Genomic DNA, 226,395 nt, shown 5'->3' on the forward strand with positions numbered 1-226,395 from the left:
GCAGAGTGTGTCTGCTGCCGTGACTACCCGGCCGCCGTTCGCAAGCAGCAGGGCCGGCAGAGCTGCGTGACAAGCCACCCGGATTTCGAGGGGCTGTGCCTCGATCCGGGTGTGCTACAGCTAGCCTGTAGCACACCCGGGAGTGATGTGCGTGGGCACATCACTGCCGCGTAACAAGGCGAGGAGAAAACGTAGTTCGCTCTTTTTCAAACAATAATAGCTGTATTACGTCACCTACAGCCTAAGATTTGACGTTGTTGTCAAAATATAATGTGCATGTGCCTAAAAAGAGCAATAATAATAACTTTAGCAATCTTTTCGCAGTTCGCTATTTCTATTGGTCGAATTCTATGGAGGTGGTGGAGACACGGGATGGACCCCGCAAGAGGATATAGTGCCTGTGTATTTCTATTGCTGTGAGTTTACTAGGGCGCCTTGCCATTTAGAACTGGTCATTTTTATTGACTGAAGCCCAACAAACAATATGCTTCCAAAAACAAGCTTCTCCAAAAAGCACTTGAGTGCCCCTTTTACGCTATGATTTAAGGCTTCCACAATGCCCATTACAAACACCATCGAACTTGTTGTTCACAAGGTAATGACGTCACGAAAGGTAAGCAAACGAGGGCGCCACCGAAACAACTCGCCGCTAATTGGCGACGTGCGCGACCGAAAGCGTCGTTGTGGTCGGCCTTCCACGATTGGCCCAAAAGCTGACTATGACGTCGGAAAGGGTATACCTAGAGCCACTCTATGTGGCATTGCCAGAGTAGCGCCACGCTTTTCCCTGTGCCGCCTCTCACCGTGATTGGTCACACGCGGTACCATAGCAACGAGCTGAGCTGGCTCGGTTTCCTTAGCAACCGAGTGACTACTCGTCACGTGACCTCGCAAGAGCCGTGATGTCACCGGTAAGATGGCAGCGCCCAGAGCTGGTGGATACGAGTTTGTTCGGTGCGCGGTAGTCGTAATGTGCCGCTGCTTGCCGACGATTTCGGACTTCTTCGTGCTTTCTGACGCAGGTATAACGTCAAGATCTGAAAGAATGTTACTTTATACCTTCTTTGTGCAAGATCTTTCTGAATATTAGCACCTGTGCGGCAGCATCAGTCATATCGCCGTAGCGGTGCTCGGATTCCTAGATGTGTTCGAGGAACGATAAGACATTTTCCATGCAATTTTCGCATATTCCTATTCCTGTTTGAATGTTGGAATGTCCGAGAATCGATGTGAATTGTATGCGTCGCATGTTGGACCTTGGGGAAGTTGTGTCAGCCCCAGGTAACCGCGTAATTACAGAAACTTTTAGCGAGGAAGCTCCTGCGATCTTTACGTTTTGTACTAATCAACGATTTTACAATATAACTTTTAGGATAACATTTTCGCATTTTCTAGCTTCCTTTGAATGTTGGAATTTCTGAGTATCGAAACGAAAGGTATACGTCGTGTGTAGGGTTTAGGAAAAGTTGTTTCAGCCCTGGGTCACCGAATAATCACAGCAACTTTAAGCGAAGAAGCGCCTGCGATCTTTAACCTTGTGTACTAATCGACGATTTTACGAATTGACAGTCCTGAAGACTTTGATAAACGTCCTTTCGTTGCAATAGCTTGCATTTGATCGCAGTGTCTTTTGGTTTGTTTTTGCAAGCGATAAGCTGACGTTTGCTAAAATGACGTATATGAAATGACCTGCTCTATAGCAACGCCTCAACACATACTATTAAACTTATATGCTGAGAGGTGTGTTCGTCTTTGTAATTAACAAGTTACAGACAATTATTTTTTACGAGTGTAATATTTATTTTCTGTAGCTGGGCCCGTATTGTGCTCATTGATGTCCGTGTGCTATGATGTTATCATCATGTGTGCATGGTTCTAAATATCCTCTTTGCAGTGCCTACAAAAGCCAAAATGACGTCAGCCGACCCCAGCTCATGCATTTGACACGAAAACTGCGTCACTCGGGCGTATGCGCTCGTCAACAATCAATTCGTCGATGAATATTTGAATTCGCGTTCGTGGCCAATGAGTGCACATGAGTGCACTTGCGAATGACAAGTTCTATGGTGTGCTTAAAAAGCACGGCGGAAGCTTGGGGTCATCGCACCGGTGCCCTAGCATGTCACGACCGCGTGATTCCACTGTTCTCTTTTGAGTTGGGGATTAAAGCTGAGGAAGAAGAAGATAACAAATCAATTCATGGCCCCTTTAGCACGACAGGCCACTTGGCCTGTCGGCAAGAAAACCTCATATCCGGCATCCTCCTCTTTTGATGGCGTTAACAATCCTCTGTAGACCACCGTGCTGTCCTTCTTGGGTTAACCCCGTCGACTGTTCATCGCCCAAAACAAGGGTGATACCGTCGTCGACGTCGTTCCTCGCCAGTCGGTGAGATAATCTCATCTTGAATGAATGAGTGGGTCTTGAAGGAGTATGGTGCTAAGCATACATTCTCTTACTATGGGGCAGTCGAGCAGCAGTCATGTCCCAAGGCCTGGCGATTACGGCGGTCTTGTCGTGGCCGGCGTAATAGGATTTTGTTCCATAGGAGCGAAGTCCGAAAGTACAAGGAAGGTACGTTCGTCCCACGAAGCGGCCGCCATCCCGGCGGCGCGGAAAACCACTCGCCTTGTCCGTGCACGCTGCAAATCGTCTCATTTCCCAGAAGAAACAGGCACCGCTCCTCCAGAGGCCCGTGCCATATCGCCATGCAAAGCGTCTTTTAGGACTTTTACCACTTTTCAATTAACGAATGGAGATATCAAATAGATAAAGGTTGCCGCCCGGCGTCGCTAGCAGTACGGTTACCATAGAAACCTCCCAGGCCCAAAATGGAGATCACTATAGGCGCTTCTGACGTCATGTATCTAGATGATTTTGCGTCGTGTCGCTACTCTGGCAGCTACGCTGCCATATAGGGTGGCTCTAGGTATTTTTTTTTTTATTTGCTATTTTGGTTCATCGAGCGACAGAGATGTTAGCTAGTAGGTATACCATCGACGGAAATATGAGGAATGAAAGAACTTTAATTTCGACGGTGTTGGCAGTGTTGCTTTGAGAGCGCAATGATTTCAGGCTTCCACCATGCTATTTACAAACACCATCGAACTCGTTGTTCGCAAGGTAATGACGTCACAAGGGGGAACCATAGGAGGGCGCCACCAAAACATCTCGCCGCTAATATGTGGTACACATCAGAAATTCTGTCCACAGATGTTACGTTGAATGCAAACGGCCGCAAGTGCGTCTGAATTCGTGGTGATTAGTTATTCTCGAGAATAGGACAACATATTAAGTTGCGCGGCCTTGGTGCCGTAATATCCCTGCAGATGCACAAAAGCTCTCGTCAAAGCTGACCTTGAAACTTAGCACGCTTGCCAAACCCTCAAAAAGAAAAGAAATGGACCGTTTATTCAGGGCTTGCACTGACATTGAATCAGCCGCCAGTGTCTTACTTCTGAGCCTGTGCTTTTTACAGAGTACATAGCGTGCCAACAATTTTTTTTTAGCGAGAACAATCGTAGGAATAACCGCCAGAACAGCACGATGACATCATATGTAAACCACGTATAACCATGTCTCAATCTGGTGACTCTGCTATTATCGGCTCTTGCCAGGGTGCGTTTAATAGAAATTGTGCTTTGTGTTTGTTTCCAAAGAGGGGAAGTTCGTCAGCCCCAACGGATGGATGGTGTCTTGTGCTGTAGAAGAGAACCTTTGACCAGACCGATATCTCATCCAGATCGAAATGGGAAAAGGGGTGGGGGGGGAGCTGAGCCCAGGGATCTCGCATTCTGCGGTGCTACCCTCGTGCACAGAATTGCCGTGCGCCAATACACTCTGCCACTGTCCCTCCTTTGACCCACCTTCTCCCACCCCCAGTTCTCTCCAACTTTAGTGGAAATCGCAGGAAACGCTTTTCCATCTTCCAGAAATGTTAAAATAGTCCGCGGCACAGAAAAACAATGTCACTTGAGCTTCTTCAAGCCGTATCTAAATCTCAGGAAATAGGACTTCCGAATTGTAACAATCGCAGTTTCGACCGAGCCTCACTGAAAAAACAAACTGGCGGCCACCATGAACAAACCTGGAAGTGGAAATACTCCAAGCGCATCTTATTTAGTGACTCTAGTATATCCACGTCCAATCCCGGCGACTCTCATATTACCATTTTTTAATAAATAGGTACTACAAAACCGTGGCAGGGCGTCTCGCGATACAAAACAGGTTTTGGCAATTCGTATCGCGCGCCACGTTCAAAGAGAGCTCGTTAGTTCACGAAGGCACCACGCCGCTCCCAATTTGGCGTCCCAGTCGCGAACGCGGTTCCTGGATGCGCCCGTGCTTCCTCGGATCGTCTGCGAAGTCTCCTGGTTCAGTGCATCCGGCGTCGTCTGCACGTTATGGCGTCCGCTCTTCGCTTGGGTCGTTTCGTTCGCCGTCCCTGTCTCTGCTCCCAGGAAGTGAAGGTACATATTACCGAAGAAAGGTGAACAACGAGTGTGATTACGTTTAGTGCTACATACAACGTTCACCGAGGGAGAAAAAAAGTGAAAGTCATGGCTCTTTTTGGAAAGTCGTCGGACGTCCGGACTTACCTGACGGAATTGATGAGTGAACGTGAAAAACTGACCGGCCACGCTGCGCGGCTCGTGGATCAAGGTCAGTGTTTTGTTTATCATTTATTATTTGCATTTGGGATTGCACTATATGGCCTCGCATTCCATGCTATCGGTGGTTATACTAGAGTTTAGCGAGCATTTGGAAGTTTCGAAAGTTGATCTGACAGTCGGAAGTAATAGAAATATTATTGAGTTATTCACTGAGATATATTTTCTCCGAGAAACCTTATCACCTTTTATTTAAACGTAATATGCGAGCTCCAACATAAGTGAGGTTTAATACCATAACTATATATTTTAATAAAAGTATTTTAAAAATAACGCTCAAAACTTTTTTTTAATTTAAGGTTGGGTTGTAGAAAGGTCCGTGGTATTTTCGACAAATGTTATTTCGAAAAAAAAAATAGAAACGGATATATACTGCTGCATCAATCTTCTGCAATATAAAGTATTCTTTTTTTTTTCGAAGTGTTGTTTAGCTTTATTAAGGTAAATCTTTACACTGTTTTAATAAGATTCCTATCACTTCGGCAATTTTATCGAGTCACCTCCTCGCACTCGTGTTCGACAAAGTGAGTACCATGCCTAATATTTTGTCAAAGGGTTGGTAACTAATAGCAACTATGATTCATTTTTATGATATAGGCTACAACATTTCAGATTAAACATCTGAACAAATCGGCAACTTGGAAAGTTTTGAGGTTTTGGTATTTGAGTAAATTTCTTTGGTAGATTTCGGTCTCTAAAAAAACTTCAATTTTATGCAAAGCAAACAACATGAAACTCGTTAGATTTCACTTATTCCGTCATAATGACATAAAGACAAACCAGTTACATTTGAAGGTCGCAAAAAACGGATAACTATAACATCTGATTTCTTCAAATTCTGAGTATGAATGCTAAAGCTGATATGGCATATTCAATTCCAGAAAACAAGCCAACATAAACTATCGATAGATGCCTAAATACATTTGGGGTAGATATGCGTCGTGGATCTTCAAGCACTCGCGGTAGATGAGGATATCGTCTCGTGGTTTCTGTGCCCATGAACAAAAATTGTTTGTAATGTGTGTGTAACATAATACTCGAAATGGTCACATGCCCCAATTGTTCACTCATTGTCGAAAGTATCTCCACTGTTTACCCGTAACCTTATTCGACCGTTGACTCACCATGGTGCAAACTATTTAGCAGAATTTTGCTAGAACAGAAAGAAACTCTGAACGGAAGAGGTGCACACTTGCTCTCGAAAATGGCTATGCCTGCGCATCTCGCACAACCATTTTCTGGCTTAGTAGCGTGCGCTCGCTGGCCGAATGCTTCACAGTGGAATTTTTCTGGGTTTGAGGTTTCCTTTACAAGATCATAGAGCATGTTCGAAATAAACAATTTTTGAATCATTTCAGAAGATATGAGGTGGGTACGTGCATACTGGCATTCATCGGTGGTTACGGAAAGCTGAAACATTTAAAACAAGAAAAAAAAACAAGTTAGAGGCGAATTCTAAAGTATTTTTATTCCAGAAATCTGAATATAACTTTCGTCTTTCCCGAAGATGTAACAAAACGCGACAATACACGAAAGGCCTTCGACCTGTCGTTTCGTCATACTAGGATCATTCAGCCTCCAAGCGCGTGCTGCTCGTGTGGCCAACGCGTGCCAGGTATGTTCCGCCGCACTGACACCCGTCGTAAAGTCTTTTTTTTTTCTCTGCCGTTTTAAAAATATCAAGAGTGTGCGTGCTTCGATAGGCGCTGAAGATGCGCGAGCGCGGAGATTCCAAAAAAAACTCTTAATATGACATCAGTTACCGGGAAGCAGGGGCTTCAGCGATACTTTGAAATTGACTTTCTGCAGCCACCGTGTGCAAGATTAAACGTAATCACGATATTTGGGATCCCGAAAGCCAAGTGAAGACGATTTAAGTATTTTGCCTCAAATACAGAACTGCTTCAGTTTCCCTTTAATGAGTGCGAGTGCACGAGCAACCATGGCTTTGACTGTAGATTCAGGGAAGGCCTTCTTCGAGATTTATGGACTTTCACGACCACCATGAAAGCTTGGAGTGTAAATGTGTTTTTATAAAGAGAGAAAATAGAATACCACCTGGAGAGTTTTGCATCTAAGACTTAAACGGTGGTAACGTACAACAACGAACCGTCAATTGTACACTCTAAAAAAAAAGGTATCAACTTACACTGTTTTGTCCCATATAATGCGCCCCCAAACTTCAGTTCGATGTACAGCGCACTATAGTAGAACAGACGGCCCCAAATTTTACGAGGGCCTTGATAACCGGTGCAATATAACTTATTAAACTGCTAAAGTAGGTATCAAAGACCACAGGAAGAAACCAAAGTTTTGCAGAAGGACAAGAAAACCTCAATCGTCTTTTTTTTTTAGTGAGTAACACGTACATTAGCTATTTTAATAAGTTTTACCGCACGGCTATCAAGCCTCTCGTTAAACTTAGTACCTTCAGATCGGCATCAGCGTGCTGTACGTCGAAATGAACTTTTGAGGTGTATCTTATGGGACAAAGAGTGTAAGAATACACCCTTTTTTATGGAGTGTAATATTCAACTTACGGGATTCCATGACCGACACTGGTTATCACGAAGTTTTCGGAAAATGTTCTCGTTTATTTCCACGCTATGAGACAATACCCAAGTAGCACCCAATGTGGTGCGAACATTCCCTGGATGTTCTAAATGTTGAAGGAACGTTAAAGCACTATTTGGAACGTTCTATAGGAACTTTCGTATGCGAACATTTCCTACAAGGTAAGCAGCTCAACATGCTAGGAATGTTCGTTAGCGAACATTTTATTTGCACAATGTTCTAAGAACGTTCTCTTTCGAACATTCGTATGCGCAGCATTCTTGGAAAGTTCGCTTGCGAACATTCCTAGAAGGTTCGTAGGTGACGCCAACTTTACGGAGTTTTCACGCAACCTGTGGTTCGAAACATCATCCACTATGGCCACTTTGTTACAAAAATGTGCCAATCAAGTAGAGTTTCCGGAAACTTCGCATACGGGATCAGTTTTATCTTATTTCAGTCTACCGTGGAATGTGATATAAGATGTAGGAGAAAAGCAATCGTTTTCAAAACTTGATTATAAACTTGGCACTCACTGCGTATGTATAAAGGGGCAGTCTTGAATGGACCAGATTTTTAGAATCTGGGGTTTAAAACTTTGAAAAAAATATTTTCCAGTTGAATGTGAGATGCCATGTGTATTTGTTCTTAAGCTCGGATTGAGTAATCGGTTATGTATACAGCACATTTTGAATGAAAGAAGTTGACAAGTGACAGCTAGGTAGGAGTAAACTGTCATTAGTACGTGCTCAGGCTGGTGCGCTGGGAAAGCGGCTAGCTTGTGCTTGCGCCTTCTAAAAATTAGTTTCGATTACAAAATATCATCTTGTGAGGAGATTCATTACATCCATATATGTAATGCAGCTCATTGGAGCTGTAGCCTAGGCAAGCAGTAATTGTGGAATCTTCGTAAGTAGTTCTCAGAGAATGTTCCCTGAATGTAGTGATGTACCCACGCCACGTTCCGAGGAGTTTGAAAGGATGTCCCTGTATACATTTGCAACATTTCAAGAAAGTTGCAGAAGTTTTTTGGATGTTCTGAGAACGTTCTTAGAACCTTGTTAGGATATTTACATATTTTTGATTGAATGGCCTAATAAAGTTTTTGTCGTTCTCGGAACGTTCTAAGAATGTCCCTTAGAAAACATTCCCCGCATGTAGCAATAAGTGCCTGCGCCACATTCTGAAAATGTTGATGGAATGTTTTTACGGTTAATATGCAACATTCCAAGAATGTTGCCTATGTTTTTCTGAACATTCCAGGAATGTTCTCGGAAAATTCTCGTGCTACGTAGGTAGAATCACACTGAACGGGAAACGCTTCACGAAAGTTATGTCACTATAAAATTATATCGATTGCTGCTGATGTGTATTACACATGGGCGCCTCTCCAACGCGTAAAATCTACGAGGTGACGTAAATAATCGGGCTCTGGTGCACAAAACGCCTGCAAAAGTGCGGCGCAGATGAACCTCCTTTGGTCGCCTGATCTTTTATTATCGTATCCTTCAAGGACATCGCTATTATATTTGCTTCCAGGCAGCAAGCCAGAGAAAACAACTTTAGCTTGGCCCAAGCCCGCAATTCAAGGGGCTTGACATAGACCTTAAATGGTTATACTCCAAGGCGCTACATTGGGCAAAGGGTACTTTGCCTTCACCCTAACTTGCTAGAGAATGTTCCAAGTTTCACTTTTCTTTGGATCACCACAGGAGTGGCAAAGCACCTTACGCAAATCCAAGACACCACGTGGAAATCGAACAGCCAGCCGGGAAGCCTAACTTTGGCATTTGCTTTTTTGTGGATTGAGACCCGGAGATGCTACGTGACAACCGAATTCTGGACCAAAATACACAAACTTTAGCCAGCGAATATCACGTTTGGTTCTACTGTCGTCTTGAGGATCTTTAGGTTTCGAATTTCCAAACAAAAGTTTGACCCAAAAGAATTGTGCTTCTTGGGTGTCAACATTTCTATCAGGTTTGGTAGAGTATTTGCAAACAAAATTTGAAAGAAACTTATAATAAATGCCGGATGAGCTGTCAGACTGTCAGTACTGATTTGCTTTCTATCGATCTATAAAGAAATGTATTGGTCCTTATGCAGTTACCTGTGGTAACGGTAAGGGACGACACCGTACTGATATAAATGCAACCCAGAATTACAGGAGTATAGTTTCACCAAACGTGAAACATAATTGAAAGAAACCCATCGTGATTCAATATGTTGTACCTAATAACGTAGAAAGATAAACCGTGATGTAAATTAACCTGATAGAGGGTTAAAATTCAATCCGCAAGTCTCAGCTTTTTTTTTAATTTTCAGTTTTGCTAGGCTAATTTACATCATGGTAAAGTTCGTGCTTGATTGCTGTTCGTTATGTTTTCTTGTTCATCAAAAATTTATTTGCAATTTTGCTTTTTAAACTGACGCCATATGTTTTAATTTTCTCAACGACTCTATAAACCTAAACTTTCACAACGCGTACTGTGGGTCATACTTCCTCCTTGGTCATTAATATACGCGAGAAAACACTAATGAGCTGCACTTTTTAACACCCGCCGATCTTTTTAACTACCTGAAAAGTTTCGTCGGTTTGGCTGCGCCAACTGCCCAACACTAGTTTCCCGGCTGAGCCCATAAATTTTAATCTGATTTTTTAAAAAAATGACGGAAAAACTTTTAGCCTAGTATAATATCAGCTGATTTTTGCTGGTGACCCAGCTAGATCATACACATCATACATCAACCTTATAAATCCCATAACATAGATATACATCACACACCATCTATGTATATATCTTATATCGCATGCCATGCATATTATATCATACATTCCATGCCATACATGCTACACAATACATCACGTACAACACATATCGTTCGAAGGCCATACATATACATCACATACCATACATATCAGATCATACAGATTAACCATACATCATACTGTAAACGACTTATTTTTCGCGGGCTCAATATTTCGCGATTTAGGTAAAAGTCGAAGTTTCCGAATAATTCTCGGGTTCTAACTTTCGCAACGCGGTGGGATCTCAATATAGATTCCAGTCTGTTTACATTTTACTTGAATTGTTCGTAGAACCTATTTTTTGCGAATTGTTGGCGATTCGCCTAAATTTGCGAAAATTAAGTCCTCGCGAAAATTAAGTCGTTTACAGTATACCATAGATACCACGCCATGTATCACTCATGCATCACACCATACATATACATCACACACTAAACACATTATACATTATGCATCACACATCATACATATCGCAACACTTATCATCGCCAGTTTGTGGCGTCCCTTGTCCCCGAGTCCAGAAACTCTCGATGACAAATTCGCACAAAGCCTGCGCGTTGACAGCAAAAGCAAGGTGGTGTCGCTATGACAATACCATCTCGTGATCATGTAGTGGTAAAGCAACAAAAATAGAATTAAAAGAAACTTCTGACGTCACATACATATTGGCGATGGCGCTGACTGTAAACCTGATTATGCGCAGTTTAATTGCTTTAATACAAAACAAGTTTCTGCGCTCGCGCAATGCAAATAACTCTTATGAACAAGCTCGTCCGATTCGCTGCCTAACGGATGCCTACAAATCAACATGGCAAGCATTTTTTTCTTAACTTGGAACTATAAATGTTTTCATTGTGTAAAAGTTTCTGCATCGCAAGTATTGTTAAAATAAATATTCCATGTGGTATACAAGGAAAGGGGGAGGGGTGAGGGGCAAAAAGAAACGGGACTTGATTACAGCGAAGCGGTATATGACTCGCAGTTGGGATTTTTTCGTGTCCCTCTACAGAAAACCCACGCGCGCGCCTTATGACCGTTAGGGCACGTCTTATCATTTATCATGTGGCTTTGACACTTGTTTCAATAAGAAATCCACAAAACAAGTGTCAAAACCACGTAATAGATTATAAGGCGCGCGCGAACGATGATAAGCACGTAGCGCTCCCCGCATGCGTTTCGCGGTAAAGATTAAGGTTGCATAAGCTGCCGCGGGAAGGGCAGCGTACCATGTCTTTCTTATATAAAAAAAGGTTTGGTACAGTGTATTTACTTTCTTCCGACAATAATTTTTTGGTATAGCCTTTTTTTGCTTTCTACAAACGTGAACTGCCGCTAGCCTTCCAAGCGAATTCCGGTCGCACCGTCTTTGCAAGCCTGTTGAGCTTGCTTATGTCACCAGTGCTACAAACCATAAATGATACATGGACAACAAGGTTGCAGATTTAAAGAGGGCCTTAGGCTGTACAATATTACATCTTAGAGGAGGCAAGTGGGTTTACAAGAATACTTGAAATATTTTAACAGATCTCGCACTCCTTCGCTCTTTTGGCGTTCACTTTAAGAGTTTGCGGTTAAACGTTTCATCCACATTTCAAGCAGCGGTTTTAAGGTGGCCGTTGTTCATTCTTTTTATAAACCCGAAGTTCTCTGGCACGTCAAAAACTGGACTACCACTTGGTGACGTTTGCCATAAAAAAGGTTTATACTGCGGCGGGAAATCGTTGCAGGTATACCTCAGCTTCGCTGTCCAACCACCTTCATAGTGTAGATTAGAGCCTTAATTTTTAAATAGTGTATTTATTTTTACGCGTTGAAGCTTCAGTCTCGTTCAAAGCACTCTCTGCCTGGTGCAATGAACATGACGAGGCGTTTCTTCCAAGGCTCAAGGCAGCGTTTAAACTCATCGATTTTGATGTCTTTTTTTTCGGTATTTCTGCCTTTTTTCTGTTTCACCTCTTCACACATCGGCAAACCGTTTCCATCTAAAAATTTTCTTCGTCCGGGAAAAGAAAAAACAAAGTTACACTGGGTGAGATCGGGTTAATAGGGAGGATGGGGTTACCCTCCGTGCCCCATCCTCCATATTCATGCAGTTTTTTTTTTTTTATTTGAAGAATATTAAAGCTACTGAACACTCAGCGCATTGGGGGCGCAACGAACCCCAGATTTGTGGCAAGCACAAGACTGGGTCATCCACCAAGAGAACGTGCCTGCCCACCGAGCTGTGTTCAGCAGTTTTGGACATAAAAACGTCCCCCCCCCCCCCCTCCCATAGTAAGCCCTCTTCTTTCCTAACACCCAACCTCGCCTCATGTGATTTTTTTTTTTCCGCGGATGAAGAAACGTTTTTAAACGGAAACGGTTTGCCGATATGTAAGAAGTGAAACAGAAAACCGCACGAGCCCTGAAAAGCATCGATATCAACGAGTTTAGAGGATGTTTCGAGTATTGAAAGAAGCAGCTCGACAAGCGTATATTGCCTAAGGGTAAGTCAAAACGGCTACTCTTAGAAACTGATCACTTGGTATTGTCCCACGAAAGTTCCGGAGGGATCCTGATGAGCTGCGAAGCAATTCGGCGTACAACACCGCTTCCGGAGAGAGAACGCACGGACAAAAGAAACTACGTTACTATTTCAGAACCTGATTTTCAATGACCCCCGCGGTTTTAATTACAGGTTTCGAAAGCGCTTCTTAAAGAAAAAAGAAAACTCTGTTTTTCTCTTTTCGTCGGTTACTTTGAATGCACCTGGCGCCAATATATTACAGTCTTCTATCGTTAATATGTGGTCGGTTAATGTAGATGACTCACTATTAGAAATCGTTTTCGGGGACAAACTGGGTATGATATTTTTTTTTCTCTCGTTATTGTAGAGAGCTCGCGTTATAAGCGTTTATTTTTGGGGGACAATGAAGGTTATTTATTTTATTTATTTATTTATTCTCTGCAGCGCCGGAGCATTACAGCAGAGGAGTGGGTTACATGATTCACATATATCATTATAAATTGGAAAGTCACATAACAGCACACATCAGCAATTTCCAACAACATCAATAAACATGATTCACACCAGCACACAATAGCAATATTACGGAAAAACCAATGATGTACTTAACACAGAAACTTACAGTGCATTAATAAGGCTAATAAAAGAGTCACTGTTAGCTGATACAATATCAGACGGCAGTTCATTCCATTCCGATATAGTTCTCGGAAAAAAAGAAAACATCATATAGTTAGTTCGACATTTTATTTCGCGTATTTTTTTTACGTGGTCCCTGCTACTCGATATATAGTGGGGCATTTCTAGATAATTAGACTTGTCTATTCCAGTTAAATCATTGTTGATAGCGTAAATAAGTTTAAGTCTATTTTTCTTACGTCTTTTTTCTAAAGGCTCGATACCCATACAAACTTTCATTTGTGTCACACTCTCTGCTCGAGAATACTTATTCAGAATAAACCTCACAGCGCGATTTTGAATGCCTTCTATCTTATCTATGAGATATTTTTGGTGCGGGTCCTATGCGGCACTCGCATATTCTAGATGTGGTCTAACTAGTGAGCGATACGCTGTCTCTTTCAAGATTTGTGGAGCAGAGCGAAGATTGCGGATGACTAAGCTAAGAACCCTGCCAGCCTTTTTCATGATCATATCTATGTGCTGATTGAACGAAAGGTTTTCTGAAAGAATGACACCAAGATATTTAATTGCAGACACTTTCCGCAACGAGTCTCGACCAATAGCATAAGCCGAATCAATATTATGTTTCTTTTTACTAAAAGCGACATGAAAACATTTGCTTGTGTTTAACCCCAGTTCCCAGGTCCCGCACCATAAACTAACCCAGTTCAAATTCTCTTGCAAAGAAGAGACATCGTTAACGTTCCTTATTGTTCTGTAAATTACACAATCGTCCGCGAATAATCTGATATTAGAAGAGATGGAGGACGCTATATCATTAATGTAGATTAAAAATAAAAGTGGTCCCAGCACTGACCCTTGAGGTACCCCCGAAGTTACATCTACGTATTCTGATCTTTTACCCCCCAGGACGACGCACTGTTTTTTTCCACTGATGTAGTCTTTTATCCACCGGAGCACATTACGGTCGATATTTAAAGCACTCATTTTGTGTAATAACAATTGATGCGAAACAGAATCGAACGCTTTGCGGAAATCCACAAAAATGGCATCCGTTTGCAGTCTGTTTTCAGCCGCACTAACTAAATCATGATAGAGCTCAATTAATTGGGTACTGCAGGAGACACCTCTACGAAAACCGTGTTGGTTAGGGCAAAAAAAGGTATTATCTTCTAGGTGCTTAATTATACTACTATAATCAATATGTTCAAATATCTTACATGATATACAGCTCAAGGAAATCGGCCTGTAATTGTCAACAATTGATTTTGGACCATTTTTATGAATTGGTACAACATACGTTTGTTTCCATTCTTTAGGGAGCAATCCGCTTTCAAGAGATTTACAAAAAATTACATAAAAGTATTGTGAAACTATACACGAGCAGGCTCTTAATACCTTGGGGGACATCTCGTCTGGACCGACGGCCTTGTCTTCTTTTAAAGAGTTTAAGCAATTTCTTATTCCCTCTAGCGTGATTATGACGGGAGGCATAGCATTTTCCACTCTATCTGTAAGAATCGGCAAATGTTCGTAGTCACCGTTTTTGAGAAATATTGACTGAAAATAATCATTGAAACAATTAGCTTTAGTTGTATTATCTGTTATGACTCTACCAGTATTTGTAATACTCGGAATGCCTGTTCTTTCTTTTCGTGTTTTTCTAAGGTAACTCCAAAAGGCTTTCGAATTTATGTTGATAGCCTTTGCCAGTCCAGAGAAATAATCCTCCTTGGCCGTACTTATAGTGCTCCTGGTGCCCATAATGGTGCCCATAATAACAAGATATCACTTAGGGGTTAGTATTTAAGCATCGATACCTGAGCACCAACCCTCGGTTGGTGCTCGAGTGTCCGAAATTTAAGCCTGATGTGAAATTAAAGCCTGAAAATATGCGCCTATTGTTTTTTTATCCAATTTCTTTTCCTGAAGAATTCTAAAAATAATAAATATGTTGAATTTTTTTTTTATGTTTCCATCTTTCTCGCGGGCTTTGACTTGATCTTACAGACGGTTTGGACATGTGGTAGGTTGCATCTGCCATTGATAACTCTCTTTTGTCTTCCCGAGATACCGAGCCACTTAAACGGCCGTTGACGAGCTCCCACAAAGGCCAAGGCTTGAGGTAAAGTATACAGTAAAATATCAAATGGCAATAACATGGCCTGATGTGGTAATGATGAAGTGAAGTAAACGGAACAAAAGGAAACAAAAACAGAAGGTCGATTATGGCGTCGCCAATGCGCAGATGCTGCAAATCGAGCGCACGCTTTAATATTTCAGCCTGGTAAATTACTAATTTTATATTAGGAACCCGGTCCAAAAACTAACGAGGCCACGTTTCGCTAAGTGAATTTTAATTTTGTAACAATGATCGCCTTCGCTGTATGCGGCTTTGAGCGAACAACGAACAAGTCATTGGCTGTACGCATCTTTCTGTATTGAACGAACATATTATGAGCTCTGTGTTTTTAGGTCTTACACTCGAGTGTTTTTAATCAACACATTTTTTTAAGAGAAGTTAAATGATAAAGTATGCTTGGTTCGTCAACAAGCTTGTGTTATGTCGGCAGTTCTTTCCGCCTCATAAAATCAGCCAGTAATTGACAAAAACGCGTACGTCGCCGTTTTGTGTATGTGAGTGTTTTAGAGGGCAGAAGTGCACATCACAGCTTTGGTTCGCACTATTGGAAATAAAACTCGTCTTTACATGTGTATCTATTGAACCGCATGTAATCAAGCGGCGTTCCTCTTTCTTTAGGTCGTAAACGAAGAGCCATCCTCATGCTGTTCCCTCAGAACTATTTTCAGTGCCAGGCAAGGGTGTCATGCTTTTATTGACATCGTTGACCTCGTCGCAACAACGCGCAACGAGCGCCGTTTCCTTTTTTTTTTTTTTTTATGCATTCCCGCTCACGAAGCAAGATCCTATTTTTTGCCGGCCTCACAAATACCCCGCAGTACATAATTGTTCGCAAACTTGTTTTCTATTCATGGTCTGCAAGTTTGTAACGTCCAATATTAAAGACAAAAAAAAAAAAAATAGGTTGTCAACGAACTGTATTTCACTTGTCAGTTTGTTTCTTTTTTTTGTTTTTGTTTTTTTGCTGTCTCTATTGGTTACAAAAGACACCGAGAGTTGCATGCAGCCTTCCTGATACACAAAAACTGATTGGGCAACGCCCTGTTCAACTTTGTTCTCCGCAAACGCGCGATCTTTTTGCTCAAACACGAGGCTTGACTGCACACGTCCTCACGCAGTGTTAGTGTAGCTTACGGGCTGAACACGAAACGTCAATGTGACGTCAATAATGATGACATATGTGCAGCTTCACAAAACACGTTTGCCTCTCTTTCCTGTTGTTTTTTTTTTTTCTAAAAAAAAAAATCGGTGCTGCATAGCAGCAGCCAATGTCTCCTTTTTTTTTATCAGTTATCAAAGAAAAGAAAGAAAGAAGCTTTACGTTAAACGGGCTTTTAAAGCTTCATTAAGCGTAAGGTGAAGAGAACATTCGATTTCACGTTTTTGGAAAAGACAGTCTTCGGTGGAGGACGCGACCACAGCCTCCCTCCCCCGAACTATAATGTTTTATAAATGCGCCGATTTCACAAACACTGGCCCGCGTCAGCTAGAGGAGATTCCTATGCTTTATAGGCGATGTCTTTTTCTTTGAGTATTTTTTAGTACTTTAGTAAAGCGTAGTAATGAGTTCCGATTAACCTGCCACTTGGTAATCTGACATTGCCAGTTTCTGCACCCTACCTTCCGGGCGTACCATTTGTGTTTCGTTTTCTCTCCTTTTTCCTCACTGTTTGTGCGCTGTTTTTCCGATATGAGACGCACCCACTTTTCTGCTGGTAAATGATTTCATACAATATGACAATTGTTTATTTTTTATCCCACATGTAAGTCTTGTATAAAACAGTTCAAGCAAAAAGTGTGCTTGTTGTTTTTTCTCACAGGACCTCGAGCGTGACGGTAATGAATCTTACTATTTGTTTGTATCCAAACGCCCTCTCCTTTGCTCTTTGTTGAAACGAGATATCGGGTTCATGGCCACTTTTTGGCGGAAACGGAGAACTTCCCATTAAAGGGTGTTTACTCTTGCTCGTCTCTTCGTATAATGCCCTACGTCCGCCCACGTCCAAGGCATGGCGCCCGCTCCTCGGTCATCGGGGTGCATTGATAGCTCATAAAAATGCGTAGGGACAAGAGATAGCATAGTTGTGCTGTGGGCCATGTCGTTCATTATGCGCAAGAAAACGGCGCCGAGAATAAACACCGGGGTGAAGATAGACCGAGACAGGACAAAGTATGAATTCTCAACCGAATCCCCGACATTACAAGAGAATCAAGTCACTACGACCATTCATATTTTCAAGACGGAAATTCCCCTTTTGTAGCATTGACGGAAGTATGATATGACACGATGAAGGGAAGACACATACGAAATCTACAAAGGCACCAAGAAAACGTAAAACATCTCAACTTATAAATAAGGGAAGAACATAAAAGACGAGAACGGACAAGACGCTCGTCATTCCAAGTATCTCAACTTTATACGTGTTTAACCCTCAAAATAGAAACATGACTCGTAGTATCAGTGCAGTACTGATTCGATCGCGAATACTTTGCGTTTTGCAAAAAAATGATGAAAGTAGCGCATGTAAAAAGAAAAAAAAAAAAAAGAAAGATTGATTGCACCCTTAATAAGATTTTGGTATCAACGGAAAAAGCGACAAAAAGAAACTGAAAGCGACTTTTTCTTTTTTTAGACTACTATAATGCATGAAAGGCAGTATTTAAGGGGTGATTGTTTACATTCGTTTAGAAAACATTAAACAGTCGTTGCGGGAAGTGAACAAGAACCCGTATTTTTTTTATCATTTACGCACTAAATTTTGAAGAGAAAACTTCACGTGACGTGAATTTTCACCCTAAATTTGGCAGGCAACTAAATTGGCCTCCTTATATACAGTTCACGTAACGTCAAGTCACGTGACATCAGTCTATCTGATAAACTTGGCGGGGAAACTGAACTGGGCGTGCAGGTCACCTGACGTCAGTTTTCCCGCTTAATTTTGCAGGGGAACTAAATTGGCGCATCAATTTCCCCGCTAAATTTAGCGGGAAATGCACGGTGGGACGGTCAAACTTTTTGGGCTTGGGGGAATTCATAAAAGGATTTCATGCCTTCAAAGGTTACCAGCAAAAAGGCTGGATGTCATTAACCACGCCCAACGTTTCTTGAAAAAATGCGGTGCCATCTAGGGTCTCAAATATCTGTATAAACGTTGCATGCTAATGGCGGTTAAAATCTATTATCTATTCGTCAACGGTAGACGTAAAAAGATAAGGTGTTGTTCGCTGTACAGTTTTTTCTTTTTCTATCTGTCTCCGGTTTTGATGGTATCAAGATAATATCACACTGTACGAGACGCTAAATCTCTCGATAATATTCGGCACATTTTATTGTCACGAGCTGAGTGGGGCATGCCGAAGTCAATCATTTTAAGGATTCACGTAATTGTTTTTTATGCAAAATTAATGTATGGTGTTAAGGATTATACTCCGTTCACACCTAAGCTGAGGCTAGAAGCTCCGCGTTCACCGCGAGCTTGAGCTTCCGCAGTGCTTTGGTTGCGCGTGCCTGCGCGTTCACACTAGTCTTAGCAAGGACAGAAAGCTCGCGCTGAAGTCGGGGCTTTTGATCTCAGTTTGAACGGGGTACAATCAAGCCACCTCTGAGTAACTGAAGCTTTCATATTTTGCGCCACCATTAAACATGAAAATAAACTCCTCATTATAAATGCGTAGCGCACCGAAGCTTACAAGTCTCGTCACGCTGAAATCGAACAACTTCGAACGCTAAGGCTACGTATCGGTGTCTGTCTTCAAATTCTTCCTTCGTCAGCAATCAAAAGGCAACCAATAGCATGTACAAGTAATATACATGTAGGTAACGTTATTAGTACAACTCAGTTGGTAAACTGCCATAGAGCCTGCTCTAAAAGGGTGGCACCGATCCGCACTCGAGAACCGAACTAATGGCGATCGCAACGCCCCCATTTCTCCCGCAGCGGCCGATCGGAGAACTGCACGGCTGCATGTATTGGTTCGCGAGTATCGCATTCGATTGCGTCCGCTGTAACTGTTCTATTTTGGCCTTACTCGGCAATTTTGCCGCCGAAACAAATACAACGATGACAGGAATGCGAACCCTTGTCTACCAAGCGGACGCGTCGCAATTAATCACCGAAGTTAGGACGCACCCAAGTCGAGACGCGCTACCTGAAATCAGCTGTGACACATAGTTGTGTAAAAGCAATATTAATCGTGCCGAAAACCTTGTAAACTAAAAGTTCATGAACACATCACGCTCCTGTCATTTGGTACTAATCTCCAATAATGTTTCATAAAAAATAACTTTTTCCGTTTGCTTTTACGCAAAAACATGCTTTCTAAAAGCTCATGGTGACCATAGTAAAAAAAAAAAAAAGATTGACACGCCCTCTTGGTGCCTCGAGCCTGGATGTTTCTGTACTCTGGGAACATTCAGTGACTATAGCAGTCATATGAAGCAACTTGCACGTTTCAAGTTGTCGCTAAAAGGTGGCGCTGTTATCGTACTCTGCTCTTTCTCGGTGGACGCCGGCGGTCTAGGTTTCAAGGGTGAGTTACCCAACTGAGTGTTATAGTAACGTTGCACTTAGGTGATGATAGTTATCCAGGTGGCCAGACTGAATTTCGGAAAGAGTCTACTGACGCAATTGGTGCGAAAGAAACGCGCAAGTTTGAACGTTTTGTGAGATTGCGCAGACGACCAATCGTTTACCGACCAAGGAATTGCCACACCGATCGAAAGTCGAAGCCCGGAAAATGGTTTGCTTCCCAAGAAATTGCTTCTGCGCGCTCAATTTGTGGCACGAGAAACCTCAAAGCAGCGCAGGTAGCTAAATCCTCTTTACTTATCTTCCTTTCACTCTCTCTCTCTCTTCTTAAGCGAGAACGTGTTGTTTTTTTAGCTCGTTTTTTTCATGGCTTTGATCTTAATGAACAGAAATGAATGTATGCGAACCACCGCATTCCGATCTAGTCAGGAATGTTGTGGCCACACAAACTGTGTGGCATTTGCTTTCAGATCAAATCAAATCGAAGCTTTACTTTCTCGTAGCACCGTAGGGAAATTTCAGACAAAAAGCTGATAAACACAACTTAACTCAGATTGGTCGTTGGTAGTATAGACGCTTTGCAGCAGCTGTGCATGGACGCCGCCATAACTGACCTTCAGTTTTTCTTTCCTCTTATTCCGTTTATTTCACTTCATCATTACCATAGCAGGCCACGTTATTGCCATATTAGATTCAACTGTGTCCTTCTCTAAAGTATCGGCCTTTGTAGAGGATCGTCAACTACCGTTTCAGTTGCTCGGCATCTCGGTAAGACAAGAGAAGGTCAGCAATGGCGGCTGTAATTTGGCGCGTGTGTAAAGCGTCTATACTTACTGCCCAATTTATTCGAAAAAGTTTACGTCAATTTCAATCCAAAATTTTGTATGGCGAACAAAAAAATAAAAAAAATATATTTTCGGCCGGTAAACGATAGAGGCGTGTTGTTATCAACAAAATAACTACTCGTGGAAAGTGATATAGCTCTAACAACGAACATTAAGAAAGCAATATTTACTTAAAATGCATTAACTAAACAGACATTTGCACATACAAAAAAAAAATGTCAACATGGCATGCTGGATGGCCAGAGGGAGTTGAAAATAAAAACAAAACAGTCTGCATGAATGTGACACGCAAGAAAGAAATAATAAAATTTAGCTATAATATTGACAGCCTCTTTCTTAATGAAGGGGCCGATTGAGCACAAATATTTAGGAGTCCATTTCAGGTGCGACCTAAACTGGAGCTTTCTTGTTGAACAAGTATGTACGAACGCTTTTCAAAAACTCTGGATGGTAAGAACGAAATTAGAACGCGCTAGTCCAGAAATGAAATTAGCAGCTTTTATATCTTTGATATTACCAACCATACGATATGTTAGGCCTGGCTGGGAGCCATTTACCGGTCAAAGCATTTGTAGTCTAGCGAGAATCTAAAATATGGCAGTTCTATTTTTTTATAACAGTTATAGATTAACGAATTCCGTTGCCAAACTCAATGCGCGAGCAAATTTAACCGTTATGAAAGCCAGCATGGAAACAAGTAGAATGACGAAAATAATCCCTGGAGAAGGGAAACAAGAGGGACAAAAGACAAACACAAATTTCCAAACACAGCCAGGTGACTGGTGCGCGACCGAAATAATCCGCCTGGTCCAGGTATCGAACCCGGGACCTCTTCATTTCTAGTGGAGCGCTCTGCCAACTGAGCTAACCGGGGGTTAGACGTCAGTAGAGCTAACAGGTTTTATCAGCTGCCAACAGTCTAACACCAACAAGGTGGAAGGCTTGCTTTTTAAGGTAATGATTATAATTCACCTTGTTGGTGTTAGACTGGTGGCAGCTGATAAAACCTGTTTGCTCTACCTACGTCTAACCCCTGGTTAGCTCCAGATGGTTTACTCATTACTTTAAAAAGCAAGCCTTTTAGCTTGTTGGTGTTAGACTGGTGGCAGCTGATAAAACCTTTTTGCTCTACTGACGTCTAACCCCTGGTTAGCTCAGTTGGTAGAGCGCTCCACCTGTAATGGAGTGGTCCAGGGTTCGATACCCGGACCAGGCGGACTGTTTCGGTCGCGCACCAGTCACTTAGCTGTGTTTGGAGCTTTGTGCTTGTCATTTGTCCCTCTTGTTGCCCTTGTCCAGAGATTATTTTCCACATACTTGTTCAGCTCGCTTGCACCGTTGCATATAATTGCATTATAATGAGTAGAATGAAGCTCTTTCTGCAGATACTTCATAGCCATTGCCAGATGGACGCGTTGAAATATAATGCGCAATGTGAATTCTTGCCGAAAGGGACCGTCAGCACAACCTCCCCGTTAAACCCATATTGGTAATACACAAATCATTTTAACGCTCCTTTTTTTCTGTTTATGGACTTCTGAGATGAGCTGCCTTCTTTGGTTTTGAGAATTGTGCTGATGTAGTATTTTTCTTTTTTTAATGAGCTTGCACACTTTTAGTGTATGCAGCGCTCCCGCGTATATTATATGAACCGCTCCTGCCTTTGCTTTACGGCTGTGAAAAACAATAAATAATAACATTGATAAAACAAATAGTGTGTTTTTCTTGCGCGGTTCAGTCTGCAATAATAATTATAATAAAAATCATAATTATTATTATTACTAAATCAATTGATAAATATCTAAATAAATAAATAAGTTTCTCATCCGAAGTACATACATCCCGAAGCGCAACCTGTGGCCTGAGTGTTTTGCGGTGTTTCCTTTACCCTACAGGCTGGTGCTACAGGGGGTGATGGTCTTCTGAACAGAGCGTGTGCATAGAATTCCGGCACTCCGCCCACAGAATGTAAAATGGAGCCGGCGTCTTCGTTCGGCAACACGGAGACGAAGCAGGCACGCACGGAAGGATCATCATCTTCCGTAGCGAAAAGAGAACATATATATATCTAGATATAGATATATATATATCTATAAAGAAAAAAATAGTGACGCCGATAATAATAGCCGACGCTGCAGAAGATGAGTATCAGGGAGGAAAACACAAAAACAAAAAGGAAGTACGATAACACGCGAGCGTGCTTCACTGGACCTTGAGCAAAAACGCTTCTGCAAAATGCGCTTCCGAAAGAAAAAAAACAAACGAGCAAAACGTTTGCTTTTGTGTGCTCTGTTGCACCTTACGATGGAGCGCAGTGGACGCTACGGGCCATTCCAGCCGGTCCGGCGCTGCGAAACTCACCGCGTGACTACCACGCGCAGCGCATCGCTGCACACCCCTTCGATAATCACGTGACACTAACACGGCACTGGCTCGGCTTGGATGGATTGTGGCATTCTCTGCGGTGCATCGTACGGTGAAGACGAGTGTATAGGGCGATACTCGCCGGTGTAAAGAGAGAGTAAAAAGCGGGTAGGAGGTACAAAAAATAGCAGACAAACCATCTTACCTTCTTTATACAACGTATTCACGATGCTAAGAAAAAAAAAAAACATATTTAAAAAAAACAAAATTGGGGAAAGGGGGGGAAAGGGAGAAGGAAGGAGGAGCTAAGCATACGCTGATCCAACTGATCTCCCATATGTATGTCTGTCGGTTCAAGCGCGCGGGTCTTCAAAGGGGGGGGGGGGGGGGGGGGGGGGGGGGGGTTCTGTTCCATCGTGAGTCGTGACGGTGTGCCGAGATTTATCGCCGTGCGCCGTGTGGTTCGTGCAGATTCGCGTCAACGTTTTGTTGCAGTTGTTGTTGTCGTTGCTTTTTTTTAGAGAAAGAGCATTGTAATTTGAGGAGGAGCGGACGATTAAATGAAAAAGAAAAGTGCGTTGAAATAAAACGAGAGGAGAGAGAGAGTGAGAAAGAGACTGAGACCCGTGATAAGTTAGGACAACACGAATCTCCGAAAAAAAGTCACGTTTTCCGCAAAAGGATGGGAATGCGAATTGTTTTTGTATTGTGCTCGGCATTTTTACGTTGTGTGTGTGTATGTGTATGTGTGTGTGCGTGTGTGCGCGCGCGCCCGTGTAAGTAGCTGCTCGTTTTTATTTCCTTACTGTTGTTATTTTTTTATGTTTAACGCGTGATTGAAACTGAATGCCTTGGAAGGGGGGGGGGGGGGGGGGGGAAAGCCGACGCTATGAAGCATACTTTTGTAACTCCTCTACGATACAATGTGCGATATTGATAAAGGCAAATAAAAGAAGCACGGCGCTCAATTGTGTCGAGTTGAAAAAGCCGGTACTATAAAGAAAAAAAGATTATGGTAACACCGAAATATCTGTATATATATTTTGTTTAATTCCTCACAATGGGGTTAAAATTTGTCCGATATGTATACCCAGATTCTTTTAGTTTTACTTTGTGTTCTTCACTTGATTTATTTCATATTTCTTCATTTTAATCTGTCCCTGCTGGAAAAGTCCTAGACGACTGAAATCGGTTTTGTGGGGGAACGCGGATCGTCTTCTATTAAAAAACTGGCTACTTTGTTTTTCATATTAATTTGTTGTCTGACTTTTGCTTTTATTTTGTCGGGAAATTTTCAAGACAAGCTTTCTTTGATTCCTTATTACTTCTATTTTAATGTATCCCGTGAGTCGATTACGTTGATTTGTGTTGTTTTTTGTGGGAGAAATATTTCCTTAAAAATGGCAAGTTCTAATTATTTCTTTTTTACACTCCGTGTGTGGATTTTATTCATATACAAGACACAGTAGTAGGTTAGAAACTGCGTTTTAGTGCTATCTCACCTTCGTTGATTTTGAATGAATGTCTAAGCAAATGGAATTTTTTTGTTAGAATAATCGCTATAATCGCTCAAGCCTAATGAGATAATAATTAATGTGTAGTAAAGCAATTAAGACCAATAAACCATTTATACAGCACCTTAGCACGGTTGTAGTTGTCGACAACTTGTGAGTATCGGATCGAATTTCAAATATCAACATGTGTGAACCAAGATATATGAAAACCTTCGCTAGTCGATATCAGCAAATTCGCATTTAAATATTATTGCACACACCGTTGAGAATAAAAATAAAAAAATATATATTTTACAAAATACCTTCGATTTGTTTCCGTTCAAGAGCCATTTGACTTGAAGTGTGGCCAGCTAAAAGATGCTATACTGGCTGAGACCTACCTCAAAACATTTGTAAGTGACTATACTTCAAATAAAAGCTTTCCGGTGGTATTATTTATGGAGACAAACAAACTAAAACAATTATTATAATGCATCGAACATCAAGAAGTTTAAAATGTAGGATATTTAAAATACGTTTGCTAAAGCATGAACATTTTTTATATTTTTATAATCTTTTTTTTTTGTGGAACGTTTCCTTAGTTGGTGCACAGCGGTCTATTTAAATTGATCTCCCATGTTTTGTTATATTGTTGCAACATATAGACTTGTATGCTGAAAAAGTAGCACAAAACAAACGCCACGTATTAATAAAGGAGAAGACAGCTGATGTCCTTATATATTCGGGTTTTGGCGAAAGACGTGCGCAGTCAGAATTAAGTTAGCGCCCCCACAAAGCATTCAGAACAAGCATAAACACTGAAACACGGCCACTTAAAAAAAAATTAATTAAATCAAAACGTAAAGTCGTTATCTTTGTGTAAGGATATCAACTTTCAGTGTTGAATAGTACTAGCTCGTCGAGTATAAAAAATAGCAAACTTTAATAAAATAGCCGGCTGTAAAAGAAAATCAAACGTGAGAAAATTCAGATGAGATTTCGGACTCAGAGGTGGAATCCATCATACGAAGAGTTTAAACAAAATAATGGTCCCAGAAAGTATTCACACCTACAAAACCTTTGGTCGAACTAGCGAATATGGAAGTGCACGTGTATTCAAATATTATAATATTTCGATCAGTTTGCTCAGAAGATAAATAAATAATGAGCGCACTTTAGTCACAATACCGGGCTCATAATATGATTACAGTATGAAAAACTGTTAAAAATAACAAACTCAGAAGATAAATCAAATATGAGAAACTTTGGTCACAATTGCGGGCTTAGAAGAGAATTCCACCGTGAGAAAACCTTGGTCACAATTTGGGTTCAGTACAAAATTCCAACCTGGAAAAACGTTGGTCAGAATTGCAGGCTCAGAAGAAAATATAAGCGAGAGAAATATTTTGTCACAATAACGGGAGTTCAAAGGAGAATTGAAGTATGTGAAAACTTTAGACACAATAGTATGCTCAGAATAGAATTCCAATACGAGAAAACTTTTGTCACAATTGAGAGCTCAGAAGAGATTGCAAACACGAGAAATCTTTGGCCATATAATAGTGAACGAAGGAGAGAATTAAGACGTAAATGAAGTCTTCGTCACAATATTGAACTTAAAAGAGAATTCAAATAGAAGAAATTTTTATTTAAAAAAAATGCTCAGAAGATAATTTAAAGAACAATAAGCTTATCCACGGCCGGACTCCTACGGCACTTTAATTGGCTTTAAAGGGATACTACAACGAAATTTCGGCGTTCATTTTTTGGTCTATACATGTTCAAAAAAGCACCATCAAATCGAATATACCAATATCTGGTTAAAAAAAGTCACGAAAAGGAATTTTAAAACGAATTAAACGATTAGCGAAGAGCACCTGGTGGATGTCGCTAACGCCTCGCTTGTAATGCCCGTCTAGCAACCTTGGCAGCTAGTGACGGAGGTTGTCTCGCCTCCGGCCACGACGAAAGAAGAGGGGCAGGAGGAACTCCCCTCTTCCCGAGAATGCCTTTTGTGTGTCGCAGAAGTCGCTATTGTCCCCCTAGAAGATTATAGAAGATTAACCCATCACTCAAAATTTGTACAAAAGCAGCCGCTTCGGTGGCTGGAACGACTAGTCCATCCTCTCGACGTCAGCCTCGCCGTAGCTTTGCTCGTCTTGAGACGACCTACGTCACGATTGCGTTGGATGTCACGTGGTCTCCGCTGGGCCTTCTCCGAGCGCTTGCCAAAGTGGGCCGTTTATAACGAAAAATACAGCCACCAGACTCAAAATACAAACGTGCGATTGTCATTTACGGATATTGTGGATCATATTCAACCTATTTTTGAACACGACGGGAATATCTCAAATTTCGTTGAAGTATCCCTTTAAATAGGCACCCCGATTTCACCGTGTTGGCCTCTTCACTCCAGGGTCAACTTGGAGAAACTTCCAAACTATGAAGTTAGATCTACAAGCTTTGAGACCGCCTACTTGCAGGGACGCACCCAAAACATTCCTTGGCCTTCTCAAAACTCAATTTTCCATAAATAGGCATTTATTTATAGTAAGCCAAAATATTTCAATCAGCCCACTACAGTTTGATATAGGTACATTGGCACACAGTTTTTCAATCCTTGTGGTCGGGCAGTTCTCCGTGGCGGTTCAGGCTGTAACCAAAGAGAGGTAGCGTTGTAGCGTCCCCACGCGGTAGACAAACTCCCGTTGCATTGAAGTGAGAGCAAAAGCCGTACGAAATGCCGCTGTCAATCCGGGCTGAGGCTGATCATATGATACCGGGCTCAAAAGTAAATTATAATTTGACGAACGTTTTGGTCACAATAGTGTGCTCGGAAAAGAACTTAAGTATGAGGAAAAGCACAGCAGCAGACTCAGTGGAGAATCCCAAAATGAGGAAACTTTGATTATAATTGAGAGGTTGAAGAGGATTTCATACATTATAAAAATCTGATCTAAATAACGGGCTTGGAAGAAAATTCCAATGTTGAAAAACTTGAGGGTCGGAAACGGGCTCAGAAATTGATTCACACATAAAAAATCCCTCATTAAAAGAGCGAATAAAACCACAAAAATAAAACTCGGACATGATTAAACTCTAACCAAAACGCTTCCCTCAATAAAAAAAGCAAACGAAAAAAGGTTTACGCTTACTATTGCAGTTAACGTCCGCGCCGTTCTTACAACCGGAAACGACGTCACCGGTCGTAAACACTTCCGGAAAACTGTTTCGACACTTTTCGCTTATATCGTCACTTTCATTTATTCTTTTAGGGCCTGCAAAAAGTCGCGGACTTCCAATAACCAGTCTCAAACGACTACGCGTAATTGCTGATCCCACCTGGAACAAGCCTCGATGACTGCAGTTGGTGGAAGTGCAAGCAAGATAACCCTGTACTCCGCTTGACGTTCCGACGAACTCCAGCGAACGTTACGAGCTATCGGAGCTGATCCAATGCAGCGTAAATGTCACGTGACCTTCGAGAGGGGCGCGGAGGACCCGCGGAACGTATGGTCACGTGACAAATTTCGCAACGTTGGACCGGCTGACATGTCTCGCGGCGTCCATTGAAGTCCATCGCAAGGGGCAAGAGAGTGTGGGTAACGACTGGGTGTCGTTGCACGCGCTTTGCTCAGATTGGTCGTAAGAACTGTCTCGGAGTTGCCATCTAGAGCTGTCGCCGTCGTCGTCGTCGACGTCCTGGAGGCTGTAATGATGTACCGCTTTATTGCTTTATAGTGGCGCGGCTGTTCTCCACACCGCGGCGTCGGGCTCCATCGCACACACGGGGTGTCCGAAATCTAAAGTGAGAAACATTAAAGAGAAATAGAAATAGGACAAATGGCAAACGAAACGTAGTTTGTTGAAGCCGTGAAGCGTTAAAAGGCGGCGTTTTATTTTCTTGTCTTTTTTTGTTTTTTTTTTGTTTTTTTTATTTGTGAGCGAGACGTTTGTGGTATTGCGAGTCGTAAATGATAGGAGGGAAATGAAGATGAATCGTTCTCCAGTTTCATATTGTTGTTTTTTGTTTGTTTTCTTTTGGTCGCAAAAATTATGGTTGTTTTCTGCTTTTTTATTGTTGAAGTTCGGGAATTGATCAATCTGCCGCTTCGTTTATTGCTATCTTTCCTTAATTTTTCATGTCTTTTTTTCAACAAACGAAGCTTTTTTTTTAATATTATAGCGTAATTTTGGACATATTAGACAGTTTTAGTGGACCTTACGCTATAGCTTTGCTTACGCAAGGAAATAGTGGGTCGTGAGTGCGCCTGCGCAGAACGCAATAGAAGGGCTAGCGTATTGCGTACGCACGCAACGCTGGCTATTTTGCGTTGGTGGCTAGCGGGCCTTGCGGGACGCTCTCGAGAGATCTCGGACCCAACGAGAGCGCCAGTTTCGAGATGGCGGTTGCCTCGACTGGCGCAGCAAGGGCGACGTGGTGTTTTCGAAGTTCTGTGTTACGTGAAATTTCGTGGTGTTCAGCTCGGCGATTCTTTCTGGGTCCTACCGCCGTCGAATCAGATCGCCGTGCAGCTGAAGGAATGCACAGTGAGAATGTTCGCCGCTCAGAATGTGCATCGACGCTGCGATCTGCTCAACGCTAAGCCTATTCCCACAGTTCGTCGCCGACGGACGAACGACTCTAAAAGAAATCGCCGAAGTTCTCGCTATGCACTGGACATCAGGGTCATGAATTTCATTCCGCGATAGCATTGATAAAAGGTGCTGTTTCCACGGGACGACTGACGGAGGCTCCGTGATCGAATTTGGCTACGCACTCGTACTCGTAGCCTCTGTACCCCGCAGAAAAGCGCGCTTGACGAGGCAGCTGTGGCTTGGTTTAATTTGAAATAAAATGATTGGACACTTTTTCTTTTTCAATACTTCTCTCCAGGAGCTTGGTTGTGCTATAAGCACACGGAATTCTACGGCTCTAGCAAATTTAACCAAGATCATGCGCGGTGTTCACTCGAAAACGTAACGCACAACTAAATTCGGTCCGAGCAGGTCATTTTTAGCGTACGCTATACTATTGCGTATTGCGTACGTAAGATCCAGCAACGCTATACTAAAACTGTCTATTGTTTGGCTATACGAGTCTAGTCGGTGACAGGTTATGAACACGGTAGGTAGATCCGCCCCCGCCTCGAGCTTTTCCTGCCTTTGAAGGCAGTTCGTCGCAGGTTCGGCCAAAGCACGGCGGAAACGCGCAGTCACGCCCGGCGTCTCCAAAGCTGTCGAATCTCCACTACACGCGCATCTGTCATGCTAAAATAATGATAACGCGCATTCCTTTTATTTTTAACCCTAACTACAGGGCTGTGCGGCCGAAGTTTCGCCGCGCATACGCAGCGCCACTCCTCCACCTTGCGAGGCGCGCCCATACTTGTTAGCAGTACGAGGAGCAGACGACGCGGGAGGCTGGCACGCTCGTCGTGCGGGCCTCGCGCTTCCTAAAGCAATGTATCAAATATAAAAGGGCAGTGCACCAGCTATCGTTGTGGACTCATATGCCACGGCATCGCATTAAAGAGAAAGGTGAATATTTATCTCCTGAAGAAGTTTTACTTGGTTCCTGGGAGGTGATTGAAGATCGCCAGAAGCAGGAATCGCCAGCTGTTCGGAGGACAGGGTTAATTATTGTTTCTCTATATTGTCGCATGATTCAGTGGTCCAGCTACGCTTACTTGTCACATTAATTGGAACTTTTCGTAGATAGCACGCAAGAGCATGCGAGGGTTTTGTGTTGCTTGGGGGAGCCGTCACTTTGAGGGCGGACTCACCTTGCGCCGGCAGGGCCCGCAATGTGTATAGCTGACGTTCTACGACAAGTCCCTAATGTAGTAGCTACGATGGTTCCCCGTTCCTGTCGACAAAAGAAACCCATTTAACAGTCACCATTTTTTTACACAATTTTAAAGTTGGGAAGCAAGCTCACTTTCCTTACCCGAGAATTTCGTTCCCCGGCACAAACAAGAGAAAGTGAGTAAACGTCAAAAGGCTTCAGGTAAAATGAGGCAGATAATCGTAGGCCTTATTGCGTACTGACTTGAACGCATAATTGAAAAGAAATTGACGACTGTACTCCAGTTTTTCTAGATATTATTAAAATTATGTAGTTAGCCCACAACAGGTAAAATTACTTTCTAGGGAACACTAATAACTGGACACTATAACATTCCTGGGTCGACGAATTCGAGCGTGTTAACAATGTTAGATGCGTGAAATGGACAGGACAGGATACCTCACAAAGGTAAGTAACTGAAAATGTAGGACTGAAATTCAAAATTAGTTACATATCTTGCAGAGAAAAGAAAGTAATATTGACGACCCTTTTCCGGTGAAGTGTGTTCTAGATATATATAGTATAAATGCGCATAAACAGAAAACGAAACAAAAAGTCACGCAAAAAACTTATTTGTAGTAACCCGCAACTGTTTAAGATTATCCATCTTGCGTCACAAAAGAAAGATAAAAAAGAAGAGAAAGATACTGGCGCTGTTGCGAGTCGATTGGCGATCACTCTTTTTATTCATAAAAGAATGAGATGGTTACTGACGCACGTGCGTGAATTACGATGTTGCCGCTTTGACGGCATTGATACACGTGCGCAAACACAACAAGGTGTCGCGGCGTGCAGTAAAAGTTTATCCTTTTGTTTCCCGTCCTGCTCAAAATGCCCGAGAACAGAACAGATAAGCTGTGGCAGTATTCGCGTCCCGCTTCGGTTTTTAACGCATTAGCATTAGAACGCTCGTTATGACGTAAACCCTGCGGTGTCTCGTTGGTCAGCTACAGGGAGAGAAGAAGAAGGAGGGGGAGAGGGGTACGCGTACGACGTTCCCATTGGTCCGAAACGCTGACGTCAGCACGCGTCAACCGCTCCTCCTCCTTCCACCTTTCTCCGCGCAGCTGACAAACTGAAAGACACCGCCGGGTTTTCGTCAAAATCACGCGCACAGCTAGTATAAAGCAAGAGAAAAGCAGTCCATTGCAACCGGACCCGCACTGCCATGGAGGATGGTTTTGCGCCAGAGCGCGGCGCCACTAGCATTGCTTTGGCGCGCCCTCTGGGCAGCCGCGAGCTGCCCAAGACGGCTTGACCAACCCACGAGCGAACGCATGCCTGTCGCCGACAGCTTGAGAAACGCTGAACGATGACTTAAGAAACGCGGGATAGACCGGTAGCTCTCAACTTTGGAGCAGCGCCCCTGGCGAGCAAATTCCGATACTTTTTATAGGTCGCGTATCCGTCGTGCTTCGCGTTTCATGCTTTCAGACCTACTGTCAGCGCCCGTTTGCAGACGCTGAGAGACGCTGACAGACGCTAGTTTACGCACGTGGATCGTGCACGATAGGACGCTTTAGGACGCCGGCCGCCTCACCATCAAAATGGTAGCGTCTCGCGGGCGCTAGTGGAGGCGCCTCTTTTGTGGTCGCGTCTCGTGAACGCCACACCGCCCCATGGCCGAGGGAAGCAGGCCTATACGGGGCCTGTTTAGAATTCACACTTCTTCCTTTGTGAGTGGAGCTTTGCGTTCTTATTCGGCTCGAGCCTTTTGATCTCACTGGCTGCGGAGCGTAGGTGACTGTAGCATGCGATTTGTGTCCATTTTCTCGTGTATTTTCGGAGTCCACGTAATGAGGTTTCATTAGGTTGAGTAAAAGTTTCGGCGTCATCGTGTATTCGGTATAGCTAACCAGACCCGTACTAATGATTGCCCCTGGAATGCACCTCTAAATTACGCGCGAAAAAAAAAAAAAAAAAAAAAAAAACACCGCAAATATTTACTTAGTTGCCTCTATAACGAAAGCCTAACCTACTCTCTTCTAAACATACAAACCCAGACGCGAATGCCAGCCTGTAGTTTGTTTTTTCTTTATTCTTCACCAGTGTGTGCTCACGTTGGACAAATATTTAAGCAGCGAGACTGTGCGTTAACCGGACGCCCTAAAACAAATTGAAATATATATATATATATATATTTTTTTTTACGTTTTGAGTTGCTAACCTCCAGTTTCGCTCGTTGTCTGTTTTATTTTTCATTTCTTTTTTTTTGTGCCTTATGCAGCAGCATTTGCTAGTTGAGCAACATGACTGTCTGGGGGATTGAAATTATAAATAATGCTCTTTGCGTAGATATTTGCCTCTATACATTATAATCTCCAGCGTACCACCGCGGATGCTTCATATATATATATATATATATATATATATATATATATATATATATATATATATATATATATATATATATATATATATATATATATATATATAGTGTCCGCAGGATGTAGTACGTTGCGTTTATCCAGTCAACTCTTCGTATCCAGCTCCACGAAACTGAGAAAAGTATAAAGGTTTTCTGCGTTGTCTTTCTTTTTATTTATTTAATTTTATATTTTTTTATTTGTTTAGTGGACAACGTTATACGTACTGTTTCTAAACGTTCCCTAAGTAGGAGGCTGCAGTTCTCTTTTAACACTTGTTCCGAAAAATTCCGCGAGGAAAAAAAAAAATAGTAAAATGGTGAAATTATATGGGGAAAAGTAATTCTCGCGATGTTCGAAAGAACGCCGAGTATGCTAATGAAATTCCCTTCAGCGCATATTTTATTCCGTTTCTTTTTTGAAACGCCTTACATACACCTACAGAGTTGTTTGTCCGTTTGACATCGCGTTCCTCCTAACGTTTTTAGATTCATTTTTTTTCTTTAAATTTTGCCCTCCCCGCCCCTTCCCCCTCCTGTTCTTTGTTTTGGGACTGCATCTCGAAAACCAACGAAAAAAAACACAAAAAGTACCGAATGGTCCTTCGAGCATTCGCACACATATACGCAGCCTATCCCACACCAAATGTCTTTTGGCTTACCGTCGCCCAGGAAAACCGAAGCTTTTTTGTGACGCTTCGGCAATTTACGGTGACATCATCGAGACGTCCAGTGACGTCTTCGAGGCTTTCTTGCGACGTCCTCGAGAACTCGTGTGAGTGGTCACCCGAAGAGTGGCAGTCCTACAGTAATGCCTGGGACACGTATACAGCTTGTGTGTTTAAATCTAGTCCTAAAAAGGAACTACCTAGATCTTCCCCTGCTGGTGACGTCATAGAAAGCGTCATGCTTTTGCGTGTCGCGGTCCTAGCGGTGACAGAGCAGCGAAGCTGGTTGCGGCAGACGCCCGTTTTGCGGCCATATCGCTCTGCACTCGACAGTGCGCGGAAGCTCCAGCAGCGTTGGGAAGCTGCGATGACAGTGACCGTCGCGTCCCTTCACCTTTCTTGCCATGACATTTCTACAGCCACCAGGATCGGGACATCCGACAGTATGGCACGCCGATTCCTGTGACGCAGTAGATCATTTTCTAAAGCACGCACCATCTATATATAGGGTGTTTGTGAGAAATTCGAACCCGGCTTTTCTCACCACCAAAACGAAACTAAAAATCGCGGAGAGCCAAAAACTCTGTCAGAACGTAGCCCTAGCCGTTCGAGTAAGATGCTAAAGTTTCAGCACCAACCATTATCTTATTCGAAAGTTATAAGTGATTTTTTTTTCCTTTGTTTTTAATTTTGAATGAAAAAATAAATACGATTTTCGCCCTTTTTTTTTTTAACCGGTTTCTGGTGATGTAGAGCTCCATGTATTCGAGAGCCCTCAGTCGGTCGCTATTTTTCCAAAGAAATTTTTAGAAAATCGTCTATAACTTTTGAATAATATAACGGTTTGTGCTGACATCTTGGCATCTTGCTCGAACGGCTGCAGGCTACGTTTCAGCGGAGTTGGAGCTCCCCGCAAAGTCTAGTTTATTTTCGCGGTGCGAAAATCCGGGTTCGGATTTCTCGCGAACACCCGGTATACTTTGTTTCAGCTTAATGAAGTCCAGACGCGGCCGACACTACAAGCGCGTGAGCTCCTGGCCTTCAGTGTCCCTGCCAAGCACACTCGCTCGTGCAGTGCAAGCACTGTTCACAGCCACACGCTCGCGCTGGTAGCATCGGCTGTGTCTCGACATTAAGCTGAAATGAAGTATAGAAGCTGCGGCGCCAACTGTTCGAATCCGCCATTGTTTGGTCGCGCACTCTTAGCATCTATTGGACACGTGGCACGCACCATCGTTCCGCGTGATTTAGTTCGTATCGAGAACGATTGCTGAGTCTGCGTTCACCGAAAACTCGGATCCAGTCGCACGCTTCGTGGCCAAGCAATGGCGGCCGCCAATGTTGCTTGACGGAATTTCGAAAAGGGTCTATTTGTTGCGACCTTGGGACCACTTTGGATGCCTGGGTGGGATAGGGCGGCAAACGTAGCAGTCGAAGGCGCGCTCCGGAAACCGTACACTGAGGTGATTCGTCGCGTGCCCAAGCTGTTCTTAACCGAAAGCGGTAAACTAATCAGGCATCAGGCTTGAATCATGTGATCGCCGCACCCCGAATGGACCAAAGCCGAGAGCTCGAGTCACGCGAAGCAAGGCCGACACTCGATCGGGATCAACCGGGACTGAGCATGTTCAGCTGGGGTGGGTGAGAAGGGGTAGTAACTTGGCAGCTTATCGACCCTGTTGATAATGTAGTCTTGTAAGTTTTAATTTTAGACACTTTTGCGGTAACGTGTTTCTTTACCGTCTGATATCTTTAAAAGGAATACAAAGTGCTATCTGCGAGAGGCCTATGGAACAGTCTTCCGCAGCCAAGTCCTGTTTTACTGGTATGTTCCGTTTTTCTTTACATAACAGCTAGGGGTAGGTTGTTGTTCAACATGGATTAATTTGAAAGTTATAAGTTATGAGACAACATAAAAGAATCTTGGCTTCTTCTACTCTTCATCCATTTTTTTATTTTTCTCGGCGAACATATTATTTGGAAGGGCTAGAGCGTGTGTACATTCCCCCGAAGCACTTGGTAGAGCCAATCACTACAAGCTAAGCGGAGAGCTCGTCGAAGAGACGATGCTGATAAGTCCTCTTAGACCTAAAAGACCCGTCTGCGCTGTGCCACTGGGCATGAAGTTTCACCATAGCCACGTAGTGTAGACGGCTTTTCTTTTTTTAGATCTATACATATTATGAATTTCATTATTCACCAAGCTGTTTCCGTAGGTCGCAGCTATTGGCTCTTAACCAAGTGTTTTACAGGAAAGTAGACTCTCCACATACCAGCGGACAACGTTAGGAAACTGTTGAAGAAACCAGAACGCAGAAAAAACGCTGAATCAGCGTCTTTCCTCTTTTTTGTTTTCTTCAACAGTTTCCTAACGTTGTCCCCAGGTTTGAATCATGTTGAACCCGTACCAATTAGCCCAGCTCACCACCCTACTACGCTCCAGAATCCTTAGAGAGTACGATAAAAATACCTTGACCCACGTCGCTTCTACTATGCATCAGATTAAAAATCCCGCCGGTCAAACATCGTACAGAGGACGCAGCCGTGTTGACTGCGGACACGATGAAAGAATTAGCAGCGTGCACGCCTCACACGCTTGTTTCGAAGCCCCTTTGCTTTCATGCATATGAGCGCCTCGAACGTTTAAGACCGAAACAAACAAAAAAAGATTTCGTTTCATGACCATTGTGGCAGGGCCCCCACACGAGGATGAAGCGTGTCTCAGAGTGCAGGCTCTTTCGTACATAATGTATTAAACAGCGGTCGCACTGCGAATACATCGACAGTCTGCCTACACCATCTGGGGGAATGCTTCATCCTCGTATGGCGGTCCTATCACATTGGTGATTCAAAAACTGCCTTCTGCAGACATGTTCGAAACCTCATATGTGTATGAAACCAACATTCTACAAACATGCTCCAGGCGTGTGCGCAAATACTGCTAAAATAATGTCTGGAGCGAACGCCGGGTTTGTTTGTTTGTTTGTTTGTTTTGCATGTGTGAGCAGTTTTAAGTTAAATTATAAAGAAAAATTAAAAAAAAAACTGAAAAGTTTAAAGGGGCACTGACAGCTCAAAGATCGTTTCCTTATTTTATTGTTGCTGTCTAAAAGGATGTAAGTTGTAGTCATAGAAGCGAAAAAAAAAATATCACAAAGAAAAAAATATATTACCCACTTGTGCGCGCGCCTTTAATTTTTGGCGTTCTTCTCTCCCCCGTGTCACCTCCTCGATTTTTTTTTATTTGTGACGTAATCGATTACGAAGTTTAGAAGCTTTGGAAGCAGCGTTTATATAATATTTAATAACGGCATTCGGAAAGCATTTTTTTAACTCAATTACGAACGCACTACGGCCCTTCTTTTTAAAATACCGAAAATTGGAGTTCGGTGTGATGTCCCCTCTCGGCTTTTTATCCTCCCTCGGAAAACATGGCGACGCTCGGCACATGGGGCACTGAGGATGATCGGTGAGTCGAGGAATCGGGAGAAGTTCTCTTGTTTTAGGTGCCCGACGACCTCTCAGACTTGGAAAAAGAAATCGTCCAACGGTCAAAACTACTGGGTTTGGTGTCTTCGTAGCGTACTTTCGGTTGTGACTCCGCCGGAGCAGATTTTCACGCGGAACCGGCGCGCCGTGGCCCCTCCCGTCGCTCACAAAAGTCCACTCTACGTTCTTTTCGACCTCACACCGTTTCAAAAAATTTGAGATCGCTATATGGGTTCTAAAAGAACCTCTAACTATAAAGTGAAGCGTGGTCTGCCCACAGCAATAGGCGGCCAGCACGGAGGAGGGCGGTTGACCGCGGCACGCGGGCGAACGCGACACTACGGGTCGGGACGGTTCGGAGGTGCGAGAGAAAATCAAGTTGCAGAACGACTCAATCTTTGACTTCACTGCACTGACGCGGATCTCGCGGGAAGTTCAAATTCGGCTTCCGGAAATTGTTGTTTTACTTCACAAAGACTGAGTTCCCAAGTTTCAATATTTGAGGGTAATACCCAGGCATCGTTTTCAATCGTTTCGGATAAAAGTTTAGCCTTTCCACTCTGGGGAAGAAGGAAGAGCAGCGAAACTGTCATGGTACTAAACAAGTAATGGCTGGCCGCAAGTCGGCAAGCCATAGTGGAAAGGCTGGAAAAGTGACCGCCGTCGCTCATGAATGGCGGTAGCTGTCCGGAGTGTTGTGTCGACATTTATCTGCTGGTGGTCACGATCCTGGGGACACTAGCCCTTAACAGCTCGGCTGTAATGGAAAAAAAAACATGATTTTGACCTGTCAATGCCCACTAAAGGGCAACTCCGGTCGATAATGAAACCGAAATAAATCACTGGTATATCACTTTAGCGGCACGAAATATGATTACAGCCGAAATATGAAGTCAAAATGAAGTCCAGCATGCTCCACTAAAACCGATTTTAAAGGTGCGACCAGCTGCTCTTTATAGCGGGTGACGAGCGGGTTAGTTTTTAGTCAAGCAAGACTGGGGGGCGACCCGTAATGAATCAGCAGCATGATGCTGCTGATTCTGCACGTTGTACCGCGTACCGCAGCACCGCGGTGACGTCACGTCCCGGCTGTACAGCTGATAATCAGTGTTGCCATCCCTCTATGGCAGATAGTTTCGGTTTTTACGTACCGTACACGCCCGAAACCAAAATTGGAGCCGTGATATTTATAAAGCTACACACGCTATCGAAAAAACTATATATAAACATTGTGCTTCAGGAATACTGACTGGGCTGATCGAAAACAGTCGTAATCCTAAATCCAAAAATATTGACTAAAATTGCCCTCTAAAAAAAAAAAATGAGGCGAAAAGTATATAAAATATAAAAGTATATAAGCTGGGCGCGTACGGGTGTGTGTGTGTGAGCGCGCGCGAATGTGGAAACGGGAATGAGACACTGAGTGCGGCTAATACATATATTTAGACGTGAAGAGGCGGCCGAGCAAACGACTTATTTCTGGAACCTTTTCTCGAACCAAACCGCCGACGTCCGCGCAACAAAAGAGGCCCTTGAGCAGAAAAAGCGGCTCCGTGCCTTTCGCCCACTCGCGGAGGGGCGGGAGAGCGTTCTCGGTGGACTTGGGTCGGCCGGCCGCGCTGAATAACAGCCCGCCGAGCACGTTCGGTAAGTAGGAGGAGACACTGGCGGAAGTGTAGGAACAGAGCAAGCACTGCAGCATGCGGCCGACGCCTGCGTGTGTGTGCTCTTAGTAATAAAATGGAGAACAAAAACTGTACTGGAGACTCTGGACTACCGGTATAAGCGCTCCGACATCGGTGGTCGAAGAAGAACGAGAAATTGAAAGCAGATTCGCACGTATAAGCGTGTCAATAAATCCCCTTTTTCTCCCCGAAATTTTGAAACGATCCATAAATTATGCGCAGCCGCCATTAATTGGTCTCATTGCTTCCGGCGTGAAGTCCGGGATTGGTTCTGAGTTCGCGCCGAGCACTGACTCAGCAGTACTCGTGTGGAATGCGTATTCGATCCGAGTACGCACAGAATGCGCTCGTGTCCAGTGAGTGCTCGCAGTACACGATCGATCGACCAACTGATGGCGACCTCGTGTCCAACATTTGATCAGAGTATGTGTCCAAACAATGGCGGACGCGTGTAATTGGCTAGGCGGGCAACAGATGGCGCGCAACTTTTGAAAACGGTCTATTCGTGGGTTTGATAGTTGTTGTTGTTGTCGTTGTTGTTTTGTGCACTTTCAAAGAACAGCACGCTGCTCTAACGTTAGGGCGCTGCGGTGGCGCTGCCATCGGTGCCGCGCATTACAGACCCTCAAGTAAGAGTGTGTTCTATTGCTCGCCCGGGGTTTCGTGTTTATGTGCGCCATTCAAGTGGCGATGCAACGATATTCCGTTGGAATGTTTTTCTTTTTAGACGATTTTACCGGCACTAGTGGGACTTAAGGATACTCACACGGCGGCGCCACTCGCCAAGAAACTCCTTTGTTGCGGTGTAATTACAAGGACAAAACCGAGCGTTGTCATTCAATCTCTTGATCGAGAACCGTGACTACGTAACTGGGCGATCGCGGTATCCTCCAGTGACGATATTTGAATGCGGCTCATAGATTGGACCCCAGCATTGCGCGGGCACTCGATTTGGGCTCGTAATAATCGATAGCCCGAGAAGCATTCAAGTATAGTGGCCCGTGACCAATCGCTGCAATGACCGACAGCAGCCGAACCATAACAATGTCTGGGACTAAGCCCGTATTCTATGCCTTTTTGTTAACCCCAGTGCGTGGCTATGATCAACACTGGCGGACTATAATCGGCTCCAGATCACGTGGCCCCTTGTTCTGGCTGCGAATTGAGGAGGTGAACGCTCCTCGTGTTTTCTTAATTTTTTTCTGCGACTTCGATTGCGTGTGGTGAAAAACGAACGGGAATTTTACGGGTCATTAGCGTCGGGGATCCGTTCTAAGCGGTATTTGCGCAAAGTACAAAAATCGTTGCATCGCCCCCTTAAATTGCAAACTTTTTACTGTATACGTCTACGGGGCTACGGGTTATTTTTCAGCGTAACTCCGGTTATAAACAGCCCCGGAGAGACTTGAATATCTTACACGAAGAATAAAATAACACTTCTTTTTGTTCACCATTTTTGTTCCGATAGAGTAAGTACTTTTTTAAGGCGAAAAAGGCCGGCACCCCTCCGCCAGCTCTAACGCCGCCATTAAATTGCAAATGCTCTCCCATGGTTCGAGTTGAACCCACTCTTACTTGACGCTCTCTAGCGCGTGCGCCGCCGTTTCAGTTTCATCAACTCTGCAGTTTCCGCGCGCGCGCACGCGGTGCCCGCACTTGATGTGTGCGCAAACTCGGACTTGTTTGTGAAACAGCCCGCAAGGACTCTGTGCACCCTTCCTTTTCATGTCTGGCCAGAGACGAAAGCCACGCCATCCGACCAAGCCATGCACTCGACATGTGCCATAAAGGGCCACCAGTCCCGGCGCTCGTCGTTTTTTTTGTATAAGTTCTAACAAAAATAAAAAATAAAAAAGAGCGCAAGATTTCGCTGCATTCTCTATATTCGTGATTGAGTTTACGATGAGGACCGCGTGGGTGCACTTTGAGGTACTGGGCTTGATTGGCTCCATCAGTCTGTATATAGTAACGGAATGCGGTCGGACTTCATAATGAACTGGAGTTCGTTGATCTATACTTTCCTTCGGAGGGCTCTCGGAGGGAGCAACACGCATATATACAGTCATCGACATCATAGAAACGCAAAGCATGGCGAGCCTCCTAGCACATAATGGTCACTCTTTGTAGCAGGGAGGTATTTGCCACACAACAACTCATCACGAGGCGAGATTGACTACTAAAAAGAGCCGCCTCAGCATACAACGTGTTTACGAAGCAATCAATGTTGTTTCGGGCGTACGAGAAAAATAAAATGCAAGCTCGCTCTTTATTATTTGGGCCCACGTCATCAATTAAAAGTTGCCCCAAGTTTTCGGGGACAAACCGCCCGCAGCAGAGGGAGCATCCTCTGAAGCGAGAAAAAAAATTAAAAAAGGGGGCGCTTTAATCGCTTACTTGCAGACGAGTCGATCCATTCGTAATTAGGGATTCTCTAATTAGTGATTCATGCGCGTCTCCCGCCCGGAAAGAAGCACGAGTGACAACACAGCGCTGTCTGGAGAAATAAGCGATTGCGAAACCCGTGTTTGCTTTGTCCTTAGTGCATATACCGCCCTGAAGAAAAAAAAAATGCCTATATAAGAGCGCAGGTTCGAGTTGGACTAGGTACGGCATTGTCGAACTCAGTCTCGTGAAAAGTTCGACAAAATTATCCTGTCTTTTGTGAGCATGCGCGAAATTTTTAAACGAGCTGGCACCATCTGATGGAGGAAAGTGTATGTTGGATATATCGTTTCATTCTTTCTGTCGATGTCATGAACCTGCCAAGGCTCGTGCTTTTGTATCTCAGTCTCGCGCAAAATTTTCCAGAAACTTTCCACGGAAGTTTGACAAAGAGTTTGAATTTTGTGCGCATTCAATGTGCAAAGACTAAAAACCAGTTCACGCCGCCTGGCGGAGGAAACGTTCAGTAATTTTTGGCTATCTTATTTTATCATTTCCCAGTGTTAAACTACAACGAACAGGTTAAAAGTAAGAGCCTGCAAATGCTCTTTGGAATCGAATGGCGCAGTGTTATTCCTAGAATCAAACACTGCGAAACTTCGAACACTGCAAACACTTCAAAAAAGTTTCAAACGCTACAAAAAGCCGGTATTTCTTAATTTTCCGAGCACTGGGAAGGTTATGAATGACGCAACGCTATATTCGACTCAAGCGAATGTTCGCACATCCCTAATTAAAGTACAGAGCGTGACATTTTTAGCGCAAACAAGCATTTGCCAATTTTTTTCCCTCCTTTTATATCCAAGCATCTAAAAACCGTCATTGAAACTTCTAGTGAGGTGGAAAGTGCCTATTCGGAGCTTCGACCCGACGGTTAAAATTTTCCGACACCGTTCAGTGCCCCTTCTAAGTAAAATGCAAAGATCCGCCAATACTGTGTTTGCGCCAACAGTGTTCGGTTGCACCGTCTACGTATCCGTCCTTTTGAAATATGAAAGCAATCTATTGCCCTCAGATGCTTTATATCTTGTTAACATTGGCAATCTTTTTTTAGAAAATGTCTAACAAATTAAAGGTTTCCTGAGCATGGTTCTTAGATGGCCTTACCATGGCGACGACTCACTCTCCGTGCTTTAAGCATCCTAGAAGTCCATAAATAATAGCAATGCGCGGCCAACAATGAAAGATCTAAAACATCGAGGACATTGCGGCGATGGCAGCACCATTGTGCCGGCAGCTAAGACGACATGTGACCAATGAAAACGCGTCATTTCGTTGAAATTGCAAACGCTGCTATTGTTGATTTTGGTGATGATAAAAGCAAATAAGAGTAGTCGAAAAATGTTAATATTCCCAAATAGGGAACATAACACTAAAATAATAACCTCAAAAACAGCGCAACTTTTTGCGCTGTTTTTGTCGGATGCGCCAGGATCCTTCGCTTGCTGCTGGCTGACAGTAGTCCTGGTCTCGGAAATGATCCTCCCATCACCGGAGATTACCTCGGTGTGTTTAATCTTTGATTGCGTTTTTGGTGGAAAAATCGGCAGCGTATCGTCAGAATTTAAAGATTTCTAGAATGCTCGAAGCCAGCAGAGTGAGTTATCGCCATATTCAGGCGATCACAGAAACCTCCTCAGAGCACCTTTAACTATTTGTTTTTCAAAACTTGTTTCTTTTTTTTTTTTTCTTTTTTTTTTTTTTTAGCAGTTAGTAAACGCATTTTGTAAGTTTAACTTCGTCCAACTTGGCTAAACGTTTCAAGAAAGTTCGCCGAACCGATCAGACCTCAAATTCCATGAGAGTTCGGCCGTGGCTCCCCTATAAAAATGGCAGACGTTAGCAGACAATGAAAAATACAAAAAATAGCAAAGAGAACATCTTGTTCGACATTGACTATATCACCGCCTGAGGCACGAAAGATGTTGACAGAACAAACGCCCCCTCGCGACGACTTCCGTCCCTTCGGTCAACACCGCGCTGGGGCTCTTGCCCGCAGCTGTTGTTGTTTCCAGCTTGTCCAAACGGTCTGCGGTCCTGACGTGGCCCCTGGGACGGGCTCTGATATTACTGTCTGGCACACCCCTCGTCGTCCCCGTCTCCTGCTCACTTTGTATAAGGGGAAGCGAAGAGGCCCTATACATGCTCATACATACGCGTGCACTCTATCTCATAAGTAAATTATGTTGCGTGTTTAGACAGCCGGAAGACAGTCACCGGCAATGGGCGTCGTCTTCGCCGGAGATGGGAAATTTAGCCAGCGTACTACGACTGCTGGCATGGGGTTTTTAACGTGCATCGCGCAGTAGTGTAGTCTACCGAACCACCTATGGCTATACGACTACTTGAGTAGAGGTGATGGTGGCTACGGACATTATTAAGGATCAGCCGCGAGTTCCATTAGGGACGCTTCGTGAGGACTTTCTCTGGGAAACGCAGTGAAAACTGACTGGCTGCAGTCTGCACGCTCTGAGTGCACTCTTTTTGCACAACCACTTGAGAAAACTTTCTCAAGTGTATGTTGTGGGCATAACACTGGAGAAATTACTAACCATTCCCTACCGCACTCCGATTTCGTGTAAATAATAATTGGGGTTGTGGGGATATTTAGACAGCGTGTATAGTTAGTTGGTCAGCCATTTCAAAGTTGCGACGATTCACTCGCTGTGGATGAGAAATTCAGCCAGTGCAGTACAACCGCTAGCACGAGTTCTTTAACGTGCACCACGCAGTAGTGGTACACGACCGCACGCCGAGTTCGTGTGTTGTGACTATGCATACTATACGATTAAGACCTTCGATTAGGGGTGTCGCGAACCGGCCGCGGTTCGAGTTCGACCAGGTTCGACTTTTTCGAACCTTTAGTGAAAAGTTCGGCTAACCTTGTATTGAGGTTCGACTCGTGTGCGCATGCGCGACAGGCAGGCCAGTTGGCTTCGGATTGGATGGTGATGGCTAAGGGATGAATCAAGGGCAGCGCTGATTGGTTCTTTCAGTTAATTCAGTACAAAAAATTAAGTTATTAACTTTGTCAGTGATAAGAATTGATTTCTTTTAATTGCAACTGTTCATAAAATAAAATAGCCCATTGCATACAAAAAAAAAAAATTCTCCAAACCTAGACATGCTTGTATCAAGGTCTGGCCACAGTGTCCACAAAGTCGAACCAGTCGAATCTGGTGAAAAGTTCCAAGGTTCGTCGAACCGGTTCGACCCAGTCGAACCCCTAAAGTTCGACCTAAAAATCCGGTTCGACAAAAATTCGCGACACCCCTACCTTCGATGCGTCTGTGACAACGGCTATGGCTGCGCTGGTGGACGTGACAACGGCTATTGGTGTTATTAAGGGACCAGCGGCAGGCTCCATCACGGGCGCTTCGCTAGCACTCTCGCAGGGGATGCAGCGAAGGTTGGATGCTGGACGCCAAATGTTCCGATGACGTATCGAACGGGTCAGCCGGATCAACTGTCGGAACTCGTGGTTTGCTTTCTTTTTTTTTTTTTTTTTTTGTCTGTATATACATTATTGTACGGGTCGATTTTTATTTCTTATCTTCCGGCGTGGTCGATCGATATATGTTTACGCGCACTTACGGTCAGACGGCTTCCGAATTCCATTACAATTTGATATCGGGAAAGGGAAAAAAACAACAAAAAAACATGCCGCTTTTCAAACGGCCCTGGGATGCAGGAGTTTTATATGCATTCCGTTGTTTTTCTTTTTATTTAGGTATTGATGTAAAAAAAAAATACGTATGAATAAAATATGGGACCTGCTTTGATCTTGGTAGAAATTATGGTGGAATACACGGGGGTAAAAGGAGCGTTTATAAGAACAGCAAAATATCAGAAGGAAAAAATTACAAAAAAAAAATAGCAACAGTTTGTAAAGACGACGATCAAGAGTGAGTGACGGATGAGGAAGTAAAAAAACTGATAGCGTTTCCTGGACGTGTTATTTTGTAGTTGGTTTGTTTTGTTTCGGCCTTATCGGTACTTATAACTAGGGTGTGTACTTTCCGGTGTTTATTTGTGAGAAAAATCGGCGGATGTTTTTCGGTGTTTATTTATTTTAAAAACTCCGGTGTATTTCGATGGAACGTCTCACGACGAGGCTAAAAACGGTGATTATCGGTGAAAAAAAAAGCGGTTGATCACAGACAGAGAGTTCCAATTTTATTCACATAGTTCATACACTTCTTCTCTAGGAAGCAACTATTTCTCACACTTGGTTATTATAGTAGATGCAAGCATACTTTCATGCTTGCATCTACACGCAAGGAACGTGCTGCCGTCATGGCAGCACGTTCCTTGCGGTTCGCAACCCGCAATAATGAAAACGCACGCTCCTGTACGACACGGACGTTGGCAATGTCTTCCAGGAACCACAGCAACCTCTGAATACATGCCTTGCACCAAAATCACTTGGCCAGGCACAATGAGGAAAAGGCACGAGAGAGCCTACCCTCCACTAGTGTTAATTTTTCCACAAAAGGGGGCCATGGGAGACACAATGGGGGAAAGGCGTATGAGAGCTGAGCTTCCACTGCTTTCACTAGACGCTTTTGACCCCCAGAAAGGAAGGCGGGCTGACGCCACCTGCAAGCCATGTATAAACACTGGAAGAATGCAGGATCCACGAGATAACACGTTTGACGAACCTCTACGGGGAAAGGGTTTCGCTAGGTCGGAAACTACCAACGACCGGTGTTTTTCGGTTTGAACCAGGGCGAAAATATCCAACCACCGGTGTTTTTCGGTTTTAACCGATTTTATATTTTCGTCACCGACGGATGTTTATCGGTGTTTTTCGGTTAAAACCGGAGAATGCACACCCTACTTATAACGTCACCGACGACATGTTTGACAGACGTGTGATGCCGTCACGGCGTAAACCTCAAGCGGGTGCGACTTGCACCTGGATGTACTGACCATCTTTCTTCTTTGAGGCATTGCCATCGTCAGCGGCCCAAATAATAGCGCGGTATGTACGTTTTTACACTATAACGAGTTTATGACAATTTTACGACCCAACGATTGCCCAAAACACCAAACGCGTGCCTTTGTACACCATGACAAATTTACGCCACTTTTAAGACCGAAGTATGGTCCAAAAAACTGAACGCGTGCCTTTGCGATAAACGGGTATTGAGTTCTATACATTGACGCGTACGCTGTTTGCAATACTTTGCTATACACTGGCGGCGATTGCTGTGTGCCCGACTGCCGGGCACGTACTGACTGCTAGCTTCGGCAGTTCGTTTGCAACGCGCATTCCGCACCACCAAGATCACCCCGGTCTTAGCTGCCTATTAGCGGCGAGATGTTTCGGTGGCGCCCTCGTTCAGTTACCTTTCGTGACGTCATTACCTTATGAACAACAAGTTCGATGGTGTTTGTAATGAGCATTCTGGAAGCCTGAAATCATAGCGCTCTCAAAGCAACACTGCCAACACCGTCAAAATTGAAGTTCTTACATTCATATTATTTCCGTCGATGAGACATCCTTTGCTGACGTGATAGTTAGCATACGGCCAATTTTGGTGGGCCGACCGCAGCGACGCTTTCGATCGTTCACGTCGTCAATACTCTGTTTCATGGTTAGCGTGGAACGCTGTCAAAGCTACTGGCTTGCTCTTGTTGATAATTTGCACTCGTTCTCGCGCAAACGAAACCATAGATGAAGCCAAGCGCCCGCGCCAGTAGCTTTGACAGCGTTGTATAGTATAGTATAAAACGGAGGAAAGTAATATGAGCCCGTTCTGAATATGCACTCTAAGAAAAAAGTGCGAGAAAAAAAGTATCAACGGCGCGTTATCCTCCCTTACACTGCCTTCATAGACACGCGCGCTCTTGCGTGAGTGGTGACATCTCAGCCATTTTTCCGCTCAATCGTTTTTTTGTTTTTGTTTTTCGTGCCTTTTGAAGTGCGCGCAATCCGGTGTCGCTTAGCTCGAGCGCGCAGCTTTGGCGCTTGCATTGACGCCATTTTACCGCCCAAGTCACGCACCGAGTGCGCGAGAACGTCACACGCTGGCACATTCAGGGCAACAATGGATGTCTTCACCCTGAGACAGACAGACAAGTAGGCACCCTATCCTCCCTTAGAGTGCCTTCATACACACGCGCGCTTTTGCTTGAGTGGTGACATCTCAGCCATTTTTCCGCCCAATCGTTTTTTTATGCATTTTGAAGCGCGCGCAATCTGATGTCACTCAGCTCGAGCGCGTAGCTTTGGTTAATGCATAGACGCCATTTTACCGACCTAGTCACGCACCGAACGCGCGAGAGCGTCACGCTCTGGCACATTCAGGGCAACAATGGATGTCTTCACCCTTAGACAGACAGACATGTAGGCACCCTATCCTCCCTTCTACTTACGCGCCCCCAAGCGGACACAAGAAGAAGGGACGAACGAGACCTTTTTTCCCTTCTTCAGGCTCGTTCACACAGACCCGTTTTCTTACGTAACGTTACGACAAGTCACCGGGAAATTTGTGCTTCGTATTAACTACAATTCAAGGAGATAGCCTGGCAGGCGACATTCAAGACACGGATGTTCCGGTGACGACGAGTCAGGACGGTCAGTTACCGTGGCAACCAAGGACACAGCTCGACGTAACGTAACGCAAGGAGTTGAGCCCGGTTCAACGTTTCGCGCAGCACCATTTTCTTACGTTACGTCTTAGTCACCGAAACATTCGTGTCCCGAATGTCGCGTGCCAGGCTATCTCATTGAATTGGGTGCCACGCTTAATACGAAGCACAGATTTCCCGGTGACTTTTCGTAACGTAACGTAAGAAAACGGGTCTGTGTGAACGAGCCTAGAGCCACTAAATGAGCTACGCTTAGAGTATCGGCACTCCGTTCCCCGACATAGTTGTGGGCGCCGCCATTTTGGCTCGTATGCAGAGCAGACGCAACAGCCGATCGTCATGATTCAAAAGTGCGACTTCCTCGGCATTCGGTTCGGTGTTAGAAAGGTTATGTAACATTGCTTTGCTCTGCCGCGAACTGTTTGAACATTTGTGGAGGGCGGAAAAGCGCTTCCTGTGATTTCAGATAAAGCTTCAGATAACTGGCAACCATGCTTTTAAGACACAATATGGCCAAGTGACGTTACTCTGAAGCGTAGCTTATTTAGTGGCACTAAACGAGCCTTTCAGGCAGGCGGGTTCCGCCCTCCCGCCTCATCTTCTTTCGGCTTCGTTTTTCGAGCACGTCGCGCGCGTTGTTTAACAAATGGGGTTGAGTTGATTGAACTTCACTGGCAGCGAAGACCGCCTGCAAGTCCGTCTCCCGGTCCAAACGTGCAGAACATTTTGGTTGCATTGACGTTTTTACCACTAATTTTGTTCAAACGAGCAAACGAAGCCGCTAGAAACAGCGAAGTTCCGGACCTGTGCCAGCAGCGCTACGTACACTGGGCTAAGATGGCCGCCTCCGGATTGCAGAACATCGTGTCGACGTGGACGACGTTATGGAAACTGCGTCCAAGATAGGCAGGTTTTGCTTTCGGGTGTCTGGGTGCATTCTGTGCTCTGAGTTCGGTTCTGTTTTCCGATGCCGAGTGCCTGCCGGCAATCAACGTGGTTCTACATTTTTGCGTGTCAGCAACGTAGCAGCAACATGGCGATGGTATCGTCGTGCGTTGTGGACATGAAACTGGAATTATCGCCGATGTGATCGCGTGTTCGCGTATATTGTCACGAATGACGAGCTCACAAACAAGGAATAACTAAGGAAACTGAAACGTTTAATGGGGCGAATTTGTGCCCAAACAAAAAAAAAAGGGAAACCGAAAATAACAGCAGAGCGTCGCGGGCGTCGAAGTCGGCGTAACAGCAGATTCGAACGCTGGGGCGAGACTGACCGCAGATCGCCACGCGGAGCCCCTTATGTACGCGCGTTGGCTTCTGGAACAATCGGCCTAGAACGTTCGGCGACTAGAACATTCGGAACTCGATCAGACGAGAATGATCTCAAACTCACGAGAACGCAATGTTGAAAGAATAAGTGAAAGAACATTCCACTGACTGGAATCGAATTAACCTAGACTTTCCGCGCGACAGTCAAGAACGGTAACCACTCGGCCACGCACACGGTCGCTCGCCGACGCGCGTGGCAATATCAGTGGTGTAACAACAAGATGAGATGACGTAAACTGTCGGGCATTGATGCCGCTGGTCGGGCCGTGATCGGAGTGGGTGGGATGTCGCAGGTTGACATTCCGTTTTACATTAAAGAGTTTAGGACCGCTCGAGAAATTACGGCGCAATCGATCGACTTTCAGATATTCATGTTGAAACGCTGGTCTGAACCGTAGCTTATATCATACAGTGGCCAATGTGACTGTCGTCTGCGGTGTCTTGTTGTCTCCTCTCGGAGAGCGATTGCGCTCCGGGGGAAGGACTGAACAGTAGGAAAATATGACGGAATGTACGTAAATTTTCAGTTTGGAATTTTAGCATTAGGAAAAAATGGTAAGTCAAATCGACAAAAAAAAAAAATAGCGCTATCCTTTTGTTGTGCTGTTTACATATGCTGCGGTTCCCGGAGAAACTGCCCTCTAAGTGGAGCGCTGCGATGAGCGCTGGAAGATTTCGATCTCGCCACGGCGTAGCTCCATACACTTAACAGCTGCCGCAAGCCGCGATTTTGACTGCATGCAAGTTGATCGAAAAGCGATTTCTCTGCCCGCGAAGCTCTACAGAGATTAATGCGAGACAATTGAACTAATTATGATCACTGAACAAGTTAATAACTTAATTTTCTGTCCAGTATTAACTGAAATAACCAATCAGTGCTGCCCTTAATTCATCCCTTAGCCACCATTACTATCCAATCCGAAACCAATTGGCCAGCCTGTCGCGCATGCGCATAGCAGCCGAACCTGAGTCGAACCTTTGTCGAGCCCCTCCTTGCCACGTGCCTGCGGCCAGTAATTCCCCAGTATAACACTGATGCTCTTGCGGGGTGGACGAACAAGCTATAGATTTTATATAAATAAGAAGCGCCTTCATTTTACTGTATGTTACACGAAAAGCCGATCACTGCTGTGTATACAAGCGTACAGTTCTGATAGGGGAATCATTGATAAATATTGCATACAGACATATATGCCATATACGGCTTGTTATAAGTTCCTCGCCGCTTAAAGGACGTGGCGAATTCAGGACATTGTATTATTGCCCAAGAACTACTCGGGAACAAGTACAGTGAACATATTTAAGCCTCATTCTTCGTTTCTTATTACATCCAGTCCTCGCGAAGTAACTTTTTTTTAACTTTTTTTACAAAGCAATGACGGAGTTTTTCTTTGTTTTTTTTGTTTTTTTTGTATATTCATGATGGTCGCGCTTTCCATGCTAATCTTTCTTATTAAAAAAAAAAAAAAAAAAGCAGCGAAAATGGATTCTGTATACGACTGATTTTTCGCGGGCTCAATATTTCGCGATTGAGGTCAAAGCTGAAGTTTTGGAATAATTCGCTGGTTCTAACTTTGGCGACGCTATGGGATATCAATATACATTCCAATGTGTTTACATTTTGCCGGAATTGTTGGGGGGATTAATTTTCGCGAATTGTAGGAGATTCGCGAAATTGGCGAAAATTAAGTCGTTTACAGTATGCTGTTCTGAAAGTGTCCTGAACGGTTACGTATATGCTATCATCTAAATGAACAGTTTTGAAAACCGGCGTCCAGTGTACGCGGCGTAGTCGTACTGCACACTGAAGCAATTCAGAGTGTCCCGAGATTTAGATTTTTAAAAGTTAAATTGAGATGAGTGCTTTTTAGTGGCTTAATTCAAAACTTTGTGACTGTTACAGTAGAAAATAAGGAAAACAAACGCTCACATATCTTTTTTTATCTTCCTGGAATTTTATTTTTATAACAGTTTTTTTTTTCGTTTTTTTTTTTTTTTTTTTTTGCTTTCCGCGCGCTTACAACAAATTATGGCGGGGAACGAGGAACTGTGATCGTTTGTGAGAAGTTTATGAGACGACCTGCTGAGATATGCCTTTCTAGCGTGTTCTAACCCTGCGTAATTTCGCTGCGCGTGTATTTGGATAGGGCTAGGTTAGTCAGCCCCAACGCGCGTACATGTGGTGTTTCCGCTATTGATGAGAAATTGAGCCAGTGCAGTACCACTGCTGGCCTGGGGTCTTTAACGTGCATCACTAATTTGTGATACCATCACAGTGATACCATCATACCACGCGAAAAAAAAAAGTTAATTTTTTTTTTTTTTTTTATATATACAGCGTGCTGAAATTGAACGAAAAGTGAAAACCTTCTGCGTTTTATAATTTATTTCTCAGTATTCGTACATGATAAAGGCACAGCATTTATATAATGTGGAAGGCAACGAAAGGTTCTACGGGTGGTATTATTTTAAAAGCGATAATAAACAAAGTCAATTCAAAAAAAAAGATTATCCGCGATTTAGGTTACAGCTGTTCGCGGAGGCATGTTTGCGGATTTTTACAAAGATTGGAGCGACAAATACTAAATAGTAGTTACAATATCGTTTTACCTGCTTGCATGTATATCACATTAAAAAGTATAGACGCTCTTTTTTGAATACTTTGAGATTGAGGGTCACTCACAAACGCCACACACGACTATCGTCAAAACCTCGTCCTTCTTTCCCGCTTCTTTGAGATTTTTCCTTTTTTTTTTTTTTTTCTTTAAGGAACTGAACATTTTGGGAAATTAAAATAAAAAGGATTGTTCTTCTTGAAACATGCGCCACAAAATATGAAGGTTTGATGCAAAATAAAAAAAAAATACGACTGCACCTCGTTGCCTGAATCCAAATGAAAGCGCCCATGTTTATCTTTGTTTCTCCGAGTGTGCTACTTAGAAAAAAAAAAAAAAAAAAACATGTAAAATATCTTTTTTGCTGTAATATTTTAAAACTGTTCTCTATTAACGCCGAGACTATAACAGTTTCCTGAAGATTTTTTTTTTTTTTTACAAAAATGAGCTTTTACAGATTTAGCAGCCCTCCAAGGAGGAAAATGCGCATAGATACAAGAGAGAACTTAATGTAGTGCACTCTATTATGCAAAAAGTAAGGGCAGCAATTTCTGCAGCGGAGTTTTGTAGAACGAAAACTTTCCCGAGTCCTAAATGTTACTTCCACTCAAAAAAAAATTTTTTTTTCGCTCTTATTATTTTTTTGACGATGCAGCATGTAACACTTCACAGTCAAATCACGTATCCAGCCAATTCACAGCTCTCTCTGACTGCTGAATCTAGATAAACTTTTTCCAACCTAGTTTTTTTTTTTGTGTGTGTGCTTTATTTCCGCTTTTCGGATATATTTCCTCTCGTGTTTTCTATCTCGAATAATGTTTCTTTTGCATGTCGTGTTTCCGCTGAATTTCGAATCAGAAAGCCTTCCGGTCTAACAACTCTGGGAGGTCGGAAGCATATGCTCCCCGCCCCAGTCCCGTATTCTCTGACTTCTCATCCAGTTGGACATAATGTATTCCGAGCGTCTATTTAGACTCATATATTATTGCTACTATTTCTATCGGTCTGTGCCCCTACAAATGATCCACGAGTTGACAACAAAACTCGGCGATCTCTTCAAGCGTGCTGTTAGATATATTCCTCGCTTTCCCCGAAACGGCTTCGACATGAACTGCGAGAAGCGGTTTCTTTCACTTATTTTTGTTTTTGTTACTGGTGCAAAAAGCTGCACACTTTTCGTCTTTTTTATTTTAAGAGGAAAGTGGGGATGGTATGAACTGGAGTTTAAATAGAGTTGAAACTACCCTTCAGAGAAAACGGTTTTGTGGAGTATGATGCCAGAATGAGGGCAAGGGAGATAAACCTAGCGGAGATCGGCAGACGTGTCTTTAAAGAGTGAAGAGTCTTACGTTAAAGGGCTACTAAATCAAAACTTGCAATATGCAAAAAAAAAAAAAAAAAAAAAAAAAGTCAAGAAACATGTAGAATCGGATCGGCGAAACCTCTAATTGATAATCGCATGGTTGTATTGTAGGCGGATTGCTATATTTTTCGCCGGATTTCGGCGACCGCTTCGAAGTTTGATATCATTGAGCGCAATGCACCTCGGGAAATCCGGCAAGGACTTGACATCACCATGCCCTGAAGGGCCAACCGTGCCGTAGTTACAAGCTTTGCCACTTGGAGGCTTTAACGCGTTACAATCTCGTTTAGTCGAAGATACCCGAGGGATGTAGTGATATCGCGGAGCCGGAGCAGCGGCGGAGCTGCCTCGAGTGTGCGATGGCCGACCAACTTGAGGAGAGCGGTGGGTGTGATGACGACGAAGACGCCGCTACATCACCAGTGGCCTCCGAGAACCGATTTGGCGTAGTCGTATGGCATGTCTGGCTTGTCTTTGTCGTCCGCAACAGGTAAAAGAGCTTATTCACGAAACGATCTTACGATAAAACCCGAGATCCGTATTCACGAAGCGAAATTGTCGCAAGTTTTTTGTAAGCTACAGTGAAATACTACGACCACGACTTAGCGGTGCAAAACCATCGATAGTAAAGAAACTATCGATAGTCGACTATCGAAAAGCTATCGATGTTACTATCGAAACACAATTAATAGTTCTATCGATTGTCGACTATCGAAAAACTATCGATAGTGCTATCCATACTCGACTATCGAAAAACTATGGATAGTACTATCGATAGCCGTCTATCGGAAAATTATCGTTAATCGACAATCGGGAGATTATCGATAGGCGACTATCGTAAACTTACCGATAGTACTGTCGACGGTCTACTATCGATAGTTTTGCGACACTAGCAGTTTGCGTCGCTCCCTAATCTCTTTTTCGTTTTATTTTTTTCAAATGATACACCAACTAGCCCAAGCATTTACCATGCCAACTTTGGTTCAGCTTTCAGTGATGGCAAAGACGGGAGTTTGGGCGAAGAAAGGAGAAAGGGAGGCCAGCGGCGATGCATGCGGCAAATGGGTTCACTCTAGTGGTGCAAAACTGTCAATAGTTTCATCGATAGTACCGATAGTTGGCAGAAATCTGACTATCGATTGCAAAAAAACTATCGATAGTACTATCCATTGTCGACTATCGAAAAACTATCGATATTATCATCGATAGTTCTTCGACACTTTCGATAGTTTTGAAAAAACTATCGATAGTATCGATAGTCAATTTATCGATAGTTCTGCATCACTACCACGACTACGACCTACAGCTCCAGAGGTTTACGCACTTTTTGTGATCAAATCCCCATCGTCGGCAACATCGCTTGCTTGCGTCGTATCGACGACCAACCTGCATTTCGATGTGATCTCTGTTCGCGTCGTGACTTCAAGCCGCGAGAGAAAATAGAAAAAAAAAAGTACTTGAAACTGAACGCCGGGACAGAGACAAACGATGGAACCACGGATACCCGAAGAACCTACAACGACAACGATCCCACCGACCAAGCGACCGCCAAGGAACGCTAGGCTTTGCAAGGCACTCGGACGCAACGTTGCTCCGACGACCCGGGTCAAGACCATCTGCCCACGACCGGCTGGCTTGCTGAGTAGAATATGCCCACACACTTGTCGTATGAATAGTTTGAACCCTGACCTCTATGTTGGGATAAGGAGGTCAGTTTGTCCCCTCGTCGTTCCTATCCGGTTTTAGGAACACTCTCTTCGATTCTATATCTTTTTTTGTGTGTTATAGAGCTCAAATAAACGCCGTATCGATTACCTTCGCACCGTGGGTACGTACACTTTTTTTTAAGTATGTTCATTTTATTCCGACATGATGGTACGCCAACAGATGTCGAGTTAGAGCAGTTGTTCGGAGCTACTCAATGCCGGTCAAATCTTTCTCTGCCGAGCGTCACGTCAGCATCGAGTTGCGATTGTCTAGTGGCCCAGCGGTTCATAAAATCGGTTGTAAAATATATCGCTCCCGAATCGGTTACCAAGAACGCGGTGCCAGTGCGGTTCTGCTCCCAGTGCTAACAGGGATTTACATGGATCTTGCTGACACTCTTTTAGTTCATCAAACATATATCGTCCTAAGAGCTCGGCTCCCTCCCGCATTCCCGAAACTGCGAAAAATGCTAAAGTGATTTCTTTACACGTGCGCCGCTTTGCAGAGTCGTGCGGGCCGCCTCCTTTTAGCAACGGAGCGATCGAGTTCGTTGCAGTCGACCATGGGTTGCTATCCCGTCATCCGGAGGCGTGGGCATTCGGGCTCACTTAAATAAACATTTCGTAGCGTCGACATTAGAGTCTCAGACCGCACTGAATAAGAATTACCAATCCACGACGTCAACTCATGCTGATGAACCTCAGGGGCAGATTGCTCTCTCGCTATTTAAACTTTGACGAAGCCCAATTTGTTTTCTCTCATTTATTACCAAAGTGAATGACGAAGAGGTTACATAAGGCTCTGTACGAGTACATTATTTATAAGAGTTACAACGTACTTTTTCTAATGAAGGATGTCTTAAAGGGGGAAATACTTTTCAACGCCACCGCACTGCGCCAGAGGGAAAGCCGGACCACCTAACCTTACAGGTACACTGTGCTCTTCTCTACACCAAAAGACAAAGTCGGTCTCCTAACCTCTAAAACAAGTACCCTCAGATAGCTATTTGAACAGCAGGGCAGTATTGTGCGAGCTTTATCTTGGAAGTCGTTTTTGTAAGGGGAGCCGGCACATTCATGTCATTAGCCAAGAAACCGGAGTATTCTACGAAGACATCACACTTTTTCGAGAAGTACTGTAGCAGATGGTCCCGCAGTCGAATTGCTAAATTTTCATATTTATTATTGGCGAGCTATGTCTCTCATGAAACCCCGAGTTCATTCTCGTAGCGAAAAAGCATTGCAGGAATTGAGATAAAGCGCAATTTGTGAAAAAGCGGTCATTAGCAGCACTGATCCCAGCACAAGCGTCGACGCGGCAAAAAGGCGCGCGGTTCTTCGCAGATATTTTGATCAGATTCGATGACAGCGCCATCAACTTACGTCCTGGATCTCTCAATTGAATCAATGCAGGCAGCAAGCACACATTTTCCTTCAGCCACCTTATAGCGCCGATCTTTGAAAGCGCGCCATCTTGGCGTTACGGCCCCAACTGCCAGTTTCAATTTACATTTTCCGCCACCGAGGGAACAAAAATTTGAGGTAAAAATCGATCCCTTCTCCGCTCAGCGAGCAGACATAAGAAACCCCGACAATTAGTGCGTCTTCCCAAATTACGTTCCTTCACTGCCTTCATTCCATCATAATAAGAAGAGCCCTATTAAGCTCCCCCGTATAAGACGGTTCATCAACTCCCCTTTTTTTTTTTTAATCTTTTGATTTCCGTCATCAAAAAGAAACGCAATAAAGTTCTTTTTTTTTCACCATACATTTTATTGGTTTTAATTAGGAAAGCACCTTATACATGTCCAGTTCCCTTACAACAACGTACCTGCATCAAATATTTAGCGAGAATGGTTCGACCTTTATTGGAAATAAAAAATACAGAAAACACCTTCAACCCTTTCGGTGTCTAAAAGCGTCAAAGCCCCTCATTAGTAAGAAAAAAGAAAAAAAAGAAGCCACATGCGCAAACAAACAAACAATCAAACAGGAACGATAGTCTAATGCCGCTACACCCTTCTTTTAATGGTTCATTAACCTGACCCCACCTGTGAAAGTCTTTGCAAACTATGTGCCCCCCGTCACGGCTCCGGTGAGGGTAACTTGCGTGCAGCCGCTGGGTTCTCGTGCATAATGCAGAGGGAGTCGCTCCATTGGTGGAGAACGTCCGTCTCCTTCATTAATGACTCCCGACAGACAAAGAACCGGCGGTAAAGAGTGCCTCCCGGGGGCGCAACTAACTCTTCATCCATGAAGACCACTGGCTATGAGCAAGTAGCAATATTTTGCGGGGTCGAGTCGAGCATTTTTTTGTGTACTTTATTAGGGAAGTTTCGAGTTCACGTAAGTGTTTATACTAGGGATTGGCAGTATTGTAAGCGCAAGTATTTAAAGTACGTAGTTAAAATACTTTTAGCATTTTGTATTTAATTACGTGTTGGCTTAGTTTCCTTTCATTTATTGACCCTTAAAGGCCCCATTGGGGCATTACATAACGGGGGGGGGGGGGGGACAGTTAATTGCAGTTTAATACAGAAAACTTCGTATTGTAAATACATGTGTTTCATATACCGCCCAAATACAATTTTAGAAAATGTTCTTCGCAGTCAAATGCAATATATGGCAAAGAGCATGAAACTTCCTGTGCTTTGCTCAAAATAAACACGAAAGAAACGAAAAGAAAGGAAGAGTAGAACAAGGAATGAACGGGGTCAGCACAATTATTGACATTTTTTGTTGGTTCATTTAAGTTTTTTAGACGTTTAACAAAACGTTGTTTGAAAAGGCTTTATTGCTTCGACTGAAACATGTACTGAAACTTGTATTGAATATATCGCGGTTCATAATGTTGTACGCGCCCCATCTTGCGATATACAAAACACTTTTTTAAACTGCAACATTTTTGGAGCACTTCGTATATATATACATATATATATATATATAAAGAGAGAGAGAGAGAGGGGAGAGAGAAAGAGAGACTCCACACTTCATTTTTTGTTCTGGTCTCCTTTCTTAACTGGGGTTTAAATTAAATCTGGATAAAAGACTATTGGAAGAAAAGAAATCGTTCAGCCTTTCCACTCTCGTGAAGAAGGAAGATCAGCGGAGCTGTACTCGATACACTGTGTGCTTCTTCTTCTTCGTCGTCGTCTGTTTTTCGCGCTGTTTCCTACGATGAATTCCCACCAACGCGCCCAACTATCCTTTCTTCTATGATAGCTGGAAAGGTTGGCGCCATCTACGAGCGACGGCGGAAACCATACTGGTTGTGTGCTTGCCGCCGTCGCTTATAGATGACGGTAGGTGTCCAGGTAGGTTTGCGTCGACATACCGGACACGATCCTGGGGAACCTAGCCCTTATGGGGTATCCACACGAAGGAGAAATCCGCCCCTTTCCTCCGCGGAGCGCGCATCACGTGAGACATACGTCATCCCTGTCTGACGCCTCGCGCCGCCGTTCTCCTCCGTGGCGGAGGCGCGGAGGCTTCGTGGTGTCAGCACGAAAGCTCCGCCGGGGCACGCGGCGGAGCCGGGGACGGAGTTCCCCGGGTTGTTGACGTCACGACATCCGCCCGCGGAGTTCTCTTTCCGTGTGGATACCCCTTTAACAGCTCCGCTGTAATATTATTTGTAAAAGTATTTTGATTATCAAATATTCTCGTTATATTTGTATCTTATATTTAAATACTTTTCTAAAAAATGCATTTCGACTTGTAAATAAATACACTTGGTCGAATCGTTTTGTGTTTGTGTTTTGGTACATTTTTGGAGTATTTTTTTCATGCCTGACGACACGTTAAAGGAACGTCGCGAACGTTTCTCGAACGTTTCTCGAACGTGAGGTTCGACTCGTCCGCCAAACCTTTAGACTTTCCAAAATATTTGACGAAGTTTGACTTCTTCAGCAGTGCCCGACTACAACACAAACATTTCAAATTTAGGGGGAAAATATTTTGAAAGGTAATAGAACTAACCCTGGTCGTTGAGAGGTTAAAGGGGCAATGACACGATTTTTGTACTTTGCACAAATACCGCTTAGAACGAATCGCTGAAGTTAACGACCTATGACACGCGCATTCGTTTTTCGCCACACGCAATGCAAGTCGCTGGAGAAAAAAAATTAAAAGAAAGGGAGCAGCGTTCACCTTCTCAACCCCCGCCAAAAGAAGCGGCCACGTAATCTGGTGGCGATGATATGCCGTTAATGGCTGGGTCTACATGAATGCGATCGTAGTGCATCGCATCGAACAGAAACCAATCCCACGCCACCCAGTCTTCCTACTACTTCCTCTTCTACCCATCAACTGTCAATCAAAATAGTCGAATTTCGATTCTTTGTGCTACGGTCCCCTCAATGTAAACACAGCCAATGTTGGTTATAGCCACGAACTGGAGTTGGCGAAGCACAAGACACTCGCCGAGTTCCAGACATTGCAATGTTTCGGCTATTGTCGTCATTGCAGCGATTGGACGCGGGTCTATTGAATATCACGAGCCCTAATCGTGTGCTAACGCGATGTTCGGGTCTCCTCTATGGACCGCATTCAAATATCGTGACTGGGGCAATTCCCTCAGCTACGTCATCAAGTTTTGAGAAGTAGAGATGGAAAGAAAATGCTCGCTTTTTTCCTCGAAATTATACCATAACAAAGGCTGAAGTTTCTTGGTCAGTGGCGTTCCGTGCGAGTATACTGGGTTATGAACGACAACAAGGTTCTGAACGACGACACGGTTTGACAATTAACGACGCCCTCGCCGGAGAAAGAAGGCGGGGGGTGCGTGTTTTCATTTTGTTTTTGTTCAATTCTCTGAAGGGCCATTATGGCGATATGTCACTCTGCTTGGTGATAGTTAAAAGAATGGAGAGAGAGAGAACATTGGCTTAATAAAACAAGAAAATGTTTCCCTTTTTTTTTTGAGAGGGGGAGGGCGGGCCGGGGGGGGGGGGGGGGGGGTTACGCTAGGTGGCGCCAGCTACCGCCCGTTATAAAGGATACAGCCGTTAACATCCATTCATGCTCTAAGCAATCTAGAGTGTCTAATTTCCCGCAAAGCCCTTGGTTGAGCCAATCGTTGCAATGTATACGGTCGGAGCTCTGCGAATGACAAGGCTGAAACTACGTTTAAACCCCCCCCCCTTTTTTTTCCAAAAAAAAAACACAATCAGCACTAGGACTTTTATGATGCCATTTCATCGTGTTCAGTGCCCCAGCACAGACGAGCAAGCGTATGAACGTTTAATGGTTTAATTAGCTTTTAAGTGAAACAATATACCCAGTAACTTTTGCGCCTTTCCACAACCGTGCGACGTCAGCTCGTTTTTAATTTCTAGCCAAGCGCATTATAGACAAGCCTCAGTCGAGCTCTGCGTTAAAATTTTTGAGGAGGTGAACCTGGTCCAACTTGAATCTCGGCAGGTCCACAACATCCGTAGAAATATAGAATATATCACGGGCACTCTCATCATCGTACGTGGTCTCAAAAAAAAAATGCAGATTAATGAACTGTACCTAAAAGAATCAAACAAAGTTTACAAAGTTGTCGAAAGACAAACTCTTTGGCTGAACCGGGATCTGAACTTTGGGTCTCCCAATATCCTGTCGGCCGGTCGTACACCCGACCGAAGATTGATTGGGAGACACGGAGTTCAAATCCCGGCTCCAGCAAAATATTTTGTCTTGTGGCGGCTTCATAGAGTTTGTTTCATTCGATCAAGTATTCATTCATTTGCCTTTTTTTAAAATATAATTTCATATCTGTTTCCCTTCACTTTCCTTGCGCTTTTCTCTAGGGGATCTCTAAACGCACGTTTTGCGACTTTCCGCTGAAATGAACGTCAACGAAACGAAGCTAAATATTTTCCTCAAAACTCTGTATAGCAAACAAGAAAACAAAAAAAAAAAAACACAAAAAAACACGTAGACCACACTTGAAGATATATATGTAAAACCGCATCGGGACCTTCGCAATTTCCCTCGGGAAATCATTAAAAAAAAAAAAAAAAAAAAAGTTTAAATGAGGAAATGCGTTTCGTCTAATGAAAACTTCTTTCCGAATAGTTGGCACGTACGCCTCTGTGGATGCCCGTATGCTTTGAAAAGAAAGGAGCGAGCATGAACGACATAAAACAACATCATATATGAATTCTTACGCCGACTAACAGACATCCCCATGACGCGGGCAAAACAAAAACCCGAAATTGCACACACAGACGAACGAAAACACAAACGCAGGACAAAGATGGCACACCGCACCACTACTTTTGATAAGGTTTAAAAAGCGCGAGCAAAGCGAGGACAAAGGAGACACGAAAACAACGGGACATGCACTAACTCTCGACTGAATTTTATTAGAAGTCAACATCAGATAAACACACTCCTCTGCCCGACCCTCATTCAACAGCTATAACCACTCCTACAAAAACCCATCCTGAAACGTCACTTCTTTTTTTAAACAAAGAGATAATGCGCTAATACGATTGTCATCTGTCATTTTTATATAAAACGCCTTAATAATCTCTCTCTCTGTCTCTCTCTCTCTCTAGGTTTTATCTTTCGCTTTTTCTTTCACACGTTGTCGATTCAAAGCCACATCCAATCATAGTGGTTAAAGAGATGTCCCCCGCATTGCTGCGCGCACAGAGATTATGTTCTCGTGCTCTGTAAACAAAGCAGCGACCAATTTGCACTATGAAAACTTTCCCGCAGCCGGGAAAGTTTACTCTGGGCAATTGTGCTAGCAGATTGCGTACACAGATGACGGCTGTGTTATAGTGATATTTCTTCATTTACTCCAAGAAAAAAGAAAGTGCCGTTTCTCGATGACTGTTTGTAGGAGTGGTGATTGGTGCGGGTCGGGAAGACGAGTGTGGGCATATACGTACATATGTGATGATCACTTCTATTAAAATCGTTTGAGAGTTAGCGCGTGTCCTGTAGTCTTCCTGACTTCTCCGTTCTCGTTTTGTTCGCGCTATTTAAACGTTTCAATTAGTATGAACCAACTAGCCCTAACCCAAATGTCACTAAAAACCACTACACCTTGTTTTTCCAAACTCCGTGCAAATTAGGCAGCCAACCCCCCCCCCCCCCCCTTTCTCTTTCCCTTTAGTCATTCTGCAACACTTCTAGACAAGGGCTAGGAACGTGGGAGGTAGCGGTAACGAAAACGCGCCGAATCCAATACAAAGTACAAAACAGACTGAAGGAGACAGGGACGACCGGGATGCAGAAGCAACCCAACAAAGAAAAAAAAAGAAAGAAAACCAACCTAACGCATGGGAACAGGTATGGAACAATGCCAGTGGGGTACTCGAACGCGGTGCGGTGCGCCGCGGCTTCCACAGGAACTGGTTTCTGGTGCAGCGGGAGACTAGTCTTCGAGTGACCCGGATGGCCTCTGCAGGTCATCTCGGTGGCGAACTCTCGCGGCGAGCTTAGTCCGCGCAATCATTTTCCCTTTTACCTTGCTCTTTTTCTTTCTCTCTTCCTTCCCGACTGGACTTTCGCTCGCTGCCCGAACAAGTCGGTCGTTATGGTCTCGTCCTTCTTCTTTCTTTTGCACCCGCCCCTCACCCTTCATTTCTAGTTTATTCTGTTTCGTTTTCCTGGCCAGACCCGTCTCGTATTTATACGTATATTGATGTGCGGTTTCGTTGTTACTATGCTTCCAAAAGAAAACCCGTCTCCGTCGTGATTCTCCTTCGCGGTAGTGCGTCTTTGAGCATCGTTGCTTTCTCTCTTATTTTATTTCTTTGTTTCCTCGCTCGCGATGAAGAAGACCGTTGTTGGGGGAGGCGTCTGATTGGTTCTTCTTAGCTCGTGACGTCACTACATCGGGGGAGGATGATTTATTCTGGAGGTGAGAGGACAGAAGATAGAGGAAAGGGTATCATGGGAAAGGAAGAGGGAGATATTGGAATTGCAAATACTGCACCGCATGGCTGCATGAAGGTGGAAGGGGGGGGGGGAGGCGGGGTAGGAGGGAGGGGGGGGGGGGGGTTCAGACATCCCGGATGTGACAATCTAACGAGGTGGGGGCGCGTTCTCCGGAGGAATAAATTGCAGCAGCAATGTTCCCTTAATAGCTTTGCCTGTTTTTTGTTACCGAGATCTAACTTCACGTTCGTCCGCACGTTGTGCTTAGCTTTTTTTTCTTTTATACTTTCGTATTTTTGCTTTATGGCGAGAGGAGGCGTGTGGAGCGATGACTGAATGTCAGACAGTCTTGTTAAAAGCATTGCGCCTGTCTGCTCTTTGGGGACCGGCGGGCGAACGGAGTCCGGTTAATGACTGAAATAACTCTTTCTCTTGCGACATAAGGAGAGAGCAGATTCTTATTTGGACGCAACGTGGATTCCGCGATCAAATGTTTACGGTTTGGTACGGGTACTGCGCAACCAACCTAAGCTTATCTCCATGAGTTAACGCAGAAGGGACGATGTAGCGAAAATCATGTAAAATCCGCCTGGTCCGGGTTCGATGGGTGGCGGAGAAAAGCTCACCGGAGAAAAGCTCACCGGAGATAAGCTCACCGGAGATAAGCTCACCGGAGAAAGGCTCACCGCAAAACCGGCATATGCGGAGAAAAACTCGCCGATTTTCTTTTTTAGCTTAAAATATTATGTGTCAAACGTGTCAATTTAACACAAATCGCATTCGTCACTTCATTAAAAATATATCCTCTTTTTGTAATATTCTTGAAGATCATTGGACATAATTACTAATTCATCAGAAGTTAGTAATCACCCATTCTGTATATTATTCAAGCCGCAAGGGTATAAAATCAGAACATTGTACACCGGTAAAAAATACAACAATTTATGTACAGCTGAAAGTGCGCCGTCGGTCGCTCTGTCAAATAAAGGTGTTTGTTGTTTGCGAGCTAATATGAATAGCGATGTGTGAACCGTTTCAGCTCCAAATACTGTGTAGTGCCTAATGGATAAGTAGGTGTTTGCTGATGTAATCAGTGTCGGCTACGCTGTTTTCTTTCTGTTAATTTCACTAACAAACCTTTAGTTACGTGAACAGCTTCGTCCTGTCGTTTTTGTTGTCTTCACTCCGTCGTCGTCGTTTGAGCGGTTTTCAACATGTATAACGTTTACCAACTCGCCCAATTCGCTATATTAATTCGCTATATTACAGAAGACTAATTCGTATATAGGTCACGAGAAACAACGTGCCAGTGTGCAGCTCTGAAGGTCATGGGTGGCTCGCCGTAGGAGGGCAAAATCACACAAAGGCAACGTGTGGAAACACCAGCGCGAACGGCTACAAAACGTGCATGGAAGAAAAAATCTCGACATCCTACTGACTGTTTTATCCAGTTTTCAAAGGTTAACAAAAGCTTCAAAGAGAATTTCCGGCACCACGTTGTTGCGCATGCACTTTCGGATTTTTGGCGTTTAAAATTTAGATTTTTAGGTTTTAGGCAGGCATTATTATGTTTTCGAACTTTTTCCTGTTCTTCAAGTTCATAAACTTTTCAGTTCGGCTTTCGTTGCCTACAGATTAAGCCACAGAAAACACTCGCCCGCAATTATTAAATTGGAGGCAATATACACAATAAGCTTAACAAATATGACAAAAAAAGTTACTTTCTTTTCTACAAAGCTGATGAATTTTAATGATAATAAATTGATATATGTTACGCATGATCCAACAACCTCCATATAAAATGAAGAGAAAAAAATCGGTGAGCTTTTCCTCGCATGCGCTCAATGGCCGGTGAGCTTTCCTCCGCATCCGCCGGTTTCGCGGTGAGCTTTTCTCCGGTGAGCCTATCTCCGGTGAGCTTATCTCCGGTGAGCTTTTCTCCGGGATTCGGGTTTGATACCCGGACCAGGCGGATTTTTCTGGTCGCACACCTGTCACCTAGGTGTGTTTGGAGATTTACGTTTGTCCTTTGTACCTTTTGTTCCCCTTCTCCAGGGATTATTTTCGTCAGGTAACGGAGTTTTTTTATGTTGTTGTTGTTTCTTTTTTTTTTCCCCGGCTTGATGTTAGCTTTGACACGTTTCTCTATCTGATAGCATTCTTTCTATGCTTTTTTTTTTTTGCATTGGCTTGGATAGCACGTTGCTAATAGATTACAGCCGAAACTAAATAACTACGCTTAAAAAAATATATATATATAGGCACTCGAGCCTTCGACTATATTGTGGGCGCCGCCATTCTGGTGTTTGTAGCTTCAAAGCGGGCGCAATTGGTGATAGTTACGATTATCAAAAACACTACTTCTTGACCTTTATATGAGGTTTTAGGAAGCTTTTACGATTGCCACTGGAGGACGAAAAAGTTTTTCCTACTCGATTTCATATAAAGCTTAACATAACGGGCGTTTCGACGGCGCAACACGACGACAACATTGTGCAGATCGTTGAACAATCGAAAATTAAAACATACTACATTACGTAAAAGACACGCCAGATTGCTTGCTGCAGTTTTGCTCTGAACAATTTCATTAGCGGGGCCGTATTTCATTCGACACTTGTCTGTACACGTTTCCAAACACTTCTCTTATCATTCTTTTCTTTTTTTTTACAAAATGCATTTACGGGTTTTCGAGTGTATGAGTGAAGTTCACTTACAGTTAAAAATCCTCCCGGACCGCGATTCTCTCTTCCCGGTGTAAAATTGCCGCGAGCAGGAGCCTGATGGACAACGCAGGCCTCGTAAACGGCTGTGGTCGTTTTATGGCGACGGGACCGGCGCCTCCGCTAACTAATGACCCCTCGATATATGGAGTTTGTTCGCATCGCTTGTTACGCCATTATATTATCGATATTTTTTTGTTCATCTTTACTTTGTTCGCCTCAAAACTGAGTCCCCAGAATGTAATATATTAGCGGCACTAAGTAACGCTTCAGGGTACGGGAACTGCGGCCATCTGGGTGCTTAAAATCATCGCCGTCCGTTATCCGAGACTTTATCTGAAAACGCGGAAAATGGTTATTTTTCGTCGTCTACAAGTTTTCATACTATACTCGTTTTCATCTCAAGAAAAAAAAAAGTTTTGCGCATTCTTTATACGTTGCGCGAGGTATAGTTCTTACAAAATTTGGTTTTAGCGTTCGAAGCGTGTACGTGTTGATAAGATGATATGTATCTATAATCTAAAATGCACCTGCATACATCGTAATTCTCTGCATAACGGAGAAATTACTTCGTAATTCTCTACATAAAGGGTGAAATTAGTAAGCCTCTGCAAAATGCCGGACTCTTTTTTTTACTGCGGTCCATGAGCTTAAACAACTATATGTCTGCGGCTATGCGAAACTCTATACTTCCATACATCGCATTCATAAATATATGACAGCCCGATTACAAATCGTTACGATCGCCGAAAGACCCTTTTCAGAAACTCGTGAAGCAACATTGGCAGTCGCCATTTTCTTGGGCACGACGAGCGGTGGTGATTGGTTCCGAGTCCTCGCCGAATCCGGTAGCGCAGCACTCGTTCTCGATCCGAACTGAGACCGAGTTCACCCCGAACGTTGACGTAATCCTCGTGACCAATAGATGCTCAAAGTACGTACTCAGATAATGGCGGCTTTGAATGATTCCCTCAGCAAATACTAGATAGCGCGCACATTAAAAAAATAATAATAATAATTGCGCTTGTTCGGCGCTGGGCACCAAAATGGCGGCGCCCGGGAGAAAGTCGGGGGGAACGGGGTAGCTATACTCTGGAACTATAAATACCGTACGTTCAAATTCCATTCACAAAACAAAACAAAAATTAATTTCCCGCTGCCTGATCGTGTGCATTGTTAAAACAGAAAACTCGTCGAACCGAGGCTAGGGTAGCTCGTCCTCGAGAAACGAGACATCAAAGTGTCCCCGAGTCAGGGGGGTTAATTAATTCACTCCACGTATCGGGCTATCGAGTTTTTTTTTTTTTTTGTTTCAGTCGACGTATTTATTTTGTGGGTCATAAAATTGTGTTTTGGGGATTCTATACTATGTTAATAACGAAACAGATTTTTTTTTCTTTGTTTGGTTGGGTTTAATTTCGAAAAGACATTTAACGCCACTGACAGATGTAGCGTCCTTTTTCCCGCTAAATTTAAGAAGGCAAGTTTCTACTTTTGTTTATTTACCCTAAATTTACCGGGTAAGTTTACCGCGTTACGTGACGTGACGACGTGACATGACGCCACCTTGTCACGTGCCACTTTGACATCTGCGAGCATACCCTATAGGTTCCCGGGAGTTCAGAGATGGCCGAGCCTTTTCGTTCAATAAGATCCGTTTCGGACGGTTTATTGCTTCTACATTATTCTATGCGTTGCGTCATCATCGCGAGGTGATACACATTGTTGCGTCATCATCGCAAGGTGATACACGAAACGAGTGCAGATGAGTCCGCCCGAGTACGACTGCAACGGCTTGCGACGCTAACCTTGCGTATCATGATATCAGGCCTGAAACAGTTGCCAGATTTTATGTATCTCATCTTTTTCTCGATTTTAGCCGGTCACACCGTACGCCGTGCACACACCTAATCCTCCGCGAAACCTTTTCAATGTCCGCAGTAGTCGTAAAAAGACAAAAAAAAAAAACAAAAAAAACGTCAAGCAGAAATGTTTTCTATTGGTTTTCATATTACTTTTAATGTCGAGAGAGCGAGCGTCTAGAATTTTCGAATCAAATCAAAGGTTTATTCCGACATTCGACGAGTAGTATACAGTTGTCGGGGGGCCAGAGCGCCAAGCGTCACAAAAGGCGTAGGCGTGCATTCCTGACGAGGCGACAGCACCTCCCCTTCCGAGAGTGGAGTGAAAACCAGTGTCAACAAATCGTCGTGCTGGCCTTTTAGAGCCAATGTAAACGAACAATTCGAAGCTCAACCAAGAGCATGCCGTGTCGCTTGTAGAACGCGCAAAAAACAGTGTACGGGGCGCCGTACTCTAAAGCTCTTGAGGAAACAAAGAACGTGTGACCAACTCTGTTTGATCTTCCTATGCCAACCACCACTTTCGGAAATCAAATCTGTAAAAAGAGCCGGCCTCTCGAGCTTTTATTTAATTTTCTCAGAAAAAAAGATGTTCAAGATGAAAGAAAACAACCAAAGAACGAAAACACGAATCAGTTAAGTGCCGAATCTATATCGTTATGGGTTCTTTTCTTTTTTTTTTTTACATTTTTTACAGAAAGGTGGATCCGCGATCGGATCTATACCTCACTCTAAAGGGAGCTCTCAAGTGCTTTTTGTAGAAGCTTGTTTTTGACGGGATATGTTTGCTGGGCTTTACTCAATCAAATGGCCCGTTCTAGAGGGTAAAGGCCCGTTCACACAGTTGTGTTCGGAGCGACCACTATGCTTACGAACGAATGCAACCGCTGCGACTTTAACGACAACTGTGCGCGACGTGTACACACACATGCAACCGCATGCAACCACACGAATCAACAGCCAATGGGAAACGAGCTTCAGCTCTTGCTCCTAGCCAATAGGAAGCAACCCAGCTACGCTTACAAACATGGCGGACGGTTTCGTGCCCGACGCGGGGTAGCGGGGTCCTCACCGGAGCAGCCCGAGGTTTCGGCTACGGCGTACAGTCACGAAGATCTGCTATGCGCCTACAATAGCTTTGTAAAGGCTGGTTCAGAAATCTAAATTGAACCCGTTATCCGCGACTGCGTCCGTTGTGACCAGAGCGACCGGAACGATCGCTCTGCGCCGCGCGTACACTCCTGCTACCACTGCAACAAGCGCAGCGGGTCGGCAGCACGGCGACCGCCTCTCCGTTGCCGTCAGCTGTTTCAGCGGTGCCTCCAAAAAGAAGGGGACGCGCCGCCACTCACTTGCGTAACAGAAAAAAGACAGACCGTCTTCTATGACCTCAAGGTTTATTACTTTCTTTCAGGATACGCTTGCAGGGCGGTGCACTAAAAAAAAGAGACAAAAAGATGCAGTACGCCGTCTTGCACGATCACGACTTTAATACACGACTTTGCCAACAGTACAAATCTCGCCACACGCCTTTTCTACGATTATAAAAGACGATGTAATCTTAGTAACGATATAGCAACGTAGAAATATAATTTGACAGACGATGCGAGCGTTCAGGATTGCTAACACTAATCACCTTTTTCGGGCGATGAAAACGAGTAAAAAATTCGCATCCTTTATACGGTACGCACCAGTAATACGTTGAACTTGAGCACACGCAAGGAATGCACCAAAAAAGAAATCCGGGTGATGTTCGAGGACACAAATGCTAAGAAAGCACCACTGTAGTCGAAGTAAACAAACACGACGGCACGGGCGTTTCTGCTGTCTTGAGAGTGCCGCCACGAGATCGCCGCTCGAGTAGGTGGATCTTCCCTTCTAGTACGTGCTGGGTTATCATAATGACACACAAAGAAAATTCACGGTCAAGGATAGCGCTTTTACGGGGCACGATGAGCGTTCACCATGCCGTCCATGTCGACGATCACCACCGACGCCATGTTTGGAAATAGAAGGAGCCTGGCACGACCGGCATGCAACGCGCGCGACCGAGCTCTCCTCGACCTGTGATTGGTCTGTCGCTTCCGTCGTTCCCGAACGTAACGAAAAAGTTCAGCCCGGCTCAACTCCTTGCGTTGCGAACGAACACGAACGAAACGACCGTTTGGCGCTTCGTTGCTATGGTAACTCGTCGTTCCAACCGGTTGCATTCGTTCGTAAGCGTAGTGGTCGCTCCGAACACAACTGTGTGAACGGGCCTTAAGACGTCTTAGTAAACTCGCAGCAATAGAAATACACGGTCACTTTAGGAGGTGGTGTCCCCACCACCTCCATAACATTTGACCGATTGAACTAGTTCATTGCGTGGAGATTCCAAAGGCGTTACTACTATCGCTCTTTTTAGGCACGTTGTGCATTATATTTGGACAAAAACGTCCAACCTTTTTGGGTGTAGCAGATGCAATACATTAATTATTCTCTGCTAAACGCCGTCCGACGGCGCCCCCTGGTGTGTGCTCCAAGGCGCAGAAAGAGGGACGAGCTACGACCTTCTATTAGATATATCTAATAGGAAAATCGGCCCCCTTTACGGTGGCGTCAGGACGACGCCGACCTCTGATTGGCTTCGATTGAAAAAATGGTGGGTAGACCTCAATGCTGGATGCCTTCGGGTCTACCCACTATTTTCTTTTTTCTTTTCGATCAGCCAATAGGAGCTCGGCGTTCTGACATTGTCGCAACCCTTGTGCAAGAAGCAGACGAACTTCGTTGTCATGGCACCCGGCGTCTTTGTGCACGCGTTTTTTTATCGCCGGCTTAACACCGGTCACGCGTAGTAAATGCCGCCTAATCCTTCTTTCTTTTTTTTTCTGTGCGCGTGTATTGTTTGCGTGCACAGAGACAACGACTACCGTCACGATGCACCATTAGAATCTGCTTGACGTGGCTCCGTTGTGTAGTGTAGATCGTCGACTACGGTCGGAATTATGAGGACTTCGGGTGGTCAATCCCCGGCGATCCCCTGCCGGCTGCACCGGCACAACCAAAACCGCGCCAGTGGCGCACCACGTGACCCTTTAACCCCCCCCCCCCCCCCCCTCCCTAAGCGCCGGCAACTGGCCTTTTCGTTTGCCCGGGTCGCGCGTGAGCTTTGTTCACTTCTTCGGTTATTTTATTCTATGCAGTAGACAGGCTCTTTGCATTAACAACATATACTTAATCGAATTTTAAGATGTAAGTAAACAGAAGTGGCTTCACATCAGTGTTGGACAAAATACTCGATAAAAGTATTTAAGTTAAGTTACTAAATACCTGCTTTGTAAAGAATTTAAAATATTACTCAAGTTACTTTCACTGTATTGTATCTTGAGTAGACTACAAATACTTAGAAATGTAATTCAATTACTTTTGAAGACACTTCCGCATTGCGTAATTTGTATTGACGTCAGTGACAACGACAATTATACAGTTTCCCAAATCTGGTTTACCACGATGGTTTATTAGCACGCAACAACATACAACGAAAAAAAAAGTATCGCAGAGCTATTTTATGCAGTCCAACTATAAGGAGCAGGATATTGTCACGAATGACAAATGATGAGGCGGCTTTGTTTTCCGTTTCGATCTGGATGAGCGTCGCACCAGCGTATACGGTCGTGTGTTTCACGACTGCGTGATTCACGTTAAGGAACCCCACATCATGGCAGTGGTACTGCCCTGAGTAAACCCTGTCATCTACAGCGCAGACACCAAACGTCACGAGGGCTGGCTAACTTCCGTTGTCCGAACCAACTCACAACATTATTATTATTATTATGACTTTGTCTCCATTTATCAATCGGAATATACAAGCTTTATTGAAGAAAACCAATGCTATGGCATTTTGACGTATAGTTTGCAACGAAACAACGCAAAAAACACCGTTCAGTCTTAGCTTCTTTTTTCTACGCTATTTTCGTTTTTACCTTTTTCTCTTTCTTGTTATACAACAACCAGTAAGACTTCAAGTTTTTTTGTGTGTTTTCTTTTTCACATACAACCCCTTTTTTGTGATACACCGCTTCCTCCACCTGACGGCGTTTGTCTGAAGCGTTCCGGCGGTAATCCATGGAGCAATAAAAAAAAGGAAGCAGATATGACAAGAATTCTGCCACCAAGCTTTTACCGAAACCTTCTGGTATCACCAACATGATGACACTTCAGATCCCCCCAAAACCTATTTCCGATACGCGTCTTCCTTATACGCGCTTTTCTCGAAACGGAAACTATGTAGTACCATAGCCTCCTATGGTAGTACACACATAAGGGCCTCATTTCCGGTGGGCACACCTCATAAATATAGTAAAAACACACAAAAAAAACAAAAAACAAAAAAACAAAGACAGGGAAAGTATGAACAACAACGCAACAGCGCCTTGTGTTTTCATCAATCCTCCTCCGTCTCTATTGTTGTTTTTCTGGTTTTTTTTCGTTTTTTTTTTTTTTTTTTTGCGCGTTTAGTACATTACAAACCTATACTAGCCCAACTCACCATTTTATTACCTCTTGAAATGTTTCCAATAAGCCCTGCCGTGTTCTCTATGTAATGAAATTCAAACTGCACACAGAGTGAATTCCTCGATGCCATTTAAAATCAGAGCCAGTTGAGTGCATATATACACCGTGCGGCGATGTCGCTATCCCAAAACCACCTTTACGAGGATCGGCAACTCTATTTCTAGGGAGGATATTGTTTTACACCTTCCTCGCTCGCAATTCCGGAGCTTCGACTTGATCCCGTTGTACACTTTGTTTCGAGAGTTCTGCCGCGGTCTGCGTATTACACACTAGAACTGGCGAACTCTTCGTTTCACTTTATCCGATGTACCGCAACAAACGCTCCCCAGCCAATCCGGCTCCTCGAACGTATCACGTGACTTAGTCGCGCGCGTCGCTGTTGCGCCCTTTCCGAAGATCACCTGACATTCGTGCAGTATTGAGATTAGGTTGGATGACTCGTACGGCATCCTCCGCGCTCCGTCGTGAGGTGCAACGGAGCGGCGTGCTCTCCGTCCACCCCATAAGCTGACAGTACATTGGAATCTACGAACTCAGCGGACCAATCAATTGCCTCATTTTCATCACGTGACCCCTCTCTTTCTTTCTCTCTGCGTGGGTCTGGGTGGGAGCGTGATCACGTGGCCAAATGAAGGGACCGGTCCCACGAGCACGTAGCCCCCACCGCACTGCCAGCAGAGGAGTGCAACGGGAGCTGCATTGGGCGCTCAAGCGCGGAGGCAGAGCTAATGGAAAGACGGCTAAGAACGGAGTTGTTCCATTCTGCAGAGGTAATCTCGCCGAGTGCTTCCCACACGTCGCTTCGCGGCACTCGCAACGAGGGCTGCAGCTGTTGCAAATGGAGTCTTCTTGTTGTTTTGGATTAGCTAGCTTAGGGAACCGCCAGTCAGGAGGTAATTCGACCGTTGTCGCGCGGATTGCGAGGCGTCGACCCGCAATACTTTAAAAAAGAAGAGTCAAGCGTTGTCTGAAGCGTCTTTGGCGACTGTACGCCTTTTGTTTCGCGGGGTCATTGTGGAAGAGGTGGTGGCAAGGGAACAGGGAAGGGGATTCGAAGGGATTCTTTACCTCAGTAGTAAAACCAAGATTGTTTTTCTTATATTATTGCATTAAAAGAATATAACGCTTTCCCGTCTACTTTCCTGAAGGGTATCATGGTGAGTGCTATCTACGGAGCGAGGCCAGCCAATCACAAGGCTTCAGAAACTCAATCTATATGCATGAACGAGGAGGCTTCAGACACGCAAAATACGAAGTTTGTTGTCCCAAAGCAGATTGGGTGCTGGAGCTTTATTTATTTACTCTCAAGGCGTGTGGCATCACAGAGGGGGAGTGGAGAAACACTGATGAACAAATAAACACATTTGAAAAAAAAAAGAAAAAAAAAGTAAAAAAGTGGGAGGTTAGCAGGTTAACCTAACGTTTTCATGAAAATATCCATCTCGACAATAGTAACAACGGTGATCGGGAGGTGGTTCGACTCAAGGGAGGTAACTGGCAAAACAGATTTATAAAACGCAATGAAATTGGTATGAGGAATTCCAACTAACATGCAAGGACGCACAAAAAGGGTGTGAAATTAGCCGTTCAGGTAGTGTAATGTTGTGGTAATAAATTGCGTCAAATAAGCTAACACGAGCAATTTTGCTGCGGCCCGATATAGATCGGGGAGTGAAGAATAGTCCTTCATTAAAAACACCTTAAAAATTGATGATAATTGAAAAGAGAAACGAAGCCATCTGTATTTATGGTTTCAACCAGTGTTGGACAAAATACTCGATAAAAGTATTTAGGTTTAGTTACTGAACCCCTGCTTCATAAACTATTTAAAATACTACTCAAGTTACTTTCACTGCAAAGTATCTTGAGTAGAGTACAAATACTTAGAAATGTAATTCAATTACTTTAGAAGATACTTCCGCATTCGTAATTTGTACCGACGTCAGTGACAAACACAATTATACAGTTGCGCAAATCTGGTTTACCAGAATGGTTTATTAGCACGCAACAGCAACAAACGACAAAAAACAGCATCCTAGGGCTTTTCTATGCAGTCCAGCTATAAGGAGCTGGATATCACTGATATATGTTACAAATGTTCTGGGACAAAAAAGAAGACAAGAGGCCTCTTTAGCTATAATGACATCACTGAATATCACGTCCTGCGGCACGCTTAACGCATCGTTTAACTACAATCAATATTCCCTATATTGGGAGTTCACTATAAACGAACTTGGGATACGGAAATGAGTGAATGGATGACGAAAAGAGCACGCATAGTAGCCACGGCACTGGTCACGCTTTATTCAAGTAGGCTGCGTCCAGAGAAGCACTAGTTTTGTTGGCATTTTGAGAGATCATCTTGCTCGTAGTTCGTTTCCGGTCCTGTTCTCTGCTTATCAATGCTTGCTTTCAGACAGTGTCCGCGAGAGCAATGTGTGTCGGACTGACGACAAAAAGAAAATAAACAAAACAAGCCTCGACGTTTTGAAGTAGCGGGGTCAAATATACAATAAGCAAAAAAAGTGTCTTCATTTTGTGCCCACTTCTCAATTTCTTCTAATTGTTATTTTTTAACACTGAAGTCTGCGTTGTTTTCGTGGATCGTTTCCCGTTCTGCGTTGCGCCTCAGTGTGGCAATCTTTACTTCCGTAAATCCACCCCTTTTGTTTGAGGATTTTTCGGGGGGATTTTTGCGGTTGGGCCTAGGAACGACATCGGCCATGGAGGTTGTTGTAGCCGGGGAAGACCTCCCCCCAGAGCAATACGACGAGTCCTGGACGGTCATCCGAAGACGCCAGCGGGTCCTAGACGCGGCCAGCCAGCCCGCCTCGACTCCACCACCATCGCCAGCGACCTCGACAACCGCAGGTTCAGCGACAAAGAGCAGCACCGGACTGGCCCCGGCGTGGGGACGACCCAGGCATCGGGCTCCACCGGCTGAACGCACCCCGGAGGACCACGTCAAAGTAGTGCTTCGCCCCAGAGGTGGGTTAAATCTCAGCACCGTCTCACCCACTACATTAGCCGACTGCATCACTCAGGCGGCACAGCTTACATCTGACTCAAGGGACAGAATCCTCGTATTTGCAAAGGCCAACTACCTACTTGTCAGCACCCCGGATGAAGAGCGCGCAAGGAAACTGTGCTCAGTCACCGCAATATTGGTCAAAGGCAAGCAATACGAATTCGCCGCGCACGTTTCGGCCCCGGCTAACACCACTGCGGGAATTATATTCAACATCCCTGAGGAGGACTCCCAAGCCGAAATCAACCAAGTGCTGATCAGGTCCAACCCTGACCTGCCTATACTCGCAGCAAAGCGTCTCGGGGAAACCTACGCAGTTCAAATCCTATTCAACGGACCAAAAGTACCCTTCTGGGTTCGCTACCGGCCAGCCACTTACCGGTGTACTCCGTATCGACAGAAGACCGAAGCATGTACCAAGTGCTGGCAAAAGGGACATCGACAGGATGTCTGCCCTCATCAGATCATCAGGTGTGCCAACTGCGGCCTAGAAAACCCCAAAAATGACCATCCATGCACGCCTCGCTGCGTGGTATGCGGCGGGCCACACCTCATGGGAACGCCGGAATGCCCGAAGAGATTCCAACCCCGCCGCAGGCAACCGTCGCAAGCAGCCCCACAGTCGACCTCTGCCTGGGCGAGGGGTCCTCCAGGCAGTGAAAAACCGCCTCCCAACACCGACGACACCAAGCACTGGCCCGCCCTCCCAGACAGAGGCAGATCGGCGAGTAAGTCACCGGCAGGAGAAAGGCGAACAACGAAGTCCCCCTCTATCAACCGGGGCAGAACACCGTCCACCGACAGAACGAGGTCATCAGACGGACCGGCAAGAAACACCAGGAGACCGAGCTCCAGGCACCGTCCCAAGGCGCGGGACACCTCTAAAATGGTAAGCTTCGGGGTAGAGGTCAACCACTCTCAATCCTCCCATACCCACCCGCCCCACGCACCCCCCCCCCCCCCCTCTCCCAAATCCCACAAGAGGTAGCGGCAGAGCTCGCTAAGTTCAGAGCTGAGATGGCGGCGCTTCAGAGAGAGAATCAAAACCTCCTTAGAGAACTTAAGGCCTCTAGACACGAGATACAGGCAATGAGACAAGAAAATCAGAACCTTAAGGCTAGCATGCACACGCAAGCCCCCGTCGCGCCCCCAGCCTCAAAAAAGAGGGCCGCGACAACACAACCAGAGGATGAAGACACTATTCCTGACACCTCTCGATCCAACGGGGAGCCCGACAGCAAATACTCCAAGATGGAGCAGGACATCTTCTTGATCAGGGAAGGATGCGTTAACCTGGAGGCAAACATTGACAACAAAATTGCCAACGCGATACAAACCGCGATGCAAAGCTCGCTTAGTGGCCTCCTAAAAGAATTTGAAAGCAGAGTGGCAAAGGCGTACAGGGATGCGATACGCGGCTCTAGATCAAGAAACGCCTCCCCTGGAGCTCCCCAGCATGAACTCACGCACCCCACCCCAACGTATCCAACCACCCACACGGCGGACCCCGCACTAGATACCCCGCACTCTCTAGAACAACCGCACCATGGCACATACTAATCACAAAGGAGTCACAGTTTGGCAGTGGAACTGCAGAGGTTACAAACGGAAACGAGCGAATCTGCAGCTTTTAGTACAAAACGCCGAATCTCCCCCGGATATAATCGCACTCCAGGAAGTAGAAACTCAGGTCAAGTTACCGGGCTATAAAGCCTACCAAGGGAAAGAAAATGGCAAGACCGCCGTCCTGGTGCACAGAAATATCCCCGCGTCGCGGCACCAATTCGACAGTATTGACATCCCTCATGATTTAGTAACAGTCTATCCCCCGAAGCGAGGTGGGACTAAGGTATGTGTCTTAAACGTATACAGCTCACCAAATAATCAGGGCAGGACACACCGATTCAACCAGCTATTCTCGCTCGCAAGAAAAGAAGCGGGCCCACACGCTCTCTTAAAAATTGGAGACTTTAATGCCGCGCACACTGCGTGGGGCTACCAGAGCTGCAGTCCCAAGGGCAGAGACCTCTGGCTACAGATACAATCACATCACCTCACATTAGAGACCAATCCAACAGCACCCACACGCATAGGCAACAGTGTTCAAAGAGACACAACACCAGATCTCACCCTCTCATCACGCATCAGCCGGCTCACGAGCACGGTCACTGAACACAGCCTAGGCAGTGATCATCTCATCATAAGCACAACACTCTCCCCCAACATGAGGCTTACTCGCACCCTCAGGCAAAGCACCCTGGTTGAATGGGAAAGCTTCAGAGCAGTCAGAGAGTCCAACGCAACAGAAAACAGAAGCAGACACGAACAGATCGACGATATCATTCAGTGGACTAATCAGCTGCTGAGGGATGTCAGGGGAGCCACCAAAGAGCTAGACCCGAGCATTCCATCGGAAACGGTAGACTCCCACCTACAACATCTGTGGGAAGCCTACAGTAGCATTCTGAAAAGATGGAGGAAGAACAAACACAACCGTAAACTGAAAACCAAACTGTCCCAGTTACAATTGAAAACGAGCGTGTTGGTTAATAGATACAAAACTTGAAAGTATAAAACAGAGAGGACGAGGACGAGAACAGGACATCTTTCCTGCTGACCTACTTCGCTCCACCCTGAGAGGTTCATTATCAAACCACAACTTCCGCAAGTTGTTTTAAAAAAGAAAGGTCGTTTTGCTGTGATTCCCTACATGCACAATTCCGCGCACCGTCTAAGGTCTATTGCGTCCAAGTTCGACACGAGTGTGGTTTTTTCTTGTCGTATGCGCCTCAAACAGATGTGCAAAAAGGTTAATGGGAGCGACAGTCCCCGAGGGTGCAATGTAAAACATGCAAAAAAGTTCGTAGAATGCGAAGAAAGGAAGGTGTATTCGATTCCACTAAGTTGTGGCAGTCAGTACATTGGACAGACTGGGAGATGCGTCAACCACCGACTCAGAGAACATAACTTGGAAGCATCAAAGGCTTCAACCGAGTCGTATCACCCCATTGTCGTTCACAGCCGCACATGCGATGACTGTACTCCTCATTTTTCTAATACTAAGATACTGGGAGGGCACAACAACAGATTTGGGAGAGAAATCATCGAGTCATTTGCTATGGGGACTGTTAACAACAACATTTCTGCACCGTCATTATCATTGACAAAGACAGAGGTCGAATTCTTAACACCAGAGATAACTAGAATATTGACACCTCGTCGTGACGCTACAGATTTTTAGACTCTAATATTTATAGTACAATTCCCTTTTTGGACTGCAAACAAGAATAATTCTGCATTATCATTGACAATGACCAAGGTTAATTCTAACTAATCGAAAATAACTTGATTACTGATGCGCTTTTCAAACTTTTCTTTTAGTGTATTCCCTTTCCTTCATAACTAGTATCTCCTTTCCCTCTTTGAGAACGCTGAGACCCTTGGGGGCCGTTTTTTATCGTTGTGCCATTCTATGTTGTTGCTAAATGAAAGATGTCCTGTTCTCGTCCTCGTCCTCTCTGTTTTATACTTTCAAGTTTTGTGTCCCAGTTGGAGAGACAAATCAGCTCACACGCGAGTTCCCTGGTGCGAGACCAATGGGGACAGATCTGCGATCAAATGCGCGGTAACCTTGGGCTGAAAAAGACCTGGATCCTCTTACGACACCTCCTTGATGCGGATCAAGGCAAATCGGAACAAAAGAATCGCATGACTAAACTTGTACAAAATTTCCCAGGCTCGGATCAAGATTTGCTCGATCAAGCTACCCAAAAATACCTACCGACCGGGCCCCAAAATGCACTCCCTCCCTACCCTGGGCAGCAAAACACCAACATGGACCGAGAAATCGCGGAGGCGGAGGTGAGGTCGGCAATATCCAAGCTCAAACCCAAGTCGGCGCCAGGACCGGACGGAATAACCAACCGCACCCTCCGCAACCTTGATGACTCATCCATTACAGACATCACCGACTACATCAACACGTGCTGGAGAAAGGGGAGGAATCCCGAGTCGTGGAAACACGCAAAAGTTATTCTAATCCCCAAGCCAGGGAAACCCCTCACCCTAGAACACCTAAGACCTATTTCTCTAACATCCTGTTTAGGTAAACTAGTGGAACACATAATCCTAGATAGGCTGACCAACCACATGAATGACGCAGACCTGTTCCCACACACCATGGTTGGCTTCAGGGCTGGGCTATCCACGCAGGACATATTATTACAGCTCTCTGAACAAATAATCAAATCCACAGGTAACCTCGACACGGCAGCCATCCTGGCCCTAGACCTCACAAAGGCATTCGACAATGTCACCCATGAATCCATCCTGGGGGGTCTGGGGTCAGTAAACCCCGGAGAGAGGACGTACAACTACATCAAAGCATTCCTCTCCGAAAGAACTGCCGTAGTCAACGTTGGCGACCTCACGTCAGACACTACCCAACTGGGCAGCAGGGGAACCCCGCAAGGGGCTGTGCTTTCGCCCATTCTCTTTAATCTGGCAGTCATCAACATCCCCAAAAGGCTAGGCCGAATTCCCCAACTCCGACACAGTCTTTATGCGGACGACATCACCCTCTGGATCGGCAGAGGGAGTGACGCCCATATAGAAGAAACACTACAACAAGGGGTTGACATAGTAGCGGAAGAAGCAGAGAGAGCAGGTCTCGCTTGTTCTCCGGCGAAATCCGAACTAATACTACTTCGGCCCCCCAACACTAGGAAACAAAACAACGCTGACATCGAACTACACATCAATGGCAGGCCAATCCCAGTGGTCTCGGAGCTCAAAATCTTGGGACTGCAGATCCAGGCGAATAGGCTCAATAACAAATTTCTTGAGCGAATAGAAAGTCAGATTAATCAAACAATAGGCCTACTGAAAAGGGTGACAAATAAACATAAAGGCCTCAACGAACAGGATCGCATACGCATCCTACAGGCATTCGTCCTAAGCCGGCTAACATACTCGGCCCCATACTTACGCCTCACGCCGGCCTTCACCAATAAGGTTAATACCTTGATCCGCAAGGCCTACAAAATAGCACTGCGCCTACCGCCTTGCACTCCAACTGCCAAACTGGAAGGACTCGGTTTGCATAATCACCTGGACGAATTAATAGAAGCACATCGTGCTGCCCAACTGACTAGACTCTCCCGCACCCCCACTGGTAGGCACATACTCGCCAGCCTAAACATTGGATATCACAAGCTCCACCAAGACAAATCCCCCATCAGGCCCAACATCCACAACAAAATTATAGCAAATCCGTTACCTCGAAACGTCCACCCCACCCACAACCTCGCTCGCAGGAAACAACGCGCCATTTCCCTGCAAAGAACCTACGGGGATAACCCGGGTGTCCTATATGTCGACGCGGCAGAATACAGGCACCATGGGGCTTTCACGGCGGCGGTGACTGACAACTTACACACCCCCATCGACGCTGCCACCGTCCTGACCACTGACCCAGAAACGGCGGAGGAGGTAGCCATAGCCCTCGCCTTCACTGTGATCCCAACCCCCTCAGTGATCATCACGGATTCTAAAACCGCCCTTCAAAATTTCGCAGCTGGCCGCATTTCCAAGCCAGCGCTCGAAATTCTTCACAGAAACCCGCCCCAGACCTCCGTCCGACTGGTCTGGACACCCGCGCACGCTGGTCTCGAGGGAAACGAAGCGGCCCATGAACAAGCCCGAGGATACATTATCCGGGCAGGGCCTAGCCTACTTCCCTATCACGGGGCCAGATCCGCCAGGGACCGTCCATCCAGCTTCCATGAAATCACCACACACTACCTCCTCTCCCGTCAGGTCTACCCGCCAGCCGACAAGTCCCTTACCCTGGAGCAGGCCCATAGTTGGCGCCAACTCCAGACGGGCACTTTTCCTAACCCCGCTATCCTCACCCACATCTTCCCCTCAATGTACCCCACCTCCGAATGCACCCTATGTGGAGACAAAGCCACTCTGCCCCACATAATATGGGCTTGCCCACAAGACCCTTTTCCCACAATCCCATCCCATGATGAGTGGGAGACCTCGCTCCGAAGCTCCGACCCAGAGGTGCAAAGCGCCTTGGTGGAAAGGGCAAAGGAGGTCGCCGCCACAACGGCCACAACGAGGACCGCACTCTAAGGAATTCTCATATTCCGCCAATAAAAGTGTTTTCTCTCTCTCTCGGGGGGAACTTATGGAAACAAAAGGGGCCTTTGGGAGGGCGAGGGGAAAACCTTCATTATACGACCTTGGGTGTGAAATATGAGTCACAATCGGCACAAAAGCGATCTTTTCACGAACTCAATCTAGGTCACCGTAGCTTATCAGAGCTAGCAATAGGATTTGATTGCTCGAAAGAATGTTCACGTTTGCTCGTGCCACTCCCACGCCACTTCATACAAAAAAACTCGGAAAATGAAATGTCAAAAATGTATTTGAGATAATGAGTACAAGATACCCAGAAATGTAATTAAAATACAGTATCATATACTCTCGCTTAAATATATTTGCAAAATACCAAGATACTTCAAAGAGGATTTGAAATACAGTAACTTGAGTAGAGTACTTGAGATACGCACAAGTCTGGTTTCGACAGGTGTAATTAGTGAACTCTGGTAAGGATCCCATATTAATAAATCGTTTTGTATTTTTATTTCTTGCGCTTCATATATTGCAGTGATTGGTCCACTGCGTTTTGTTATCGGTGGACAAGGAATCAAATAATTAGTGAGAAACAAGAAGTTATTTGAAAGACAAAACGTCAGTTAATGACAAACACTTGTCCGGTCCTGTTCCCCATCTGTCCTTGTCGTTGGCGCTTTCTTTTTGTGATCTGTAACCAACTAGTCTAAGAGTTAAATGTATTAAAGTGCTTATCTGGTAATACCGTAAAGCGACAATAAGGTGCTGGAAACTCGCCACGTCATGCATTTCTTCAGCAGTCCGTCACCACCATATACGGTCAATGAGAGAAGTGCATTCGACCACAGATCAACGAGGAACTCTACTAAGTTTGTCTTCCTGCGGTTCAATCACGGCGTTGTGGGTATAAACCAAGACAGAGAGCTGACAACGAAACAAGAAACGACGTAAAAATAACAAACAAACAGCGACCCTTCTTGGACAAAACGCGCGATGGAAGACACAGGGATGCCCGTTGGAAGGAGAGGCACTCTTCTCAACAGCTTCGTAAACAATGGCCTCGCTAAGTGCGTTCTTCTGTCGATACGACGCAGGCCCCGGATAGACGCTTTCGAGAAGGGCCTCCCGTCTTCTTCGCTTCGCCCAGAGTGCCACAAAATGGGATGGCGGGGGTTAACGGAGGCAGCGAGGAAATATCCGTCGTCTTATCTGTCAACCACGGCCGCCTGTTCTACGTGCTGCACGAGCACTTCGCTTTCTAATGTTTCTTTGAAGTCGCATTTTGATCGTAGGCAGCTTAAGTAAACAAGACTGGAATGCTGCTCGTATATATTGATTGCTGTAAAACCCTTAGTGTTCGCGAGCTCTTAATTTTCGCGAATTTCACATCTCGCAAAAATTCTCAAGGCGAATTCCAGCCTTGAGAATTCGCGAAATATAAGGCTCGCGATTGTGACACCGCTGCCCAATCCGCGAAAAATCGGCGCCGAGAAACTAGAGGGTTTTAGAGTATATGCCGATATTTGCTTGTGGTTTACCACCCTTGGTATCCCAATATCATCTGCCTAATTGGTGTATACGGATAGTTCCGTATTTGTGTCAATAACGAATTACATGTAGCAATTTTTTTTTATTTGTAACTGATTACGTAAAACAGGTTATATGACGCGATTTCACCATAGATATTGTTATATAAAGTAAATGAGCGTAATGAAAGGAACCCGGAGTTGTTTTGCTATACAGACAAACCCCCCTCTCTCAAAACGCCATTCTCCACGTATTCCGTTTTCTCTCGCTCATAACACCGCAGGTCGCTACGCAATTGAATTTGATCGATAGTTAATAAAATAAAAAAAAATAAAAAAATAACATTGATCCGTTTAAGAGGTTACCAAACAGCTACTGACACTCCCAATGACACATTGTGATACCCTCTTACTTTGGGGTATGCACGATGGAAGGAGAGAAGGTTAGAGAGTGAGAGAGTTGTCTGAAGAGGGCAAGCCAAGACAGCAAAAGCTTGCTCTGACTTCGCACATATCTCCCTGCAGGAGACACTGTCCGTTTGGGGACTTGGCGCAGGCGCGGTCGCGTGGCCTCGTATAAACGTGCGCGCGAATAAGGACGGCTCCTCGATTGGCCCTCGTCGTATGTACGTATTTGTGCGGCGCAAACCTCTTCAAATCGAGAGCCTATCAAATAGGCACGCCATCTTAAGGCGCTTGTCAGAAATGTGAGCCAACTCTCGACGCACTTGCTCCGCGCTCAGGCGGTGCCTTCCAAAGAATTCAATCTCCTTCCGCCGAAGAGGGAGGCTGTGCGAATAGTGGTTCGAATCGAATCGCCAAGTGACGCCCTATAGCTTCAACGCTGAAAGAGAGCGGGTACGTCGCGTCCTTCCCTACACCCCGAAATCTATGAATGACGTAATGGTATTCGATTCTGACAATTTATTATTCGCATTTTTTTCCCAAAGAGCGACCAGCAGACGTATAAAGCCGCGCGGTCGCGCCCCTAGTGCATAAAAGAGAGCCTACAGACATTGTACGAGGCGCGTCTCTCTTTCTTGCATGACGGCCCTGCCACGTTGGTCACGCGAAATCTGTCTGCGGACATAAGTTTGACGCATCTACGGAGCAAACATCCATTGAACATATGGTCGCGGAGCGTGTCCGCTGGGAACACCGCGTGTATTTTGTATCATGTGTGAGTGACTGCGGTCTTATACACTTCTGAAAGAAGTACCTCGTACAGTAATAGACTTTACTATATGGTTACCGATGTTTCGCCATAGATTTTCGAGGAGAGAAAAGAAGTGCAAGGGCAGCTTTAATCAGCGCCCAAAAAGGAAGATGCGCGCGTGCCGGGTGCCTTTGACCGCGTTGCAAGAAAATATTAGCCACGCGCGCGACCAAAAGTGTCCCTGCAGTGTGGTCAGCGTTCGCGGTGGGCCAACACATAGTTTCCTGTGTACTGAGAATGCCTGCCCAATCGTTGGTTCACGGCGAGGCAAATCCTGGGTGTGGTATCACGAATAAAAACCATAAGAGGTCACCACCGAAACATTTGGGCGCTCACAACTCTTTACAAAGCGTCCTGCTATGTAATCCGAGGCTAAATGCCCCCCCTCCCCCCCCTCCAAAAAAAAAAGAAGAAACGTTCTTGCTAAGCGCTGGAATAGGGTACGTAGTAGGTTGCTTTGTATTTGTGATGGATACGTACCACCAAGGTCCTCGAGAGAGATCCGGAAAGCGAGGCTAAGATAAAATGATCACCGACATTTTGTTGTGCTTTGCTCGGTCTGCCGTAACGTCTTTCTGGCAGACAAATTATCTGAACGTCTTGAAAATGCTGTAAACGTGTGTCTTCTTGTAGCGATACCACGCAATGATTTGCTTTGGAGAGTTTCCAACGTGAAGCGATTCAAGCATTGCTGCTTTTTGGTAGTATTTCATGCTCATTTATGAGCAAGTCGCGAATTGTTTATTACGCGATGGTCCGCCGTCGAATCGCGTGGCCAGAGAAGCGCAATACGGCCGGTTATCTTTACTCCATTGTTGAGAGACGATATCTGAAAAAAGTACGGCTTTGTCTCGACGACCCTGTAGAGTCAAGGACCTTGAAGGCTCATGCACACAGTCGCGACAGCTTAGGGCCGAGTGCCTTTAAAACTTCTCTTACGACGAGAGAACACGCTGGCGCGGTGGCGCCATCTGTGCGGTGACCCTGCAACTGCATTTCACTAGAGCGAAGGTTTTGCAGTATTTTCGAGGTCAAATAGACGTTCTAGCTATGAAAAATCGTCGGCTATACTCTATAGCATTGACCAAAAAATTTGTCACGCCAAAAAAAGAAGGGTACGCGAAAAAAATAGAAAACATACGGGAGCGCCAAGTATTCCACGGCTACCCGATAGGTGGCGCCAATGTGCCTCTTTCGTCATAAGAGATTTTAAGAGGTGTCGAGGCACACGTTCCTAAAACGTCACAGGTGCGTGAACGGGCCTTAACGAAGTCTCGCAAAAATTGGCGGGGGCCCTTACCTCCAAAGTCCTATGTACTTCATAAAATGCATTATGGGGTATTAATTGGTGATAGAATTGGTATGTCACGTGACGTCGATTCCTTTCGCTAAATATGGCGGGGAAACTTTGTTGTTGTTTGGGTCAGAGTGCGTGATTTTTGACGCTAAATTTAAGGGGCAACTGATCTGTGTGTATAGGTCACGTCACATCAGTTTTTCGCTTAATTTAACGGGAAAACTGAATTTATGTTTTGGCCACAAAACGTAAATTTTCTCGCTACATATACCGGGGAAACTACGTTGACGGGTAGGTCACATGCAGTCAATTTCCCCAGGGTTTATAGATCACGTGACATCACTTGACGACACCTTCCCCAATAAATTAAGCGGAAAATTCACGGACAGACGAACGGACAAGATTTTCTGATTGGGGGGTGGCGTTAAAAAAGCATTCGTGCTTCAAAAATCGAAGTCTTTTAATCCGGCTCTGACTGGCACAACCAACGAGGTCCTTACAACAACATTAACGATTGTCTCCGAAGTGTACTATGCATATTGATTACGGTCCGACAGCCCCTATTTGTTTCCTTCAGCACCCTCTCGGCGTTTCGTCCTTCAGCAACCAGCCTCTTCCCACTCTTGTCCTACCTCTCTCTTTCTCCTTCCCCCAACTCTAACCGAAATTCCTCGCGTTCTATGTCAACCCTCCCAACCCTAAGACGACGCGGACGGCGGTCTATAGATGTTGGGACAAGATGCCGCCTAGCCGCCTTCATGCATATTTCACGCCTCCGCAGAATATTAATCGGGACAGCGTGAAGACAATCTGCTGTCACCCTCCCAATTCCGTGTAGCCCTTCAGCTACAGCCCCTTTATACTCCCCGTTCCCTATGGTGGACCGCAGGCGACACTACAAGCCATGCCAGTCAATCGAGCGCCATACATGAACAAACACGCCACTACGCTCACAACGGTATTGGATCGGCTTGAAATGGCTCTTAGCGTCCGCAGTGGTCCATCGTAATTTCAGACGGAGAGCACGAACGAACGTCGCTCATTCGAAACTAACTCGGATGTAAAACGGGTCGTCTACGCGCGCGTGCAAAATTAGAGGTTATGGGGAGCAGAAGCCGAACTTTCGTAACTCGTAATAGCGAGGTTTTGAAGTGTCGAGCTTGTCAAATTACCAAATTATACGGCTGGTGTTGTCTGCGGATAAAGCGTGTTGTTCGAGCTGCGTATACCATTAGAAGTTCCGATACCGCGCTAGATGTAGCGCGATCTAGCAGATAACACGACGCGAAGCGCTTCACTGAACTTCACGTTATCGGATTCAAAGTTTCCGCTTATTAAGAAACGCGTGGCTTATGATGCCGACGCTTCTTGCTGAGTTATTCAATTTTCAGCACAAAAAAAACTTACTTCTCAATGGCAAAGAATAATAATAATATTAATACTAATAATGATAATAAGCGCGTCCGCGTTTTCGGATCATACCGCAGCTTCAGTTTTGGCGCTGCCTGAGCGGCCCCTTAGGCGGGGTTGCCCCTGCGTGCTCCATCTTTCTTGTCCCTCCTTTCCCTTTACAGCGGTCAGGTTCTTTCGCGAATCGACAGGCTTTGTACATTAAAGGAGGCTACACTCTAAGAAAAAAAAGGAGGAAAAAGGTAGCAACGCCGCATTTTCCTCTGTTCTACTGACGCGCCCTCAACCGGGCACGAGAAGAAGGGAGAAACGAGACGTTTTTCTCCTTCTCCGCGCAGACGGGGAAAAGGTTCCGCCCTCCCGACTCATCTGCTTTCGGTTTCGTTTTTCGAGCACGTCGCGTGCGTTGTTTAATAAGTACATAAAAATGCACGATGAGATGCAGCCGACAAGGAACTTTGCCCCCCTTCTTTCAGTACAAAAATTTCTCCCTTTCTGAAGGAACATAGGTTAGAAGAGCTCTACTCCCTTTAGGGAGGTACTGTTTCACCTTTTTGTTTTAAGAGTGTATGCCTCAACCAATGACGGCGCGCGCTTGGCTCCATCATCACCGCGCGTTTCCGGCGCGTTCCCTGTGTTGCCCTTTGATTGGCGTGCATGCTCCTCCTTGCGTGCCGATGCATCGAAGGCGCATTTTGGAACACTTGCTCGCCGTATGGGCGAATCTCATAAATTATTATTAAAGCATGAAATGCTCTTAAACGGAACCCCCAACAAGGAAATTAGAAAAAAAAAATTAAAAAAAAAAGTTTTTTTTTACTTTTCGCGAAGCGACGGTTTAAAGGAGCTGTGCAACGATATTCAATTGGAATGTTTTTCTCTCTACACGAGCTTACTGGCACACCTGGGACTCAAGGATACTCACACGCAACGCCATTGGCCAAGAAACCCCTTTGTTGCGGTGTAATTTCAAGGACAAAAGCGATCATTTTCATTCAATCTCTCCTTCGCAAAATTTGATGACGTAACTCGGGGATCGCAGTACACCCAAGTGACGATATTTGAATGCGGTTCATAGATTGGACCCGAGCATTGCGTGGGCACTCGACTTGGGCTCGTGACAATTGCTTGCTCGAGAAGCATTCGGGTTGTGACCCGTGATCAATCGCTGCAACGACGACAACAGCCGAGCCATAACAATGTCTGGAACTCGGCGCGTGTCCTGCGCTTTGCCAACCCCAGCGCGTGGCTATGGTCAACACTGGCGGCATATAATCGGCTCCAGATCACGTGGCCGCTTGTTCTGGCTGCGAGTTGAGGGGGTGAACGCTGCTCGTTTTTCTTAAATTTTTTTCTGGGACTTCTATTGCGTGGGGTGAAAAACGAACGCGTGTTTCATAGGTCATTAACGTTAGGGATCCGTTTTAAGCGGTATTTGTGCACAGTACAAAAATTGTTGCATAGCTCCTTTAATGCCTTCTGAACAAATTTAAACGATCGCTTCCTCAGATATGCTGCATTTCGCGGATTATAGACGCTTTACACACGCGCCAAATTACAGCCGCCATTGCTGACCTTCTCTTGTCTTACCGAGATGCCGAGCAACTGAAACGGTAGTCGACGATCCTCTACAAAGGCCGATGCTTTAGAAAAGGGCACAGTTGAATCTAATGTGGCAATAACCTGGCCTGCTATGGTAAAGATGAAGTGAAATAAACGGAATAAGAGGAAACAAAAACTGAAGGTCAGTTATGGCGGCGTCCATGCGCAGCTGCTGCAAAGCGTCTATAGATCTTTGAGACATAAAGGTTGCTGTCCATTTTCGATAGTCACCGTGTGATCCTTATCAAAACGTATATCACGCCAACGAAAGCTGCACCTGACATTTCCCGTTGTCAACGACAGCTTAAAGGCCGACGACCACACTCGGGATTCTGCGAGGCAGAAGATCCTCCTCACCCTGGGGGAGGAGGAAACAGGCAAAGGTGGAAAGGGTAGAACGGGGAGAGAAGGAAGCGGGGGGAAGAAAGAGCAAACAGGTCGTGGGTTTTTAAGAAACTTGAGGCGTTCACGCGATTCCTGTACACCTAATTGTTATCGTTCCTCCGCCGACGTGTACTGTATCTGGCCTTAGCGGATACAAGCACCCAAAAAGAAATCACGTATCGAGAATCGTATACGAACATAAAAGAGGCAACGCTTGGCGTTTTTTATCCTACAAGCAGCCTTATTCATTCATTCATTCATTCATTCATTTGTTTATTTTCTGTGCAGGTTACTCGAAGAAAAAAAAGTAATGAATTACAATTACTCTCACTTAAAGAGTATTAAATTAGATTACTGAATTACTTGAGAAGAAAAGTGATTGACCTTTACTTGAAAGAGTAAAGCGTTACTTCTTCCGAATACGCAGGGTTACCAAAACAATCGATTTTTTTTTCTGCCGGTTTGAAAACGGGTTTTTTCGTCCTTTTCCGTTATTGAATTAGAATCATCGAATTATCAGTTTTATAACCTACATTCAGTGCCAATTCCCCGATTTTGGTAAACCATTCTTCTGTCGGAGACTCGCTTTGAGGATTCCTTTGGTAGGAAACCTGTACAAAGGATATGACTTAGAAAAGGGGGGGGGGGGGGGGGGTAATAGCGGTTACAAGTAATTTAGAACATCCAAAAGTAATCAGATGGCTCTTTCGACTACTTCGTACTAAATGTGTTCCAGTGATCACAAAATGACTCCAAAAAGGAGTTGATTACAAGTCTTCCTGTGAGTGACACTAATTAAACGAAGCACCGATTTAACGTGGATGTAGACCATACTAACAATCCCCTTCCACGCGCTGCCATTGTTTGTCCATTATTGGACTGTGGAACGCGTTCTTGGCATGCGTAGTAGATTTATTGTGTTCAATGTCAGACGCCGCGCGAGCGTCTAGACGGCTTAGGTGAGTCGGCTTTTATTTATTCGCCTGTCTGATATGCGATAACAAAAGTGTGTTAATTACCTTGAAAAAGCAAGATAACTTGGTACATCTGTGGAACCTGGTTTGAAAAGCGCACCAAAAACCATAGGAAAATGGTGAGTCGGGCTAGTTGGTTCAATGCGCACCAAAAGCGAAAAAAATCCACGTTTACTGTGTGCGCCTTAATGAGGTACATTGCATAGATCTCGTCACATTTACTCTGTCCCCTGTTATTTGGCACTTTTATTGCGCAAAAATTAACCTTTTTTCTTTTCTTTTTTTTTACGAAGTGTAGTTATGAAGAATTCGAGATATAACGAATTCGAGATATAACGAATTCCGGATACAGCGAACATATTCGGGTCACAGCGGCGCCTGCTTTATGTGAGGCCGCGTTAAGGCTCGATAGGTTCGCGCGAAGCAGCGTCATTCGTCGAAAGTCGCAGATTGAAATCCTTATAGCCGTCACGGCTAACGAATAATGGGCGAGCGGGTTATCCGACCCTGCTCTCTGTCGTCGGGGGAAAATAAAGGGCGTAAGGGGGACACACTAATTTGGTCGAGCGCAGGGAAGTTCTCATTTGCTTAATCAGTCTGCAGCGTTAATGTTTAATGAGTACGGCGCGCCGCGGTGGGGAACCAAGCAATAATGCATACCCCCCAAAGTCGGGCTCACATATATATACCGTGCTGTCTGTCTCTTCGTGTGTTTGTGTGTGTGTGCTATAGCACCTAGAAGAAAATTAAGGCCAGCTCATTGCGTCATCGTTAGTAGATCCCTGTCCCGCGCCCAAATTGAAATTAAAACTCTTTTTTTTTTTCCTTTGGAGAGGGGAGGCAGTGAGATACACAACTCTGGTGCTGCATGATAAAAGAGCCTCTGTCTGCCCGGCAGCAGCGGAGAAACAGCATAAATATGCACGACATTCTATAAAACGACACAATAAACACACAAATGAATGTATGTAAAAAAGTACACACGTGTTAATTTAGAAAAATAGTAAATCCATCAATTTAAGTTTCGGCTATTCACGATACAGTATATATATAAAAAAAATCATTGACAAATATAAAACGCACTTTTTTTATAGTTTTATTCAAAATATTTATATTTAGTTCATTCGAATGTTAAAAAAGATGGTACTGTCTATCTTAACATCTGAATACAGTAGTTTGTTCTAGAGCGCCGAACTAACCGCGTGTCTGCGCAGCGAGTGTTATAGAAGAACCTCTCTAATCCATAATGCTAAAGATATATAGATATTAATACATTTTCATAAGGACTAGCAGACATCCCGTGGTACGTGAGGAAACGTTTACAGTTATAGTGATTGGAATTTGTGCAATATTAGGCTTATTAAGTGATGGCCTTCTAAAGGTATATATGTTATGCAGTATCTGCTTTTACACCTGCTTTTTTGTAGATTATGCATTCTATTAATATTTTATGCGGTCGTAGTTCCCCATACTAATAAGACGATAAGTTTAATGAGAGTAAAATCGGTATGTATGAATAAGACGCATGGAAGGAATTGTAGGGTGCAACGCACCCACAGATCCATTCTTCTCATGAAAATAAAAGAGATGGCTCGAGAAGCAGCACGCGCTCGCGCCTCGGACCGCGTGCAAGAGAATGCTCTGAAGCCGCCATCACAGGCAGACACGTCGTTCGCTTGTCTCGTTCTATGTCCTCACTTTGAATAACGTGGCAGGGCCTCGCGGCCCCCCACAGTATCATTATATGGCGATATTCGAACACAATACATACGATTATTGAGCGTTTCTTGTATATCGAACCGTCTCGTGGCATAGCATGAACTTATTTTAAAAAAATGTTTTCCTTTCATTTTTACGTTTTCTACTCTATCTACTTTATGCGTACCTGCAGAATTCATAGACGTCTGGAAACAAACTCAATGTCGTGATATAAAAAGTCTGTCTTTGATTAATTACTCTTCATTTGCACGGAGTCTGAAGCAGTCCGAGCAAATATAGCTTACTCAGAAATCGATTTCCTCTTTACAATCTGACCACTGTAAACTCCTAAGAAAGGTATACGCTGTAATCATCAGCATAGATGATAAAACTTACATCATTATCAATATCTACAATCTCATGATCGCACAAACTAAAGAGAAGCGGTCCAAATATACTCCCGTGCGGAAGCTGCCAGCTGCTTGTGATTTGAAGTCGGATCGGTTTTTATTGATTTCTACACGCTAGCAGCGATAACGGAGGTAACATTTAATTAAATCTAACTACCTCTGTTCCACGTGTTCGCATTCGTACCAACAGCAATAAACCATGGTATAATAAAACTCTGAACACATTGAGTAACAAAAAGAAAAGACTGTTTAAGGTGGCAAAAAGTCATAAATCTGAAACTGCTTGGTCTAACTATAACGCCTGGGCCAAACTTTATATTAATAGTTTGCATTTCTTTAAAGACAAATTCCAAACCCAAAAAAGGTTTGGAAGCTTATTTCCCCTAACGAGTCATCCCGCTCGATACAGTTGACAAGCATTGACGGTAATATGATCCCCGATGCCGAATGACCCTCGGTTTTTAATAATTTCTTTTCATCAACGTTTACGAACGAGGATATTTTGAACGTACCTTCCGTACCTGAGCTCAATTTTAGGTATATGGAGTCTATCCTGATAACAAGATCAGGAATTGTAGACTTAATAGATGAACTTAAAATTTCCACCTCTGCCGGAGTCGACGCGATTAATTCAAAGATACTAAAAATACTAAGGAAGTTGCAGGTGAAATATGCAGTCTATCATTCCAACAGTCTTTATCCACGGGCTGCATCCCGCATGAGTGGAAAATTGGGAGGGTCGTTCCGATCTTCAAAAGCGGTGATCGTCATTCAGCGGAAAACTACCGTCTCATATCACTAACTAGTGTTGTATGTAAGTTGTTGGAACATATAATATTCTCTCGTGTTGCATCACATCTTGAATCTAGCAATTTCTTTTATGAATATCAGTATGGTTTCCGAAAAGGCTTCTCGTGTGAGAGGCAACTGCTCGAATTCACTCATGACTTTCATGTTAATATGAACACTAACTCTCAAACCGATGCCGTATTTCTTGATTTCTCTAACGCATTTGATCGCGTACCTCATTGTCGTTTAATATCAAAACTCTCCTCGCTCAATCTTGATTCTCTCTCTCTTGGATTCGAAACTTTTTCTCTCTCCGTTCTCAGTTTACTGTCAATGGAGATTTTCAATCTGACATTTCTAACGTAACTTCGGGAGTCCCTCAAGGCACCGTCTTAGGGGCTCTTCTGTTTCTTATCTATATTAACGACCTTCCTAATTCGCTGTCTTCTAACATACGTTTGTTTGCAGATGACTGTGTGCTATACCAAAAAATTAATCATCCAAATGACCATCTAATCCTTCAGCGAGATCTCGATAATATTCATAATTGGTGTGACAAATGGTTAATGTCCCTAAACACGTCAAAATGCAAATTACTTCATTTTACTCGCAAAGAAACCCTTTCCTCATTCCCTTATTCTCTTGGTAACACGCCTGTTAGCGTTGCTTCTTCTTACAAATATCTGGGAGTTCACCTCACTTCTAACCTCTCATGGATCACCCACGTTAACAACGTAATTGCTAATGCTTCTCGAACCCTCGGATACATTAAGCGCAACCTCAAGGCAGCACATCCTCAACTCCGTAAACTAGCCTACGAAACTTACGTTCGCCCAAAACTTGATTATGCCTCACCAATCTGGAACCCCCACCAAGTCTACTTAACCAAACGTATCGAAGCCGTCCAAAATCGAGCGGCACGTTTTATAACATCGAGTTATTCCTATAATATAAGTGTTTCTACTCTAAAAAGTCAGTGTTCTCTCCCTCTACTCGAAAACCGCCGTAAAATTGCTCTTCTGTGCCTTATCCATAAGCTCTACTATCACGATAATAATATACCTTTTCTTGAGCCTCCTAACAGATCTTCCCATCGAACCACTAATAGCAAAAGTTTCAAGCACCTAACCGGTAAAACTAATGCGTTTATTAACTCCGCTGTCCCGCGAGGCATCCGCGATTGGAACGACCTTCCCAACACCATAGTCGACATTAGTGACACCGGCCTGTTCCGTGAGGTGATTTCTACATTGTTTTTATAGTTGGCTACCTTATTTTTATGTTTTATTATATAATTATTATTTTATTTTATTCGTTTAATATTACTTATTTTGTCAAGTGCTTACATAGACGATATGTTGGTGATTTTTGACCTCATTTGTTTCTGTGTGGATTTTCCCTGCTATTTTTATAGCGTGTACAAATGTATAATTGATGGTTTTTTTTTTTTTTTCGCTTCGTGCGGTGTTTTGTATTTTCGATCTTATATTCCTTGCTCCCCCCTTATGTAATGCCCATTGGGCCTTTAAGATGCAACTTTTGAAGTAGAGGGATCGATGTTTGTTTTCAGGGTCGACATAAATTGGTTTCTGAACGTAGCAAGCTAATAGTTTTGCACAGAAGTGGCCGAAGAGCGAGCATTAAGGATATAAAGCTTTCAATGAACAAACTTACCCGTGTAAAAAGTTAGAAATGAAAAACGTAAAATCCCTACCTACGGCGGCCGTGTGCTTACCAAAGGTGTCCGATGGGAGGAACAGCCGATAGATGTCCGCAGTGCTCTCCCCGTCGACAGGTGGGGGTTCGGCAGTGAAAGGAAGGAGTACCGGATTTTTCGGCGTCAGCTTCTCTGATGACACCATTGTTGTCGGTGGCTTGTTTTGCAGGTTTTCCTCCTCGCTGAGGAGCCCGGAGGTCACCGCCGAAACTCCGCCCGAAAACGTTGTCGAGCCTCTTTCATCCTCTGAACCTTCGCTCGCTCGTTGGGAGCGAAGGGCACCTTGAACATGACTTGTACTCTAGAACAGGACGGATGCAAGTCGCATACAAGAAGAGGGACGCGGTAATAACCGGGGAGTGTAGAACAGACGACGACATGTAGCCGAAAATTATTCTCGGAGTAAGCGGGACAACACACCTGTTTTGTCTCTCTTGTTTTATCGTCATTTTATTTTATATTTTATTGGTATAATGAAATAATCATGCACCGTTAACTGGCGCAGAAAAGAGTCCACCGCTTCTGGCTCAGAAACGTTGTCTGCTATTGCCGAGATCGGGCAAAGCGCCCGTAGGGATCCTGGGTTCGAGCCCCACCCCTGCCCGTTTCGATCTGGATGAGCATCGTACCGGCGTGCGGTCGTGTATCACTACTGCGTGGTGCACGTTAAAGACCCCAGGCTAGCGGTTGTACTGCACTGGCTAAATTGCTCATCTACAGCGTGTGACTCGTCGCAACTTTAATGGCAGACCAACTACACGCTGTATAAATATCCCCACAACCCCAATTATAAGCAAAGCGCCCGTCGTCTGCTATTGCCGAGATCGGGCAAAGCGCCCGTCGCGGCCGCCTGCGATCTTACGTGCCGCCATCTGTCGGCTGTTGCGCCAGTCACACACATTTCGTTAGTGGAAGAACGCTGTAGCCCGTAGGTATGATTTTCAACTTCCAAATTTCTAAATTACTCGGGTAAGTTTGTTCAGTGAGATTTTTATACCCTTAATGCATGGTCTACAGCCGCCTCTGTGCGAAATCTTAGCCCAATACGTTCACAAACAGATTTACGCCGAAGAACCAATCTTTCCTGCCGGGCGTCGGCGGTTTCGCGCAAGCGGCGGCGTCGCTGGGCCCTCGGTTTTACGCTGTCAGGTACGTTGGGTCACAGCCGGCCGGTCCGCAGTCTAAACCACGACCTTTCAAACGAAAAGCGACTGCACGCACCGGGACAATAAATGCTGACGCATTCAAAAGAGCGTCGATGTCGCGCCCCTGCTAACAGTAACGCGCGGTGGGCATCTACGTAGCCCCGAAGGCAGCGTCTGGAAGTCCACAGAAAGAAGGGTTCAGAAAGTGCTCATGTTGCAACCGAATGGGTCACTTTAAGCGGCACAACATTACCTGCTTGAGAAAGACGACAGTACTCAGTCGCGAAGAGCACAAGAAAAAAAAAAAAGCATTAAGATTCGCAGGCACTCGGGCGCAGTAATGGGATTGGGAGCTAGGCGGCGCGAGTCTCTGTGGTACCAAGATTGGAAACCTAATTGGACCAGAAAGGCGAACGCCGAGACTCGGCCTCCCACCGAAGGGACTCCGCGGTGTCTGTCTCGTGTCGGTGCTCGTTATAGCCTGCTTGTTCGGTAGACCCGCTCGAGGCTCTTGCCCGAGCTTCGATATAAGAATGAGCCCTGATCGAAAGGCAACTAAAACTGTTATCGTTATCGACGTCGGGATCTATAGAACCTTGGGTGGTATCGGCACGCTGGGAAATAAGGTGCAAGAATTTGCGCCCTCGAGCAGAGAGTTAAAATCGTCACCAAAAACGCCTTCTTGCGACTATTTTTTTTTTTTTTCGTGTGAAATTTTGAAGCGTATTTTAGTTTCAGGAAAAAGATGTAAACAAGATCGCTTGAAATTTTATAAATAAAGGGCAAACGCCAACCTATTCCTAAAATATCGTAGGGTCTCAAGGTTCCGGTGCCGGCTCGGCACCTTCTTCAGGGGGGCTATTTAAAAGAGAAGCAGCTTCATTCCTTTCTTGGAATGAAGGTTTGGGAGCCACCTGAATACCTTCTTTGGCCAGCTTACGGGCCGGAGTTTCGCTAGTTCCTCTTATATAAGGTACACAGACGTGGATGCTAGGGCGGGACTGCGTACTATTCCGTGGTTGCTCAAGACTGCGACCAAGACGACGGGCAACACGGCTGATGAAGCTGTTAGTGTAGCCATTCTTTTTGAGGTCGGCGACGACAGCCTGTTCTTTACTCATAAACCCGTTCCGAAACTTGGGCGCCTAATGCCTCGTACGAAAGACCGTCCACCTAGAGAAAAAGCACAAGGTGTTGTGTAACCAATTCCCTGTGCTGAGTGTTCCGCTTCATACGTGGGCGAAACGAAAAACCTCAAGGAAAGAGTTCGCCAACATAAGAATGACGTACGCAAATTTGACCAAGAGTGTAGCGCTGTTGCGGAACACTGCGACGACAATGACCACCACATCGATATTGAAAATACCCGAATCCTGGATGTAGAAACTAACTGGCGCCAACGGCTCTTTATTGGGTCATGGCGCATACACACCACGTTAGAAAATATTAACCAACCCACCGGCACCTTGCCCTCGGCATACGTCGGTGGACTACGACACTTAGAATACCAACCAAAGAAACAGGGCCCTACCATAAAAGAAAACGAAGATGCTGATCCTCGTTTGTAAAGCACCAACTTTGAAGAAAACGAAGGTACCACACCTGATTTGAAATATAACGCCGTAAAAAAAAAACAAAAAAAACTAAGATACTTCCCCACATTCACCGCACGAGAAAACAAAGAAGCTGCATTCTTTTAAATAAAGCCCCCTGAAGAAGGTGCCGTGCCGGCACCGAAACGTTCGGACCCTTCGATCTTTTAGGGATTGGTTGGCATTTGCCCTTTATTTATAAAATTTCAAGCGATCTTGTTTACATCTTTTTACTGAAACTTAAATATGCTTCAAAATCTCACACGAAAAAAAAAAATAAGAAAAGAAAAAGAGACGCAAGAAGGCGTTTTTGGTGAAGATTTCAACTCCCTACTTGAGGGCGCAGATTTTTGCACTCTGGGTGAAGCGCAGATTTCTCAGCTGTAGAGTTCGACCGACGTTTCAGCGATAAACGTTGCCATACTGTCCTACCTTTTAGTTGTTTTTCGGTTTGCCCATCTACCCTTGTCGTAAGGAAGGCGTACTCAGGTTCGAATTAAAACAAGTCTAAACTGAAACCGTGTTGTAGACGTTACCCCTCAACAGTAAGGAAATATCGTTACTCGTTACTCGGCCTTAAATGTAACTAAGGACGTTACTCGTTCCCTTTTCTAAAAAAAAACAAACTAAATTCGGTACTCGTTACAGGAAAAAGTAACTATGTATAAATAACTCGTTACTAGTAACGCGTTATGTAGTACATGTCTGAGCCGAGGCTACGTTCCGACGAACCCAGTCACGCAGCTCCAAAAGTGCACCGTCACGCCTCTCGTTGTCCTTGGGGATTTGCTATATAGTACCGGCGGGTATATTCACGGCGGGTATATTCACGGCGCGTATATTCACTGCGCGCGATATCGGTTTAGTCTAGTGGCAGCAACTGCACAAAGGCGATGAAAATACCGTGAAGATGCACTTTTGGTGGCCATCTCTCCATCTACGGAAAGGGCTGAGAGCATGACGAGCGTGATGATATGTTTTGTAGACCTAAAAAGACAGTTCGCGCGCAGTAAGGAAGAAAATTTATTTTTTGAACGGTCCAAGTGTGAGTCGTTGACGCTGAGCGAATTCTTTTGTCATGTGCTTATACTTCATGCTCACTGTCGCAGCGCAAACTGTTTTTGTAGCGTGAGCTACACTGGCCGAGGTTGAGCAGTTTCGCGTGGCTCGCATGATGAGCCGTGCTCCGTGCTGCGCAAGCGCGAGGAGCAGTGACGTCACACGGCGCACAGCTGGCGGGGCGGAGCCACTGTCGCCGCGGGCCCCGCCGCCACCGCGCGCGCCTCGCCGGTCTGCGCAAGCGCGAAGAGTAGTGACGTCACACGGCGCACAGCTGGCGTGCCGGAGCCGCCGCCGCCGCGGGCTCCGCCGCCACCGCGCGCGCCTCGCCGGTCTGCGCAAGCGCGAGGAGCAGTGACGTCACACGGCGCACAGCTGGCGTGCCGGAGCCGCCACCGCGCGCGCCTCGTTGGTCTGCGCAAGCGCGAGGAGCAGTGACGTCACACGGCGCACAGCTGGCGTCATGGAGAATAGAAGGGTAGGAGAGGGCATGACGTCAGCCGCGTAGCCTCCGCAAGCCATGCTCCCTTGACGCCTCGCCTCTTTCGCATTTTCCTCCTTACTCTCACCACACCACGTGACCATAGCTAGCCTTCGTCTAGCTATGGTGTACTAGAATACACCACAACCTAACCTTCGATCTGATAAAACCTACCGGACGGAGCGCGCGCAAGCCTGCAAGGATCCTCCTACAATCAACCATCCATCTCGCACGTGACATGTCACGCGCACCAATCGCCAGACAGATCTGCGGTCACGCTGGGCACAAAATCATTTAAACTTTTTATGACTAGGCTTCACCAATATTGCATCGTGCCCCCTCCTAGTACTTCTAACCTCCTTGGCTGGCGTGCCGGAGCCGCCGCCGCCGCGGGCTCCGCCGCCACCGCGCGCGCCTCACCGGTCTTGGCATTCCAGAGGAGAGACGTCATAGCCGCGGCAGACGCGCTGGCGCCGCCGCGTGCCCAGCTGTGTGCCTCCGTTGCGCAGTACCCAAGTCTGACGCTGCACCGCATCTGCTTGATAGCGCCTCTCATTTTGTGCGCATAAGCTCACGCTACGCATATCCTGGCATAGCCGAGCTAAGCCACCGCAATTTTTAGAGCGCAGCTCTTAGGGGCCCGTTTCCGGCTTGAGCGGCGTCGGCGTCGCCGTCGGCGTAACCGCGAGGTCACGTGACCCCCCCGAGGTCACGTGACCCACCCAGGTCACGTGGCCTCAGCCACCCAGGTCACGTGACACCCCGAGGTCACGTGACCCCCTGAAGTCACGTGACCCCCTTGAGGTCACGTGACTTACCTAAGGGGGTCATGTGACCCACCCAGGTCACGTGACAACCCTAGGTCACGTGACCCCTTAGGTCACGTGACCCCTTAGGTCACGTGACCCCTGAGGTCACGTGACCCCCTTGAGGTCGTGTGACCCCCTGAGGTCACGTGACCCCCTGAAGTCACGTGACCTCAAGGAGTCACCTATCCCTCAGTACGCTTCCATCTTCCTCCTCAAGAGCTGCGCTCTAACCGGCGTTACAGGGAATTGTAAACGGCTTTCATTTTTTTTTTGGTTGATACAAAATGCTTGAGGTCGTCAGTCGCCGACTTTTTTTTCTGGCGAAGCTGTTTATAGGCATCCTGCGTTGCCCAGAAGGCGCTGCGAAAAATGACTTGTTAGGACTTGTTTTGGGTAGTATAAACTTGATCGACTCAAACTGCCACACATATAGAAGCGTGCCTGCTCTGGGCGCGGAACGCGATAACGAGAAAGAAAAAAACCAAAAATGTTAAAGCCGTCGAAGTACAGGCCAAAGCTGGGACGACAAGAGCGTGAACCAAGAAACGCCGTATCACGCGTCCCAAAGGAACATAAAGGGGAAGAAAAAAAAACAAAACGTGGGGACGCCAGATGCTCTAACGTCATTACTTAGAGATACCAGACGCGTACCCTAGCGGTGGTGGCATGAATCTGGAACTTTCGATTGTCTTGCGGCGCCGAATGTAGCTGATTTCGGTCGTCCAAAGGTGTTTTTTCCGTTCTTCTGCACTACACAGAAGGAAAAAAATCACGGCGAAGGCGCCACTATAGTGGGAGTCCTAACCAGGTGAACTTGTACTACCCAAACCAGGGCGCCGCACTTTGTTCAAAGCTTCAACGCAGGGGGCCCATGGCTAGGGTTCCGTGGATTTCTCGTGTGCGTCAATGAAAACTCAGGTCCCGAATTTGATGCAAAATCGCTTGATTATATGCAAAAGCTTATACGTCTCATCATTTGGATATGCATTTTGAGTAGATTAGTTATCAATAGGCACCATTTTCAAGATCATTAAACTCTCAGGTAGATAATAAAAGTATCTCAAAGATGTGCCGCTGTGCGACCTGCGTCGGCCATGTCTACGCTCGCACCGCCCTCTCTTTGTCGCCGTTCCTCTTTGTCACCGGGCATACTTTCCTTTCCTTCCGCTCTCCCGGGGTGGTGGTCCCCATCGCGCGAGTCTACATTCCGCCGGGTGGTGGTCCCGCAGCGCGTGTCTAGTTTTCTCCGGCTCCGCGGGGCGGATCTGTGTCGTGTGCTAAACAACTTTGCTGGTCATCCACCTTCCCAAAATGGATTGGCCCGTGATTTTTTTTTTTTTTTTTTCACTCCGCTAATTTTAGGGATGGGCTCTTTTCTGCATCGGATTTTGCATAGACGGAAAGTTCTCAATTTCCCGGGAGAGGGGGGGGGGGGGGGGGGGAGGAGGAAGGTTTGAAGAAGTTTGATATTTAATTGAAATGAACCGTGATCGGGGATATTAGGAGTGGCTTGTAAACTTTATTTCTGGGGAAGTTCGTGTTAAGGGAGAATTAAAGCAAACGACAAGTTTAGGCTTAACTTCTGCTTAGCGGTATAGACTGGAACTTCAGGCATAGTCTTTTTCCTAACGGAGCCGGTCACGTGACCTGGAAGACCCTCATACGGGTGAGGTAACCGCCGGGAGAAATACCCGCACAGTTCAACAAACTGGTTCAGAGGAATCGCGGGACAGTTAATCCGGCGTTAACTCCATTACAGGACGGACACGTAGAACTGTATGCTTGTAGGGTGCTCTCTAACTAAATCATAGGTTAAGACCTACGGATCCCGCTTCGGGAGGTTAGGAAGAATGTAGAGTGCTGTTCATCGCAGTGCAACTCTGAGGCAATGAATGCCAGCAACAAGTGACTCCCGGTTCGGGTGCACTAACTGAAGCCCTTCGCGGTTATGTAAGCAGCGCCATCTTTGTTTCGGGAGCGTCCCTAACTCTGGGAACCTATACCTTCTGGGCGCATAATAGACATGGGGGAAGACGCGCAAAGAGAAAAAAGCAAGACGTTAGGGTGGCAGCGGCTAGCCTATGGAAGATGCAACCAGGCGCCCAACCCCCGGGCTGCATTAATCCGCATCTAATATTTATGAAGGCGCCGAACCAGTGGAGGGCCGCTGGCTTGCTGCGGCAACGAGGCTTAGGCACTATCGCGTATAAATATACATAAACGAACATAAATGCACGCACACACTAGACGCACGCATGCATACACACACACATACACACGATCAAACACCCACATGCTGCATACCCCGTCCGCTGTTTTCACTGCGAGTTACCAAAACTCTGCGTGTGTGTGTGTGTATGTGTGTGTGTGTGTTTTCTTCCTTTCTTTTGGGGTACACTTGGAAGTTTTTGTTGTAGTTGGAATTTGCCTTTGCTTTTGTTTTCTTGTTGTTGAAAATGGGAACGTATGTTAGGCAGGCAATGAGCGTTAATTTCTTTTTCCTTTTTGTGTGTGTTTGGTCGTTTGTTGTTATTTGAATACTTAAACATAAAAGAAAAGCGTGAATATATGAAGAAAAAGACACCTGCATGATTATAATAGTCTTTAACGCTCTAAACTTCTGACTGTTGTTGCGTCGCCGGGAATTCGTCGCATTCCTTATTAATGCTCGTCCTTGAAGTACGGGGATTTAAGAATTTCACATGAAGTAGGATATATTCTCTTTCACTTGTGCATAACAAAACGCACGCTTTCTTTTTTTTTTTTAGTCAACAAACGTAGGCAGGACGTGTTTGTCTTGTTTTGCTGCTCTGACTCGGATAATTTATTAATTTATTTCCACCTAAAAAAGAAATCCAGAAATCTGAGTCTCTAGTATTAAAGAGCATTTTATATATTGCACTTTTTCCAGTATACTTCCGAGTACAGTTCTCAGTGACGATCAATCTTCCCCTCGATGCCTCCCTAGTTTTCACAAGTGTCTGCTCTTTTTTTATTATTATTAAAATAAGGTGTGTTTCACTTGATTGCATTTTTATATATATATATTTCCCACCGAGTATTTTGCAGCGCTCGCTTAATAGCAATAATTCTACTAAGAATACGTTCATATATTCATTTTTTTTAATCCCCTGGTCATTTTAAAACTTCAGAAGACTGTCTAGGTAAGAGACGGTGGGCCCGACGCAAATCTCTGAACGGACTAAGCCAAGCCAATTTGCATATTTGGTCTTGTTCGTAGCAGCGGCTTCGCCTTACGGAAATGCAAAGGTAATCGTAAGAAAAATATCGTTTTTTATATATATACACTGAGCGATCACATCTTTGTATTCAGTTTCTATTATTATTCGGCAACTTGCAAAGCTTTATTTGTGCCCTGGGTGGAGAATCAAAATGAAGATAATTTATATTGTGATTTAAATCATGACATGACTTCAATCACTCCGATTTGGTTATAATTATTCAAATTAAATTAAATTAAATTCAAATGAAACGCTCCTCCCCCCCCCCCCCCTCAAAAACAAAAACGACTTATCGTTTATCAGTGTATGCTTGCCATGGGTAAATCAAAAAGTGATCGAGCAGGAAAATGTTTTTATCAGGCAGCCATTTAAAAAAAACACACTCACACATACATCTAGTGGTAACAAGTCACTATTTTCTAGCTGAAGTGATATAAATCGTGAAATTTGATTTAAATCAAGTAAGTCTGAATTTATATCAAATATATATTATTTAATTGTGATTATTTGCCCTGTTTGGTCGTGCCCTATATTGTTTTTCTTATTTTGTATTATAGTTGTAGTTACGCATTTATTTCACGTATCTGCATTGCTATAGCGACGTTTCCATTTTTGTTCCCTCGGAAATAAAGTTGAGCATTGGAATGTTTCACCAAACTGCACTTGACATCGCGCTGTTTAATTTGTACATGGACGTGCACTTCCTTTGTCGCAACCGTATTCACCGAAAGCTATAAGAAACAGAGAGTTCTTGTAATTAGGTTCGTGTTTTTTTCATCGTGATTTTCTCCTCGTCTTTCCCATTGATTAATGCCACGCTTTCATTGGCTGTGGGATTCGCCACACACCGGGATTATTATCGTTACTATTATGACCATCGTGATTGCTGCCTGCAAGCCATTGGGCGTATGTACCCTCGGGAGCTATGGGATCTACGCATGCACCATTATTAACCTGGTGCATATAGGCAGAAAGTTTTCAATTTCCCGGGGGGGCGGGGGGGGGGGGGGGGGGCGACAAAAATATCCCTCCCCCTCTCCCGCCCGGAAAGGCGCCTTACTAGGCTACAAATGCGATTTCGTCTAGCGAATAATTATTCGAAATAAGTCATTCTGCAGTGCAGCATGGTAATGAGAATCAAGCTCTAGATACACGAGCAGGCGAATAAATACACGAGTATGCTTCATTTAGCTTTGTGATCTTGTTAGTTTAGGTCGCGAGCATTACTCTAGGCAGATATCTCTTCCCAAAAGCAGCAATTACTATCGTTTTGTTTGTGATATCGCTGGAACAGTACTCCCATGCAAGCTCCCACCTTTTTCCTTCGTGTCTCGAATGTCGAAGATGAAGAGAACGAAGACAGCGAGGGTATTGAAGACAGAAAAAGACAGAAAGAAGGATTGTTTAAACAAAACAATAATAACGCGAGGGTTGTTTGATGCTGGTTTGGCTCTCCCCTAACAAAAAAACGAAAAGAAGAGGCATCCCTGCTTGCCCTCCTCATCATCCCCTCGTAATATTGAGGCAACACCCAAGTAGAGAGCTAGCGTGGAGCCAGGCTGGCGCTCGGTATAGACATTTTCCACAGGGGCGCCGCCATCTTGAATTGTCGTCACTTCCAGTATGGGCGACGACAAAATAATAAGACGTTTCAACCTGTAACTAGCAAAAAAAAATAGAGGGGAGTCAAAACGAGAATGTTTGATGGTTACGCTTATATCCTAAGTGTCTTCTAATGGCGTGGCGACGGCAAAACAATGTTTTCGCCCATACTGGAAGTGACGACAATTCAAGATGGCGGCGCCCCTGTGGAAAAGGTCTATAGACCTTTCCAAGAAAGAGCGTGTGGCCGGTGCCATATTGAGTATTCGTGCGTATCGCGCGTATCGCGCGTGCTTTCCTCGCTTTCCGACGCGACGAACACGCACGTGCTCGGCTGTGAAGATCGCACGCTGGACTGGGATTTTGTTAACATTGGAAAGGTCTATTGGCGAAGTGCGCGATCGAAAGCGTCGCTGTGGTCGGCCTTCCGCGATTGGCCGAATGCTGACTATGACGTCAGCAAAGGATTTCTCATCGACGGAAATAAGAGGATTGGAAGAACTTCAATTTCGATGGTGCTGGTAGTGTTGCTTTAAGAGCGCAATGATTTCAAGCTTCCACCACGCTACTTACAAACACCATCGAACTTGTTGTTCGTGAGGTAATGACGTCACGAAAGGTAACCACAGCAGGGCGCCACTAAAACATCTCGGCGCTAATACGTAACCCGACGGCCAGGCGACTCTTGAGTCCGCAGTCGTCGGTCGCTGAAGCTTCGCTTTCTCGGTCGCGTCTGGTGACACCTTCGAATTTTGCCGCCTGTTGCCGCCATACAACAACAACACATCGCCAACAACACGGATATGTTCTTTTGTCTTTTATGTTTGACCTCTCTTTTTTCTACAAACGTTTTTTGTTTTTTTTTGACAAGTTGCCGGGGTCATTTTTTAAAACGCCTTGTAACGTTAAAAAAAGGCATTTTGCTGCTATCACTAGGGCGAATGAGCGGACTACTTTTCTTTTTTAATCAGTCCCTTCGTCTTGCTTCTGTTTTCTTTTTACTTCCGACACCTCAATGGACCGATCTCACCAAGCGTTTGACGTATGCGCGACGCCGCCAAAACTGTAGTTCGTCGGAGGCAGACGCCAGTTCACGAGACAGCTTGTGCCGCCTCGTGCTCTGCTCGCGCAGAGCTCCAGCAGGGTTGTCTCGCGTGCAGAAAGACTACAGCTCCCACGATGCATATCGGCAGCGGTGGCGTACTCAAACTAGCTGGGGAGATCGGTCTATAGACGCTTTGCAGCAGCTGTTCATTGGCGCCGCCATAACTGACCTTCAGTTTTCGTTTCCCCTTATTACGTTTACTTCACATCATTATTACCATAGCAGGCTAGGTCATTGCCATCCTAAATTTTATTCTGTCTTTCTCCCCAGCATTGCCTTTGTCGAGGCTCGTCCACACCAATTTCAGTGGCTCGGTATCTCGGTAAAACAAGAGAAGGTCAGCAATGGCGGCTGTATTCTGGCGCGTGTGTAAAGCGTCTATAGACCGATCTCATCAGCCAGTTTGACTACGCCACCGATGCCGCTGTGCATCGAGGGAACTTTAGTCTTTGGGCACGTTGCCACAACACCGCTGGAGCTCTGCGCGTGTGGAGCACGAGAGTGCACGACCCCTTGCATGTCCGGCCGTTTGCCTGCCGTGAACTCAAGCTATGGCAACGTCACGCATGCGCCGAACGCTTAGTGAGATCGGTGCCCCAAGCTACTTTTTCGCCATACTCTGTTCATTTTGTAGGGCAAGAGCGAATTAAGCGCCTTAACAATGGCCGTCGCAATTGTCATGACCTGCTTGGAGTCCTTTAATATTTATTTCCTGCCGTCTACAGGCTTGTTTCTTGTTTATCGCTTTTTCTTTTTTGCCTGGAATTGATTTTTTTTTTAATACCATTTTAAAGTACCGACACCTCCAGCGGCGGCGGCGATGGTACTTGATTTTCCGAAGAGCTCGGGAAAGGGGGAGAGGCGGGGGACCCTGGCATTGCTCCCCCCCCCCCCCCCCCCTCGAGAAATTTCGGGGGAGGCTCGGGCTCCCGAGCACCCCAGTAGTCGGCGCCTATGACCTGGTGCACTTAATTCTCTTTTTTGCTGTGTCGCATATCGGCCGCCATGCGACGTCAGTCATTCCTCGAAATCTCCCCGCAGTCCACGCTGCTGAAGTGCCCTGTGTTATTCTAAGAGAAACTGGCGGAGAGAAAGAGACGAGAGCGCGCGGGGATGTCAGCACACCGAGGTCTGATTGGAATGATTAGTGGGTAGACGCAAAGCTAGAGCTGCCTTTGTCTCCGGTCCACCTGACGAACGCCTCGGAACGCGGAACGCCGGCATCGGACGCTTGGCTCTCGCATTTGCGTCGACCATACACGGCGGGCGGAACGGTAGGAGGGAACCTTGTTTTGTTTTCTACGTGATGCGTGTTCGAACACACTCGGCGACCCTTTCTTATTGGAATACGGCAGATTTATTTAGCGAGCCATAAGTTCATCTCGTGTCGAAACGCCTCCTTTTTTTCTTTTTTTTTTAGTTTTGTGCTCGATTTGTTTCAGTTTTCTTGCGCCTCAGTCCAGGGAGAACTGTAGCTTCCGGGCGACTCACGCTTCATCGTGTATTTCCCGCTATCCAGTTTTGGCTTTGTCGAGCTCATCACTAGGGTTCACTCGTGCTGACTTCAGTTGTACGTTCCGGTTAGTGACACCATTTGCGTAGGCGGAATTGCGTGTGTGTTGTATGGGACGGTTCAATGAACGCGATATTCGTTTTCGTGTCGCCGTCTAGCGGTGCTTTTAGGAAGCTCAGCTTGGAGTGCGTTTGTTTCTGCCGTCTGTCGCGAGGAAGCGTAGAAAGGGTGTTACTCAGAGATCGTGTGTAGAGCGAAAGAGAAAACATCGCTACGCGAGGAACTCTAGTACCAGACGACGAAAGAAGTGGACACGGATTTCGATTCCAGACTCAAAGATTTCGTGATGTGCCACCTAATGAAACTTTCGCCATATCGCACCTGTGTCTTACACTCAAGCTCCAAAAGACTTTACTGTGCCTGTAAACAGGCGAGTGGCTTTTTGACAATGTCAGCTTCTAAATCAGCAGAAAATTTTCAGCCTTTTGTGATGCGTTTTATGTGCTTGACAAGTACATATGCACACGTAGCGTCAACCACCGCGGAATACAATTCATAAAAATTAAAAAAAAAATAATTAGACCGTAAAACAGATGCAAACAAAAACAAAACCGGTGAGACTACAGAGAAATTGTTCAGAGTTTATAAACATTTTTATCCTAAATACACATACTAATTCGTTCAATTTGAGCACATTTATTACTGTTCCTCCGAGTGTAACAAACCTTTCATTTTGTTTGTTATTTTTTGTAGTCAGATATATAATATTTAATATCTAATCAAATGGGGTGCTGATTTCGTAATTTTGTTACCTGCAAACTTTATATTTGGTCTAGATAGTTTGTACATGAACGTTGCCTAACTATTAAATTGTTTCTTACGTCGTGAGGGTCAATTCTTGAATGATATATCTACTGTAAACAGAGATTTATCTAATGGATATCCGGATTATGTGTTAAAAAAAGCTCTTGTAGACATCCCTTAGAAAAGCAAACTGCACCTCCTCACTTTATTAGTCCCACCTTTCCCACAAAACGACGCGTTCATTATACACGAAAGTCTCATCTTCTCGGTTCGTCGAGTGGACGGGGCTGTCGTAATCCGCTTCGGAGTCCCTCTACTTCCTCCGTCCTTTCGTCCTTTCCGTCACCCGGAAATGTGGGTTGTTTGTCTCGCGGTCTCACTTTCTTGTTCTCGCGTCGTCTCGCGGAGGCCGAGATGTCGAACAAAAGGAAAACACACACACACACGTACAAAAAAAAAAAATAAAGGAGCCTGGCTCCGAGGACGCGTGAAAATCAACGACGACAACAAAAGGGCTCGTGTTTCCGGGGGCGTGCTCGATGTCCAACCGCGCGACTTGACGCAACGTCTCGAGGTACCGATCAGATGGACAAATGAGAGGTGTGCGAGAGTCACCCCTTAAGGACATAGTCCTGTTGGCGCGGCAAACAACCTGTCCTGTTGCAGACTAAACGAGATTAGCTGTTTAGAAGCACGATAAATTGCTTCGATCTGGATGAGCATCACACTGGTGTGCGGTCGTGAGTCACTAGATGCACGTTGGAAGATATGTTGGGGTCGTATGCTGTACTGGCTGAATTTCTTATCTACAGCGGAGACAGCAGTCGGCCACAGGGACTTACTTCCCCGCTGTCTAAGCATACGCGCAACGCAATTAAAATTACCCGCAAGATTGTTGGCATTTGCCGCACGTTCACAGACACCTGGATCGTTATAGGCTCGTCGACGAACACAAAGTTGGGACCTAAGTTCGCGGAGTATGCTGAGTGGACTCTTTCGACGATGACCTCGCGCGGGACGAGATGTCAATCATGTGATTTCTGTATCGATGCTCACATTCTTAGAGATATTTGTGGTACTTATATCGAGTCGTATAGCGAGGTTCATCGGAACACGTGTGGGCAACCTCGTGGGGCCCGCGCCGACTGAACGACTGCACCGATGACTTTGGGCCCTACATCCCTGGTACGTCGCGTTTAAAAATGCCATCGAGGTCGTTTCTGGAGGTGGCCTGCCACTCCGTCGTTTTTGGAAGTTATCGCTGACAACGAACTGCACGTTTCGTAACTTTGGAAAAGGGCTATTTGAGGCGCAGATCTCCGTTTCCGAACCGAGGCGAAGACTCAAACTTTTCAAAATGGCGGAGCCGTAAGTGGTGTGCATGGCGTTCGAACGCGCTCAAAGAGTGAGCAGAGACATTTGAGGCAGCCAGCCTTGCGTCTATACCCTCTAATCATTCCAACCAGAGCTCGGTATTCAGACTTCCCGGCGCGCTCTCGTTTCCTCCTCCCTCTCCCCTTCTTTCTCTCTCTCTCGCCGTTTCCACCCGTATAGCAGAGGTGTCCGAGATGCGCAAGGCGCGACAAGGAATTCACCCGTGCTGTGAGGATGGGAAGCTCCGCGCCAGTAAAAGCGTGCACCTTGCGCGGTCGGGTAATTATATTGTAGCCGCGGAATTGTTCGGGCGAACATCTTTTCACAAGGTCTCCGTTGAGGGGGGGGAACGGGGGTTTCTTTTGTCGAGATTTCGATCGGTATTGGTGGAGCGAGTTTTTCCTCTGCTGCGCGCCGCCCTCGCCTCCCACTTTCTTTCTCGGTCCGCCATTGTTGCGGTCGTGCGGGAGATGATGGGAACGTGACAGGCGCTGCGCGCCGCCACGTAGCGCATCCTTTGTGTCCTCGTCTGGGCACGCCGAGGGTCGAACACAAGACGGAAGTTGTTAGAAGTACAGAAAAGCGACCTCTTGTTGTTGTAGTTATAGTTGTCGCTCCTAAAACTAGAATGAAAAAAAAAAAAAAAGTCTTGTTGAGGACAGAGATGTAATCGAAAAAGAAACAGTCCAAGTCCAGGCGAGGTGCTGTATATACGTTCACAATAATGATGACAAGCAGGAGAACGCACAGTCGAAGACAAAGGGTAGACAGGCAGACGTTTTCTGTCCCACTTCGTTCTGCCTGTTACGCTGTGTGTTCTTCCCTTGTCCAAAACTTCGGTCTTACCATCATAAGAAATATTATATATACCGTATTGTATTACAGTGCAGTAGATCATAACCCATTACATTAATGAGAGCCTATACCCAACAGTGTACTAGAGTGTTTTTGAGTATTATAGTTGGCTCATATCATATTATACTGTCTTATATAGTAGGACGAATTCTTGCTGACGTTAAGTTGGAGTTACGCACATACTGTTTGTATAAAAGCGAGTCTGCCCATTGCACATATGGGCATAGCACGTGCGCCTGAAATCCGCTTGCTCAAAACCAGATTGCGCATTTGCCACCGCCTTGCTGTGACGTCAGAACCATTACTTGATGTACAAGCAGGACTGTGATATGTTTGCGTTGTGTGCGTGCGCGTGCGTCCGTTTGTGTGCGTGCGTGTATCTGCTGTGTAGCCTTCGCTTTGTGTTTGTGTGTGTGCGCGCGCGGCTTCTGAATCACCGAGTGAACCGCATCAATTATTTTCTTCCAGCGCGCCGCAGTCATTTTCCCCTGGTCGAGCTCAGCGACTCCTCGGACGCAATCCCCGACCGACGCCAACCTCGTCCCGTTTACTCGAAGCCATGTTTTGAAACTCCGATGGGATTTCATTTGCACGCTCGCGCGTTTTCCGCCTCCCTCTTCTCGCTCCCCGTCCGCACGCACTCCATTAGGTCGGAACCGTGGCCAAGTTCGGAATTGAGACGAGCCGACACCGTTCAACGAAGCGACAGCCGCCGCCTGCTAATGAAACGCGAATTCCAGTCGTCCCGCGAAAACCTCTCCCCGCCACCCGACTCCGGGATGACACGTGCCTGGCGGCAAACGTTGATGGACACTGGCTGGCTTCGTCGTCCGACCGAGTCTCGAGCAAATCCGCAGCCGTCGCTGTAAGTTAATGGCAATTTTCACCACGCGTTTTTGAGCGGAAAGCAAGTCTTCTTCTTCTTGCACAGGAGTTGCGGTGACGTCAGAACGACGGCGAGCTCTGATTGGCTCTGACTGAAAGTATACTGGGTAGACCTCAAGGCTATTTGCCTAGAGGTCTACCGACTATTTTTACGGTCAGCCAATAAGAGCTCGGCGTTCTAACATCATCGCAACCACTGGGCAAGAAGCAGATGAACTTGCTCTCCGCTTGCCTTAACGGCTTCTTCTCTAGAGCGCCAGACGCTAGCGAACATCTCATTCGCTCGAGAAGGCTCTAGCCGCAAGGTGGCGTTGATTGCGGTGGAGTCGACAATACTCCATTTCATGTTAAGTTCGACCGCAGACGACGCTATCATATATATGACTAGGCCAATGAAGCAGACAGAAAAGTGCGTTTTCATGGTGCTCATCGCTTTTGTGTATTTTTGGCGGTACTTGAGTGGCTCCATCTTGCGTCGGTTGTGGTAACCCCTCCTAGATAACAAAGCCGTGGTGCTGAATGAGATGTTGTCATCAGCGACGGCCAACGCTAGTCACAGATTTGACACGACGATTGCGTCAACGCTCAGCTTAAAGTTGATTCGAAGCCGAGCACTCGTTTCCAATCTGTGTTCAGCGTTGGCCTTTTCCGGTGAAGCCATTTCATTCAGCAATACGGCTTTGTTGTCTAGGAGGTGTTGGCTCTGGTCGGACAGAAGATTTCAAGCTGGTTCCGGTGGTGACCTCTAAGTCCGACTTGCTATACTTTTCGTGGCCAGTAAAACGATTTGAAAGACTTAAAACGAAAAACTTTGCATCTCATATGTTGTGTAGGTTAGATCTTTTCGGGGAATCGGTGAGCATCGCGCAGACACCTTGTTGCCAATGTTGTCAGTTGCCGATTGGCTAGGACAGAATATATGGTTGTAAACAATTCTAATATTGCGAACTAAAAAAAAAACTGACATTTTTTTGTCGATTGTGTGCAATTTGCGTTTGTTGCGCTAACAAGAATAAGAAATAATTCCTTCAAAGAGACAAAGCTTTCCTCTATTGCAACCAGGGGGCACAAACAAGCCACTCAATATCATCATCGTCGACCGCGTTGGCACGTTCTACATTTTTATTGCCCGCGAGTTTAGTTGCACGACATTCACTTGGTTGGTGGGTTTTCCTCTTCCACCCGAAAAACGAAAACGAAATACTTTGAAGTTTAGAAAGCCATTTAGTCGGAAAAGAAAGCAGACATAAACCAGGCGCAAATGGGGTTTCTCGTTGAAAAGCTTGGACAGAGAATGGAATAGATGGCAGCCACTCATTCATCGAGGAAGCACTCCATTTGAGACGCCATTTTCTCTGCGTGGCGTGCAGTCTGCTTTGGAGGCTTCCGGCTGCATTGTGCAACTTGGAAGCAGAATCATTCTATTGGGCTCGCATGTTATGCTTTTATTCATTTCTTTTTTGTTTTTGTTTTTGTTTTTCGAAAAAAAGTAGAGAGCGCTTGCGTCATGCTGCCTGCAATTTCTCTTTTTTGCTTCTCAGTGGTTTTATTTCTACTTTGTTATAAACTTGCGGGTAACTTGACTGATAGAAAATAGGAAATGCCTAGAGTTGAGAGTGTGTCCAATGGCTTAGGTGGGGTCACGTGGTTTATGGGCCCAGTTTGCGATGCAAGGTGAGAAGACGAGGCGAAAGCGTCGAACGTTGGCAATCGTTTCAAAACTTCGATCAGACCCTCCACCCGCTATCCCCCTCCCGACATGGGGATGCACGCATGCGCGTGAGGCGTCTGCCATTAAACTGCAAACTTTTTCGTGGTTCGAGTTGCATCCTCTTTCAAATTTAGGCTCTTTTATAGAAAGTTGAATACGCGAAGGGTAGGACTGGGGGACCGACGTTTAATCAAAAAGTTTCGTCCATTTTTGTTTGCATCCGTTCTTGAACGAGTCATCGATCAAAATGTGTGAAACCCTGACTTCGGCTGAGTGATAACATGATAACGGTGTGGTCAACTGTTTTATATTATCTTTTGAACGAGTAATCGATAAACATACGTATGGAGACTGTGACTCAAGATTAGTGATAACATGGCACCGTTTCGCTCAACTTTTCTTGTTTTATATTTTCAGCAAGTCATCGATAGAAATGTATAAACAAACGTGAAAAAAGATATCCTGATTTAAAAAGAATGAAATAAAACAGATTTATTTGTTTGAAATCGATGTATTTGATTTAAATAAAATAATTTATTTACATCACTGAAGATAGATAAAAGTAATAACTTATCCCTAAGTAAATTTTAACTTATAAACGTGGTAGAATGTATTGACCAACCCATCAGATCACTGAAAGCAAGGAGAACGAAAAAAATCCTCTACATTTAAAGTACAGTTTAAATAATTACGTTTTATTCGTATAAATTCCTCTACACTAGAATAAATGCCACTTAATGTGTGTTTTTTTTTTTTAGTCAGTAAAAGAACTTTAATATCATTTTTACATTCCGATTTGCTTGCAATATGGCATTCCATTTCTTGTTTTTTTTTGTTTTTTTTTTTTGCTTTTTCGAGTTACGGTATGCTTGTTATAAAACATCATGTAACTGACAAACGAGGTGGAAGATAGAAAGAAAGCTGAACGTTCCAATTTGCTCAGAAGAACACTGCTCTTTGTTCGTGTTCAGGCTGCTGCAGTCTTCCGTGCCTGAAGGTTATTTCAATGAGATACAAAACAAATGCACATAAAAGGCTGCGAATGAGAGACAAACTGTAAGTAAAATAAATATTTCGGGAACTATTTGCGAGAGAAAGGTTTGATTTAAAGCGTCACTGTAAAACTGGTGTGATCAAAATCATGATTTAGATCACGATTTAAATAATCTTGATATATATTCTCCACCCTGGTGAAAACTGACTCATGTTTAGTGATGACATGGCAACAACGTTTTAGCCCACATTATTTTGTATTCCCTCTTCGACGAGTCATCGATAAACATCTATGGAAATTGTCATTCAAGTTGAGCGATGCCGTGGCCAACGTTTGTTTTAGCTCCGAGTGACAAACGAGGCTATCCGGAAAAAAACACGAGACCTCGCCGACTCGTCGATTGATTTGGATTTTCATTTTGGCAACGTTACCAAGTGCCAAATATGGGTGGCACATCACTAGGCAATTCCGTTGCATACGTAAAACGTTCTAGCATGACGAACGTTTAGCGATACTCCGTGTTTCCTGTATATGCAACGCAGTTGCCTCGGTAGTTGTTCCTAGAACGAAACGATACTATCGCTAATCGGGCCGATAAACCTGGCAATTTTCCAGAGTCCTTCATACTCTCGAGTTCCTCCCCTCAATGCGCACAGGTGGTGGAGTTCCTCCTCCCCTACCTTTTCGCCTACCTCCTCGCCTCAATTTCCCGCTAAGTTTAGCGGGAAATTGCGCCACGCTCCAGTTAAGTTACCCGCTGTATTTAGCGGGAAAATGCACGTCTCGTAACCTGGACACTAGTCCAGTTTTCCCGCTAAATTTAGCGGGCGAAATTGACGTCACGAAACCTGACGTCACGTGACTTAGGCAACCGTTCGGTTTCCCCACTAAATTTAGCGGGAAAATACATGCCACGTCACAGACCAATTTCATCACACACCCCTCCCCCTCTCTTCCCTTCCTTCTAATTTTTTCTCCCCACCCCTTTCCCCTCCTAACAACACCCCCCGGATAACTCTAGGTGATGTTGCTCCCATGGTGTTTCACGACATTTCACGCAAGACAAAACTCTGCGCTTTTTTTTAACGTTTAAATTGCGTTTCACTATCTCGGTTAAAGTCGCAATGGCACGGAGTCCGAGCCTTCTGCGTTATGTCGTTTATTTTTGTGGGTCGAAAAACAGAGTTTCGCATTCTCTCTCGTACCTTGTATACGAAACTTTTCCTTTACACCTGATTCTCACCGGAGACGACGTACGACAAAAAGGACAAGGTCAAAGAAGACAATTAGAGACGACAAAGACGACTTCTCCAGTTAAAATCACGTGTAGCGTTAACCAGCTAGTTATTTATTACCTTGCCTTTTAGATTTAATTTTTTTTATTTATTTATTTGCTCAGATGTTACTCTAAGATGTCCGATTCACGTGTTGATCAATACCACAGAGACCTCACGTTTTGATCGATATCACACGGAGCCCACATCCCTCTAATTCGGTGGGAACGCAGTTCCCCTCGGTCTCGAGACGACGTCGACGGGTGCTCAAGTCCTGAATTCATTTGCGACGAAGCGACGCTATGTCTTAATTAGTTCGGTTAATTGACGCCAGACCGCCACAACCTCCTTTGAGTAATTGCTCCCCAGCTCGGCGAGCGACGACGCAAAGGAAACCGCGTTTTCTATGTAAACTCCGTTCACCTCAAAGCGGACAGTGTGGTGGGAAGTTGCGGGCTCGTTGGACCAATCGCACGTTTACCTTTCACCACGTGATAGCGCTTTCGCCCATAGCAACGCGCAAAGAGCGGGGTCATGTGATGTAATTGAGTTGGTTGAGTGAGCGCGCCGAGAACTTAGCTCTCACCGCACTGCAGCCTTATTGGGTAAGCGGTGTATGGCGATTTTACGAGAGGGGACGCTGCGCCGCCGACGGGTACGTTTGAGGTGAGGAGAAGTCTGGTCGATTATTCAAACGGGCTGGATCCCGCTTGCGGTGAAGTAGCCTTCTGAAGCTAGGGACTGTAGGGAGTAGCTTGCGGTGAAGAGCACTTCTGGAGCTAGGGACTCTAGGGAGAATCTTGCGGTGAAGTGCGCTTCTGATGCTAGGAACTCTTGGGGAAGCTTGCAATGAAGAGCCCTTCTGAAGCTAGGGACTCTAGTGATAATCTTGGGATTTCGAGGAAAGTCACTGATAACTTAAGAAACGGCCGTGCTTCTCATCTTAACGCCTCTTGCTTGGTTTTTTTTTTTTTTTATTTATGCATTTTTATTGGTTAATGCTGCAATTTGATTGGCTACTGGGCGATAATAAGATGCTCGGGACTTCGAGACGTAACGGCGTGCAAATTCGTCCGCTCCTTGCGCACCTCGCGAAGCCTGTGCGCTAGAATATTGACGTCATCACAGTGAGGTCGAGCGAAGACGCAGATTGGACGCGAATGTCGCGTCAGCGTTCGGCTGCACCTCGTGTCCAATCAAGGCGTCGAAGGAGGCTCGGCGTCGGGCTCGGGTCCAATTGGCGAGTTGGCACCATCCGACCGTGACGACGTTCCATGGAAGAAGATGTTCGTGCGCCTTGGTGGCGTTGCTTCGCGGTTCGGCGGGAGACACGTCGCCCGGTTCGGAGAACGCGTTGTCGAGTCGAGTGCCGACTGCCGCCACCGGTTTGTTTCAGCATTTCATGACGAAGCGAGAGATGTGTGCAATCACAGTTTGATGTGTTGTGGAGCGATACTCGCGACATGCGCGACCAGAAGCGTATCTGCGGTCGGCTGTCCATGATTGGCCAACCACTCGTTATGGCGTCTTTGGGGTATTGGTTGTTTTCTGACATCTTTAGAGAACGGTGCCAGAGTGTCAACTTCGACAGTGCTGGTTTAATATCGCGACGACTTCAGACTTCCACTGTGCTTGGACAGACGGACCATCACGCCTGTCGTTCGCCGCTGATGATAAGTAGCCAGGATCACAGCTCATGACGTCGAGGCGAGGCAAATCATATCGTGATGTACCATGGAGCACCGAGACATAGAAGCGCTTCACCGGCTGGCGTCTGCATCAGTAGTTTTCTAAAGCAAATATACCATAAAACAAATGGTGCCTTGCACGTGCATCTGTCATCGCCCTATTTTAGTAGGTTACTTCGATTTTTGTTCTCCTACAGACAGTTGGGCACGACAGCGCGAATATCTACAAACCCAGCATGCACCTGGTGCTCCGATCATTGGAGCAAAAGGTGCGTAGGTCTTGAATATTGCTTTTTTTTACGCAACCACAGTGTCGCAAATTCGACAACCTGACACAAGACTCAACGACCTCAACGCTCTGAGTCATTTAAAAAGTTTTAAACACATTCAACGTTTTATATGTGCTAAAAGTTCAAACAAAAAAAGAAATAAGCCTTATTGCTTTAAGTAAATAACCAAAACAGGTCACTGTATTTAGATTAATTATTATTAGTTTTTGCAAGTATACCTCGCATTTTATTAGCGGTTTTTCTTTTCCGCTCGAACTATTTGTTAATAATCGACTTTACGGCTTATCATTGGATCAACGTGATTAAAATCATCATATGATGAGCACTCGTTGCATTTATGTGTGCACTTGCAGGTCTCCGCGCTTGTCTAATTTACTTATTTTGCGCTTATTTATTGCAACCGATTCGTGACAAAACTTGGTGAAAAAGTAGAAGTTGCTGATATCAAAGCAAGAACGGATTAGACTTATAGCTGACATCGTGTGTCACCTCTGCATGAACCATACATAACGTTGCAAATAATTACCGATACCTACTATGTAAACCTGTGCTCAACTGATTGGGCGCAGTCGATGAGAGCGCTGATGTACTCTCATCATGTGTTGTGTTCGTCCCCTTAGGTCTTCCTAGAGTCTCGGGTTTTTATTACCATGAATCCCCCCCAGCTCGCTTGCTTTTTAAGTATTGCTGCGTGTACTCTGTTAGAACTCCTTCTGCCGAAAATACCGAAAAACAACTTCTGCCGAAAGATATGCTGTAGCATTTAAAAGAATTGAACTTCGCGGTCTGCTTAGAAGGCGATAGAATGAAATTTCTCGCCGTAAAAATTCTGACCAGACATCGCTGGACCGCTCTCTCCTCGTAGCGTAGTCCTGCCAAGTAGACGGACATCGAGACGTCGCCCGTCTCCGACGAAGGCCGAGGGGTCATCCGGAAGGGCGACCCTGTTTAGGCGTGGCGTGAGGCCGCCACGTCCTGGCTCACTGTTCAGCAGTACGAACTCTCTCGCGTTCAGCCCGGACACGGCACCGCCGCATTCGGATACAGAACGAACGGCTTCTTGACTTTCTGCTACGTCCCCTTCACGCATGCGCGGCGAAACACGCAAATGATATCGCGTCTGGCCCAGGTAGTACGTTTATTATATATATTGTGGGTATACAGTAAACCTTCCTCTGTAAAACGAGTCGGAAAAAATCGGCGCCTCCAGATGGGTAGTTCAAACTTTGATCAAATGAGCATTGAGTGGTCACCTTTAAAGGAGCGATGCAACAATTTTTGTACTTTGCGCAAATACCGCTTAAAACGGATCCCTAACGTTAAGGACCTGTGAAACACGCGTTCGTTTTTCACCCCACGCAATAGAAGTCCCCGAAAAAAATTAAAGAAAAACGAGCAGCGTTCACCCCCTCAACTCGCAGCCAGAACAAGCGGCCACGTGATCTGGAGCCGATTATATGCCGCCAGTGTTGATCATAGCCACGCGCTGGGGTTGGCAAAGCACAGGGCACGCGCTGAGTTCCAGACATTGTTATGGCTCGGCTGTTGTCGTCGTTGCAGCGATTGGACACGGGTCACTACCCGAATGCTTCTCGAGCTAGCAATTATCACGAGCCCAAGTCGAGTGCCCACGCAATGCTCGGGTCCAATCTATGAACCGCATTCAAATATCGTCACTTGGGTGTACTGCGATCCCCGAGTTACGTCATCAAATTTCGCAAAGGAGAGATTGAATGAAAATGATCGCTTTTGTCCTTGAAATTACACCGCAACAAAGGAGTTCCTTGGCCAGTGGCGTTGCGTGTGAGTATCCTTGAGTCCCACTAGTGCCAGTAAGCTCGCGTATAGTGAAAACCATTCCAACTGAATATCGTTGCACAGCTCCTTTAACTTGCAAAATCTCGAGGTGTAGTCCTCTTCTTGTAAAATAAACGAGATCAAAGAAATTTCCAATTGGAGGAATGAAACAAATTGTTTGCAACCTTTACGAATTCATCGATGGATATATATATATATATATATATATATATATATATTTTTTTTTTTTTTTTTTTTTTGGGGGGGGGGGGGGGTAAGCTGTGTTTAATTTTGTTAAGAGTGTAGACAGTATTCTTTTGGCATTTAATATATGGTGCAAAAGCTTTTCGATGTCTTGAATCCTGCTGCCATCCTTTTGTCGCTATCTTTCATTAATGTTATGCTGCGCCTCTCCCGCTACGGTCCCGATAGGGCCAGGTAGTATAATTAAATAACCTAAATAAATAAATAAAAAAAAATAAACTGCAGACGTGCTCGGAGACAACCGAGCTAGCGATGTACAGATGAACATAAAATGTGGCGCCATCTCCCGATAGGCGCAGCGAGCAGACAACAGAGTGCGTCATTTACTCACTGCGCCTTTCGGAAGATGGCGCCTCGAGTTAGATTCATCGCTAAGTTGGCCGTCTGCGAACACGCTAGCCGTCAGCTTTGGAAAGTGTGTCAGTCTCATTTTTTTGCAGGAAGAGATCTGCGCCTCGAAATTTCATAAAGTAACTGACCACCTCGATGCTCATTCGGTGAAACTCTAAACTTCCTATGTGCAGGCGCCCATTTTTTCCGGCTCGTTTTAGAGCGTACGATCCACTTTAGCCACCGTATACATGGCTCGCATTGACGTCACATTAGCGGCCACCGTAGTGGTCTTGCTGCTGCCCGTGTACATAAACCCCCTTCATAAAATTCAGGCTTGCCGTTTCGTACAAGTACCGACAACCATTGTTGCGCAAACCCCCAAGACGGCGGGTGCCATGAGCGACTGATGTGCCGCCATTTGTGTCCGAATACCTCTCATATCAGTATTGTGCCGCCGTTTGCTATCCAAGAACCGCACGAGGTTTGCGCCTCGTGAATTGACCCATCGGATGCGGCTTGTATAAGACAAGCACAAACACATTAATGGTATATTCGGCTGGTCGTTTTTCGGCCTCTTGGAGCGCTCTGAAAAGCCGGTGTGCATTCGGCTGGTCGATGCCAGGCACTCCAAGTATATTCGCCGGGTTCTTTCGGAGCGCTCTCGAAGCTCCGACTCTCGCCGGCCTCCGAATCGGAGCGATTTGAGGCGCTCGGACTTGGAAGTGGGAGCGCGCGAGAGATCTGGCTGCCGACCGGTCACGTGACTCCAGCCATTCCGCCATTTCGCTTCTGTGTTGGAAGCGGACGGCGAGAACGCAACTACTCCGCAAAAAGAGGGCTGCGAAAAACAGCCGTCAGTCTCGACGCCGTCACCGTTGTGTTGTGCTCCCCGAATTGAGGTGAAATGTCGTTGAAACGAAGACGTTTAATGTTAGTGGTGGCACCGCCAGTGCTGCTGGCTAAGCTAGCGGACAGCGACAACACCAGCAGCTCGGTCTACGACGACGAGGACCGTGTTTGCGAAGCGAAGTTTGCCGAGCTGTTTGACGCACCTAACGTTGCCTTCTACCAACGTTGCCTTGTACGGTGCCCAAGGTCAAGGACTATGTTTTTATAGTGCGAACCTACTCGGACAAAGCGGTAAGTACAAAAGTACGAGAGTTTTCAAGCTGTAATGTTTCTTTTTTTGATAGTTTCGCAGGAACTTCCGCTTGGCACGGCTGGCTTGCGATGACCTTATCAGCGTCCGCGTTGACGGTTGCCATTTTCCAAGGATTTACGGATGGATGGATCACTGAATACTGCTCAACCCTTTGAATCCAAAGAGCAAAAGTTCCGCTAGAGGGCGGCTCGCGCCGTCCTCTAGTGGCGCACGCCACCCTCTATCCGCTTGGCTTGCCGCTCTGAAAAGTTGAGGAGCGTTCGGCTGGGCGCGCTGATTCTCTCGCTCCGATGCGGAGGCGCTCCGGGATCTGGAAGCTACGACTCGGATGATTGGAGTGCTCCAAAGTGACCGCCGAATATACCATAAGATACATTGTGCTTACGAGCGCACATTTTGCACCACCGTCTTTTTTTTTTTTTTCTTAGCGAGAACGATCTGGAATTGTTTTTAGCAAGGTGCGTGACGTCACGTGCAAGATACGCATTTATTTTTTTAATGAAAAATATGGTTTCACTTGCATGAAAGTCTTCCCGCCAGGGGGTGAAAGCCGCCGCCCAATTGAGATGGTTCAGTCGATTGAGTACATCCATTCACCCCATCCCGAAACGCTTTCGGTTTTGTGCTACACTACTGATCTTGATATATTCTCTTTGTTGTTTTTTTTTTTGATACATTATTACTTTTAGCACAGTGTTTTTTTTTTTTTTTTATATGGCAGAGGAAAGATGCCTTTAAAAAGCTTTTTTGCATACCGAATCGGAGCTAAGAATAACTGATAGCTGTTGCCAGTGAATTAGTTGCCAAACAAAGCAGGGCGAATCGTGGTGTTCAACTTGACCGTCTGCTCGTAAAGGCCCATTGCACTTATAAATTGAGTGATATATCGAGTTACTCACCCCATGATCGCGCATGTATACATGTACTTCGTTACTTATTTCATTAGGCAATTAAAGACTATTTCTCGCTGCAACAGGAACGAGTAACATACTATCTTTTCTCTAAACGAATCAATATAAAAAAATTTTCAAAATCCTGGCCGCATACAACACGTAGGCTGCAAATGCTGTCGGGTCTTCTCGTTTATTGTTATCTTTCTGTTTTCGGGGACTGAGTGGTTTTAGAGAACCTTCCCAAAAAAAAAAAACATTATCTGAAAAAAATACAAAAAAAAACGAAACAATAAAAACGACAACATTTTCTGAAAACAAGGCAGCTGTATCTTGTGTTTACTTGCTAGCTTTGTAGCGAAACGAAGCTTGCGAAGATGCTCCAGCAAAAAGAAACACGTGGAATAGAAAAAAAAAACTGTCCGTAAAAAAATAAACGGACGGTTGGCGGGAGCTCGATTTACGTACAAAGCCTCAAAGCGTTTGAACAGCCGAGACGCCGCCATTTTGTGAACGCGGCGTGCCATCTGATATTTCTGTAGCGCAGGCTTTTGCATTGAGTGATGCGAAAACTGTTTTACTCCTTCCCCCCCCCCCCCCCCCCCCCCTCGGTACAAAAATAAAAAAAAAACTTGCTTTTTTATGTCTCTTACTTTCTTTTACTCCCTTTTTTTCTGGAAAAAAAAGAAAAAAACATGAAGAAAACGGTGAAAATTGACGGCTCTAGCGTCACGGCGGAAATCTTTGTGCGCGTCTGCGTGCGCGTGCTTGTTGGGGGGATGGATTTGATTGATCGGGAAAATAGCGCCTTGCGCGGAAACGCAAGAACGATCTGACAAGGCATGGAACATCGACTGGAATTCGGACGGAGGAAATCGAAGCCGGCCGCCCGCTCTTCTGCGGAGCGGCTACACTATGCGTATACACGACGCCGGGAATGCTGGTCTCGTTTATTCCTTTCGTGTATATTCCCGCAAACCGAACGATTTCTGGGAACGTAAACCCATCGCGGAGGCCGAGAGGGAATGAAATAACGCGGTTTCGCGGCAAGCCCTGGGGCGCGTTTCCTGTTGTTGCATAAACTGTATTGGTTTTCTGGTACGTTACATGCCTGCGTTTGTTCTTTTTTTTTTTACATTGCTCCGTGTGACGCATTTTGCTAGGACATTTCTTGGGTATCAGGTATTGAATAAGGTCCTGAAATACGTCGCTTTTATATCGAATAAGGAAGCCATGCAGATTCAGAGGCGATACTTAGACGCTTAGGACATTCCCATATTCGTTTCTCGGCTAATTTGTGTATGGGTCACGTGACGTCGATTTTCCCGCTAAATCTAGCGGGGAAACTGAAGTCACGTGACCTCGACCGCAATTCAGTCTCTCCGCTAAATTTAGCGCGGAGAATAAATTTGTGTATAGGTTACGTGACGTGAAATCTTGTGACGTAATTTTTCCCGAAAGAGACACCCTGTCGCTCTCGTGCCGTCAGTGACTAAAGTCTACGATGCCCGAGTACCCCACTAGAGCGACAAACAGAAACAAACGACAGCGACAAGCCTCCAACACACGCAGCATGCTCGCGATATAGTACCTTTGACAGGCGTTTCTTAGTCGATCGGTGCTCTTGAAGTAAGCACGAGTGTTTGCAAGCCTGCCAAAGATATACCCTCGCGTGCATGATGCTCGTATTTGAGCATCATTCAACCTTCTATACTCTACAAAGCTTGACAAATTGCGAAGGAATCTGGTTTGAAGCTCGTCGCTGTCGTTTGTTTCTGTTTGTAGCTCTAGTGGGACTCGGGCATAACGCTGCGTGACACAGACAGTGGGCATGGGCGCTTTTGGCGTATTTCTGATCACACTGCCTTAATGATGAACTAACCTATATGAACTTATAACCGCGGTTTAAACTTTTAGCTCGTGCAGGTTCATGCCCCACACTGTGAGCACGATCTTCGGCTGCACATTTGTAGCTCTAATCACGACACACCAATAATATTGATGATAATAATAACAATATAATAGCAAAAAAGAGGATGGATAGGAGAACAGAAACTAAACATATCTGTCTCGTCCAAAGTCGAGACCGGTAATTTTTTGCAGCTCGCACGAGAAAAAAAATTCGGCGAGATAGACGTAGCATATATTATTTCATTCGATTATGGTTTCCGATCTATTTAATGGCTCTGTGATCACCGACAACTTAAAAAATGGAAGACGGGGCGAGTCCATGTCTCGTTATTGCTCCACAGCTAGTGAGAGTGCGATGTACCCATATATCACCCATATATCACGAAAGCAGCAAACCATCACCTGTAAGGTCTTTAGCTTGTTCTTTTGTAGCTTACTTTGCAGGAAAACACGGGAATTGCGCACTGTATAAAAACGATTCAAGTTGAAAAACACTCGAGAAACTTCAACTGTTCGCGGCAAAACGAACACGCCTAACCTAATTCGTCTGCCTTTTTTCTCCGTTCCTCTGTAGCTCTCTTTCTAGTTCTTTGACTGCCGATGTCAGAGCCTACGATTTTCCGCATTCTGCTCCCGCGAAAAGGAGACATTTGTTCGTTTATTATGCAGTTTTTTGTTCTAAGAAAACCGTCTCGTAGCGTGCGCACAAAAATGATAGACAAAGAGCAGATGCAAAGTGGTGACCAGAGCGAGAAAGTACCCAGAACGGGCGTCAAGATAGCAAGAAGCAATCACAGTTCAGGCTGGTTAAGTTGGCTGCATACACAAAAACTGAAACGACGGCAACGACTAATGCCTGAAAGCCCTTGCGCACAATTGCGTTTGGGAGCGTTCGAGTGCGTTTGACTGCGTTGCGGCTCCGAGAAACCAGGACACCCCTACTTTTTATTTCGCGTGCCAAGCTATTCCTTGAATGTTTGTACGAAGCACAGATTTGCCAAATTCTCGCTTTCGTTTCTCGGCGAAACGCAGTCAAACGCACTCGAACACAACTATGCGTAGGAGCCTTGATTCGCATGATGCGATTTTACTTCCACTTTCGCAATTGCAACGTCAATCGCACGGCAAAAAAAAAAAAAAAAAAAAAGAAACGTGATAGAGGTTGCGTTTTCCGACGTTGAAGTTCCAAAATCGCAAGCAAAATCGCATCATGTGATTTGTGCTTTAGACGTTGGGAAAACAGTGACTCATGATTGCTTAACGAAGATATTTATTGTATTACTACTAATGTTATGGACGGCAAAGAATTGTCCGGTCATTGCAGTTACTGTTCAGTCAGTTGCGCCGACAGGATTCCATCACGCCAAACAACATAAACGAGCGACTGCACCTTTGTTTTTTTTTTTGTTTTTTGTTTTTTGCAATCCCGGAGAAAAGCTTACCGGAGAAAAGGTCACCGGAGATAAGCTCACCGGAAAAAAGCTCACCGCAAAACCGGCGGATGCGGAGAAAAGCTCACCGGCCATTGAGCGTATGCGGAGAGAAGCTCACCGATTCTTTTTTCTTCTTTTTATATGGAGGCTGATGGATCATGCGTATCGTATATCAATCTATATTGTCATTAAAATTTGTTAACTTTGTAAAAAAAAATTCTTGTATTATTTGTTAAGCTTATTGGATATATTGCTCCCAAATTAATAATTGCGGGCGAGTGTTTTCTGTGGCTCGCTTTCTAGGCAACGAAAGCCTAACTGAAGTCTTTATAAACTTGAAGAACAGGAAAAAGTTTGAAAACTTAATGTCTGCCTAAAACCTAAAAATCAAAACTGTAAATGCCGAAAATCGGAAAGTGCATGGGCAACAATGCGGTGCCTGGAATGCTTCTTTCTTCCACGGGCATGCACGTTTTCTAGCCGCTCGTGCTGGTGTTTCCACACGTTGCCTTTGTGTGATAGTGCCCTTCTACGGTGAGCCACCCATGATCTTCAGAGCTGCACACTGGCACCGTTGTTACTCGTGACCTATATAAGAAATAGTCTTCTGTAAAGTAGCGAACAGGGCGAGTTGGTAAAGGTTTTACATGATGAAAACCGCTCAAATGACGACGACGGAGTGGAGACAACAAACACGACAGGACGAAGCTGTTCTCACAACTAAAGTTTTGTTAGTGAAATCAGCAGAAAGAAAACAGCGTAGCCGACATTATTTACATCAAGGAACACCTACTTATCTATCAGGGACTACACAATATTTGGAGCTGAAACGGTTCACACATCGCTATTGATCTTAGCTCGCAAAGAGCGAACATCTTTATTTGACAGAGCTACCGACGGCTCACTGTCAGTTGTCAATAAAATGTATTTTTTACCGGTGTACGATGCTCTCATTTTATACTTGCGGCTTCATTGATATACTGAATGGGTAATTACTCATTTCTGAAGAATTATTAAATATTCTCCATAGAACTTCAAGAATATTACAAAAAAGAGTACGTATTTTTAAAGAAGTGACGAATGCGAATTGTGTTAAATTGCCACGTTTGACGCAAAATCCGCTGAGCTAAAAAAAAAAAAAATTGGTGAGCTTTTTTCCGCATTTGCTCAGTTGCACCCCCTTTTATTACTGCTTCTATAGAAGGACGATCTCGTGCCAACGGGCGCTGTTGTTCCAACCCGTTGGCACGTTATTCGCAACTTTCAGCGATGGTGGTACCGCGGTGTGAGAATCGCGCTCCCTAGCTCCTGGATGGTAAGCTTCACAAAAAATCTGCTTGCCAACACATTCTAGACGTTAAAAAATAAATTAGGGCTCTAATATTGCTGGAATACAGCAAAACTAGAATTACTCACGCCTTGCCGATCCAGCCTCGTACTGCTGTTCTACGACGATCAACCAGATGACAGCCATTTTGGTAGGCACCAGTGCGCCCCCTTTAGGTCGTGAAAGTTGCGAATTCTTGTTCCACTCAAGCGCATACTCGCTACCGACTTGAAGAAAGATGGTGTTCTAAACCTCTTACGAAATTCTGTCTTGCCACGCCACTAACTATCATTATCCGAATGCGTGTCCTCTGTGGCAGGCTAATGATGGCCTTCTGCTGGTTGATGAAGGAAGACATGTACCGTAGAGGATAACACAAATCCTAGGCACTCAGGAGGTTAGTCCAACTCACTGCACGAATTGGATAACTATCGCTGCGTCAGCGTTTGTTTTGTACTCGCGTCTCCCAATTAAGTTGGCACACAGTTGGCTTACAAAGCTCTTGCTGTAGTGTAATTTTGTTGAGTTTTATTGACGTGAGCACCACATGCACGGTGGTGGTTTCGTGTCCCAATTGAAGCTGAAAAGAATAAAGAAAGAAAGAGAGAGAGGGAGATAATAGGGCGAAGAACACATGTCTGTCTGCCGTTGTCGATCAGATAGTAAACTTTTACCTCCATTAGCGTGCGAAATGCTTGACTGATACTTCAGTCACAAGATGGCACGGAATGGCACTGAAGTGTACTGGAGGGTCCATCTTGATGCAATATTTTGTTTTCTATAACAGGCGTAAGTCTAAAGCTAAATCGACTGTTTTTTTGTTTTTTGTTTTTTTCTATATGGCATTGTGATCCACCATTGATATTCCGGGAACGGCCGCGTCCTTCTGTTGAATCGGGCGATAACAAGGTACGTCCATTGTTCCGTAAAGGGCTAATTCTCAGGGACGAACAGCCAATTATCAGGGACAACCAGAAAAGACATTAATACCGTTCTCGTTGGAAAGGAGTACCCCAACAGACTCCGAAACACCATGACAACAAAGTCGGTACATGTCAATTCTCCGCCCATGAGTGCTTCGCCATCCGTCATCCGCTATTCATCATCCACCGTCCGACATCCAACATCCGTCACCTGACATCCGTCATCAGAAATTCATCCTTTGCCATATCCGCTAATAATACTTGGCTGCCAATCCGCTCCACGTTCGCTACCGACTATTGCATAAAATTTGGCGGATAGTGGATGACGCATATCGGCTCCACCATTACAAAACTTGGAAAATGCGGGTCCTTATATTTTGCCGCAATGACACCTGTAAAACAAAACATTTCTATTTTCCAAGATAGGCAATATGTCCCGAAAGCATATCGACCATGAAGTGGGATATGCAATTGGGCGCGGAACATGACGTTTTCATGAAACATGTCGTTCGCGTGTAGATGGCGTATTAGAGTTATTAGAGCCTCATAAGTGACCGACACTCTAATAAAAGGTTGATTAGTTTTTGACCCGCAGGAATCTAGACGCTCACGCATCTAGATTCCTGCGGGTAAAAAACTAATCTAATGGTTTTATTAGAGTGTCAAAAACTAATGGTTTAACATTAGTCAAAAAGTTAAACATTAAGTCAAAAACTAATGGTTTAACGGGTCAAAAACTAATGGTTTAACAGTGGTTTTAGATACCTCAGCAATGACAAAACTTGGCTAACAATGAAGTAAGTCATCGCTGATATCAATATTCCTTTTATCAGAGGTAAGTTTAACAGAGGTCGTTGATAGTTTAACAACGTCCACACATGGCTAATTATGACATAGTTTATTGTTGTGTGCTTTCTTGATGCCAAAGGTCATTGATAACTTAACAGCGACAATAAGTCGCAACTATGACGTACTTCATTGTTGTGTGCTTCCTGGTGGTTCTTACAATGGAATCGTGGTATGCTTGCTAATGATAGCAAGACCATTGGGGCCACTCGCCTCCTTCTTAAAACAACTGTGCATGACCATTGAGAGCTTAAGCAGGACAAGAGTAACCGCGGTAGGAACTCTGCCATTGGTTCCTTGAGTTTCTTATCGGGGAATGCTGCCGTCGCATTGTGCGTTCAGTGAAAATGAGACGATCAGAGCTGACCAAGGTTTGTCGTTCTCAAGGGCTTAGCCGTGGGCGTACCACGATCTTCAAATTCACACTTGTTGTCTAGACGCTGGAGTCTGCAGGCCGAACTGGGTCTGACGTTGCGCGGGCGCCGTATACGCTTTGATAACGACTGTGCCCGTGTAGCAAGCCCACGTGGCCTCGATTGACACACTGTAGGTTTTGGGCACCAGATTGTTAGGGGTCTTTTGGGGCTCCGACAGGGTTAGCTTGAATCTGCAAATAATTTACACCAACCCGAATAAAAAAGAGCAATTTGATTTTGACTCTAAACCAAGGCGTCTCTTTCAGCTATGGGCGGCGATAAGCAGCTTTTTCCGCGGTCGTAACTGTAGGTGCAATCTCACATCACGCCTATGATTATTTAATTTTACTGCCCAAAGGAATTGTCCTTCCACATGCCCGGTACTTGATTAATTAGACGAATTTTCACTCTGGAATCTTAACACAACTCCATCAGAGTACGGCTCCCAGATTTTTGGGCACCTATGGACCGTTCCGACAATCGTTTTCTGAGCTCCGCCACGTTTGTCAACTGGTCCGTGGATCGCGATCTGAGCATGCGCAATAGAGCCGTTCTGCGAGACAGCAGACTCCGCGCACGCGTCCACAGTCCGGTGACTCGACATTATTCGTCCTCGTGATAAGCGCGGCAAAGGTATGTATACAGCAAAGGGCGTATCCAGTCGTTTGTCGGGCGTGTCAAGGTACGAGCAACTGCACGCTTGCCAAGGTGACCTTTCCGTGCATGATATATCCTTGCATAAGAGGGGCAGTCATGACACACTCAAATGTTTTATCTGTCATGCTGGTGGTTTATCTGCCACGGGTGGTGCCCTTACCGTGGTAAATTTGTGCCATAGAGATGGGACTTCGAGGCAGGGGGTTGGTAGGAATATCCACCAAAACGGCCAAATGACGCGGCGTGCAATCTACGCATACACAAGGGCACACTGAGCATCTGGGCGCCTCTCCTCTGCTCGTGCGAGCAAATACGTGCAATTGCAAGCCTGTCGAAGTTACCTTCATGCGACACTGCACGTGCCATCACGCATAGGGCTGCAGCCGAGACACCATGCTTGCAATTACATGTTAGAATACGTAATAGCTGTTTTCTTCGATAAGATATTACAGAATGAAAGGTTGCAAGTTTCCGAGCAGAGGGTGACTCCTTTGACATCATTAACCTCGTGGCACTCAGAAGTCAGTAAGTTTCGCCGGGATCACAAATAACAACATGGCGGATTAATATCACGTGAAAATGCTCGAAAACAGTAGTCCAGAAAATACCACACTGTTTTCCCTACCCCTTAAATAAACAACTTGTGATGCGCGTACACTTCTGCAGCAATCTTCCATTCTATCTCTCTCTCCCCCCCCCCCCTCCCCCTCTAGACGCAGATGTACGACCCGTCGAACATTTCGTTGTGCATGTGTTTTTTGTGCTTTTTGTCATGTGGCAACCTGCCAAAAGCACCACTACAAAAGCAAGCGAAGCTGGTGTCCACTCAAATTTCGCTTAATTTTATTTTCTTCTAAGCTACGGCGCCCGTGGCGTGAACAAAAGACATCGTCGTACCTGTAATCCATCAAGGCTTCCTCGGGAGGTTGCCCTGGCTTGGTGCGCATGTAGATGAAGAAGGCTATTGCCAAGCCTCGAGATCGACCTAGAGGTGGCGCTACGGTCGCGCTATCATCATCATCAAAGCGGGGATAGGAGAACGGCCGTCTGATAGGCTCTCCACGGTCGCGCGCGAGACGGCGTAGATTCTTGCGTTTATTTTGTCGCCTACTATCGGTGGGAAAACAATTCTAGCGGAAAAGGATGCAGTACTGTTCGGTGCTTCAGTGAAGATCGAATCGTGTTGCCAGCGTGCGGCCCAAATTTATATGATCGCTTTTGTGGGTGCGTCGTCTGCTCTGGGCTGACGTTGGAAAGCATGGATCACCACGACTGATGCCTATCTCCGGCTGAACTCGAATATTTATGTTAAATATTTGTTTCTTTTAAAATGGATGTATCGGTTCATCAACGTGGGAATTAAAAAAATAATAATAAATTCTAATTCAGATAACATAATACTGGTACTGTGGCTGTGAAATCGCAGCTTCTATGCTTTTTTTTAATGTCTAGCTTTTGCCGTAATATAAATATTTAGAATGAAGATAAGTTAGCGCTGTATTGGAAATTACCATGCTATTGAGTTTCTCTGCCCTTTTACTGTGCCATAATGTGGGTAAGGTTTTTGGAGTTTGAACAAATCTACTGCGTTGCAATGAGGAGAATGTCTCTACTAGTTAAGATCTGCAAACTGCACGGTTGGCAGGACAACTGAAACAAGTGAAACAAACTGTTCTAATATATCTGCCGTGACTGTAATAAACGGGTGTAACCGAGCAACGCAGCAATGTTCCTATTATTAAATGCTTTTCTCAGTAGTGTGGGTTCACCCGCTTCAATTTTCTTGGAGAGGGCCGCGGATGACAAGAGGCTAATACTATAAATTTCTGGCTAAATAATCTTGTATTCAAACGCGGTAGACTTTGCAACCCAAACAAACGACGCGCATCACGACACAGACAGCATGGCCGCAGTGATACTTTTTTACTGATGAGGGCTAGCGACCTTCACGAGACTTTCGGATCACCCTCCGCCCTCACCTAACGTATATCAGGACTGGGCAGTTCATCGATTAACTTTCAGATTAACCAAGTAATGCTTTAATTGCAATTTTTTTGCCGGTTAATTGGAGTCTTGTGCTGGAAAAAGTCAAAAGGAGTAAAATATGCCTGCTTTAATATTTTTGACGTCTTTACTTCTTTTGTGATACAGGCTTGCACGGTAAACCACTTCAGCCTGCTTGTCATTTCGCCGAGGGTGATTATACTGTTTAAATAATAACTTTAAAAATACTTCATTTTAAAAGGCTTCCCGTGTTCATATTTATGTAGGACTTGCAACGTGAAGTTTAGAATGGGAATGCAATATGCCATTTATGACATAGTAAAACCAGTAAAAAAAATGTGTAGTTTTAACGTCTCTCACGCCATATGACCGGGGAAAAATCAACATACAGATTTATTGATTGATTAGTCTATTGATGGATAGCGATCAGTCGGGTTAATTTTCAAATCATACCACAGACCCACTCAACATTCAATGCTTTATGAAAGCCACGGTTTGTGCGAGATATCGAAAATACGTGGGACCAGCGATTGTATAAAAAACAAGACACTAAGATTATGGAAGCTTCCGACTTAATATTAATCGCTTTGCTGGAATTTCTACGCATGGCATACGATACAACACAACCTTTAGTAAGAAGAAACGGCAACGGGAGGGTTGCCCTCTGTCCCCGCTTTTGTTTTGCATATACATAGAGTCTTTCTGCTTGAGCGTAGTTAAAAGCAGCGTCATTCGTGGCTTTAAGCTACATGCTTCCGAGGTGCGAGTACTGGCCTACGCAGACGATATCGCGTTGTTCTGTGCAAACAGAGAAAGCGTACGAGAGGTGATAGCACTAGTAAAACGTTTTTGCAATAGAAGTGGTAGTGCCGTAAACTGGGAAAAGTGCATTGGTTTTTGGCATGGGGAGTGGGACGTGAAGCCCAGTGTGTTTGAAAACGTCAAATGGGTCTCGTCTCCGGTAAAGTATTTAGGGGTCCCCCTGGAAAACTATCGGGACAGCGACCCTTTTTGGAGGACCCAGGTAGTCGAATTGCAAGGAAAAGCTGAGAAGTGGAGTGGAAATGAACTGTCGGTATTTGCCCGATCCACTGTTTGCAATGTGTTCCTAATCAGTAAATTGTGGTATGTGCTTCAGGTTTTACATTGTTCCAGGGTGAATATCCAAAAAATGCATCGGGTGTTTGCGGTCTTCATTTGGGGCTCTTCCTATGAGCGCGCGAGCCGGACTAGTCTTTTTCGCAGTGTGAGTGATGGAGGCCTGGCGCTATCTCATTTGTTTTTAAAGCAGCTGGTAAATCGTTTCCTTTTCTTACGTAAAGTCAAGGACCCGTTTTTGAGCACAGTTTGTCAAGTGCGATTGTGTAATGTTCTGCCTGAGTTCATAGTATCGTCAGAGTATGGAAATGGTTAGTCTATTTTCGGTTATATGCGCGAAGTGGTGGGAGCGTACAAATTCCTAAGAGCACGCTTTTCGTTGGAATATCTGAGTGAAGTCACTAGGAAAAAGCTGTACCAGGACCTTGTTGACGTTACCCTGGCGGTTCCACTGTATGGAGCTCTGTATTCTACAGGTTCGGGACAGGATGTCCTGAAACGCGTTAAGAAAATGTCCGTCCCAGCGTGCATCAAAACCTTCTTTTTCAAGTTGCACACCGGTACTCTGCCTGTTAAAACGTGGATGGTGGAGAGGGGTATGTTTGTCGCGTGGGGTGACCACTGTTTTTTGTGTAAGAAACCTGAGTCAGTTGAACACGTCTTCTTGGACTGTTGGGACGCTATATTTTTCTGGGATGTGTTGCAGCGTACTCTAAAAAAGGAGTTTCCTCTGGATTCCCATGGCATACGGTTCCTAGCAGTCGAAAACGAGAATTGTGTGCCTTTCGATCTTTTCATGTTGCTCGGCCTTCACAGCATATGGAGATGCCGCATGGCGGTTCGCCATGCAGATGTTGACACAAGGCCTGTGGGGGAATATTTTTCCCGAGTCTATCCGTTATATTGTCGAAGTTTGGAAGGTTCGATCAAATGTCCCGGAGTGGTTACCAACAATGGAAAAACTGTTAAATGTAAATTTTTTTAAACCATGCCACGTCAGTCGGTAAGTGATTGACGGCATTTTTACAGCACTGTACTTATTGGCTGCACCATGTCAATGTCGGCAATAAAGAAAAAAAAAAAATCGGTGGCCGAGTGGTCTAGCGCACACCAGCTCAGAGCACGTGGAGCGAAAGCTCGCGCTGCAGAACCCAGGGATCCTGGGTTCGAGCCCCACCCCTGCCCGTTTCGATCTGGATGAGCATCGTACCGGCGTGAGGTCGTGTATCACTACTGCGTGATGCACGTTAAAGACCCCAGGCTAGCGGCTGTACCGCACTGGCTAAATTTCTCATCTACAGCTGGGAGACTCGTCGCCCCTGTGAGGCAGACCAAGTTCTAGGCTGTATAAACACACACACAACCCAATTTTTTTTTTTTTTTTAAGAAACGGCAACAAAAACATAAAACATTTAATAAGGAACGTCAAGCTCAGCCTGAAACGGGCTTGCGTCGTCGAGATCCATGCTTCTGAGCGTGCGCCCGTAGCAGACGACGCACGGCGGTATCCCCGCTTTCGCGCGTTTCCAATTTCGGCCGCACGGTGGCGGCACGGTTCGATCTCGAGGCGGGGATGATTCGTGTCGCTCCAACGTAAAGTGGCTTGGCCGGTATCTTTTTGTTGGGGTTGTACATTAGGCCTGCTCTGCTTAGCGATGACAATCCGAAGGCTCACTGCAGGTGATGCCACCAAAGATGAGCATTGAGTGCCAGTAACTCGACCGTAGGTTTCTTCCGTAAAGTTCGTGAAGGGTGGTGAACGATGTAGAGGCGACGATTCTTGTTTCGTAGGTTCCTCGGTTTTGGGTCGAATGTTGATCCCGTCGCGATGACACAAGCGTGCAGAGCGTAGCAGAAACTACAAGAGCGAGCTCAGGCATTTACTATATTACTCTATGGTCGTACTGCAATGGTTATATTTTTCATCTACAGCGGAAACACCAGTCGGCCACTGGAGGCTGACTTCCCGCTGTATAAATGTGCACATAACACATTTACTCCGTGTTATTGTCCAACCAACGCCTTCTGTACGTACTGCCCACCAATCTCCTGCTTAGAAATTCACACCCTTATAGATGATTGCAAACGCGGTATCCGGCCGCAGGGTGTCGAACCGGAACCGAACCGAACCGAAAACCGGAACAGAACCGTTATTTTGAGCCGAACCGGAACTGAACCGAACCGAAATCTTCGCCGCCATCTTGGAACTGAACCGGAACTGAACCGGAAAGAAATATAACGGTAACCGGTTCAATACGGTTCACGGTTCTTTTTTTTTGTTAGTATTCCAAATTTATTATTTGGGAATAAACAATTGGCACGTGTATTCCTCTACGTATTGATCAAATCGTCATATACAGAATTGCGATGTATAATAAATCCTGGTATTTTGCGGCGCTTTCTTATTGGCACTATGATTAGCCATGTGTGACATCGTCACGTGACGTCATGATGTCAAGACATGCTGTCAAGTAATGTCACATCACGTGACCCCGTGACGTCACGTGACTTACCCCGTTAAGTCGATTCAAATTGAGGACGTCGCTAGATCTAGTAACGTTGTTGATATCGTGACGCCACATGATATGACAACTTCGCACTGAGAGTCACGTGACACCATGATGTACCCGATTGCCATGATCCCAAGTCGAATGCTCTGGTTCATGACAACCAGCATCGCCAAACATTCGGGTAACGGCTCATGTTCAACTCAAAGATTATGATGGGCCCGAGTCCCACTAGAGCTAGAAACAGAAACAAACGACAGCGACAAGCCTCAGACACATGCAGCATGTTCGCGATGGTACCTTTATACGCCTTTGAGCTGTTCGGTGCTCGCGAAGTCAGCACGAGCGTTTACAAGCCTGCAAATGGCACCATCTTGTGCATGATACTCGTGTCTGAGCTTAGCCTTCTTTATTCTACAAAGCCTGTCAAAATCGCGAAATACCATGGTTTAAGGCTAGCCGCTGTCGTTTGTTTCTGTTTGTCGCTTTAGTGGGGCTCGGGCCCATTACAGCCCAACTAAAACTATACCTGAAGATCAGCCCATGCTCTCTGCTTTGCCAACCATGCGTATGACTATGATAAACACTGACGGTGTATATATTAGGATCAGATCACGTGGCTGATAGTTCTAATTGCGAGTTGAGGAGGGGAAAGCTGTTTCATTTCTTTCTTTCGACTGTCTGCCATTTCGCGGACGGGCAAACTAATGGATGCTTTTGCAAGTTATCAAAATCAGGAATTACATCTTAGCGGTATTTATTGAACTTAAGGTAAAAAAAAAAATGCTGCATGACCCATTTTACATGTATGCACGCCATTGAGGCTCCCAAACATGTTTTCGTTATTGCTGAACTGCCTCAGAAAGTTGTCCCGAGAATAGAAGTGTTAAAGGGTCTAAATGTGACGTATTAGTCCGACGTTACATGGAACTATTAGTGTGTACGGGAGGGACACCTTAGAAGAAAGATCCTAGTGGCCTCAGAGGGACAGCCGAACGTTGGCAGCCGCTCTAAGTCTCACAGGAGTGTCGTTCTCAAGTTCTCCAAGTTTCGACCGCCCTGTATTTTGTTTAAACTTCACAGTGTGGTGCAAAGTAAAAGCAAGGAAGAATTACTGTTAACAAGTGACACAAATATAATTGTCGAGTGAACACCACTCAATACGGAGCAGGCAATCCCTGAGGAATAAAAAGTATCTTGAGGAGCAACTAAAAAAAAAAGGGGGAGTTGGGAGGGGGGTAGTTTTAAAGCATACTGTGTCGTAAAGATTCCTCTGCCCCGCATTTTTGGCGCAGACTAGAAAGCGTGGCCTGGAAACGGTAGTGAGAGATGGGTAGCTCGTACAACTTTTATTTGTAAAAACACTCTTGCCAGAAAGCAGGGTTTCGTCGTGCCAGATACTCGCGCCGTGCCTAACGACGATGCACTAACAAGAAAAATGTGTGCCTCTCAAATACATAGCTTGCACTGAGCGCGAAACTTTTGCAGCGTGCATTTCGCCCCACCGAACTTGATTTCCTCAGCAAGAACAACTCGCAATGACCACCAGCGCCTAGTGCGATTACGTCACGTGCAAACCATGTTAAATACTTCAGCTTTCTGGTGAAGTGCGACGTTTGCAACACTAGCAGTAGACGTCCAAGGTGTAAAGTTGTGTAGTATATATAGCAGTCTCGCGATGATATAGGACAGCCTAATGAAATGTTGGAGCACATGACTGATAAAGAACAGAGTCGTGAAGTAAGGTCCCAAAACAAGTGCACGTAAACCCTAAGATAACATTAGCCTCCCGAGGTAGTATCTCGCGACGTTTCGAGCTGAGGCAAGCTGATGCCCAAAAGTGATTTATAGTAGGATTCTAAAAATCTTAGATTGCCCTGCGCGGAATCTATGTTTAATTAGGAATATCATTTTATGCATTTCTATGCATTTCTTTTTGCAGTAAAGCGTTGTATAAGGGATTATTTAGAAAAAATTGCGTGCCATCTCTTTATTTCTGCACATTTCGTGTATTTGCCTTCCGATATATCATGTGACCACAGTGTTTTTTGGCATACCCTGCAACCCAGTATTTTACACTGCAAAACAGCTAACAAAAGCACGTTGCCGAAGACTCAACAGCTGGTGTATTTTCGAGTATCGTCCTTTCGTGTCGGCCTCAGGCGGTTATGTGAACTTCATAAAGTCAAATTTATCAATGATAATAAAAATATACTTAATTCCTATCTGAAGATTTGGCAGCATAAATAGAAGATTCTCACCTCAAAGATATATAAGTAAATGCACCTTTAAATTATCTGAAAGATGTTCTGAAAATCTTTTTCGGCGCTTTTATCCTTTATAGACACGTTATACGTGATTTGGAAAAGCTTTAAATAATGTTTTTTTTTATTTTGAAGCTAATTTAAATAACTATATGTGTTCCTCACGCATATATAACTTTTCTAATATATAAAAGTTTATTATCGCGTTTTTTTTACTGGAACGAATGGTGGAACTATGACGATTCCACACTTAAATTCTCAGAAAGTGCCCAATTAAGTAGCTTTCGAATTGAGTAGAGCATGAAATACCACTTTGTTCTATTCAACAAAAATCATTAATTAGCGAGGGTGATGCTTATTTGCAAATTAAATTGACCGGCATTTTGTCAAGAGCAAACATCAACATCCAGGCTATGCCAGTTTATCCAATATAAGAAAATTTTCACATGGGTAAGCACTGTTTTAGGTCAGATTCGATCTCAGTACGAAGGTGCTCATAGGTTAGAGTGAACAATTTCAGCCACTCCTTTTCGCACGATTCGTCGCCCGCATCATGGTGCTGAGAGCAAACAATGCTAGTTAGAAAAAACAAGCCTTGCGATTGTCGCTCAGTGTTTCTATAAAATATAGACTGGAAGGACTTGTCCCGTGACTTTCGTGACATTTTGAAAATTATATTGCCTTAAGCTCAGTCGTCTCGTCATCATATATATATTGTAAAACGTATTCCGTAAAACACATTTTATGGTATATATGGCGACCGAGGTGCCCATTTCATTATTTTATTCACTGTAATTAATTCCTTAGTTTAAGGGCAAAACCACAATTCAACATCTAATGCTGCGAAACAAAGTTGTACCAATCACAGGTATTTTAGGCAACCTACTTCACTTCGCGAAAACATTTCGATTCAGGTACAATGTTTGTGACTCTGGCGTAAACGAAGGGATGTTGAGTCGTATAAACACGACGTTTTGTATGTTAATGTAGATTTTCCTTTCTTGTTGTGTAGGAATTAATAACAGAATTTTATAATTTTGGTACCTAAAAATAAAACTGCATTGAACAAACGATAAAAAAAAGAAAACTATATGCTGTAAGCGACTTATTTTTCGTGGGCTCAATATTTCGCGATTTAGGTCAAAGCTGAAGTTTTGGAATAATTCGCAGGTTGTAATTTCCTCGACGCGGTGGAATCTCAATATAAATTTCAATCTGTTTACATTTGACCGAAATTGTTCGCGGGATCCATTTTTCGCGAATTGTAGTCGATTCGCGAAATTCTCAAAAATAGGTCCTCGCAAAAATCAGATCGTTTACAGCAGTTAGTTTCACGGCCTAAATAGTGCCTATTGACAAAACAACGCGGAAAATATATTCTCAATTTAGCGGTTCAAACCGGTTCGAACCGGTTCGAACCGGTTTGAACCGTTATTTTTTGCGCCCCGGAACTGAACCGGAACTGAACCGAAAGCCGTGAACCCGAACCCGAACCGAACCGATAAAAGTATCGGTTCGACACTCTGTCCGGCCGCCGCATGTTCCTGCTTGTGTTCATACGATCAGGAACACTGGGACTTCAAGTGCTTCTTCATGAGAAAGCCCGTGAAATTCCAAGCCTGCCGAAGCCACCTTCACGCGCATTCTGCATGTGCTTGAATGCATCGGGCACCAGTCAGGACCAACGTGTCAGGACACCGTGGTTAGAAATTTTTCTAACCCAGAAAAAAAATCCCAAGTTTATGAAAGTATACACCTTTTCCACAAGGGCGCGGCCATCTCGAATGTCGTCCAGTTCTAGTACGCGTTAAAACACCGTTTCGATCTCTCCACTCCGCTGGAAGGTGTTCACGAAAAATGCGTGATTGTCACACGTTCTTGTCTTGCCTCACCTATATTTTCTCGCGTATTCCAGGTTTAAATGCATTATTTATTTCTCGTCCCGCATACCAGATCCGGAACGCACGTGACCGAGAACGGAAGGAAACAAAAAACGTCCATAACTAACACGTGATCACAACTGTGACGAGACAAAGAGCATTTGTGCGAAACTCACAAATATAGCAACGAACGCGCCCTGAAACGCTTTTATGAAAACAATGAGCTAATCCGCTTTTGAATTACCATGAAACAGGGGTATCCCGTATCACAGCCAATCCAAGGCCTTCAAAACCTACACCAGACTTCTAAACATCTTGGTCAAAACGAAGGCCGCTTGCTTTTGGTTCCCGCTCCATCTGGCAGACTGAAAGCTGCAGTGATCAAGCGCCTATGATCAGTGAATCAGCTCGCGACCTCGCCTCATGCGTGGGCCTCTCGGCATGACCTGCTCCGCCGATATTCTAGAGGCCTCAGCAAACAGGCATATTCAGGCAAGGAAAAATACTCTGGTGCATTTCGCGATGCCAGCGAGAACCAAACGAGACGTAAATTCACCTTTGGCAATACAATACCTTACATATCCGTCTCTCCTCACAATAACCACGCTTGCCTGTCGTACGTATCTTCTTTTTCGTGCTTGTTTTTTGCGCGGTTTCTATTTTATCATGAGCAGATACCAACTAGCCCAACTTTCATACCTGCTGTAACCACGATATTTGTACCACGCTATCATACGCCAAGAATAAAAGAGCAAGGAGACAAAACTGCTTTGGTTTTATCACTGGTTTTACGCAGACAATGACGGACGTGCCAACACGTTCACAGGCCACACTAAGATAATACGAGGTACGCTAAAAACGCCTTGGTTACGTTTAATTAGAGCTGTCATATTCAAACCCTCCGTCTGGTACACATCCTGTGGTCGCGCTGTTTTCCGGGTAGATCGCAGGGTCACCGTCTTTTCCCCCTCTATCTTCTTGTCTCTCCTTTTATCTCTCCACGCTCATCTCGGATGTCAGAAACCCTGTTGAAGCAGCACCAGAACCTGTTGCCCCGGTACCGTGAGCTGAAGACTTGAATCATTTGTCTCCAACAAAATAAGCACGGCGCATCCACAATTCACGCAGGTTTTGCAACTGTTCTCAGCAGCAGCCATATTAGCGTTTCTTTGCAAACCAGGACGTCAACCATCCCCGCTCTTAAGTCTAGCATGGCAATGAAGGAGACCTTACGCAGGTCTTGCAGATGTCCCCAACCTCGGCTCCTATGACTCATTCTCTAAAACCAGGACGTGTACCACTCCTGCCTCTGGGCCTAACATGGCAGTGTAGAACACCTCATGCAGGTCTTGCTAATGCCTCCAGCGTCAGCCCTCAACAGTTCTTTTGAAACCAAGACGTGAAGCATTTCCGCCTCCAGGCAAAGCATGGCATTGAAGAGGACCTCTCGGAGGCCTTGAAAAAAATCTCCAGTCAGTCCTTGACTTTTCTTTTCAAACCAGGACGCGCCCCATCCCCTTCTCTAGGCCTAGCATAACGGTGAAGGAAACGTAGCGTTAGGCCTAGTGGCGGTCTTCGCGAGGGTAGTCTTCGCGGAGCCGCCATGGACTGGCGACCTCTAGCATGCCGGTCGAGAGCGTCTGGCGAGGGCCCCCTGCGTGCCTGGTTTGCAGACGAGTCGACAGAAGCCGAACTTGCGGCGACGCATGGAGTCCAGAACCCCCGTGGTGGGACTCCAGGGGTTGGCACCGGTGTTGGCGGAGCCGCGGTCTTCGCGAAACCGGGCCTTGAAGTCGCCCAGCTTGCGGTCCAGCTTGTACCCGAACAGCGTGAGCACCCTGTCCACTGAAGACATGGTGTACACCACTGGTCCGGTTGGCTCCCTGATGCTTCTGGGCTCGGTGCAGCGCGTGCTTCAGCGCTGTCGATCCGGTCGATCTTCGTTCTCCTCTCGGTCTGGCCCTGGCGAATTCATGTGGTCATTTGCCGGCAAAATATTTTGCCATATCTTCGGCAGGGTCGTTCGCGTGGTCAAAGGATGGTGAGTTAAAGCTGTTCGGGTGGCGCTTTTCAGACATTTGCCGGCACAATGTTTGCCCGAGCTCCAAGAGGTAGGGCGGCTTGTCTGCCAGACTCTATCCGGTATCGTCACATCCAAGCACATCCAAGTCAGGAATAATTGGGGGTTGCGTGGATATTTAGAGAGCCCTTTCAAAGTTGCGACGAGTCACTTGCTGTAGCTGAGAAATTTAGTCAGTGCAGTACAAGAGCTAGCCTGGGGTCTTTAACGTGCACCACGCATTAGTGGTACACGACCGCACGCCGGTATACGTTGCTCATTCAGATCGAAACGGGCAGCGGTGGGGATTGAGCCCGGGATTCCTGGGTTCTGCAGCGCGAGCTTTCGCTCCACGTGCTCCGAGCTGGTCTGCGCTAGTGCCACTAAATAAGCTACGCTTCAGAGTAACGACACTTGGCCATATTGTGGCTTAAAATCATGGTTGCCAGTTATCTGAAGCTTTATCTGAAATCGCAGGAAATGCTTTTCCACCCTCCACAAATGTTTAAACCGTTCGCGACAGAGCAAAGCAATATTACATTACCTTCCTAACACCGAATCTAATGCTGAGGAAGTCGCACTCTTGAATCATGACGATCGGCTGTTGCGTCTGTTCTGCATACGAGCCAAAATGGCGGCGCCCACAACAATGTCGGGGAACGGAGTGCCGATACTCTAAGCGCAGCTTATTTAGTGGCTCTAGTCTGCGCTAAAGTCTGCGCTAGCCCACTCGGCCACTGATCCCCTTCCGAATTGAGAAAGAGAACCAAACGAGTCAATGCTCGCCGAAAGCGGCTATACTCTGTTTCACGTTATGTTGTACCGCAGTGAAGGCTAGAAGCGCGAGATCATAGCGCTGGCAGTTGCTCTTAATGCACGAGAGCTTGTGCCGCCGAGATGTGCCCTAGAGCAAGGAGCTCGCTCTTGTAGCCTTTTCTGCGGTACATCATAAGGTGAAACAGAGTATAATAAGGTTCGAGTCGCAAACGAAGCCATCGAGACAGGCACCCTTTTCTGCTTCAAGACGAGATAGCAAATATAACGAAGATAATGATAATTCTTCTTTTAAAAGAAGCCAAAATATTGGAATAATTTGTCCAGCCTGCGCAAGGTCAGTTGCTCTTCGACACAGGCTGCACCACTATCCATACATTTCTTTTTTTTTTTTACAGTGGTGTATTAAAACGTATGGATAATGATGGAGCTCGACACTGGGACACGCATTAATTTTGAGAGGGGTGGGCGCAATGAGAATTCTGAGGATTCCAAAAAGAGGTAATAACAATACAACAGAATATGAAAAGTGAGTTTCCTTGGGATCCTCGTAAAATGGCAACACTTCCTCGAAAATACAAACAAGATATATTGGAATTTGACGCGTGTGCGGGCAGCGCCACATCCAATTTATTAATCTTCCCTTCCATTCATTTCATAATTCAAGATCCTGTGAGCTGTGTGGAGGTAACGTGAACATTTCTAAAACTATCGTGAAGCCGCTGGTGTTTACACATATCTCAGAGAGTCGGAATTTATATTGTTGACGCATACAGCGTGCTCGTTGCAGCATAGATTAATCAAAAAAGAAGTTAACAAAGCTCGGGCGCTACCCAGGCGAATTAAAGCGCCTGTTGCCTGCGCTTTGTGTTCGGGTGGAGAGAGTCACGTGGTGCGCCTCTGGCGCGTTTTTGGTGGTCGGTTCTAACGGCAAGGGTCCGCCGGCAATTGACCACCTGATTTCGTCATAAATAATGGCGAATTCAGGAGGTCAATCGCCGGCGAGCCCTTGCCGTTTTCACCGGGGACCAAAAACGCACCAGCGGTACACCATGTATACCAGCGGCGCACTAGGTGACCCACCCTCTCCGCCCGAACACGAAGCGCCGGCAACTGCCGTTTTTGTGTGCCTGGGTCGCGCGCGAGTTTTTTTTTTTTTTTTTTTAACTTCTTCCTTGAATAATCTATTCTATGGTACAATGAGCATGCTGTATAGGTGGTGTTGGCTGTATGCGTCAATAAAATGAATTCCCAATAAACTACGCTTCGAAGCAATGACACTTGAGCCATATTGGTGCTTAAAATCATAGTTGCCAGTTATCTGAAGCTTCGTCTGAAATCGCAGCATATACGCTTTTCCGTACTCCAGAAATGTGAAAACAGTTCGCGACAGAGCGAAACATAATCACCTGCAGGATTCCTAACGCCATATATAAACCTGAGGAAGTGGTCTATTTAATTTCTGACGAATCACCTGCAGGATTCCTAACGCGATATCTAAAGCTGAGGAAGTAAACATGGGGGGGGGGGGGGGGGGGGGAGGAGGGGGGGGGGGGGGGGAGCGCCGGTGTGCTCGCGCGCACCGGCGACTGTTGACTCGTGGAAACATTATGGACACTGAAATGCTTAGTTCAGCATCCTTTTAAAGAGGTAATCCTGCGATTGTTTTAGCTACCCCAACTGACTATATACTTTAGGAATCGCCAGTCTTTACTCTTTCCGGTATGTTGTTTAATATAGCGAAATTCAAAACCCTTCTTGTGAAATCTGCAAGTGAAAATGACGCCAAAGCCAACATTAAAATACACCCGCACTTTTCTCTGGCGTGACGTCGGGAGAAGGCTCACTTGCAGGTAGAACGGGCAGTCTAAACCTTGACCATGCCGAGCACTTCGTGCTGCTGTGCGGATGCTGGAGCGAGCTTTCATAGCATCCATTTGATACCGTAAAACTGCTTGTGATCAGTTGGGAACGAAGTCTACAGTCTAAGCAGTGGACCTCTGCCTTCCCCTTACGTCACGTTTTCATTGTTGCCAGTAGAAACTTTCACTTAAAACAAAAACAAAAAAACATGGTGAGGACCAAAATTGTAAATTCAGTAATTTTGCGAACAAAATTATTTTGGCCCAATGTTTGGGTTACTAATTCAGTCATGTTTGTGTGTTTAGCAAATCTTCAGACAAGTCCGGGACTGTGAAGAAAACGCCGGGGTTGCCCTTTGGTCACACTTCCTACACATAATACGAAAGACAGTTATGCGTACAGATTCGAACGCGAGTCATCGCCAGATCCGTGCTTCGAATGCCGCATGGCAATGAGTTCAAGGAGGAAACTTGGCACGCGGCATTCGAACCACGGATATTGCGGGGACTTGTGTTTGCAGACTATTCTTTGTATGATGTATAAGTAGTGTTACCCCGGCTTTTGGGGAAGCGGAGTGCCGATACTCTAAGCGTAGCTCCTTTAGTGTCTCTAGGCGATACTTCGCCTAGTTTACATTGACTTCGAGGCACATATGGTTTATATCGACGCGTGGTTTACATTGACTTCAAGGCAGCGGACATTGTCGTGGTCTTGTTGCCTCGCGCCCTTGTCTGCAGCGGCAATTTCGCAACGCCGGCTTTGTTTTTCTTGGAAAGAACAAGAAATAATGACCATTATAGCACGGTAGATAGCAAATCTTGATTTGCAGTAACGCTGCAGCGGGCCTCTCGCGGACGGGAGGCCCGTCCGTGGGAAGTAGACAGTCTGATCACAACACCGTGTGAGTGGGTGTTAAACGTATACAGGTCTGAACCAAAAATACAGCTACCAAAGATCTTATCACGTTTATACACATAGTATGCTTATACCAACAGTCCACTAAAAATATCTGAATTAATTTTACAGTCTGGTTTGTCGCGGAACGTTCATCCGCGGGAAGTATTTAGATCATAAAATTATTTCAATTCCTTTTAAATGTGAGAGTAGACTTTACGAATGACGACGACAAATATTCCTGAAATTTTCACCAATCACCTTATTGGAGGAAAAAAAGAAACGTTTACGCCGTACAAGATGGTACAAAATGCTTTCACATTTCAAAGAAATCCGCGCAGCGATTTCGGCAGCATTTAGTTTTTATTCAATTTTTTATTGGAAAGCTCAAAAAACGTTGGTAGACACGATTACGCATATACCTCGTAAGTCCATCCCCCTCCGGAACAACAACAACGAAAAATTCTTACTTCTCCTGCGTGTACTATACAGTGACAAAGCAGTGGATATATGTCAGGGAATGTTATTCTCCATTTCCTTTTTTTTTCCCCCGTAACAGAGGAGCAGGCCTCCCGAAATGCACGGCACGGTATTGGCAAAAGTGGCGTGAGAAATCATCTCAAAGAAGAAAAAAAGAAAACAAACAAGCTGAGGGCGCCGCGCAAGAAGTATTCCCACACGCGAAGACCCAAGTTGCCCCCACTTATCTTCCATCAATATATACGGCTTTGAAGAAACTCGATTCCCACACTGTCGCCTTCACTCAATGTCGTCCTCTCCACACCGCTCAACACCCAAGCTGACAGTGCGGTGAAAACCACGTGCTCGTTTGGACCAATAGCACTCTCCCTTTTTTGTCACGTGATCACGTACTCTCGCAGAAAGCGGGGTCAGGCGACGAAGCGGAGGTAGTTGATTGGTTCGTCCAGCACGTAACACCCACCGCACTGTCAGCTTATAAGGCTAACGGAGTACTACAGCTCTGGGCTAGTTCTAGCTCATCTCCGACAGTAAATTGAAATAAACTGCTTACAGTTCGCTTCGTCCCCCCCGGGCCCCCCTAGTTCTTTTCTTGACTTAGTTCATGTTCTTCCTTTTAGCCTTTAGCAGTGTCACTCTTTAAGATTTTGTTCGTTTTTGTTTCCTCTTCTTGAGCGCACGTCTGATTTGAACCTATTTGGACCTATTGGGATCAGCGTTACGGGTTTATATTTCCCTTTGCTATCACACACTTTTTCAAGGCGATAGCCGCGTGTCACAGTATATGGAGAGAGCCTCCGAGAAAAATATAAATATACATGTATGTATAATTTTAATGGGTTTGGAGAGAAGCATTAACACGATTATTATGCAACTTCCTTATTTTAGGATTTATTTCCGAAGAGAGTCGCGCGTAGAAAGGTATAGAGCGGAAAGTTCGCCATCGTGGCGTCGCCGAGTGGGCTAGCGCACACAAGCTCGGAGCACGTGGAGTGAAAGCTCGGGCTGAAGAACCCAGGATCCTGTGTTCAGTCGCCACCCCTGCCCGTTTCGATCTGGATGAGCAGCATAGTGTACCGGCGTGCGGTCGTGTATCAGTACTGCGTGGTGCACGTTAAAGACCCCAGGCTAGCGGCTCTACCGCACTGGCTAAATTTCTCATCTAAAGCTGGGAGACAAGTCGCTCGTTGAAGACAAACTAACTTCAAGGCAGTATAAACATACCGACAACAAATTTTCTTTTTTTTTTTTACATATTGAGCCGGATGTACGCCAAGTGAAACCGCCCTATCAAAGACGTGCGCGACCCATTCGCCGCTATGGTCGCTTGTCCACAATTGGCAAAACGCTCCCTAGGACGCTTTTATTAACAATCATCATCATCATCATCATACGCTTATTAGACACCTGCCTTCTAGGCGAAAAGGATAAAGGGGAGGGGGAGGGGAAGTATGTGTGATGATGATGAGAACCTACCGAACCTAAAACCCCTCGCTGTGTTTGCGTTTGTCTTGCAAGCAGCGTCAAATGCGCCAGTGCACGAGGCTGTGTCCCGAGCGACCCTTGGAAGCAGATGGCGTCTCGCATTGAAATGAGCGGCCCTTGGAAGCAAATGGCGGCGGAGCACTCACTCGTGGCACGTGTCTGGCGCGTTTCCACAACAATGGTTGGCGGTACTTCTAAGCGCTGAATTTTTTCTTTTTTTTTTTTTGGGGGGGGGGGGGGGGGACCTTAACCGAACCCGGAGGATTGGCTGAAGTCGATAAAGAAGGGCGATAGTTCCCACTAAAGTCACAGGATCCTGGGAAAGTAGCTCCATTGTCTTTTCTCCCTGCTAACCGGGCACAAACCTATACTAACATACAGACAACCAAACCCTGCAAGGTGATATTGGCTCATCAGTCTCAGTTGTCACGGCTAGGGTGCCTTCATGTGCGCTTTGCTTAGGGTGGAGATATCTGGCCATTTTGTTCCCACTTTTACATTTATTTTTTGTTCAGAAGCGCGTGAAAGACCGTGTCCCTGCACGCGTCTGTACCGCTGACTGTGCTATGGCGACATTTTGTTTTCGTCGATTTCTTTGTATTTTCCCTGGGAGCGCGTGCTGTCGGCATCGGGTACTACAAAAGGTGGCAACACTCTAAACAAAAGGTCATTAAGGCACCCTAGTCACGGCAGTCGCCATTTCGGTCCATTCAATGTTCGAAACTTCGAAAGAGCCCTTCTGAACTAGTCGCGCCAAGATCACTCTCGTACTAAAGTCTTCCTCGCGAATATAAGCGTCTTTGGCGCTGTGTTTGCAATCCACCTATCAATCATGCATATCTCCACAGACCTCTTTTAATAGTGGATCCACGCGGCGACTCCTAGCTTGCGTCCGCGTCGACTCGAGCGCGTAAAAGGCTCTTTCACACAGTTGTGTCGACTGCGTTGCGCTGCATTGCGTCGTGCAGCACAGCGCCTCCCCGTTGGCTCGTCGTAAGATCGCCAGGGTAACAGCTCGACGCAAGCAGTCGTAAGAAGACGCAAGTGGTTGCAGACGCACTTCAACGCAACTGTGTGAACGAGACTTAACAGAGCCTGAGAACGCATGGATGCGTGCGTCTGCAGCTTTGCTATATTCCCGTCGAACTGCACTGCGTTTACCCCTTCTAGAGAAATGATAATTCATTAACAATCCCGTAATAGACAACATTTTTATTTATATTGTTAGAACGGAAGAAGTGAGGCTAAGCCAAAAAGGCCCCGCGCATCTCGAGCAGCAGCGGAAACGCTCGAGCTGCGCTCGGACGATTGCTCCAACGATTCTCCTGGCGACACCATCATAGTCAAATCTCTTCATTGTATTAAACTCATCTATTCACCAAGAGCCTGACAGATTGGTGGAGGTCCGTGGCTCCTTACCTCTTGGGATCGCCTTCAAGACCTGGAGCTTCGTAGCGGACGCACGGCCCGTCCACTCGCCATGCCCGATGAAGAAGGAAACGCGATCAGGCCCCGGGCTCCCACGGTAACCATCAAACACCGCCAGCGGGACCCTCCGATATTTACGGGATGTCCTGACTCGGACGTCGAGGATTGACTAAAGAATTATATGGTATTGCCAAAGCCCAACCCTCCATGATATACCATGTACGCCTTCGGCTCTAGAACAATAATCTGTCCGGTTGCCGTAAAAGAAGGGGAGTAAAGTGGTAGGCGAGGACGGAGCATCCTTTAGGTAGCGCCATTCGCAACAAACTAACCTCTTCCTTTCTTTTTTTTTTTTTTTTCTGGTAGACAAAAAAGATATTGGCCGGCTTACTTTACATTTTCTCTGTACGGCCTATCCTTCCCTCCTGGGGCTCTTGAGAGGAAGACGTTGGTAAGTAGAAATACACTGTAAGTATAGCAGAGTACTCCTATAAATTCGGAAAAGAGGGGTGAGTCGTAGGTGGGGAGAGGTAACGTAACGTAATAATTTTTTTTATCAAGAAAGGAGGTGTTTCGGAAAGTGGACACGGCAGCGCTCGCCTCCTGGTGCCATTTTTATGTTCTGTCGTTCTGTCCCTTCCATCTGCAGCGATAGCTCTTACGGGCTCTTCCCAGCCCACTACTGGAAATGACGTCCGTTGTCGTTGTACTGGTAGCAGTAGTTGTTGGCGTTTTAGTTGGCGTTGTAGTTGGCGTAATAGGGCGTGTGGCGTGCGGCGCGATATAGGGAGTATTCACTGGACGCCATATTTGTGGGTGCTGTTTAGAGCGCATCAATCAGAACGAGCTCACATCAATAGGCTGCTAAGACCGGCATTCTTGAGGGTGCGGAATGCACGTTGCAAAAGAACTGTGGAGGCTCGCCATCAGCACGCGCTCAGCATTCGCGCACACAGCTATGGCCGCCAATGAATACTCCCTATAGACCCCTTCAAACGTTGCGCCCTCTTATATGGTTGGTCCGAAAATACTGCAAAGTGGAGTGCACAAAAGACACCATCAAAATGGCGAGTCTATCAATTATATACAATCTCTTGGAAGTGAATATTATATCAGTTATTAGACTTGCCAGCTTGTTGGTGTTTTTTGCACGCGCCACTTTGCAGTACTTTCAGATCTACCATAAGAGGGGTTAATGTTTGAAAGGGTAAAAGACCAACTGCTTGACAAAAAAAAAAAAAAAAAAAGCTCGTTACTTGTAAATAAAAAAACGGCGTTACGGACCAACATTACTTCAAGATAAAAGGAAGGCGCGTTACAGTTACTGTTACCGTTAAAAAGTAGCGCACTTTACTTTTGCATTACTTTTTGTTAACTATGAATGAACACGTTTCACTCTTTTGACGTTACAGGTATGCATGCATACGCGCCATATTTCGAGAAACATTATATGTCCATCCGGAAACTGAATGTAATTACCTTATCTTTTCTGCTGTTCCACCTGAATTCTCACGAGAAAAAAAAAAAAGAAGACCGTATCACACTAAAACAATTACATAATTTTGCGCCTAAAACCACAAAAAAAAAATAAGTGTAATTTTCTTTTAGGTTTTGGGAAGACTATTAAACGAGTAGTGTAGCTATTTTACCCGTTACTCTAAATAAATAATGCAAGATACGTTGCCCGTTACTGCTTTCAAAACGTAACTGGTACGCTACAACGTTACCGGAAAAAGTTCCACATTACCGGTAGCGTCGTTACTCGTAACGCGTTACCGACAACACTGGCTACACCACAGAGCTACGCCACAGCATCGGGAATCAGCTTTCTTAGGCGGAACAAACATGAGTATGAGTCTCCAGTAGTGCCCCCTATAGATGGCCACATTGCTGCGACGTCGCGTTCGATGATTCTTCGTCTTTCTCAAAAAAATCCAAATTCGATCGGAGTTAATGGTTGAAATTAAAAGGATCGTCTAGGTGGCGCGAGCCGCCGCCCGATTGAAAGGATTCAGCCGTCGTAACCACCCACCCATGCAATGCCGACGGCCTGCGCATCACGTCATCGTTGGTGGATCACTGAGCACCCCCGGCGGCAAACGCGCTGATACTCGACAAGAGATACGCCTACGACTTCGCGTGACGTGACGGAACAATCGCTCTGAATGTGAATACACGGGACTGCTCGGGTATCTTTGGAGGCCGGTTCTGACGGGGATGGTGAAGGCTTCCCGCCCACATGGAACGCTGTGAATATGCGCACTGGATGACCCCACAAGGTCCTGCTCGTTCAATGCCTTAATTTTGTTTCTCGCTCCACGGAAAAAACAAGACGTCTTTCCAGTTACGTAGGGGGTTGTCTGGGACAGAGCGTAGGAGGAAGGGAGGAAGGGGAGAGGGGGGGGGGGGGGGGGGGAGAGCGCTTTTTATTTAATCAACGTTCCTTCGCTTCCGCGTCGTCTCGACAATCGTTAACGCCGCCGACTTATGGGCGGGGAGCGACGACCCCGTGGGACCGCCGCCTCTTCCGCGTCCAAGAGGTTCGTTCTTGCCGAGGCGCCTTTCTACAAACAAACAAACGATGGTTGCCTTATTGTCCTTCCAAAATCTCGTTCTTTTTTTTTTTTCACCTTTTTGAGACGGGCCGTCATTTTATCGTATTAGCGGTCCGCGGGCGCCCTGAAGAGGGGGCGGACAGCCAGTGGGAATGGAACACCGTCGCGTTGTTCTCTCTTTATGTTTTTCGTCTGCCTCAAGGTCGACCGCATTGCGTTTACCCAATACCTCCTAGAAGACAGAGAGTGCGCCTCCCCGTTGTCACTGGTGGATCCAGCGCGTTGTGCAGCGTCTCCATGGCGGCACGCGCAGGCCTTATCTTCTAGTCTAGGTGGTACCGGTTCATTCCCTCATCCAGCTCGGTTGTGTATAGTTTAGTTAGGAAGGCAAGCCTGGCAGGGGCCCTAATCTGGACACTAAGAGAAAAAGTCGGCGGCCGTAATTGGCCGGCACCGCACTTGACCTTGGCGCCGGCCAATCACAGCCGCCAGATTTCTCGCCGACTTTTTCGCTAAGGGTCCAGGTTAGGGCCCCAGGACTGTGTCCAGTCTTCTTTCCCTTCCACCTGATACCGCTAGGCAAACAAAAAGGTCGCAGCCATTGAAAGAGCCAATAGAAAGTTAGGCTTAGAGATATCGGCATGCCATTCCCTGATCGTCTTGTGGGCGCCCAGCCATTTTGGTGCGTAGTTAAAAGCGGGCGATGCTGGTGATTGTTGCGATTTAAAGATTCTACCTCCCTGAGCCTAAGACGCGGTGTCAGGACGGTCGGGCGATATCGTTTTGATCTACCGAGGACTGTTCTATCGTTTCTTGACAGGAAAGCTTTCTTGCGATCCCAGATAAAGGTCCAGATAACTCTCACCTTTTAATGATTTTAGGCATAACGTTTAGGCTACGTGGCTTAAGCTACAGCCCATTGTAAAGGAAACAGACATTAGCATTCATCCATCCATTCATCAAGATGGCTGAACTGTAGCTTATTTAGTGGCTGACTCTAGGGCTTGTGTGTATGCAGGCACTCTAGGCTCTAATGTCGTCGAGGTTTTCTTTTTATTTGTGTGTGTTGATAGTATATCGCATGGCGTCCTGAGTTTTTTTTACGTAGATAACGTTGATCCTGAAAGGGCCCCGCTTTATTGGTGCAAAAGATAGTGAACACCGTTCACTGAAATGTCCAGTACGGCCTGCTTGAACATTCTAAATTTTCTCCAACAAACTGGTGAACCCTCCCCCCCCCCCCCCCTCCAAAAAAAAACAAATCTAAATAATTGTGTTTTTTTCTGTTTGTCGCTCTAAACCTTCTACCGTAGCAATTCCTTGGACTGCTACTAAATTTCAGCTATTGACAGTCCAGGGTTTCTCCATCCCTTAGATGGGCATCGAGCCGCCCCCTACTTATTTTTTCTCTGAACTACAGAACAAACGATGAACAAACCGTCTCTGCGCTTGAGCCTCACCGACTGGGGCTCAGTCAGAACTGTCCAATCGGCTCAACAAGAGAACGACGTGTGGTTACGACATGCCGTTCTCTCGTTCCACCCGTGCGAACGCCGAACGCCGGCGCCCGGCCCTCGGCGTTCACCCGGTTCACCTTCGAACGCAGAGAGGGCAGCCAAAGGCAGCCCTCTCTGCTTTGCATCTACGCACTAACCAATCCAACCAGAGCTCGACGCTCTAATTCCCCCCCCCCCCCCCCCCTCCCGGCGCTCTCATTTCCTTTTCTCCCTCCGTCTCCGGACCGTTTAAGTAAGCGGTAGCTTACTTAAACGGTCCGGTCAATTTTCGTCTTCAAGAAAACAATAAAATCTTGTTTAAACTGTGTTTAGGAACACCCTAAGCGCAATATTCGAATTTTTCATCCACCTCCATGCGAGAAATTGGATTTTAAACTCTTCCCGAAACGCACCCTCAATAAAACGACATTTTTGTTGGCAACATTGGCAACCGCAGAAGCACTGACGTAACATCAGGTAAAGAGTCGCGTTGGGGTGCCTCCCGACTGCTGTGCTGTAGCTTTTAGTTTTTTATTCGTTTAACCTTGTTGCTCTGTCAGACTAGATCTTCGTGGATTTAAGGACACTTTTGTTGTGCGGTTGGTTGAAACAACCCTTCGACTGCAGACAAACGATGTCCTGCCGCCGTGTGAAATAGAATCGAGCTGTCCGCGTGCGAATGTGGCCGCAACCATTCAGGATCCAGATTGGTCTCGGTTTCGCCGCATAATATTTTTAAAATACAACTGTTCCTCTAGCATGAATTTCTCATGATCTTGCAAGACATTTAAATAGTCTAAACGTCTAAATTCACGATAGAGCTCACCTTTAATGCTATTTGTATGCAAAATGGTTTCGTTATCGGTTGCGCCGCATATACATTTTTATTTTTATTTTGTGTGTGTGTGTAGCTGCTGCTCTACGCTCAATTCCATATGATCTCGCAAGACATAACCTTCAAATGTCTACGTTGACGGTAGAGCAACTTTTTTAATCCACTGTCTCCCACAGTAATGACTCTAATCGATGTGATTGATCTCGTGGACTCCAGTTTTGTCTTCAACACTAATTTATATAGAGTGCAAGAACGCCTGCTGATAAGCAAGCGGCGAAGGAAATATTTTTCAAGCATCTCGTGCGTTTATTTACCCGGCAATGCGCTCAAAGCATCATGGCCCCTGCCTGGCTGATATAGTTTTCTGCAATTTATATTGTCCATTGACTGGCGCGCACTTTCTTTCTATTTCTTAATTTTTTGAAAGCGTGCTGATGATCCTATAACAACCAGGTGTTCATAGTTATCCCACATTTCAGACGTCTTGGGAACCATCAAGCAGGGAGCCCCATATTTGTCAAGTTTCAACACTTTTGTTTTTGATACGACTCATAAGGGTTGGAACATTGCACATTTGAGCTAAAACATTTTATAATCACCATACTGTCCAAATTTATAACTAAAAATTGAAGCCTTCCAACCACATAAATATGTAAAGACAAAGTTTATTTCACAACTGGCTCGTGGAACGATTAAAGACCGACGACCAGTTCGCGATTTCCACTTTTCCCTCGCTTCCTTCTTTCCCCTTTCTACGCAGTCCACCGTTGCCTGTTTCATCCTCCCCCATGGTGAGGAGGATCTTCTGCCTTGCAGAATCTCGAGTCTGGTCGTCGGCCTTTAAGCAACCAACAAGTTTCAAAGAAAACTATTTTTTATGTTCCAAAGGACAGTAAGGGAAGTGCTCTTTGGAGCCCTGGAGAGCATTTCCCATTCTAACATTTTGAAGGTTTCACTTCCTAAGTAAAAGTGTTAATCGGTAAACATTCCCCAAGACCTACAAGCCAAGAACTCACCCTTCTCAATCCAGAGTCGATCAGCGACATCACCGTGTAAACGCTGCAGTGGGTTGGTGCGACGGTGGACATCACACAAGTGCTGCGTGAATAACGTGTACTTCGCAAAAATGAGGTTCCCCAGGAGGTTGCCGGTTCCCAAAAATTGTTTCAAAAACGAAGAAGAATAAAAGTCGGGTACACGCACGTCCGGAGACCACATGTCCCACGGCATCGTCACAGAATTTCCCCTGAGCACTTTCCGCAGCATTAAGACTGCCAGACATATAATGGCTTTGAATTGCGGATTTTCTTTCTTATTCATGACAATGCTCGGTTACAGATACCGTCAGAAACATAGACAGCCTCGGCAATCCTCTTTGCAAAGGTGTGGTAACTCTGCGAAGACTGATATGTCAATCCGAGGAACGCACGGATAGTTGCTCCAAGCTCACGGCCGTCTTGAAATAATATCTCGATACAAGTCGCGTTTTTTTTTTTATGCTTTGACAAGAGACGCAATTCAGCTGAGAACGACCTAAAATAGAGTATAAGAAAAAACAAAATAGAAAACACTCATCGAGGAACATATTCCAACCCCCGCATACACGAAGTGCCTGCACAGCCGACGATCCCATGCCTGATGTTACGTCACGCATAACGGCAGGATATCAGCCATCTACTTTGGCTAAATTCTGGGTGCAGTTTCGTACACACGTCCATGACTAGTTTAAATTACATCCGGACATTATAGACCAAAATAAAATTTACGTTTGTCTATATGAAGGCTCCCTAGACCTGACGAGCGCAGAAACTTCCGGTTTAGACCGGACAATCCCTTTAAGAGTTCCATCCTGTTTCCAGTAGTTCTCAAACCTAACAATCAATCAAATATTGAAACCTCTGCATGCCCACACGAGGGAAGTTTTTGTCCGGCTCGTAAACCACGCTGCCTTTTCAGCTCCAGAATGGTAGTCTAAGAAGCCACGCTCCGAAGGAGCCCACCTACGATAGGAACGATGTGCGCTTAGCTGCTCTATATTCATGAGGCTACGGACCCACCCCGCACTGTGCGCGGCTTAGGCAAAGTACTTCTTTAGTATGCTTAGACGAACCTCTGATAGGCGACCTCTTGGAGCACAGACTCCCGCTTCCGAGAGCGTTCAATCTACAACGATGTCCTTGCTTGGCGGCGGAGCCGTAATTGAAACCCGAAACTCATTCATTATTCGACTTTCTTCTTTTTTTTTTTTTTTTCTTTCGTCGATCAGTGGATTTTTGGTCATTAAATCTCAACGAACGACAAACACAAAAAGAAGTCAGAATTGAAATTACACATTACTATACTATTACCACGAGAAACAACTTGCATCTTAATTATCGCGTCTTTTCTTAATCGTATGTCAAATTCGCTTCCTGATAGATATACCGTAATCAACAAGCAACATGACTTGAATTTCTATAAGGCCATGAGACACTGGAGTAAGAGTAAGTATTTAAAATTACAACTACCTTGCTTTCAAAGTAAAGTCAATAAGAGACCAAACTACTAGCGCTGAAATAGCTCTTCATTGCAATTATGCATTGTTTTTCAAAATTACGCTGCTTGAACACATACGAGACTTCAATTACGTTGGTGTGATAGCATTTGTCCGCACTGAAATGTATCGGTTTATTCTTTGTTTCACCTTTGAGCGTTCAGTAACGGCGTTCGACATTCGTCACATTAATGCCTCTATTTCACCTATTTTATTAATAGTATTATATTTGACCCGAGTTCTCAGTATGTTAGATACGAGTTATGCGTTTTATTATTTTGCAACATCACCAATATTCTTATATTGTTCCTATCCGGCTAGTCCAAATTAAAATATTCTATTAGCGTTAGTAGACCCTTCAAGACTCGAATGAAGATCTAGCCTTTAATCTTTTTAGAAAAAGCCGGTAGGAATCACGATCTTCTTTCAGTGTGAACGGAGACTAAACTTCTTTAAAGGATTCTTGTTATTTTTTTTTTTTCTGAGCGCTTGGATACACAACGTATGTCATAAAACAATGTCTAAAAAACTTGGCGCTATAGTTACGTCGCGAGAAGCATTTTTGGTTACGTCGCCAGACAGATTGTGTTACGTCGCGAGGCACATTTTGTGTTAAGTCGCGAGACATATTCTGTGCTACGTCGCAAGGCACATTTTGTGTTAGGAGTGGTTTTGATATTTTAGCACTTGGACCCGAAATAGAAGCGTGTTTCGGAATTGCTTTTCAACAAACTCAACTTTAAAAAAAAAAACGCATTTTTGTTGTAAATAAGCAAAAATTAGCGCAGTATTTAAGTTACGAGACTAATCTTGAGTGCCGACCAATTACGAAACGCGCTTCTATGCTGGTACGTCGTCTCAAAAAAGAAGCACGTCCTGACGCTCGAAATGAGTTTCACAACCTAAATAATGCGCTTGTTTTATATTTTCTTTTCGGGAAGGTGTTTTCTTTTTTATTACAAACTCGTACTATACAAGCACTTTAAAAAAATTCGGCAGATGCACCTAAGACTGTTTACGTGTAGGAATGCGAAAGCATTCCTACACGCAGAGCCTTCCTACAAGCATCGCACCACGTCTTCCTATCGCACATGGCGCTTTGGCGGTGACATCACTCTCCTCCACTGCGCAGGTGCGGCGAACCAAGCCGGCTTCACGACGGCTACTGTGACGAAGCATTGCGTTGCTGTGCTTTTCTTTGTGTTTATTGGAAATGAGAATTTAGGTGCCGTTTTTCTGCTACAGACGGTTACAGACAACGGTTACAGACAACGCCGGCTTCGCTCCATGAAACAGCTAAAGCTTTCGCATTAAAAAGTTTTGTTTTGTTAAATGAGTCAGTTTATTTTTTATTTTTTTTTTACATAAAGGCCTGCAACTCTGTTCACCATTATAGCAGGGGTGAGTACATAAAATACATGAAAATCTAACAAAAACATATAAACACAAACAAACTTGTATAAACGTTTGACACTTCTGTCGATACCCAACTCGTTCTCCTATAGGTTTTGGAAAGAAAGAATATGCAAAAACATCAGTAATGCAAAAGTAGGGTTGGAGTTTGTTCTGGTAATCCGCCATTCCCGATATAAATATATATATATATATATGCAGGCGCAGCGCACTACAGTCTTGTCGGCTTGCAACGTACTGCAACGCACTACTTGTTGCTCGCTTTTGCTGCTTACTGTTTGCATCAAAACCGGGTAAGCGTTTGTGTGCTGAAAACGTTCAGCGATTCTATATAGCGACGATTTAAATCCCCCCATCTCCTCACCTTGCCCCCCCCCCCCCCCCCCCACCAATCCCGCCATCCCTCTTCCCCTTCCACTTTAGGATAAAACGTTTTCACGCATTTATGCAGGATCTCTCGCTCCAAACACGTATACATTTCTCTGGACAGAGAAGTGTACAACAACGATCGTCGTAAATTCTCCATGAGTTTGTGACAGGTCGAGAAAGTGCCCGAGAAGCAGCCGTGGCGGGTTTACTCAAAATAAAAAATGGCACTCATTCACTGTCGTTCTAAGTTATTGTACTTCCTTTTTTTTTTTTTTGTAGCGGTTTTTTTTAATGTTTTCTATCGGGTATGTTGTGGAAGCTTGATCGTTGGGAAATATTTAGGCTGCCTGGCGACGAATGGCAAGATGTTCCGTTGGAGAGAAGTTTGGAGTTCCAAATTACACTTCCTCGCATCTTTTTTTCTCTCTTTTTTTTTTGTTACGTTTTACTACACGCATTTATTATTGTTGCCACACTTCATACCTTCGATTAAAAATGTATTCCAGCTAAGAATAAAAATCAGTCAAAAGAAATGTCTTGTTTTGAAGCAAAACACCAAAAGAATGTTAAAAGCAGATGGTGTGCCAAATAGGCATTTACAAGTGATTTTATTTATTTTTTTTATTTATAAAAGGGGGTATTTTTTTATAAAAGGGAAGAAATTATGCATAATCTGTGCATCATTTCGCGATTTCGAAAAATGTCTATATAAAAATGCGTGTATAATTATACGGGTCACCCATAGACACCGACAACTTAAGAAGGTGTAGCTTGCTATCTTAATGCTTCCTGCTTCGTGATTGGTTCTTCGGCGCATTCACCGGCTAATGTCGCAATCCCATTGCTTTAGGAGGAATAATTAGATGCTGGGGGCTCGCCACGCCCTGCACTTCTTAATCTGTCGGCGACATAGAGTGAATGCCGAGAACAAGTCGTCTGCTTCTTGCCGAGGAGTTTCGGTGACGTCAGAACGACGCCGAGCTCTGATTGGCTTTGATTGAAAGGATTGCTGATAGTAGACTTCAATGCTAGATGCCTTGACGTCTACCCACTATTTTTTTATCAATCAGCCAATAAGAGCTCGACGTTCTGACATCATCGCAGCCCCTCTGCAAGAAGCAGACCAACTTACGCTCCGCAGGTAATAATCTAGAGTGAAATGTCTCATGCCTTCGGGACGCTTCGGAAAGGCACGGCAGGGACGCGGGCATCGGGTATGCCAGAGATGGTGCCAATGGGCCCATATCGCTGGCGACGCCTTGATACTCGTATACACCAAGGAAGTTGCAAAACATCACCTGTAAAACCTGTACTCAAGTTTTTATCTAGCTTCCTTTGCGGGTAAACACCGGAATCGCGCATTCTATAGAATATACATAAAGTTAACGAGCGCTTAACATCTTCAACTCGTCGCGACCAAACGAACGCAGCTAAATTTTTGTCTGCTTTCTCTTTCTTGTTCTTTCTCTCGGGACCAGCGATGTGAGCGCTCAGGATTGGCCGCGTTCTGCCGCCGCCTTTCGCCCCTCATCGGTGACTATATACGCAGTTTAAGGGTTCTAGATTGTCAGCTAGATATATAACGAGGCTTGTTTCTCGTTGATTGTCGTTTAATAGTTTTATTAGATGCCATGATACCTGAACACAAAAGATCCAATCTAACAAGTTTTATTGTCAGAAACATTCGTCACAGTCCTGGATTTAATTGGATGGAATTATAGCTGCTAAAACTCTTTTGTAGCTGAAGATCAGTTTAAAAAAACTGCATCCAGCTACAATTTAAAAATATATATATATATATACATAGAAATTTCTGTTGTCATTACACTGATTCTGGACAAAATGCGTTAGCATTTGATGCCGGGGGTCCGACTCAGCGAAGGATGGGAAATTGAACTTCGCAACGTTCCGCATACTGCTGTATTTGGAGAGCTAGACTGTTCCTCCGGGCGTCGACTCTTTCAAATGCAGCCACTATAGCTTCCCTCTATCGCCACCTATAGGGTCCGCATACTGTTGTCTTCAAAATGCCAATCTTTCCCCTCCCGGGTGTCGGCGGTTTCGCGCAAACGGTGTCGTCGCTGCTCTTCGGTTTTACGTTGCCCCGTACGTTACGCCACCGCCATGGCTGCTCGATTTCCTCCTCTCCCACTCCCGCTTTGCGTTTTTTGAAGCGTGCCAGGAAGCTCTTTTCCTGTACGAGGGAAAGTTGGCGTACGGGAGTGAACGAATGGAAGCGAAAGAGCACAACAAGAAACGCGCATCGGACTCACGAAGCCAGTCCAGTCCAAACGAAAACGGCTGCATGCCCCAGCGCAATAAATGTTCATTCAATTAAAAACGAAACAATCAAAGAATAATAAAAGCCTCTTCCGTGGCACACCTACATCTTTACAGTTTTTCCCACCAGTCCACTATATAGTCGGTGGCAGGTTGAACGTTCAGGGGAAGCTCCTCCAACACCATCTAGAAGACAAGGCCGTAGTATTGACATTTTTGCGTCGCTAGCTGGACACAGATTGGAAACGAATGCTGCGTCAGCGCTTGTCTTCGAGTCAAGTTTGAATCGAACGTTGACACAATCGTCGTGTCAGCGTTGGCCATCGCTGATGACGACATCGCTATCATCACCACCTCCTTCCCCCTTAGCAGAGCGAACGCTGAAGACGAGGCGACCTCCTCTCCAGCGTTCGCTCTGCTAAAGTGCAAAGAGGTGGAAGGAGTTTCCCCTGAACTCTTAATCTTTTGCCGAGTATTGCCTACTTTTTTTAAAATTTTTACTGGCTTGAGAACACAGGAAACATCCGCAAAATTTTCGCTCTCTTTTTCTCTTTTCGTGTCGCAGAAATCCAGCGGATGCAGAGCCAGGCCGGAACAGGAAATGGAGCCCGACCTGTCGGGTGCCCCCTTATGGACATCCACAAGGGGCGCTCGATCAGGGTACAAGTCCGAGTGCAAGTGCCCGTCAAAGACCATCCGAACGTGAGTGGTGCGCCTTGTCGGAAAGACACGCGAACGCTGCGTGAACAATCCCATTGGTTCGAATGCGAGATCAGAAGTTGTTCGTACCTCGCTTTCGTGGCTACCGCAGGCGACCGAGCATTACCATATATTTTCACAGCACTCAACACTCTCACCAGAGGAAAGCAACTCGAATTAGATGGGAGCGTTTAGACAGCATGAGGTTAACCTGTCATTATTTTCATCGCATTCAACTGCATCACACCTGACTAATCGCAGCATGTTTAAAAAGCAATAATCTTCTGCGATTCGCATATTTTGAATGTACATCGGCAACTGTATAGGTACAGGAATAGTCCAGAATGTCAAGGCACAAGAAGATTCCTTTTTGTATTGGAAACCCAAATACAGCAAAAAAAAAAAAAAGCACGGCTCTTTTCGCTCCATCTGTGGCTTATATCATTCTATTTGTGGTTTCAACCATTAAAAAAAAGTCGTCCTGCGTCATGACATCTTGGACGAATTCAATATCAAGACGGCGTTGCATTCAAGATATTCAAGAAATATCTCTATTGGCACTACGGCTCAGTTATCTAGGAGGTGTTAGCTCCTCCCACCTCTTTACACCTTAACAGATCGAACTCTGAAGAGAAGGCTCAAGAGGAGGCACGGTACGTGATTGTATTATGCTGGTGGTCCTTCCTTCTTGCTCTAGCTGATCATAAAAATTAAAATGGTGCGAAATGTATGCTCCAAAAGATGCAGACCTCCTTCGATATTCAATCTGGCACTATCGTCATCTCAGTGCATGGTATCTGTGCAAACAAACGGCGGCTTTTTCCGGACTGGGGGGAGATCGGTGGCCAAATGGGCTAGCGCTCACCAGCTCGAAGCACGTGGAGCGAAAGCTCGTACTCCAGAACCCAGGATCCTGGGCTCAATCCCCACCCCTGCCCGTTTCGATTTGGAGGAGCATCGTACCGGCGTGCGGTCGTGTGTCACTACTGCGTGGTGCACGTTAAAGACCCCAGGCTAGCGGTTGTACTGCACTGGCTAAATAACTCATCTGCAGTTCAGACACCCGACGCCCATTAAGGCAGACTAACTTCCGGCTGTATAAACATACGCACACCAATTTTTCAGGCTGTTGAGAGGAGAAGAAGTTGAACATACTGCCAAGCTGAGGCACGGCCGGACTGGATGTGCGCTATCCAGTCCGGTCTTGGCTGAGGATTTATATGTGGCTCGTACTTTGAAGACAACACGGCGCACGAATTAGATACAACGGTTGAGGCAATGTTTATTTCGGAGTGTGGTTCATTGAATGGAGCAGAAACCAAGAAAAACAAATTTACATTTAAAGCAATAGAATTTTTAGGAAATAAATAATCCTAAATACAAAAGTAAATGCCCGTACTAAATTCCGAGCCCTTTCCTGAAACTATAATTTCGATGCTCCCCAGTTTTTCTTTCAAATTGGCTTTTACAAAAATTTTATTTGGTCATTTCCCTATTCTTTTATTTTGATTAATTTAAACTTGTTACGACATTTGGCGGTGCAAGTTGAGAGTGATAGGTTTATTTCTTTTCTTTCAGCTCTCAATTAAACATTCTGTAAACATTCTGTGGTTCATTGAATCTCTTGGCACAAATTTGGCTCCAAAGCCTTTTGATAGTAACAATTTAATCGAGGAATTTATGGGTCGCCGCATTGTACTGGTCAGTTCTTATGTACGCACTATCAAAACTGAAACAAGTCACGAGCAAATTTTGAGGGAATCGAAGACCCAATTCTCCTCTGCCGTTGACGTGCCCACTTGACGGTGCCGGTGGAATACAGTGTCATGATCGCCATTGTTTTGTTGAGAGCGAAACCGGTTTTTGAGCCATCAGATGGTACTAAATTTTGAAAAGTGTATAAGACCCTTTTTCATGTGACGGTTTTTATTTTTAAATATGACGTAGTTGGGTTCGTCGACAAAATTGTAAAGTATATAGTTTAAGCAAAACTACAATAAAACATTATAGCCAAGAAAAAGGTAGAACTGTGGGCACGAGCTCCTTAAATTCAAGCGCCTTCCAATTGTCAAATAAAATTATTTTCTACTTTGCCCCAACTCAGTTACGTCAGAATCCAACATAGCGATTGTCACAAAAAACTATCTATTAGCGTTGATGCGACATCAATGCAAGCCATGTATTTTCATAGTATAAGTGTACATTTAAGTTTCATGGTTTCTCGCTGAAACCAACATCTCCTGTGCTTTCTTGTTGCTGGTCCTTCTTTTTTTTTGCAAGTTCGGTTTTTTTATGTTTAGAAATGACCAGATCTCCAAAAACACATGAAGGTCTCTGTCGTAGTGATCGTTAAAAGATAAACATCGTAAACCTGCCTCCATGCCTTTATGCTTCCAACCTTTTTCGAGAATGCTTATGTTCATCCGTCTTGTCGCTTCTTCTTTCCAGTTCAATTTTGTCGGCAAACTGCTCGGTCCCAAGGGCAACTCGTTGAAGCGTCTGCAAGAGGAGACCCAGACCAAGATGGCCATCCTGGGTCGAGGGTCCATGAGGGACAAAGCCAAGGTATCTTCCTGAGTACTGTTTGTCGCACATGGGGATCGATCTTACGCACATTAAGGACGAAACCCTGCACCTACTTTTAATAAAACACGCAAAAGGTCTGACGATTGAAGCAAGTAGGAGAGGGCCAGGCGAAGTCAAAATACACTGTCGGCTCAACAGTGCTAACTTATTTGATGGATCATATAAAACTCGTGTAGAACTGCGTTGAGGCACCCAGAAAACATTTCGTTCGGCTCTGCATCTTGACGACTCGCTTCAACAGGGAAATGTACAGAATACGATAACCCAGAATAAGTGCAATTCAATCAGTATAATTTAAGAGCTGTTGTCAACACAGCCGTGTCTAAACGAAAACCGATTTCACTTCCATGTACAAAAAATGTAGGCGGTAAAAACAAATGATAGCTGTTGGAGGGTGCAGGACATAACTTACGCCGATCATACCAGCGCCAGCTCTCCGATTTTTGCGTGCCGCCTCGGTGGCTCCGAGACGAGAGCGCCGGCCTACGGATCCCCAGGTGGCGGGTTCGAACCCAACCGAGGTGCCCGCAATATGACGGAGGCTTATTGCGGAGGAGGCGCCGTGTAACCGAGCTTTCGGTTGCACGTCAAAAGATCCCCAGGTGGTCCAAATTAATCCTCAGTCCTCCGCTGGGGCGTGCCAGATGCCCGTCGTAGGTTTGGCACGTAAAACCCCCAAATCTGACTTTCGATTTTTGCGTAGTATTTGTGACTGGCAACAGAAAGAATAAAACAAACTCCGGACAAGGAACAACGAACATTCAGCCTTGATGTTATTCCTTACGGACTCGGCCAGCAGCACCTAGATAAGCAGAAGGCCTCCGCACCGTCATCACAGCCAGATTCGATGAAGGCCTGAGATTGGGCGCAAGCGCTGCCTTACCGCTCATTCACACTGGAAGCGGATCCGCGTTTGCAAAGCGGTTGCGAACGCGGTTGTATAAAGGTCCAGTACAATCGCCCGCGCACTTGATGTCATCGAGTGCGCGTGCAATCGCACTGGATCTTTATACAACCGCGTTCGCAACCGCTTTGCGAACGCGGATCCGCTTCCAGTGTGAATGAGCGGTTAGTGTTCGGCCGGGGCTAGGGTCCAATCAGCGCGTCGAAGGTCGGACTCTGGCCCGTTAGCCGAGTTAGCGCAATCCGACTGTGATAACGTTTCATTAAGGGAGAGGAGGTGATGCGAAGGCTTCGATTATTAAGGCGAAAGCCTGATATGTCTCATCGTTCAGTCGACCATCAAAGTCCTTGAGCGAAAACACGTCGGCGACAGTAAAAATACATAGTTGCGAGTCAGCGCTCTGTCCTGTCCGGTTGGCCGCTTCTTTTTGTACCTTGTTGCGCTGTTTTAGCAAATTATGCTTAGCAGCTACCAACTAGCCCAGCTTGCAACCTTATTACCAAAACGTTTACGTGACCACTCAGACGGCCACTCAATCGTATGCTCAAGGACCACGCCGTTCTTAACGTCTTCCTTGAGGTCGTCCTAGAGGTCGCCGTGGATGCCGTCCTTTAGGCGTCGTCCTAGAAGTCGTCTTGGACGTCGTCCCCTAGGCGTCTCTCGTGACGTCGTCGTTGAGGTCGTCCGGAAGGTCGTCCTCGGCGTCGTTTTAGACGCCGTCGTTGACGTCGTCCTCGACGTCGTCCTAGAGGTCGTCCGAGACGCCGCACTTGGCGTTTATCTCTAGAACGTCGTCCTCGACGTAGTCCTATACGTTGTCCTAAACTTCAATACGTGTAGAAATATTACACGAAAGCATTTCCCCCGCTGGACTAAACTGATTTCGCCTTCCTACACGTAAACAGTTTATACCCCTGTCAGACGGCGTTCTAAAAGTCCCTTTCACTAAGCTCCTTTATAAAATCGGCGAATCTGCTAGCGATGTTGAGCACGCACGTGCCCTTGGGCTTGCGCTGGTTCGCCGATTTTATAAAGAAGCTTATACCCTTGTTACACGGGCACACTTAACTGCAGTTACGCTAAACCACAATTAGCGCACAATACTTGCCGACAACATTCCGCGGCGATGCAGACAGAACGATGGGCGAACGTGCGCTTGAGCATCTTGAGCACCCATCAAAGCAGTGCACGCGCTCTCTTCACTTCTTTTGAAATAGCTGTCCGAGGGTATAGTGCGGCATCGGTGCTGTCACGTAACCGCAGTTAAAGCTGAGTTAACCGCGGTTAAGTGTGCCCGTGTAACAGGGGTATTAGTGAAAGGCACTTTTAGAACGCCGTCTGACAGGGGTATTAAGTGTCCTCCTGTAATTTTTCTAGGTGGTAGCACCGTTGAAAGTCGGGCGAGTTGGTTATGCATAGTTATGAAGAAAAAAATAGCGCCAAAAGTACGGAGGACAAAGAACGAGGAACACACAGACCGAGCACTGACTGACAACTGGTTTATTTCGGGAAAACCACCTACTTGCGTAAAAACCGAAGACAAACATACATCAGACCATCACCTAAGGGCACTTGTCACAGCTCTCCGAGAACGTGTTTTCTTTATCGAAGAGCGCAATCGAGGGAGCACTGGCGCACTCAACTTTATAGTTTATACTTAAACAAATGAACGCCGTTTACAACTCCCTACGCCGAATTACAGCGCAGCTCTAGAGGGGGAGGATGGAAGGGTATACTGAGGGATAGGTGACCGCTGAGGTCATGTGACCTCGGGGGGGGGGGGGGGGGGGGGGTGGGGGGGGAGGGTTTTCTTTGACGGATATTGGTGTTGACGAGTGCATACGCCCGAGTGACGTAGTACTCGTGTCCATTGCGTGAACTGTGGTCGGCTGACGTCAGTTTTGGCACCACTGACGTGCTTTGGGTACCGCGAATGTAGCATATTGAAAAGGCGGAAAGCTTCCGAAGCAAAGGAGGTACGAAATATTCCACTATATTTTCAGATATTCGTAACTAAAAGCTGGCTTTTGGCTTTCTACCCTCTTTCTTTTGACCCACTAAACGATATGCGATTAGTAAAGTCCCAATCTAAAATCAATTATCCCAGCCCAAAATTTGTTTCATGGCTCCTTTAATACTTTTTTCCTTCAGTTGTGAAAATACCGTCCTCCTTTTAGTCCCCTCCCTCCCCCCCCCCCCCCCCCCCCCCCCCCCGCTAAGTCAGGGTGTCCCGCATTTCACCAGCAGGAAGGTGGTCACCCTGGTTCAGACGCAGACGACACTACGGCTGTGTTCCAAATCTTACCCAAATGGATCCGAGTTACTCCGGCGGATCGTATCACGTGACAGCACAGATCGAAAAACGCTGGACGCGGGTAGGTTTTAGAACGCCAAGGGTACAAAACCCTTACCCTGGAGTAAGATCGAGTAAATTTTGAAACACGGCCTACGAGGTAATGGGACCAATCAAGCAGAGACAAAAACGCAAGTCACTGGGACCTCAAAACTCCTCAGCGATTAAAACTTTCGGCAGTAACAACTGAACAAAAAAATTTAGAGCACTTCCACCCTGTGAAGAGGGAAGTCCAGCGAAGCTGGCGCTCTGGTGGGATTTGTTTAGCTATATTTGGGATTTGCTATGTTAAATTTGGCTATTATGGTGGGTAGACACAATGACAATTTATTATAGCGCGGCTACGCCTATCACGGCGCAGGCTTTAGTGCACCCCACAGGTGGCCGCCGAAGAGTGCGTGGTATTGCGCGATGTCAGGGGGGAGAGACGTTTTATTCTAGCGCGGCTACTCGAATCAAGGCGCAGGCTCTCGTGCGGCGCTTGGCGAGGAGTTTACACTATACACGGCTCGGGAAAGAGGCGGCGGCGGTGGAGAGGAGTATAAAGTGGGGCATACATTGAAAATTGTTGGTCTACGCTCGATCTGTCGCCGGACACGATCCGCCTGAACCTACCCATTAAAAACTTCGCTGTACAAAAAAAAAAAAAAAAATCTCGAGTAGTGTGCATTCGCGTGGCGCTATAGTGGGCGATATGCTTCTACCGCTAATCAGCACGACTTCTTGCGCCCTCGCATCGAAAAATGATTGCGAGTGTCTTCAGAATTGAAAGAGACGGCGGCCTAGTCCTTTGCCCACCTTGGGAGATTGGAAGTCCGAAAATCACGCCGTTGCTGCTTCGCAATCACTGGCAGAGGATCCCTGCCCTCAAAATGCTGAGAAACCGAAACTCGAGAAACTTGACGCTACCAAAATGGCCGCGCGCACAGTGTTACCAGACCACCGAGCAGTTTCGCATACGTCTATTTAGGAGATGCTACGCTTTCAGCGCGACCTTTCTTCTTTTGATGACACTTCGTCGTACGCGCAGCCAAAGCCTGTATTCGTAGCCTGTCACCGACTATTGGCGATGTGCACGACCGAAAGCGTCGCAGTGATCGGATTTCCACGATTGACCAGACGCTCGCTGTGGTGTCGTGAGTAGTTTTCAGTCCATTCTTATCGACGGAAATAAGAGAAAAGTCCAATTCTCAACTTTGACTGTGTCGCGCACCACGAGCTCTCCACTGATCATCTTGGTCGTGACGTCGGGGATAAGAGCCCCTAAAAGTCGCCACCGAAACAACTCGTCACCAATTGAAGGTGATGGCCCTCGGTGACTTTTTTTTGAGAGTAACCAAGAAATAATATCTCCGTTTCTTTCTTTTTTTTATAGTAATTTGTGGAGCGCGTACGTTCAGTCGGCGCCCCAAAGTCCGAAACGCTCTTAGTGCGCAACGCGAGCTACCGAATATATACATTTCCGATCGAGTGCCGATGAAACTCTTTGTCGTACTCCGCGCAGGAGGAAGAACTCCGCAAGCAGAAAGAGCCCAAGTACTGGCACCTGCACGAGGAACTGCACGTCGAAGTGAGCGCCTTCGCTCCTCCCGCCGAGGCCTACGGACGCATGGCCCACGCACTCTCCCAACTCAAGCCCTTTCTGGTGCCCGTGAGTGCCCCCTTCTTGATGTTTCACCGACTGACAGTATATACACTGCCTGGAACGCATCTCAGACTGGCGTGAGTTTAGCGTCCTATTCCGCCCCTGCATCGAAAAGTTGTCCCCGAAGGGACAACAAATGACCTCACAAAAGCCGGAGTGTCACGCCGTCGGATGGCACGATCCTGGTGGTTGATGGTACAAGTTCCGGCAAGAAGCATGAGCAAACGGGAGTGTCGCCGTCGTCATGGGCGTCCCAACTCCTGGCTGCCGAAGCTTCCGTGATCTGTCAAGCTGGAAAGCGATCTTGCAGCAGAGCAGGCGCGTGCCACGTCCACCGTCACTACTCTGCCACCGCCAGGATCGCAGCGGGCGGCAGCGTGACACTTTTTGTGGGCCGTCGGGCAGAAATCAAATCGAGAGACCACTTTTCTTGGACGCGGTTTATAAACGGCTCAGTCGGACACTTGTTCCGGGCACCGTATACTGACAGTGCGAGCTTGAGCAACGTTGTAACCAGGTCAAATGTTTACGAACGCCCTGTTCTAAACGCCACATCATCCCTATGCGGGGCGCAAGTTCGTCGTCTGCTTTTGCACGGGTTGTTGTGACGTCAGAACGCCGAGCACTGATTGGCTGAGGTTGACGGATAGTGGGTAGACCTCAAGACAGCTAGCATTAAGGTCTACCGACTTTCCTTTAATCAGAACCAATCAGAGCTCGGCGTCTCTCTGACGTCACCACAACCCCTGTAAAAGAAACGGACGACATGCTCTCCGCATAGAGTTACTGGATAAGGTCCGTTGAGAGTACCGACACTCGAATCCCCGATTTTCTTGTGCGCGCCGCGATTCTGGTGCTTAACGCATAGCCGGTGAAATCGGCGATCATTGCGATTCGAAAGTGCGACACTAGGGAGTTTTGGGGAGCCGTTTTTACACATCCGCTACGAAACCATGGGCCCTCAAGTACGGGCTGCGCATGTGCTACCGCAGAAGACTCGCGCATGCGCAGTTCGTACCGGAGGGCCCATATCGTACCGTACCGGATGTGCAAAAAATGGTTCCCAAAAACTCTCTGCTCTGAGCTTTGGATGCGGTACCAAGAAGCTCAGGCGATATTTGTTTGCTCTGCCGCGGGCTGTTCAAACGTTTTTGGAGATCGGACAACCATTGTTGTTGTTGTTGTTGTTGTTGTTTTGGGAGGGACGCAGTAAAATTATTTTTGTGCTATATTCGTTTGTAAAGTGCACTACTTGTTTTTTTTTTTATTATTGTGTCCAGAAATGCTCTAATTGAAGTCATACCTTTAAATTCAAATAAAGAAACGGTCGATTTTTCGAAAGTAATTAAGAGCCCGATTACACCGAGTGTTATTATTTTCCTAAATTGTTTTTTTTTGGCAACAACAAATAGGGCATCAACCTTGTATATGTGTGTGTGTGTGTGTGTGCGTGCGTGCGTGCGTGCGATGCATACGTTTTGCAGGAGCGATTTCTCTTTTGTGTGTGTTTGTGTGTGTGCGTGTGGGTTCTGTTTTTTTAACATAATGTGTCTTTAATACATTACTTGCCGATGCGAATGCCTAAAACCGAATCACGGCGCCCCTACCCAGCGTTTGTTAGGCATACAAAAATATATATAAGCATAATTTTTGTTTGATAAAAGTGTGCGTAGATAACCACCGCACCTTTACTGCACTGTTCCTTGCCAAGCTACTGAGCGCTGTGATTCACCGGCCGCTTTCATTAGTGGTCGTCTGAGTGACGTAGAGAAGTAGACGCTAAATTTCTGACAGATGTACGCTAAGGATATGGGCCCGACGGAAGTTTCATTTTCGCCATATTCCCATACCCTGTATGACAGGGAAAGATGCACTATATATATATATATTTATTTATTTATTTATTTATTCGCATCTATATCCGAAAATGCACTTATATTGTGTGTCCACTCTCGGACGATGTTTGCGGAGATCTCCTGCGGCCGAAATCGATATGATGTGATATTACATCCGGGCTGTTTTATCTTGCACTGGGGATGGTATCGAGAGACGCAAAAAAGACGCAAATAGCTAATACTGTATCCGCAAAAAGCTCGACAGATCAAGGTTACTCTTTTTATTTTCCTGAACGTGCTCATTTATTCTTCTTTTTAGACTGGAAGATGCTTTCATTCGAAACATTTGTCGACGTGTCTCGGAACCTGGGGGAAAATGGAATGTAATCACGTCGTGGCTGACATTCATTTTGTTCACGTGCAAAATGAAGCGTCGTTGTTGATCAACGATGTAATATTACATAAGAAAGACACTATTTTTGTTTCGACCTTGCAGCACTCCTGACATATTACATTGTAATAGTTTAATGCCACCATTTAGTTTTACTTTTTATGCCTTAGAAGCTAAAATTAGCTCTAAAGAACTAAATGTAGATAGAACAGGTATCTCACAAAATGAACTTTTCATGATTACAAAAAGTTACTCAAGACACATGCGTCGCGAGACTGATTTTAGTGTGAGTACGCGTTTCTATTTGGTGCTTCTATTTCGGGACGACGGGCAGAAATAAAAGAACATGTAACGAAATACGTCACTCGTTACTTGCAAACAAAAGAGACGCGCTGCCGACCTGCGTTACATAAGAATAAAAGGTACGCATTACCGATCAAAAGTAACACACGTTACCTTCAAAGTGGTAGCTTTAAAGGGCCAACCAACCTCAGGAGCCCCGTAAGCACGAAATGTTTAGGTTGATGAGCCCGTAACGACTAAACTATCTTGAAAAAAAAAACACGTCAACAGGTGTTTGGGATTGAGCCCTAGTCACCGGCGTGAAAGCCGAGGGCGCTGCTGACCGAGCTGCACACCCAGCATGCAGGAACGGGAGGAGCAGAAGCAGGTGGTGTGACAAAGTGCACGGAGCGGAGAGGGTTGGAAAGGCCAAGAAGTGGGGGAGCAGAGAAAGGTGGTGCAGGAAGAGCGCGCAGAACGGGGAGGGAAATATCAGGAAAGCGTGATTCCCATCTCTTAATGGCACTGGGAAACTAAGAGTCATCCTTCTCTAGGCACCACTCGAACGAAGAGCACTACCCACCCTATGAAGCTATCGCATTGAAAGGGGTCGTGTAACGATATTGGGTAGAAACGTTTCTCGCTTTACACCAGCTTAATGGCACTGGTGGGACCTAAGAATAACCGAACGCAACGCCGCTAACCAAGAAACGTCTTCGTCGCGGAGGATTAAATAGATTACGAATTAACGCAAACAAAACGAAATGCATGCTATTCCGATCTAAAAACAATGCGATTGAATCTAACCTTAATATCATTTTAAGTTGGGTTGGAATTGAGGTAGTGAAGTCCTTTAAGTTATTGGGCATTATTTTTAAAGAAAACATATGGAATAAGCAGATCGACTATATTCATAAAAGGGCGAGATAGGCAGTATAGTACATTGTCCAAATACCGCAAAATTTTCACCACGTCAGTTACGATAATAATTTAAATGGCCTTGTGCAGTCATACTTTTTGTATAGTCACCTCGTATAGGGTACCACTAGCCTGCAAAATATAAACAAAATTCTGACTCTGCATAGAAAAAAAAAAAAGCAGTAAGACTATGTATCATTTTTTTATCATTTTACTCATTCTAAATCGAATAAAAAGAAGCTCTTTTTACTCAATTTAAGGTTGTTAGAGCTCCGAATCTGCATTATTACCGGCTCCTATTATCGTATAAAGCAGAACTAAAAAATGCTGTCTTTTATAAATATCAAATTTAACTAAACATTCTATCGCCTATCACACACGACTATGTGAAGAGTGGCATGTACCTACCCCCCCCCCCCCCCCCCGCACAAACCATGGTATCGCATCCATCAGATTCATTCTACCATCTTTTTAATAAAGATCTTGACACGTTGAGTCTTATAGAAACTTCAGCCATAATTGTCCATTTGATGACGTCTTGTTGGCCTTATAAAATGTTTGGTTTTTATATAGAAACGTCAACTAATGCAAAGCAAAAGACACCTCTATACATGAAATGAAGTAGGGAAGTTATTATTTTACTGTGCTAGATAAGTGCTGTACGCGAACCGCCATCTTGGAGCTGGGGCCTTGTAAAGCTGCATTTATTGCAGCTTTTTGCCACAGCTAACATCTTTCTCTCCAAAATAAAATTGATGGATTGATTGATTGGTTGATTGATTGATTGAATTCCATCGCTGGGATGAAGGGAATAGCCGACTCAGGGCGCGACCTTTGCTCTGCCAACCCCAGTACGTGGCAGCTTGTTCTGGCTGCGAATTGAACGTGCGTGGGCGATGCTCCTTTTTTTATTTATTTTTTTTTGCGACTTATTTTGCATGGGGTGAAAAACGAACTCGTGTTTTATAAGTCATAAACGTTGGAAATTCGTTCTAAGCGGTATTTTCTCAAAGTGCGAAAATAGTTGCAACGCCCCTTTGACGAGGCCCTGCAATCATATTTAAGCGTCTACCTTCTTTGCGGTTTCCACGTCTCTTGGGGTTCGGGCAAGCTAGCGGGCACGGAGATAGTAACTAAATATCAGTGCGTCATATTTTAACCGGACGACGCGGAAACCTCCTCCACCTACGGGGGCGACCTGTGGTGCCGAAAGCGCACGATATGTGCGCTTTTGGGCTTACTACTGGTTAGAGCCGCTGAAAGTTTCTTTTTAGTCGAAATACAAAATATAAGTGGCGCGAACCGTTTCAATTATTTATAAAAGTATATTTCGGTCAGCATTTTAGATCAGAAAAGAAACAAATGCAGTTAAGAAAGTACAAGAACGAGAAATGACCCGTCAACATACCCGCCACCAAGTGGTGGAAAAGGCGGCGCATACTAGAAAGGTGTAGTGAGATCGGGCACCGACGAGCGGCGAGCGTAGAACGGTCCCGGATGTACGCGGCGGCGCTGCGGTCGTGTGGACTGGAGGATCCGACCAGTTCCGAGCGTTCCGAAGGCCTTCCGCGAGCAGCTTTGGCTTGCGGTTTGGCCGTTTCGCTGTATGGCAGCGCGAAGTGGCTCCCGTTCTGAACTGATCTTTACCCCGTGTTTGCTGTCGTTTGTAGCCAATGAAGTGTCATGCCGAATTAGTGTTTAATCGCGCAGCAAATGCAATGCGAACCGCCCTTGCTGCCCGCTTCATAAAGCCTATCCAGAACATGCTTTACTGGCGCCCTTTCGAGCCGTCGACATGGAGTGCGGCAGCAGTGAGCGCACGCTGAGATCACTACCCCTCCTCTGGTTCACGCCCCCTCAAGCGATTAAGGGCGTCATGAAGGAGGTTATTTTTTGCTTGTTTTTGTAATTTTATTTTGCCTATAACTTTTAAAAGAAGGCGAAATTCGAGAAAAGTTTCATTACGTTACTACGTTCAGTGCACTCGGGATCGGTGCAAATTAAGAACCAGTAAAAAAAAGTCCTTGCAGGGCCCCCTTAAATCTATTTGGCGGACTGACCATACGTGCAGCTACTTTGTTTTCTTCTTTATGAATTAAGACATATTACTGTTTTGACGTTACAGATATCCGTAAGCGCCATATTTAAAGACTAAAACGTTATGTCCATGCAAAAACTTAACATCGTTATTTTATCTTTTTTTTACGGTTCTGATTTTGAACATATGTGGGATCAGTGCAAGGATTTATATGACTTCACGCCTAAAAACACGAAACAAATTTAAGATTTTTTTTAAAGTCTTTGCAAGAGCATGTAAGGAGTACCGTAACTACGTTACCCGTTACTCGAACTACGTAGCGTAAGTACGTATCCGTTACTATATTGAAAACATAACGAGTACGTGACTAACTTACACTGTAAAAAATGGACCGTAAAATTTACGGTCAAATACCAGGCAGCTGATGCTGCCAAACTTGTACAGTAAAAATAACGGTGCACTGTAAATCTGGTTTACGATAAATTTAAACGGGGACCGTAGAAATCTACGGTCGGCCTTCAAATTTACGGTAAAAAGATTTACAGCGCGCCGTTATTTTTACGGTGCAATTTAAACGGCGACCGTAGATTTCTACGGTCACCGTTTAAATTTATCGTAAACCAGATTTACAGTGCACCGTTATTTTTACTGCACAATTTTGGCAGCATCAGCTGCCTGGTATTTGACCGTAAATTTTACGGTCCATTTTTATGCGACCGTAAAGTGTTGAAAACTATGATACTGGACCACGCCATTATAGTCATTTGAACAAAGTAAAACATAGAGCGTAAAAAAAAAGGTCGGCCGAGTATTTTGGGGCTGTTGTGTTGCACTGTTCAACTGACTTTAATCGCGCATATCTAAAGTGAATAAGCAGTTATGCATTGGTAATTTTGTCTGCGGCGAGGTCGGCTGCTCTTGCAGCACCCGATGCATTATTATTCGTGACCGTGTTGTCAAAGAAAAGTAAAGAGATGTTATATCTATTTGCATTTCCATTTATATTCCGACATGTCAATTAACTCGAGAACCTTTTTGTTTACGTATGTTTCCTTGTTTTTTATTTTGGTTCCTCGATCAGGGTTGATCCCAACGACATCTGTAAGAACAGATATACGAAGTATTTTTTTTTACAATCTCCGCTTATAATACGCGTTAAAAAATAATGAGACAATAAATACCTAAATTGGCCAGTGACTAAAGCTTTTGAAACACAGATCTTTTGAATATGCCTAAGTAGCCTGGCACTTAATCTTGCAAGTTAATAAAACTCCCCCATATGAACTTCTAAATTCACATAGACACTTTTTTACCAAACTCATACCAGGCTAAGGACCGAACAGCCATTCACCGAATTACATATTTTGTTGACTTGTAAAATGCAAATAAAGAACGAAAGGCAATATCTGCCAGTTCTCAACTATAGTCGTTTATAAAGCAACACATTATAACCTTTTACAATAGTAACTAAGGTTGCTATATAGGGAACCGCATTCAAAACTGTATAATAGATCATTGCTTTTTTTCCTCGTTCTGCGCTAATAAATTACTCTCAAATTAGTTGTCTTTATGTTAAGCAACTTGCCTATCTTGGAATATACACACTGGTATTATTATGTAACAGCAATGTTCAATCGAGCCACTTTTAACAAGACCTTTACATCTTCGGGATATTGAAAATGTTTAAGTTCAGAATATATATCTCTACTGGATCCAAAGCTGCAACAGCCGCCCTTGGAACTGATTTATATTTTTGTTCTGTAAAAATTAAAAGTGGAAATAAAAGCCTCGTTATTTTGAATAAACATTTTAAGTCTTTTTGAATGAAGACTAGTCGCCAGTGGCGTCGTGAGGCAGGTACAGTCATTTCTTAGAGTATATAGCTCATCCTAAGTTATAACAGAGACAATGCTATGAAGAAAAAATTATATTTGAATTTTTTAAACGAAAAGTACCACTCATTAAAATATCGTTTGGTAGCATGCATTCGCACACTACAAAATATATTTGAGTAAGCGAAGGACAGGGAACACGAAATAAAATAATCAGACTTGCTTTTCATTCTACAATATCTCACCATAGCATGCCTCTAGCATTGATAAGAACTCTCGCTGCACAAGTTTTCATGCAAGCAATAGACATTCTAAAACAAGGAGCTCAGTCTGGAGCCAGTGCTGAAATATATGTTAGATCAGATGAAGTATACAAAGGAACAAACAAAAAAACACACCGAATGATGCCAAGAAGCACAAATGAGCTCAGTACCTTTGAATAAACTCCAAGGTGATGCAAATCTCTTCTGTGTACGCAATGTTGAAAACGTAGTACACGCTGAATAGTACAGCCAGTGCGTGGTCGAACATGTGAATTTCGTCCATCACAGTTATTCCATCAATTGAGATCGAGTACATGCTGGCTGAGTAGATGCTTTTCCCTAGAAAAGAAAGGATAAAACAAAGGGCGTGAAGGCAGATATAAAATGTAGGAAATAGCAGAACTATAATTGTAGTTTAAAATCATTATAAAAATATAGGCAATATTGATTACTTGGGGTTCGGAAAGTGATCAGTGAATGCTCACCATGAACTAGAATGCATGGGGAGATGGGTGGTGCATCTTGAATCATCTCAGTTACAGACTGGCCTTACTGACAGGCAAAATCACAAAATTCCTCCAAAACACCGGGTAAGTGGGACTCGCTGCGAGGCTCGGTAAATACCTGGCCCATAGATTTGTTTTCTAGGGGGTAATTTATTGCCTCTTTAACGGGGACATACGGAGCAAACCGGTCCTTTTGACGACAACTACGTCCTATGTACATACTCACCGTTTCCACAGAAGGAAAGTGCTTTCTCAAATATGCAGATTTCATGTGTTCTGGAAGAAAGGTGGTAGATTTCAGGTTCGTAACATCATTGTATAATGATGTTATGAACTCAATGATGTTATGAACCTCGACTGAACCAAGCACGTTTTGAAGGCTTTCAGCAAGTTTGCCGAACAGGTATTGTTTTGTACAAGAAATGCCGACGTTGAAATTCATAAATGGTTTTTTGAACTGTTGATACCGGCATAAGAAGCTTTCCGTTGAACTTCAGGCACAAAAAAAAAACAAAAAAACAAAACAAAACAAGGTCGTATTTTACGGCCGTTCTGTTTTCTTCTGCCGACAGAGACATTAACACGTCGTAGTTATCATCAGGGGATTGCATCACGTTAACAGAACCGTCATTAGAATCCGCACTAGTCGACTGAGTCGAAGAGTCCTCAACCTGAAGCGGGTCTACAGGCGATGCGCTGTCGCCCAAGAAACCCGTCGCTCGTAAATGCGCCCAGTTCAAATGTGTCGTGAACTATGATTTCACACCTTCTGACAGTTGGAGCACGAACACGAAACCAAAATACCGTCGGTGATGTGGCCTTTTGGATGCTTTAGCAAAGCCTCCCTTGTGTGGCACTCCTTTGAGCATGCTGGCAAAGTGCATTCAAAGCTTTCCAAACTCTTCGAAGCAAACCGTACTTACCCTAGGTGTTCAAATGCCTATGTCTTCTCAAAATATGACACCTGAGAGCATCATACGTAGAAAACTGGCGACAGCATCCTTCGTTAACACACGGAAGAATTCGAGAGCTGAAAACGTGCTCATCGAATTGCGCAACCAGCAAGCGTGCTTGAACAGAAACTACAAATTCTGCAAGTAAACATCATTTAGGGTGTTATATTTATGCCACCGTTACACTATCCTTGCCAAGCAAGCAGCAGATTCATAATGAAATACCTGTCTCGAGTATCCAGTTGCCTTCCGCTCCAAATTTTCAGGTGCACAAAAATCCGGGAATTCCACGAACGAACGAGGACAAAACGGCGCGGAGACGGGCGGGAAGGCGGGAAAATGAACCGAACGTTCGCTTCTTCTACTTCCCGCGTTGTCCCAACCAACGTTGCTTTCTTTTGTCGACGCTTCTAGCTCGTCGCATTGTTGCTCTACTGTTTGCTCTTAGGTCCTTTTTTTTTTTTTTTTTTTTTTTGCAGTTAAGGCAGTTACGTTCTGCGTTGGCGCGGACAAAGAAAGGAGGTGAAGGGGCGAGAGGACTCTCTCTGTGTTCCCGCAGCTTCCGAAGGTCAAGCGTGGTGACCAATTAGCGGTGTGCGTCTTTTCTTTCTGTTTTCTTGCTCCATAAAGTTTGCGTTTCCCTCTCGCTCTTTTTTGCTCGTTTACAGTGCACTTTAGGTAATTCCTCTTCACGGCGTTCTTGCAGTTTTTATTAGCGTATAGCGCCGTAAATTTGACGGTTATTTTTTACAGTGTACCGAACAAAGTACCGCGTTACGGTAAAATGATTAGCGATACACCGCCCCTTTAAATAGTGCGACACTTTGTAGCTGGCCACGTGATGTCCGGTGTATGCATTTCTTTCCGTATTCTTATTTATACTTCGGATATCAGCCTGTGGCATTTGAACGAACGCCACACCAACGAATGAAATGAAACTGCATAATTAAAATGTGATGCTTTCTGCGTCGCTAATGATATATATACTCATGTTATATTTATAATTTCACATTACCCTAGCACTAGCACAGTAGATCGAATATAAATGGTTTAAAAATCTTAAACGACCGTAGTAAAATGGATCCCGGAGTGCAGCCCTATTGGAAGTAAAGATAGCTGCGTTTTAATAACTGCGTTCGATCACCCCGTTTTTATGATTGTTGTAATTATTCTGTTACTGAACTGTCACCGCGAGAGAAAGTTAATTACTTTCCCTTAAGAATTCTGACAGCCAGCGTTTCGGTCCTTGCACGAGTCAAAAACCTGGCGCGAAGAGGAACCCAAAGGTTCGGATGCCCGCGAACCGGTTTTAAACATATTCACTCAGACGTCGCTCTCTTCCTAATATTAAAAATAAAAAAAAATGTTTAATCTAATGACCCCCTTCAAGCAGTTTCCGCACCGCTCGCGACAACTTAATTACTATGCTCGAAACAGTCACGTCACACACAGCCTTCTCTATGTTCTTGCCTGTTGTTACTGGGGGGTCCTGAATTGATCAACGACGTCCTTGAAATGTTCGCTTTAATTAGCGGGCTTGAATAGGGCCCGGTTAAAAAACCGGCTGTTTTGGTCCCTATCCCTATTTTCCCTATTTCCACTAACGATGACGCCAGAAGCAGGACTTGCCTTCTCACTGGTACTGCTTGAAGAAAGACCGATCTCACTGAGTGTTCCGCCGAAGCGATTTTAGTATGCCCGCCACATCCCGCGTTTCTTAAAATGTCAGCGACTTTAAAAGTTTATTTTTCGATATAGAAAACGATTATGGCATATTTCTGTTTTCATTTACCACGATGCTCGCAGCGGCGCATGGGTGGTGACAGCATGTGGTGTTTGCGTTAAGAAATCGACGGGGATCTGTATCAAGAGAAGAGGAAGCCGCACGCATTTTTCATCGCGCTGCGCGAAGTAGATCTCACAAGATTTGGTCGTCGACGGAAGAACCGTCGCCCTTGGCCTTGGAAACGTGTACGTCTTGAGAAAATGGTATAAAGCTAATCTAAGATGTGAATTCAAGGCATAAAAGGTGAAATGAGTAACGTTAAGCGGGAAGCCGGACTTATTTTTTTACTACGGTCCTTGAGGTGACTAAAAGTATAGTCTCCCCTGAGTTTCCATACGCAAGTTGAACCCAACTAGATTAAACTTTGTTACAAAGTTACAGTTGTAGTTACCGCAACGTCGTTGTAGCCTGGAAATTATTTAGTTGATAACATCCATGTTGCCTGGAGGTGGCACGCATCTCCGACTGGTGTTTTTACCACGTCTTCAGATGTGGTCCCTCTATTTCGTGCTGAAGACGTCATACGTCGTAGCAGTGTCACGCTGTTGCCTGCTTTGATCCATGGCGGTGGAGCGGCAGCGGAGTTGGATACGGTAGACACCTGTTCTATCGCTGGTCCCTCTCTAGCCTAAGTGTTTACGGAAGAATCTTCAGCAGCCCGGAGTTGAGACGCTGCCTCGAAAGGGACGCTCGCGTTCGCTCGTATCTTTTGCCCGGGAGTTCTACGACCAGCCGCCAGGATCGGGGCATAACTACAACATGAAACACCGACTTCTGTGACGTCATGTGTTGCCTCTTCGGGGCCCCATTCGATGCGTGAACGGTATACAGGACGCCAAAAACAGTAGTCGAAAACGCGTTCATGAAGCCGTATAGTGATATCGTAACCAATTATCAATAACTCGATTACTTTTTAATGCACTAGCATTAGAACGCTCGTTTTGACGAAGACCCGGCGTTGTCTTTCGTTTGTCATTTGTCGCGTGCGACGCTCCCATTGGTCCGAAGCGCTGACGTATGCCCGCGTCAACCTCTCCCTCTCTCCCCGGCGCTGACAAACTGACAGACACCACCGGGTTTTCGTTAAAACGAGCCCTTTTGTTTTCGGCAAAGTCACGCGGACAGTTGGCGCGGATCCAGAGAGGAGGAGGCGCTGCGCAAAACCTTCTAGATAACAAAGCCTTAGTGCTGAATGAGATGGCGTCATCAGAGAAGGCCAACACTGGACACAGATTGGAAACGAGCGCTGCGTCAGCACTCGGCTTCGAGTCAACTCTGAGCCGAACGTTGACGCAATCGTCGTGTCCAATCTTTGCCCAGCGTTGGCCTTCTCTGATGACGCCATCTCATTCAGCACTAAGGCTTTGTTATCTAACAGGTAAAACGCCGCTACGCGGTAGAATGCGGGTGTGCTCAGTTGCCGCTTTGTTGCCGACGGTTGTTCTTCATTCTGGGTTTCCGTAGGAGTGGTGCGTGGGCTGGGATGTGTGTGTGTAGTTAAAACGATGTATGCTGTTAACTCCACGAGTGATATGGGTGCGGTTCCGCCCACGGGTGGTATAAATGTGGTTCTTTCCATGAGTGATGTAATAATAATAATAATAATAATAATAACTTTATTTCCATCAAATGATGGGGGGACCCAAAGGAAAAAAGCTGCAGTAGGCAGCTTGACTGGTCCTCGGGCCCCTTACATTCGTCAGCAGCAAGCAGGCGGAAAAAAAAAAAAAAGGCAAAGTATATAGTGAAACCGTTGCACATCTACGGTTGACATTTCTACAAACCAAGGTTCACCCAAGTACAAAACATGGAATGAAAACAAAAATCACGTACAAAAATATGAGCGCAGGTCTTTGAAAGTTAAACTATCAAAGTCAATATCATCAATGCTAAAACTGTGAATGACCATATCCAAAGGCGTCCGCGTACTGAACTGATCTTTACCCCGTGTTTGCTGTGGTTTGTGGCCAATGAAGTGTCATACCGAATTAGTGTTTAATCGCACAGCAAATGCAATGCGAGCCGCCCTGGTTGCCCGCTTCATAAAGCCTATCCAGAACATGCTTTACTGGCGCCCTTTCGAGCCGTCGACATGGAGTGCGGCAGCAGTGAGCGCACGCTGAGATCACTACCCCTCCTCTGGTTCACGCCCCCTCAAGCGATTAAGGGCGTCATGAAGGAGGTTATTTTTTGCTTGTTTTTGTAATTTTATTTTGCCTATAACTTTTAAAAGAAGGCGAAATTCGAGAAAAGTTTCATTACGTTACTACGTTCAGTGCACTCGGGATCGGTGCAAATTAAAAACCAGTAAAAAAAAGTCCTTGCAGGGCCATTCTAAATCTGTTTGGCGGACTGACCATACATGCATCTACTTTGTTTTCTTCTTTATGAATTAAGACATTTTACTGTTTTGACATTACAGATATCCGTAAGCGCCATATTTAAAAATTAAAACGTTATGTCCATGCAAAAACTTAACATCGTTATTTTATCTTTTTTTTACGGTTCTGATTTTGAATGTATGTGGAATCAGTGCAAGGATTCATATGACTTCACGCCTAAAAACACGAAACAAATTTAAGATTTTTTAAAAGTCTTTGCAAGAGGATGTAAGGAGTAACGTAACTACGTTACCCGTTACTCGAACTACGTAGCGTAAGTACGTATCCGTTACTATATTGAAAACATAACGAGTACGTGACTAGGTTACCGAACAAAGTACCGCGTTACGGTATAATGAATAGCGATACACCGCCCCTTTACTTTGTAGCTGGCCACGTGATGTCCGGTGTATACATTTCTATCAGTATTCTCATTTATACTTCGGATATCAGCCTGTGGCCTTTGAACGAACGCCACACCAACGAATGAAATGAAACTGCATAATTAAAATGTGATGCTTTCTGCGTCGCTAATGCTATTCTCATGTTATATTTGTAATTTCACATTTCCCTAGCACTAGCACAGTAGATCGAATATAAACGGTTTAAAAATCTTAAACGGCCGCAGTAAAATGGATCTCGAAGTGCAGCCCTATTTGAAGTAAAGACAGCTGCGTTTCGGAAAACTGCGTTCGATCACCCCGTTTTTATGATTGTTGTAATTATTCTGTTAGTGAACTGTCAACGCGAGAGAAAGTTAATTACTTCCCCTTAAGAATTCTGACAGCCAGCGTTTCGGTCCTTGCACGAGTCAAAAACCTGGCGCGAAGAAGAACCCAAAGGTTCGGATGCGCGCGAACCAGTTTTAAACATATTCACTCAGATGTCGCTCTCTTCCTAATATTAAAAATTAAAAAAATGTTTAATCTAATGACCCCCTTCAAGCCAGTTTCCGCACCGCTCGCGACAACTTAATTACTATGCTCGAAACAGTCACGTCACACACAGCCTTCTCTATGTTCTTGCCTGTTGTTACTGGGGGTTCCTGAATTGATCAACGACGTCCTTGAAATGTTCGCTTTAATTAGCGGGCTTGAATAGGGCCCGGTTAAAAAACCGGCTGTTTTGGTCCCTATCCCTATTTTCCCTATTTCCACTAACGATGACGTCCGAAGCAGGACTTGCCTTCTCACTGGTACTGCTTGAAAAAAGACCGATCTCACTGAGTGTTCCGCGTTCGAAGCGATTTTAATATGCCCGCCACATCCCGCGTTTCTTAAAATGTCAGCGACTTTAAAAGTTTATTTTTCGATATAGAAAACGATTATGGCACATTTCTGTTTTCATTTACCACGATGCTCGCAGCGGCGCATGGGTGGTGAGAGCATGTGGCGTTTGCGTTAAGAAATCGACGGGGATCTGTATCAAGAGAAGAGGAAGCCGCACGCATTTTTCATTGCGCTGCGCGAAGTAGATCTCACGAGATTTGGTCGTCGACGGAAGAACCGTCGCCCTTGGCCTTTGAAACGTGTACGTCTTGAGAAAATGGTATAAAGCTAATCTAAGATGTGAATTCAAGGCATAAAAGGTGAAATGAGTAACGTTCCGCGGGAAGCCGGACTTATTTTTTTACTACGGTCCTTGAGGTGACTAAAAGTATAGTCTCCCCTGAGTTTCCATACGCAAGTTGAACCCAACTAGATTAAACTTTGTTACAAAGTTACAGTTGTAGTTACCGCAACGTCGTTGTAGCTTGGAAATTATTTAGTTGATAACATCCATGTTGCCTGGAGGTGGCACGCATCTCCGACTGGTGTTTTTACCACGTCTTCAGATATGGTCCATCTATTTCGTGCTGAAGACGTCATACGTCGTAGCAGTGTCACGCTGTTGCCTGCTTTGATTCATGGCGGTGGAGCGGCAGCGGAGTTGGATACGGTAGACACCTGTTCTATCGCTCGCCCGTCTCTAGCCTAAGTGTTTACGGAAGAATCTTCAGCAGCCCGGAGTTGAGACGCTGCCTCGACAGGGACGCTCGCGTTCGCTCGTATCTTTTGCCAGGGAGTTCTACGACCAGCCGCCAGGATCGGGGCATAACTACAACATGAAACACCGACTTCTGTGACGTCATTTTTTGCCTCTTCGGGGCCCCATTCGATGCGTGAACGGTATACAGGACGCCAAAAACAGTAGTCGAAAACGCGTTCATGAAGCCGTATAGTGATATCGTAACCAATTATCAATAATTCGATTACTTTTTAATTTACTAGCATTAGAACGCTCGTTTTGACGAATACCCGGCGATGTCTTCCGTTTGTCAGTTGTCGCGTACGACGCTCCCATTGGTCCGAAGCGCTGACGTGTGCCCGCGTCAACCTCTCCCTCTCTCCCCGGCGCTGACAAACTGACAGACACCACCGGGTTTTCGTTAAAACGAGCCCTTTTGTTTTCGGCAAAGTCACGCGGACAGTTGGCGCGGATCCACAGAGGAAGAAGCGCTGCGCAAAACCTTCTAGATAACAAAGCCGTAGTGCTGAATGAAACAGCGGTATCCGAGAAGGCCAACACTGGACACAGATTGGAAACGAGCGCTGCGTCAGCACTTGGCTTCGAGTCAACTCTGAGCCGAACGTTGACGCAATCGTCGTGTCCAATCTGTGCCCAGCGTTGGCCTTCTCTGATGACGCCATCTCATTCAGCACTAAGGCTTTGTTATCTAACAGGTAAGACGCCGCTACGCGGTATGCGGGCGTGCTCAGTTGCCGCTTTGTTGCCGACGGTTGTTCTTCATTCTGGGTTTCCGTAGGAGCGGTGCGTGGGCTGTGATGTGTGTGTGTAGCTAAAACGATGTATGCTGTTAACTCCACGAGTGATATGGGTGCGGTTCCGCCCACGGGTGGTATGGATGTGGTTCTTTCCATGAGTGATGTGAATGACCATATCCAAAGGCGTCCGCGTACTCTTACAGGGGTACAGAAAAGGGGTGAAAAAATTACAAAAAGATCCATTGGTGGTTTCTTGGGGATACGTTAGCATGACCCTTCAAAAACGCCACACGCGTTTTCCTTTGGGAAACGCTAACACTGACCCCGGAACGAGGCCAAGATGAGGAAGCAAGAAAAATAGGGGGAGCAAAAGAGAAAGCCAAAAGAAAAAAGTGAAGGGGTCACCATTAGCGTTTCTTAAAGTCGGACGTGTGTTGCGTTTCCAAGGGATTCACCAATGGATCTTTTGTTCATTTTTCATTCCGGACTACGCGCAGCCCTGCTCGGTGGCGTTCGCATATCGACAAGAAGGACGAACCGCGTCTGCTAAAGCCGATCATAATGTTGTTGTCATTAAACGTGAGTCGAGAGGGCGTCACCCCCGCCTGCCCCCCAAACAGCGCTAATCTCTCTCTCTAATCTGGGGATTAAGTACCAGAAATCGAAGTCGCATCTGCCCTAATCCGACGGATCCCGCCTAATTAGGCCGCCTGGAAGAAGGGCGGGGGCATTGGGAACACCTAATCGCCGGTTTGTAGCATTTCGCTTGTGTCAGTTAACGGCGCCAACCGCCAGCCCACGAGAAGCAATATGCATTAGGCTAAGCGGAAATAAAGTAAGAGAGAGGAGGAAACAAGAGTGAGCGGGGATGTAAAAGTTCCGAGGTCCGACGTCACCGCATATTCTCGTCTCCTTCTCGCCTTTAATTTCTCGACGGCTTAAAAATTAAGAGCGGATTCTGAGATCGTCTATTTATGCTGATAACTCAATCTACGGTCCATAAGCATTCTAAGAAAACCCGAAATTATACATTTTTGGGCGGCCGATTTACCTATTCAAAATCTGCTCAGGCACCAGGAGCACCGTTTTTAAAAAAACAGTTGCTGTGTTACGTCTCCTACACACAAAGGTTTTACGTTTTGTGAAAAATGTAATGCTACAAAGAGAGATAATAGAAATGTTCGGAACCTCCACGCAATTAACCATTTTCATTGCTCGAATTTCATGAAGATGGGGGGGGGGGGGGGGGGGGGGAGAGGGAGAAAATAGTGCCCGTGTATTTCTATTGCTGGAAGTTTGCTAGGACATGTCGCCATCTAGAGCTGATCGTTTTCGTTCACTAAAGACCACCAAACAATAATCCATCAAAAATAAGCTTCTACAAAAAGCGCTTGACTGTCCCTGTTTAAGCATTTTGTTTCTTCTGTGGCTCGATGCTTCGGCCATCGACTGTCGAGCGTTGCTGTAATGCGCGGCAGCCGAGCTCGATCAATCCCAGCTCTTGGACAAACACTCAGCGGAGAGCTGCACTCAACAACCCCACCTGTCACCGAGCCGCGCGAAGATTAGGGGAACTCTGTCGAACAGACATGCCGCTACCGTCCCATGGTTGCCCAATGCTTCGCGCGCCAAGCCACCGGGAGCTCCAAATAACTATAAATAGAGCGCAAAGTACTTCGACTTTAGCAATACAAAGAGGCATCATCAATAACCCGAGCCGCTGGCGCGTCGTTGCTCGGAGTAGCACGTCGCTCAGTGCGGGGACTGCCGAATCAAGAGCCAGTATCGATTATTGAAGCGCCATATTAGTGTGGGTGTGTGGGCGCATTCGTGTCTGTTTCCCTCCCCTTTTTTTTTTAATTCTGCCTGAGCACTTGTGTGTGTATGTGTGTGCGTTTGTGCGTGTGCGGTATGCGTGTCCGCGTGCGAGTGAGTGTGCGCGCGCGTGAGCATGCAACTGTGTGTCTGCGTGCGCGTGCGTGTGTACGTGTGTGCGGGTTTGAGCGAGCGGGCATTATCTACTTTTTTTTTATTCTTCACCCTAAGGCCGTTTATCAGCGCCCTGTTACGGAACATTCGGGTGACTGAAGGGTCTTCAATCGTCGGGCGGCACAGGAGAGACGGCTCGCCTAACGGTCGTTCGTCACGAGATCGCGACGCTCTTTCTAAAAGCTTTATGGCTTAGGTGAGCGGGAAAGTCGATCTGAAAGCTTTGGGGAGCCTCTGTCACGACACTTGCCACTTAAGGCCGTAAGAAGGCGTGGGCTAAAGAACAACTCAAAATTTAGCAAAAAAAAAAGTGACAGACAAAAAAATTTCGCGTCCGATTTCAAAAAATAAAAAAATAAAAAAAGTAGCGGAGCAACACATGGCTATTTTCATAAAGCACGTCACTTTCGAATATCCGTTTAACGATGCCATAGTGTGAAACGAATTTTGTACGTTTGGTTTTGTTTGATTCGGGCTTCCCGAGTGTGTTATTCCTTGGCATATACTAACTCGTTACTAGTAATGACTTACTTCTACCTAGTTACTTTTTTCTGTAACGAGTGAGCTATTTAATTACTTTTATAGACATCGACGTGTAACGCATTTACTTATTTTTAAGGCCAAGCAACGAATAACTGTATTTCCTTACTTTTGACGAGTAGCGGTACAACACAGTTTAAAGTGACTCGTTCTAATTCTGACCTCAGTACCCGTCTATTGCGATGTGCAACGGGAAATATCTTTTCTTCTCGTAAAACAATTACGACAAAAGCAAAAAAAAAACTTGTCCTATGCTCTTTAATATATATATATATATATATATATATATATGTGTGTGTGTGTGTGTGTGTGTGTGTGTGTGTGGTGTGTGTGTGTGTGTGTAATTGCAGCGTTCGCTCCCATCTCGTGAGCAACTTGGGAGAATCAACATCAACCAAGTGGCATATAAACCTGCTAAAGCGTTCTTTATTTTATTTTTATTTTTTGCAGGATTACCATGACGAAATCCGGCAGACCCAGCTACGCGAACTAGCGCTGCTCAAGGGTGAGAAGAAAAAGATGAACGGACAGACGTCGGGATCGCAGAGTCCGTCACCCTGCGTAGAAGTCGTCGAAATCGGGAACGGAAACGTAAGTATAGGGTGTCTGAAATACCCAGGCTCGATCTAAAACGGGGCGTAAAAATCGGCGCCTGCACGTAGCAATCTAAACTTTTAGTCAAAGGTGTCTTTCACAGTTCGGTTTTATCTTGTAAAATTACAAAGTGTAGCTTCTTATCTGTAAACAAATATGGCCAAAAAAACTTGCCAAGGTCAACGAGGGACGGCGACGCAGCCGACTGAGTCGAGTGGCGAGGCGCGTTTGGCGCACGTGTTGATAAATGACGCGGCCTCTTTATCGAGACTACAGTTACTGTATTCACTTCTCGCGTGAGTTGAAACGTGGTGGCGCCAGTGTGCAAATAGTCGCCAACCACTTCCCGTTCTGAACAAGACGGCGAGTTTCTCAGTATTTGCGAAATCAAATATAAACGGTATCTTCCTTAAATGGTCCCTTATATCCCCGTCAGACTTAATTCACTTTTATCGTAAGAATAATTATGAGTAAAAAATTAGAAATTATAGTTGAACCGAAAATTTGCCGGGTTTACCCAATAGATGGCGCCACTGAGTGTGTTGCAAAACAAAAAGGGCGAATGGGCTCCCTACGGGAGCCAGAGTTGCGCGTTCATCCCCGAAGCGCCGGCTTTCCTGCACGGCGCTAGATTCTTTGTTCCTCACGTGATCGATCTCGGCCAATAGCGGCGCCGCGCGCGCCGCCACCCATGCAAATGAGGAAAGGAGGTGGAGGCACGGGAACTTGAATCCAGACTGCTCGTGACGACAGTGGTTAGAATTAACATAATCTTCTTGTAAAGTTCTTTTGGTTGAAAATAAAAGTGGACAATAATAGCAAAACTTAAAGTAACAAAAGTAAAAAAAAAAAAAAAAAAAACGCGATTCCATACGATGGTTCCAACGGCGCTCTTGCTGCCGACGGATTTCCTCTCCGTGTCGTCTGCTTTCTTTCTCAAGCCGGCTACACCTTCCGACGCTGCTCCCGACGCCATCTATCAATCCGTGCGTCAAACGCGCCCCGCCACTCGACTCGGTCGTCTGCGTCGCCGTCCACCGTCCACTACTGACCTTGGCAAGTTTTTCGGCCCTATTTTTTGACAGAAGGGAGCTACGTTTTGAAATTTTGCATGATAACAGCGTACTGTGAAAAACACCTTCGACGAAAAATTTTGACTTCTACACTGAGGCGCCGATTTTCGCGGCCCATTTTAAATCGAGCCTGGATATTTCAAACACCCCATATAGAGACAAGACGATCCGACTGCGGGCAACCAACAATATGCGCAGCGCAAGTTCGTCTGCTTCTTTTGCAGGGGTTGTAGTGACGTCAAAAAGCGTAGCTCTGATTGGCTCTGACTGAAGGATAGTGGGCAGACCTCAAGACAGCTTGCTTTGAGGTCTACCCACTATCCTTCTATTATAGCCAATAAGAGATCGGCGTTCTGACGTCACCACAACCCCAGCAAAAGGAGCAGACGAACTTGCGCTCCACATACGTCGAGCAAGTGTTGCAAAATGCATCTTGGGCGCATCAAAACGCAAGGGGAAGCACGCCAATTGAAAGGCAACACAGAGAAGTCGCAGGGAAGGCGCGATGACGAGGCAGTCAAGTGCGTACCGTCAGTAGTTGGGGTCAGGGAAAACAAAACCATGTGGCCGCAAGGAGCATACGAAATTGCATGCGTATTAGATTAACCCAGTTCTACGGAACTGCCCATAGACGCCGCTTCCAAGAGCAGTACTCCCCCACCCCTCTTCCTTCACCCTCTCTTTCTCTCTCTCTCTCCTCAAGGTGTTCACCCGCATCCCGTCGTTCGACGCGCCACCGTTTCTTGGGGCGACGGCTGCTATGGTAACTACATCTTACACAGGTTTTGAAGCACAGCGTCTAGCTCGCGCTTCACCGTAGCGTCTCCAAAGAATACCGTTTTAAATTGCAGCCTCTTGATGGAGCTTCAAACGACGGGTAAAAGACTTGAGGGGGAAAGGGGGTAGAAGGGGGGGGGGGGAGGAGTAATTCCCTCAGCGGGAGTTCCACAACTCCCGCTGAGGGAAAGCATTTTTCCGTGTCTTCTCTCCTTTTTTTGTGTATCTTGTTCTTAATTAATATGCGCCCGCAAAAACAAAGCTTCACTAAATAGCCCAGCCATACCTCGGCAAACCTCACTCATGAGGGCCCTCACTCACCCTCGCTCACCCTCATCTTCAGAGGTGAGGAGAGGATGAGGGAGCTTCTGAACCAGGTAAATTCATGAGTGTGAGGGTGAGTGAGGGCTGTGAGGGTTGTGAGGACCGTGAGTGCGTGAGAGCCGTGAGAGCGTGAGTGAGTGAGGGGCGTGAAGGGTGTGAGGGCCATGAGTGCGTGAGGGGTATGAGGGCCGTGAGGGCGGTGAGTGCGTGAGGGGCGTGAGGGCCATGAGTGCGTGAGGGGAGTGAGGACTATGAGTGCATGAGTAGCGTGAGGGCCATGAGTGCATGAGGGGCGTGAGGCGTAGGAATGCGTGAGGGCGGTGGGTGTGTGAGGGGTGTGAGGGCCATGAGTGCGTGAGGGGCGTGGGGCGTATGAGTGCGTGAGGGCGGTGAGGGGTGTGAGTGCCATGAGTGCATGAGGGGTGTGAGGGCCATGAGTCCGTGAGGGGCGTAAGGGCGGTGAGTGCGTGAGGCCACCTTCAGACGGAGCAACTTTCTCGGCAATTTCGGTGTTGCTGGCGAGTTGTTCCCTAGCTTTCCCTAGATCGACACGAATTGCTGAGATCGGGTCCGGCTCGAAGCAGACGAGCAACTCGGAGCGATTCGAATACGTTTGAAGCGGCTGTATCCAATCAGGGACGCGATATTTTCGCGTGATACTTCGGGCCGGTGATGATGACATGGTTCTGGTTTGAAATTGATCGTTTTTGGAAATAAACTGTTTCAGAAAGATGCATTAGTATTCTCAACGAGATTTAAATGCATCAAGACACGTCTATAGCGCGTCATTGTGTGTCTAAATAGTGCAAGAAAAATAAAATTTCATAATAATGATGGCGAATTGCAGCAATTTGTTGCTGCGTATGAACGCAGGCAGCCCGTGTTGCTGGTGTTGCGACGTCAAGTTTCTGGGCGAAATTGCCTCGTCTGAAGCGGGCCTGAGTGGCGTGAGGGCCATGAGTGCGTGAGGGCCATGAGTGCGTGAGGGGTGTGAGGGCCGTGAGGGCGGTGAGTGCGTGAGGTCCATAGGGGCGTGAGGGCTATGACTGCGTGAGGGCGGTGAGTGAGTATACTCACTCACCGGGGTGTGAGGTGTATGAGTGCATGAGGGGTGTGAGGGCCATGAGTGCGTGAGGGCGGTGAGTGCGCGAGGGCGGTGAGTGCGTGAGGGTGGTGAGTGTGTGAGTGGCGTGAGGGCCATGCGTACGTGAGGGGTATGAGTACGTGAGGGCCGTGAGGGCGTGAGGGCCATGAAGACGGTGAGTGTGAGGGGCGTGAGGGCCATGAGTGCGTGAGGTTCAGTGAGGGTGAGTGAAGGGCTGAGGGTGAGCGTGATTATGATAATCACGCTGAGAGAGGGGCTGAAGGTGAGTGTAGATCAGACTTGTACGTAACGCGTTACAAGTAATTGATTACTTGTAATCAATTACAGTTAAGTGTAATTTTGTAACGCTTCAATTACATTTGTCAAGCTGTAACGCTCGGAGTAATTCAATTACTTTTTTTCTGTAATCAATTACAAAATCAATTACACAATTACCAATTACATTTTTCATCCCACAATTCTTTTTTCTCACAAAAATCAGCATAGTCACTCAGCCATGGAGCAAAAATGATTGACATTTTTTTAACATCTAAAAAAAATAAAACTAGGATTAGTCGGCAACTCCTTTTTTCTATTACGCCACGCTCTTCTACAAGCGCGCCACTAGCCTTGGCTGGGGAGTTCCGGATCTCGTTGCAGATTGCTGATAAAGTCGACGGGAAGCGGGAACTCGCTATTGACTTTTTAGTGGGCTTTGTTCCTTAGGTCGACGCGTCAGCTACACGACAAGCTCCGGGTCTGAAAACAAAAAAGGGAACAATAACCAAACAAAATTGTGTACGCAATATTTTACTGTGTATTTGTGTATTTCTGTCATCGCAATAAGAAGTAACGTGAAAGTAACTTGAAAAGTAATCAATTACTTTGCAGTAATTGTTCAATTACTTCTGGGAGGCAGTAATCAGTAACGGTAATCGGTTACTTTTTTGACTGTAGTAATTGTAATTGTAATCAGTTACTTTTTTTCAGTAACGTGTACAAGTCTGGTGTAGATCTGAGGGTGAGGGAGGGGCTTAGGTGTGTGTGGCTGTGAAGGTGAGGGTGAGTGAGGGCGACCTAGAATGCCGACCTCTGACTCCAGCACCCCTCGATTCACTGGGCGCTAAAGCCACGGCCACAAAGACCGTGGTATAGAAAAGACAGTCTGAGATTGTTTTTTTTTTCCTTGAACTTGAACGACGGTCCTTGCACATTGGGCATACAAGAAAAAACTGTCTGCGAACATTTTCGAAGCATGTATGAAGCAAACATGCTTTGAACATGCTTGAGACGTGTCCGCGGATAATGCTGTCATCATGTCTGCGGAGAAACTCCGTGTTTTTTGTACGATGTGTGGGCGGCGTGACCGGCTTTAGGGTTCCAAACACGAAGTCGTAAAAATGATTTTTGTTGCGAGCGACAACTTCCTCTTCCGACAAGCACAGCGAGCAGGCGACAAAGCACGTCGTCTGCTCGCTGCGTTTTTCGGAATATGGCGCTACGAGTTACAACCATCGCCAACTCGGTCGCCGTTCTTCCCAGCTGATCTGTCGGTGTCACGTAGCACAGGAAGGGGACTACGCCTCGAAATTTTCCGAAGTAAAATGCACCTTTTAAATACATGTTCGGTAAAAGTTTTAGCTTTCGATAGGAAGTTGGCGGTTTTTTCCGGCTCGTTTTGCAGCGTCAACGTCCATCGTGGACGCTCCATATATAATACGTTTCGGTTTCGCCAGAAACGAGCGTTCGAGCATGGGCCCAGCGTTCCGTAACGGAGTCGACGCGCCGTCGTCTTCCCAGGGCCTGCACCGGGACACGTCCTCACCGTCGTCGCCGTCGTCTCCCCCGGCGACGCGGCATCCCCTGCAGCCCGGACTGGTGCTCTCCGAGGGCATGGCGGCTCCCACGTCCTCCCGGAACGCCACCAGGGCCTACGTGCTTCCGGGCTCCGGTCGCCTGGTTCCGCTGCGGCTCGCGGGACCCTGCAGGAAAGGGGCCCTGAGGGCCGCCGCTGCCCTGGCGCTCGGCAGGACGGCCGTGGGCTCGCTGCACCACGGCGCCCTCGAGTTCATCTCGGCCGACTGCGTGGCTGCCGACGAGTTTGTAAGCGGACGCTGCGCTGCTCGACAGAAAGCGAGGAACACTTAAAATCTCACGAACGCAGCGGCACCTCGGCCGTGCCTGCAAAATCGTCTCAAGCCGCGGTGGCAGTACTAGTACATCAAACAAAAGGCAGTCTAGAGACAGTCGTGTTACTTGTATTACGGTCCTATATGTCAGCAGACATGTTCGAAGATTACATCAGTATGAAACAAACATGAACATACTTCAGGCATGTCCGCAGGCCATCCTGCCTGCAGCGAACACCATGTCACAACGTCTGCGACGAACAACGTGTATCGTGTGTAGGGTGTGTGAGCGGTGTGCCCATGACTTTAAAAGGATAGCTTTCTGAGTGAGCAAATGCAACACCACCCGAGAAGAATCAAAGCCCGCGCACTAGCATTATGACGTCATTGCAGCGAGATGGAGTGCAGATATAGATTAGACATGAGCGCTGCGTCACGGTTCGCGTGTCCAGTCAATGCGTCGAAGGGCGCTCAGCGTAGGGCCCAATAGACCTTTCGCTAAATTATACAAGCATCAAAGAGAATGCTTGGGAACGTAGGTACACGCGCTGCAAGTGCTCGCCTTCCTTATAGTAGGAGAGATTCGAAGTAGCTAACCAAAATAAAGTGTCCGTGAAACTCGTGTGCGTAGTGCCATTTGTTTTAGATTTTTTTTCTTTCGCAAAGTTAGAGCTGAAAACGCCAGCACGCGCAGCCGTTCGCGGCATTCTTTTTGATGCGTGGGTAATTCGGCAAAAACTTCTGTGGAGCGCAAGTTTGTCTGCTTCTTTTGCAGGTGTGGTGGCGACATCAGCTATGATTGGCTCTGATTAAAGGATAGTGGGTAGACCTCGAAGTAAGCTGCCCTGAGGTCTACCCCCTACCCTTTAATCAGAGCCAATCAAAGCTCGGCGTTCTGACGTCACCACAAGCCCTACAAACGAAGGAGACGAGCTTGCGCTCCACATTGCTGAGTTGGCGCCTTCCGATTTTGATGACATGGAAGCCGAGGACGTTGTTTCCAGGCTTTGATGAGCTGTGTGTAAATCCCGACGCAGTAGTTTACTTACGCAGACTCATGCCGGGACTTCCGGCGAGAACGTCATTGGTTGTCGCTGCGGTCACGTCATTTCTCACGCCAGCCAGTGGGAGTGGGCTGCCACCCGCGAGGGAGTCTCATTATTGCAATGGCGATCAAAGTTCGAGGTGCACCGAGCCAACGAAGTCTGCTAAACTTGGCGGGTGATGTCTCGCCGGTCAAATTCGGCGGATTTAACCGTAACGCTTTTACGTCTCGCTTTTTTTGTCTTAGGTTTAGTTTACTGCTTTTTTTTTTTAGAGCGCAGCTCTTAGGGGCCCGTTCCCGGCTTGAGCGGCGTCGACGGCGCCGTCGGCGTAACCAAGGTCATCCCAAGGTCACGTGACCCCCAAGGTCACGTGCCCCTCCCAAGGTCATCTCAAGGTCACGTGACCCCACGTGACCCCCTGAAGGTCACGTGACCCCCAAGGTCACGTGACCTTGGGGGTCACGTGGGGTCATCTTGGGATCACGTGACCCCCAAGGTCACGTGACCCCTACCAAGGTCATTTCAAGGTCACGTGACCCCACGTGACCCTTTGAAGGTCACGTGACCCCCAAGGTCACATGACCCCTCTGAGGTCACGTGACCCCCGAGGTCACGTGGTCTCCTCCCCAAGGTCACGTGACCCCCGAGGTCACGTGACCCCTCCCAAGGTCATCTCAAGGTCACGTGACCCCAAGGTGACCCCCACGTGACCCCCCAGGTCACGTGACCCCCCGAGGTCCCGTGACCCCCCAGGTCACGTGACCCCCTGAGGTCACGTGGGGGTCACGTGACCTTGAGGTGGCCCCCATGTGACACCCAAGGTCACGTGACCCCCAGGTCACGCCTCCCCGAGGTGACGTGACCCCCCTCCCCGAAGTCACGTGACACCCCCCCCCCCGAGGTCACGTGACCCCCCCCCCCGGAGCATATTAAAGAATGCGGGGAGGAGGAGGAGGAGGAGGAGGGGTCTACCCTCCCCTCAGTACCCTTCCCTCCTCCTCCTCAAGAGCTGCGCTCCAATTCGGCGTTACAGGGATTTGTAAACGGCTTTCACTTTTTTGTCTTTGGTTAGGTTGCACTGACGAAAGGGGCACTTCACGTTAAAACAAACACTCCTCGCAAAATTGCCCAACCCAAATTTTGTGTGATGTGTGTGTCTGTGTGTGTGCACGTGTATGTGTGTATTTATGTGTGTGTCTGTGTTTTTCTCACTTGTGCAAAAACTAACTGGCCACAATAGGACATGGTTGTAAACAAAACATTGCTGGAATTGACTAAAAAATATGGAATTCGTCTTGTCATCGGGAAAAAGTAGGTTTTTTTTTTTTTTTTGTCTTCTCGGTGGAACCACGCCTCGAGCTGCGCATATCAACCTGATCCCTGAAGTTACTGACACTTATTGACGATTCACTGAACGTAGTTAAGTCTCTCATGAGCGAAAACGCTAATTCGCAGTTGTGAACGACGTAATATTGTTTTTAGAGAATGGCAACTAAATTAAATGAATCGAAGTGAATTACATTTTTTGACTGAGGTATTCCACTCTATACGCAGTCCCCTCATTCACTTTCCGGCTACTTTTTCTCTTTGTTTCCCTCGATGGTAACAACCGCAGATGTCCACACTGCAAGACGCGCAGTACCTTCGCTAGCCTGCTTCAAATAAATTTCATTCTCTTAATTTTTATTTTCTTACCTGTCAGGACGAGCTCTTAGAAGGTACCACTAGTCCCCTTATATTCGACAAATCTCGTCAGTCGGTGTGCCTTTAGCATTTTGGAATGCGATTGACGTCTTTTTCGTCCGTTTGGTATGCCTCGTGTATTTTAATGCTCAGCTCTCAGGCTCGCTACGACTGGTTTCGCAATTTACTGCCAAATGTGTCCCGGCACAAAATTCACTTTCGGAAATTTCAAAGCACGTTTCAACTTCTTCGAGATCTGAAGACTCTAAATCTAATTAGTGCGAGAGCGTTGTCGAGGTGGTTCCTGAAATCAGATAGAATAATAAAAAAAGGTCAATTACGCACAACCACTTCCTTTGAACGTAAAGCGATTCCATCCGTATTCGTCCTTCGGGGGTTTTTTAACGTTTTTTATTGTAATTACAAATATGAATAAGCTACGTTTCCTAGCCAAACACGGTCTGTAAGTCCAACCCCACCTAGACTGACTAAGGCCTCTCCAATGCCTCCTCTCCACATCGCGTGACGTGAACCGATATGTCCGGCTTCTCTGGTCATCTCGACTCGGCTCGACGAAGCCGAGCCGAGCCGCCGGGCAAGTTCTAGCCTGTTCGCCCACGCTGCTCGCCCGTCGTCATATACGTCGTCAAATTTCTCGAATACGCAGTCGTCAGAGGGTATTTCATATGTACACGGAGCTTAGAACGTCCAGAGAGTTGCGTGTTTCGCGGGGGTTCGTCACCGACTTCCCTTTAGTGAGCTCGCGTGCTCAGCAGGATTCCAGCACTAGACCTAAACCAGTTAAGCTTTGGTCAATCAAAAAAGGAACGTAGAAATACCGTCACACACAAAATTGCATATAACTAAACGGGAGCGTAGTTGTCAAGAAAACAATTACCCTCTGAAAGTCTACCGAAACGAGGCCTAATCGAAACCGTTTCCTACTTGTCCTGATCTCAAATTCCTTTCCGTGCGGGTATCCGGAGGCCATCGTTTCTTCCACGTTTCTTCCACATCACAGTACATATCATAGCAAACACTGTCACGTACAGATCATCCCTGGTTCGGTCAGAAATCTCTTCAAACGGAAAAACGAATTCGACGAAACGCACTACACCTCTGCTGCCATTGACGAATGATTGTAAAATATAGGAAATGATGATGTTGTTGCGGCTCTTTTCCTGTGGAACGGTCGGGCTCGAACAGAGTTCGTGCCCAAACCTGGAAACAGGTGGGTCTTAATGGCCCCTGATGTGAACCTATTTCCGCCAGTCCTCGAGCCTTTTTGGGTCGCTACTGGCTCGTGCAGACCGCTGGAGACTTTGCAGCAAGCCTGTCTGCATGTTCTCCTCGCCCTGTGTCGTCGAGTTGCTGCCTTGTTCTTAGCCTGAGTGAGCCCCAGGGTGCTCCGAGGATGTGGTTCATTGTCCTGTGGCCACCGTGCCTGTGGCCGAGTGGGCTGGAGATTCGCGCGCAATCTCGATCAATGTGTGGCACGTTTTTTTTTTCGTGGACTCCGCGCGCCCTCCTCACACTCATGGTCACAATGTCGTCGAAGCGCCACTTGTAAGGCTGCGTCCCGACGGCCCCGGCTCCTGCTTCAAACAGCAGGCGACTGCCTAGCCTGTTGTCGTAAGGCCGGTTCTCCGAAGTTATAGATCCTAAATATGCTCCTTCGAAGGGGGAGCAGAGTTGCGCGTTTGTTTTCCCCGAGCCGTCACGCCGCTATTCACCGAGATCGATCACATGAGGAGCAAAGCATCCAGCGCCGTGCAGGAAAACCGGCGCTACAGTCACCCGCCGAGGATGAACCCGCAACTCTGCTACTGTAGGTAGCTGTATACCGGAACTCTATCCGAGGGGATGGCCCAACACCCCCTGGCGGCCGGGCGCATAGCATGACGTGAGAGGAAGAGCGCAGAGGCCTTAAAGTCTAGATGGTGGTGGATACTCCGAGACTCCTAGGAGGTTTTTCTACAAGTTATTTTACGTTTAACTACCCACGTGTTCCGTTTAGAATTCTGTCCGTCTGCAATTGTGTGGGGTCCCGAATGGTCTCGGAACCGAACCTATCTCCTCGCTGAGACACAGTCGCAAATAAGGTTTTCACCGCGGTGTCTGGAAGACGTCTTCGACTGGTGGGAAATGTAGTGTCCTACACACCACCCATGCATCGAAGGTGGTCTAGAAGTAGCAAAAAATGACGTCACGGTAGCCGTGGCGATATGCTGTTGGATGTCGCGATCCTTGTTGGTCGTAAAAGCTCCGGCAACTAAATAGTATACGAGCGAACGTGGGTGGCGCTGTCGTCGCGGCGTCTCAAACTCGATGGTTGCCGAAGCTTCCATGAACTGTGCAGCAGCAGAACAGGCGCCTGCCGTATCCATTTCGGCGCTGCCGTACCACCACCGCCAGGATCGCGGCAGGCAACAGCATGACGCTTATACGACGTCATTAGCCGGAAACCGGGGAACCACATTTGTGGACGCGACAAACGCACCAGTCGGAGACGCGTCCCAGACAACATAGTTTTGGCCGCAACGTGCGGCGGTGTCGGAGAAAGACCCCCCTTTTTGAGACAGACATTGGGGTTGTGCGACGAAGAACAAAATTTAAAAAAAGAAAATGCACTTTGGCTACGGACTTTTTCCAATAATCGCCTTCTGCGTCCTGCCATCATTTGTCTATCGTGGGCTGTTGGAGCCGTACTGCGCGCGTACGCAGTAGCTTTCTTCCACGAAATATGAGACGCCGCGCACGCGTCCACGGCCCAGTGTGACTCGGGATTTTTTTGCCTGGGTGATAAGCGCTGGAGAAGTATAAATAGACCGTTCCGTCGATGAAAAGATGCCGAGTCACTGAGCTGTCGACGCATGCGCTGCAGCGTCTGATATACCTCACAACAGAGCAACAGCGGATCTCACAAGGCGTTCCACAGCCCAGCAGACAAAGATGGCAGCGCGCAGAAGACGATTTTTGCAAAGGTTTCTACTCGGTTTAACCAAGGAGTTTCAATCTTACGCACCTTTTCCACAAGGGCGCAGGTATCCAGAATGTTGTCCCTTCAGGCACGCGGTAAAACATCGTTTTGATCTCTCCACGCCGCTTGAAGGGGTTTACGAAAAACGTGTGATTGTCACCATATTCTTGTATTTCCTCACCTATATTTTCTCCCATATTCCAGGTGAAAATGTTTTCTTTTTTCGTCCCGCATATCAGATACGGAACCCAGGTGACTGAGAACGACAGGAAATAAAAAACGTCTATACCGCCAAAGGTGCGCAGTCATGGTGCTCATGGCCTTTGTGCGGTAGCCATCGCCGAGCAAACCAATCACGTGCAGTCAATGCAATCTTCCGTTTCCTTTATTTTTTTCTGTGTGTGCGTGCTTTTGTTTAGATGGGTGATTTCAAGCCCACAAAGACGACGTGCGCCGTGACGATGCACTTTTGGAGCTGCCTGATTGGCTTAATCGTATCGTATATGTCGGCTGTGATTGGCCAGCTCCGTACTCCGTTGACCAATCGCAGCAGGCGGCTATGTCGCGGTCCCATCTTGGTCCCGCCGTGTAACGATAATTCATGTCTCGGGTGTTCATCCGGTAAAAGTATTTCATTGCTCGTGTCTTCTTTTTCATTTGCAGCTTTACGGAGACGAGTACCCGGACGGCTCGATCGACAGCGGGAGCTATGAGCAGGGCTTCACGACGACCGAGTAAGACAGCTCCCGAAACTTCTTAGTGTGTGTGCTCAATCTTCGTCCACGGCAATTGGTTTTGGGCGATGCGCGTCTCGAACCTGAAAGATCTCATTACCGTCAAAATGCAGCTTTCGCGAGAAAGATATTCAATAGGAGCTTCATTACCGCCCACTTGGATTTATAGCAAAGCACAAATTATTTGCATACCGTTTTTTTTTTTGTTTTTTTTTTTTTTTGTGCGCTCGTATTCACTTTTTTTTTTTCATAATATAATAAAAATTAATTAATAGATTCGGTTCATCACTAGCTCGCACGCTGAGCAGCAAAACTGAACACGTGAGGACTTAGAGAACCGGCCAAAAGTAAGAGCGTGGTATAAAAAGTGTCCCCCGAAAATATTTTTTTTCCTTCACCCCAAAAATAAATTACGCATCGCCGAACGTTTAGTCCCCACCCAAATGTAGCACCCGCGGTCCGAACCAGACGCCAAAGTTTCTGCACTAAACATTACATTGCTAAAGGGTTATAATAATTTTTTTTTCCAATTTTATTTTTAGTGGGAAATTAGCGGCCGATAAAGCTTTCGAATACGTGGGGCTCTATGGCACCAGTTATTGAAAACAAGAGAAAATGCATGGGCCCCATTTTCCCATTGAAAATTTGAGAAAACCATTTAGAACCTTTGCATAAGATAATGGCTAGCGTTGAAACTTTGGTATCTGGTTCGAACCTCTAGACCAGGGGTCTCAAACACGTGGCCCGCGGGCCAAATGCGGCTCGCGACTCACTGGAACGCGGCCGGCAGGCAACGAGCTACGAGTCCCGGTTCATGTCTCTAAAAATGTCACTCTGAGTTCACAAAAAGCATAGCGCAAGCGGTATCTTATTTATTTATTTATTTAAATACCTTAAGAGCCCTGAGTCAGGGTATTTATTACATAAGGGAGTGGGTTAAAAATAGCGAGGTTAACATTTGACGGAACGAATCAATGTCTTGAGCAGAAACGATGGCTTCGGGCAGGCCGTTCCAGTCCACTGAGGTCGCCGGGAAAAAAGATTTAAAGAATGTTGTATTTCGAGTGAAAAGAAAAAGCCAACTTTTGCATGTTGGTCAATGCGAGGATATATGCGATGAGGTGGCAAGATGAATGAATTGTGTAGATAATCGTCAAAGTAACACCTGTTGAAAAGACATAATTTAGCGATGCGCCTACGTGAACACAAAGGGGTTTATGATAAATTGTGTTTAAGTTCAGTAACACTAACAAACCTAGAGTATTGAGACAAGTGGCACGAGTTTGAACTGATTCTAAATTGGATACTAGGGTGCCTTCATGTGCGCTTCGCATAGAGCGATGCCAACTGCCTGTTTCCCTTTCCCCCACCGCCATTTTGTTCCTCATTGTTTCCCCGTGCGTTTGCCGTGCGCCGGAAAGTGGCCTTTGTGTCCATCGGTCCCCCCATCCGAGGGGGGAAATGCTAAACCTCCCTCCATGGGTTCCACAACGCTGCTCCGAACTTGTGAGATAAGGTGCTTGTTTCCGGGAGGGTTTTAAGCCCCACGGATTATCGCTGAGACCAAAATGGCTCCTGGTTTGTCGGCGAGTGGTATTACAAAGGGTGGCACCACCCTAGCAAAGCGCACATGAAGGCTCCCTATTGGACACAAGGTATTTAAGATGGGGGTCCCAGACTGACGATGCATATTCTAGTTTCGGACGTACCAATGTGACATATGCAAGTCGCTTCACAGATGAGGACGCGAGACGAAGATTACGGCGCAAGAGATCAAGAGTGCGGTTTGAGTCGGAATCGATAGTATTAAAGGGATACTTCAACGAAATTTGAAAAATTCCCGTCGTGTTCAAAAATAGGTTGAATATGATCCACAATATCCGTAAATGACAATCGCACGTTTGTATTTTGATCCTGATGGCTGTATTTTTCGTTATAAACGGCCCACTCTGGCAAGCGCTCGGAGAAGGCCCAGCTTAGAGCACGTGACATCCAACGCAATCGTGACGTAGGTCGTCTCAAGACGAGCAAAGCTACGGCGAGGCTGACGTCGAGAGGATGGCCTAGTCGTTCCAGCCACCGAAGCGGCTGCTTTTGTACGAATTTTGAGTGACGGGTTAATCTTCTATAATCATCTAGGGGGACAATAGCGACTTCTGCGACACACAAAAGGGATTCTCGGGAAGAGGGGAGTTCCTCCTTCCCCCCTTCTCTCGTCGTGGCCGGAGACGAGACAACCTCCGTCACTAGCTGTCAAGGTTCCTAGACGAGCATTACAAACGAGTCGTTAGCGACATCCACCAGGTGCTCTTTGCTAATCGTTTAATTCGTTTTAAAATTCCTTTCCGGGACTTTTTTAACAAGATATTGGAATGTTCCATGTGATACTGCTCTTTTGAACACATATAGACCAAAAAATTAGCGCCGAAATTTCGTTGTAGTATCCCTTTAATATGGGTTTTCCAAGAAAGGCCATGAGTGAAGTGAACGCCAAGATACTTGTAAGTCGACACGGAATCAATATTAAGACTACCAAAAGAGTGGGAAGAGTGAAAATGTTGACGAGTTCGATAGAAAGAGAGGCATTTGGATGTTGATGTATTTAGTAGCGTCTGCCACTTTGAACACTGTGGATCGCTACCTAATCGACGCCCGATCGGGACGTGCCTCGCTCGCTCCCCAAGAAGTCGCTCACACTGTGTGCGTTTTCAGAATCGCTTAATTAAACTCTCTCGTTGGTGGTCAGCGTCCTCTCCTCGTCCTCTCGTCGTCGCCCTCGTCGTCGTCGTCACGCACTGTCCGGTCCGCAGGTTCAGAAGAGGACCCCCCTTGTCCCGCTTCCCTTTTTGTGTCCTCGACCCCACCAATCACGTGCCCATTACGGCCCGTCCACGTGTGCACCCACGCCCCTGCCACGGGCCCCGCACGATCCCCGAGTAGGGATTACGCGCCGCACGGTGACGCTCCCACGTCCAGGGATCCGGGTGTGCAGCAATGTTCGGCCCTGGCAGGGCGCGGGAGGAACGGGCGAAGGAGCGAGGGAAATGTGGGGAAGACGGGACTCCAGGGTGGGGCGGCCGGAGGGATCCCCACAACACCAATCGCTAATTCGGTCTAGATCAGCCTGTAGGTTATGCAAGTCGTCTGTGTTAGATATGGCTCTGTAGACTACGCAGTCTTAGAAATCTTTAGACTCCCTTTCCCCCCTCTTACGTTGGCCCTCGACCTTTTTGATGTGGGTGTATCTGGCCCCCATACTCAAATGAGTTTGAAACCACTGCTCTAGACCTACATTTTGAACGGAAAATGAGCGATCGGCGATGCATATGTTTTATTATAATAAAAAAAAAACATTGTAGTTTTTTTTTCTTTTTTTGAGGGGTTGGGGGGGGGGGGTGGGGGGGGGGGGAGACAAACATTTTGTGTATCATTTGCACTTATGCTTTACTCAATAAGATAAAAAATGCCGCGATATAAGGCTTCTTGAGGAGCATGATTGGCCTAACGAGCTCGCATCATTGGCAGCGCTCTGACTTAAAAAGAAACTGTGTACAAGAAGGTATTTACTGCGTCGCCCTGTCTCTAGGTATGCCTATGTCGGTGACAGGTCAAGAACGAAGTGGAAGCTCCTCCCACCTCTTTCCACTTTAGTAGAGCGAACGCTGGAGAGGAGGCGACTTCCTCTCCACCGTTCGTTCCGCTGAAGTGGAAAGGGGTGGGAGGAGCTTCCACTTCGTTCTTAACCTGTCACCGGCTATAGTCTTAGTAAAGCGAAAGACGTAAGTAAATGAAACAGAGATGGTATTGATAGATGTCAGGTCTGGTTTCTGCCGCTCTGAATTTCTCCTTTGTGCTCCCTGTATTGCTTTTGCTTTGTGCGTGCCCACATGTGCGTGCGCGTGTGTGGGTGTTGCGTGTGATTTGATCTGGCCATGTTCGGTTTCCTTCTTTTCGCAGGCTACAAGATGTCTTATAAATAAGCCTTCAACAGAGTCAACCCTGGAGAGCGCATGCGTTTCAAAAGGGATCAAAATAAACCGGTGCTCAGCGAAAACACCGCGTCAAACAGCCTTTCGACAGTGAATTATTACGAGCTGTCGAGTTAATTTTAATTAATTGACTCGCGTTGTTACATCAAATTAATTCTTAGCGTGCCGTAGTATGGCTCCAAACGGCCAGGCAGGATGCATCAAAGGAACAGCGAACAAAGCTCGCACGCTCTACAGGCTTGCTCTTATTGTTTACGATTATCGAATTTTGGCGCCGCTCTAAACGCTTGCTCGGGAAGGCTTTGTTAGGGCTTGTGTTTAAACGTTTTTGCCTCCCGGTTGTGGTTTGATGCAGGGAGCAGGGGTTCGCGCGCCACCACGCGGACAACTTGCAAGACAATGGATTCGCAGCAGATGGCGAGTTTATGGGTACGCCATTGTTTTTTTCTTGTCACACAAATAGTACATGTAATATCCACATTTTTTTCTGAAAAGCAACCTCAAGCCCTTCTCTAAATTGGGGGATGTATGTATTGGGCTCATACGGGGACCACGTGGCTTTGGTCTCTTTGGCTGACATACTAAAAGAATTAAAAAACCTGTATAGAACCAACAGCAGGCTCAAAATAAGAATCCGCACTTGAGTATTCGTACGTTAAAAATAAACAAATCACCCCTCTATGTTGAACGGGTGGGTCGGATCAGCATCACTTTGATAAAAAGGCCGGTAGTTTTGTTTTGTCTAGATGACGTCTGTCAGATCCGCTCCAAATTCGTCTTGGCACATTTATGACGTCGACTGTTTCTTAGTACAGCCAACACTAGACTGTTCTAGATTGCGCTTCGTCTCCAAACTCCGAACGATTCAATGTTTCCGTAACGCAGCACTAATATTGAGTGTTGCCAGTTAAAACTAGGATAACTGGTTAGATGGCGCTGGCCGCCGCCTGATTAAAAAGGTTCAGCCGTATTTGCCCATTCATTCATTCGTTCATTCAGCAGATAACGTAATTTTTCCCAGCGATGCTCCAGAGCACTTTTCCCGTCACTGCCTTGAAAATAAACGGCTTGAGTAGTTTCTCGTTTTTAGCAGTAATTAATCTCATTTTATTATGTTTGCAAACCTCTTTTTTTAAGTAACACTAATACTTAAAACAAAAATGTATTTTAATTTTTGTCAGGCGATTTAATCTGGTGTCAGGAGTCTACCCAATCAATATTTTGCTACTGTTACGTATATTTTAATAAAACCAAAAAACTCAACTGCTCGAAACCGAAACTGAAACACGAGCGCAAAAGTTCAAATCGGAAGTTGCGTACTACACCCGTTCGCACTATTTTTTTTTTTTTTTTTTTTTTGGCATGTGAAGCAGACGACGACAACGACTAAGTTACTTGCACTCCTTGTCGTGTGATGTTTCGCGCTCACATTCTTTCCTCTCGATGTTTTGCGATCGAAGTTCGATTGGCCGGTACCACGAACGACAGTTCAGAAGTAGCGGTCTCACGTCCGTCGCAACGTTGGTCCGTCGTGCACCGCCACCCCGCGGTCCGTTGCCATACTGATAATGACGTGCACATGTACTTCCTGCAATCTGTGCAACATTTTCTTATTTTTTTTTTTTTGAGCAACGTATTTGCAAGTTTTGGAAGACTACAAAAATTGAGTTCATATCTTTTTTTTTATTATTATTATTATTATTGAGTGTGGGCCTTTATGGTGCCCACGACTTGGATTATACTTGGTATATATAGTTTGAAAGCCACGTGACCATAAAAAAGCGAGTGAGCGAGACGGTACCAGATCCGTCCTCGACCGGCTGTTTTCAGGTGGCAAGAAAACGAATTTCGAACCGCAAATATATGTTCTGGGTAGTTCGATCATGTTCAAATGAAAACCTCGGCGGCCATAAATACCCTGTCGGTGTCCCTTTAAATAAAAAGAGGTTGAGAATTTAACTGCGTTGTTAGACTTGCGATGCATTAATATGTAAAAATATTAAATGTCGTATATTAGAGAGCATTGTTAAATCTCCTCGTCGCCTGTCCTGCAGCCTTCAAAGTTGCTTTCCGGGTAACCAAACTGTCGTCTACTTTCAGAATGGACGGAGCCTCCACTGCGAAGCCACTGTCACCTGCCGTCGCGGTTGAAGCCTTCTCAGACCTCCGCGCGCCGACTCTATCGACCGTATGGTCCCTTGCCATCGAGATTTTAAGTACACAGTAAAGTGGGCTGAACCCTCCTGCGTCAAGTACTCTACGTCACAAGGATTCATAAACCAGATGGAGCGAGAAGTCGTCCGCTCTGTAGACGCACAAGTCAATCCTGGAACTTCTAAGGACCACGATTGGACTGGGTAGAGTGGGTGTCATCGGTACAGGCGGTTAAAGTAACGATGAACAGTTGATGAAGTTCGTGGCGTTGTACGGCAAGGTGGCTTCAACCCTGCCATCAGGCAGCAGGAACCAAGACCCACTGCCATCGAAGAAGGATTTCAAGGTTCGGACGCTCGCGTTCGCTCTGCAGACGCGCAATCAAAACCTGGAACTTCTGCAGACCATGATGGAACTGACTAAAGTGGGAGTCATCGGAAAAGATGGCTGAAAGTATTGAAGAAGACGTGAAGCTGGTGGCGCTTTATGACAAGATGACCTTAAGTCTCGTATCAGACAGCAAGAACCAAGGACCGTTGCCGTAGAAGAAGGATCTATCGATCGCTACGTACGTCTCTGGAGATGGACAGTCTCAACCAGAAACACTTGGCGACAAGGATGGGATTAGGTCCCGTGAATGGTGATCTCAGTTCCGCGAGTAAACGAGTCAACCAGATTCTTCGAGCACTTGGTGACAAGACTAAGATCAAAGAAACGTTACTCCTGTTGGGAGGTCAGCTCGGCTGCAGTAGCAACTGATTTATCTGGTCAGCAAGACGTGCTGCATCGCCATTTGTCCGAAACTTTAAGAACATTACGGTGTGACTAGTGTTAGCGATTCTATACTCTTCAGTCCACACGACCGAGTCGTTTTTGAATACGTCTTTGAGCGTCGTGTTGAATCTTCACCTCTCGTAATGCACTGCAGAAATATTCACAACTTTGCGGGTTGAAACCGCACACCGAACATTTTTCAGCGCCACTATCACTTCCTTTTATTAAGTGGAAAGATTTTCGAGAAGTAATTGGCTAGCTGAAATGTATGCGTACATTAGGCGTATGTTAAACTTAAAAATATACTTTCACTACAAAATCGGGCGAAATATTCAGAACCAAAAAGACGTACTTTATTTTTTGATCAGACTTTGTGTTAGCACGAACCAACTGAAGCCCTGCAGTCTCTTGAAAATCTACTCCAGTTGAGTTATTACCTCTTATGTACAGGCAAGCAAGCCTGCTTACACGAACTGTGGACCGTACGCCTAAATTAAAACTTTTTTTTTTGCTACAGGTCGAAGTTTGGGCAGGTATTCCGTGAAACAGTCAGCTCCACCCTCGCGCGACGTCAAAAAGGTTACCTGCTATGCTGACTCATTTATACATTCGCGAACGTATTGTCGTGACCATCAGCAAAGCAAAAACTACATCAGATTATTCAAATTAGAGTGCCTTCATGTGCGCTTCGCATAGAGTGATGCCAACTGCCTGTTTCCCTTTCCCACACCCTCTTCCACCGCCATTTTGTTTCTCTCATTGTTTCCCCGTGCGCCGGAAAGTGGCCTTTGTGTCCATCGGTAATCCCATCCGAGGGGGAAAATGCTAATCCTCCCTCCGTGGGTTCCACAACGCTGCTCCGAACTTCTGAGATAAGGTGCTTGTTTCCGGGAGGGTTATACACCAACTCATGTTTACAAACAAACCGGAGCGCCCGGAGCGCCCCTAGCGGACGCCACCGGCGCCGCGCATGCGCGTTGGGGGTGTGGGCAAGAAGCTCGCCGTCGCCCATAAACAAACCATTGAAATGCGATGTTGTCGGCGTCGGTGTGAGTCCCCCTGCCCTTTTTCGCGTTCGAATTGTTGGTTCTACGCCTTCCTGGCGATGTCTGACAAGCTTGAGCGGCGTCAGCGAAATTACCGAGGCTCGTTACACCGAAAAACTTCGCGTGAATAATGCGACATGTGGCGATTCATTCCGCGTGGACGCCGCAGATTGTACGCTAAAGCCTGATTCGCGTGATGAGATTTCGCTCAAAATTTTCAGTCGCGACGCCGCTCGGGCTGCAAAAGCGTGAACCGTAGCTGAGATGGTCGACGACGATACTGAAAATCGCAAGCAGAATCGCACCAACTGAATTAGGCATAACAAGTCGGTGTTGGTCACTGGTAACAATGATCAACATCTCCTCGTATCTACTGTTTACGTCGAGCCTGCTTACCAACCATTACAATTTAAGTCTTTTGAGGCCTGCACTCACTTCTTATCGCAAGTACCGGGCCAACATTTGGTCTACGGACCGGCGTCGTCTAAGAGAGCAGACGACAAGCAGAAACGTTTGAAAGAGCAGACGACAATTCGAACGATCAGGCGGCCGTTTGAACTTGAAGACGCACTGAACGTAGTCCACAGGTGATCCGCACAACTTGACAGTTTTCTGGCGTTCATGTAGGAACACCACAAATAAATCTGATGACCACAAGTATCCGTGAATTCAACCCAAAGTGCTTCCCACCCAAGCAATCGTTGCCCGACGGCGTCTGCTTTTCCCTTTTCACGGCACATATCCAGATTCTCAGACGAACCCAGCACGTGAAAACTGACCTTCAAACCTTTCTCGACACTTTTGGTACGGCCCCAGTCGCGGCGATTTGACGAGAAGGCAGGTTTTTGTCTGGTTCCTTTCAAAACAACGCAGGAATACAGGTCTGGCATGGGGACTTCTGCCCACAGCCCCAGACCGGAAGTGCGACCGACGCGCCACCACCGCGCCGTGACGTCACAGAGATATTATCGCCGAGGAACAAAATGGCTGCTGGTTTCTCGTCGAGTGGTATTACAAAGGGTGGCATCATCCTAGCAAAGCGCACATGAAGGCTCCCTAATTCAAATCATCGAAGGTACGGAGAGAACAGCACGTACGGCTTCAAACGTGGCGCAAATATGATCAGTTCTGAAAAGAACGCATTACGTACTCCTGGAAAGTGAGACTGTATCTAAAAATTATTTGCAATCGCTTCTATCCAGCTGCTCGTTTTTTATTTTATTGTTTTGTTTAGTGTGGCTTTTTGATTGCCTGTGACTTCAGGCATTACTTACTTTTCGTTCAAAGTCCATTAAGGTCTATAAAAAATACGTGCCTAAAGCCTATGTCACACTGCTAATGCATCGTACAAAAGACAATGTGCGGACAATGTCTGAGGCGTTTCTTCCTCTCTGTCTTGTCACATTGGCCACACAAAACTCTGCAGACATGTTCGAAGTATACTGTCGAGACCGGTTATAACGAAATAGCGGCTATTGCGAAGCGATCACTATTTCCCCATTCCCTTTTGCACTTCGTTAACCGAAATCGGTTATAACGAAATAGCGGCTACACCGAAGCGATCACGATTTCCCATTTCTTTTTGCACTTCGTTATAACCAAAGTCGGTTATAACGAAAGAGCGGATATAGCGAAGTGATTTCCGATTACCATTGACTCCGTTATAACCGGTCTCGATAGGATAGGAGCAAATCTACTTCAACAATACTTGGGGTGTATCCACAGATGATTCTGGCATTATGTCTGCCGTGAACATCGTGTCCTTCGTATGATGTACGAGCAGTGCGTCTGGCGTAATACACACTTTTGCCACATTGTCCGCGCTGTGAGCTCCAATCAATTCAGGATATTTCGGGATGTCCACGTGTGCCCGCGTTAATTTTTAAGGAGAGGGAGGTGGTCGGACGGAACCTGGCAAAGGACATGCCGTATACAAGACGAGTTCATGTGTCCAAGGATTTCTTACTTCGGAAGTCGTGTAAAGGATGTCTCGACCAAAGTGAACGCGCGTGTCTCCAATACTCGTTATTGGAATGGTGCAGTTGGTGTGACCTGGTGCTGTCCTTCTCTCTTTAAACATAATTAGCGAAGTATTGTTAGACGAGTCGTCATCGGCAATCAATTAAGATTTTTTTTCCATGTGTGCAATAACATACTGTAAGCCCTTCACATAGAGCGCACAACCGTAGCCGCACCGAATATTGCGTTATGGAATAATTATACCCGTCGTTACATGCACTGCGAGAGGAATGTGTAGTGACGGAGTTGGAATTCTATTTTAATCAACCTGTTCACCGTTAGAGCACCTTCGTATAGGCGTGACAGTCCGTTTACTTTCTTTCAGGCAGCGATAAACCAAACAAACGTTCATAATCCAGTGTCTTCTTTCATATATTGCTGATTGTACGTAATTGTCTTCGCGTTTTCAACCGAAATTTGTAGAACACTGACTGTATAGTTTAATTTTTGCTCAACTTCTCGTTGAGAGTAGAGCAGAGTTGTCCTCGTCGACACGCGTGACCTGTCCGCGTAGCGTTCATGTGTTTGTTTGTTGTAATATTTTTTATTTTTTTTTTAGAAATGTGATTTCTTTTTTTTTTTTATTGTACCCGGCCATTTTCAAGTGCTTTTTAGCGTCCCAGATGACGAACGCCACTCGAAAAATATTTTAAGCACTGGTTTAAAAACGTCATACCACACCGTCAATAAAGAAGTGCACGCGACGGCGAATGGGTTATTCGGGATGGTGCAATGTCTTGTTGCTGTTCTTTGTACGGAATCTTTTTTTATTGCTTTTTTTTTTTTTTTTGGGGGGGGGGGGGGGGAAATAGATGAATAGAAATAGTGACGGCCCTTAAATCTCAAAATCACAGCCATTGTTGTTTTTGTATTAAACGACTGGGAATAGGATAAAGTTATATTTCTAGAAAAGGGGAGGAGGGGGGAGGGTGATTGAGCTGAATTCATTGTAAGTAAACATTTAACGATTCTCATAGGTAAGGTACCGAGAAAGTTCTAATACATTTTAATACGACGTTGCTTAAGGCCAAAGCAAAGGTTGCAAATTCTCTAATCACTTCTCTACGAGGATCGTCGGTGTGTCTTGCAGGATTCTACCTTACAAACTAGGAACAGAGCCGTTAAACGGGCCTCAATGTCCTATCAAAGAATAATCACTCCCCAAATTTACGCATACGCCCGAAAGAAGCCAGTGAATAAAATATATTCAATGGTTGACCGGCCGTAGAACTGCCAGCCGCGGCAGGTCGTGGACCCACTGCTAATACATCATACAAAAGACTGTCTACATACACTGTCTGGAGCGTGTTTCTTTTTTGCATGATGAACTTGTCATGCAAAAACTGTCGTCATGTCCGCGGAGAAACTCCGTGTCTTTTGTATGACGTATGAGAAGTGACTGCTACTTACGTTTCCTCGGGAATTAGAGCGAGGTCCGTTCCAATTGGTGACTACTGTTACTTTCGTATTGCCAACTATTTGTATTTGTCTTGTCTTTAATCGAGCAGGCAGAATTGGTTGAACGTCTGCTCACGCGACTCGCCTCCTGACGACAGGGACAAAACGTTGGGGTTCGGTTGTTCCCCCAACCGACTCGGTTCTAGGCAATGAATCTATGTTGTTGCGTGATTGAAGAAGCGTTATTGCACATGCTGGTTATTCTGGGCCCAATGTGTTATCCATGCATCGTTTTGTTAACTTATAACGGCGAAAGCTTTCCTTCGTATGTTGTGCGGTCCCCGTGTCAGTTGCTTCCTGTTGAGGTCCAAAGTACAATGTTTGTTTCTTTCTGTGTTGAGTCTCTGTGTGTTCTCTGTGTGTCCGTTTGGTAATAACTAATAATTACCTCGCTGATTTTATCCTTTCCTTCGAGTGTTTCACGTGTTTCAAAGGTATACCTTTGAAACACGTGTATCATCCGGAAGCGTCATGGCAGGATTCAAATCTTCACAATAGAGAGTTTTAGGGAACCGTTTTTGCACATCCGATGCGGAACCATGGGCCCTCCGGAACGAACTGCGTATATGCGAGTCTTCTGTTGTAGCGCATGCGCAGTTCGTCCCGGAGGGCCCATGGTTCCGCATCGGATGTGAAAAAACGGTTTCCTAAAACTCCCTCATATTAAACCTGAAAATCGCGACCGTACAAGTGGAAAAACGCAACCTTAACACCTCCTAGATAACATAAAACTCATGAACTACTCCTCAATCAACAATTGACGTCAGCGCACTTTGTCTGGCGTCATAACACGTCCTACCAGCACCACGCACCGAACACGAGGACTGTGTTTTAGAGGGGACGCGTGCCACCACACGTGCTTTGACATGGGGCAGAGTGCATTTACGTTTGTGGTGGGTGAGCAAGATTGAACGGGCCGAGGTTTAGATAAGTGCTTTAATATAGCCAGAGACACCCCGAGAGGCTCCCCCCAGAGGCTCATTACACCGCCAGTCAGTGTTTCTCCGCAATGCGCAAATAGTCAGGTATAGTGAGGCGCACGTCGCGCTGACGTCCGAGGGAACTGGCTCACCATTTTGCATTCTGCTCACCATCGAGAAGGACGAGGCAAGGTGTACACAGAGAAAACACATCTTTATCCGAACAGGCCCAGCAATCGAGTGCTGCCCTATCGCGCAACCTGGGCCGCGCCAGCGTCTTTCTCTTCCAGACGGCCACATGTCGCCTAACTCGCGATGGTAATGCCCGAGTCCCACTAGAGTGACACACGCAAACGGCCGACAAGCCTCAAACACGAGCATCGTGCGCTCGAGGATACCGTTGACAGCCTTGCAATCAGTCGTGCTTACTTCACAAGCGCCGAGAGACAAGAAGCCAAGTTTCAAGGGTACCATCGTTGTCGGTGTCGGTTGTTTATGTTTGTAGCTCTAGTAGTACTCTGGCATTATACTGTCAGACTGCAATAGACCGATCTCACAGCCAGTTTCATTATGCCAACGCTGCAGTCATGCATCGTGGGATCTGTACAGTCTCTCTGCACGCGCGGCAACCCTGCTGAGAATTTTCGCGAGCAGAGCACGAGGCGGCATGAGCTGTTTTGTGCACTGGCGCCTGCCTCCTATGAACTACTATGAACTACAGTTATTGCGGCGTCACGCATGCCTGGAACGCTCAGTGAGATTGGTGGTTGGTCCGTGGAGCGTTTCAATGCTCTCTCCGGTGCGTGGCTGTGTTTACTTGGCGCCTTTTAGCTTGTATCCGACTGTAGGAGATTGCATATCACTCCGCGAAAATTCAATGGCCTTGGCGTGGACATGTTTTGCGTAATTGGAAAGACTGGACGCGCCGCACGCTTTTAACCGGGAGGGTTGGCTGCGGCCGCCCACCGTTGCGAAAGCCCGAGCTCCAGTCGAGACAGCCGTCTCTTCCCTCTCCTTTGGAGCCGCGTTACTACGTGGACAGCACGATGCATAGGCATTCTCTCGGATTCGAAGAGTACACACCGCTAGAGAATGATTAGGCGCTGTAGGTGCGCCGTTTAATGCAAATGAGCGGAGTGGAATGTGCACAGCCTATAGACACTTTTCAGCAGATGTGCAGGGGCGCCGCCATAACCGACCGTCAGTTTTTGTTTCCCCTTATTCCGTTCGTCTCACTTCATCGTTGTCACAGCAGGGCAGGTAATAGCCACTCTAGGTGCTACTGTGTCCTTGTCCCCAGCATAGGCCTTTCTAGAGGCTCGCCAACGCCCGCTTCAGTAGCTCGGCATCTCGGTAAGACAAAAGAAGGTCAGCAGTGGCGGGTCAATCTGGCGCGTGTTTAAAGCATCTATACTCCGTTCACCAGGGGCGGTGCAACGATATTCAATTGGAATATTTTTCACTTTACGCGAGCTTACTGGCAGTAGTGGGGCTCAAGGATACTCGCACGCAACGAAACTGACCAAGAAACTTCTTTGTTGCGCTGTAATTTCGAGGACAAAACCGAGTGTTTTCATTCAATCTCTCCTTCGCAAAACCTGATGACGTAGCTCGGCGGTAGCAGTACCGCCCAGTGACGATATTTGAACGCGGCTCATAGATTGGACCCGAGCATGGCGTGGACACTCGATTCGGGCGCGTGATAATTGATATCTCGAGAAGCATTTGGGTAGTGTCCTGTGTCCAATCGCTGCAATGACGACAACAACCGAACCATGACAATGTCTAGAACTCGGCGCATGTCCTGTGCCTTGCCAACCCCAGCGCGAGGCTATGATCAACATTGGCGCCATATAACCGGCTCCCGATCACGTGGCCGCTTGTTCTGACTGCGAGTTGAGGGGGTGAACTCTGCTCGTTTTTCATAATTTTTTTTCTGCGACTTCGATTGCGTGTGGGGAAAAACGAACGGGTATTTCACAGGTCATTAACGTCAGGGATCCGTTCTAAGCGCTAGCTTTCTGCGCTTGCTAACACAAGTGTGAACGCGCAGGCACGCGCAACCAAAGCACTGTGGAAGCCAGCAAGCTCGCGCTGAAGGCGGAACTTCTAGTCTCAGCTTAAATGTTGTACCGCAGCGAAGGCTAGAAGGGCGAGCACAGAGCGTTGTCAGCTGCCCTTAAAGGGACACTGACACCCCCCAAAATTTTTTTTAAATTTTTTGCTAGGCGCTTCATTATGGTGTCGGAGGACTACCCAATTAATATTTTGCAACATAGTAGCGTATTTTTTTAATAAAGCCAAAAGACGCAACTGCTCGAAACCGAAACCGAAACCCGACGGAGGTCGGGGAAGTGGAGAGAAGAAAGTGAGTGGCGGAAGTCACGTGGCTACACCCGGCCGTGCGTTTTTTTTTTTTTTTTTTTTTCTTATTTCCTTCTTCTCGTAGCAGACGACATGCGGCGTACGGGAACTGTTCGTCGTGGGATTCTTTTGCAGTTATGTATGTTCCGCTCGTTGTTCTGTACTCCGAAATGAGTCGTTTTGTACATTGAGGAGTTTGAGATGAGTAGTGAGTGCCCGTGGTGAATTTTGATCGGCTCCGAGAATAATACACCCAAGATGTTGCGTGAAGAGCTGGCTCACATGTCCTGCGTCCGAAACAGAAGTGGCATTGTGCGACAGAGTTTCCGATAGATCAACGGGATTGGGACCAATGGCTGGCTGCAATTCCTGTAGAACATATACGGGCACCTCGGAAAGCGGACGCTACCTGATTTATATGCTCCTTGCATTTTGTGGAAAGTGATTACATTGAAGAAAGGGTAAAAGCACAGGCGAGCTGGTGAAGAACTTCCATCGTAAACCGGAGACACGGAAAAATAAAAAAACGGACAAAACAACAACAAGTCTCAATAATTTGAGACTTGTTGTTTTGTCCATTTTTTTATTTTTCCGTGTCTCCGGATTACATTGAGTTCGCGAGTGTCAAAAAAGAAATCCCATACCATTTAATTCAGCGACGTGTCGTCCACAACATTTTTTCTTATTTTTATTTTTGTTGTTTCTTCAGTAATAATTGTAAAAAAAAAAAAAAAAAAGAAATGTAGACATCAAAAAATAGTTGGAAAAAAAAAATGGTTTCACGCGGGAACGAACCCGGTCCTACCGCGTGTAAGGCGGACGTCTTTCCCACTGAGCTACTGGGGCGTATCGAAACTGGCGGATCTCTTTCCTTAGTAACAATTCAGCTGATAAACTGTAAGTTGGAAAGTTTGCTGCCGACTTTCCTCTAGCAAAAGCACTCCCGGGTCGAAGTCGGGATGCACCACGCATTGGCGACATTCTCACCTAGTAAAGAAATCGTACGCGTGCATATTCAACTCGAAGTAGACACGTCGCGCTTGACGTTTGCGCGAGCGATGTCTTCAGCCACAAGCAGGGAGCGATGGCTCGGCGACGTCTCCGTGCAAATCGGCTTGGTGGTCGGGCGTGTCGTACGGGACGAATACCAATTCTTTTGACCAGTCCCAAATTTCTTTTTTAAAGGCAGACAAAATTCGCCGGTATACCGCGAACGACAGTTCTGAAATAGAGATCCCAGGCCCGTCGTCCGCTGCCATCGCCGTCCCTGCGAGTCCCACGATACGCGAAACGACGCACGCACAGAATGCTTCCGGTTGTCTGTGGAACTTTTTTTTCAATCAACGTATTTGCAGCTTTTTAGAAGCCACAAAAAGTGGGTTTCATATTTTTTTTCTATTTTTAATATTGAGTGTGTGCCTTCAGTGACCCACGACTTTGATTAAATTTGGTGGTCGCATCGATACCTTAGAAAACGGCCCGTGACCGCGGAAAAGAGAGTGAGCGAGACTCGAACCGGCCAGTTCTTGATCGGTGGTTTTCGGGCGGAAAGAAACCGAATTTCGAGCCGCAAATTCTGTTCTGGGTAGTTGAGCTCTCATATGTCACGTACAACTAAAAACCTCGGCGAGCATAAATACCCTGTCAGTGTCCCTTTAACGCACGAGAGCTTGTACCGCCGAGATGTGCCCTAGACATAGCCTCCTCTATACTAGCAAAGCCTATCAGATCGCCACGGAAGTAGCCGCCGAAATGGAACAACGGATGAGAGGAGAGCCACGTGACGGGCGCCCAGCGGCGGCGAGACGCCAAAACGCACTTCTCCCGAGCCGATGGAACGTCCGCTTGTGCTCCTCGCTTTCTTCGCGCTACCGCTTCTTTTCTCGTCGGGTTTGAAAACCATGTTTCGGGTCTTCGCCACTGCAAAAGCTGTGCGTTGACGTCCAGGTTCCCCGAGAAAAGCTCTGTGCTACCAGATCCTCGTGCTCCAAATCTACGACCTTGTGAGTATAGAGGAGGCTATGCCCTAGAGCAAAGAGCTCACGCTTGTAGCCTTTCCTGCGGTAAATCATAAGGTGAAAGAGAGTATATTGTGGAGTATTTGTGGATGTTTTCGCCCTTCCCTTGCACCTTGTACTGCAAACGCGGCCCATGGACATATATGATTTCGTGTAGTCGAGGTTTCCTCGAATTCGGGAATGTTTTTCGGGATTTATATAGTTACACAAATTCGGCCTTTTCCGGTGTCTATATCTGATATCAGGCTTAAAAGATCGGCGTCTATTGGAGCTTAGGCTCCAGAAAATAGAACGCTGCCATGAGATTCCGCAAAACTCTTGGGGCCGTAAATATGATAGAAGCAGTCTCGCCGACAGCTCAGTGTGGACCGCTTTCGGAACGCAAAATGAAACTGTATAGCCAAAGAAGTTTATTTCCTGCGAAACTTGAATTTTTCTTTTTCAAAACAATTCAAGATTTTTTTTTTTTTGGTTAAACGAGTTCGGGGGTTAATCTTCAGGGTTTATTGGTATTAGGCGGAAACACGCCTGGTAAAGTGGAAACAGACTCGCCTGCTATAAAGTGGAAAGAGGGGAGAATCTGTGGCAGAAACCTGTCCCGGCGCTTCCCAATGCCGTCTATACTTCATTTCACCAGGCGTGCCGCATAATGCAAGTGAGCGGAGGATGGTATAGCCCCTATAACAGAGTATTTGGTTTCGTCTTGAATCTAATTCTCACCCGCTTCCGCAAGCTTTGACAGTGATGGAGCACTGCGGCACGTACGCTAGCCTCGAAAACGGAGCACAACATAGTGTCGCGGCCGACGTGAGTCCCCAGGATGGACCAGGCTCGGGTGGGGTCCAGATCCGGACGGAGCTCCGGGCAGGAATCTCAGCAGGCGACGATGGTTAAAACTCTCCTTTATTTACATGTCAGGGAAGCAATGAGCTCTTGCTATACAGCAGCTAGCCGCAGCTATGAGTCTTGATCTTGGTGAGCTCCCCGAGTTAGGTGAGCTCAGTGCTTTTAAAGTATTTCGGTTGCCATGCAGTCGGGCGGAAACCAATCGCGGAGGTGCACCAGTTTCGTCACCCACGCCTTCTCGGAAAGACCCTCTGTCCAAGTTACGTCACACGTCCGCGCACACCACACCGAAGAGGTTGTCTTACTCGATGGCGCCATGCATCAACGCATCAGCCTCTTTTGAAGGCGTCGTCCTTGCAGGTGTCTTGGGGCAGGCAGGGCGAGAGCTTGACGTAATGTTCAGGTCCGAGGTCCGCTGGGTTGACCTTGCCCGGGTATTTCCCTTGGGTTTCAAGAAGAGCAGACATTCGGCCGGCTAAACGCCTCGAAGTCACGTTATTTCGGCGGTGAGTTACGTGACGACGGGCCTCGCCCGTGAGCGAAACATGAGACGACGAACCAAGGCCGCCGACGTCCATCGGCGGGCCGACGTGCCGATTTCAACAGCCATCCGCGCAGCCGTTGCCGATTGCAACAATAGTTGAAGCCGAGTCTAGGAGTGAGGTTTATAAATCGGCTAAAAATCATACGAAACATTTTTTTTTTTTTTTTTTGTCGAGACTTGATGTGGAGGACAAGCGAACGTGCCTCGAAAATTGTCAATCGCAATAAACACGGCAGAAACTTGTCCAGTCTTCCTGCCGTCGCAGATACACGAACAAAGGTAGCATGAAGAACATCTGGCCGGGCGACAAGGGTACAGCGTTCCAACCTGGCACCATGCATCCGTGTGGCCGTGGCAGCCAGCTTCAAAGACAAGCGAAACGAGGCCCCATTCGAAAATGTTTTGATGCTGATGTCTGGATAACACCCGGCGATTCCTATAATCTTGGCGTTAATGAGAGAATTCCATCTACCATGTATGTCGATGATCAACAAGACAGGATATGCGACGCCTAGCACCGCCATGTTGGTTACCTGATCTACAACGTCCCCTGTTTGTATAGATGGGTAGTATAAACCATAAAACTGTAAGGTCGCCATATCCGTGGATGCAGGCGTACAATAACATAATATTTCCACGGACCTTGTGAAATCTGTTAACGGCATGACTGTACCAATCCATCTTGAGCATGTTGCCGAACAAGTTGTCTTCCACCGCTTCCAAAACCACCAGACCGCCAGAAAAACATCTTGAAGAGTCTCCTAGTGGACGTTCACATATAGTGTGTAGTGTAGTGCCAAGAGTGTCCAGATCGCCGTCACCGCCGACACCGCCTCCCCGTATTCTCTATCCCTAGTATTTGGCCAATAAACGTTTTCAATCAATAGCTACTGTTGGTAACAGGATAAGAATTCAGTGCGCGCTCTGCCTTCAGCTCGAGCTTCCTTCCTTTGGTAGCACTTCGTCACACCCGCAGCCGAAGCCCGGCCACCATGGCCCTGTGAAAGGCTGGAGGCGGAGCCATATGGTGAAGGCATATGCTGGAGGCGGAGCCATATGCTGAAGGCATATGCTGGAGGCGGAGCCATATTGTCACGAATGACAAATGATGAGGCGAAGAATAACTAAAGAAACTAAACGTTTAATAAGGCGAACCCAAAACAAAATAAAATTAAGGTAGCGTCGCAGGCGTCGATGTCGGCGAAACAGCAGGATCGATCGCTGGATCGCTGGATTGACTCCGCTAGCCTTGCGGAGTTCCTTATGCACCCGCGTGGGTTTCTGGATCATTCGGCGTAGAACTTTCGGTGCGTAGGATATTCGGAACTCGATCAGACGAGAATGTTCTCGAACTTACGCGAAGGCCAAATTGAAAGAATAAATAAAAGGAAAGTCCGCTGACTGAGGCAATCGAACCTACACCTTCCGCGCGAAAGTCAACGTGGTAACCACTGGGCCACGCACGCGCTTGCTCGCCGACGCGCGTGGCGGAGCCGTATGCTTATAAACAGGAATGCCGTGAACCTCCCGAAGGTCTAGTTCGAAACGTAGGAAATTTTTGGACCTCGATCGTTAGGGTTCGTATTGGAAAAGTTTGCAACTTCAGAGCCCCGCTGAGGTTCGAATTCGAATAATTCGGAAGTATTAAAGGGATACTGAACCAAGGAATTTAGTGTCCATAATAAGTGGCGCACCTTCTTTCCACGAGCCAGCAGCCGCCGATGTGCGCGAGCACACGCAACAAAAATGACGTCAAAGGCCTCCATTCGCGGTTGAGATGGCAGTGAAATATGTATGGGCTTCGGGCCAAAGGAGAATAAAGACAAGTTTTTCATCTACACAGTGGTGTCTGGCGTAAAAGGTAAGCGACTAATTGGTCTAACAAGCACGTAGCTTTCACTTGTAGAGATGAAAAGCCTGTCTCTTTATTCTCCTTTGGCCCGAAGGCCATGCATTTCACTGTCCTCTTAAGCGCGAATGGAGGTCTTTGACGTCATTTTCGCTGCGTGTGCGCGCGCACCGGCGACTGCTGGCTCGTGGAAAGAACGTGCGCCACTTATTACGGGCACTAAATTATTTGGTTCAGTATCCCTTTAAGGTTTCTGAAAGATCGAGTTCTAATATTTCAAATCTTTTGACAGATCGTTTGAAAAATTCAAACACTTTGAATTTATTTAGGATTAATGTTAAAATAATCGAAAATCTTTTTTCTTTTCTTTTTTCTTTTTTTAGAAGTTTGCAATGTTTGAAAGTTTCGATTTAAAGTTTCAAGTCATTGAATTGCACGATAGGAGATCAAACTGCGCAGTTTCGAAATAAGTTTTTATGAATTCTTCCAAAAAAATCGCGAAATGTGCTACAAATTTTACTGAAAACGTTGCCTATTTCTCTTGTGCCGTGAATATACTCCTTCTTTCTCAGTTCTGTCTGCTGTGGTACTGAAAGCACTACATGTACTGCTCGTTATTTGTCGTAACTTATAAAACAAGCGTTGAACTTATTGAGCGGTTCATCGAAAAGCCCCGAGGCGCTCAGGTGAACGTACTTCTTACTTATTTGCAAACTAGTAGCAATCCGATCAAACTTCGCCTAAATGCAATGCTGGCATAAGACAACTAAATATTAAAGGGGCGGTGCAATGATTTTCGGACTTCGGTCAAAGATTTCTGGAAGTTGCCCCCAGACACTTCTGAAGTAAAGAACCGAAAACCGATTTCGCCTGCGTGTCCTAGTTTTTGCGTAAAAAAAAGATAAAGATTGGTATTTCGGGCACCCCTCAACTCACTCCCAGCCTTCAGGGTCACACCTGGTCGCACTCCCAGTGACGTCATTCGGAGTGCCGTGTAGCTTCCCGTGTGCTATCTCGGAGGACGCTTCCCCTCCCTCTCTCTGCGTGCATTAGCGGGCGCTATGCTGCGGCTTAGAGCCGAGCGAGGTCACGTAATCTTTCCGCCGTAGTTCCTTCGGCTGCCACTTGGGGCTGCAGGCGGGGGGAAAAGCTATACCTTTGCTTTGCGATTAAGCAGCGGAATCGCGACATTTTTAATGAAGGAAGTGTTTTCTCTATTCTCCGGGACACGATAAACAACGTAAAAATGACGAGATGCAAATTATTTTAATCATAAAATCGTTGCACCGCCCCTTTAATGCCGCGCGCGCAGCTGGCCAAGTAGGCAGCGCGCGCGTGGCCTAACGGTTATCGTACCTGGCTCCCACGCGAAAAGCCAGGGTTTGATTCCTGGGAGCGCCGCATCTTTTGTTATTCCTGCAATTTAGTTTTCTGGTAGATTCGAGAATCATGTTGGGCGTGTTCGAGGTCCGAATGTTCTACGCGTCGAACATTCTACGCCGATCATTCCAGAAGCTCACGCATGTATACATAAGGGGCGCCGCGTGGTGAATCGGACTTCCCCCAGCGCTCGATCCTGCGGTTTCGCCGACATCGACGCCCGCGACGCTCTTCTGCTTTCTTCTGTTTCCTTTTTCTTTTATTAATTTGGGCACAAGGTCGCCCCCATTAAACGTTGTCATCCGTGACAGTATACAAAAGAATGCATACACATAAAGGCATTCAGGCTTCCCGAAAATTTTTAGTTGCTCTAGACGTTTATTTTCGGCGGGATGACCCGTAGGTCGGAGAAGACACTGAACACAAGCACAGCGCCCGGCACAATCAAGGTTGAGGAGAATCCAACCAGACTAAATTAGGGGATTACCCGGCCTAATACAGATTATCAGGTTGTGACCAGCTGTTATCGGGCTAACCATAATGCCGCTGCCTCGAACTTGTCTTCTTCGATGAATTGAGATATTGGCCGCTCTAAAATACGGCCGGTTGCTAATGATAATTCAGTAAACGCCGATTCAGCGTTCTCTGTAGCGCACCGGCGTCGCGCTACAGCGAATTGGTTGAATTTCAAGCCTGCAGATCAGGGATCTCTTGGACTACGCCAGAGGTTGCCTTGGGGCAACCAACGGAGTTGTGCGCGGGAGGGGCTCTATGCGGAAGCCGAAAGAAGGTGTGGGGCGAGGCCGAGGCCACGCCAAAGTTACTATTGAGCGCTTTACAAGCGAGTCGTTTGTGGCACGATCAACTAAGTAAGACTGACTCGAAATACAAATACAAATGTCGACGCAAAAAACTCCGGTTGCCGCCGTCGCTCATAGGTGGCGGTAGCTGTCCAGAGTGTTGTGTTTGCCGGTTGTCGGCTTGCCGCCGTCGCTCATAGATGGCTCAACCTTTCAAGCCTTTCTAGAGTGCCTTCATACACACGCGCTCTTTTGCTTGAGTGGTGACATCTCAGCCATTTTTCCGCCCAATCGTTGTTTATGCATGTTGAAGTGCGCGCAATCCAGTGTCGCTCAGCTCGAGCGCGTAGCTTTGGCTAATGCATAGACGCCATTTTACCGCCCAAGTCACGCACCAAGTGCGCGAGAGCGTCACGCGCTGGCACATTCAGGGCAACAATGGATGTCTTCACCCTGAGACAGACTGACATGTAGGCACCCTAAGCCTTTCCACTCTGGCTTGCCGACTTGCGGCCGGCCATTAATTCATTCCCACCATATAGTACAGCTTCGCTGGTCTTCCTTCTTCACCACAGTAGAAAAGCTAATTTTTTTTTTTTTTAATATATATTTGTTGCTTTGAATTCATGAGGGGGAACTTTCGTTTGAACTTGTTCAGAAATTCGAAGTTCGTCAAATTTTTGAGCCCAGCAGGGTCGAAATTTGTTCGAAAATCGTCGAATTTCTTAGCGTAATAAGTTCGAAAGTTCGAAAATGTTGAATTTCATAGCGCGAAAAATCGGGAAGTTTCAAAACAATCGAATTTCTCAGCAGAAAAAAAAAATCGGAAGTTCAAAAGTCTTCAAATTTTTTTATATAGTAAGTTCGACGTTTTGAAACTTTGCGAACCTTTCGATTACGTGGTTCGATCTTCGGCCCTCAGGTTCGCAAAAAGTTCGCGGCACGCACTTCGGTGCACCCTCTTGTAGGCTCTTGGGCTGTTGAGGGGCATCGCAAAAGTAATAAATAAAATAAAAAATCTCTTCTCGTAACTAGCTCCAATTTATCGTCTTCCAAGAACAACCATTCTGGTTCTGTGGAATGGCCAGAGACGATTGCAAACAAGGCATCTGGCATGTTCCTGCCCGTGTGAGCAAGCAGGTGCAGTTACAAGCTTGCTAAAGCCAACTTTGAACTAGGGACGTTGGCCAAAGCAACCTTCATGCCAGCACAACCAGCACATCACAACCAACACTGAATAATCTTTAAACATCGGCATGTACCGCTTTGGGACTAAAGCGTGTTTCACATGCAGCGATTTTGGCCCTAAAGCGGCGCGATTTCCGCCGTCGCGGCGCTCGTGCCCCAGAATGGACTTCTTCCAAAACCGACGCGCCCCATCGCGGTGAAATACCACGCAGTGCACTCTGGGAACTAGTTGGCCACTCAGTTTCGGTTTCGACTGAGCAGCTCCATCTCATGCTATCACGCCGCGACCGAACGCGCTGCTTGCGTTTTCGATTATCTGACTTTTCACGAACGTACAATACACTCATTCTGGAGCGATACAAAACGAAGACCGGGGCAATTTCCTTGGTTCCCGAAACACCGGATAATGTGCGTGCATATGCGAACGTAGTAAGTCGTGGCTTAGTCACCTCACCCCACGAGTGCATCTTTGAGCTAAATGTCAGTAATCCCGTCTAGTACCAGTGAACTACAACTGAAATTTGTTCGTCTGGAGCCTTACACGTATTTTGTTTGCCAAACGTCCGCTTCTTGTTACTTCATTCGGCGAAAAGGAAGCCGCATCCTCACAGGGTATCAAAGTTGAGGCCAGCGTTTACGCATGAACTTTTAAGGAAACGCAATAAATTCGACCTCACTACTGCACAAAAGTTACTATGATGTCTTCCTCGTGTCATCATATATCTCCCACTCAAATTTTATGTTGATAGAAGATTAACTTTTCGCAAACGCTGAGATCGGCTAGCACGACGGAGGCCCTAACAAGCGTTTCCTACTCCTCGCTAAGCCTTTTTGGACGAGCTTTTACTGACGTCCGAGATCTGTGCCGGGAACGGTGTGTCTGAAATTATCTCGGCATACTCAGGCAGGAAGAAAGCAAACACATAACAAATATTATGGCCATTAGCAACCGTCAAAGGCGCTTTGAATTCGTTCGAGCACTTGTCTAAAGAATGTCGCACCGTGCGCCGGACGGGCATGAACCCCAATGCGGACCGCATAGGGGTTCATGCCCGTCTCACGCACTTCCGGCGAACGGTGCGACATTCGTCACACAAGTGCTCGACTTTTGCATTCTTAAAACGGTCTGTATGCGCAAATGTGCCTATATGATTGCAGAATAACTTTATGCGCATACGCGATGTTGAATATTAGTGAAATGCAAGCGGGTGGGACTTCACTTCGTGCAGTGCTGCGGGTCAGTACAGATAAGAGGTAAGTAGTGTGTTCAAATTGAGCTTTTCAATGGCACCTCCGAGTTTTACCTCGCATACTCAGGCACATTAAGAAAAACAGTAGTTGCAAAAAGAAATATTTCGTCTATGGACGCACGAAGCAAACAAACTTCCTGAACAAGAACACTAATGTAAAGGCGCGAGCTCGATGTATGCATACTTATTGTTTGCTACAGCTTGTTGGTTCGTACACAAGCAAGATCCCCGAGCACCCGGGCTTCGCAGCGTCGAGACTCCCAGCACTGGCTCGTCCACATACCTCGATTGGAGTGCTAACAGGAAGGCTCAAGTACAAAAATAAAACAAGCATGTGTTAAGACAAGCTATACGTCTCGGGCTTGTGCTAAAGCTTCGAGGTCTGGCCATTTAGGTTCGTTTAGAGACCACAAATGACGCTCTCGGGACCAGAAAACAATATCTTGTCGACGTGTCGATCGAAACCGAAACCATGCCACCCTCCTCCCTGGCCAACTAGTTCCCAGAGTGCAACGCGCGCCGTGTTGCATGCAGGGCTATATGGAAGTAGTCTCCGCGACGGCAGAAATCGCGCCGCTCTAGGGCCAAAACCGCTGCATGTGAACTAGGCTTTAATGTCACTAACGATCTGCGTCGATGGCATCAAATTCCAAAACATGAGACGCCGTATAAAAAAAAAAAATATTACGCAAAATTTAGTTACGCTGTTTCTAGTCAACTAGGTCACATCACATTGTAGTCCAGAATTGTGGATTACGATGGGATTCACAACAGGGCCTCATATTTCGCCAAACGCCGGTTCTCACATGCAGCGAAGCGCTGATGTATCGCTGCTCAAGTGTCGTCAGCTACTTATCGTCTGCCATGAGCATCAGTTTGGACGGTGCCTTACAAAGCTGGCGAACGCTCCCGTCAGCACGCACTCAGCGCGAGGTCAGCGCTATGGAAGGTAGTTTGGAGTTTGCACCTGCAACAGAAGACCGGAGCCACCATTTGTACGTATCCTTTGTATTATTCTTTATTTCTTTTTTATATTTAATAGGTGGCAAAACGTTATAAAGATTGCGTCGATCCTTTTGTAAAAGAAAGTAAAGCAGAAATGTTTTGGTTTGGCTTAAATTTTATGCCAAAATAAAAACTTCGTTTTCTTTTTTTTTTTTCTTTTTTTATGTTGCATGCAAAAGGAAAGACGGAACTCTGAACATAATTATTGGGTGAAAATACACGCTACAAAAAAAAGTTTTTTGTATGTGCGTGCGCCACACGACTCATCAAGACAAAAATAAAAGGGGGGGGGGGGGGGGATATGCCCTTCTATCAGCAGTCAAAATGTTTCTACACTACCCGTTGTCGTTCGCGCGCGCCCGTTCGGAGTCAACCATTTTGTTCTAAGTTGTCAAGACTGCAGTCCCGCACTGCGGCGACAGCACGTAGTTTGGTCAAATACTTTACTATGAGGAAAACATCTCAGGTGACCCCGCTTCTCTGGGAAATGGGCAGAGTATAGATTAAAAATCAAGTTGATTTAAATCAGACGTTACAACAAATGTCTCGGCTACGGGGTTGGACTGGGGTTCTGTCGCAGTCCCGAGGGCCGGAAAATAAACAAATAAGTATAAATGAGGAAATACTAAATATATAAACACGAATATATGCATCTAAATACCAAAAACCTATGAACTAACTCAACTCACTGACGTCACGCCACTGCGGTGGCGCTGCTGTCGCTACTGGGCATGCGCAGATGCTTCACTCCAGTGAAGCATCTGCGCACGCGCAGAATTCACTTGGTGTGGGCAAGGCGGGCTTGTTTCTAAACACTGTGTTGGTGTACATTAGAGTAAAAATATTTAAAAAATAATGTAAGGTGGCTGAACACATATACTTTATTTTAATATTCAATATGTGAGTAATTACGGCATTACAAAAAAAGCTCGAGGTACACCTAAGCACTTCTTATGAGTTGTGAATGCGAAAACACGCAAGTCGCTCGTTCGCTCTCTTTTTCGTCTGCTGTGCACTTTTCGTCGCCAGTCGACAGCGCGCGTGCTCCCCTGGTGACCTTGGACGCGCGCGCCGATGGACACGCAGCGCCATGGGGTGAGCGGTCGTGGAAAGTGACGAGCGCAGCGGCCAATGGGAGCCCCGTCGACGCCCGCGAGCCAATGGAACCGAAGGCGAAATCGTGGAAACTATCTTCCGTTTTCGAGCTTCAACGGATGACGTCAGCGCGCTCGATGGGACAGTTAATGCTTTCGCATTAATAACTGTGGCCCAGAAAACTCACCAGGCATAAATCAAAGTGCGTAGGAACCTTGGCGTATTCACACGGTGCAGAACACTAATGAGAACAGTTTACGACGATTCGCAAAACTTATGACACAGGTAAGCACAAAATACAGGAGAATTCAAAGCAATTTTGGCACATTCAAACAGACATGAAACAGGGGACTATAAATAGTAACGCGGGTGCATGATGAACAGTACGTATTATGGCGAGAGAGAATTCGCTTTTCAACGCAGTTTTCGCTCGTTCTTTCCGATATCTTCATTTGCTCGCTTTTAATGCGCCGTTTCTTGTGCGGCATTTTTTTTTTTTTTTTTTTGTTACGTGCGTTTATTTTTGCGTGTGCAGCAGTGGGCCGCGGGCCAGGTGTAACTTCAAAGACCGCGGCCACCTGCGGGCCGGCCAGAAGGCCTAGGGGAGCCAGATCTGGCCTGCGGGCCGGGGTTTCGGGACGCCTGCTTTAAATCGGGATTTAAATCGGGATTTAAATCAGACCTATTCTATGGGGTTGTTATGAGGATAGAAATCAAATGTTCCCGATAGTATCTTTTTATATATATACCGTTCGTCTATCATTTGATATTTTCTACGTGCATTTGTTTTGTTTTGAAATAAAAAAAGAAAGATATTCGAGCAACAAAGATTTTTATCAGGCTGAACACGACCAAATCGGAGCATTGAGCTTTCTTTTTGCATTCCACAACCTTTCAGCAACCTTTACCATCAAGTATGAGAATGGCAACAAACACGGGACCTCACTCGCGAACCCACCCCATCCTACGAGCTGTGGATGGCCTGCCTGACCAGCCCGGACCCTGGAATCCAGCAAGACCTGCAGGTGACGAGGATCTGGATAGCCAGCCGCAGCCAGAGTATCACGGACTAATGATGCCCTCCACCGGGCGGGTGCCCTCACATGTGCACCTGATGCTCGCTAAACAAAGATCTATTCATTCATTTGTACCTTCTACATCGTTCGCCGGTTACGTGCGATTGCAAGCAAATCGGGACGACAAAGAAAAGCAAATAAATTTCTTTAGTTAACTGATAAAGTCACGCTGATTTTGTTCAAGTATGGTGGGGTTACATGAATAAAACAGTTGCTAAACTGTACTTCAAATTTACAGTAATCCTTTCTTCCGCTTTGTTATGAGCGATCGGACGGATTGATAATCGTACTTACGTGTTTAAATCTACAAGGAGGGATAAAAGATCACTAGTTCCTAACTACTGTGATTTAAATAAAATTAATCTGATTTAAATAAAAAAAAAATCTGATTTTTTTATATTTCCAAAACAAATAAGTGACCTTTTTTTCCCCCTTGCTTAGGGGATTTTCTATAGGAAACTTTACTAATGGGAATATATTACGCATACGAAAAAGCCTACTTAAAGAAAGTACACTCCTTCCTGGTGAGCGTGTTTTGTTTTCTAAACTTAAAAGAGCAAAAAATGATTTCCCTACCGAAAAATCCGGTATAACTTTTCACTATCCGGATTATGGAACCGGAAATTTGTTTCTGGAAACCCGAAATCCAGATTGCAGACAAAGGAATAATTTATGGAAACCTAAAATCCAGTTAGAGTCCAGATAGAATCCAGATAAATTTCCGGTTCCATAATCCGGATAGTGAAAAATTACACCGGATTTTTCGGTAGGGTGGCGAATAAATTCAATCAAATTCACGAGTCTAGGCATATGGAAGAGCGAGACGGCGCGCCCCAGCAGGGCGCGTGATGAGGTGGCACTCCATCGCTGGGCCTGACCGGGTAAAGTTGCCTTTTCTTTTATGTCCAGCGCCTGTCTAGTCCTTGCGGTCAAGCAGTATGTACCGATTTCCACAGACGTCAGCGCGACGTTCGCCTTGGTAGCAGACTGTTTCCGCATTGCGGAGGCACACTTTAGGCGCTCTAGGCACGTTCTACTGTTCCCTTTAGTAAAAT

At 45.8% G+C, this 226,395-nt stretch overlaps 1 protein-coding gene across 1 annotated transcript; it reads left to right on the forward strand.

The window, feature by feature from the left end:
• The first annotated feature begins 4,362 nt into the window (after window positions 1–4,362).
• LOC115331485 (KH domain-containing, RNA-binding, signal transduction-associated protein 2) lies at window positions 4,363–203,944 on the forward strand. Its single transcript, XM_040222858.2, has 9 exons — window positions 4,363–4,662; window positions 159,041–159,177; window positions 161,623–161,739; window positions 166,522–166,668; window positions 185,592–185,732; window positions 190,794–191,096; window positions 197,495–197,565; window positions 201,910–201,983; window positions 203,655–203,944. Exons 1-9 carry the CDS (start codon window positions 4,560–4,562, stop codon window positions 203,768–203,770), a joined length of 1,209 nt encoding a protein of 402 aa, XP_040078792.1. The 5' UTR covers window positions 4,363–4,559; the 3' UTR covers window positions 203,771–203,944.
• Window positions 203,945–226,395: the final 22,451 nt, after the last annotated feature.

Source organism: Ixodes scapularis, unplaced genomic scaffold (genome assembly GCF_016920785.2).
Source record: "Ixodes scapularis isolate PalLabHiFi unplaced genomic scaffold, ASM1692078v2 PGA_scaffold8__174_contigs__length_109621045, whole genome shotgun sequence".
In the NCBI taxonomy this organism is placed as follows: Eukaryota; Metazoa; Arthropoda; class Arachnida; order Ixodida; family Ixodidae; genus Ixodes; species Ixodes scapularis.

Coding starts and splice junctions, on each gene's coding strand:
- LOC115331485 (XM_040222858.2), top strand. CDS start 4,560: ATGGCTCTTTTTGGAAAGTCGTCGGACGTCCGGACTTACCTGACGGAA. Junction 4,663..159,040: donor TGCGCGGCTCGTGGATCAAG/GTCAGTGTTTTG, acceptor TTCGTGTCGCAG/AAATCCAGCGGATGCAGAGC. Junction 159,178..161,622: donor CCGTCAAAGACCATCCGAAC/GTGAGTGGTGCG, acceptor TCTTCTTTCCAG/TTCAATTTTGTCGGCAAACT.